The 253,775-nt window shown below is 45.7% G+C and overlaps 8 protein-coding genes and 2 pseudogenes across 33 annotated transcripts; 7 read left to right on the top strand and 3 right to left on the bottom strand.

Annotated features, from left to right (window-relative positions):
- The first annotated feature begins 577 nt into the window (after nucleotides 1–577).
- Nucleotides 578–7,739, top strand: ATP5MG (ATP synthase membrane subunit g). The gene is made up of 3 exons (XM_059930301.1): nucleotides 578–710; nucleotides 6,089–6,249; nucleotides 7,554–7,739. Exons 1-3 carry the CDS (start codon nucleotides 659–661, stop codon nucleotides 7,650–7,652), a joined length of 312 nt encoding a protein of 103 aa, XP_059786284.1. The 5' UTR covers nucleotides 578–658; the 3' UTR covers nucleotides 7,653–7,739.
- A 22,195-nt stretch (nucleotides 7,740–29,934) lies between these two features.
- Nucleotides 29,935–104,523, top strand: KMT2A (lysine methyltransferase 2A). Of its 6 annotated transcripts, none has more exons than XM_059930289.1 (37): nucleotides 29,935–30,379; nucleotides 32,477–32,575; nucleotides 55,029–55,098; nucleotides 58,078–60,731; nucleotides 62,056–62,233; nucleotides 63,615–63,849; nucleotides 66,052–66,116; nucleotides 66,551–66,928; nucleotides 67,480–67,553; nucleotides 68,526–68,657; nucleotides 69,236–69,349; nucleotides 72,648–72,794; nucleotides 73,219–73,314; nucleotides 73,526–73,646; nucleotides 74,587–74,700; nucleotides 75,136–75,320; nucleotides 76,314–76,487; nucleotides 77,227–77,337; nucleotides 77,641–77,714; nucleotides 78,710–78,903; nucleotides 79,230–79,336; nucleotides 80,133–80,270; nucleotides 81,302–81,460; nucleotides 81,734–81,851; nucleotides 81,974–82,052; nucleotides 83,120–83,280; nucleotides 83,478–83,663; nucleotides 83,876–88,121; nucleotides 88,807–88,887; nucleotides 89,828–89,892; nucleotides 90,997–91,167; nucleotides 92,005–92,079; nucleotides 97,052–97,226; nucleotides 97,389–97,496; nucleotides 98,366–98,449; nucleotides 98,867–98,996; nucleotides 99,592–104,523. In XM_059930289.1, exons 1-37 carry the CDS (start codon nucleotides 29,942–29,944, stop codon nucleotides 99,865–99,867), a joined length of 12,012 nt encoding a protein of 4,003 aa, XP_059786272.1. In that variant the 5' UTR covers nucleotides 29,935–29,941; the 3' UTR covers nucleotides 99,868–104,523. The 6 variants fall into 6 exon arrangements, with proteins under 6 accessions (XP_059786272.1, XP_059786270.1, XP_059786275.1 ...); XM_059930287.1 differs by having other exon boundaries at nucleotides 74,587–74,709; XM_059930293.1 differs by having other exon boundaries at nucleotides 30,179–30,379; nucleotides 60,595–60,731; nucleotides 74,587–74,709; nucleotides 88,786–88,887.
- Nucleotides 67,932–68,320, top strand: LOC132370377 (small ribosomal subunit protein uS8-like; annotated as a pseudogene).
- Nucleotides 104,524–105,078: 555 nt separating the features above from the next.
- On the top strand, nucleotides 105,079–109,037 carry TTC36 (tetratricopeptide repeat domain 36). 2 transcript variants are annotated; one of them, XM_059930299.1, is made up of 3 exons: nucleotides 105,079–105,185; nucleotides 106,336–106,524; nucleotides 108,709–109,037. In XM_059930299.1, exons 2-3 carry the CDS (start codon nucleotides 106,395–106,397, stop codon nucleotides 108,969–108,971), a joined length of 393 nt encoding a protein of 130 aa, XP_059786282.1. In that variant the 5' UTR covers nucleotides 105,079–105,185; nucleotides 106,336–106,394; the 3' UTR covers nucleotides 108,972–109,037. The 2 variants fall into 2 exon arrangements, with proteins under 2 accessions (XP_059786282.1, XP_059786280.1); XM_059930297.1 differs by lacking the exon at nucleotides 105,079–105,185 and adding an exon at nucleotides 105,192–105,338.
- Nucleotides 109,038–109,306: 269 nt separating this feature from the next.
- Nucleotides 109,307–113,842, top strand: TMEM25 (transmembrane protein 25). The gene is given in 10 exon segments (XM_059930294.1): nucleotides 109,307–109,399; nucleotides 109,535–109,900; nucleotides 110,168–110,479; nucleotides 110,936–111,128; nucleotides 111,130–111,224; nucleotides 111,431–111,562; nucleotides 111,873–111,903; nucleotides 112,058–112,158; nucleotides 112,301–112,387; nucleotides 112,537–113,842. Coding segments are annotated over 10 exon segments (1,464 nt in total). The 5' UTR covers nucleotides 109,307–109,326; the 3' UTR covers nucleotides 112,611–113,842.
- An 8,155-nt stretch (nucleotides 113,843–121,997) lies between these two features.
- IFT46 (intraflagellar transport 46) lies at nucleotides 121,998–139,187 on the bottom strand. Of its 2 annotated transcripts, none has more exons than XM_059930295.1 (11): nucleotides 139,031–139,187; nucleotides 138,190–138,286; nucleotides 131,623–131,762; nucleotides 129,676–129,750; nucleotides 129,426–129,519; nucleotides 128,518–128,646; nucleotides 126,980–127,101; nucleotides 126,549–126,615; nucleotides 123,223–123,283; nucleotides 122,849–122,934; nucleotides 121,998–122,489 (listed from the first exon to the last, which is right to left on the bottom strand). In XM_059930295.1, the coding sequence occupies exons 2-11, from the start codon at nucleotides 138,211–138,213 to the stop codon at nucleotides 122,394–122,396; spliced, it is 894 nt and encodes a 297-aa protein (XP_059786278.1). In that variant the 5' UTR covers nucleotides 138,214–138,286; nucleotides 139,031–139,187; the 3' UTR covers nucleotides 121,998–122,393. The 2 variants fall into 2 exon arrangements, with proteins under 2 accessions (XP_059786278.1, XP_059786279.1); XM_059930296.1 differs by lacking the exon at nucleotides 139,031–139,187 and adding an exon at nucleotides 134,289–134,368 and having other exon boundaries at nucleotides 138,190–138,283.
- Nucleotides 139,188–143,177: 3,990 nt separating this feature from the next.
- ARCN1 (archain 1) lies at nucleotides 143,178–167,940 on the top strand. The gene is made up of 10 exons (XM_059930286.1): nucleotides 143,178–143,348; nucleotides 153,230–153,493; nucleotides 153,991–154,170; nucleotides 154,302–154,507; nucleotides 155,352–155,516; nucleotides 158,985–159,150; nucleotides 160,878–161,025; nucleotides 161,336–161,444; nucleotides 163,884–164,088; nucleotides 165,984–167,940. The coding sequence occupies exons 1-10, from the start codon at nucleotides 143,346–143,348 to the stop codon at nucleotides 166,071–166,073; spliced, it is 1,536 nt and encodes a 511-aa protein (XP_059786269.1). The 5' UTR covers nucleotides 143,178–143,345; the 3' UTR covers nucleotides 166,074–167,940.
- Nucleotides 167,941–171,371: 3,431 nt separating this feature from the next.
- Nucleotides 171,372–217,842, top strand: PHLDB1 (pleckstrin homology like domain family B member 1). 19 transcript variants are annotated; one of them, XM_059930267.1, is made up of 25 exons: nucleotides 171,385–171,564; nucleotides 178,038–178,118; nucleotides 178,772–178,895; nucleotides 179,834–180,004; nucleotides 187,295–187,420; nucleotides 189,107–190,452; nucleotides 192,879–193,160; nucleotides 193,729–193,869; nucleotides 193,982–194,119; nucleotides 194,627–194,749; nucleotides 196,713–196,841; nucleotides 197,203–197,358; nucleotides 199,628–199,738; nucleotides 199,911–200,000; nucleotides 202,325–202,498; nucleotides 202,968–203,108; nucleotides 204,515–204,655; nucleotides 204,816–204,918; nucleotides 206,096–206,390; nucleotides 206,488–206,578; nucleotides 207,990–208,136; nucleotides 210,014–210,130; nucleotides 210,406–210,508; nucleotides 215,346–215,431; nucleotides 216,398–217,842. In XM_059930267.1, exons 1-25 carry the CDS (start codon nucleotides 171,412–171,414, stop codon nucleotides 216,536–216,538), a joined length of 4,710 nt encoding a protein of 1,569 aa, XP_059786250.1. In that variant the 5' UTR covers nucleotides 171,385–171,411; the 3' UTR covers nucleotides 216,539–217,842. The 19 variants fall into 19 exon arrangements, with proteins under 19 accessions (XP_059786266.1, XP_059786268.1, XP_059786250.1 ...); XM_059930266.1 differs by having other exon boundaries at nucleotides 189,104–190,452; XM_059930270.1 differs by lacking the exon at nucleotides 171,385–171,564 and adding an exon at nucleotides 172,454–172,561 and having other exon boundaries at nucleotides 189,104–190,452.
- A 260-nt stretch (nucleotides 217,843–218,102) lies between these two features.
- Nucleotides 218,103–220,549, bottom strand: TREH (trehalase). The gene is given in 8 exon segments (XM_059929278.1): nucleotides 218,103–218,286; nucleotides 218,532–218,585; nucleotides 218,846–218,958; nucleotides 219,311–219,337; nucleotides 219,340–219,397; nucleotides 219,664–219,751; nucleotides 219,753–219,796; nucleotides 220,520–220,549. Coding segments are annotated over 8 exon segments (567 nt in total). The 3' UTR covers nucleotides 218,103–218,133.
- Nucleotides 220,550–241,275: 20,726 nt separating this feature from the next.
- On the bottom strand, nucleotides 241,276–241,658 carry LOC132369588 (large ribosomal subunit protein eL31-like; annotated as a pseudogene).
- Between the last annotated feature and the right edge of the window lie 12,117 nt (nucleotides 241,659–253,775).

The following is a 253,775-nucleotide window of genomic DNA, read 5'->3' as shown; positions in this document are numbered from 1 at the left end:
ATGTGGTTTTGTTCCTTATATCCCCATAGTGCCTTGCGGCTGGTTAGGGAATTAGGGGAATTGGATTCCAATCCTAATACAGGATGCGGGGAAGACCAGGATTACAAAAGATCAACTAAAGGCAATGGGCTAAGTCAGCTGACAGGGTGTGTGGCGCCTGCTCCGCCCCTAACTTTCCGTGTTTGGCCTGGGACCCTCTCTGCCTTTGTAAGACGATCACGTTGGCCTAGAAAAATCGCAGCGGTGCCTTCCAGCCCTAACTTGCCTCGTTCTCTCTGAAAAGCTGCAAAAGCACCCTGCGCAAAAAAAAAAGTGGAGGTCGGCGCCACCGCAGGGCGCATGCGCCTTCCCTCCTCGCGCCGGCCTTTCGAACTTCCCTGAGCGGCTGCCCCAAGAAATGCCTGTTTCTCTGCGGAATTCCGTTGTTTTTTACGTGCTCTCTGGTCTCATCTTCTCGTACCCACTTTCTCATCTGTGACTGAAGAAAATGAATTGGCCCACTGAATTCCGGAAAAATACTAGGACACCTAAATATCTTGGACCGGCGCGGAAAGGGGAGGCCTGACCTTGGAAGCGGAACGGGGTCCTGCGGCAGGTCCTTCCGGGAGGGTGACATTCAGCCGGCCAGTCGGGGCGACGGGCTTTCCGTCCTAGAACCATGGCCCAGGTTGTCCGTAACCTCGCGGAGAAGGCCCCGGCGCTGGTCAGCGGTGAGCGCGGCATCATCCCGCCGACGCGGGTACCCGGGCGGGCGGAGAGGCCTGCGAAGGCCCGAGGGGAGGACGCGGCCAGCGGTCACCGGAGCGGCCGGCGGGGGCCGCGGCGGGCACGGCCTGAACGTGGGTGGGGGGTGGGGGGCAGGAGGCGGATTGGCGGCTCTTCTCAAGCTTTCCGCGGGCCAGGCCTGCGGCTGCGGCTTGGGTTCTGTCTACAACCTAGAAATTCTGAATTCTGACCGCGACAGCGAGCGGAAGGAGTGTGCAGGCAGCCGGGGTCGCCCAGCAGCCGCCGCCATGACGCCCTTCGACCTCCACGAGGAGGAATAGAGAGGGGATGGCTCAGTTAGGAGAGCGTGGGAGACGGCAGGCAGAGACACTTGAAAGCACAGAAATGCGGCCGCATCAGCTTGTCTGCTTCTCAGTGGAGTATGTGAAAGTCTGCAGAATTTTTAAGGATGGGTGACCTTTGGAACGTTGCCTTTGCATTTTGTCCTGGTTAGATTCTGAGATACTTCACCTTTAATCTAAGGGAATTTTTAGGTGAAATTGAGCTTTACGAACGAATATTCCTGCCCCGGTAAGCATAGGAAGGGATATTTGTAAGGAGCAATGTTTATTACCATAGGTTAGCGTTCGTGAGGATTTTCTGTTTGAAAAAGCTGGATGCAGCCTTACTGGTAGAACGCTGTATTTCAGAACAACCCTGAGTAGTCACAGCCCAGGGTAGTAGTCTTATGTCAGTAAATATTTCATTTGTCTGCTGGGTAGCAAGCTATTCATTTTATCCCCGTAGTGAGATCAGTTAAGTAGACGGAAGCTTCTTCGCTAGATGTGCTATATTCTAGTAAGTGGTTGAAGCGCAGATCTCTGAACGGCTTTCGCTCAAATTTTCTTCGTTGTCTCCTCCCTTTTCTACATCAGCAGTCGAACAATGAGTTACCGAATGCCTGACAGTGTCAGATACTGTAAATACTTGATTCTCTTCTCCTACGGAACCCCACAGTCCACTACTATTATCCGTTTACACACTTCACCAAAGAACTTAAGTTTACAATTTGACTAAGATAAAGCTCTACATTTTTACGTAATACAAGGAGAAGGAATAGTAGCTTGATTATTTGGACTTTGTGGATGATTTGAGGCAAATTTTTTTTAATTTCAAGTGGATTTTTCTTCTCCTCCCAGGGCTTTCACATCTTTTCGGTGGTGCACCTTGGGGAATTGCAAACTAATTTTAATGATAATTTACCCAAAAAAAGTAATATGAAAATAATTATGAAATATATCAACCATTTTCTCTATTACCATGAATAACTGAAAGATATAGGTTGGTATTCTTCCAGAAGTACTCAGAAAGGAGAACTCAACTGGGGCCAGAATGTTAAAGTGGAGCTGTATTTTGCTTCGTAACTTAGTGTATTAAGTGTTAATGTTAAATATCTAAAATGTTGCTAACTGTATCTGTTAATTCTCCTGGAGGACAAAGAAGCTTACAGAAATAAGTAATTTTTATTCATCAAACTTCCCCGGAAAGGTCATAGAGTCTGGGGGTTTTTTTTGGTTTTTGTTTTTTTTCCTATTAACTAAACTTGAGACTTTATTTGGATTTCACCAGCTTTTCCAGTTAATCTCTTTATGTTCCAGCAACCACTCCAGGGTACCACAGTGCAATGAGCTGTCTATCTCTCTAGTCTCCTGTGTGACAGTTTCCCAACCTTTCCTTACCTTTCATGACCTTGACAGTCTCAGGATGTCTGTGTAGGTATCTGTCTAGGTATCCTTTAAAGATGTTCCCCATTTTGAATTTGTCTGGTGTCTTTGTCATGATTAGTCTGGAGCTATGGGACTGTTGTTGTTTTTTTCTTTTTCTTTTTTTTTTTTCTTTGGCCACACCTCGCAGCATGTGGGTTTGAACCCGCGCCCCCTGCAGTGCAAGTGCAGGGTCTTAACCGCTGGACCGCCAGGGAAGTCCCTGGAGCTGTGGATTTTGAGAAAGAATACCACAAAAATGAAGTCCCCTAATCACATATCATGATGTAAGTGATATCCATATAACATCACTAGTGAAGTTAGCTTTCATCACTTGGTTAAGGTAGTTTCACTAGGTTTCTCCTAAAGTTACTGTTTTTTCCTTTCCATACTATATTCTTTAGAAGCAAGTAACTAAATTAGGGGAGGCAGGGACAGGATTCTATCTCCTGTAAGAGGGAATATTTACACACATTTAAATAGAATTCTTCTGTGAGAAAGATTTGTCTCTTCTTCCCCATTTTTTTATTCAGTCATTTATTGTATGGACTCACGTACATTTATTTCAAACTTTGTACCTCCAGTAGTACAGTAGTATGTTATTTATTTTGTTGCTCACATTGTTCCAGCTTTGGTCATTGAGAACTGTCACTTTGGCACCTCTGTCCCTTCGACATTCCCCTTTACTTTCTGGTACTACAAGATGCTTCAGACTTTTTTTTTTTCTTCCCCTGCCATGCCACATGGCTTGCAGGATCTTAGTTCCCTGACCAGCGATTGAACCCGGGCCCCGGCAGCGAAAACGCTGAGTCCTAACCACTGGACCGCCAGGGAATTCCCCAGATTCATCTTATGTATCCCCTGCCCCAGCCTTAGAATTAGCCATTTCTCCAAGGAACCCTAGTTCCTTTTACTGGACAATTGTATTTTGAAACTACGGTCTAGGTACTGGATATGTTCCTTGCCGCTAGACTATGCTAGTTACCCCTTATTCATGGAATGTAAGTTCCAAGACCTCCAGTGGATGCCTGAAACCACAGATAGTACTGAATCCTATATATGCTGTTTTTTCCTATACATACATACCTATGATAAAGTTTAATCTATAAATTAGGCACAGTAAAAGATTAACAACAATAACTAATAATACAGAACAATTAAAATACTGCAATAAAAGTTATGTGAGGGGAGCTGTCTCTCAGAATATCTTATTGTACTGTACTCGCCCTTCTGATGAGTGAGATGTTATAATGCCTACATGATAGGATGAGGTGGGGCAGATGATGTAGGCATTGTGACACAGCATTAGGATGGAACAGGGACAGCACGAAATTTCATCACACTACTCAGAAAGGCACACAACTTAAAACTTATGGATTGTCTATTTCTGGAATTTTTCATTTAATATTTTCGGACAGTGGTTGACTGAAACTATGGAAAGCAAAATCACAGATGTGGGGGGACTGTTGTACTAGAATATCATTGCCTCTAGGCCCTCTCAGTGGACAAGGAGGTGTGTGCATATAGATATTCCTCTACTTAGAATAAAATTACGTACCAGTAAACCTATCACAAGTTGAGAATATTGTAAGTCGAAAAATGCATTTATTACACCTAACCTACCAAACATCATAACTTAGCCTAGCCTACCTTAATCGTGCTCAGAATACTTACATTAGCCTACGGTTGGGCAGAATCACCTACCACAAAGCCTATTTTATAAAACAGTGTTGAATATCTCACGTAATTTATTGAGTACTGTACTGAAAGTGAAAAACAGAATGGTTGTGTGTTGGTTGTTTACCCTCATATCACATGATAGACTAACTGCAGCTTGCCACCACTGCCCAGCATTACAAAAAAGTATGGTACCCACTATTGCTAGCCTGGGAAAAGATCAAAATTCAAAGTATCATTTTTACTGAATGTATATCACTTTCACACTGTAAAGTTGAAAAATGATAAGTTGAACCATCAAAAATTGGGGACCATCTGTATACTCACCCATGGGTGTGTATACACACACACACACACACACACACACACACACACACACGACCATTGAACAATGTGGGGATTAGGGACGCTGACCCCCATGCAGTTGAAAATCCGACTTTAACTTTACAGTTGGCCCCCCATATCCACAGTTCCACATCCATGCATTCAACCAACCTCGGATCGTGAAGTACCGTAGTACATATTTATTGAAAAACATCCACATATAAGTGGACCTGTGCAGTTCAAAGGTCAACTATAATTGTTTCTTAATGATCAATCTGTATATAAAACTAAACATAGGTTCATAATGAATGTCTCCAACTCTAATCCAGTACCGCAGGGTTTGTTCTTTTTTTCCACATCTGTAACTTCCCTCTCTTACAGTGAGAAACCTGGCTCCCATCATCCACCATTAACTTACTTACATTTTGTTCATCCCTTGTATGCATGTAAAGCAGTTTCAAACTTTTTAACCTAAACTCCCTGAGAAACAAATTTACCAACTAAAGTACAGTGTTTGTGTACATTGTACTGATTTGTTTGTTTATAAAGAATATATCTGTATGTTGAAGATAATTTTAAAGACTGTTGACTGTTAAACAAGACTTTGTTCTCTTTGATAGCGCAGGCGTTGGCAGTTCTATTTAGAACTATCTGTTAGAGCTTTGGGTCCACTTAAAGATTTACCCATGGCCCTAAGCCAGAGGATGACGGAGATAGTAACTTTAAGAGTAGTGAAATAACCTAAATACAGGCAGTTAATAATAGGGAAAGTACCAGGAGCTTTGGGTTATCTGTCTTTAAACAGTAGACACTTTATGGATGTTCATGTATTTGTGCTATTTTTGTCATGCTGTCTTGTAATTTTTTATATAAAATACCTTTTCTTTTGCTGAAATCACTACCACAGTCTCACATCTACCCTGGTTGTTAAAAATTTTTTTTCCTGAAATAGTAAATACCTTGAGGAATTTCAGCTTAATAACAGAGTTAAGTTTTGGCTGCTCTTAACATTACCTGTAGGCTTTATTTTTATTATTTGTGGTATTTTGAAGGAGGAGCAGCTGTGCCTTTGTTAATCCAGCACATATTGATGAGGATACCAAAAATGGGTACTAATTGGTATAATTCCATCTGGATTTGTGGCCAGTATAGTGACAAGTTTTAATCTTATTCTTAAGGATGCCATTCTACAGAGCTCCTTCCCTCCCCTTCTGCACCTCTTCCCTCCAAATTTTTTGATCTCTACAAGACAATATGGTTACATTGCTGCTGTTTTCTTGTTTTTGAACACAACTTCTAGTAACTTTATAGTTAACTAGATTTGCCATTCATAAATGAAGTACTAGTACTCTGGTACTGGCCACTAGTGAAGTCCTGGCATAATTGAATGTGCTTATAGCTTCCTGCCTGATTGAACTGCCCTGTGACACAGGTGTTCTGCATCTTTAAAAGCCTCTGGTTTCCAGGGAGCAGCTTTGACTTTTCACACCGGGTGCACATTTGGTACAAGCACTGAATGAATGTGATGCATGAATAAATATTTGTGTCCAGCCCACACATCTGCTTCTTTCGGTCTCTAGTGAGTTCATCCTGGTTTTTTGTTTTGTTTTGTTTTCCAGCTGCTGTGACTTACTCGAAGCCTCGATTGGCCACATTTTGGCACTATGCCAAGGTTGAGCTGGTTCCTCCAACCCCTGCTGAGATCCCTACAGCTATTCAGAGCTTGAAAAAAATTATCAATAGTGCTCAAACTGGTAGCTTCAAACAGCTCACAGTTAAGGTAACTATGGGCTAAATGAAAACGTATGTGCGTAAAAGAAAATGTCTCCCCTTGGGATTTTTCTGATTGTTTTGATTAATATATGTATTTTTCAGTGAGGCTGAAACCAACATAATGAGAGATAATCTCTTTTTTGACTGCGAAGAAAGATACTTACCTTTGTAATTTTGTCATCTGGGTTGAAATAATTGGGCTGTTTTATGTCTTAGTTTCCTATTAATCTTATAACAAAGAAGTGATCATTTTTACTGGGCAGCTTTTTTTTTTCCTTTCCTGTTTGCTTAGTGTACTAAATAGAATGGCTTGCTTTGCTGATTCTGTACTTTTTTTGTCTGTAGTCCTAAAACTATCCCCAGTTTGGCCAAAAGATCTCTTGGTCTATATCACAGTCAAGCAGCTAAGACTCATGGAGGGTAAAAATACCAAAACCTAGAAGCATATAATATAATATGAAGGGTGGAGATAAAATCTAAAGACTTAAGAATTCTAAAGAATTGGAACTTGAGGACTTCCCTGGCGGTCCAGTGGTTAAGACTCCTCTGTGCTCCCAGTGCAGGGGGCACAGGTTCTGTCCCTGGTCAGGGAACTAAGATCCCACATGCTGCTCAGCACAGCCAAAAAGAAAAAAGAAAAAAGAGTTGGAACAAATTCACTTCCAGGTGCTGAAAGGAAAAGGCCCAGTTTTGTTGTGGAAAGGTATTTTTTTCAACTGGCGTTTCAAGATCCATATTTGTGCTTGTGTGAACTGCTGTTTTCTGGAACTGTGTGTGTGTACTTTTTCTCTTTAGGGCAATAAAACATTGATCTGGGAAACTACTGAATACTTGGAAAGAATTAAACCAAATAATAAATGAATAAAAATTATGTCTAAAGGGGAAGATAGAGCCCTTCATCTTTCAACAGATTTTCTTTGGCCAGACAGAAATGTCTGTTCAGAGACTTGCCTTCCTATAGGCATCCTTTCATATGAATGCCCTGTCTAAATGTGGCAGCTATTTCCAGGATGTGGGTTGTTTTAGGGCTCATAAAGTGTCTCATAAACTAATAATGAAAGGGTTAAGTCAGTTCAGGTCTTTAAAGAATGCTTTGAAAGAATTTATAAGCTCTGGCCTACTTACCTTACATAATTGAAAGTTCAGGGGTTCTCAGCAGTTAAAGTTAACATCAGTAATTCTTGACTTTGACTAAAACTGCCCTTTAATTTGAATAGCATCCTTATATTCTCTGTCACTTAATCCTGGAAAAGAATAGTTTTAAATATATAAGAAAAAAATGTACATTAAAATTTGTGCTTCTTTTTTCAGGAAGCTCTACTGAATGGTTTGGTGGCCACTGAGGTGTGGATGTGGTTTTATGTTGGCGAGATCATAGGCAAGCGTGGCATCATTGGCTATAATGTTTGAAGACCAATCTTTGCTTTGTTATTTGGGTGTTCTTGGACCATGTGTGAGCAGACTGCTATTTGAATAAAATAAGACAATGTGTCAAAATCAGTGTTTCTCTGTCAAGCACTACATGGAAGGTCACAATTTCTCTTGATATTAAGTTGGGTTGTCTTTTGCTTTAATACATTAATACAGCTCTAAATGCATGTCTTTGCTTAGCCTGCAATTGGAAAGGATAGATATGAATATACCAACCTGGTGCATGTATATATGAGGATAGCATTTTACTTTGAAGGCTTGAAATAAATGATATTTAAGCTTAATTTTAGAAAAGTTGGGGAAAGGCTTTGAGAAAACAAGAACTTGTTCCAGTAGGAGAAAAATAATACCATGTGCCAAGCATGTTATATACTAGTTAAATCACCTAGTATAAAGAATACAATTTGGACTGTTTTTCTTTGCTAAAATCAGAGAAAGACCCCTTTGGCAACAGCTGTGTCTGTAAATGTAGGGGTACTTTTTGTCAACTTGAATATAGCTTCCCCAAAAGAAACCAGCCGGGTGATATTCTGTGTGTCTTTGTAACATCTTTAACACTAGGACAGAGAATGAAAGCAATGACCTATGTTTTTAATCTAATTTTGATATGTTATTAATCTGTCTTTTTTTTTTTTAAGGACCTATCTTTACAAAAATAAAATATCCTATAGATACTTAACAGGATTATAGTTTAGTATCGTCCATGGGTCAAAATAGTATATTATGTCCTGAAATAAATACAAGTGATTGGTATCAGTCTGTCATCTTGAGCCACTTTATTGAGGATTTGGGAGCGACTTAATCATTCATTGGCTTTTCCTGGGGTTCTTACCATCTATGAGTGTCTCATTGGTATGTTTCTAAATCCGTTGTAACTCTCTTTGCAGCCATTGCACAACATGGAATACCAGCTGACGTTAAGCAAAAGATGATTGCATATTGGAAAAGCATCATGGCTCACAATATAGTATTAATCCTTTAATAGTATTGAACCTTTATCCAGTCAATCCCAAATTTACCAGCTGGTTTTGAACACTGCTACTTTAGCCAATAAAGGGCACAGCTTTTCTTTGTGATAGGCAAGAACTCTCCAAGGAGAGACTGCTACTCTCTGAACTGTGAAGTAATGCCTAACTTACTGCAGGTGGTCAAAACTGAAACTACCTCTTTTCAAAAAGCATTCAGTAACTTAAAATATGCATAGCAACAGACAGAAAAGACACTACTACAATAATGGTGATTTTCATGAATTTTTCTATTGCATACGTGAGTGAGCAGTGCAGTTAATTTTATAAAAATTTAAAGGTATGAGATCAGCTAGCACTAGTAAGAACCTACAGAGGCCAAGTTGATTCATGATATGTAATGTGATTTTATTTTAACTACATGGTCACACCAGAAAGTCCTCAAAATAAATGTTTACTACTCACTCCACTGCTACTTCCTCCTTTGCCATATGGCACACCTCTGGTGTAGGGTGGCTAATAGTGTATGTACAGAATTTTCTTGGGTTAAAATAGCAGTGGACTCTGAATTGGCCACTTGACTTCTGCAGGCCTGTTACTTTTTGTCCTCCTAAACCCCAAATGTCTTGCCTCCTAGCACAGAACTGTTCAGACTGTCTTTCACTGAATTTTTGTGTGCCAAGTGTTTGCCACTGGCAACTTAAGTTTGAAGTCAGATACTTTTGGTGCACCTCCTAAATCCAGGTATGCTAAATGGTAGAAACATTCATGAACAAGACTGTTACCTGTTTCACAGAGCTTGATCTGGTGAGACAGGTAACTAAGCATGCAGTTAGAGTACCTTGTGGCTTGTGAACGGAAACCCATTGAAGGACTTAGACAAGGCACAATCCCAGCCTTCACTTTGTATAGTCTAGCAGCAGCGGGCAATTTCAAATCCATTAACAAAAGCTAGGGTAGAAATATGCATGGGGTGCATGTGGTCTTAAAGTTATTAAACATAAATTGTCAGTAAACAGCAAAGCCTGCCTGAGGCTTGCATTTCAAGACCACATTGAATGTGATTCTGTCCACATTGCATACTTAATCCTCTGTTCTATACACCTCAGCATTACTCTCGTTGGATAAGCTTCTTTTTTCTTTTCCACTTATCTTTTATATACCTAAGTACATATTCTGCCCTGATTTCTAAGGATGGCTCAATATAATTTACTTTTTTAACATCTCATATTTGTATAGCACTTTACATTTTCACTGACTATCTCATTTAGCCCGCAGCTTCCCTCTGAGGCATGCGGCACAAATGATAGACCCACTTAAGACATTTTTGATCAGAGACATACTACGGCCACAGGAGTTAGTTTCTGCAAAAAATCCCCTGGTCAGTAATGTGTTAAGAAGTCAGGAACTAAGCAGCAGAAACACTCAGTGATTTGGCTAGGATCCCATGGGTAATCCGTAGAACCGCAAGTTGGACCCAGGTGGTGATCCCATGTGTAGCCTCTGCCCTGCCTTCACTCCTTGTAGACTCCCTTACATTGTTTTTCACGGTTCCATTCTGCACTGCTTTCTGTATATTCTCAGTCCTTTGCCCTACTGTCAAGCTGTTTAAGCTTTCTTGGCAAATCAGATGTCAGCCTACCTAATCGTATATAAAGTGATATCTAGCTTTGTGAGACTTAGTATTTCCTAATTAGTGTGGTTTTCATTTCTACTGGAATACGAATTGGTATGATCAGGATGACTCTTGAGATAAATACAGTAGCAATTCCGCCAGAGATTCCCTTACCAGGGAACTTAACACTAGGCCTGCTTACCAAATGAAAGGCCCCGATACTATTAAAATACTGATAAATACATGCAAGGCCCTTGACAGTATGCCTTCAGCCTTGGCGTAATCACATTTTGCTACCAACCAGGGTTTCAGCCACACAGCTTCTAACCAGTCCCCGTAAAAACTCAAAGCTTTAAATCTAGTCTTGAGATTATGTACCCACTGCCCCTGATTGTTGCAGTTTTCTACCAGTCACCAGGCCACTCTTCTTTATTTCTTGATAAATTTTTTTCTCCTGGCTTTCTGTCACTCTACAAAACGAATTCTGTCTTAATTCTTGGCCATTTCAACATACACATGGATCAGTAGTTTTCAAAGTAAGGAAACTTGGTAATGAAAATTCTCAGGTTCTACCTAGGAAGGGGGGGTGGGATCTGGCAATCTCTATTTGAATTGGCTCTCCGTTTAATTCTGATGCATGCTAAAGTTTGAGAACTATTGACATAAATTGTCCTTCCAACAAACTGGCCTCAGTTCCCTTAAAAAGTCCAATGATTATGTCTCACCTTCCCTGGGCGTTCATTCCTGTCGTTACCAAGGAATTTCAGCCACTCCATAGTTTAAGTTTCACGCATACCTCTCTCTGACCACCTATAATCTTTCCAGCCCATTCCCTCTAATATCCCAGCTATATTAATTTGGAGTCACCATGACCATCAAAAAATTGATACTACCATCTCCCTCACCACCTCAATGTCCCCTTTTCTTCTCCCGGCTTATTTATATTCCATGGTCAATCGGGATCACTCTTGAGTAAACCCTGAACTTCTTTACCTCTCACTCATTTTGGTGTACTCATTTGCCAAAACCACATCCTCGGCTAAGTCTGCTTAGTCTGTACTTGCACCCGTGTAGCTGAATGTAGCCGGAGGAAACAGCCAAGGTGGCTACTCTCACTTTATGTTCATGATCAGAATCTTCAGATGGTACTTAGTACTACCTGACAACCACACTGTGTTTCCTTGGGCCACGATTATTTCTGTCAGCAGATGACCTTGCTTACTACTTAACTAAGAAAACTGAAGCAATTAGAGAACTTCCATTGGCTCCCACAGCATCATTCTCACATACTGTCTGCACCCATAAATATTCTCCACCTTGCCTATACTAGATAGTTTATGTGCCTTTTTTTTTTTTTCTCTTTCTTTCTTTTTGTTTTGGCCCTGCAGCTTATGGGATCTTAGTTCCCTGACCAGGGATCAAACCCGGCCCCTCGGCAGTGAAAGTGCGGAGTCCTAACCGTCGGACCACCAGGGAATTCCCAATTCATGCTCCTTTTTAAAGCCAGTCCCTCCATTCAATGTCTTTGTGCCATCATTTCTCCCCTTTTCCTGTTGTTTGTCTGTTGTTCCTATGAGTGTATACACATATTATCTACCCCATCTTTTACAAAATTAGCCCCCTTTTGCAGCAAAACACCTCAAAAGTTGTCAATATTCAGGGCCTTCCCTGGCGGTCCAGTGGATAAGACTCCACGCTCCCAATGCAGGGGGCCCGGGTTTGATCCCTGGTCGGGAACTAGATCCCACATGCCGCAACTAAAGATCCCTCATGCCACAACTAAAGATCCCGCATGCCACAGCGAAGATCCCGTGTGCTGCAACTAAGACCCGGCGCAGCCTAAATAAATAAATAAAATAGTTTTTTGAGAGTTACTGGTATTCAGTGTCTCCAAATCCTGTTCTCCCTTCAACCCATTCCAATCCAGCACTCATTCCTACCACTCCACTGAAACTGCTCTTCTGACACTTTAAATGGGTCACTTCTCAATCATCATTTTACTTGCTCTTTCAGCAATATCTGACTCAGCTGACTATTTCCTCCTGCTTGATGCACTTTCTGATAGACTTGACTTGCAGAACTTTCCTTTGGCCTTCCTTCTTCCTTCCTTTTTGTTCACTTCTCAGTTTCCTTTTCTGGTTCCTCCTTTCCCTGGCAGCCTGTCTTTGGAATATCCCAAACATAAGGCTCAGCTCTCTCGCTCTCTCGCTCTCTTTCTCCCTCTCTCTCTCTCTCTCTCATCATTCCACTGGAGATCTCATCCAGTTTCCTGGTTTAAATGACACCTCTTAACTGATGACTCTCAAATTTATAGCTCTAGTCCCTACCTCTCCTCTGAACTCTAGGTTTATATGCCACTACACCTCCACTTGGGTGTTTAATAGACATCTCAAACTTAGTATATCCAAAGTGAACTCCTGATTTCCTTCCCCATCCCCATCCCAAACCTGTTCCACAGTTTCCTCCTTCTCAGCTGATGGCAACTGTGTCCTTCCAGTTGCTCAGGCTAAAAACCTTTGGAGTCATCCTTGACTCCTGTCTTTCATGTTCCATATCAATCCTTCAAGAAGTCCTATTGGTTCTACCTTCAAATATGTCTATTTCTTACCACCTCCACCACTAACACCAAGGTGCTATCATCTCTCACTGGGATTGCTGAAATGCCCTCTTAAATGGCCTCCTGCTGCCAAGCTTGCCTGTCTACAGTCTATTTACATCAGTCAGAGTGATTGTATCAAAGTGAAAGTCACACCATGTCACTCCTCTGCTCAGAACCCTTCAATGGCTCCTGCCTCACTCAGATTTGAAGCTAAAGTCCTTAACTGTGGGCCACAAGGCCCAACAAGATCTGGCTTTCCATTATATCTCTGACTTCATCCCCCTCTACCCTTCTCCTTTCTCACCCTGCCCCACTGGCCCCCTTGCTGTTTCTCAAACTCACCAGGCAACTCCTGCCTTAGCACTGACTGGTTCCTCAGTTTGGAATATTCTACCCCAAGATCTTCCCAGGGCTGGCTCCCTTACCTCATTCAATATTTTCAGTGTGGGCTTCCCCAAACATCCTAATTATAATTGCAAGTAAACCTCCCTCCAAATACTCTTTTCTCCTACCCTGCTTTTTTTTCCAAAAATTTCAACTTCTAATATTCCACATGATTTACTGGATTATTATGTTTATTGTTTTACCTTGCTAAAATAAATGCAAGCCCCACAAAGGCAGAAATGTTTAAAAATCTGTTTTGTTCACTGACATTATCCCAAGCTCCAAGCACATAATCACTCAATACAGATATGATGAATAAATTAATTTATCCATTAATGAATCTGTACCTTTATAAATGCTGTTCTCTCGGCCTTTACCCTGTCTCTTTCTACCTGTACATCTCTGTTCCACTTTGAGAAGTCTTTTCTGATTTTCCCGAACTGCTTCCCTTTCCCCTCCTGTTGGGCCTCTTATAGTACACATCACTGTACCCTAATGACACATTTACATTTGTTTATTCCCCTTGCTAAGCTTTTTAAGGAAGGTACAGTATCTAATTCACCTTTGTAATCCTAGCCTATCTCATTATCTATCTGACTTGTCTATAGTAGGTTTTCAAACAGTAAAACAGCCAACTCTAGCTTACCGTGTTTGGTGCTAGGTTGATAAAACAGAAGAGTTTAGTGGCAGTTTGCCACAGAGGGAGATGCAGGCCTAGGGGACTCATTTCCTGAAGGCCTGCAGGCTGAGACTGCTACAAAGCTGATGCCAGCTGAGTCACTCCTGCATCTCAGCCTCTAACTCTGAAACTCAGAGATTTGGATCCCTGATTATCAGCCCTTCTCTACTAAGCAAGGTTAGTGCAGTGCTGCCTTCACATAAGACCTAGGAGGAAAGAATGAGAGGGTGGGCAGCAGAAGATCCTTTACCGAAGACCTAGGCTGAAATCTGAAAATCTCAGAAATTCCTTAGGAACTGATCATCTTAACTCCCTCTTTCTTTGCCACACCTGCCTTTCAGGAATTATACCCTTCGGAGAGCTGAAAGAAGTATATCATATATAAGTTTATAGCACCACACTATTCCTCATAGGATTTACACATGCAGCCTATGGGTGGATTTTTTTTTTTAAACATTTTTATTGGAGTTTAATTTCTTTACAATGGTGTATTAGTTTCTGCTTTATAACAAAGTGAATCAGCTATACATTTACATATATCCCCATATCTCCTCCCTCTTGTGTCTCCCTCCCACCCTCCCTATCCCACCCCTCTAGGTGGTCACAAAGCACCGAGCTGATCTCCCTGCGCTATGCTGCTGCTTTCCACTAGCTGTCTGTTTTACATTTGGTAGTGTATATACGTCCATGCCACTCTCTCACTTCGTCCCAGCTTACCCTTCCCCCTCCCCGTGTCCTCAAGTCCATTCTCTACGTCTGCGTCTTTATTCCTGTCCTGCCCCTAGGTTCTTCAGAACCATTTTTTTTTTAGATTCCATGTATATGTGTTAGCATACGGTATTTGTTTTTCTCTTTCTGACTTACTTCACTTTGTATGACAGACTCTAGGTCCATCCACCTCACTACAAATAACTCAATTTCGTTTCTTTTTATGGCTGAGTAATATTCCATTGTATATATGTGCCACATCTTCTTTATCCATTCATCTGTCGATGGACACTTAGGTTGCTTCCATGTCCTGGCTATTGTAAATAGATATGGGTGGATTTTTATAAGAATTATATGTTGGACTTCTTGCACAAAGTAAAAAAGGTTATCTTTAGAGCCTCAAAGTTTTAATGCATTCCAGTGTTGCCAAATCCAAAAGCAATTCAAACACTGTTGTGTGGTTTTGAATTATAGACTACTTGTTAAAACAGCTATTGTTTCCCCTAAGGATTACCTGCATTTTTACCTTGATGTCATCTCACTTTGGGTCTCAAGAGGGTAGGGAAGTTAAGAGAACAAGTGAATAACTATAGTTCTGAGATAACAGTGAATTCTAACATGATGGTAGAAAAGTGATTACCACTTTTGATGACCTTCAGGTAGAGTAATGGAAAGAAAACCATGTAAGCCCAGGATTGTTGTTTTGGGGAGTTTTTTTTAAAGTAATGTGAGCCAAATAAATATTGTCAGGAGTGATATTTTGATCGTCATTACTTTGCTTTGTTTGTTTGTTTTTTAATATTTATTTAGTTAGTTGCACTGGGTCTTAGCTGCAGCACATAGGCTCCTTAGTTGTGGCATGCAAACTCTTAGTTGCAGCATACACGTGGGATCTAGTTTCCCGACCAGGGATTGAACCCGGGCCCTCTGCATTGGGAGTGTGGAGTCTTATCCACTGCGCCACCAGGGAAGTCCCTGCTTTACTTTGAATCCTGTTATGGTTTCATCTGCCTTGAATATTGCGAGCAGAAGAATGCTTTATTATGTGATACCCACGTTACTGCTACATTAGGGAAACTGATTTCCACTTCTGTGCAGGCTCCAAATTTCACCCCCACTGCACTAAGGGTAAACACTGAAGCCAAATGGCCCTGGATTTGAGACCCGTGAGTTTGTTTGCTCTACCTTCACCGTCTGACACCACCCCCCTCCACCGCCTGCCACCGCGAGCCACCCATCCCAGAAGAAAGCTGCCTCTAAACACTGAGTAGCAAGCCTCTCAAAGTTGTCTGTGGAAAAGCCCACCTGAAGAACACATCAGCAACGAAACCCTTTTTCTTTTCTCTCTTAAAATGGTATCCGTAGCTGCATGTTTTCCTTATTGCCCGTCTCAGCAAAGGCCTGGTGCAGGTTAGCAGAAGCCACTCCACTTAGATGTTTTGAAACAAAATGTTACTCTCCTCACTGTTCAGTGCAGAATGAAATGATGTGGAACCATTCGCGGTGAGGTGAGTGAGTCAGGGTTGAAAGACTGGAATGCAGGACTTGATTCCTGGTTTCCTAACTCTAACTACATCCTCTCTATGCTTGGATATTTAACCTGGTCATTGCACCCTGAGGGGCAGGAATGGGGACGGGGGATGGTTTGCTTTTTATGTGTTTATTCAGAAACTTACATCCGAACTATAACCCACATGTAAGACACTTCATTTCAACTCTAGCAGGAGCAAGTGATGATTCATAACGTATTCCTTGTGTCAGAGTCCCATGATTTTTCCTGGGTCTTAAGCAATAGGATTGTCCAGATATTAATAGAGAGGACTCAGAGAAGAGAATGCGGCTAAAGAGAAAAGGCTAAACCCTAATCCTAATTATCTTAAAAGTCAAATTGGGCTTCCCTGGTGGCGCAGTGGTTAAGAATCCGCCTGCCAATGCAGGGGACACAGGTTCGAGCCCTGGTCCGGGAAGATCCCACATGCCGCGGAGCAGCTAAGCCCGTGTGCCACAACTTCTGAGCCTGCGCTCTAGAGCCCATGAGCCACAACTACTGAGCCCACGTGCTACAACTACTGAAGCCCATGTACCTAGAGCCTGTGCTCCACAACAAGAGAAGCCACCGCAATGAGAAGCCTGCGCACCGCAACGAAGAGTAGCCCCCGCTTGCCACAACTAGAGAAAGCCCGCGCACAGCAACAAAGACCCAAGGCAGCCAAAATTAAATGAATAAAATTAATTTTAAAAAAAAAAGTCAAATTAACCAGTGATCCTTTAACTACCTAGTCTCTACCCATAATGTTTCAAAATAAATTCTCAGTTTTTAAACTTGGTATCAGAAGCTCATATAACTTCACCTGTTAGAGACATTAATAAGCATAGCTTTTAAAGCAGGCTTACGTTTTTGTATCAGATTATGAGGTCTTTGCCTTGTGCAATGATGGCCATGCTCTCATGGTTTTGTTTGTTTGGTTTTTTACTTCAGTTATCTTCCAAAAGATATACAGTGAGTATTTTTTTTTTAAGTCTAGGAATAAACTAAACACAGTGCATGCGTTGTATTATAGATTCAAAAACATGTCGAAACAAGCTTACTCATCTAGCCTTGGAAAAGATAACCTTTGGGAAAACTTCCAGGCCAGTCATGATTGCTGGAGAGAAAATAACCAAATGCTTATTACTCAAAAGTCTTCTTCAGGTGACCATAAAGTCTAGTCTTGCAATGCTAACATCTTCACTTGTGGAAATTCATCTCAGAATCAGGAATTGGTAGCTTCCAGTTCCTCTGAGAATATTCCTCCATCAACAAGCTGTCCACCTAGCTAAGGGACAGCTTCCTGGAATTAAGACTGAAGAACCTAGGTTATAATTAACTCAGACTTCCTCCTCCTCTTGTACCTTGGCCATGACCTTAATCCTCACCTAGAGTTTCCACCCCATCTACAGATAAAAATTTGTTCTAATTTAGACCAACTGAACTCTAGTCTTGTTAGCCTAAGGTGAGTTAGCATTGGTGGTTGAAAGGAATCCTAAACCAATTTCAGACCATTGAGTTAGACTTTAAGCATGACTCAAAAACATCTAGACATATCAGTGGGAGAATAACATTGCTCAGTATTACCCTTTTTCTGCCTGTAGTTTAAAAAAATTTTTTTTATTTGGTAATGTTAGGTCTAGTGAATTTTTTCAAAGTAATTTGGAGGCAAACAAAATGTTTCCAGTTCTAGGAACTGCAGCATTGACAATACACAGAAGTAATTAAAAGGAGTGTTAAAATGGGAAGGGCTTTGGAATTTAGCAGCTTTCAGCGACATGGATTTAAAGTCATATTTAAGTGAGAATCAGTAGGTCCATTGACTTATCTAAAGACCCCAAAGCCTTATATTATACGATCTCCTTGGCTCTTAAAATTTCACAAGAGATAAGATTTATGGGATAAAGAATATAGAATCAAGTGTTCGGCAGGCATGGAAGTTGAGATTCAGCGGTGATACACCTTCGTTCACATGACAGTCTTTGAGAAAAGAGGAGTGCCTTACCTGCTACATTAAGGAAAAATAGAAACTATGTAGCAAGGACTCCTTCAATTTCCTCCCCTCACCTCAAACTGATCTATTTCTTCCCTCCTTTCTCCTGTCCTAGAGGAAAACATTTAGAACACTCTTTCTGAAATTATCCTTCTACATTTGCTCTCGCTTCTCTGCCTTTCCACTCTTCAGTGATCTGAAGAAACCTACCCGTTCCCCATTTTCCTTTGTTCATTTATTTATTTGTTCAACAAACATGTATTACACTCTTGTTATAGGGCATATTAAGTGCTTGGGATACTGAAAATAAAAGACACATATCCTACCTTCAAAGGACTCAAAGGGAAGAGGTAGCAAAATAAACAATTACAAGTCACACAATTATGATACATCATGTAAAGATCAACAAGAGAAGTCTGCACATTATGCTATGGTTGTATACACAGGAGAGGTTGAAGAATGCTGGGGTAGTGGGGCTGGCACCTGAGATGGGTCTAGAAGTTAGCCAAGAGAACAAAAGGGGAAAGAAGGACTTTATTTAGACAGAGGGAATAGCATGCACCAAAGCAGAACTGTAGGAGAGAATTCAAATTTAACAAGGCAGGAACACAAGGAATAGATGAGCGTTGGAGGAAGGGGTGAGGGAGAGTTAGACCAAATAACACAGGATCTTCAAGATGATAAGGAATTATTAAAGTATTTTAAGGATGGAAGTAATATGGTCAGATTTGCATTTTAGGAAGATCAGTCTTCTATCAGAGGATGATTAGACTGGGAACTATAGCAGTTATCCTGAAAAGAAATGAGCAATTGGGAGTGCACGTGGTGTAATTAGAGGAGGCTGTACAGAAAGAGGCAGACTTTGGTGTAAACAGGAATTTAGTTTAAGTGAAGATGCCCAACAAAGTGTTGGTTCTGTGTGTCTGAAATTAGAAAGAGTGGTTAGTGCTGAAGACGTAAATTTGGAAGTAACAAGTCCACTGCAGGGACTGGGGCCTGGCTTCTGAGATGAGATTGCTTAGGAAGAATGGGAAGGCTCCAGGAGGGGACAGCAGGTGTTTCTGTAGGTTTTGTTTATTGCTGTATCCCCACCACCTACAACTGTGCCTGGTATGTAGTCAACACTCAGTAAGTATTTGAATACATGAATGAAATAATGAAAAGAAAAGAGGATTAAGAACATAACTCTGAGAAACATCAACATTTAGGGATGGACACAGAAAAGAAGCCACTGAAGGGATCTGAGATAGAAAGATTAGAGAGGTAGGTGGAAAAGCAAGAAGGAGAGAGTGGGGTCATGGAAACCAAGGGAAGAGAGCTTCCAGAAGTTCAACCATGCTGCAAAAGAGACCAGGTACAACAAGAACTAAAAAGTCTCCATTAGTTTTAGCAACTAGAAAGTCATGGGAGTTTTTTGGTGGCAGCAGTTTCAATGGGGGTAGTGGGTGGCCAGATGATAGTGTTTGCAGAGTATGTGGAAGATGGGAAGGAAGTGGAGGCTCTGAAGGTAGATGATTCTTTTCAGAAACTTGGCTGCATCTTCATTAAGCAATTTTTTCTTTCCTTTTTCATTGATACTTTCCCTGAAGCTATAGATAGGCTCAAGTCTCCCTCTCTTAAAAACAAACAAACAAAAACACCACCTTCAATTTATTGAAGGTAATTCAATAATTACCTTTAATTCACTCTCAAGCTATTGACCTATCTTTCATTACCCTTCTTCTCAAGCGAATGGAAGTATGTGAGTATATCTTGAATCCTCTTTCTTCTGTTAACTTTCCCTTTCATTTATTTTCTGACCCAGGCAGCCCTTGTAATGTATCACTCTGTAATGACTATATATATACAATTAACTTATTCATTTACTTATCCATTCATCCTTGCCTCTTTTCTTTCTCTCCCTACATTTAGTACATCAACAAATCCTTACTCTATCTTCAAAATATATCCTGAATCTGTCCATTTCTCATCACCTCCACATTACCACCCAAGGCCAGGACACCCGCATCTCTCACCTGGACCACAGCAGTCACCTGCCAACAGATCTCCCCACCTTTACCCTTGCCTCTCTCTTATCTATTCTTATACTAGCAGCCAGAGTGATCCTTTCAAGTCTTTTATGTATTTTGTCAGTCTTCTATTCAGAACCCTCCAGTGGCTCGTCATCTCATTTTAAGTCTCTGTATGAGCTGAAGCCCCCCCTCCCCCATTGCTTGGCTCAACACATTTCTACCACTGTTCCCGCCATTGACCTGACTGCAGCCACACTGGCCTCTTTGTTGTCCCCTAAACACACTCCACCTCAGCCCATCTGCATTTGGTTTACTCTCTCACTTCCTCAGCACTCTGTTCAAATAGCCCCTTAACCCAAAGGTCTCCCCTGGCCAGCCTGCAAAAACAATTGCACCTTAGCCTCTCCCAGCTGTCTACCCTCTTCATCGTACCTACATAGCACTTGTCACCAGCTGCCTTATGACAGTCACTTATGTGTTGTCTGTTTCCCTTCACTAGACTCTGAGCACCTACAAAGTGCCCCTACCAAGAGCACCTCCCTTGGAGAAGCAGAGACAAAGATAACCGAGGAACTATTCCTGCCCTTGAGGAACCCACACTTCAGTGAGTCATACAACCTGACAAGTAATTAGAATGGAAATGCTCAAAGCTGTCTGGATGCAAGAGTCAGGCCCCAGGGAGCAGTGTGGTTTGGGGCAGCAGTTCGGGCATTCTTCCACCTGGGTAGTAGTTACAACCATGAGTTCACTCTAAGAGAATGTGAGAAACGAAAAGCACTCAGGAGGCATCACTGTCTAAGGGGTGAAGGACAGAGAAAGCAGCCAAGGAGAAGAATCAAAGAGGTGAAGAAGGGCTGGAAGAATGGAAGAAAGACAAGACAGGAGCTCGCTGAGGTTGAAGCTACTATATTGTCTTTCTAGAATATTACTACTAATCATTGCAATGAAAACATTTATTAACAGTTGGCTACTTGCCGTTACCATCCTAAGCATGTTCCTTATGTTCACACATTAAACCTCACAATGACGCAGGAAGTTAGGCACTAGTGTGGCCCCGTTTTACAGAGAGAAAATGGATTCACTTACCCAAGTGCACCCACCTACTGAGAAATAAAGATTAGAACCCAACCAGTTTGAGCTTGCACTCTTAAACACTATGTTGTTATCTTTAATACAATACTGTGCCAGCTCTATATGCGTTTTCCTATTTTATTGAGTAGCTATTAAGGTCAGGTACTGTTCTAGCCTCTGGATACAGAGCAGTGAAGTGGACCAAGTCCCTCCCTTCATGGAGTGCGTATCCTTGTGGGGGTGATTGACATGAAACAAGTCCGTAGATGCAGATACAAGTGCTATGAAGAAAAACGAAGTAGGGTAAGGTATCACGAATGACAGTGGTGGCCCCTCTGAGGAGGTGACATTGAAGTAGAGATCTGGAGGAAGTGAGAGAGTGAGCCAAGAGGATATCTGGGGGAAGAACATTCCAGGCAGAAGGAACAGCAAGTGCAGAAGCCTTAAAGTGTGAGTGTGCAGGTGTGTTCCAGGAACTGCAAGGAGGTCAAAGCAGTAGGAGCACAATGAACTAGGGAGAGAGAGGCGGGAGATAAGCTCAGAAAGATACAGAAAGGCTTCCAGGACATATTGTTAAGTGAAAAAGATTAAGGGATAAGGCATAGTAGTTTGTATGGTATAATCACATTGAGTAAAGAAGTATGTGTGTGTCTGTGTGTACATCCATATAGATAGATAGATAGATAAATATAAATGTGTTTATATTCTGAAATAATAGACAACAAACTTAATAGTGATTATCTTTTGAGGGAAGGAAGGGATATTTAGACTTTTTATATTCTTCCCTATTATTTGGAAAATTTTACCTCGCATATGTGACTTTTATAATAACCAAAAAATAGCTAAAACTCTTTTTTTAAATAAATTTATTTATTTTATTCATTTATTTTTGGCTGTGTTGGGTCTTTGTTGCTGCGTGCAGGCTTCTCTAGTTGCAGTGAGCGGGGGCTACTCTTCGTTGCAGTGCGCGGGCTTCTCATTGCGGTGGCTTCTCTTGTTGTGGAGCACAGGCTCTAGGCTCATGGGCTTCAGTAGTTGTGGTTCGCGGGCTCTAGAGTGCAGGCTCAGTAGTTATGGCACACGGGCTTAGTTGCTCCTCGGCATGTGGGCTCTTCCTGGACCAGGGCTCGAACCTGTGTCCCCTGCATTGGCAGGTGGATTCTTAACCACTGCGCCACCAGGGAAGTCCCAGCTAAAACTCTTAACCTCGTGTTAAGGGGCCCAAGCTAAAGTTCTCTTTCCCCTTATGGCTGAGCCTCTCCAAAGTTGCCTCCACTGGCTTCTTGCCCTCTCCCTGTCCTCTTGCCCTCTCCCTGTCCTCCTCAACCAAATACAGTCCGACTCCAGACTTCATGTCTCCCCTGCCACTGCACTTACAGGGCTCACCTGCGACTTCCCTGGGACTACGAGGAACACCCTTCAGTCCTTTTTGCTTCTGGAACTCTCTGCTACATTTGACATTGTTTACAGCTCCTCTGGTTGAAACTCTTTTTCCTTTGGCTTCCCTCTTGCCCCCTGTTATCTCACTGAGCATTTTTTAAAAATAATTCATTACAAAAAAATTTTTTGGCCATGCCATGTGGCACACGGGATCTTAGTTCCCCGTCCAGGGATCCCGTGCCCCCTGCAGTGGAAGCTCAGAGTCTTAACCACTGGACCCCCAGGGAAGTCCCACACTGAGCGTTCTTTCTCAGTCTCCTTCCACTGGCTACTCTTTGTTAGCCTACTAGATAGAAAGATAAGTTTCTTCTGGTTCTATCCTTGACCCATTTGCTTCTGTGTGCCACACACACTCTTTCTGTGTGGTCTCATCCCTGCCCATAGTTTCAGTGACCATCTTCATGCTTCAAGTCCCAGATCTGTATTTTTAGCCTTTTCTCCTGAGCTCTAGTCCAAGACATCCAACTGCCTATTAGACAGCTCCACCTGCAGATCTCACAGGATCTCAAGCTCCACTGTTCTGAAACTGAGCTCATCATCTCCAAGCAAAACCACCTTCCTCCTCCTGTTGTCCTTATCTTAGTCGGTGGTATTGCCATCTGCTTGATCGACTGCAGCTGGCAACCTGAGACAAGCCCCTCTTTTTCATCCCCCAGATCTAAATGGACACCAAAAGTCATTCTATCTGCTAAACACCTCTGGAATCTGTCCTCATTCCTACATCTTCACTGCCACTGCTCCCATCATCTGGACTACTGCATGTAGTAGTATTTCAGTGTCCTTCAGACATATGAGTCTGAAGGCGTGGGAAGAGGTCAGAAATATCCTCACTGCATTTTCTGCCTCTAGGCTCACCATCAGCCTGCTTCCTTATACCCAGTTGCTACAATGATGTGGCACAAATTCCCTCATGTCAATCTCTGTTTGAAATCTGTCCTTTCCCCCTAACCTTTCCAGAATAAATTCCAAACTCCTTAATATGATCTGGCCAGTCTTTTTTTTCTTTTTTGCCCTGCCACGCAGCTTGTGGGATCTTAGTTCCCTGACTAGGGATTGAACCCTGGCCCTCAGCAGTGAAAGCATGGAGTCCTAACCACTGGACCACCAGGGAATCCCCTGGCCAGTCATTTTTTGACACTTTCCCTCGTGTACCTAGTGTTCGAGCAATACTGAAGTACTCTTTGTTTTTCAAAGGCCTCTTTCCTTTTCATGTTTCTGTGGAAGTTTTGTGACATAACATCTTTGTATCTCCAGATCTAACATAATACCTGGTACAAAGTAGATGTTCAATAAATGCTAGTTGAATAAACGAAAGAACAGAAAATCAGAAAGCACAGAGGTTGAAGGTGAGAACACCAATCAGAAGACTTACTGTAGAGTACAATTTAGGGGCTTCCCTGGTGGTGCAGTGGATAAGACTCTGCTCTCCCAATGCTGGGAGCCCTGGTTCGATCCCTGGTCAGGGAACTAGATCCCAATGCATGCCACAACTAAGAGTTTGCATGCCACCACAACTAAGGAGCCCTGGAGCTGCAACTAAGGAGCCTGCCTGCCGCAATGAAGAGCCGATGCAACCAAATAAATATTTATTTCTTTTTAAATTTTTAAAAAATTTTATTTACTTTTTGGCTGTGTTGGGTCTTTGTTGCTGCGCGCGGGCTTTCTCTAGTTGCAGCGAGCGGGGGCTACTCTTCGTTGCAGTGCACGAGCTTCTCATTGCGGTGGCTTCTCTTGTTGCAGAGCACAGGCTCCAGGCGCACGGGTTTCAGTAGTTGCGGCTCGCGGGCCCTAGAGTGCGTGGGCTCAGTAGTTATGGCACACGGGCTTAGCTGCTCCGGGGCATGTGGGATCTTCCCGGACCAGGGATCGAACCTATGTCCCCTGCATTGGCAGGCGGATTCTTAACCACTGCGCCACCAGGGAAGTCCCATAACCATTAAAAAAACCAAAAAAGAGTACAATTTACAGGTAACCAGGAAGAGAGGGAAAGGAAATGCTTTCGTTCAACATTTCCTTCAAGCTTCTACAAGGTGAAGTAGTAATAATCAAATAATAATTATTCCTATCATTTTTCTCTCTTTGAGAGATATAAACTTTGATCATCGGTACAATTTCAAATGGAAACAACTTAACTGATTTTAAATAAAATGTATTTTTTAAAAACCCAGCACACGCGACTGCCTCTGACAAAATAAGACCTCCTGGGTATAAATCCCAAGGTCCAACAGTACATCTGGGAAGGGTCATTTATTCCACAAATATTAATTTAGCTGATACAGACACTGCTTGGCACAGAGGATACAAAGAAAAGCAATATACAGCTCCTGTTCTCAAGGAGCTCACGGCCCCCAAATTATCTAGTCTTTGCCTTTGGCCGGGACTACACCTAATCCTTTACAGAAAGCCAGCTGTTCATGCTGGGGTGATTATTTAAAGTCCTTTTAGTCACAGATATAGTTATACCTAATTTTTTTTTTTTTTTTTTTTATACCTAATTCTTTTGGAATGGAAACTCATGGAAGGGGCAGTAGCAAAATGCGACCATTGCTTCCTTAACGGAAGGGTGCCTTCGTAGAAGAGTAATGAACTTGGCTCTTCCTTCCCCAGAAGAAAGCAGCATCTAAGGATTCTGAACAGTCCTCTCTGTTCAGTGATGATCAAGCCTTCCTATGGTTGATCAAGCTTAAATGACTCAGCCACCATTCTTTTCTTAGTTCCAGGACTTTGGGGACTACTAATGCAATGTTTTCCACTGGGGGCCTGTTTGGAGAAAGGAAATTGCTTATTTGAGAGGGGGTATCTTCACCAATGACTAAGGAAGTGTTTCTGTCTGAATGAGAGAGAATGCACTTTACTTGGATTAGGTCATTCAGTCTTCATAATAATCCTGTGAAGTTGCTATTAATATCCTTATTTTTGCAGATTAGGAAACTGAGGCATCATGAGCCTGGGTGCCTGGTTTAAGATCACATAGTTACAATGACTGGATCTGAGTCCATGTTAGTTTCACCACAATACTGGTTTGCAACTAGAAATCTTTCCAGACAGGAGAAAAGGGAACGAACATCTAGAGGTCCCTTCAAACCAGAAGCAATTCATGAGTTTGCAGGAAGGGGCAAAATTTGAGGTGCCCTTCTTAAAAATTTCCTTACATCATTTGGAAAAAAATTTAAGTATGTGCATGTCTATTAAGTTGGCAAAAATCAAGAAGTTAAAAAATCCTTTTCGGAAGGGTGTGGAGAAAGCACGCAAACATTGCTGGTGGGAGTATGATTAGTACAATCTTTACAGGGCGGCAACTCAATCTTTACAGCGGACAACATGGCATACATTTATCAAAATTATAGGTGTACATACCTTTTGACTTAGCGAATTCCACTTCTAGAAATTTATACTGCAGATATATTTGCACATTTGCAAAGTAACATACGTTCAAGGTTGTGCACTGCAGCATTGTTTGAAATAGCAACAGTTTGGAAATAACTTAAGTGCCCACTAACAGAGAACTGGTTAAATAAAGTATGCTACATCTATTCCATGCAGCCCCAAGAATGAGGAAATGCTGTCTACTGACCAGAATGATTTCCAAGATATAGATTTCTAAGCAAGATCCAGGAAATGGGTTTGATATTCTTTCATTTGAGGAAAAACTTCTATATGTATTTGCTTGTATAGGTACACACTACTTCTGGAAGAATATACAAGAGACTGATAAACTTCGTTGCCCCTAAGAAAGGAGATAAGGTATGACTGCGGGAGGAGAGGGTAGTTAAAGTAAGAGTGGAGTGAAAACTTTATTTCTTTAAATTTTTAACCATATTAGTATATTAGGTAATCAAGAAAAATAAGCTGAATTAAAATTTAAAATAAAAAATTAAATAAAGCACATGCAGTTTAAGGTAACTTATGAGTAAGGCATAGAATGCCTTTTTTCAAAAATACGTTCACATTGCTGTTAAGTTATTACCACATCCATCCCCATAACTCTTTTCATCTTATAAATCTGAAACTCTATACCTATTAAACAATAATGCCCCATTCTCCCCTCACTCTGTCCGCTGGCAACCACCATTACACTTTCTGTCTTTACAGTTTTGACAGCTCTGAGGACCTCAGATAAGTGGAATCATACAGTATTTGTCTTTTTGTGTCTGGCTTATTTCACTTAGCATAATGTCCTCAAGAGTCATCCATGTTGTAACATATTACAGAATTTTGTTCCTTTTTTTAAGGCTGAATAATATTCTACTGTATGAGTATGCCACATTTTGGTAATCCGTTCATTGGTTGACAGACACTTGGTTTGCTTCCATGTTTTGGCTATTGTGAATAATGCTACCATGAACATGGGTATACAAATATCTCCTCAAGATCCTGCTTTCAGTTCTTTTGGGTATATACCCAGAAGTGGAACTGCTGGATCATATGGTAATTTTTTTTTTTTCCTCAAGGAACCACCATACTGTTTTCCACAATGGCTGCACCATTTTATATTCCTGCCAACTGTGCACAAAGGTTCCAATTTCTCCACATCTTCACCAACACTTGTTGTTTTCCTAATGGGAGTGAGGTGGCATAGTATGTCTTTTGGGGTTAGTTAGTATGTTAGTTGATATTGCAGCAGTATGGTTAGTTGATATTGGTGTCAGACCCCAATGAGATTTGGTCTTGCCACTTACTAGCTGTGTGACTTTGGACATTACGCCAGTTTCCCCATTGGTAAAATCAGAATTATCTCGGAGGGTTGGTGAGAATTGAATGCGCATAAAGCACTCAGGCTCACAGAAAGCACTCAAGAAATATAAGTTATTATTCTTTCCGCCTTAAAAACTCCAATAATAAACCAAATTCCAACTTGCTCTGGCTCCTTCTGGACAAGTCAGGAGGCAAAGAGACAAACTAGATGATTTTATCAAGGAGTTTTCTACTTAGAGGCTTGAGTCTGAGGACTTCACACAGTCTTCACAGACATTCTTCCTTCCTGCTGTCCCCACTCAGCCTGCAGACCTCCCACCTGTGCCCAAAGAAGAGTGCTTGAAAGGAAGAGGTTACTCAGAACCCAGCCGGTTTATGTTTTCTCAGGGGTGGAGGTCGGGAAGAAATCCTGTTGACACAGTTTTGTAAAGCCTGTCACTCAGTCAGTCCCCTGCCTATTACCTCTGCAGACCGTTATGCATATTAAAGAAGGGGGGGCGGCAAATACAAAAGAAAAATAAGCGAGAGTGAGTGAGAGAGGGAACAAATCAGGATGCTTGAGGGAATCCACGTGGTCGCCAATCTGTAACTGATCAGAGCAGCGACACTGAAGCAAAACCCCCAGCGCCTAACGCTAAATATACTGCAATGGAGAAACCGTCCACAATGGGGTGTCTATGTCCTTAGCAGAGTCCTGGGGCTGCCGTTTAAGAGACTCTCCCCGTACTCCCACCCTTTTTGCACCTAGTAAACCACGCGATGTAACAACGGAATCTGGCTCTGTGTGTGCGCTGTGGGAGTGTGCGCTTTGCAAACCATCTGGGCTCCATCCTGCGCGGTTGGAACCACGATCGATCCAGGACGAGTTGGGGGAGTTGGCGCTTGCCTGTGTCTCCTTCCTCTCCCTGCTCCTCTCTAGCCCCCACCCCATCGTTCGCTCTGCACAAACGTTTCGCGGGTGGAGGGACGTAGGTTTTCAGCACCAGGAGGCCGTGGACCTTCTCTGGAGGCTGCAGTGCACCCTCCAGAGGGCCAGAGCTGATTGCAACCTGCTCACCACGACCCTCCCCCTCCTCCCCAAATTCGCTGCCCCAGGCTGTTTTATTACAGGCGGGGCGCTGTACCGGTGCGGGAGTCCAGGAAGGCTGCGTGACCTTCCAGCGAACTCCACCTCGGCCGGGGGTGGGAGGGATGGAGGCTGCCCCGGGGCCTGCTGGCTGTGTATCGATCCCCCAGCCTCAGCCAACACAAGTTCTCCCGGTACAAACCCCTCCCTCCCTTCTGTGCCTTCCCAGCCTTGCAGGCTTCTAACGCCTAGCTTGTGGCGCCCTCCTCTCTTTCCCGCAATAAAGTGAACCGAGTGGGTATGCATCCCCCGCCCTAACCCTCCCCTTCCCCCTCCCCCCTCTGCCTACTAACCCCGCGCACAGAGCTCGCCGCCGGCGGGCCCCTTCCACACAGTGTATCATAATGCCCAACGCTCTTCTCCTCCCCCTCTCTTAATCAGAAACGTGGTCGCAAGCCACCCGCCCCCCCGCGTGCATACATTAGGGTCTGCTTTGCATGCAGCGGCAGGCAGAGAACTGAGGAAGAAGGGGCGGGGGCGCTTTTGCCCGCCTCTTCCCTCCAGGCCCCGTTAGCCACCCAGTTTCAGCTTCGTTGTAACGCCGCCTCGTTAGCGGAGCACGCCGCGGCCCCAGTGCCCGGGCTGGAGAAACACAACCCAACTCTCTGCAGAAGGGCACCAAAGCCAGAGGTTCCTCAGCCCTGAGCGCACAGTAGGGCGAGGAGGTGGCGAGAGGCCGACCACTCGGTGTGTGCATTTTGGAGAGAGCTCCAGCCTGAAAATGGGAGGGGCTCTTTTTTATTATTATTATTTTTTAAAGCGCATTCATTGAGGGCCTTTCTATTTTGCATATAGTAAACCGGGCAACAATTCCGTCTTGCCTGTATCACAATAAGGGCTCTTTTATTCTAGAAGCGTTAAATCCGGGCTAACCCCTCTCGTATCCGTGCCTCGAGGCGGAGAAGGCGCACTCATCCCCGGCCCGGCAGCCGCGTTAGACTGGAAGCTGCTCTCCCGGGCGGTTCGATTCCCAGCGCATCCCGGGAACGTGTGTAATCGGCCTCTCGGCTCTCGAGGCTGCAGGCGGCCGGCCTCCCTCCGCCTCCATCCTCTCCGTAGTCCTCGCCCCTCCCCCTCTCCCCGGAACCCGCGCTCCGCGTCGGGCTCCTGGGCTTCCTTCCCCCCCTCCTTTTCCCGAGTAATGCCGCTCCCGGAGGGCGGGGCACGCAGTTATCCAGGTTGCGGGGCGGGCGGGCGGGCGGCAGCCTGCGGCCCGGGCCTCGGGATGGCGTAGCCGCCGCCCGGCGTCGGCAGCGCGGGCCCGAGCCCGCTATACAGCTTGCTGGGCCGGCTGGCGCGGCCCGGCCCTCGGCATAGCGGCCGCGGGGTGCAGGCGGCCGGGCGGCGCCGAGCGGGCCAGGCAGGTTCCGGGGCCCGCGGCCCCCCCCCTCCGCCTCCCCGCCCCCCTGTGTTGTCGCCTCTCCCTCTCGCTGCTTCACTTCACGGGGCGAACATGGCGCACAGCTGTCGGTGGCGCTTCCCCGCCCGACCCGGGACCACCGGGGGCGGCGGCGGCGGGGGGCGCCGGGGCCTAGGGGGCGCCCCGCGGCAACGCGTCCCGGCCCTGCTGCTTCCCCCCGGGCCCCTGGTCGGCGGCGGCGGCCCCGGGGCGCCCCCCTCCCCCCCGGCTGTGGCGGCCGCGGCGGCGGCGGCGGCGGCGGGAAGCGGCGGGGTTGGGGTTCCAGGGGGAGCGGCCGCCGCCTCAGCAGCCTCCTCGTCGTCCGCCTCGTCTTCGTCTTCGTCATCGTCCTCAGCCTCCTCTGGGCCGGCCCTGCTCCGGGTGGGCCCGGGCTTCGACGCGGCGCTGCAGGTCTCGGCCGCCATCGGCACCAACCTGCGCCGGTTCCGGGCCGTGTTTGGGGAGAGCGGCGGGGGAGGCGGCAGCGGAGAGGTAAGGGGGCGAGGAACCCCCAGGTCCGGGGTCTCGACCCTCTGCGGAGCCCCCTCCCCTCCCCCATCCGGGATTGTGGAGCATCCCAATTCGGGGACCATCCTGGGGTCCCTGACCCGGGGCAGATGGCCCTCCCATCTCGGGACCCCCATCCAGGGGTGCAGACCCCCAGGCGTCCCCACCCCGGGGTTCGGACCCATCTGGCCGAGGGCGTTTGACCCCCACCCTCCTTCCCCTGACCCTTCCCCACATCCCCTGGCACAGACCCCTCGCCCGGGTTTCCCATCCCGGGACTGAACCCCTCCTCCCTTTCACAGATTACCTCATCCGAGCGAGATTCCTCCCTCCCTCCCTCCTAGAGACTTGATCCCGCCACATCCCCGCCTCCCTCTCTGGGCAGATGTTTTACTCCTGGGGCAGTTTTCCTCTTGGGCATCTCTCGGGGGATGGCCTCATCCAAAGCCACGTTCTTCTCCCACCCTTGGGGACCGATGTCCCTTCTAGCACCTTGCTTTCGAAAACCTGATGAACCCTCGCTCCGTCCCCGGGCCAGGTCCCTACACTACCAGCCACTCCCCCTTCCTTCACCTCCACCCGCACCCCCCCTACCCCCAGCGGAGAGGTCCTCCCGTCATCCCGCCCTTCCCCACCAGGAAAAAGCTACTTTCCTCTCCACCTTGCCTCCCTTCGCCTTCTTTCCCTCTGAAGATAACGGCGATCTCCTCCTACAGCAGTCTGTTTCCCCCATTTTACAGAGCTGCAGTTTCTAGCCTATTGGTAGCAGGGGATTACTGTACCTTCACTCCACCCTTTCCCTCCTTTAGAATGAAGGATTAGTGGCATCTTCGAGGGGAAAATTGTCCACTGTCCCCTAGGCTCAGAGAAGAGCAGCTTTCCACCATTCCCCCTGGAGAGGAGGCAGGTTTTCCCTCCAGCTCTGGGGAAGGGGGCCCCCGTGAGGGGCGGTGTTTGTGGGGTACTTGGGCAGCATCCTCCCAGGGGAAGCAGCTGCTCTCCTACCCCACCCACTGCGCCTGAGAGCACGCAGTCTTCAAACCTAGCTCCCTCCCGCCCTTCTCCTTTTCTCCGTCATTTCATTATTGATCCACCTTTTCCTAGGCCAATCCTGGGGCTTGGAAGGGGTGGGGGAAGCAGGGTTGGGGTGAGGAGAGTAGATAAGGGACAGTTTTACTGTAGTGCGGTGGTGGTGGCTGCTTCTGGTTGAAAGAAAGAGGGTTATGAAGAGCTTATGAAGCAAAGTTATTCCTTAGAAGGAGTTAGCGTTCTCTCTCTGATTTGTTTGAGGGGGACCCAAGGTGGATGAAGGATCTCCAGCTTTGCCCCTTCCACATTTAGTACTGGGGCGAGAATGGGGATGCTTTGATAGGCATTATTCAGCCCCCTTCAGCCAAAAGGAAAGTTGCCCTGGGAAGGGAAGTTGAGTTCAGGTTCAGCCTGTGGCGTTGCGCATTTGTTTTCCATTGGATGCAGAAGGGGGAGTTTGAATCGTAGGGGAAGGGGGAGAATGGGATGGGGGATGCCAGGAGGAAGAGCAGCTGCTAGGGGCTGAAGCGGAGGGGGGTAGGGGGTTGCTGCTTTGGAGTGCTCTTGATTGAAACAGAAAGGGAAAGATAACAACCAGCCGTTTCCTGCGTGCTCTGCCGTTGGTGCACACAAAATATCCTGGGCAAACCCCTCGTCCCCTATTGTGCCCCGCACCCCTTTAGATCTACAGAAAGATCCTGGGCAGAAGGGGAGGGAGGAGATCCCAGGGACCCTGGCCCCTCCTTTCAAGGAGCTGGCATTTTTTAGTTGTTAGTCTTCCTGCCTCCTTTTTTAAATCGTTTCTAAGGCATCCTGATCAGGAGACTGACAACAACCCGCCTTCTGACAGAGCAAGGAGGACATGATGGGGGCGTGTTCCTTGCGATGTAGCTAGCTGCAGCGTCCCTTTTCCCTGCCTCTCTCTGCTCTCTCTCCACCTCCTTTTCCCAGCCTTCAGAAGGCAGCTGCAGTCAGCAGGGTTGTTTGAGACTATTTATTGGTTGCTGTAGATTATTATTTTTTTTTTGAAAGGCCAATTCTGTATTTTTTAAGCTAACAACACAGATCCCATGTAGTTGGAGAACCAAAGGCCTCATACATGACAAAAAGACTGAACCGTTCAGGTTACTTGCATGGAGTTGGTGCTTAAATGTGAGTTGATTTTGCTTTTTTAAAAGATACAGCAGCAAAAAAAAAAAAAAAAAAAAAAATAGACTTACTGACATTTCATTTACCTGCTTGTTTTCAAAATTGAGACTTGCCTGGTTATATGTAGAATTTTAGCCCCATGTATATTTGAGTATAATAAGAAAGTCTCTATTAGGAGAAGTTAGTCTATTTTTAAGGGGATCCTGAGAAGCATTTTCTTCTTGTTTAGCATGCTTATTTATTTTATACTGAAGGACCAAGTGTTCACATTCCAAATGTTATCACATATTCAAAAGCAAAGTTTTATGCTGACAGCTTCCAATCATAGCTTTTCAAGAGACTGGTTAGAAAGAGAGCCACCTGGATTCAGGGACCTAATGTCTGGGCACCAGAATATTTTATCTGTTGGTCTTTGACAAATCACCTTTAAAGTTTTAATCAGGTGCTAACATTTTCTTATCCACTGGCATTATTTTGCTTAGCAGTAGTATGTAGTGTAAAGCCTGTCAAGGAAATGCAGTAATTTCAAATAAGATCATATTAATACTTATTTTCTTTAAAACTTTTGCCTGAACAGTAGTTGCTACTTCATTATGAGGAAAGTGGTTGACTCCTTACATTAAACTTCAGTATTTTTTCTGAATTAGGCTTGAATGAGCTGTTGTTCCATTGATAAGCCTTTTATGTGGTAGTTTGAGTTAATCTAGGATGGGTTAATGGTATGCATTCATGAGTGCTAACCCATGGTATGGCTTAGTACTAAACCATGGTGATTATATCCTTTGACCTGGTTGTTTTCAACGTGGAAAGCAAGCATTTTGTTACAGAGTGTTACAAATCAATGATAAAGTTCCAACAAGGAGGTTTAGGGTTCCCACAGGCTGCCATAGAGTTCTAAAGATTGTTTCTGAGAAGTTGCTCACAGATCTGTATCAAGGCTTGTCTGGATTCATGAAGACATGGTTTGTGATCCAAAAGGATTCTAGCCTCTTTAAATTCTGGTTTGCTTTAAGTGAATAATGACTATAACTTCTCCATAACGAAACGTAAGTTAATACTTATTGAACTACTAAGTTAAGGTGGTTGAAAGGTGACAAACCTTCCAGATCAGTTCCGTTTAAACTCCTTTAGCTGTAGAAGATTTGTCCTTTACTGCCACAGGTTCTGAACTTCCCTCGGGATTGATATCTCTCTGAGTAACAACTACATGTAAGAGTTCTTCATGACCAAGGTCTGTCAGATGGGATTATTTTAAAAAATACATAGGTGTTGCTGATCTCCTGTTTGGGCTTTGTGTGTGACAATTATGAAGTAGAATTAGAGTTTTATTTGACTGAGCACTGTGAGAAATCACAGAGGTCTGCTTTTTCGCCTTCCCTTTCCCCTGCATGGTGTCAGGGTCCCACTTTTCTGAGGATTGTCTCAGGTGGTATATATGTGACTCTACTTTGCCATCTAATTAAACATAGTACAGCATCCTCTCTGTTGACTAGAATTTGGGCTGTTTTAATATGAACCCCAGAAATGGTCTATTTATCAGCAAGTAATCTTTGTTTATTACTTTCATAATCCAGTTACCATTCCTACCACCTCACAAAATGTTAAAAGCAGAATTGCCACCCTGATCATAACATGGCAAACTTTGATTAGATATAAATGGAAACCGAATCACAACATTGGTATGTATTTGTCTGTATTTGAAATGGCAGTTTAGTTCGGGTGGACTAAGGTGGGCTCTTGGGTTGGGCTTAGAAAAGATGGTGGTCCTGGAGTGGGAGAGTGTTTGTGATTTTTTTTTTTTTTTTTGATGTTTGTTGGGCATATGTGCCAAGAGTGGGAGTTGCTCCTTCATTGCCTTCACAGCTAATCCTGAGCTGGGCAGAAGGAAAGTGAAGCAGAGAACACAAGTGGATTAGAAGAAGCCCCTCCGCGTGGAAGTCGATGGACATGGGCTCTCCTCGCACTCATCTCTGTCACTCGCCACTCTGGACAATTTCACTTTTAACTTGAAATTTCCGATCAGTAAAATGAAAAGGTTGGGCTAAACGTCAGCTCAGGAATCTTTTCTGCTCCAGTATTCTGATCCCTCTCTGTTATATTAATTATTTGCTCAGGTCAGAACTTCTTATTCTGAATTTATTTAAAAAGTCAGAGTCAATGAGCCTGTTTGGTAATTTTTTTTTTTTTTCTTTTTTTTTTTTTTGGCTGCATTGGGTCTTTGTTGCTGTGCGCGGGCTTTCTCTAGTTGTGGCGAACGGGGGCTACTGTTTGTTGCGGTGCGCAGCCTTCTCATTGTGGTGGCTTCTCTTCTTGTGGAGCACGGGCTCTAGGTGCGGCGCGGGCTTCAGTAGTTGTGGCATGCGAGCTCAGTAGTTGTGGCTGGCGGGCTCTGGAGTGCAGGATCAGTAGTTGTGGCGCACAGGCTTAGTTGCTCCACGGCATGTGGGGTCTTCCCGGACCAGGGATGGAACCCGTGTCCCCTGCATTGGCAGGCGGATGGATTCTCAACCACTGTGCCCACCAGGGAAGCCCTGTTTGGTAATTTTTAATATCAGAGTGTACATTTGCCATTAAACTGCCATTATTATTGGGAAGAGAAATTTGAACTTGGTGGGAAAGTTTTCATTGTATGGACAAAATGTGAGGATTTTATGGAAAAAGTTCTTTGCTGAAGTTGACCAATTTCATTTATAAGAAAAGTGAAGATAAAATTTTAAGTATAACGCATTATCTGGTGTTGAGAGGCCCTCTTGTTTGGCTAAATTTGTTTTCATGTTTTCAATACTGTAGATTCCTGACTCTCCAAAAGGGAAGTTATTTTCAGTCTAGGTAGTATATTCCTTTAGGTATGTGAGCTTTTAAATGAAAAAAATCCAATACGCTAATGTATTTATAAATCCAAAGTGATGGTACCTACATTGCAGGGAGTAGTTGTTAATATGCTCTAAAACATACTTTGGTTTGTACTGAGCATCACAAATGCAGTCTTTAGAACTTTTCTTCATCTTTCACTGAAAGGCATATCACTTGTCCCCATCTTTACCTTCTGTCTAATTATCTTAAGGCACATGCTCTCGTAGGAGATCATCGTTCACAAAATAGTGATTGATCTTTTGATTGGAAGTTGAGAAGAGAAAATAGTCCCATCTTGACTCCCCTCCCATCTCTACTCACCTGGGAGCTGGCCTTCCCTAGAGCAGCTGTGCAGGCTTAATACCCATTGCCTTCCTTGCCCTGTGGCTAGGGGGGGTGGCAACACTGTTTCGCTTGCTCTGAGGCATAACAGACTGCAGTGCCTCTCTCTCCTTTGGAGACTCACTGTTTTAATTGTAGGTCTCCTAATTAAGATCTCTTTGTGCCTGCCCACATTCCACTAGTGTTGGCACAGAACTTCAGCTTCCTTCTAGCACTTAACTGAAGGCCTTCAATCCGGCCTTTTGTGAATATCTTGTCTCTTTCCATTCTTCCTCTGCCAAGGTGGAGAGCCCAGTGGCATAGACCTATGAGAAAGGGGGAAGCTTTGTGACTATCACTACTTTGGGAGGAATTTATTCTAGGATTGCTGGTATGGGACCTTCTTTTGTTTGCATATGTTATTTTCAGGAATTAAGAAAAGTTAAATTACTAATGAGTCTGACATGAGGTAACTACATTTTAGTCAGATTCTTAACCCTATAGGCACTAGTAGGAAGAAGGAAGCTAAAGAGTTTACTATAAAGTGTTTGGGTCTTATCTAGATTGATTTAAAGCTTGATAAATAAAAGCTTATGGAGTAAATCACAGACTTGGGGGTTTTGTGGTTGCAAAGTCAATCAAATGAAATTACTGATTGTTCCTAAATTGTATCAGATTTTAAAGCATAGAGTTAACTTTGATATTTGAATTAACTTTTTTGATTAGAAAAGACTGCAGGAGGATCTAGAAATTATTGAGTTAATTAAGAATACTCTTGTAGCCTCCAGTATTTCTTGAGAAGATCAGGAATTGGCTAGGTTTCTAGAGCAGTTTCAGAATAAGGGAAAGTAATTTTTCTGGAAGATGTAGTTTCACTCTAGTTCCCATTATGTTAGTGCGCAAAATACAGCATGTCCTTTAACGGATCTATATGTGCCATGCTAGAGGAAATGCAGTCTTTATTAAGAAGAAGGAATCTTGAATCCTTCACCTGGACCCAGATGGTTTCATTGATCACATCAATATGAGGCGGACAAAGGGCTACTTTTTTGTTGTTGTTATTGTCATTTCCTTGGTTGTGAAGAAGGCCTGAAAGAAGGAAGTTTATGGCATGCATGAAATAAAGCTGGAGGCCTGTGCTCTTATACCTGAGTGGGTGGTTTTATGGCCTAATTCTCTAATTGCTGGCGTTTATGACAGTGTGGATGCAACTGGCCCTATGGCTGAGGTGGATTATGTTGGGAATAGGGAGAGAAAAGGGGTCCTTTTGTTAGCCTTTTCATTTTCCCCTTCAATAAGTTCTCTGAGAAAGCCCTGAGGAAATACAGAGACACTTGGACTGAGGGAATGGCATCCCATAAAATGGTTCTTTATGTTTTTAAAAAGGACGAGCTGCTTTTCTTGATCTATCCAAAGAAATCCATACCACCACTGTTAAATATTTCAGTGAGCTTTGTACCTTGTCAGGTTACACACCAGGGGAAGCCAGCCAGGAGGCTGGAGGTGCTGCTAGGCGTTTGCTTTTAAAGACTAAGACATTTGAAAGAAGAATGTTGTTGTGTGACTTGTAGTTGCTTTGGATGATATAAATCCCCTTGTAGGATTCGTATGAAACTTCTTAGAGGCCAAACTTGGTTTAACTTTTTAGATGTTGAATACAACTATTCGAATGAGTTTTAGTTTTAAGGAAACAGTTAAAGATATAAATGTAAGAGTTAGTTGGCAGTTTTCTGTGCTGTGTATGAAAATTCCCCTTTCTTTGAAATGAGTAGTTGTTTTTCTATTTGACAAATAGACTGAAGGGATTTCCCCAGCTGTTTTACCTTTAATTATCGCTTCAGCAATGCCTTGTGGGGCACCAGTGGGTAGGATCTAGTCAACTGCCATTTACTTCTGGAGTTGGAGTTTTTTCCATATATTTTATCTGTTTTCTTGCATTTCTGTGTTTTGGGTTTGGTTGGAATGTTTGGGTGTAGATGTTTTGATGTCTCTCATCAGTAAGAGCTATGAACCTTTCTAACATTCGAATTGTTTTAGAGAGATCCAACCCTTATGGTCCACGCTTTGCTGAAGCATCATTGTTTCATTCTCATTTTACAGCATCAGAGTAATTGTGGCTTTCTGTCTTGAATTAGGGGAGTAATATTACTTGTGAGGAGTGTTTTTGGAGAAATTTTTTTTCACTAAGCTCTCCTTTGTACCATCTCAGTTCTAAAAACTGGGGAGTAGTTAATCACACGTATCTGTAATAAATATCTACACCTAAAGGAATAACTATTTATACATGCTTGTATTCAACTTCTGTCCATCCATGAGTATTGACTGATTTTTAGATCAAACACAAGCATACAATATTGTCCCTAGATTATTGCCTTTAATTATAAGCAGTAAAACCACGTGGATAACATCTCTTTAAGCTTAGTTAATGAGGAAATCCTTTTGTAATCTCTCCAGCAAGGATTTTTTATTTGTACATATATAAATACCTTTACAAAGGAAGGACAGAATCTCATTATGTAATCTGTAATAGTGTGAGATAGTACAGCACAGTAATTAAGAGCTATTAAGACCATGGGCTCTGGGCTCAGTCTGCCTGGGTTCAAATCTTGGCTCCATTATTTATTAGCTGAATGACCTTGAAAAACTTTCTTAACCTCTCTATGCTTCAGTTTCTTCATTTGTAAATCAGTGGTAATTCTGCTTCGTAAGATTATTGTGAGGCTTAATTGAAATTATGCATGCAAAGTACTTAGCACTTTGCCTGGTACAGAGGAATCCCTAATTATTATTAGGACTCAGATTGAAAGGACAGGAGTGCTTAATCTTTTTTTTTTTTTTTCCCCACCGAGGTAACAGGTTTTTTTTACTTGGAGGTATACATATATATGTGTACACATATATAGCTATTCGAGTGCTATAATCTTGACTTTAGAATGTTCTTGATTTTGGTATGGGTGTCAAGTTCATCAGTAAGCTAGGTGGAACCAAACTGAAGCCAGTCACACATCTTGGTAACAGTGGATACTGTTGGTTTCCAGCTAGAATGTAATTAGTGATAAGGCACAAAAGGGAGTAAAAAGAACAGGACAGTAAATAGGCGGGTAGGTAACCAAGGAAGGCAGTGCCTTCATGAGTTGCATAACTGTCAAGCCAAGGCAGCTATATTGGGGTTGCTACCCTTGGTCCCTGTAACTAGTGTTCCTTATCTTTTTGAGTATGAGTACTTGGTGATTTCCTAAAACAACTCCGAGGTTCTTCAGGGTTCTTGGCCCCCAAGTTCAGATTCATTAGTCTGTACTTGGTAACTATTTGACATTTGTTCTCAAGTTTTAGCTTAGGGAGAGTAAGTGTTGGTCTGTGGAGATCAATGCAGCTAACCATTTAATTACAGAAGAAATGCTAAGTTGTAGGTTGGAACTTAACTTGAGAAATAAAAATAACCACAAATAGAATAGTCAAAAACAAGTTAAACTTTACCTAGTAGAGGATAGTATGCTTAAGGAGGAAAAATATAGTTCTGTTTTATCTCACTTAAAAAAAAAAAGGTTTGCTGAAATACTTAATACACTGTCTTTTACAGATGAAGAAACCAAGGTACAGACACGTTAAATAGATTTCCTTAAGTCATATGGCTAGTAAGTGGCAGAGCTAGAATTCAAATCCAAATCTGTAACTATTTGAAGGTTTGTTCATGCTCTCTGCACTGTGGTACCTTCAGTCCCTTTCTCTTCTCACCCCATCCAATAAATTTCTGAGGCTTGTCTGTGATACTATTGTATTGTTTCTTTAATCTGTCCCTGTTTTTCTGTTTTTACCATCCTACTTTAAATTTCCATTACCTTTGCATGGATTAAAACCGTAAGCTCCTAACCGGTCTCTCTGCCTTCCTTTTCACTGTATAGTGGTGCCAGTGGTTTTCTTAAATACAGATCTGATTCTGTCACTTTATTCCTAAAACCCTTTGACTACTCACTGAATGTAAAATAAGATTTAAAATTCCCAGCCCTTTATAATCTAGCTGGCCTACATTTCTACATTTTGAACATTATCTCCTGAACACACATTTTCACTTAAAGTGCTTCAACCATATTGAACTACCAGTCTATTAGATGTTCTCCACAGCCTGTGTGTACCTGCCTTTATACCTTTGCTAATGCCTTTCCTTTGCCTTAAAATGTTTCCCATCTCGACCTTCCTCTGACTTATTCATCTTTCATGGCTCAGTTCAGATCCCCAGATCCCAACTCTTCCATGAAGCTTTCAAGATACCACTACTAGCTTAAATTCAACTCCTTTCCTGTTTTCTTACTGTACTTTATACCTACCCTTAAAGAATTTACTCCAGAATACTTTATGTTGTAAATACTCTTGATTGTGTCGGTCTTTCCCCCATTAGGTTATGATTTCCTTAAGACACAGACCATTTCTGAGTCATCATTTATGTTTTTTATTGTTTACAGTGGCGACTTTTCATATAGAAGGTGATCAGTGAATGTTTGTTGAACTGAAAATTTGGTATACATACAACTTCTAGGAACACTTTGCAAGGACATATCGCATAAGCTATTATGTTGTTCAAGACTATTAGCAGGATAATTTTGAGTAATTTTTAAAAATAGTAAGCTAACTTAAGTACAGCAGAGGAAAGTCTTAAGAGCCATCAGAGGACATTTTTGTAAAAGTACTGATTGGGGCTTTAAAAGTGATGTTGAGTGTTATAAAGCAGAAACTAACGCACCATTGTAAAGCAATTATACTCCAATAAAGATGTTTAAAAAAAAAAAAAGTGATGTTGAGGAATCCTGATGGGATGGCATCATCTTTTATATAGATAATGCTGGCACTGATCACCCGCTTACTTGAGTGTTGTTTCCACTTCTAGGTTCCTCAACTTAGAGGGGATGAGGATACCTTGGAGAGGTTTCTGAGGAGACTCAAAAGTTGATTATATGATTGGAAGTCAGTCCTATGAGGAAGGGTTGGGAGAATGAAAAGTTAAGAGGCAACTTAATAACTCTTCGAAAAACATGAATGGATCCATTATTAGGAATGGTAACCAGCTGTTTTCCAGATCTACTGATGCTAAAATAAAAGAAAAATAGGTTTAAATTGAAGCAAAGGGTAGTTGTGTAAGGAACTTGTTGCTAATGATGGTTTTCATTATAGTGATGGCGAAAAGATTACCGAAATAATTTTATGATCTTCTCTGGAGGTGAATTTTAAAGGACAGGAGTCCTGCCTATGTATGTGTAAAATGACTTCTCAAGCTACCTTCTCATTCTCTGAATCAATAAGTATATTTCTATTTAGATCCTAGAGGGCATGGATCATGTTTTATACTTTTTAATATTCCCCAAGGGGTCCTAGTCTCACTGGCTCCCTAAGAAGTATTTGAATTGTCAATTTATGGCAACAATTAACTTTCAGTAGTAAGCTCCAAAGAAATGTCTTTATGAAATGATTTTATAGTGGTTTTATAGGAGAATAAAAACTTAGTAAATGGAGCTAAGAGGGAAACCTTAAACATCAAGAGAAACCAGGGAAAGTAGTAGGTGTGGTCTCAATATAGGAAACAAATAAGTATTTATAGCTTTTATGTCCATTTTCAGTTGTAGTCTAAAGAGCTGTGCTTCAGAATATCCCTTGTTAAGGGTATCACTGCTTGTGGATGCATTATAACAAGTGCTTTGTAAATCCTTTCCAGTCTAATAAGTTGGCTTCATGTGAATGAGGATTATAAAGGCCTCTGACCCTTGGCTTTTGAGGCCATGAGGAGGGCTTACATTACTTAGAATGAAACCTTTTTAGATATGTTGGGTTGCAAAAAGCATTTCCGGTACAGTCAGAATGAAAACTGTGAATTGGGATTATTCATATAGATTACCAAAAGTCTGGGCAGAGCTGATATTAACACCGGCTCATTCTCCTACTAGCTCTTGGTTCCAAAACCTTGAGTGGGTTATTGAAGCTTTAGGACTTTGGAATTTAGTACTGGAATTGTGTATAATTTCCTTCTTGTAGGTAAATGGATACTAGGCTTATTTAAGGTTATTTGGCCTTAAATATTAAAAATATAATGAATATTTTCTAAGTTTCATATAGCAAATGCTGTCTACTGTTAACCAGACCATCTCATAAAATGACTGGAGTTCAAAGGTGAAGCTGGATTGTTGCAGGGATTCTGCAAGTGGTGGCAAAGTGAAGGGCGGCTTGATTCCCTAATTGTAAAATTGGTGTCATTTGAGAAACTGGGAATTGGAAATATAAGGGAGTCATACTTTTCCTGTAACTTTTTTTTTTTTTAATTTTTTAAATTTTATTTATTTATTTTTGGCTGCATTGGGTCTTTGTTGCTGTGCGCGGGCTTTCTCTAGTTGCGGTGAGCGGGGGCTACTCTTCGTTGCAGTGTAGCGGGCTTCTCCTTGCAGTGGCTTCTATTGTTGCAGAGCACGGGCTCTAGAGCGCAGGCTCAGTAGTTGTGGCGCACAGGCTTAGCTGCTCCGCGGCATGTGGGATCTTCCCGGACCAGGGCTCGAGCCCGTGTCCCCTGCATTGGCAGGTGGATTCTTAACCACTGTGCCACCAGGGAAGCCCCTTTTCCCGTAACTTTTAATTGCTAATCATACAGGTATAAATTCAGAAAGCAAAAGATTATAAACAGCAAAGAATAATTCTCATGATTCTTTATTCTACTTGAGAGATTCCAGTGTTAGACTAATAAAATACCAGGGACTTTTTTTTTAAGTAAGTTAATGCCACATAATGTGTGCTTCTCAGAATGTGATGATGAACTTCCAAATATGATGTAGTAGTCAGAAGAGTCAGTTGGTTTTTTAAGCTAGTAAGAACACAAAACTTCCCAACTCATATATTGAACATTAATTCCTCAAAAATGTTAGGTCAAAATTGTGTTTGCTGACTTAGTAGCTTTGTTGTTTTGCCAAAGGGAATGTTTACTTTTGTCACGTAACTTCACTTTGCTCCTTCAGAAAACTGGCTTTTTGGAGAGATAATTCTTTTTACCTTTAGAGGAAAGAAAGTTGTGAATTTCTCAATGTTACTTTAGTTGCTGTTGATCATTCGACAGCCCAGAAGGAAAGATGCAACCTGACTTTTGCAGCAAGATCAGAACAAGCTGGAAGAAAAAAATACAAATTTTATAGTAGAAACTTGTAGTTGAGTGAACATATAGCTCAAAATGAAGTTAACTGCTGAAAGTTGGCATATGGAGGACCAAAACCTCTTGTAATAAAAAGAATCATCTCTGAAAACAATGTTGGTGTTTGTTTAATTTTTCCAGCCTATTCAAGTGGATCTAGGCATTTTGTGGTACTTTCCTGTTAAACAGAGAAGAATAAACCCTGTCATTGTGCTGATTAATTTAATTTCTACAGTATATCAGTTAAGTGGGCTTATTTCTTCTGCTTCAGCAAGTAGATAAACCAGTTCAGACTTGGAACCTAGGAGTTTGGAAGTCCTGATTTTTGTTTTTTTGTTTGTTTGTTTTTTAAGGTCCTGTGAAGTAATTTGGGGCATTGCCAAGAATCTGTATAGCTTACTATCTGATGTAGTGCATTCATTTTGCCTTTTTTTTTTTTTTTTAAGACAGTGAGCTTCTTTTTGTCTACCTCTTTTTCCGGAGCAGGATGGGTGGAGTTCACCTGTCTCATTTGTTTAGCTGTTTTGAGCATCTTTGCTTCTTGCTCTTGTTGATAATGGAGTGAGGATGAGGAGATACTTCTTTCTTTAATTACAAAGTGGGTATCATTTGTATTAGGTGAGAGTTGCTAGGTAGAATTGAATTAAATATTTGAAAACGATTTCATTCTTGTGTGGGTGAAAATTTTACCAACTGTTGTTATTGAAGAACATTGTACTACTGTCTTAGCAGTCTTTAATCCTAGGTGACTTTTGGGGTTAACATTTCTCAGTATCAGGCAGAGATCATATTTAAAACAGGGTAAATCTCTTCCTATCTGTTATGCATTCAAACAGCCACAGTTCTCTTTGAGGCACCAATAGCCAGAGAGAATCTGGCCTTGGCCCTGTCCCTGCCATTGTGTTGACAGGAGACTATGATGTCAGTTCAGTAACTTGTGTACATTTCTAGACTGCTTGGATTTCAGAAACCATCTTGGCTTAAGAAGTTTGTCTCCTGATATCTGTGTGTTTGACTATGCTTGAGTATTTTATTCTTTTCCCTTCTTATAAATTCAACAACATCATTGTTAAATTCACCTTTTGGAAATGATTTACAGGTGTCACTATCTTTTTTTCTTTTACAAATGGTGGAAAACTGCTTGCAAAGAGGCTCATCTTCCCCCCTAAATGGCATTCATAAACATAGCACTCTACAGAGTAAGAAACAGTGACTGGAAATCGAATCTATTTTTCAAAGAACATCTTTTATGTACCAGGCAGATGACCAAGTGTTGGGGCATTAGCATTGAACAAGTCCCTTCCCCCCTTCCCTCATGGAACTTACTGTCTAATTTCTCTTTACTGAGCTCGGCTTAAAATATAGCATGAATATACATACTAAAATTATAATACCTTGCAAGATACTTTGGAAGTTGGTAATTTGAAGGCCAAAGCTCTCAAAACTAATATTAACAGAACTGTTCTTGGGAGCAATTCAAGTAGTAGTCTTCATTTACTGATTTACTGATTCTTGAGAGTCAGTTATACCAAGTGTAATATATGAATCAAGATATTTAAAGTACTCCCAGGGTATTTAATAGCTTTCCCCTTCCTGTTAAAAGGGAACTTAAGTACTAGCACATCCTTTACTGCCTTGTACAACTGAGGAAGTGCCACTCTCCACTTGTACTCTGGGTTCCGTCCCCTCTCATCTACTCAAGGTCATTCCTGCAGTTAGTCCCCCTCTCTCCTGCATCAGCAGTTTCTCTCTCATCAACATATAAAACTAACTGTCTTAATATAATCCTTGTTTTAAAAAACTCTTGACCCCAGGTCCTCCCCCAGCAACTACCCAATTTTCTGCTCCCTTTCACAACAGAACTCCTTGAAAGTGCAGTATGTAATTGTAGGTGCTACTTTCTCACCTCTCAGCCACTCCTCATCCCCTGCAATTGGGCTTTTATCTCCATGACTCTAGGAAACTGCTCTTATCAAAATCCTCAAGGGCCTCTCTCTTGCCAGATTGAACAGATAATTCTCAGTCCTCCTCCTGTTCAACCTTTGGGCAGCATTTGAACCAGGTGACCACTCCCTTCTTGAAACACTCTTTTCTTGGATTCTGTAACACTACACTCATCTGCTTTTTTCTTAACTCATTGGTTATTAATTTTCAGTATTCTGTACGTATCCTTCCTCTGCTTAACTCCCCTGAATGCTGGAGTCACCTAAGAGTCTGCCTTTGGCCACCTTCTCTATCTGTGCACTTGTCCTCAGTGACCTCATCCAGGCCTCATCTGTATGCTGAGGACTCCTAAATCTTTGTCTCTAAACCTTGACTACTTCTTAGAGTCCCAGGCTTGTATTTCCAGCTGCCTATTTGACATTTCATTTGCATAATAATAAGAATAAGCATGATGAGCGTTTATTGAGTGTTTGTTGTGGGCCAGGCAGTATTCTCAGTGCTTCACATGTATTATCTCACCTAATCTTGCCCACCCTCTGAGGTAGCCACTGCTATTCCCAGACAAGGAAACAGGTATGCATTGAAGCACTTGGATATTTAGTAGGTACCTTACACTTCCCATGTCCAGAAAGTCTTGATTTTCTCCTTTCTCCTTGTTTCAGAATGACTCTACCCTTTACCCAATAGCTCAGGCCTAAAATTTGAGAGTTATCCTTGATTTCTCTCTATATTCACATTCCAAATAACCCATCAGCAAATTCTGTCTGTACTACCTCCAAAATACCTTAAATCCAACTTGCTCTCATTAATTCTCCTACCAAAACCCCACACTTACCCATTATAATCTTTTGGCTGGACTATTCCCTTATCTCCTTGCTCGCGTTCTTACCTCAGTGAAGTTTGTTCTTCACACAGCAACTGTGGATTCCATGTGTAAATCAGTCAGATCTTAATTATTCCCTCACTTTAAACATGTTGGTATCTCTCCCCCATCTCCCTTCTCCCCACTGCTTGGATAAATCCAGATTTCTTACCCTGTCTGGCAAAGCCGTACATGATCTGGCCTCTGGTCAGGTCTGCTGCTTCCAGCACCGCCTCTTCTCATCTCACTCATTCTGCACAGCCACACTGGCCTTTTGGTCTATCATATGTGCCACGCTCGTGCTGTCTCTGGGCCTTTGCATTTACTATCTAGCTAGAATACTATGCCACCTAGATCTTTATATGTCTGTCTTTTTCTCATCATTTAGGTCTAAATCCGGGTTCAGCCACTTTTTTCTGCAAAGGGCCAGATGGTCTCTGTCGCAACGACTCCCCCCTGCTGTTGTGGTCCAGGAGCAGCCATAGACAATACAGAAATGATGACACACGGGGCTGTGTGCCAATAAAACTTTATTTATGCACACTGAAATTTGAATTTCATATAACTTTCATGTGCATGAAATATTCTTTGGATTTTTTTAACCATTTAAAAATGTTAAAAACCATTCTTAGTTCATGAACTGAACAAACCAGGTGGCAGGCCAGATTTGGCCTGTGGGCCACAGTTTGCCAAGGTCAGCAGCCTTTCCTGACCACCCTAGTGAAAACAGCCCTCACAGGTAACCCCCATCAATCCTTCGCGCCCTCGTTGCGTTCTTTATTTGTTACATGGTTATTTTCTTATGGGGCAGGAATTTTGTCAGTTCTTCACTTGTGTAGAGTCTAAAACAGTGCCTGGCAACACTCAGTAAATACTTGCTGGAGTGATCGAACGCCAGTCACATTTGAATTTTGGCTGAACATATAGCTCAAAATGAAGTGGCAGTGGGGATAGCAGATAGACTGCTATCTGGTCTCCAATTATTCAGTCTCTTTCCTACTCTAATTTCATATGTGTATCTAGAATAAACTTCAAACTTCGAAGTTATGCCTTGTCTACATTTGAGACCCAAAGGTAGCTCCTGCTGTTTATTGGATGAGCTTTGACCATACCATCCTAGAATTAACAAGGTTCTGATACTTTATTTGTCTTTGATCTTGGCCCTGCTGTGGCTACCCCTGTCCAACCAAATCAATTTTTATCAATTTTTGCATCTGATTTCCCACTTCTCCCCATTACCCCCTCCCATTTATTCTTTTTTTAAAAAAATATTGATTGATTGATTGATTTGGCTGCACCGGGTCTTAGTTGTGGCACTGGGGATCTTTGTTGCAGCATGCGGGATCTATGTGGGGGTCTTTAGTTGCGGTATGCGGGATCTAGTTCCCTGGTCAGGGATCAAACCCGGGCCCCCTATACTGGGAGCGTGGAGTCTTAACCGCTGGACCACCAGGGAAGTCCCCTCCCTCCCATTTATTCTTTTTTAAAAATAAATAAATAAATAAATAAATGTATTTATTTTGGCTGCATTGGGCCTTCGTTGCTACACGCGGGTTTTCTCTAGTTGCGGCGAGCGGGGCTCCTCTGTTGCGGTGCGTGGGCTTCTCATTGCGGGGGCTTCTCTTGTTGCGGAGCATGGGCTCTAGGCATGCGGGCTTCAGTAGTTGTGGCACAGGGGCTCAGTAGTTGTGGCTCACGGGCTCTAGAGCACCGGCTCAGTAGTTGTGGCGCATGGGCTTAGTTGCTCCGCGGCATGTGGGATCTTCCCAGACCAGGGCTCGAACCTGTGTCCCCTGCACTGGCAGGCGGATTCTTAACCCCTGCGCCACCAGGGAAGCCCTCCCATTTATTCTTTTTCTTTTTTTAAATTTATTTATTTTATTTATTTATTTTTGGCTGTGTTGGGTCTTCGTTGCTGCAGCGGGCTTTCTCTAGTTGCTGTGAGTGGGGGCTACTCTTAGTTGCGGTGCGCGGGCTTCTCATTGCAGTGGCTTCTCTTGTTGCAGAGCACGGGGTCTAGGCGCATGGGCTTCAGTAGTTGTGGCTCGCGGGCTCTAGAGCACAGGCTCAGTAGTTGCGGCGCACGGGCTTTGTTGCTCCGCGGCATGTGGGATCTTCCCGGACCAGGGCTCGAACCCATGTCCCCTGCACTAGCAGGCGGATTCTTAACCACTGCGCCACCAGGGAAGCCCCCATTTATTCTTTTTTTTTTTTTTTAAAGAAATTCACGTTCTTTTATTTTATTTATTTATGACTGTGTTGAGTCTTCGTTTCTGTGCGAGGGCTTTCTCTAGTTGCGGCAAGTGGGGACCACTCTTCATCGCGGTGCGCGGGCCTCTCACCATCGCGGCCTCTCTTGTTGCGGAGCACAGGCTCCAGACGCGCAGGCTCAGTAATTGTGGCTCACGGGCCCAGTTGCTCCGTGGCATGTGGGATCTTCCCAGACCAGGGCTCGAACCCGTGTCCCCTGCATTGGCAGGCAGATTCTCAACCACTGCGCCACCAGGGAAGCCCCCCATTTATTCTTAATCAGCCATTGTCCATGATTTATTTCCTTTAGAGCTACGTTCTAAAAAACTTTCGTAGGTTGTGAGCCTCTTTTTTTCTTTGAGAATCTGAAGAAATCTGTGTCTCTCGTCTGGCAGATGCCCATATAAACAGAGTTTTGCCTGTGATTTCAGCAAACTCTCTAAGCTTTCTCCTGCCTATCAACTTGTCTGCAACTAAATGCATGCTTAGCCCCTTTTCTGACAGGAGAGAACTCCCTTCCTTTGCACTTTGTCTTCATTCTCTCTCAGTGCCGACCCCTCCTCCCCATCCCTTTTCCATTTATTAGCGATTTGCTGTTGAGAATTTTCAGTCTCTTCCTGGCTGCTATGTTCTCTTCCAGCATCTAAACACATTCAACTCAAAAAGTAATCCTGGACTTCCCTGGAGGTCCAGTGGTTAAGACTCCACTCTGTGAGGAAACTAAGATCCCACATGCTGTGTGGTGCGGCCAATAAACAAACAAACAAATAAGTAATCCCCCCAGGCAAATCTTTCCCTACATTGTGCCCATTGTCTCTTTCCCATGTAATTGAGTTTTTTCAAAAGAGTGGTCTATACTGACTTCCATTTTTGTCACTTTCTAATCACACCTTGACCCACTGCGCTTTGGTTCCTCCTGCCTCTAACACTGCCTTGAAGTTGACCTTGGTAAGGTCATGGGTGACCTCCCAATTTTGATATCCTCTGTACAAAATCCTTTTGTGTCCCTCCCCAACTTGGCCATCCCTTGATGTGTGTTCTTCCCTTGACTGTTCTATACTTAGATACATGATCTGTCTCCTTGGCCATTCCATCTCTGTCTCCCCCCTTAGCATCCCTTTCCCCTATACATGAAGTGTGGGTATTCCCTGGGGATCTGCCATGGATCCTCTTTTTCTCTATTCTCTCCCTGGGTGACTGTTTATACATACAGTTTCAGCATTCATAAATTCATTGAATCAGATGCGTTTTCTCCAGATCATTATATCTTACAACTTGGACAGACATTTCAAATTCAAGCGTCTAAACTGATTTCCCTCCTGCTCCTAGAAACCTCTCTTCTTTCTTTTTTCCCAATCTTATAAATATATCACCATAAACCTAATCAACCTAAGCCCAACACCTGCAAGTCTTTACTGATTCTTTCCATCCCCTGAACCCTTTATATTGAAACCTTGTTCATTTTGCCTCCTAACTGTCTATGGAATCTGCCCTTTTCCTTAATCCCCATTGCCACTGCAGTCATTTTATAGCTGTTCTTACTGCCTCTGGTTTTAAAGGCAGTCTCTACTTCCCCACTGCTGTCATAGTGATCTTTTGAAAATATAAATCTAATCATGCTTCTCTCCTGCCCGAAAGTGTTACTGATGAGCTGTAGCCCTCAGGATGAGGCCCACACTTCCTTGAAGATAAACTTCAAACTCAGAAAGGCATTTAAGACCTTTCATGATCTGCCTCTGCCTTTTTTCCTCCTCAATGTCTTATGCTCCTTTCCCACATCAGCTAGGGCCTCAGCCCTATGAACTGTCTGTAATTTCACTCCATGCCATGCTCTTTTCTATCTCTGTGGCTTTGTATGTGTTATTCTCTCTGCCTGAAATATCTCCCTTCAACCCTAATTTACCATCCTTCAGAAGTTAGAGTAAGCTTTCACCCTTTCCGCAGTGGCTTTCCTGACTCTTTCTCCTTGACTGGGTTAGTCACCTTTCTGCTGTGCTTCCATATTTATTTTTCTGGCATGTGTATTCCTTTGGCATAGCAGGAAACACACTGCATTCCATTAGTTTTTGTGTTTTTTAAAAATTAATTAACTTATTTATTTTTGGCTGTTTTGGGTCTTCGTTGCTGTGCCAGGGCTTTCTCTAGTTGCGGCAAAGCAGAGGCTACTCTTGGTTGCAGTGTGTGGGCTTCTTGTTGCCGGGCTTCTCTTGTTGCGGAGCACGGGTTCTAGGTGCAAGGGCTTCAGTAGTTGTGGCACGTGGGCTCAGTAGTTGTGGTGCACAGGCTTAGTTGCTCCGTGGCACGTGGGATCTTCCTGAACCAGGGCTCGAATCCATGTCCCCTGCACTGGCAGGCGGATTCTTAACCACTGTGCCGCCAGGGAAGACCCCTCCCTATGAATTCTTAAAAGAAGAATCTTATTGTCTAATTCTTTTGAGTCCACCAGTATTTTCTGCTACTGTGCTATTACCACGTAATGTTTTTTAAACAATTAGTGTACTGCATTTCCTTTATTTTCATTTTACAAACATTTATTACTCTAAATTTGTGCCAGATACTAAAATACAACAATGAATAAGTAAACTTTCCCTGTCTTTAAAGAGTAAATGCTCTAGAGAAGGAGACAAACTTGTAAACACATTCTGTATCCATTATGCTAATTAAGTACTGGTGATTATGTGTGTATGTCTTTAAAATGCAACACTAAGACCTTGGTATTTTATTTTTTTAATTTATTTATCTTTTTGGCCACACTGCCCAGCTTGTGGGATCTTAGTTCCCCAACCAGCGACCGAACCCAGGCCCTTAGCAGTGAAAGCGCAGAGTCCTAACCACTGGACCACCAGGGAATTCCCAAGCCCTTGGTATTTTAGAGCTTGTAGCGATAGACACTCAGAGAAATGTGCCAGCAGAAGTGATAGCTAACTGGAATAAATTCCCAAAGGAGAAGTGTTACTCTTCTTTAACTAGAGCTGCTGAGATGCACAATATGCCTCCTTGATGTTTCTTCGTCTTCTTTAGTTCTTAGTAATTTTCTTAGTTCTGTGGCCTCCTCATATGATGGAACCATATATGATGATACCAAAAATTATAAGCCTTCAAAACAAAGAATTTCAAACAATTACGTATCAGGGCGCTTTTGATACTGTCTATGGTTTTTGATGTTATTTTCAGTTGATTCATCAATAAACCTCTGTAGGTGAAGAAATTTGATTTTTTTTTAAACTCTAAAGACTGAACATTTTGGAGACAGAAGAATGCTAAGGTACTTACCACCTAATTCAGTGCTCTGAAGTGCTGAGTCTCTTGCTAGAAAAGAAAGAAGGGTATGAGCAGTCATCCTAGGCCTTATTCATCAAAGGCCAGGTGTGGCCAAGAAGAGTTTTCAAAATAGCTTTGGAACCTCCACATTAGATTGGGAGGTGAAGAACTCCAGGTGAATGATTTCTGCTCTGACCAAATTGGCAAGAACTTACGGGAGGAGCTAAAATCTATTTTAGTTGGGGGTAGGAAGGAAAAGGCATTGACATCTATCAGTTGCAAGTTTATCAGATCGCTGGTATTACTAGGAACTGTGTCGCATCTAATCACTGCAGATGATTTAGGTCTCGATTACTTAAACTCTCTCTGATTTCTAATGCTGGAGCGGTGCCTAGTACAATGCTGAGGCATGGAGAGAGACATTGCCATCCTTTGGAAGAATTTTGAAATTTGTTGAATATTTCTCCATGAACCTAATACTAATACAAGTGGAAGAATGAACTATTCCAAGATTTAAGCCAGTTTTTTGTTCCAGAATATGAATTACATAGTAATTTATCCTTCACCGACATTTTAAGGGATTTTGGCTTTCTAAAGGAAGGCTGAGATTGTGCACCTGCCTGTCTGCTTTAGATACTTCTTGGGAGCAGGATCATGTCTTACTACTTATCTTTGCATTGGGAACGGGTAGCATATAAATGGTTTTTGAATGAATGGACAAGTAAAAGAAATAGTATTTTGTTTGCAGAGTTGTCCTAGTAGCACATATTTCCTTGAAATACAGAACTTCATGTATTTTTCTAAAATATCTTCATCGTTACATTTTAACTGTAAACATCATTGTCTGTAATACTTACTTTGGGTTCACTTAGATTCTCTTGTGGAAAACATATTCCTATTGCTTCATCACAAATATAATAGCCACTAAAGGATTAAAATTCTGCCATTAAAATAAAAATCATCAAATGTTAAGATATTTATGGGTAACGTAGAATTTACTAGTAAACTTATGTTTGGAAGTTCTCAAATAACCCCTAGAGATAGGGGTAGGGATAATAAAGAAATTCCACACATTTATTATTTTAGAATTAGCTTTCACTTGGGAAACGACATTAGCTTCATTGCATTCCTAATCTCTGGAAGCTAAATATGATCCAACAGTATTTTATGGTGCTCAACTTGGCAAGGATATTTTTCTATCTTTGGAGGTGAGAAGAGGGTAAAATCTTGATGATCTAGTCTCCAAGGACATCATTATCCAGAAGGAATAGGTTTGTTGCCTCTTGCCTGTACTTTGTCTTGGAGTGCTGTGCTCATCAGAGGAAGCCAGAGTGAAAGGAAAAGTGTGGGTGGCTGTTTGGGCCCAGTTTCCAGGAATACTTTGTCCTGTGTAGTGTGGGGTCCCCTGTTTCCTCTCTTCACGGCTGTCCAGGCTTATGATGCCATAGTGCCAAACATGGATTTAATTGCAGCTTCTCTTGTTACCTTTTTTGTAGACATTTTGACTTAGTCTTTTGATTTCTAGGCAAGCCTAAATCCCTGGGAAGCTAGCACTGTTACCTTGTTTACTGCATCTTCCAGAAACCCCATGTGTTTAAAGGGGGTGATGGGAGCGACAGGAGAGGCAAAAAGGACTTCATTTGTAGCGCCTTCTTGCAGCATTTTTTTCCCCAGTGCTTTCTCAGCTTGGTTTTCCTTAGATTTGGGGGGACTCTTACGTGGAATTGGAAGTTCAGAGTTAGCTGACCAGAGCTCTTTAACATAACAATGATGGCTTTTGTTTTTGGCTAAACTGTCTGGATTATTTAAACAATGGGTGCTTATTTTTTTAAGCATGCTTCAAGAAGTCAATCTATATTTGAAGTGAAAAGAAAGCTCTTGGGTGGAAGTCAAGTCATTCTTTTCTTATTCCAACTACAAGACCACAAAGAAAGAGTTAATGCTTTCTGTCATTTTGGAAAGTACTTGGAAACTTTAAACATTGGCAGAGTTAGTTAAATTACTGCTTGACAGCTCAGTAGTACTCTTTTGGAGCACACTGAATTAGGGTTGTACAGTTATATATTGTGAAAGTTAGAAATATAGAAAAGTGACTCACTAAGGTTGCTGATAATGAACATAGCAGTGTGGATCTCTTATGTTTCCTTTAAAGATTAAACATTTTTCATTACTCCAGCTGTTGGTTACTTTACCTGTTGGCTATTGTATGTATAGTTGCTAGAACTCTCTCATTGCAACACTTGGAGCATAGAACTTACACATGTAGCAATGTAGTCCCCTGGCAAGTGTTAGGAAATCCTCAGATGTCTTTGTGAAATGCATAGATTAGCAGTTGTTCCATAAGGATAATGCAGGGAAAGAATGAATTAAATCAGAAACTTTAAGGATTTGAAAATGGGTGTCATGTTAACTTTAACAGTAGCTGAAAGAATAGGGTATTTTGTACTGTAGGTGATTTATTGGATTCCTTTAAATATTTATTCATAGTTTTAGATTGTAGCCATTATGGTAGGAAGTTATTTGTAAATAACTGTATGATCTTGGGCAAGTCATTTGGCCCTTCAGAACTTCAGTTTCTAAAACCACATCAATAATAAGAACTACAATATGGACACCACATTATAGTTTTATGAATGGTTTTACATAAATTACGTAACTTACATAAATTATTTCATTTATTCCTTACAACACTCCAATAAGTAAAAAAATTGAGACCTCAGACAAGCCCTTCCCTCTCTTCAGTGGTGGCATGTGCCAACAAACGAGAGGATGAAGTGACCCCCTCTACAACTGGGGGGCTTTAACTGTTGGAACTTAGTTTGGGGATTATCAGTATAAATTGGAGGTACAAGAAAATCTGTCTATAATTCCTTATTTTGTTCTTATTGTGGATTTTGTTTCTGGCATCTGAAATTCTTTCTCATCTCTTTGTAGAAAACTTAGTTTCTGAATCAGTGAATTTCTATTAATCAGGTTGTTTAAATAGACCATATTTCTTGACAGTTTGTTCAAAATCGGTTAAATCCTTAGTATTTTTTTAAAAGGCAGGTTAAAAGTTAGAGGTAAAGAGAAGTTTTTGCCTTTTCTAAGTATGACTGAAAATAAGATGCTTCCTTCAGTTATTCTTGGATGCATTCTTGAATTGATGTGGTCAATTCATCATCCCTTTCACAAATGCTGCTGCCCACCATTAAGTCTCTTATCACAGGGCATTTAAAAATGATGCCATAAAATGCATGTTGAGAATCTTTGGATCTCAAATGTATAGAAATCACATCTAAATGTCAATTCCTGAGTTAAGGAACTGACGATAATGGCAATTTCAGTCTCTATTAATATTTAGTAGGCAAGAGATTATGATATTGTAGATTATTCCTTATGTGTCTGTAGACTTAGCTACTTGTTGAAAAGATATATTTGTTTTATTGGGGCTGTATATTTCTGCCATTGTACTGATTTGCTTACTTGAATTAAAGTCATTCTTTAATTGTTTTGGGCTGTATCTATAGTTTGAAATTTAGGACTGTCCCCTATGTACTGTGCACCAAAGATAACTTATCAATGCATTGTTCAATTACTACACAGCTCCTATTTGTCTGTAATGAAGCCATATGGCTGGGTCCATTTATTTCAGTATTAAGTTATTTTATAATAATATCCATATGAATGATGATGAGTAATACATAGAGGCTAAATTTTCCAAATTCATTTGTGTCTCCTCTGGGCATTTCTTTGGGATATGTTCAGATTCATGGTTTTTTTTTTTTTTTTTTTCCTGATTTTAAAATAATTTTCCTTTGTTATAGGATGAGCAGTTCTTAGGTTTTGGCTCAGATGAAGAAGTCAGAGTACGAAGCCCCACAAGGTCTCCTTCAGGTATGGCCAGTTAAATGCATGGCATCTTTACGTTTTGTTTGTTAAGAGACTGTGACTTCCCCTTGCCTTCTTTGCATGTAAAGGGTGGTCTTAAATACTGGGGTTTTTTGGGTGCATCCTTCCCTTTCCCTCACACTAAGTAGGAAATGGCTTATGAGCTAGCTAGACCTCTTTAAGGGACTTCTCTGTCAGGCCGCTCTTGGTTTATCTTCGATTATGCTTCTCTGTGGGAACCACCAGAGGCATGGGGGCTAGATTTCCATGGAATGCTTGCAAAACCTGGTAGGCAGATTGAAGGTTACCTACTGAGAACAGCATCCTCAGATTTACACATTTTGAATTGTATGGCAGTATATATGACTTTGGAAATAATTTGGCCATTGTTTTTTACAGATGAAATTTGGTCTACTATTGTCAAAGAGCTAAAAACAAAATGTTGGCACTGTATGAAACTATTTTATCTGATCCTTGAAAAACTGTGTTAAAATAAAGAAAATAAAAACGACATGGGTATTTCCATTTATTAGCAATATTTGTCATTGTTCTCTTATATCTAGAATGTCTTGAAATTCTAGACTTAACAGCAGTCTCCTGCAAGATGATCCTCAGTGGAAATAACATTTAATGGCTTGCAGAATTCTGTTCTGTATAGGAGAGGGCTATAGATCTTTTGATGAAAAAAACATTCCCCATCTGTGCTGCCATTCTGACTTCTTGTATGGTTGTCTTTGATTTTATGTGCATAGACAGTCTAGTTAAATATGATGTTGTTAGCTGTGCTTTTGGTCCTTGATGTTGACATAGTTTGTGATGTTTGTTAGCATTTGCATTTCATTTGAGTCATCATATATTATATAGTAATCTAACTCAAACACATAAGTTGACAGTTTTTCCTTTCCCAAGTGGTGGTGGTATTGCCATTCTAGTTGAGAGGACTTAGTCAGTAGTATTCCAGTATCTATGCCATTTAGACAGTAGCAATATTCTCTTTAAGATGTGATGAAATCTTAAAACTTCATATCAGGTGATGTTAGAGATTGTCTGGTCTGACCCTTCATTTATAGATAATAAAATGAGGCCCAGAAAAGACATGATGAGCAGTTACTTCTGACTGATTTGTGAGTTCTTTGAATGTGTTGTGGATTATGGACGTTAGCAGCAGAGCAGGACTCTTCTCTATTCTGCTTTTTCTACCTGTCCACCAAAAGCTTTTTTTAAAAGATGGATAGAAGAGGTTTTCAGAATTAATAAAGGCCTTTGAGTAGCCAAGTTCAAGTCTACCAAGATTATAAGGAATCTTGTGATGTACTTCTGGGTAGGAGTTTATTTTGTTAATTCACAACCCTTTCTTGATGGTTTCCTCTTAAGTTTTTTTCTTGGCTGTCAGTGTACCTTAAATGTTGGTTTTTGTTTGTTTGTTTGTTTTTTTAAACCATCTGTATATACTTTATTAAGAAATGAAACCGTTTCTCTGCTGTCTTTGAGTCCATTACTTTTGTTGTAATTAGTATATATTGAGAACAGATTTGTGAATCTTAATCTATTAAGAGAAGTTTCAAGTTAATTGGTGAGGAAAGCATTTATATTTAGAAAGCTCAACAATAAGACCTTTGTTGATTTCTGTTCTGTTAGAAAGCTGGTTCCATAGTCTAAAATGTTCATCATAATGGCATAAATCTCTTCTGGTGCCTCTTAGGGGAGGTTTTAATCTCAGAAGAATGTTGAGTCATATAAAACATTGAAAAGTCACAAGAGAAGAGATGATATGATAGAGGAGGCAACTCTTAATACATTTAGAAAGTACAGACTATATGTGGTGATCAATCTGTGGTATATATAAATCAAATCACTATGTTGTACACCTGGAACTAATATATATTGTATGTCAATTATACTTCAATAAAAAAGAATGCATCTTTAAAAAGAAAAGAAAGTACAGACTATACAAAGAATTTTAGGGAGTTCCCTGGTGGCCTAGTGGTTAGGATTCCAGGCTTTCACTGCTTTCAGTGCTGGGGCCTGGGTTCAATCCCTGGTCAGGGAACTGAGATCCCACAAGCTGTGCAGCATGGCCAAAAACAAAAAAAAAAAAAAAAGAGAGAATTTTAGGCAACAGTGGTTTTCTGAAGTCTCTTGATAAGCAGCAAATTGAGCTGATTTATAAGTTGGCAAATTCCTTTTATTTAGAATAAAAGAAATCGGATTTATATTGTCAGTTTGCTCTTGACATCAATTATGGTTAAATCTTTTTTGTAATCTGAGACTAACTAGTTCAAGAACCTGTAGGTAGGGGAATAGATGAATGGACATCTCATGTCATTTCACTGATTAGTTCACCTACCACTGAGTTCAGTGATCTTATTCTGATGTCTCATGAATGAATGTTTTTCTTTTCAATGAAACTCTCTTAACTTACTTTGGCAAAGCAGATTGAAAATATAGGAAGCTGAGCTGCCTATAGAAGTTGGTATATTATTGTAGCCTATAGAAGTTGGTATGTTGTTGACTGAAGAGCATCTTGTTCAGATTTATTAAAGCCAAAATTCTGAGTTGAAAAAATGGGATGACTTACTATAAATGTGTTCTCAGATGTTAACTCTTGGTGGCTACGATATGGAAAAGGTCATACAGATTTTTTTAAAACACACCTTTTTTTAATTCAGAAAAAACCTTGTTCACCTAAAGTTGTAGGAAAATTAGTTTTATATATTAATTGCTCAGTTGAAAACCTCTTATTATCTTAGTTTTTCTATCAAAAAGGTAGTTAAGTGTTCTTTTAGGTAGGATGTTATTTACTTGATTTCTTTTAGGCAGGTTTTTGGTGAAAAGAAACTAAGCACAATTAAGATGTTTTATTGACTGATTAGACCCAGGTAGAGTTCAGTACAGAATGGCTTGTGCTAAATTATATTCAGCTTAGTTAAGACCTAAACTACAAAGCTAAATATATGCTCTTCATTGTTTAATTTCTATACACAGTTAAAACTAGTCCTCGAAAACCTCGCGGGAGACCTAGAAGTGGCTCTGACCGAAATTCAGCTCTCCTCTCAGACCCATCTGTGTTCTCCCCTCTAAATAAATCAGAGACCAAATCTGGAGATAAGATCAAGAAGAAAGATTCTAAAAGTATAGAAAAGAAGAGAGGAAGACCTCCCACCTTCCCTGGAGTAAAACTCAAAATAACGCATGGAAAGGACATTTCAGAGTTACCAAAGGGAAACAAAGAAGATAGCCTGAAGAAAATGAAACGAACACCTTCTGCTACGTTTCAGCAAGCCACAAAGATTAAAAAATTAAGAGCAGGTAAACTCTCTCCTCTCAAGTCAAAGTTTAAGACAGGGAAGCTTCAAATAGGAAGGAAGGGGGTACAGATTGTACGCCGGCGAGGAAGGCCTCCATCAACAGAAAGGATAAAGACCCCTTCAGGTCTCCTCATTAACTCTGAACTGGAAAAGCCCCAGAAGGTCCGGAAAGACAAGGAAGGAACACCTCCACTCACAAAAGAAGATAAGACAGTAGTCAGACAAAGCCCTCGAAGGATTAAGCCGGTTAGGATTATTCCTTCTTCTAAAAGGACAGATGCAACAATTGCTAAGCAGCTCTTGCAGAGGGCAAAAAAGGGGGCTCAAAAGAAAATTGAGAAAGAAGCAGCTCAGCTGCAAGGAAGAAAAGTGAAGACACAGGTCAAAAACATCCGACAGTTCATTATGCCTGTTGTCAGTGCCATCTCCTCGAGGATCATTAAAACCCCTCGGCGGTTCATAGAGGATGAGGATTATGACCCTCCAATTAAAATTGCCCGACTAGAGTCTACACCGAATAGTAGATTCGGCGCCACGTCCTGTGGATCTTCCGAAAAATCAAGTGCAGCTTCTCAGCACTCCTCTCAAATGTCTTCAGACTCCTCCCGATCCAGTAGCCCCAGTGTTGATACCTCCACAGATTCTCAGGCCTCTGAGGAGATTCAGGTACTTCCTGAAGAGCGGAGCGATACCCCCGAAGTTCACACTCCACTGCCTATTTCCCAGTCCCCAGAAAACGATAGTAATGACAGGAGAAGCAGAAGGTATTCAGTGTCAGAGAGAAGTTTTGGATCTAGAACGACGAAAAAGTTGTCCACCCTACAAAGTGCCCCCCAGCAGCAGACCTCTTCCTCGCCACCGCCACCCCTGCTTACTCCACCGCCCCCGCTGCAGCCAGCCTCCAGCATCGCTGACCACACACCTTGGCTCATGCCTCCAACCATCCCTTTAGCATCACCATTTTTGCCTACTTCTGCCGCTCCCATGCAAGGGAAGCGAAAATCTATTTTGCGAGAACCGACATTTAGGTGGACTTCTTTAAAGCACTCTAGGTCAGAGCCACAGTACTTTTCCTCAGCAAAGTATGCCAAAGAAGGTCTTATTCGCAAACCAATATTTGATAATTTCCGCCCCCCTCCACTGACTCCTGAGGACGTCGGCTTCGCGTCTGGGTTTTCTACATCTGGTACCGCTGCTTCAGCCCGATTGTTTTCGCCACTCCATTCCGGAACAAGGTTTGATATGCACAAAAGGAGCCCTCTTCTGAGAGCTCCACGATTTACTCCAAGTGAGGCTCACTCTAGGATATTTGAGTCTGTAACCTTGCCTAGTAATCGAACTTCTGCTGGCACGTCTTCGTCAGGAGTCTCTAACAGGAAAAGGAAAAGAAAAGTGTTTAGCCCTATTCGATCAGAACCAAGATCTCCTTCTCACTCCATGAGGACAAGAAGTGGAAGGCTTAGCACTTCCGAGCTGTCACCTCTCACCCCACCGTCTTCTGTCTCTTCCTCGTTAAGCATTTCTGTTAGCCCTCTTGCCACTAGTGCCTTAAACCCAACTTTTACTTTTCCTTCTCACTCCCTGACTCAGTCTGGGGAATCTGCAGAGAAAAACCAGAGACCAAGGAAGCAGACTAGTGCTCCGGCAGAGCCATTTTCGTCCAGTAGTCCCACTCCTCTCTTCCCTTGGTTTACCCCAGGCTCTCAGACTGAGAGAGGGAGAAATAAAGACAAGGCCCCTGAGGAGCTGTCCAAAGAGCGAGATGCTGACAAGAGCGTGGAGAAGGACAAGAGTAGAGAGAGAGACCGGGAGAGAGAAAAAGAGAATAAGCGGGAGTCCAGGAAAGAGAAAAGGAAAAAGGGATCAGAAATTCAGAGTAGCTCTGCTTTGTATCCTGTGGGTAGGGTTTCCAAAGAGAAGGTTGTTGGTGAAGATGTGGCCACTTCATCTTCTGCCAAAAAAGCAACCGGGCGGAAGAAGTCTTCATCACTTGATTCTGGGACTGATATTGCTTCTGTGACTCTTGGGGATACAACAGCTGTCAAAACCAAAATACTTATAAAGAAAGGGAGAGGAAATCTGGAAAAAACCAACTTGGACCTCGGCCCAACTGCCCCATCCCTGGAGAAGGAGAAAACCCTCTGCCTTTCCACTCCTTCATCTAGCACTGTTAAACATTCCACTTCCTCCATAGGCTCCATGTTGGCTCAGGCAGACAAGCTTCCAATGACTGACAAGAGGGTTGCCAGCCTCCTAAAAAAGGCCAAAGCCCAGCTCTGCAAGATTGAGAAGAGTAAGAGTCTTAAACAAACTGACCAGCCCAAAGCACAGGTACTCTTTTCCATCTTGCCCATTAAAATCAACAGTCTCTCGAGCCCCATCTAGGAGCAAGTTTTAGGCTGAGTGTTTCAGTTAGATCCAGTTACGGGAATCAGGAAAAGATGGTGGCATTCGCAGTGGTCCTTTACGGACGGGTAGGATTTTGATAGGTAGAAGAAGATGATAGGGGAGAAATTTTTAAGGAGAGGAAACAGTGTAGGGTAGAGATAGAAACGTATAAAACGTACTTGAGGAACGGGGATAGCTGGACTGGTACGTGTAGGAAAGCGGTGAACCAAGACTGAAAGGTACGTGGGGCCACATTACCCTGAATGCTGAGTTGTTTGTACTTAATGGGTTTGGTTTGATGGAATCTGTGACTTAATTTTGAAGGTGCATTTTTGCAGTCAGACTGTTTTACTGTTGTTTACTATAGAAAACAGGGACGGGGGGGGGGATCTCTTCCTCTGAGTTGTGAGTGATTAGACCAATAGAAAATAGGTATTTGCAGAATACACATGAGAAGCACTTAGCCTCAAGTTGTGGTACAGAAAAGCTGTACAATTCAGTTAGTGAAGATAATGACAAACAGATTTTTGTAAAGAAGAGCTTTTTTTTTTTTTTAATTAACAAAGCAAGCTAGGCACTGGCCTTTTCTGAGAAAACCTGCCAATCTTTAGATTGTTTTTAAACATTGTCATGTAGTAGATGCGTGTTCATACCAACATATCCAGTTAGGTTAAGATGACCACAAACTTAGGTTTTAATGTTATTCAACGTAGGGCCACATTTACATTTAGTAATTCTGCCAGTTGAGGGGTCTAGCAGGAATATGATGAGACTTATTTCTGACACCATTTTGGATGTTTTTGGTTAACCTCCTAGTGATGGGAGCCGTGGCTCTTTAAAATGTGAGACATTTCTGTTTGGAGCCGTGGCCTTTTATACTTCCATTTATAGGTTATTTCCCCCTACTTCTCTGTTGATCAGGGAAATATAAGAAATAGTCTGTGCTTAGATAAGCCCTACTTACACGAGAATGAGCTTCTTGATAATGCAGACTGGCAGCTTGATTTTTTTTGAGGGAAATTTTAAAGAAGTAGTATAATTGGGAATAGAAGCTTAGTTGGTTTCTGTTTTTTGATTAGAATCCTTTTCTGCCAATTTTAGAAGTAGGTGATTTCTATATATTGATATGGCATGTCAGCTGGGAATAACTAGAGTTGTATGTGTGGATTCTAGATTATAAGTTAATCAACTATACCTTGGCTTCATTCAATTATATTTTCAACGCATATGGTTGTTATTGTTTGTTTTTGGCTTGCCTCCCACTCAGGGTCAAGAAAGTGACTCATCGGAGACCTCTGTGCGAGGACCCCGGATTAAACACGTCTGCAGAAGAGCTGCTGTTGCCCTTGGCCGAAAACGAGCTGTGTTTCCTGATGACATGCCCACCCTGAGTGCCTTACCTTGGGAAGAACGAGAAAAGATTTTGTCTTCCATGGGAAATGATGGTAGGTCGGGGATGTCAACCTTGAGGTCTAAGCAGACACTGGGTTTGTTTGCTGATCATCCTGGGAGTGCCCAGTAGGCTCTTCATAGCATTATATGTTAGGCTGGGTCCTCCAAAAACCAGATGGCGGAGGGCGGGGGGATTAAATGTGTAAGGGTGTTACTAGAGGAAATGCCTGAGAGAGGAAATGGGGAGGGAGTCAGGAAAGGCTGGGAGAGCTGTCAGACTGCTCTGTAAGTCTGACCCTAGTGAAGGAGAGTGGGAAGGAAGGCTGGGCAGAATCTTCCTGGGTGCCATGCAGCGTGAGAAAGGTTGGCAAGGCTGTCAGGGAGCCCTTGAGCAAACAGTGACTGTCAGAGGAGTCTCGTGTCTCCCGGGAACAGGCCTACCCTAGTATCCCTGCCACGCTTGTCACTGCCTGAGAGCAACCCCTGTGGTAAGTGTGGCCTCTGTACCCCTGGATTTCAGAGCACAGCAGCTGGGGCCCTGTGGTTTCAGGTCTGTGAGGCACGTTCTCATGGGTGACTGCTCAGATGAAATTTAGAGGTTTAGAGAGTCTTCAGAAGCATTCAATTCATATTCTTTTGTTTTCTTTTTTCTTTTAATTAATTAATTAATTTATTTATTTTTGGCTGTGTTGGGTCTTCGTTTCTGTGCGAGGGCTTTCTCTAGTTGCGGCGAGCGGGGGCCACTCTTCATCGCGGTGCGCGGGCCTCTCACTATCGCGGCCTCTCTTGTTGCGGAGCATAGGCTCCAGACGCGCAGGCTCAGTAGTTGTGGCTCACGGGCCCAGTTGCTCCGTGGCATGTGGGATCTTCCCAGACCAGGGCTCAAACCCGTGTCCCCTGCCTTGGCAGGCAGATTCTCAACCACTGCACCACCAGGGAAGCCCTCTTTTTTTTTTTTCTTTTAATGCTTTCTTTACTTTCTTTTTTTAATCATATTTTCTTTTTTTAAAAAATTAATTATTTTATTTTTTTTATTGTGGCCACGCTGCGTGGCTTTCAGGATGTTCCCCAACCAGGGATCGAACCCGGGCCCCTGCAGTGAAAGTGCCAAATCCTAACAACTAGGTCACCAGGGAACTCCCTCAATTCATATTCTTGACTTTAGGTTACACTGTATTTTGTTTTCATTGTTTGGATTTCTTCTTTCGTCAAGCTGCAAGTTACAGGCATTTTTAAACATTTAAGTAATTATTTAAAACAGGCTCTGTGTTCTGCATATGAATATTTTTATTGTAATGAATTTGATTTCTGGAGTCCCAATTAAAACAAGGTTTGAATGTATATACTAACATCAGTAGATTTTGAGAATCTCCCCTCTGCTCCCAGGAAGGACCCAGACACTCTGTCAGAGCTAATGCCACGTTTCTTTAACAGACAAGTCATCGATTGCTGGCTCAGAAGACGCCGAACCTCTTGCTCCGCCCATCAAACCAATTAAACCTGTCACCAGAAACAAGGCGCCGCAGGAACCTCCAGTAAAGAAGGGACGGCGGTCAAGGCGGTGTGGACAGTGTCCCGGCTGCCAGGTGCCTGAGGACTGTGGTGTGTGCACTAACTGCTTGGACAAGCCCAAGTTTGGTGGCCGCAACATAAAGAAGCAGTGCTGCAAGTGAGTGCGCGTCTCTCTGGGGGGCTGGTCTCAGCCACTGTCCCGCTTGTCACAGAGAAAGAGCGCCCGAATGCCCAGTGTGGTTGTACCAAGTCACCTCAAGTTGCAAGATGAGTTGCACGCTTGGATTTCGTGCTGTGCTGGGTTTGGGCTGTGCTTAAATCAGAAATCCTCAGGCGCAGTGCTGTGAACGTTCTGTATCTGCTCAGGTCAGTGTGGTAGCCCTTAGCCATATGGCTGTTTAGCACCTGAAACATGGTTGGTGTGACTAAGGAACGACATTTAAAATTTCCATGTAATTTTAAATTCACATAGCCACATGTGTCTAGAGCTGCCATATCAGTGCAGCTCTGGAGGGTTTCTACTTAATCACCAACGAATTTAGGCCTAGTATTTATCAGGTCAACTGAAATTACCTTTATCTTTATGGCATTCAGGAAATATTGGTGATATAAGTCTCTCCACTCTCTAACTCTCAGAATATTTTCATGCCTATGGAAGTCTTCCCCCGCCCCGCGCGCTACTTGCGGAATCTTAGTTCCCCAACCAGGGATCGAACCCGGGCCACGGCAGTGAAAGCGCCGAGTCCTAACCACTGGACCGCCAGGGAATTCCTTGGAAGTTTTGATTACTCTACCTTTTTTCCCTTTTTCTAGTCAGTTTGTGGATGCACTTTCTGCTCTGTGGGATAATTTGTTGAAAGTGGATCAAGAGAGTTGCATAAATAAATTTTGGTGGTTGAGTATCTCATCAAGTGCCTGGCACCAGGAATAGATATTATCCATAGATATTCGCTGAATGAACGAATAACATGAAAGTGATTTATTTATTTTTTTAATTTTATTTATTTATTTATTTGTTTGTTTGTTTATTTATTTATTTATGGCTGTGTTGGATCTTCGTTTCTGTGTGAGGGCTTTCTCTAGTTGTGGCAAGCGGGGGCCACTCTTCATCGCGGTGCGCGGGCCTCTCACTATCGTGGCCTCTCTTGTTGCGGAGCACAGGCTCCAGACGCGCAGGCTCAGTAATTGTGGCTCACGGGCCCAGTTGCTCTGCGGCATGTGGGATCTTCCCAGACCAGGGCTCGAACCCGTGTCCCCTGCATTGGCAGGCAGATTCTCAACCACTGCGCCGCCAGGGAAGCCCGAAAGTGATTTATATAAAACATAATTGGGAGAAATGCTGCATTATTTACTTAAGGGGAGACAGTTTCTAGGAGACACCGAGAATTCTGTGCTTTGGTTTAGTCTGGCCTTAAGCAAGAATCTTGTCTCAGTCCCATTAGTGGAAAGAAGTGAGACAATTCACAGAACAACAAAAAAAGGTACATGATAGCAAGATAAAATTGCACTAAATTTAGGGGTTGCAGTGGATTCAGTTCAATATTAAACTTCAAATTAAGTTTTGAGTTTCAATAAACTGAGGACTGAAATATCTATCAAAGCCCTGAGATAGACCTGTAGCATTGTAGTGGCAGACAAAGGACTTGGGTAATTTTAGTCCATTTTGTATTCAGATTACTATATGAGTAATAATCTTATAAGGGAGCAGGACTGATTTGACTGTAAGAAATAATGACTGATCGTTTTGTGTGTGGCGCTAGTCAGTACTGGGTTGCAAGACATTTGAGTCCCATTTCAAAAATAATTTGATATTTGCTCCTTTTAGATCCTCAAGGTAGGTGAAATTGCTGATCAGAGGATTTAAAGGCTTGAATTTAAATAATGAGCAGTCCTTTTTTCAACTCTCAAAATGAACCTGAATAAAGGTTCACGGATTCTTTTTTTTTTTTTAATTTATTTATTTATTTTTGGCTGTGTTGGGTCTTCGTTGCTGTATGCGGGCTTTCTCTAGTTGTGACGAGCGGGAGCTACTCTGTCGCGGTGCACGGGCTTCTCATTGCAGTGACTTCTCTTGTTGAGGAGCACGGGCTCTAGGCGCGCTGGCTTCAGTAGTTGTGGCTCGTGGGCTCTAGAGCGCGGGCTCAGTAGTTGTGGTGCACGGGCTTAGTTGCTCCGCGGCATATGGGATATTCCTGGACCAGGGCTCGAACGTGTGTCTGCTGCATTGTCAGGCGGGTTCTTAACCACTGCGCCACCAGGGAAGCCCAAGGTTCACGGATTCTTGCAGACGAATTAATACTTGCTTCAATTGCTTCTCTCCTAAATGAAGTTTACTTTATGCTATTCCTTATTATTCTAGGATGAGAAAATGTCAGAATCTACAATGGATGCCTTCCAAAGCCTACCTTCAGAAGCAAGCAAAAGGTAGTGTTGTCAAAAGATCTTCCCCCAAATGCTTCCTGCTTTAATGTCATATAGTTGTGTACATCTAGTGTAAAGAGAATACTAGCCTTTTTTCAAGTACTGCTGTTTCCCAGGGAGCTGTTGGTTGTTGAAGCTGGGTGATAGGTACATAAGTGTTCATTTTACTATTCCCTTCACCTTGGAGTATGTTTGAATATTTCCATAAGAAAAATTTTTTAAAATTCATACAAAAAATTACATTATATTTCATTTCCTAGAGTAATAAAAGTATACCTGTTTCACTTGCCAACTTGGCATTAACTTTCTTGAGCCTTCCAGTGTCAACTTTAGCTGTAGGAAACTGAGACTAAGATTGTTACATTCCTATACTTATATTTTAAATAAAATTTTCTCACTTACAGAAAAATAATCTTGCTTTCCCCCCCCACCCCCAGCTGTGAAGAAGAAAGAGAAGAAGTCTAAGACCAGTGAAAAGAAAGAGAGCAAAGAGAGCAGTGTTGTGAAGAACTTGGCTGACTCTAGTCAGAAGTCTACCCCATCAGCAAGAGAGGATCCCGCCCCCAAGAAAAGCAACAGTGAACCACCTCCGCGCAAGCCCCCGGAGGACAAGAGTGAGGAAGGGAATGCCTCCACCCCAGGACCTGAGGCCAAACAAGTGGCCACGCCCTCTTCCAGGAAGTCCAGCAAGCAGGTCTCCCAGCCGGCACCAGCCATCCCCCTACAGCCCCCCAGCACAGCACCACCGAGAAAAGAAGTCCCCAAGACCACTCCTAGTGAGCCCAAGAAAAGGCAACCTCCACCTCCGGAGTCAGGTGAGTGAGGACAGCAGGAAGAACTGCCGCACCAGAAGTACCAGCACAGGACACTGACATCTTAAACAGCATTTGGAAACCTGAAATGTGTATTTTTAAGTCTTTGGTACAAGAAAATTAGCTCTCTTTTAAATATTTATTTAATTTTTTTTTTTTTGGCTACACCGAGTCTTAGTTGTGGCACGAGGGATCTTTTAGTTGCGGCATGCGGGCTCTTAGTTGCGGCATGCATGCGGGATCTAGTTCCCTGATTACGGATCAAACCCGGGCCCTCTGCATTGGGAGCGTGGAGTATTAACCACTGGACCACCAAGGAAGTCCCAATTAGCTCTCTTTTAACTGTTACATAATAATAAAGAAATAGAAGCAAAAACCAGTTAAGTTGGAGATACTGTCTTAATTTCCTATTTAAAGCCTAGAGTTTAAATAGTTTTTTGTTTTTTCTAATGCCCCTTTCTTTGCAGGCCAATCAGTGCTAGAGTCATCGTTGCTATTTAGCATTAACTGTAAGTTTAGTGACATCTGACTGCAGTTTATTTTGAATTCTTTAGGTCCAGAGCAAAGCAAGCAGAAAAAAGTGGCTCCTCGCCCCAGTATTCCTGTAAAACAAAAGCCTAAAGAAAAGGTGAGGAAAGATTTGTTTCCCTGCCATTTGTCAAAGATGTGTTCTATTCTGTAGGGAAATAGCCTTATCCTTGACATTTACGTGATTGAGTGAAACTGCATTTCTGCTTCTGTGTAGATGGCAGTGGAATTTCTTAAAATTAGCAAACTTCAGGTTTAGGCTTTAGCTCACTTCCATTTTTTCTCTTTTTTTCCCCTTGTTGTTTTCCCCTTCCTTGTAGCCCCACATGCTTATGCTGCAGGCTGATGAGTATAATTTTTTTTTCCCCCTCAACATCCGTTAGCAGTATTTGTCTATAACAATCACTCACTATTTTTATCATGTGGAGAGAGAGGTCTTTAAGACTTTTCCGGTTCTTGCTGTGCCCCCGTAGTGGTGTGCATGCAAGTCCAGGCTGATGCTCTTGAGAGCATCAGCAGTGCTGAAAAGAGAGGCAAATGCCAGGTTCTTACTAAGGCATGTTCCAGAGTTCCTGTCCAGTTTCTAACTGTGATGATGAAGCATGGTTACGTTGGCAAATCTGAAATCATTGATGATCACAGAGCTGGGAAAATTGTTTTGAATCTCATAGGCAGGTTACACAAGTGTGGAGTGATCAGCCCCAGATTTGATGTGTGCAACTCCAAGATCTAGAAAAATGGCAGAATAACCTGCTCCCATCTGGTCAGTGTGGTTTCATTGTACTGACAACCTCAGCTGGCATCGTGGACCACGAGGAAGCAAGATGAAGACACGCAGGAGGGAAAAGCCTGGGATGTGTTTTCTAGGGGTATAAATACATACGTGCCAATAAAATGCTTCAATGGAAAAAAAAAAATCTCCTGAAGATTACTTGTCTGTTTCTGTAGGATACTTATATTGGAAACATGTTTTCCAGATCTATTAAGATTTGTCATTTGCATTATTATCTGTTGCAAGAGTGAAGGCAGGCAGGGTGTGGATTTGTTCTTTATCCATCTTCTATCCCCATAGGAAAAACCACCTCCGGTCAATAAGCAGGAGAATGCAGGCACTTTGAACATCCTCAGCACTCTCTCCAATGGCAATAGTTCAAAGCAGAAAGTCCCAGCAGATGGAGTCCACAGGATCAGAGTGGACTTTAAGGTAAAATTGTTCAGTGACCACGGGAGTATGTTGAGTGTTGTGGACTTTAAATCAAGAAAATGATGTTACCAAAGATGTTGAAAGAGAGGAAATTCTTTCGGGGGGTGGGGCGGAGGAATGAAGATCTGCCATTAATAGATGGGTTCAGGTGTGTGAGAACTCCGGTCAGTGTTACCAGGTCAGTCTGTGAACTGACTGAAGGACAGAGGCACGGAGCCAGTCCTGCCCTTCCTGAGCTGTAAAGTGCTTTTAGATGAGAACAGTATCTGAGGAAGTGATTTTTTCACATAGGTATTATCAAACCATGATGATCGCTTGAATCAGCAAAACTCTAAGGGAAATTCAACCCCAGTAAATCTTTGCATTGTAGTTAACAGGTGAGCCTTTTAAGAGTTTGTGTCTGAGATTTAAAATTTTCAAAGCAGCAGTTATTTTGAACTCATTGAGATGAAATATTCTCGACATTCTGGTGTCACTCTAATTTTATGCTTTTCGTCCTTATTTTCAATGCAGCGTTTTTTCAGTGCAGCGTTATGTCGTAAAACTCTCATAAATGATCTTTTTCTCTCTCTCCGCAGGAGGATTGTGAAGCAGAAAATGTGTGGGAGATGGGAGGCTTAGGAATCTTGACCTCTGTTCCTATAACACCCAGGGTGGTTTGCTTTCTCTGTGCCAGTAGTGGGCATGTAGAGGTAAGATATCCTGCTTCTTGGTACCCCAGACAGTATAATGATAGATTATTTTGCTGTGATGAAAGAAATCATTATATTCTGTTTTGTTGGTATATAGCAGGCACTATATCCTGTTGAAACCTGCAAATGAAATGCTTTTGAAGTTTTTTAGAAATTTCAGGAAGGAGTCTGCTTTTTATTAGAGTAGCAGTTTTTTTTTTTTAGAGTAGCAGTTATTGTGAGAAGTTTAATAGTTTCATCTCTTAAATTCACTCATTATTCGAGTTCTGATTTTTTGCTAGATGTCCAAACATGGAAGAAATAATAAATGTTTTTCTAGAAAAAGAGATGCTGTTGATAGTTGTTTTATGTTGAATAGCAAAACTTCCTTGTCTATAAGGAGCTCTTAGCAACTAATAAGAAAAAGGAAAACACCCAGTAAAAAAAATAGTCTAAGGGCAGGAGTATATAATTCACAAAATGAGAAGTAAAAACATTGTGGGAGGGGGGAGCGTTAAGCCTTCCGATTACCAAACACTGTAAATTAAAGCATGATAAAAAGGATCAAGTGGAAATGGAGACTTTCTGTTTCTGGAAATCTAAATTAGTTACAGTCTTTCTGAGAAGATTGTTTGGAAATATGTATTTATCTTTAAAATGGGTATACCCTCTAACCCAGCAATTGCACTCCAGGCATTTATCTTGAGGATATAATTAGATAAATTATATGTATATGTATGTTTGTATACATGTATGTATATAATACATATATATAATAAACCCTTCTATATGTATACATATTTGTATATATATATAATAAACAGAAGGGTTTATTTTCAGTATTTATGATAATAAAAAATTGGAGACAACCCAAAATGTCATCAATAAGGGGCTGGTATTCCGGTTAAAATAATTATAGGACATGCATATAATGGCACATATGAAGTCCTAAAGATGATAATATAGATTCATATTGACATGGAAAGATGTCCATGACACATCACTGAGTTAAAAGAGCAGGTCACAAAATAGTATGTAAAAAGCATGATCCCATTTTGGTTTGGAAAAATGTTTTTGAAATATATATGTAGAAAGAATTCTGAAGGATTTACACCAAAATCTTAAGAGTGTAGTTGGATTGTGGTTGACTTTTGTTTTTTCTTTATCTTTTTGAGTTTTTTTGCAGTGAGTATGTGCCACCTTTACCATAAGGGGGAAGAAAGGTAGCACAGTTTTAACTAGGAAGCAGTAATTTGTCATTCATACAGTTCTCAATTCCTGAGTACCTCCTTAGGGTATTATTTGTCACATATGTATTCTAAGGTCATAAAGAAAACCCAAAGCCAAGTTGTAATCCAGATGTTGAGCAATCAGTGAGACTCACTAGTTAAGACATTCAGTCCTGCCCACTTGCTATTTTAGGTTACGCATTAGCACGTGCAGACAATATTGAATAAGAATTCACCAAAACTGCCTCTGTGATTTAGTTCAATGCAAATCCTTTATGTATGCAGATTATATAATCTGATATGCTATTTTTCTTCTACATCTTTAAGCTTTCTAAATAATTTCAAAAGTAAACTATCAGACATAAAGTAATTTTTTTGCAAAATTATATTCACAAATAACTGTATGCTGAAAGTTATATATTAAAGAGTGACTTTTTAAATGAAAATGATACCAGTATGTGGATTTTTAAATATGCGAAGAAAAAAGGAGTTTTAATGGGCAAAAATTAGCAGCTTAAATAGTAATGGGATGAACAGTAATTTTGAGGTGTAAGTTTTATTTTCCTTGGGATTCTTATTATATGGTTGTATCTTAAATATAGATTTAAGAAATTTAGAAAATATATGACATCATTATATGATAAAGTATATGGAGAAATGCAAAATTGTCATTGTAAACGTTCAGCAATATTTTTTAAAAAAATTTAGTGATTCAAACATTTAATAAAATAAAATAAAGGCATTAAAAAAATAAATTACACGTTAGCAGAATTATTGCCTGGTATTCATTCATTAAGGAAATATTTTCTTAGTGCCTGTTACGAACAATATATTGTTCTAAGTGCTGGAGTTGCTTTAGATAGCGTTGAAACTGAGACTGTTCTGTCTATATAAGTGCCAGGGGTCTACTGTATCTCTTTTCCTACATAATCTAACTCTCGTTACATCCATACACATGTTACCCACAGGAATAACTTATTTTCGTAACACCAGTACTTCAACTTCTGTGTTAAAACAGGTTTTTTTTTTTTTTCCAGAGTATAATTGCTCTAATTTAAATTGTGTAGCTGTGCACAGCAATCCCACAGGATTCCTAAAAACTGAAGTTAGAGAATGAATAGCCCACTGCCTACATTGTACTCCTAAAGCATAACCAGTGCTTGATGAATTTTCCCTCCATTCAAATTTTTAAAAACTTTTTATGTTGACATGATTTCAGATTTACAGAAAAGCTACAAGAGTGGTACAAAGAACTCCCATACATCCTTTACCTGGATTCCCCAAGCATTAATATTTTTTTTAATTGGAGTAAAATTGCTTTAGAATTAATATTTTTAATTTGCATTATCCTTTTCTCTTTGTATATGTATTGTACAAAATAAGAAGTAAAATATGTACACACATTTTATATGTAGACATTTTTTTTCTTAAAATTTGGGAGCAAGTTGCAGACATATGCCCTTTTACCTCTAAATTTTATACTGTGTATTTCCTAAAACCAAGGACATCCTCTTATATAACCACAATATAATTATCAAAATCAGGAAATTAACGTTGGTATATTACAGTTATTTAAGTAGACTTTATTTAGTTTTGACCAGTTGTCCCACTGATTCTTTTATGGCAAAAGAAAATTATGAGTCACACTCATTTGAATTTCTGAAAATCTCTGTATCAGTATGAAAATAACTTACTTCTAAAATTAGAGACGGGAAGGACAAACCAGAGCTTACAGTCATTTAGTAGATTATAGAGAACCTTTAAAACCATCCCTATTTCCCCTTACCCCACTCTTTTCCCCACTTTTTTACGTTGCCTTAGCTCTTTGTTGATACCTCTTTTACGGCACTTAGCACATTCTATTAAATTTTAGATTGTATCTATTTAGTTATTTTATAATTCTACTATTATTACTGCTTTAGTCTCCTGAAACTCCCCAGTATTCTGCTTTTTTAACATAGTCATTGCTTAGTGAACTTGTTGAATACAGTATGTATACCACTACTCCTAAAGCTCAAAGTAAGCAGGTAGGATTTGGTTGATATTTCTACGTGCTATTTGACCGCCTCTGTGTTCCCATCTTACCCTAGTTTGTGTATTGCCAAGTCTGTTGTGAGCCCTTCCACAAGTTTTGTTTGGAGGAGCACGAGCGCCCTCTGGAGGACCAGCTGGAAAACTGGTGTTGTCGGCGCTGCAAGTTCTGTCATGTTTGTGGAAGGCAGCACCAGGCCACCAAGGTAGGACACTGAGTAATGGGGCCACTTAACAGTATTACTCTGTATCTCCATTTCTGCCTTTTAATCTAGGATTTCGTACGCACATTTTTCCTCTGTTGGCTTAGCCTGTTTTTACTGTTTAACTGGGTGTAATCAATTGCCTATTGTGTTTTAATTTAATTTTGGGAATATAGCAGAAAACGTGGCATTGGATAAAATGCTCAAAGTAAGTCAAATCTCCTTTATCAGAATGTTCACCACTAGAGTGCCTTTGGCAGGACATAAATCCCTATGCCTTGAGAGTAAATAATTTATGAGGAAATTTAAGCTGTCACAGTGATGTGCTGTATTTACTTGAAGATAAGTATGAAATGGGGTACTAAGTGACAGGTGTCCAGTGAAGGTGAGGTGATGCCCACCTTTTTGCCTTCTTATTTTCTTACAGCAGCTGCTGGAGTGTAATAAGTGCCGAAACAGCTATCACCCTGAGTGCCTGGGACCAAATTACCCCACCAAACCCACAAAGAAAAAGAAAGTTTGGGTGAGTTTCTCACACAATGCGCAGTTTCAGAGAGAATTGTCATGGGACTGTTGGGCGTGCACAAATTGTAAGAAGAATATCCTGCTTGAGGAAGAAAAGCCGTCCCAGTAGAGAAGTCAACTCTAGAAATGGATTGCATTTGAGACCATCTTAAATAAGAAGAGATATTAAAAATAAGAAGTTCCTATTGAATTTCTTTCATCTCTTCCAGATCTGTACCAAGTGCGTTCGCTGCAAGAGCTGTGGATCCACGACTCCCGGCAAAGGGTGGGATGCACAGTGGTCTCACGATTTCTCACTCTGCCATGATTGTGCCAAACTCTTTGCTAAAGGTACTTCAGAAAAGCCAGTTTCGTCAGCTTTTAGAGGTTGTACTTAGTGTTTGGGAGGTGAACTGGACACTGCAGTGGAATGAAAAGGTCTTACCATTCTTGTCAAGGATGCCATTTACACAGATTTCCTAAGTTTCTGGTCTTGCTCTTTTCCTTACACAGAGACTTAGAGCAACTAGAAAGGTTTTGTTATCTTTGGGGAGATGAATCAAGGGGACTTTTTATAGTAACTCACCACAAAGAAATACTCTAAACCAGTATTTCCCAAAGTGAGGTATATATCCATTTGATTGTTTCAGAAATGATTTTAGGTGGTACTGAGTCAAAGATTTTATCTTAATAGTTGTGCTAGAAAAAAATTATCTCCAATACATTAAACTGACTTAGGATAATAATGATATAAAGTTCACTATTGAAGTTATTTAAAATAAGCAAATCAATATTAAGTCTGTTAAGTAAAAAATAATAAGAGGTGATACATGGATAAAACAAATTGATGAAGGGTGTATATTTTTCCAAATTTTAGGAAGCATTGCTCTAAGCTCTAATGTAAAAGCACTGGGAATAAGGGAAAAGTGTAAATTAATTGTGTTTTTTTACTCCCATTACCCTCTCCTCTTTTTTAAAAATTTAAACATTTCTTTGGAATGTTTAAGAGAGAAAGTTCTCTCTTCCATTCTTTTTCTATAAAATCTACCTCATGACCTTTAAAAATGGGTCTAAAGAAGAGAACTAGTGACATATTCTGAGAGCTCAGAATAATCTTGACACTTTACAGATGTGTAAACGTTCCACGGTAGATGCATGCTGGCATTTGTAAGTTTCAGAAGCAGAATATGGTGGCTGGCATTTTACATCACATTGGCATATGTGAGTCAAGGGCCTTAGAGGCATTGGTATGTGAACCGAAGCTCTGCTGAAAGCTCTGCTTTGCTTTCAGGAAACTTCTGCCCTCTTTGTGATAAGTGTTATGATGACGATGACTATGAGAGTAAGATGATGCAGTGTGGGAAGTGTGATCGATGGGTCCATTCCAAATGTGAGAATCTTTCAGGTACAGAAGGTTGGAGTCTTTTTATTACAGTTTCCTTCTTTCTTGGTACAGCTGCATTTACAGCCCCCAAAGTACTATAGACATAAAATTATGGTAGTGTTGTTACTTGAAGTCTTTTTAAATTTATTTTTTGGTCTCTAAAATAAGAACATTGTGTTAAATTTGTGCTCATTTATCTTGAACACATTCTTTAAGATATTTATTTGCTGTCCTTTGTGGATACCATAACCTATTGATTCTCCAGTGACTAAATCCTGAGTTAGTGTTGTTAATGTCCCTTCGGAGATCAATACATATGAGTTCTTCGGGGGGGTGTGAGAGTCTTAATACTGTTCTAACATGCAGCTTGATATTAAGTTCAGTGGAATAGCTTTCTCTTTTCCCTGTCTCCCACTCTTCAGAGCACCTCATCATTGTAGGTTTTTGTTTTCCCAGATGAGATGTATGAGATCCTGTCTAATCTTCCGGAAAGTGTGGCCTACACTTGTGTGAACTGTACTGAGCGGCACCCTGCGGAGTGGCGACTGGCCCTTGAAAAAGAGCTCCAGATCTCTCTGAAGCAAGTACTGACAGCCTTGTTGAACTCTCGGACCACCAGCCACTTGCTACGCTACCGACAGGTAGGCCCAAGCCTCATTCTGTATTCCGAATGGTGGTTTTTACCTAGTCGTGGAATGTGTGCGTTTTTGTGTGTGTGTGCTTTTCAGTTTATTTTCTTTTGCTTCATTCTTCATGTAGTTTTGTAGAGTTCCTTGTTTTGGCCTTAGGCTATTAAGAACATTCTTAGCACCAAGAGTAAAACCCTTCTCTGGGGTAAGAAGAAGGAAGGGGCCATATCTCTTTCAAAGGTCTTGCTGTTGTAATATGAAATTTGGCCTTTGTATTCTGAAGGCCATGGGGAGCCCAATGAAGGACTTCACCCAAAAGAGTAACCTGATCAGAGTTACTTTTTAGAAAAAAAAAAAGGATTCTGACTGGAGTGAGAGGAAGGATTGGAGAGGACTGAGCCTAGAGGCAGGAGGCGTGGTTAGGAGGCAGTGGTGGTGCTCTAGGTAAGAGGGAGCAGGATGGTGGCCTGCTCCACGAGGGTGGTGGTGGGGCCAGAGACCCTTCGGCTCCAGCAAAGTTCCAGGGCTCCTCAGGACACGATTTGAAAATCACTGCTTCTTGTCCGTTTAAGTCATGAACTATATACATAAAGTAGTCATTGGGAACACAGGTATAATGTTGGAATAACATAAGTTATGTTAATAAGTTGGATAACTTTAACTCAGAGCTAGGCTGCTGCTTTATCTTTTAATAGAGTCTGTTTTTTGAATAGGAAAATTAGCTGTATCTGTGTCTTACTCAAAAGGAATTGGACAGTTTCTGTTTATTCATACTAGGTTGGGAGTTATCAAGCAAAGCTCCTCAGTGAGCCTAGCCAAGCTATTAGATAGCCAGCTCGTTTTAACTTTCCTTTTCTAGTATTTGAGAAATCTCTGATTACTTTTAAGTTCTTTAGGTTTTATAATATGCATCATTCAGTACCATCTTTATTCATTTTAGTAGAATCTGCATAGGTGCCTCATTTTCAGTGTTAGATAAAAGAAACATATCTTTCCTGACGACAGGCTGCCAAACCTCCGGACTTAAATCCTGAGACAGAGGAGAGTATACCTTCCCGCAGCTCCCCAGAAGGGCCTGATCCACCAGTGCTTACTGAGGTCAGCAAACAGGAAGATCAACAGCCTTTAGATCTGGAAGGAGTCAAGAGGAAAATGGACCAAGGGAACTACACATCTGTGGTATGTCTATACAGCAAACTACCCAAATTTCCAGCTCCAGTTTAGCTTCCTTGGGTCTTTTGGGGGATGAGGCTGGGTGTTAGCATTAAAAAATGATTTGTATTGTATTTAGAAATGTCATGTGGTTTTAAATACCTAAAAATATGTGAATTATTTTAGTTCTGTGTTTTGGAAGATGGGTTATGATAGAGAAGGTAGTGTCTATTTATTTGGCTTTCATCTGAGTTCTTCAAAAATTATTTTTATATTAAAATTATTTTTATATTAAAACTGTTTATGGAAAAATACTAATGTGCAATTAATTGATTTGCCCCTTTTGAGATCACATCTGAATAATATGTCTTTTTATAATGGATATTCGTTTCTAGATAGATGCCTTTTAATTTTATGATTTTAAGAAAGTGTAGGAAGTGATCATCTGTTATCTCATGGTCCGTGTTTGCTATTCAGGTGTTTATTCATTTTAGTCTAAGTAAAAAATCGTGGCCCTGTTTGGGTAACTTACCAGGATACAGCTAATTTATCTGCATTCTTACCTTATTAGCCTGGCATGTCTTGACTGCCACAAGTTAATTATGAACTGAATCCCAAAGGCCTCCACTAAAGAGAAATTACACCGTGTTAAAATGGGGTGTCCGTCTTCTCTTGGATCTCTGTGCCGGATGATTTAGGAGGGAAGAGGAAGTGGTTCTGAGAGCGCACTGCTCTATGAATAATGAACGCTTTGTTTTGTATACAGTTGGAGTTCAGCGATGATATCGTGAAGATCATTCAAGCAGCCATTAACTCAGATGGAGGGCAGCCAGAGATTAAAAAAGCCAACAGCATGGTCAAGTCCTTCTTTATTCGGGTGAATGATATTAATAGTTCATGTCTTTGATGCTTAATCCGCGGGTTGTTACCACGTGAACAGAACAGACTTGTTCTCGTCTGTGTTTTGCTTTGTCATGTGTATAAATCATTTTTGGTTTAATTCGTTCCTCTGATTCTTTGGGAGGAGATTAGTGAGGTTCCAGAGTGGATGGATCTTTCCCTTGGTGGCCTGAAATCATCCTCATATTGACAGAGAAGCTGGTGTGAAGTTGTTGGTTTTTATGTGCTTTCCAAATGAATGGTCACATGCTTACATTTTGTTTGTTTGTTTTTCTGTTAGCAAATGGAACGTGTTTTTCCATGGTTCAGTGTCAAAAAGTCCAGGTTTTGGGAGCCAAATAAAGTATCAAGCAAGTGAGTAAATTCAGTATTACTTTTTTTCGCTTCGTCAGCTAGAAATCTGAGCGTTCTTATATTTTTAGATTGAGGGGTTTTTTTAGACTAGGTTTTAATATTAAAGGTTAATCAGTTGAAATGCCTTTTAAAAAAAAATAAATTTATTTATTTATTTGTTTAGTTTTTGGCTGTGTTGGGTCTTCGTTGCTGTGCGTGGGTTTTCTCTAGTTGCAGCGAGCGGGGGCTACTCTTCATTGCGGTGCCTGGGCTTCTCATTGTCATGGCTTCTCTTGTTGCAGAACATGAGCTCTAGACACACGAGCTCTAGGCGCGTGGGCTTCAGTAGTTGTGGCACGCGGGCTTCAGTAGTTGTGGCACTCGGGCTCTAGAGCGCAGGCTCAGTAGTTGCGGTGCATGGGCTTAGTTGCTCCGCGGCATGTGGGATCTTCCTGGGCCGGGGATTGAACCCGTGTCCCCTGCATTGGCAGGCGGATTCTTAACCACTGCGCCACCAGGGAAGCCCTGAAATGCCTTTTTATTGCTGGTTTAGAGACAACACTTAATGTTTATTGCAGTCCGCTGCCCTTTTTTTCTTTATTTATGTATCTGTTGTTTTAGGGAACTTGTGGCATATGTACAATACATGTACTATATATATATAGCCCAGTTATAACTGGGTTCTATTTTATTTAGTTCAAATGGTGCTCTCAACAGTTCTTGATTCTCCATATTTAACCTTAAATTTCTATTCCAGTGAATCCTTTTGACACACTGATGAGGTTATCATTTTTTTCTAGATGTTTAACCAAGAGTCACAATACATCGGGATTATATTTTTAAAAATAATAAAGTCCTGTGTAGGCAGTTTTCAAATTCTGTGACTTGTTCTTACAGTCTGTGAAAGGCTTGTGCCGAGGCCTGAGACCTGATGATATCAAGAATTTGACTGTTTTGTACAGTTCTGGGTATCTTGTAGGAGTTCAATAAATACTTGTTGAATCGATTATTTCCAGCAGTGGGATGTTACCAAACGCAGTGCTTCCACCTTCACTTGACCATAATTATGCTCAGTGGCAGGAGCGAGAGGAAAACAGCCACACTGAGCAGCCTCCTTTAATGAAGAAAATCATTCCAGCTCCCAAACCTAAAGGGCCTGGAGAACCAGACTCACCAACTCCTCTGCATCCTCCTACACCGCCAATTTTGAGTAAGACACCAGATGAAGACTTGTTATCCATTTCTCTCTGGGTGCAAATGATTGACTTTGTGACTCTAAAGTTAATGTACTTCCGTATTGGAAAAATTTCCCGGTGATCCTTAAATGTAATAAAATCATTCTTTTTGCTTCACTTGGAATGTTAACAGAGAATTGATACAAGTAATGTAAGGGATAGTAAGGTAGCATAACTTTGAACACTTTTTGAACGTGCTGATTTCATAGGCTCTAGGCTATTTAAGCTGAATTGTTTTCTTTTTTCCCGGATATCAGACATAGTATTGCCAATTTTAAGTGTATGTCTTCTGGGTTCCAAGGTACTGATAGGAGTCGAGAAGACAGTCCAGAACTGAACCCACCCCCAGGCATAGAAGACAATAGACAATGTGCATTGTGTTTGACGTACGGTGACGACAGTGCTAATGTAAGTACCTTGGTGCCTTGGGTCCTGCTTAGTAGACTAGCCAAATGAATATTTGTCACTTAGTTTGTGGCATTTGGGTTTTTTTTCTATAACTGATGTAATTGATTTAAAAGATGAGTTGCCTTAAATTAACATGCTGATATCTTGTAATTTATATTGGCAGTTCCTCAAAAAAAGATTTTATGAAAGTGAATAAAACAGAAGTTGCACATTAAATAGCTTGTGTTTAATGTAGTTATTAGCAGTGTGGTTAAGGTCCCCAGGTCTGGCAGGTTGCCTGGATTCATTTCTGTGCTTTGCCGCCTACTTGTTGACCTTGGCAAAGAGTTTAACCTCTCTGACCCTCAGTTTCGTTTTTAAAATGAGGATAATAATAATCTTACCTCAGAATGGTTATGAGGATTAAAGGAAATAATGTATGTAAAGCCTTATTTGGATCCTGGCACATAGTAAGCTTACAGTTTTTTTTAAAAAGGTTTTTAATGCAAGCTGAGAGAACTGGCTTTGAAATATGGTTTTAAAGAAGTCAGTGGGCACTTCTATAAACCTAACACATATTGCTTGTTCTTTAATTCTTTATGATTATAAAATACTTCCAGTCTGTAGAAAAGGTAATCGAAAAAGGTGAGACGTGAAAACAAAGAAACTTTGAATTGTGATTTTTGTGTGCACCCCTAAGTTAAAGAATTAGACTTGATTTACTGAAGTTATCCTGAAGGAGGTAAAGCTAATACCAAGGAAAACCCTATTTGACATTATATTCTTCAAAGAAAAAAGGAAATCTCTTGTTTCATAGGATGCTGGCCGTTTGCTATACATTGGCCAAAACGAATGGACACATGTAAATTGCGCTTTGTGGTCAGCAGAAGTGTTTGAAGATGATGATGGATCACTAAAGAATGTGCATATGGCTGTGATCAGGGGCAAGCAGCTGGTAAGAACCTGTGGGTGAATGTTATGGAAGAGAATGCCTCTCAGTTTCCAGATGTTCTTTCTGGGGCTAAATGCTGCCTCGCTGGTGTTTCTCATAGCTCCTTCAGAATGGTTAGCCAGCAGCAAATGTTGGTGTACACTGTAGGCAGATTGCTATTCTTACCCTTGGAGGATGGGTACAAAAGCAATAGAAAACGAAGTCTTATCCAGTTGGGGAAATAATTCAGAGGCCCAAGAAAGGTATTAATTTATTAAGTGATTTAGACAAAATGACCTCAGACGTTCCAGTTGAATCAGCACTCTGAGGCTCCATAGGATAAACTCACAAAATACATACACGAGGGGGGGATGTAGACAGTGATTATTAGTAGCAGCTTAGAGTAATCAGAAAAGCCTACGACGGAGTAAAATTTGTAAAGCTATATTTTGACGGGGGGGGAGAAAATGAAAGATTATCAGGAAGAAACAAAAAATAGCACATGCATAAGAAACATAAGTAAAATGTGCGGAGAGCACAAATAAAAAGTCTTCCCTGGAGAGGAGCCCAGACTGTGACTGTGACAGAATGAGCTAGTAACATATAGCCTAGTTGAAGGAAATCTTTGAATCACATAAGTTCATCAATTAAGCCTAGTAATTAAGAACCGTTATGTCTCTGACTAGTATAATCTTTCCAGAACTGAGTTCTTTGGGATGTAATAGCTTTCTACCAAGATGATGTTTTTAACATCGATCTTCAAAGTTTCATCTTCTCTAAATCAGTTGTGCATCCTAGAAAAAACTGTTTTGGTTCAAGTTCTAAATCAAATTGTAATATTTAAATTTAATAATCATAGGCCGCATGGGCCATAGGAAAGAAAGGATTTGTAGAGGAGGCTTTATGGCTCATATCACTTTTCTGTAATTCAGCAGATTACCAATAGCAAAATGAATTGTGGGAAACCCGGAATGGGGTGACTCTCTAGGGGGGGATGGAAAATGGCTAAAACTTCTGAAAGTCTGACTTGGACTCTGTTCTTTCTGGGTTGTTAGAGATGTGAATTCTGCCAAAAGCCAGGAGCCACTGTGGGTTGCTGCCTCACATCCTGCACCAGCAACTATCATTTCATGTGTTCCCGCGCCAAGAACTGTGTGTTTCTGGATGATAAAAAAGTATATTGCCAACGACATCGGGATTTGATCAAAGGCGAGGTGAGATGGCTTTAGCTGCTTTTTGAATTCTCTAGGAAAAGAGGCTGAAAATAGCAAGATGGTAAACTGTATTTCACCATCCTCCTAGGTGTTCCTAGTAGGTGATTCTAGGTATTCCTAGAATCACCTCCCCTTAGGAGCAATAACAGAGGCACTGCTAGTGAAACAGAAGGGTGATTTTGAGATACGCTCTGCACTTTCCCTCTGAGTCAGTATCGTGAGTATGGTGTGTAAAAGGGATAGCCTAACAGCTGCCCTGGCTTTTCATTTAAGGTGGTTCCTGAGAATGGATTTGAAGTTTTTAGAAGAGTGTTTGTGGACTTTGAAGGAATCAGCTTGAGAAGGAAGTTTCTCAATGGCTTAGAACCAGAAAATATCCACATGATGATTGGTATGACATGGGCCTTGGTTGTTGGGGAAGGCTGGCTGTGTCACTGAGGTACTTTCTAGTCTTCAATTATAAAGTGGGCCTTCTCATGATTGCCTCTAATCAGTTCTTCTTTTCTTACTTAGGCTCCATGACAATTGACTGCTTAGGGATTCTGAATGATCTCTCTGACTGTGAGGATAAGCTCTTTCCTATTGGATATCAGTAAGTAGCTCTGTAGAGAGAAGACAGCAGCCCCACCCCTTGAGTACCCTGAAGCAGTGAGTAGGTCATTAAATGTAGAGCCATACTTGTTAGTGACTTTTAACTAATTCCTTTTTTTTTTTTTTGCTACTTCTCGTAGATTGGGACTAAAGTATCATTTTATGTCAGCTAGATCCAGTTGTAGAAGGAAAGTATTGTTGACGTAATTTCAGAATCATTTCCAAATAAAACCTAGGTAGAAAACACCAGGCCAGTCTCTTAAGATTCCACTAAATTCCATTCACCTCAGTTCAGAAGTCCAGTGTGTTGTCAGGGATCAAACACCTCATGCCTCTGTCCTCATTTTACGTTTTACATTTTATAGGTCCTTCTAAAAATAACCCCTACAATAACAATCAAATAGTCCAATAAGAATTTGTAATCTTTCCCGCATGAAACAAATTGTTTAAACTTCTAGCAAACTGACGATATAAATTTAAAATTCGCTTTCTCTCTCTTCCCCTTTGGAGTCTCCCTTTTGTTATATATACTCTGATTTATTCTGCATTTCAATTGTGAAAACACAGTCTCTACTCCACATTTAGCTGGCAGCTCTTAGTGTAAAGAGCTAGGCTCCGTCAGCATCCAGCAGATTTGAAGCAGTTCCGTTTCTCTTGTCTCATGGGGCTTTTCTCCCAAAGGAAACACGCCAGGTTTGTTCTTTCCTCACTTTGTACACATGGTGGGGCAGTTATCCCTTCCTGAAGGCCAATAACTATTTCTTGTAGTATCAATAGTTAGTATTTTTTTTTTTCTTTGCATTTTAGGCTGTTTTACTAATTTTGTCCCCTGCTTACAACACAATAAAAAAGGATTTGATGCTGTTTTCTGAGAGGCCAGGAAAAACCAAGGACTTCAAAAAACTTGGAAGACCCTAACCAGGAGACCCTCTAATAAGAATCCATGAAATAAAGCTAAATTTTATAAATCAAGGAGGCCAGGGAACCTAGGCTGAGAAGAGGTTTTGACAAATGTCAGTCTCTGCTTCTGTCCTCGCACTCACGGTGATCGTTACCATCTGCGTGCAGGTGTTCTCGGGTGTACTGGAGCACCACGGATGCTCGCAAACGCTGCGTGTACACGTGCAAGATAGTGGAATGCCGTCCTCCGGTTGTAGAGCCAGACATCAACAGCACTGTTGAACATGATGAAAACAGGACCATCGCTCACAGTCCAACATCTTTTGCAGGTTAGCCTTTAATCAAGATGGGACTTGAATTCGATTTGGGGGAATATTGCGATTGACGGGTGGGAAAAAGGCCTTGCTTTGGGAGGTCACATTTGCTTCTGTTTTGGTACTTAACCTGACAGCTGGCTTTTTCTTGGTTCATTTGTTTGATATCTTAATTAAACTTTTTTAGTAAGAGTTTTTATTTCCTGCCACAGAAATCTCACCTAAAGAAAGTCAAAACACAGCTGAAATTGTAAGTCCTCCATCACCAGATCGACCTCCTCATTCACAAACCTCTGGTTCCTGTTTCTATCACGTCATCTCAAAGGTCCCTAGGATTCGAACACCCAGCTATTCTCCAACACAGAGATCCCCTGGCTGTCGGCCGCTGCCTTCTGCAGGTAAAAGACTTCACTGACCTACCCGACCCAAGGAGGTCAGCTCAAAGATTAGTTTGTAATGCTGTCAGGCACCTTTATCGTGGTGACTTCTGCCAATGGAAAATGTTGATTTTTCCGTTAGCTGTAAACATATCTAGCTAAGTCATTGAAACCAGTGGTACAGCACACGTGTCTGATCTGTAATGGACTTTATTACTTTCTCTCTCGTTTAGGAAGCCCTACCCCAACCACTCATGAGATAGTCACAGTGGGTGACCCTTTACTCTCCTCTGGACTTCGAAGCATTGGCTCCAGGCGTCACAGTACTTCTTCCTTGTCACCCCAGCGGTCTAAACTCCGGATAATGTCTCCAATGAGAACTGGGAGCACTTACTCCAGGAACAGTGTTTCCTCAGTCGCCACCGTAGGGACCGCCGCAGATCTCGAGTCAAGTGCCAAAGCGGTTGATCATGTCTTAGGGCCGCTGAATTCTAACACTAATTTAGGGCAGAACACTCCCACCTCTTCACATCTGCAAAGGACGGTAGTTACTATGGGCACTAAAACCAGTCACTTCGATGGCTCTTCATCTTCAGAAATGAAGCATTCCAGCGCTTCAGACTCAACATCCAAGAGCTCCTCTTCGAAGGGAGAGAAGACCAAAATGCCGAGTTCCAAGAACTCAGAGGGATCGGCACATAATGTGGCTTACCCTGGCCTTCCGAAACTGGCCCCACTGGTTCATAATGCAACAGCTGGAGAATTAAATGTTAGTAAAACGGGCACTTTTGCTGAACTGTCTTCAGTGCCGTTTTCTTCTAAAGAGGCCCTCCCGTACCCGCCACTCCATTTGAGAGGGCAGAGGAATGATCGAGACCAACAGACAGATTCCACCCAGTCAGCAAACTCCCCTCCCGATGAAGATACTAAAGTCAAAACCTTGAAGCTATCTGGAGTGAGCAGCAGATCGTCCATTATCAACGAGCACGTGGGATCCAGCTCCAGAGACAGGAGACAGAAAGGGAAAAAATCTTGTAAAGAAATGTTCAAAGAAAAGCATTCCAGTCAATCTTTTTTGGAACCTGGTCAGGTGGCAACTGGTGAGGAAGGAAACCTAAAGCCAGAGTTCGTTGATGAAGTTTTGCCTCCTGAGTTCATGGGGCAACGACCATGTAATAATGTTTCCTCTGATAAGATTGGGGACAAAGTCCATTCTATTCCAGGAGTCCCCAAAGCTCCATCCATGCAAGTAGAAGGGTCTGCCAAGGAATTACAGACACCCCGGAAACGCACAGTCAAAGTAACACTGACACCTCTAAAAATGGAGGGTGAGAGTCAGTCCAAGAATACCCTAAAAGAAAGTAGTCCTCTTTCCCCTTTGCAGATAGAGTCAGCCTCTCCAACAGAACCGATTTCCACTTCCGAAGGTCCAGGAGATGGTCCGGTCGCCCAAGCAAGCCCCAATAATACCTCATCCCAGGATTCTCAAAGTAATAACTATCAGAATCTTCCAGTACAGGACAGAAACCTAATGCTTCCAGATGGCCCCAAACCTCAGGAGGATGGCTCTTTCAAGAGGAGATATCCCCGTCGCAGCGCCCGGGCACGTTCTAACATGTTCTTTGGGCTCACCCCACTCTATGGAGTAAGGTCCTATGGCGAAGAAGACATTCCGTTTTACAGCAGCTCAACTGGGAAGAAGCGAGGCAAGAGATCCGCTGAAGGACAGGTGGACGGGGCCGATGACTTGAGCACTTCCGACGAAGACGATTTATACTATTACAATTTCACTAGGACAGTGATTTCTTCAGGTGGAGAGGAACGGCTGACACCCCATAATTTATTTCGGGAGGAGGAGCAATGTGATCTTCCAAAAATCTCACAGTTGGATGGTGTTGACGATGGGACAGAGAGTGATACTAGCGTCACAGCCACCACGAGGAAAAGCAGCCAGATTCCAAAAAGAAACAGTAAAGAAAACGGAACAGAGAACTTGAAGATGGATCGGCCTGAAGACACTGGTGAAAAAGAGCATGTCATTAAGAGCTCTGTTGGCCACAAAAATGAGCCAAAGATGGATAACTGCCACGCTGTGAGCAGAGTGAAAACACAGGGACAGGATTCCTTGGAAGCTCAGCTCAGCTCATTGGAGTCAAGCCGCAGGGTCCACACAAGCACCCCCTCAGACAAAAACTTACTGGACACCTATAATACTGAGCTCCTGAAATCGGATTCAGATAATAACAACAGTGATGACTGTGGGAACATCCTGCCCTCAGACATTATGGACTTTGTACTAAAGAATACTCCATCCATGCAGGCTTTGGGTGAGAGCCCAGAGTCCTCTTCGTCGGAACTCCTGAATCTTGGTGAAGGTTTGGGTCTTGATAGTAATCGTGAAAAAGACATGGGTCTTTTCGAAGTGTTTTCTCAGCAGTTGCCGACAACGGAAGCCGTGGACAGCAGTGTTTCTTCCTCCATCTCAGCAGAGGAGCAGTTCGAGTTGCCACTAGAGCTGCCGTCAGACCTCTCTGTCCTGACCACGCGGAGTCCCACTGTCCCGAGCCAGAACCCCAGTAGGCTAGCTGTAATCTCAGACTCAGGGGAGAAGAGAGGAACCATCCCGGAAAAATCTGTGGCCTCCTCTGAAGGTGACTCCTCACTGCTGAGTCCAGGAGTAGATCCCAGCCCTGAAGGCCACATGACTCCTGACCACTTTATCCAAGGTCACATGGATGCAGACCACATCTCCAGCCCTCCTTGTGGTTCGGTGGAGCAAGGTCATGGCAACAACCAGGATTTAACTAGAAATAGTAGCACCCCTGGCCTTCAGGTACCTGTTTCCCCTACCGTTCCTATCCAGAACCAGAAATACGTGCCCAACTCTACCGACAGCCCTGGCCCGTCTCAGATTTCTAACGCCGCTGTCCAGACCACTCCGCCCCACCTGAAACCAGCCACCGAGAAACTCATTGTTGTTAACCAGAACATGCAGCCACTTTACGTTCTCCAGACTCTTCCGAATGGAGTGACCCAAAAAATCCAGCTGACCTCTTCTGTTAGTTCTGCACCCAGTGTGATGGAGACAAACACGTCAGTACTGGGGCCCATGGGAAGTGGTCTCACCCTAACCACAGGACTCAATCCAAGCCTGCCGACTTCCCAGTCTTTATTCCCTCCTGCTAGCAAAGGACTGCTCCCCATGCCTCATCACCAGCACTTACATTCCTTCCCTGCAGCTACTCAGAGTAGCTTCCCACCAAACATCAGCAGTCCTCCTTCAGGCCTACTTATCGGGGTCCAGCCTCCTCCAGATCCCCAGCTTTTGGTTTCAGAAGCCAGCCAGAGGACAGATCTCAGTACCACAGTCGCCACTCCATCCTCTGGACTCAAGAAAAGACCCATATCTCGCCTGCAGACCCGAAAGAATAAAAAACTCGCTCCCTCTAGTACCCCTTCAAACATCGCCCCTTCCGACGTGGTTTCCAACATGACATTGATTAACTTCACACCCTCCCAGCTTCCAAATCATCCCAATCTGTTAGACCTGGGGTCACTTAATACTTCATCTCACCGAACTGTCCCCAACATCATAAAAAGGTCTAAGTCCGGCATCATGTATTTTGAACAGGCGCCCCTGTTACCACAGAATGTGGGAGGGGCTGCTGCCCCGGCGGCGGGTGCAGCCACCATAAGCCAGGATACCGGCCACCTCACGTCAGGGCCTGTGTCTGGCTTGGCCTCCGGTTCCTCCGTCCTGAACGTTGTATCCATGCAAACTACAACCGCCCCTACAAGTAGCGCGTCCGTTCCAGGACATGTCGCGTTAACCAACCCGAGGTTGCTTGGTAGCCCGGATATTGGCTCCATAAGCAACCTTTTAATCAAAGCCAGCCAGCAGAGCCTGGGGATTCAAGACCAGCCTGTGGCTTTACCGCCAAGTTCAGGAATGTTTCCACAGCTGGGGACGTCACAGACTCCCTCTACTGCTGCAATGACGGCAGCATCCAGCATCTGTGTGCGCCCCTCGACTCAGACCGCGGGCGTAACAGCTGCTTCGCCTTCAGGGGAGGCAGAAGAACACTATCAGCTCCAGCACGTGAGCCAGCTCCTCGCCAGCAAAACTGGGATTCTCTCTTCCCAGCGGGATCTTGATTCCGCTCCAGGGACCCAGGGCTCCAACTTTACCCAGACAGTAGATGCTCCTAATAGCATGGGGCTGGAGCAGAATAAGGCTTTATCCTCAGCTATGCAAGCCAGCTCCACCTCTCCTGGGGGCTCTCCGTCCTCTGGACAGCAGTCAGCAAGTCCCTCAGTGCCGGGGCCCATGAAACCCAAACCAAAAATCAAACGGATTCAGCTGCCCTTGGACAAAGGGAGTGGCAAGAAGCACAAAGTTTCCCACTTGCGGACCAGTTCTTCTGAAGCACACATTCCAGACCAAGAAGCCAACATGACACCCCTGACCTCAGTCACAGGGTGAGAGATGCAGACCTTGGCTCTGCTGGGTCTGAGGGGTTTCATGCTCTGGATCAGAGGCTGTTGAAGTGGCCTTCTGGGAGGGACACACCTCTGCCCAAGTTGTATTACTTGGGTTTTCTGGGCTTTGACTTTGATTTTTTTTTTTTTTTTTTTTTTCCTCACGGTGGTGATTTATAGAGTAAAATTTAGTTCCATCCGCGGGCAGTTGGTCCCCTGGATAGAACCACATCTTTAATTGCTCTTTGCTCTGATTTAGAACAGTGCTGCTGTTTGCTCCTGTTTCTTTTTTGCTGAGGCTTAGTTAGGATACTAAGGGATGATTATTGCTGTCTGGAGGGCAAAACCACCTGTTGTAGATCCTCATGGTGTCCTTTTCTGAAACATTGTCATTAAAATATACATAAAGTACACAGAGTGAACTTTTACCTAGGTATGCATCCATGTAGCTGCCGTTCAGATCCTAACATAAAATATTTCTAGTGTTCCAGAAGGCTCCTGGTGCCCCCTCTTAGTCAGTACCCCCTCAAGGTAACCACTGTCTAACCCATATCACCACAGGTTAGTTTTCTCAGCCCATAAATTTTATCAGATCCTGTTAGAGTCGTTTCTTTAGACTGACCTCCATGTTGGATACATATTTACTGTTGTTTTTCTTGAAAAGATACAAACGATTCTGTTCCAGGACTCCAGGAGCAGAGGCAGAGCAGCAGGACATAGCTAACGTGGAACAGTCGCCACAGAAAGAGCGTGGGCAGCCTGCAGGGTAGGTGTAAAGCTTAGTTCCCTGAGATGAAGCACTCAGTTCTGTCCACCTCATTTAGAAAATAGTCCTTCCTGATTTGTGTTGATTTTTTATTTATTTATTTATTTTTGCCAAAGTTTTTTTTTAATGGAATTAATACATGCTTGTAAAGAAGAAAAAAAACCCACAGAATTATTTAAATAATGGGTAATGGTTCCATGTTCATCCTGCCTACTCTGTTCCGAATTTATTGCCTAGAGGTAATCGTTGCTCGTAATTTGTTTTCATTCATACCGACATTTCTGTGCATACAGATATGCATGGTGTACATTTGAATACGTAGATACCTTTTTTACATAAAATAATGCCGTACATACTGGTCTATACTTGTTTTTTTTCAGCTACTGTATTGTGCACATATCTCTGTGCCACTTCATTTTTTAATGGCTGCCTCCAGTTCTGTTGTGTAGACCTACAGTAATTTATTTAACTAGTTCCCTCTTGATCTGCATCTGGATTGTTTGCAGGTTTTATTTAATTGTAAAAAGTGAAAATAGGTATGGTTTACTGGTTCATCATGCAGGCTGCTTTTGTTTTTAATTAAACCAGCTAACTCACTTAAGGAACTCCAGAACTGCTTCTAACAAGCGTCCTTTTATTTTTTTCTAACAGTTAAGGGTATGAGAAGAATTTTAAGGACACAGTCTACAACTCCAAAAGCAGAAACTTCATGTCAAATGTTTGGGAGAGAATCTCACAAAAGATAGTTGATGTTATGTATCGTACAGTAGTGTGGTGGTGTGTTCATTCAACAGGTTGTTCACAAAGCATCCTGTGGTTCATGTCTAGTGGTTGTTTTGTATAATTGATACAGCTGTATGGTAGATTGTGGACAGTTTTTATCTTTGAATTGAAGAACTAGCTGGTGTTACATCTCACATTTGGTTTTCTTTTCGTGTAGGCAAGTGGCTGTTCTTCCTGAGATTCAGACAACACAGAATCCAGCAGATGAACAAGAAAATTCAGGTGTGTGCGTGGGTAACAGGTTAGATGGGTAACGGGTTAGAATCAGAATTTCAAAGCCAGAAGTACTGTAAAAGTCACCTTCTCTACCTAATGATTTTCTAGATTTAAAAAAAAAAAAAAAAGTCAAAGCGCTAAAGATGTTAAGCGATTGGCCAAAGGACACAAAACTAAAACCTATAAATACTCTTCTGCTCTGTTTGCTGTAACAGCAGTGTGACTTAAATAGCTCACAATAAACTGCCTTCATCCTTTAGTTGTCACTAGTGAAGACCAAGAACCATTTTTATTATATAATATAGCCAGATTTAGGTTATGACGCCAGATACATCTCCATAGCACTTCTGTCCTGATGAATTTCATCAGTAAACAACTAGTCACTTCAAGACTAGAGAGCTCTGGATATAAGACTTTGTCCTTTTCCGTTGAGGGGATTCCCAGAAGAAAACCAGGTAGAGAAAATGCTTAGCCATACGACTTGGGATGCAATCACATTCTGCTGATTTGCTGATTCCTGGAGAGGATTGATGCATCTCTCTGTAAGAAGGCAGTGTGAGGGGTGGTGGCTGAGAGTACAGACTCTGCAGTCAGATAGGTTGAAATCCCAGCTTTACCACTTACTGGCTGTATGAACATGGGCTGCTTAACCTCTCTCTGCCTCAGTTTTCTCACCTTTAAAATTTAGATCATTTCTCACCTACCTCATTGGATTGTTGTGAGGTTTATCTGAGTTAATACAGGAAGTTCCTAGAAGAGTGCCTCATATGTAGTGTTTCATACATGTTGACCAGTGTTATTTTTTAGCTTTGACTCTGTTGAGGGCAATTACTTATTGAAAAACTGTCAGATTGTCATACCAGAAACTACCAGAGAGACAGCATAACTTCACATAAAAAAAAAAAAAAAAAATTCTAGTTTTGGTCACTTCCCAGCTATAACCTCAGGCAAGCTGCTCCACCTCTTTGAACCTCAGGTTTGTTATCTGTAAATGGAAGTAATAAAACCAGCTGTGTAATGTTGTTAGGCTTGGAGATAACGTGCATAAAGTACTCAGTAAGTGTTTGCTATGGCGTCCACTTTGGCCCCTATCTATTTTCTCCCTCACAGAACCGAAAACAGCGGAAGAAGAAGAAAGTAATTTCAGCTCTCCACTTATGCTTTGGCTCCAGCAAGAACAGAAGCGGAAGGAAAGCATTGCTGAGAAAAAGCCCAAAAAAGGACTTGTTTTTGAAATTTCAAGTGACGATGGCTTTCAGATCTGTGCAGAAAGTATCGAAGGTGAGTGGATTAAATTAGGCCAGCCCAACAGCACAGGCTCTGTTCAGCTAGGGCTGCAGTAGTACCATTTGTGTGAGCAGCTCCATATGAGATAGATTGAATTGGAGACACTAGAAGGCAAGAGGCCACTAGTGAGAGTATTGCTGCAGTAGAGGTGTCAGGTAATAAAGCCCACTTCCAGTAGGAGAAGAAAGGAAAGGAGAGAAGAACAGACACATTCATGACTGCTTGGATATAGAGGGTAGAGAGAGAGGACTCAAAGATGCCTCTGAAGATTCTGGCCTGGGTGACTGAAAAAAAAAAAAAGATATGTAAGGAGAACAAAAAAATAACTAGTTTGAGTGTACACATTCTGCATTAGATGTATTGAGTGTGGAGTGTGGGAATAAATCCAACAGATAGGAAGAGATCGTAGACTCTTAGGATAGAGCTGGAAGGGATTGTAAAGGTTTTCTAGTTACACCCCTCAACTGTAAGGAACTGAGAGGTTGTGATCTCCTTCCGCCAGTCCTGGTTAACCGTTAGTGCTGGTATTGTTTTGGTTAGCAGTACAGGGAGTAGAGTTAATACCACACATTCAAGTTTGGGACCAGGACTACCTCGGGAAGTGAGTGCGTTGAGGATGCAGGGGTCATTTTCAGAAGGTGGGAACCTCCTCACCACCTCTATCCTTTGTAACAGAAAGGAGCGCTGTTGGGTGGGGCACCTTCCCAGCTGCTTTCTTATTCACTGAACTGATTTAAACTAAGAAAACGACAAAAAGCTGTTCTAGCAGGGGATGTTTTCACATCATTGGCGTTAAGAGATGTTTGACTGAATTATCTTATTTCCTCACAGATGCCTGGAAGTCATTGACAGACAAAGTCCAGGAGGCTCGGTCAAACGCCCGCCTAAAGCAGCTTTCATTTGCAGGTAATGCTGCAGCGGTCATTTTACTCCTGTCTCAGTATCCTCTGGTAACTTGTGGGTCTAAGCTACAGGGTTGATTTCACAAAAAAAAAAAAAAAAATCAACCCTCTTTTTTAAAAAAAATCATTTTTCACAGCTTTATTGAGATATAAACCTTATACTACACAGTTTACCCATTTAAAGCATACAAATCGATGGCTCTTAGTGTATTCACAGAGTTGTGTAAACCATCACTACTGTGTAATTGCAGAACATTTTCATCATCCCTAAAAGAAGCCCCATACCCATTAGCAGTCATTCCTCAGCCCCAGCCCCTGGCAGCCACTAATCTACTCTCTGTCTCTCTGGATGTACCTCTTCTGTACATTTCCTACAGAAATGAATCATATAATACGTGGCCTTCTGTGACTGGCTTGTTTCATTTAACATGATGCTTTCAAGATTTCTCTCTACTGTAACATTGTCTCAGTATTTCATTTGTTTTTTTCTTTTACAGATGAATATTTTTTATTGTGGTAAAATACACGTAACATAAAAGTTACCGTCTTATTCTTTTATTTTTTTTTAACATCTTTATTGGAGTATAATTGCTTTACAATGTGTGTTAGTTTCTGCTGTACAACAGAGTGAATCAGCTATACATATACGTACATCCCCATATCTCATCTTAACTATTTTTAAGTATACAGTTCTGTGGTGTTAAATACATCCACCTTGTTGTGCAGCCATCACCACCATCCATCCCCGTAACTTTTCATCTTGTAAAACTGAAACTCTATATCCATTAAACAATGACTCCCCATCCTCCTCTTCCGTCTTTTAACTATTTTAAGTACCTCATATAAGTGGAATCATACAGTGTTTGTCCTCTTGTGACTGGCTTAGTACACTCAGCATAATGTCCTCAAGGTGCATCCTTGCTGTAGCATGTTGCAGAACTTACTTCCTTTTTCAAGCTGAATAATATTCCATTGTATGTATGTATCACATTTACTTTTATCAATTGATCCATCTGTGGGCACTTGAATTGCTTCCACATTTTTGTTGTTTTGAATAATTCTGCTGTGAACATGGGTGTACAGAGATCTCTTTAAGACTTTGCTTTCAATTCTTTTGGGTATATACCCAGAAGTGGAATTGCTGGATCATATGGTGATGCGATCTTTAATTTTTTGAGAAACCATCATACTGTTTTCTGCAGTGGCTGTACCATTTTACGTTCCCACCAATGGTACACAGAATTCCGATTTCTCCTCATCCTCACCAGTACTTGTTTTTGTTTTCTGTACATTTCCCTAAAGACTTGAGATGTCGAGCATCTTTTCATGTGATTATTGGCCACTTATATATCTTCTTTAGAGAAATGTTTATTCAAGTCCTTTGTCTATATTTTCATCAGGTTGTTTTTTTTTGTTGTTGTTGAGTTTTAGAAGTTCTATGTATTCTGGATATTAATCCCTTATCAGATATATGATTTGCAAATATTTTCTCCTATTCTGTGGGCTGCCTCCTTTTTTACTCTGGATAGTGTCTTTTTTGTTTTTTGTTTTTTTTAGATTGGTGAGGGAGATATTTTGGGGGCAGAAAAATATGGCTCATAGGTCCTGCTCTGTCCAACTGTGGCAGTCATTGGGTGAACTATAATTAAATTTGTACATGGCCTCTCCCAGGAGTCACTCTGAAATGATTACTGATAATGTGTGTAAGATTCTGCTCCTAGAGGAAACCAGCATCCCGAGCTCAGTGGTCTCAGTCTCAAATTGAGTAGCTCAGCCCTTTTCGCCAACGGCACAAAGATTGCTTTCATTTATCCATGTCTTTTGCTGCCACATGGAATGGTGGTTAGAAACCATGAACTCTGGAGACAGAAGCTGAGTTCAAGTCCCATTTCTGCACTTTTGCTATCAACATTATTTCAGGTGCAAGCTAATTTACTTCTTCAAGGCTTAATCTCCTTAAGTGGGAATATTAATGCAACCTTCAAAATTTGTCGTGAGGATTAATTAAAATAATGAACCTGGGAATTCCCTGGCGGTCCAGTGGTTAGGACTCTGTGTTCTTACTGCCGAGGGCCCAGGTTCAGTCCCTCGTCAGGGAAGCCGTGCGGTGCAGCCAAAAATAAAAAAATAAAAGTAATGAACCTGACATGATTTATTTAAGTACCCTAATATGCCAAATTAAGATCATTATCCTGACGGGATTTGAGATAGAATTCAGAGAAATCACTGAATACTAGCTTTTTTTAATAGTATCTTTTGATGCACAACATTTTTTAATCATCATGAAGTCCAATTTGTCTGTTTTTTCTTTTGTTACCTGTGCCTTTGATGTCATATCCAAGAAAGCATTGCTAAATTCAGTGTCATGAAGATTTTGTCCTATGTTTTCTTCTAAGAGTTTTATAGTTTTAGGTCTTACGTTTAGGTCCTTGACCCATTTTGAGTTAATTTTTATATATGGTATTAGGTAAGGGTCCAAGGGTTCTGGTGACATTAAAGCTGAGACCTGGGCTTCCCTGGTGGTGCAGTGGTTAAGAATCTGCCTGCCAACACAGGGGACACGGGTTTGAGCCCTGGTCCGGGAAGATCCCACATGCCGCGGAGCAGCTAAGCCCATGCACCACAACTGCTGAGCCTGCGCTCTAGAGCCCGCGAGCCACAACTACTGAGCCCGCATGCCACAACTACTTAGCCTGTGCACTAAAGCCCGCGAGCCACAACTACTGAAGCCCATGTGCCTAGAGCCCGTGCTTCACAACAAGAGAAGCCACCACAATGAGAAGCCCGCGCACCGCAATGAAGAGTAGCCCCCGCTCACCGCAACTAGAGAAAGCCCGCGCGCAGCAACAAAGACCCAACTAAGCCAAAAATAAATAAATAAATAAATAAATTTATTTAAAAAAAAAAAATCTGAGACCTTTCTGTCTCGGGTACCTTCCTGTCTTGTTCACCTTTGTTTTCCCAAGATTCTGTCTGGCACAGTGGAGAGATGGAAAGAATGCGGGAGATACAGTAGGTGCTCAGTAAATATTTGTTGGATGAACAAGTGAATGGCCCACACGAGAATAGATTGTTCCCTGTTGTACTTTATACTACACCTTTATCTGGTTGCTTTCACATTGCGAGGTCTGTGTTCATATCTGCCTCCCTCTGCCAAGGGCTCCTTGAGAACAGGGGCCATGTGCAACTCATCTTTCTTTTCCCATTATTGACACAGTGTCCAATCTCATTGTAAGCCCTCCAGTGAAGGTTGGACACTAGAGTTGAACACTCAGCCTAAACATTAAAATGAATTTTGTGAAAATACACATAAGTATGCTTTTTAATGGCTTTTTCTACCTAGGAATCCACAGCAATCTAAAACTCCTAGGAAGAAATTCTTAGGGAAAATCAGTGTTGTATAGAAAAAAAAAAAAATGTTTGCCATTGTCTTATATGACTTCAGGCTCTTATGTTGTCGACTTGTGTTTAATACTTTTATAGGTTGAGTTCTAATCGGAACAACGATTGTGATCATAAGAATGTTGCTTATCTGGAGACTTAACTTTCTGCTTGCCACTAAAACCAAATTATATCCCTTAGAGATTCTCGTAAGTGAAGTGGAAATTAGGCACCTGATAATAACTTGCCCCTCTTTTAAAAAATTATACAAGATGTAGAATTTTAAAATTTGGAGAAGCTAATCACCACAATAACAAATTGGTGGACGGGGTCCCACCTCCTAGAAGTAATTGTTAACATTTAAACATGGATATCCTTCCAGACATAGCATATGGCCCCCAGATTACACTGGGGTTACATCTCTATAAATATGCTTTATAACACAAACTGTGTGTCTGTTGGAATTCCATGTGTGATCCTAACACAGTTATGCCTATGAAATAATATCTTGTCCACAATAGATGCCATTATTATTTTGGTATCTATTAATACCAAAAACAATAATTGTAAATGATATACTATTTATTTAACTAGCTATTTGCTAGTGTTAAAAAGAGGTATGGCAATTATTACTATGTCCCATCCTTTAAGGAAAGAAGCCAATCATTTTATTTTATTATTATTATTATTATTTTTAATATTTATTTATTTATTTGGTTGCACCGGGTCTTAGTCACAGCATGTGGGCTCCTTAGTTGCGGCAGGCAGGCTCCTTAGTTGTGGCATGCAAACTTTTAGTTGTGGCATGCATGTTGGACTAGTTCCCTGACCAGGGATTGAAGCCGGGCCCCCTGCATTGGGAGTGCAGAGTCTTAACCACTGCACCACCAGGGAAGTCCTGAAGCCAATCATTTTAGAAAGCCTTTCACTATCTGTGCCAGCAGACTTACATAAATTTTTTTTAAAATAAAAAGAAATAAGAAATGCTCATTAATGGAATAAGACTAAGTGAGTAAAACAAAGTGGCTATTGAGTGTATTTCTCCATAAGTTCACTGTAACAGCACGGAAGAGAGTTCTCTGTTAGAGGTTCACTAACATTCCTTATAAATTTTAGTGAGGTGCCTGTGTGCATGTGAGCTGATTACTCCATTACCTGTAAACAAAAATGGGATCATAGTTAGAGTTGTACAGACCAAGGTTCAAATTCTGTCACACTAGCTATGTGACCTTGGGTGTGAGCCTAGGTTTACTTACCTTGAGATGAAGCTAGCATTTCCTGCCTGGTGTGGTCATTATGCCATGAAACGAAATAACACATATAGCATTTCTGTGTACACAGAGAACATAGAAAATAGTCCATAGTTTGGTGGCATGCTTTTTTCACTTAATCTATCATGAGTGTTTTCCATGTGGATGGATCTGTATCCGCATCATTTTAATGGCTATCTAATGATGATTTCTAGCTTGTCTTTAGTATAATTCACCCTTGAGCAGCCTCTGGCTGAGTTATTCCCTAGCTTAGGCATTTCTGTGGTTGTATGCAGCTTCCTATTGGCTGGGCTCCTCACTGCCCGGGTGCCTTTGACCCTGCAGGTGTGAACGGTTTGAGGATGCTGGGGATTCTCCACGATGCAGTTGTGTTCCTGATTGAGCAACTGTCTGGTGCCAAGCACTGTAGGAATTACAAATTCCGTTTCCACAAACCAGAGGAGGCCAATGAACCTCCACTGAACCCTCATGGCTCGGCCAGGGCTGAAGTCCACCTGAGGCAAGTTCTCTTCCTTTCCATAAGCAGTTGGAGGTCTTGATTTTATGATCTAATGATATAATTATTTTCCCACTTAACCTTTGAGATTTCCAGTGTTAACACTGTCCTTCACTGGTTCTATTAAAGTATTTCTCTAAGTATATTTTCATCTTTTGGCTCCAGGAAGTCAGCATTTGACATGTTTAACTTCCTGGCTTCTAAACACCGGCAGCCTCCTGAATACAACCCCAATGATGAGGAAGAGGAGGAGGTACAGCTGAAGTCAGCTCGGTAAGTCTGGAGTAGAGAGCGGTCATAAGAAATACTCTTTACGAATGAAATAATGCCATTTGCGGCAACATGGAAGGATCTAGAGATTATCATACTAAGTGAAGTGAGTCAGAGAAAGACAAATACCATATGATATCACTTATATGTGGAATCAAAAATATGATACAAATGAACTTATTTACAAAACAGAAACAGACTCACAGACACAGAAAACAAACTTTGGTTACCAAAGGGGAAAGGTGGTAGGGATAAATTAGGAGTTTGGGATTAGCAGGTACAAACTACTGTATATAAAATAGGTAAACAACAAGGTGCTACTGTATAGCACAGGGAACCATATTCAATATCCTGTAATAAACCATAAAGGAAAAGAATGTGAAAAAGAATATATGTATAACTGAATCACTTTGCTATACACCAGAAACTAACACAACATTGTAAATCAACTATACTTCAATAAAAAATTTAAAAATAAAATAAAAAAAGAAATACTGCTTCCCTCTGTTGCAGTTTTGCTTAGATCACAATTTCCCAGATAACATTTAAGAAGACTGAAATAGAGTTTGTGTTGAAGTAACAGTAGCTGGCTGGCAAAGAGAGGGGAATGTGTTACAGAGGAGAAACTCAAATAACTATAAGATGTATATTTTATTTTCTTTAACTGTAGTATACTCTGTCAGCTTTGCATGTACCACCACAGACTTCATATGTAACACTATATTTTAGGCCTGATTTTATAAGGCCTTTGTTATGCTTGGGATTGAACACACAGAATAGTGTAGTCATATGCTCTAGGAACCTTTGATCCAAGACTCAAAACTGATGATTTCCTGAAGAGAATTCATTAATAACGAACCGTCTCTCTTTAGGAGGGCAACTAGTATGGATCTGCCAATGCCCATGCGTTTCCGGCACTTAAAAAAGACTTCTAAGGAGGCAGTTGGTGTCTACAGGTATGGCTAAAATTGTAGAAAGAATTATAGAAAACTAATGAAGTTTTCCAAAATCAAAGTGGATCAAATGCTGGAGTGACCTCCTTCATTCAGTAAGTGAGGTTTTTATCGATATTACTAATTGAACCTGATGTCCTGGGATCCTGCAACTCCTTGTGTTGAACGAGGAATTTAACACAGTAAGCTTTAAAGTATTGCTACTTCTGGTGGGCTTTGGAACGGAGAAATCTTTAATCCTTGGCTGTTTGTTAGAGTGATTAATATACTCAAATCAGGTGGGTCCAGATTCTTTCCAAGTCTCTGTCTCTCCTGGGGAACTAATAGACCAGGAGATTTTATTCATTTATTCATGTATTCACACATTTAACCTTATTTGCAAAATCTGCGGCTGATGTCTTTTCCATCTTTATGTCCTAGGTCTCCCATCCATGGCCGGGGTCTTTTTTGTAAGAGAAACATCGATGCAGGTGAGATGGTGATTGAGTACGCTGGCAATGTCATCCGTTCCATCCAGACTGACAAGCGAGAGAAGTACTATGACAGCAAGGTGAGTTCCACACTTTCATTCTCCAGTTCTTTTGTTATAGAAAGGGGCCATCAACTATAAAGATGATCCCTAGATCGCGGAAGAATTAGTTTTTGTTTTTGTTTTTGTTTTTTACATTTTAACATCTCTGAATTTGTGGTGGGCCCAGTCCACTCTCGGGATTAGCACACAAAGATACTCTTTGAAGGTTTGTCTGAATGGATCCCAGGGTCACAAGCACACAGTGACGGGAATTCCCTGGCTGTCCGGTGGTTAGGACTCGACGCTTTCACTGCAGGGGCCCGGGTTCAATCCCTGGTCGGGAAACTAAGATCCCGCAAGCTGCTCGGTGCAGCTAAAAAAAAAACAACAACAACACACAGTGACACAAGTTTTAGGTTTCTCTTGCCTGTGGAGACAATAAGAAACTTCTAGTCTAGTGCCTGTAATCTAGGAATTTGTCATGGAGGCATCCTGAAAGATGGGAGAAATCCAGAAATTTTACCAGAAGGACCTGTTCATCAGTGGCTAAGGTCACATCAGAAAAAGGTTGGGAAATGTTGTCAAGCCTGCGCTGTAATAAATAACAGGTTCTTCTCCGCTCTCCTTCCTGTAGGGCATCGGTTGCTACATGTTCCGGATCGATGACTCCGAGGTGGTAGATGCCACCATGCATGGAAACGCTGCCCGCTTCATCAATCACTCATGTGAGCCTAACTGCTACTCTCGGGTTATCAATATCGACGGGCAGAAGCACATTGTCATCTTCGCCATGCGCAAAATCTACCGAGGGGAGGAACTCACTTACGACTATAAGTTCCCCATTGAGGATGCCAGCAACAAGCTACCCTGCAACTGTGGTGCCAAGAAATGCCGGAAGTTCCTAAACTAAAGCTGCTCTTCTCCCCACTGTTGGAGCACTAGGACCCAGGGCCTCCAAAACAGTGCCGAAGGCCTTTGCCGGCAGCCAGGAGTTCCAGGATTGAGTGGGCACAGTTGAGGGGCCTGCGTGACGGCTGGGCTCCCTTAGGCCCCATATTCACATTATACATGTGATCATAGTCCTGGAGAGGGATGAGGTCTCGAAGCAAAGATCCGCGATCGGCTTTCTCCTGGGGCCCCTCTGATTGCGTGCCGTTAAAAAGTGGGAAACGGGTCCCTAGCAGACTTGCCTGGAAGGAGCCTATAGAGGGTTAGTTATGTTGGGAGATCGGGCCTGAGCACCTCCTCAGAGAGAAGTTGCCATCCTCGCCTTGGCCTTTCCAGAGCACTGTAAGCAAGGGGTCAGGCACAGCCCCGGTGCGGGGTTGGTTGGGTACCTGACAGTTTGCCAGCCGGGCCCAGCCTGTAGCCGTGTGTTGAACAAAGACGGTCTGGTGGTTTTCCCTACTATGCTCCCACTTGAGAGTTCCCTTCTGGTTGGGAGACAGGATTTCGTAGCACCTTTGGTGTCAAAGGCTGTCTTGGGGTCGTGCCAGTTCATTACCAAACGTTGAGCCTGTGGGCTGTAAGTGGGAGTGTTACCCCCATGAGCCTTATCTCAGTCAGTCACCTTCCTAGACAATAGGAGCGGCTTCCCTCTCATTCCTTCTCTTCACTCCACTTTTCTCGTCCCCCGTTCTGCATCCCACTGCTTTCCCGTGCTCTCTGGGTGGTAGGGGAGAGTGACTCCCTGCTCGAGGACACTCCCTGTTGGGCATAGGATGTGCCTACAAAACGTTCCCTGAGCCTGTAAGCACTCCCAGTGGGGAAGTGGACAGGAGCCATTGGCCATAACCAGACAGAATTCGGAGACGTTTTCATAAAACTCCACTGAAGAGTTTTAAAGAAATATATGTAGCATGATTTTTTAGAAGAGGAAGATTATTTAAATAGGAGTTGAATCATGCAACGACCAGAGTATCACAACCAGGGTAACCCCTGGGCCCCATTCCTAGGACATGATAACTTTACTTTCCCCTTGTTAAGACATAGGAAGACTTAATTTTTAAATGGTCAGTGTCCAGTTGAAGGCAGAACACTAATCAGATTTCAAGGCCCAAAACTTGGGGACTAGACCACCTTGTATCGAGGGAACTCTGCCACCTGCACAAAATCTATGGATAAAGTAAATTAAATGACACTACTGCCCTGATTACTCCCTAGGATGTGGTCAAAACAGCATCAAATGTTTCTTCTCTTCCTTTCCCCAAGACAGTGTCCTGAACCTGTTAAATTAAGTCATTGGATTTTACTCTGTTCTGTTTACAGTTTACTATTTAAGGTTTTATAAATGTAAATATATTTTGTATATTTTTCTATGAGAAGCACTTCATAGGGAGAAGCACTTATGACAAGGCTATTTTTTAAACCGCGGTATTATCCTAATTTAAAAGAAGATCGGTTTTTAATAATTTTTTATTTTCATAGGATGAAGTTAGAGAAAATATTCAGCTGAACACACAAAGTCTGGTTTTTCCTGCCCAACTTCCCCCTGGAAGGTGTACTTTTTGTTGTTTAATGTGTAGCTCGTTTGTGCCCTGTTGACATAAACGTTTCCTGGGTTTGCTCTTTGACAATAAATGGCAAAGGAAGGTCCCCCAACTCCATCGGGCCACTCCCCTCCTTCCCAAATCGAAGCTCCTGAAAAGGCTGCGGTAGGATCTCGACACAGCAGTTTCTCCTCTTCTTTCCTGTGCTGTCTCTCTCCTTTCTGGCACAGCTCAGTGCTGAGAGGCGGGAACCTACACTTCCCTCGTCTTTCCTCCTTCAGAGTTAGCATCCAAGCTGAATGGCAACCTGACATTTTCCATCACCATCTGCCTCATAGGTCACCTCGTTCCCTCTCCCTCTGCCCACCAAGTCCTCATGCCTGCAAAGACCCCCTGGATCCCCTTGTGCCCTCTTTTGGGGCAGCCCGTTGAAACTGAAGCACAGTCTGACCACTCACGATAACGCAGATTCTCCTCTGCCTCTGTCAGCTACAAGGTTTCAGAGCAGCGTAGTCCAGTGGAGGGCGAGGCACCTTTTCTCGCCTCGAGAAGCCCATTCCTACGGAAGGAAGTCTAGCGAAGCAATACGACTCAGCCCAGCGCTCTCTGCCCCGGGACTCGTGGCTCTGCTGTGCCTTCCATCCTGGGCTCCCTGTTCTTCCGTGACCTTAATTAAGAACTTTGGTGGCTCTGCTGGAACATTGTCACTGTTTTCACTGTCATGCAGGGAGCCCAGCACTGTGGCCAGGAAGGCAGAGACTCCCTGTCATCGTGGAGAAGTGCCAGCAGGGGACTGGGGAAAAGCACTCTACCCAGACCTCACCTCCCTTCCTCCTTTTGCCCGTGAACAAGATACAGTGGCCCGAGGGGTTCCACTAGTGTCTGGTTTCCTTTATTATTGCACTGTGTGAGGTTTTTTTGTAAATCCTTTTATTCCTATTTTTTTTTAAAGAAAAAAACCTTAAGCTGCATTTGTTACTGAAATGATTAATGCACTGATGGGTCATGAATTCACCTTGAGAAAGACCCAAAGGCCAGTCGGGGGTGGGGGAAACTCAGCTAAATAGACCTAGTTACTGCCCTGCTAGGCCGTGCTGTACTGTGAGCCCCTCCTCAGCTCTTTCTACCAGTCCCAAACCCTGAGGCCAGGGGAGGAACCCCCAGCTCTCCTTCTCCTGCCAGCTGCAGATGGTTTGCCTTGCCTTTCCACTCCCTGTCAACCATGGAAATGAGGAATTCCTCTTAGAGCTCACCCTTGAGTCCATTGCCAAAATTCAGCGTACCTGCCAGCAACTTGGGGAATAAGCTAAGGTTTCCCTACAAGAGGGGAAGAAGGCAAAAAAAAGAAATGGCATAGCTATCTCCAAAACACCTCCGAGTTTGTTTCGAAAGTGACCAAGGGAATCTCCGCACAAAAGTGCAGACTGAGGAACTGTGGTGGGTCATTCCCAAGAATCCCCTAAGGGGCATCCCAAATCCCTAAGGAGTAACAGCTGCAAACCTGGTCAGTTCTCAGTGACAGAGCCAGCTCACTTACAGCTTTGCTGCTAGAACCTGTTGTGGCTGCATTTCCTGGTGGCCAGTGACAACTGTGTAACCAGAATAGCTGCATGGCGCTGACCCTTTGGCCGGAACTTGGTCCCTTGGCTCCCTCCATTACCATCCGCCACCTCCAGCCCAGCCCCTCCTGTTTTTAGACCAATGACAAGAATCAAGGGGGAAGCCCTGGCAGCTATATATAAGTTTTCAACCAGACTCCTTGGCCGGGATCCACTCCACCACCCTGCTTGCCTCTGTCAAACCCCCGGCCAATGCCGTGAGCACCATGCAGCTCCCTTGATTTAAAAAAAAAAAAAAAAAAAATACAACAACAAAAAAAACAAAAAACAACAAAAAAAAACCTTTTAATGAATGTATCTTTCTAAAGGACTGTCGTTCCATCAAATATCTGAAAATACTAAAGGTCAAAACCTTGTCAGATGTTAAGTTTGATTTGGGATTTTTTAAAATAGAAATCAAGTTGTGGTTTTTTTGGATTTTTTTTTTAAAGGAAAAGCGGGTCATTGCAAAGGGCTGGGTGTAATTTTATGTTTCATTTCCTTCATTTTAAAGCAATACAAGGTTATCTAGCAGATGGTTTTGTGCCGAATCATGAATACCAGTCAAGTCTCACACTCTGAAAACTTGCAACTTTTTTGTTTTGGTTTTCAAATAAATATAAATATGATATATATAGGAACTAATATAGTAATGCACCATGTAACAAAGCCTAGTTCAGTCCATGGCTTTTAATTCTCTTAACACTATAGATAAGGATTGTGTTACAGTTGCTAGTAGTGGCAGGAAAATGTCAGTCTGGCGCTCCTCTGATCCCCCCAAATGGGGGGGGACCCATCCTAAGGGGATGGCGGAACAGTCCATTCCTGGGATCAGAGAGAAATGCAGAAATGGTGTCACCTGGATTTTTTCTGCCTGTGAATGTTGCCAGTCAGTACCTGTACTCCTTGTTTCTCTATTTTTGGTTATGAATGTTGGGGTTACCACCTGCATTTAGGGGAAAATTGTGTTCTGTGCTTTCCTGGTATCTTGTTCCGAGGTACTCTAGTTCTGTCTTTCAACCAAGAAAATAGACTTGTGGTGTTTCTTTTATTGAACTTTTAACAGTCTCTTTAGTAAATACAGGTAGTTGAATAATTGTTTCAAAAGCTCAACAGATGACAAGCTTCTTTTCTAGAAATAAGACATTTCTTGACAACTTTATCATGTATAACAGATCTTTCGGTTTTTTTTTCCTTGTGTTCTTCCAAGCTTCTGGTTAGAGAAAAAGAGAAAAAAAAAGGAAAAAAATGTGTCTAAAGTCCATCAGTGTTAACTCCCTGTGACAGGGATGAAGGAAAATACTTTAATAGTTCAAAAAATAATAATGCTGAAAGCTGTCTACGAAAGACTGAATGTAAAAGTAAAAAGTGTACATAGTTGTAAAAAAAAAAGGAGTTTTTAAACATGTTTATTTTCTATGCACTTTTTTTTATTTAAGTGATAGTTTAATTAATAAACATGTCAAGTTTATTGCTGCACATGGTTGAACTTTCTTTTGGCTTTGGCTGAGGTGGACGAATGGGAGGGGTGTGGCCCGTGACCTGATTACAGAGTCCCTTCCACAGTCCTTCCTTTTAAGGTGGAATCATGAAATCAGTCCCCACTGCCTTCCTTCAGGCCCCACTCTACACTGTCTCTCTTAACCATATTTTCTTCCCTTATTCATCAGTGATGTATGTTCAGGACCTAATGAACTCTGGATATGAGGAAGGGGTCAAGAGGACAGAGGAATAGTTCCTTTACTTGGTACATATATCCCCCTTCTTCATCCACAGGTGGTCAAGCGTTGGCTTCTAATGAGTTCCTCCCAATCTATGAATATAATAAAATGAAAGCATTTCAGGGAGAGCCTGGGCAGTACCCTCTCTTTGCTCCACTCCACCTTAAAGCTGAAATGCGATTTACTTACTCTGTTTCTCCCTAGGACTGGGGTGGGGGTAGGGAGGCAGTTGAGAAATATTTGTAAATATATTCTGCCAAGCCAGGGTCACTATCCCCAGGCTAAAGGGGGCTGAGTTTACACTGCAGCCAAGGAATGGTCAACACTCCTCCTCATGGGGGCTGGTCCTCAAACGGACCTCCTCCCTCTGGATCAGCTGGCTGGAGGCTCGGCCCTCACCCCTTTTTCCTCCCTCTCACGGTGAGTCACCTTTTCGGATTTTGGAGTTGAGCACCATGGGGACTCCAAATGATCAGGCAGTGCTGCAGGCCATCTTCAACCCCGACACTCCGTTTGGAGACATTGTTGGGTTGGACCTGGGAGAGGAAGCAGAGAAGGAAGGAGGAGATGAAGGTCAGTATTCGACCTTGGAGTATAGCTCTCCACATTGGCTGGTCTGCTGCCTCGCTGGGGTGGCAGAGGTAGGTGGTCTTACGAGGGCCCTTGTTCCACGACCCTTGGATGATGATTGCTGACCCTCAGTGCACTGACGGGGGCTTGGCAGGAGTCACTGTGGCCAGAGGAGAAAGCCAGGTTTGTCCTCCACCACCCCCCTCTGAACTTACCTCCCCACTCAGTTCACCCCATGGTCCAAGCTTAACTGTGCTGGTGGGGAGAGGGGCCATGTGATACGCTCACGTCTTTGTCAGAGTATATCACCCTCCACAGCAGGGAAGAAAGAAACAGGGCAGGGGGTGGCTCAGCTAAACGGCTCCAACCTAAGCAAGTATTCAGTGTCACACACCTTACAAGCCAAGCCCTGAGCTAATTCTTCCAGAGCGAGTGCGCTCACTGGCTTTTCCACCAGCCCCTAAGGGGGCCTGCTGTCCGCGTCAGAGGTTTTTGATGCCCTTTGTTTCTAAAGGAGTGAAACCTAAGCCTTAATGCAACTTCAGGCTGAAAAGCTGAGAGAAACACTGGAAATGGTTTTCATGACCCGGGTATGTCATGGCGGCCTTCCTGTTGGAAGCAGTGGAGTAGAACAAAACAGAGACAGACTGAAGAGCCAGAAAGACCTGGGTTCAAATCCAAGCTGTGCAGCTTATGGGCGGTGTGACCTTGAGCAAATCATTTAGCTACAGGCTAAGGAGTTTGGGTTTCATTCTCTTGGCAGTGGGGAGCCAACCAAGGCGCCTTTCCCAGGTCCCTTTGGAACTTTAAGCAGGGCTAGCTCTCTGCCTTGCTGACCTCCATTCCCCCTGCCCCAAACACTGCATCTGACTCCTGCTGTGACCTACAGCCCTGCCCAGTCAGCCCTGGCTCGTGTCCCAGGTTTCCAAAGCCCCAGGTGGCTTTTGCTTCCTGCTCCCAACTGCACACCTGTCCCCTCCTGGCTCCCTCCCTGGCACAGATGGAGTTTTCCCTCGAGCACAGCTGGAGCAGTCCAAGGCCCTGGAGCTGCAAGGGGTGATGGCAGCAGAGGCTGGCGACCTCAGCACGGCCCTGGAGAGGTTTGGCCAAGCCATCAACCTGCTGCCTGAGAAGGCCTCAGCTTACAGCAACCGAGCCCAGGCCCGGCTACTGCAGGGAGACGTGGCAGGTGAGGGGAGAGTCCCTGGAGCCTGTGCAGAGGGGCCGGGGAGGGCACAGACCAGAGACGGTGTGTCTGTGGGGCTTGGGCACGGGGCGTGGGAAGTCACTAAGCCCCTCTGGAACCTATGTCTCTACCCATAAGAGACATATCATGGGCTCGGCTAACCTCTTGGGGATATTGTGAGAGTCAGGGGGACTGCATTCCATTTACATATTTATAAAAATTTAATGAGAGCCTACTATTCTAGCAGTGGGCTAGGTGCTGAGGATTATAGTGCTTATAGCAATTACTATGTGCCAGGCACTCAGCACTTCACATGTGAGTTGTAGTCATTCATATAATCCTCATAACAACCCTAAAAGGTACGTGCTATTGTTATCTCCATTTTGCAGATGAAGAAACTGAAGCATGGAGGTTAAGTAGTTTCCTACTCACACAGCTGAGAAGCGGCAGAGCTGGGATCTGGTCCAGGTGGCAGGGCTCCAGAGCCTGTGCTCTCAATCCCCATATGATACTGCTTCTCAAGGAGCTCACAGCCTAGAGGGTAGAACAGACACATAAATATAATAGCAGCATAACAAGCTGAGAGGGTTCAGCACGGGATCTGTTCCTGAGGAGTGAGTTTTGAAGGATGAGTAGGCGTTAGCTGGATGGAGGGCAGGGAGTGGGAGAAGGCACGGCCTGTAGAGGTCCTGAAGTCATGGACAGGTACAGGGAATCTGGCTGGAAAAGGGCGTGCTGGAAGAATGGAGCCTCTCCAGAGCCTGGAGAGGTAAACAGGGGCCAGAGAGTGAACAACTGCGAACATTAGGCCGAGATCGGACTTTGTCTTGAAAACGCTGGAAATCACTAACGGGCTTCAACTAAAGGGTAAACCACAGAAGCCTAGTAGGGAACTACTAGACTATCGAGACCCGTGGTGGTAGAGGTGTTCCTGGGGCCAGGAATGCCAGGCTGGGGAGTTTGGACTCCATTCTGGGAATATTGGGGGACTCTGAGGGCCTTTCCCAGGCTTGTCTGCCACCTGGCTTTGGCAGAGCAGGGCCATAAAGGTCGCTGGGACAGCCTGCAGACCAAAACCCCAGAGAGCATCAGAGGGGATTCTGCCTGGAGAAGGCCTTCAATTCCTCCTGACCAGCTCCTCTGAGGGAAACCAAGGAATGCTGTGATTAGAAAGCTTCTCAACGGACCAGTCAGGATGGGGAGCAGAGCCTCTGCTGGGTTCCGGGGACCAAAACACACAGCGAGAGGACAGGGAAGACCAGCCTTGCTGTAGGATGCTGCTGGCGCTCCCCCAGCGCCCTGCCCTGGCAGGCGCTATAGACTAGAGAACTTGAGTGAATTGAAGCAGAGCGCAGAAGAAATGCAGCTCGGTACCCTACCGTGGATACCAGCTGGCTGCCTGAGGTTGAGTTCACAGCTCTGATGCCTAATAAGCCAAGTATTTACGAGGATGATAAAAACAAAAATGCTGCAGGCCAGCTCTGGCTCCAAGACCTCTTTCAAAGAAAATTAGATACAAAATAATGAAGACCATGGAAATAAAGAATGAGAAGAGACACTCAGTAGAGAACACAGGTGAGAGAAGCGGTTTTAAGGCATCAATGGAAAAGAGGAGAGAAATGTCTTCAAAAGGTAGAGAGCGACTTCCTTGGGGGTCCAGGGGTTAAGAATCTGCGCTTTCACTGCAGGGTCACGGGTTCAATCCCTGGTCGGCGAATTAAGATTCCGCATGCCCCGCGGTGCGGCAAAAAAAAGAAAGAGAGGAAAGAAAGGACTTTATTGTATAAGACATGGTTGTCAGGTAATTCTAATGTTTTTGGACTCTGGGATTCGGAGTCAGTCACCTGGCACATGGTAGATGGTTAATAACGTATGTGTGCCTGGCAACAGGGCCAGATTCATAACATAGTGACCCTCCGTCCGTGTTTTGATGTATCAGATGGTAGAAAATAACACGGACAAGGCGAGACCTGGACTTCAGTCCCAGCTCTGCCACTAACTGGCTGTGCAGCCCAGGCCGAGTCTTGCCAACTCTTCCAGTCTTCATCTGCGTAAAGGGAGTAACAATACCGATCTCTAGAGTCAAGTGCAGGCGGGATGTAAACGGCCGAGCCCCAGAGCCTCCACTCGGGGCCGGATCGCTTGCTGGCCGCGGCCCTGACCCCCGCCCGTCCGTCGGTCCCGCAGGCGCCCTGGAGGACCTGGAGCGCGCGCTGGCGCTGAGCGGCGGCCGGGGTCGCGCCGCCCGCCAGGCCTTCGTGCAGCGCGGGCTCGTGGCGCGACTGCAGGGCCGGGACGACGACGCCCGCGGGGACTTCGAGCGGGCGGCGCGGCTGGGCAGCCCGTTCGCTCGGCGCCAGCTGGTGCTGCTCAACCCGTACGCGGCGCTGTGCAACCGCATGCTGGCCGACGTGATGGGACAGCTGCGCGGGCCCCGCGACCGGCGCTGAGCCGCCGGCAGGCGGGCGTGGGGGGAAGGGGGGCGCCCGCAACCAATAAACCTGCCGGCTCTCCCAGCCACCGCCTGTGTCTGCGTCCTCCGCCGTCCCCGCAGGGAAGGGCGCTCAAGTACCCCCGGCGCGCGAGGCTGTCAGCGAGGCCCGGGACGTGGTCCCGGAGCCGCCGCCCTGGGGGAGGGGGTCCTTCGGGCCGAGGTCGGGCATCGATTGGCCCTGCCTGGCGCAGCCCGGGCCCCTGCGGACGACTGCGGTGCTCATCAGACCTGAGCAGTCGCTCCGGCTGCTCTCGGGGAGTGAGCCAGGTGAGCTGCACCGGAAGGCGGGGCGGGGCGAGGCGGGGGCGGGCATGCTTCGCGACCCCCGCCTCCTGGATCCCATCCTCTTCGGCCCAAATCCGGAGGAGGGGAGAAGGGGCGTAGGTGGGTGAGGGAAGCGGGCGGGAGAGAGCCGGGGTCGGGAGAAGGACGGTCCCTTTGGGGGAGGGGCACGTGTACCCGAGTGTTTAGGCGCGCGCGTGTGTGTGTCTGGGCCTGGTGCGGGCTGCACGGTTGCAGGTTGTTTCTGTGTACCTGCGAGCGTGTGCCTGTTTGTCCCGTGGAGTCAGCGCTCAGTTCTGTGCCTGCAAGGCGTACAGGTACGTGCTGGCTGGGTTTGGACCTTTGGGCTCGACCATTTGCGTCCTTGCCTTCACCACTGTGGATCGTTCTACATTTGTGTTTCCGTGCATGGTTTATTTTTGTTTCTGGAGAGTAAATTCCTGGAGCAGTTATTAAGCTTGTCTGCTCTCACCTGGCTAACATCGAGGCCTGCCCCCTTCTCTCGGCAGCCTGGGGCCCAGGCCGGGGCCACCATGGCGCTGCCTCCAGGGCCAGCTACCCTCCCGCACACACTTCTGCTCCTGTCGGCCCTTCTGAGCTCAGGTACACCCCTGTTCAGCCCTTGGCCATGCATTTGTGCGGTCAAGTCCCCCTCTCTCCCCTCCTTGCCTGCATCTTCAGTTTGGGTACCCACTCCAGGCGCCAGAGTTGGGTTCCCTTCATCCACCTCCCCAAGGTCCAGCCGTCCCTGGCTAGAGAACCCAGGTGCTCTGTCTCTTGGCCTGCTGCCCCTCTGTAACTGGACCTCATCCCGGTCACAGAACAGTACTAAGCCTCCACCAGCCCTTCCCAGAATCCCCTGTGTTCCAGGTTGGGGGGAGTTGGCGCCACAAATTGATGGTCATACCTGGGCAGAGCGGGCACTTCGAGAGAATGAACGCCACGCCTTCACCTGCTGGGTGGCAGGGGGGCCTGGCACCCCCCGATTGGCCTGGTACCTGGATGGACAGCTGCAGAAGGCCAGCACCTCAAGACTGCTGAGTGTGGGCGGGGAGGCCTTCTCTGGAGGCACCAGCACTTTCACTGTCACGGCCCAGCGGGCCCAGCATGAGCTCAACTGCTCCCTGCAGGACCCAGACAGTGGCCGGTCAGCCAACGCCTCCGTCCTCCTCAATGTGCAATGTGAGTGCCCCTCAGGTGGACAGAGACAGAGGTTCTCTGCCCAGGGACCCCCAGCAGTCACCAGGCAGGTGGTCTGGTAGGACATTTAAAAAACACTTAAGCACTCTGCAAGTATTAACTCACTTTCTCCTCACAGTAATCCTATGAGGTAATTACTATTGTTGTCCCCATTTTACAAATGACAAAACTGAGGCAGAGAGGTTAAGCAATCTGCCCAGGGTCATACAGCTGGTAAGTAGCAGAGCCAGGATTCAAATCTTGACATTTTGGTTCTAGTGTTTATACTCTTAATCTTCATTTGTACGAAATGCTGCCTCTCTGGCAGACCCAGCCATCCTGTTTCCCAGTGCCCCCTAAGGAGAGGTCCACACCCCTGGCTCCCTTCTGAGTTTGGGAAGAAAGGGAAGGTGTGCAAGGGGCTGTGGTGGGAACATACTGGTCTCTGCTTTGCACCAGTTAAGCCGGAGATTGCCCAGGTTGGGGCCAAGTACCAGGAAGCTCAAGGCCCGGGCCTCCTGGTCGTCCTTTTTGCCCTGGTGCGTGCGAACCCGCCTGCCAACGTGACCTGGATCGACCAGGATGGGCCGGTGACTGTCAGCGCCTCTGACTTCCTGGTGCTGGATGCCCAGACTACGCCTGGCTCAGCAAACACACGTGCAGCTGCAGCTCCGCAGCCTGCCACACAGCCTCTGCGTGGTGGCCACCAACGACGTGGGTGTCACCAGCGCCTCGCTTCCGGCCCCAGGTGAGCACTGCCAGCCACGGGCCCAGCAAAGCCTCGGATGGGTGTGGGATCATGGTGCAGAAACAGGAAGGCTTGTTGCCTTTTGGGCGAGTCTGGTGAAAGCTGTCCCTGGCCACCTGGGGCAAGGAGGACAGAGTAGTGACCTGTGGCATCTCAGAGTTGGGGGGCCCTGCCCGCTTGGAACCTAACCAGAGAATGACCTGCAGGGCTCCTGGCCACCCGGGTGGAAGTGCCACTGCTGGGCATCGTTGTGGCTGGAGGCCTTGCCTTGGGCACCCTGGTGGGGTTCAGCACCTTGGTGGCCTGCCTGGTCTGCAGGAAAGCGAAGAAGACCAAAGGTAGGGCCAAAGCAGGGCGGGGGCAGAGGGTGGCTGGGGAAGGGGAGACGAGATCAGGGGGTGGGCAGCAAGGCCATGGGCAGCGAGTGGAGCTGGGCAGAACGTTTCTATCAAGTGGTAGGACAGGTCTTCCTGGGCATGGCCATGATTTGGACCACATGCATCCCAGGTAGCAGGGCCAGGCACTGGGAAGCCAGTCTGGGCATCTGAGAGACCCCTTGCCTGAGGGTTCTGGGCCTGAAGAGGGCAGGGGGCAGAGCCCAGAGCAGGTGGGCACACTGAGACAGCGCTGTGGTTTCTTTCTCCTCAGGCCCCTCCCGGCGCCCATCCCTGATCTCTAGGTAACTCTCCCTGGGGCTGGGTGGATGGGCCAAATGGAGAGGCAGCATGGGGACGGGGGCATCCTGGGCTTTCTGGTAGTTTGGGAACGGGCCGCAAGCAGGAGTCTGTGCCCGCTGGTGCCAGGGCCCATCCAAGCCTTTTTCTGCCCTGTAGTGACTCCAACAACCTGAAACTCAACAACGTGCGCCTGCCGCGGGAGAACATGTCCCTCCCGTCCTACCTGCAGCTCAACGACCTCACTCCGCACTCCAGAGGTACATCCAGGACCCTCTGTTGGCCCCAGCTTTATCTGTGGAGGTGCTTCTGAGAAAAAGAGAGACCCTGGGCCTTAGGAGGGTCTAGACCCCGTCGGGCACACACCTCACCCCGGGCACCATCCCCTTTGTCACCCCACAGGGAAAGCAGCGGACCAGCAGATGGCTCAGGACAGCAGCCAGCCGGAGCTTCTGGATCCGGAGCCCGGCGGCCTCCTCACCAGCCGAGGTATGGGAAAGGGGCCTGCTGCCCTGCTGCCCTGCTCCCCGGCCCTTTTGCTTGTGCCAAAGGCCTCTGAATCCCCAAGGGGCAGAGAGTGGTCTCCCAGCTTCCAAGGAATGAGGGTGACTGAGTCTCCTGGGATCTCTGACCCGCAGGTTTCATCCGTCTCCCAATGCTGGGCTACATTTATCGGGTGTCCAGTGTGAGCAGTGATGAGATCTGGCTCTGAGCTGAGGCTAAGACAGAGGGTGCCTTCTTGGCCCCTGGGCACCCTCCCGGTCCTCCTCCAAGGCACCCTCTGCCTGGCCACATTGCCAACGGGAAGAGGCCATGCCACTGCCACTTTTGCTTGTCCTCTGGGTCACTGGTATCCTTGGCAAGGCTGCCAGCTGGACCTAAGCCCTTGTTCCAACTCTGGTTGAGGGCCTGCATGATGGCCTGTGCCCAGGCGGATGGGGCTCTCTGTCCAGGTGTGCCTGGAGGTCATCCAGCATCTAAGCGTGGCGTGGCCCTGTCGGCTTGGGGCAGCTCTGTGCCCCACGCCGGTGCTCCTCAGCACCGTGTACAGCAGGCATGGGGCATGCCTGGTTGGGAGGGCCCTGCACGTCCTGGATCTCCGTCCCATGCTATGCAGCTTTGTTCCCTCAGGGAAAATTTAGGACCCTGCTAGCTGTAGAGAACCAACCTGCCCTTTGCACAGGAACTCACCCCTGGCCCAGCAGCGCTGGCCAAGCACAAACCAGTACCCTCTGCTGCATACCTCTCTGCCCCAGCCCCCTCCTGGGCATCATAGGTTATACATTGGACCTTCTCCACTTCTTCACCTGGCACTAGACTTCCCCACTGGCCTGGGCCCTGGTGGTGCCAGCGCCTGGTGTTAGCACAAGAAAGGGGAAGAATGGGAGGTGAGAAGCCTGGTGCGTCCAGGCCTGCATATAGCTATGCCTTGTTTTCTTACAGTGTTAGCACTTTAAACATGTCTTCCCGGGAGGCGGTGAGCAAGGGCCCCAGGGCCCTGTCTGGGGCTTCCCCAAGTCTGGCCTTTTCATGATTCACCGTGAGTGCCCTGAGCCCTCGGGGTTGACGGGTTCCCGCTCAAAGTATCTACCCCGCTATGGGACCCCAGCCCTGGACCCCATCAGCAGGACCCTGACTGCCCCATCAGCAGGAAGCTGTTCTTCCTGTCCCATCCTCTGTTCTTTAGGGGATGGCCATAGTGGCACATAACTTGACAGTGCTGGAAACCTTAGGGGGACGTGGAAAAAGGAGGGAGATCACATATTCCAAAACGACCCAAGAACACTTTTGAAAAGCAACGTGGAAAAGATTGCAAATTAACAGAGTGCAAAGTGTATTTTTCCCTTCTTGATATCTTGTTTTGTAATTTTTCTCACGTTACTGCCGAGGACAGTGCTGAGCACGTGGTAGATTCTCAATAAACTTGACCGAGTGAATGCTGCATATCTGTTTCATTCCCTCAAATATGTTGTTTTTTTTTTTAACTGAAGTAGATTTACAAAGGTGTGTTAGTTTCAGGTGTACAGCAACGTGATTCACACACACACACATATATTCTTTTTCAGATTCTTTTCCATTATAGGTTATTACAAAATATTGACTATAGTTCCCTGTGCTATACAGCAGGTCCTTGTTGTTTATCTGTTTTATGTATAGCAGTGTTATATTCTACTCTTAAGTCTTTTAAATCTGGAAAAATTAAAAGACACAAGAAGAATTTATAGTGCATTGAGATAAAAAATTTTTAACACCATGTGGTCTGTTCTAACTGAAAGAGTTACTACTTACCTCTATACAGCAGTGTGTATCTTGTTTTAAAAAAATTATTTATTTATGGCTCTGTTGGGTCTTCGTTTCTGTACGAGGGCTTTCTCTAGTTGTGGCAAGCGGGGGCCACTCTTCATCGCGGTGCGCGGGCCTCTCACTATCGCGGGCTCTCTTGTTGCGGAGCATAGGCTCCAGACGCTCAGGCTCAGTAATTGTGGCTCATGGGCCTAGTTGCTCCGCGGCATGTGGGATCTTCCCAGACCAGGGATCGAACCCGTGTCCCCTGCATTAGCAGGCAGATTCTCAACCACTGCGCCACCAGGGAAGCCCAGTAGTGTGTATCTTTTAATCCCCAACTCCTAATTCTTTTTTATGGATGAGAAATACTCCATTGTGTGTGAGAGAGAGAGAGAGTGTGTGTGTGTGTGTGTGTGTGTGTGTGTGTATCACATCCTCTTTATCCATTCATCTGTTGATGGACACTTAGGTTACTTTCAAGTCTTGGCTATTGTAAATTGTGCTGCTATAAACACTGGGGTGCATGTAACTTTTAGAATTAGAGTTTTCGTCTTTTCCGGATATGTGCCCAGGAGTGGGACTGCTGGATCATACGGTAGCTCTCTTTTAAGTTTTTTGAGGAACCTCCATACTGTTTTCCATAGTGGCTGCACCAATTTACGTTCCTACCAACAGTCTAGGAGGGTTCCTTTTTCTCCATACCCTCTCCAGCATGCTGAAGTGTTTAAGGGTGAAGTGCACTGATGTCTGCAACTTACTTGAAATGTATCAAAAAATAAGATAGACTGACGAATGGATAGAGAGGTATGGACGTGTGATAAAGCAAATATAGCAAAATGTTAATTGTAGGATTTAGTTGGTGAGTATTTAGAACTCACTGTACAATTCTTCCAAAATTCTTTTATTTAACAGTTTTCATAATAAAATATCCGGGGGGGGGGGATACCTGATCTAGTTACTTCTCTGATATTTCTGAAATCTTTTTGATCTAAGGATCATGGAATTTTCAAGCATTACTAATACCCTTAACATGACAGTTCAATCTTTCCTGGGAAAGAAGACCAATTTTTATTTTTATTTTTTATTTTTGGCTGCACTGCACAGCTTGCGGGATCTTAGTTCCCCAACCAGGGATTGAACCCGGGCCCTCGGCAGTGAAAGCGTGGAGTCCTAACCACTGGACCGCCAGGGAATTCCCCAATTTTTATTATACTTCACTCACCTAATCTTTAATCTTTACCCTCCAATAATAGTTACCTTGAGCTGGAACGTACAGCAGTCCAACATTCTGGGCAAGCACACACAGCTCAGGCTGCATTTTCCCACCTGGACTATGTTTTACTGAATTCCTCCAGACACAATAGACTATTTAATCAAGACTTCTAAAAGTTAATGTTCAAGTTTGTGCATTGCTGGTGGGAATGTACATGGTGTAGCCACTATGGAAGCTAGTACGGCAGTTCCTCAAAAAGTTAAATATAGAATTACCCTATGATCCAGCAATTCCACTTCTAGGTTTATTCCCCAAAGAACTGAAAGCAGGGACTCTTAACAGTTATTTGTACACCAGTATTAATAGCAGTGTTATTTGCAGCAGCCAAAAGGTGGAAATGCAAATGTCCATTAACAGATGAATGGATAAAGGAAATGTGGTATATACACATGATGGAATATTATTCAGCTTTTTAAAAAGGAAGGCCATTCTGACACATGATGCAACATGGATGAACCTTGAAAACATTATGCTACGTGCAGTAAACCAGATACAAAAGGACAAATTGTGTATGATTCAACTTATGTGGTACCTGGACTAGGCAAATTCATAGAGACAGAAAATAGAAGTTACTGGGGACTGAGGGAGGGAAAGGAAGGAATCGTTGTTTAATGGGTCCAGAGTTTCAATTGGGGATGATGAAAAAGTTCAGAAGCTGGACAGTGGTGATGGCTGCCCAACAATATGAATGTACTTAATGCCCCTGGATTGTACACTTAAAAATAGTTAAAATGGTAAATTGCATGTTTTGTGTATTTTACTTTGATTTTTAAAAAAATTTTGATTACTGACTCAATCTTCTTACTAATTATAGGTCTTACAAATTTTGTTTTTCAGTATTGGTAAGTTTCGTGTTTCTAGGAATTTGTCCATTTCATCTAGGCTATCCAGTTTGTTGGCATACAACTGTTCATAGTACCCTCTGCTCCTTTTCTCTTCTGTAGAATTGGTAGTAATGTCCCCACTGGCTGGAGTTATTTGAGTCTCTCTTAGACAATTGGCTAAAGGCCTTTCAATTCTGTTAATCTTTTTGAAGAACCAACTTTTGGTTTTGTTGATTTTCTCTATTGTTTTTCTATTCTCTATTTCATTTATCTCTGCTCTAATCTTTATTATTTGCTTCCTTCTGCTAGCTCTTTTTTTTGGCTATGCCATGTGGCAAGTAGGATCTTAGTTCCCTGACCAGGGATCGAACCCACGCCCCCTGCATTGGAAGCGCGGAGTCGTAACCACTGGACTGCCAGGGAAGTCCCCCTTCCGCTAGCTTTGAGTTTAGTTTGTTCTTCTTTCTCTAGTTCCTTAGGTTGTAAAGTCAGATTGCTTATTTGAGATCTTCCTTCTTTTTTTTTTTTTTTTTTTTTTAATATTTATTTATTTATTTTTGGCTGTGTTGGGTCTTCGTTTCTATGCGAGGGCTTTCTCTAGTTGCGGCAAGTGGGGGCCACTCTTCATCGCGGTGCGCGGGCTCTCTTGTTGCGGAGCACAGGCTCCAGACGCGCAGGCTCAGTAGTTGTGGCTCACGGGCCTAGTTGCTCCGCGGCATGTGGGATCTTCCCAGACCAGGGCTCGAACCCGTGTCCCCTGCATTGGCAGGCAGATTCTCAACCACTGCGCCACCAGGGAAGCCCCCTTCTTTTTTAATGTAAGCAATTACAGCTATAAATTGCCTCTGAGCACTGCTTTTGCTGTATCCCGTAAGTTTTGGAATGCTGTGTTTTTGTTTTCATTTCTCTCTAAGTATTTTCTAATTTCCCTTGTGATTTCTTCTTTGCCCCATTGGTTAAGAGAGTATTGTTTAATTTACACAAAATTTTTCAGTTCTCCTTATTGTTTTCTAACTTCATTCCATTGTGGTCTGAGAAAATACTTTGTTATTTACCTTTATTTTTAAATCATTTTTTTTTTTTAATTACCCTATACTAGGTGTGCTTTATTTATTTATTAATGGCTGTGTTGGATCTTCGTTTCTGTGCGAGGGCTTTCTCTAGTTGTGGCAAGCGGGGGCCACTCTTCATCGCGGTGCGCGGGCCTCTCACTATCGCGGCCTCTCTTGTTGCGGAGCACAGGCTCCAGACGCGCAGGCTCAGTAATTGTGGCTCACGGGCCCATTTGCTCCGTGGCATGTGGGATCTTCCCAGACCAGGGCTCGAACCCGTGTCTCCTGCATTGGCAGGCAGATTCTCAACCACTGCGCCACCAGGGAAGCCCCTACCTTTATTTTTTATTTATTTATTTTAAAATAAATGTATGTATGTATTTATTTTTGGCTGCATTGGGTCTTCGTTGCTGCGCGTGGGCTTTCTCTAGTTGCAGCGAGCGGGGTCTACTCTTCGTTGTGGTGTGCAGGCTTCTCATTGTGGTGGCTTCTCTTGTTGCGGAGCATGGGCTCTAGGCACGCGGGCTTCAGTAGTTGTGGCACATGGGCTCAGTAGTTGTGGCTCACAGGCTATAGAGCTCAGGCTCAGTAGTTCTGGTGCACGGGCTTTGTTGCTCTGTGGCATGTGGGATCTTCCTGGCCCAGGGCTTGAACCCAGGTTCCCTGCATTGGCAGGCGGACTCTTAACCACTGCGCCACCAGGGAAGTCCCACACATATTTCATTTTCACCAAGAATTTTATTGAACAATGTAGTCACTAACCGAATGAACTTTTTGGCCAGCCCAATATTTCATGGATATGCAATCTTCTCATCTCTGACAGTGGTTCTCAAATTTGTCTGCATATTGAAATAATCTGAGGAACTTAAAAAATATGGATTCTTGTATCCTACCTCCAGAGATTGTGATTTTATTAGTCTGGTGTGTTGTCTGGGAGAGGAAACTTATCTTTAAAATATCTCCAGTTGGGACTTCCCTGGTGGTCCAGTGGCTAAGACTCTGCACTCCCAATTCCGGGGGCCTGGGTTCGATCCCTGGGCAGGGAACTAGATCCCACATGCCGCAACTAAGAGTTCGCATGCCGCAACTAAAGATCCCACATGCCGCAACTAAGACCCGGTGCAGCCAAATAAATATTAAAATATATATATATATAAATATCTCCAGTTGATTCTAACATGCAACCAAACATGAGAACTACTGCTCTATGAATATTATAGGTAAAAAAATTTTTTTCATATCTTGCCTGCTTTGCTTCTCTGATATCCTTTGTTCTGTTTTTGTCTCTTTTTCTGGCTTTCTTCAAATGCCTGGTGACTGTACATTCATATTTAAGAATGAGAGTTGCAAGCATGCCTGCGCACACATACACACACACACACGCACAAGAATGAGATACCCACAAGCTGAATGGAAGCTGATGGTAGGTAGGGGGCACCAAATAAGTCTGTATGCTTGAAGACTCCCTGTCAGTATCTTTAGGTCTTTTCTCTTTGGCTGATCAGTTTCCCAAGGGAGGACTCTTCCGATATTGTGCTTTGGAGGGATAAGCCGGAAGAGGGCTGAGGGTCTCATTGCTCATTCCTCTATTTTGTCCTCTTATTTTAAATATGGCCCCTTATTCCTGTCCTCAGAATTGCTTGGTGTTCTCATGTCCAGAGGCTCCTTGGTTTAAAGGGGACCATCTTCTGTCAGGGTAAGGAGGTGGGCAGCACAGACGGGGAAGGCTCTGGGGAGCCCATCTTTCTACAAACCTTCAGCCAGTCCTCCTGTCTGCAGCCCCTCCCTGCACACATGCCATCAGAAATATCTGACACTTTCGATTCCTGATCCTTTCCAGGACTCTGCAGTGTCAAATGGCTTACTTCTTATTGGTTTCTCTGTCCCTCTCCTCTACTGGAAATCAAGTATCAGGTTTTTTCCCCTCCCCCTGCCCACTAAATCTGTTACCACTTGTCCATCTTTCAAAATTGTATTGGTCTCTGGTCTACAGTCATTTTCTTTCCTATTATCTGTCCTTGCTGGTTTATACCTTTAAAAAAAAATTACTATACTGTCATTTTAGGAAGGTTAAAGGAGGGAATGCAAATGTAAATACTTGTGTCCAATTTTTGTTTATTTAGAAATGTTGAGAGCCTGGGATAGCAGAGGGGAGGGACACTTCAAGCCAGGAAAATAGACTGCATAAAGGTTTAGTTAGAAGAGGGAACTCATGAATCATGTGTAGAGCATGGCAAGCAGGCTGGTTTTGCGGTTTTCGCTGGGGAATTAGAAAAATAAGAATCTCGGGGCAGGGAGAGAAGAGCCAAAAGGAAAGTCTAAAAGGCTAAGTGAAAAATTTATACTTAGTAACATAATTATTAGATCTTACATTTTGTGGCATTTAATCATCTTTTCACATATTTTCACCCATAGGACAAGCCTAAGAGTTAAGTTAGTGTTTATTATAACTGTTTCATAGCTAGAGTAACTGAGGCATAGAAGTTAACTTATTTTTCTAGGGCCACACATCAAGTAGCCAAAAGAGAGTAACCTCAGATTGTGGAGGAGGAGGAGCCCACGATGGAAACAGTGTCCGAAGGTGCTCCCTGGAGAGCTCAGTGGATGTGCTAGGGTAGGGAGACAGGCTAACATAACAGGCCTGCACATCAGCCAGTAACTTAGGCAGGAAGTACAGCTGATCCTCATTATTTGCAGATTCTGTATTTGTGAATTCACTTACTAAAATTTATCTGTAATCCTAAAATCGATACTTGCAGTGTTTTTACAATCGTTTGCAAACATGCTTAGAGCAGTGAAAAATGTGAGTCGCCTGACACGTACCTTCCCAGCTGAGGCTGAACAAGGCGACGTCCTGCCTCCTGGTTTCGGCTCTCACACTCTAAATGAGTGCCCTATCCAAGGTCTACCTAATGCCTCATTTTTTGCTTGTTGGTGGTGGTTTCAGTGTTTAAAATGGCCCCCCCGGGACTTCCCTGATGGTCCAGTGGCTAAGACTCCATGCTCCCGATGCAGGGGGCCTGGGTTTGATCCCTGGTCAGGGAACTAGATCCCACATGCCACAACTGAAAAAAAAAAAAGATACCCCGTGCCACAACTAAGACACGGCACAGCCAAATAAATAAGTACAATAAATATTTTAAAGTAAATAAATTAAATGGCCCCCACCCACATAGTGCTGAGGTGCTGGCTAGAGTTACTAAGTGTAGTAAGGCTGTCATGTGCCTTACAGAGAGAGTGCGTTAGATGAGCTTCATTACGGCATGACTTACAGTGCTGGTGGCTGTGAGTTCAATGAATCAATGGTTGTTGACGAAAATGTTAGGACAGAGGCACACAGGAACCTTACCTTCTATTTCCCCCAGGAGCAGTGGTTCAGTATTTGCTAATTCAGTGTCTGCGGTGACTTGATAGAACAAGCTACTGTGAATAACGAGAGTTGACTATACTTACTAGTGCTGAGTCTCAGTTCTAGCCAAAGAAGGCAGTCTGATTGTTCCCTGAAAACCTGATGGAGAATCTGAGTTCCCATCACGTTTTTGCCTCTTTTTCCTTGAGTGAAATGTGAGCATTAACGACATCCGTCTGAGAGCAGAGCACCTGGTCCCAACATGGTGTCAAAGTGAGGCCTGAGCTCAGATGTTCCTGCTCAAGTTCAAGCATGAGATGAACATCAGAGTTGGCTTAAGGGTCTGCAGGAAACGATGCCCCTCCTGTCACGTGTTTCTCGGGTACGTATTAGGCTGTAGCATCTTACTGTAATTTTCCCCTCCAATCAGTTCTTGCCCCGTGTATCAGTACTTGGCTCCATTACCCGCCCAGCTGCTCAAGCCAGAAAACCTGGGAGTCGCCCTTTCTTCTCTTCCCTCCCCCACATTCTATCACTAAGTTCTGTTGGTTCCACCTCTCCTGGTTGTTTATCTGTTGCCTCGTACCCCACACCTTCCCTTCTAAACTTTATGCTGCTCGATTTTCCAGATTCCCTTGCCAGCTGTTAATTTCTGCCAGTGGGAGGCACCAGCAAGCTAGGAGAGGGTGGGAGAGAGGAGGCAGCAGCCCTTGCCCAGGGTGGCTGTAGTAGGGGTGAGGGTCTCGGACCTGCGACAGCTCTTCTGTTTCCAGCCCCTGCAGTGGACACTCCCCTTTAACCTCTTGTTCCTTCAGCACTCTCCATTCTCTCTTTTGTTTCTTCAGCCCTTCCAACACTTTTGTAACCAACTGCCCATACTTAACATCCTTTGTTAGAAATAACTAGTATGGTTTCTGACTTCCTGACTGGAGCTTAGCTGATACAACCTCCAAAATATTTCCTGAATCTGTCCATCTCCACCACTACCACCCAGTCCAAGACACCATCATCTCTCACCTGGGTGACTGCAATAGCTAGGCTCCCTGAGTCCACAACCAGACAGGTCTGGAGCTAGACAGGCAGGTAGCCTGTAAGGCAGGTAGTGCTACCTGGTGGGAGACCCCCAGAAAAAATAAGTTCTGGGAGAAAAAAGTTTCCCCTCTATTGCCAACCTTGGAGGACTGGGGTTTGATTTTATTTCACAAAGTTGACTTGCTTAAACTGCTATTCACTCAATGCCTATTCCTAGGCCAAGTTCCTTATCTCTGCCTTTGCTCAGTCTGCCTTCTCTCTTTCATATTAAAGGACAGCAGGATAACCTGAAAGATAAGAGCATTTTATTTGTAAAATCTTTGCCAACTAACTTTAAGAATGAAAGAAAATAATTCTATTGTTATCTCAAAAGAACATCTGTTAAGCCTTCCTCCCAACCTGAGCATCCTGGGATCCCAGGAATTCCAGTGCTTCTAACTCACATCCCCACAGTGGTGTAGATGCATAATTAATTTCCATGGGAAGGAACTCTGACACAGGCATTAGCCATTTAACGACCATGGGCAGTGCTTTCTGGCAGAGAGGGCAGTAAGACGTGCGCTGTCTCTGAATCAAGCTGTGAGGCAGGCAAGGCCGCCAAGTGGCTGACAATGATCCCTCCTTCTCAGATGGGGCAGAGAAGCCAGCTCAGCCTTGAAACAGTGACGTGGGAGGTGTCTCAGCTGAAGGTTAATGTCTCTGCGTCTCCTGCTTGGGAGGTGGAGTTGGATGGAGGGGTGAATGCTTTCTTGCCTTCAGCTAGAGCTTTAAAATGCTGTGAGGAGAGAGAGGGAACGTGAAGGATTGGGGACATACTAGTTACTACATTTTAGCAAGAACTAACCTTGCTTCCTGCTTCCATTCATTAGGCCACTTGGTTCTCCTGTAAGAATGACTGTCCACTGTAGATCCTTACCTAGCCTTGTCTAAGGCCCACATTGCTCCTACTTCCCCTTCCTTTACAAGCCCCACCCCTGCCTGCTTTGCAGTTCCCTTCGTGATGCGGAAGGGCGATGGTAACTCCAGGCAGAGACATCCTCCATTGTCACACGACAGAGTCACAGCAGACCCAAAATAGTGGCGACAGCAGCAATCCTCACTACAGCTTAAGTCAACCTCCAATGCTGGTCTCACCTGTGAGTTCTTGAATTCCGAGTAGAGGGAAAAGAGCAGATGGAGGGACTGAATCCGACTCTTGTAGATGGGGATGTCTAGGATGGCTGAAATCGAGAACTCCCGTGAGCAGAAATAAACAAAAATCCGGAAGCTATGGGGCATTTCTGTTGAGGATGGCCAGTCCCCTCCCAGATGGGATGTGTTACTATAACTCTGCGGGTTAAATACCCAGCAGGTAGTCACATAAACCCAAATACCACCCTCGCGTGCTGCCAAATAGCACAACGGGCTTAAAGTAAAGGCTGTAACTCAGAGTAAACCAGCCTTTTCAACAGCCCACAATGAATTAATTTATCCAGAGATGGGGTCAAGGAAGGGATGGAAGGGCTTACCACAGATCATGTCTATGTACTCTGCCAGGCTGCAATCAATCTCTGCTGTGGGCAGGCTCACCTAGGAGGGGCACGGGATAGACCCGAGTCAAAAGGCTGAAATTTCAGTGGTCCTAGCATCACTCACTCTCTCTGAAGGAAAAGAGCTCCGAGCATAAGGGGTGACATGGGCTGAATTGTGTTCTCCCAAAATTCATATGTTTAAGTCCTAACCTCTAAGAGCCTCAGATCATGTGACTATATTTGCAGATATGGTCGTAAAAAAGAGAAGTTAAAATGAGGTCATTAGGGTGAACCCTAATCCAGTATGACTGGAATCCTTATAAGAAGAGGAAATTAGGACCTAGACACATACAGAGGGAAGACCATGTGAAGACACAGGGAGGAGACAGCCAAGGAGAAAGGGTCTAAAAGAAATCAACTCTGCTGACAATTTGATCTCCAACTTCTAGCTTCCAGAGTGTGAAAAAATAAATTTCTGTTGCTTAAGCCACCCAGTCTGTGGCACTTTGTTATGGCAGCCCTAGCAAATAATACAACGTGCCTTTTCTCTTCCCCCGATCAGTAAAGTGGAATTGGTTATACTCATTAACTACCAAAGTAGCAGATGATGTAACAGGACCAAAATATTTTATAAGTAAAATATACTGCCATGCAGTCTTCCTGTGTGTATTTGTGAAGAAGAAACTGGACCCAAGTTATGGCCAAGTATTTATAGTTACTTGGTGTTAGAAGGCCTAATGGTCCTTGGACACCACAGGAACAGAAAAAAATGACATGACATCTCAGCAGGCTCCAGATCTAAACTCATATTGTAAGTTTAAAAACCACTGGCTTCTTATAAATTGTTTGTTCTCTTTTTACAAAAATCAGAGTAGATGGTTCTGCAATTTCCTTTTTCCACGTAACAACATGTCATTGGTATTTCTCTGTATCAGAGCAAAATAAGGCCAAATGATCTTCCATTGTGTATTTCACTGAATGGATGTACTACAATCTATCTATTCAATTCCCTAATTAGACATTTTTCTTCAGCTATAGCTTTAAAATGCTGTGAGAAAACAGACTGTTTTCAAATTCTTTGCTTTTACAACACTCAATAAACACGTACCAAAAACTCTGTCTTCATGGAGCTTATATTTTAGTAGGGAGAAACCAAAGACAAAATAAGTAAGGTAGGGCTTCCCTGGTGGCGCAGTGGTTGAGAATTTGCCTGCCAATGCAGGGGACACGGGTTCGAGCCCTGGTCTGGGAGGATCCCACATGCCACGGAGCGACTGGGCCCGTGAGCCACAATTACTGAGCCTGCGCGTCTGGAGCCTGTGCTCCGCAACAAGAGAGGCCGCGATAATGAGAGGCCCGCGCACCGTGATGAAGAGTGGCCCCCACTTGCCGCAACTAGTGAAAGCCCTCGCACAGAAACGAAGACCCAACACAGCCTAAATAAATAAATTAATTAAAAAAAAAAAAATAAGTAAGGTATACAATATGTAAGAAGGTAAGTATCATGGAGAAAAAGCAGGGAAAGAGCTTGGGGAATGTGGTGTAGCAATTTTAAACACCATGGCCAGGAAGGACCTGTTATCATCTTTGCTCAGTTTTCTTTTCTTGATATGTAAGAGCTTTTTGCTTGGACAGTAATGTTGTCACATATATACGTAAGTAACTTTTTTTCTTCCTGGCCGTGCCACGTGGCACGCGGGATCTTAGTTCCACGATCAGGGCTCGAACCGGTGTCCCCTGCATTGAGAGCGTGGAGTCTTAACCATTGGACCGCCAGGCAAGTCCTGTATAGTTTTATTTTTGTTTTAACTGTTTAATTCATTTGGAATTCCTGTATGCTCAAGGTTGAGGCTTAGATCTATTTAATTTTTCTCAAATGGCTGGTCAGTCATCTCATCACAACCCATCCTATCTCTAATCATTTAATTCCCAGCTAGGTTTTTTTTTTTTTTCTTTTGGCCACGCAACATGTGGGATCTTAGTTCCCTGACCAGGGATCAAACCCACGCCCCCTGCATTGGAAGTGCGGAATCTTAACCACTGGACCGCCAGGGAAGTCCCTCTAATCATTTAAAATAACCATCTTTCTTATACAACAAATTTCTACATTTACATGGGTTTGTTTCTGGATTGTTATGTGCTGCTGATCTATTTCTGTTCCTAACCAGTACATTATAGTTTTATTTACTACAGCTTTATAATGTGTTTCTAATGCCTGACAAGGCAAATCCTCATTTTTTCCCTAAAATTTTCATGATTAGTCTTAAAAATTGATTCTCTCAGATAAACTTTGTTACCGAATTTTCAATTTCTAAAAAAATGCAGTTAAAATCCTAATTGAAACGGCCTTCCATTTCCACGGTGAACTGGGGAGGACTGACAGTGCTGAGCCATTGACCCCTCCCTCCAGGAACATGGCTTGACTCCTCATTCACTCAGAGCTTGTGTCTGCCCTTCACTGAAGTTTTATAATTGGTTTTCAAGAAAGTCTTGACAATTTCTTATTAAATATATTCCTGAGCACTTTTAAAAAATTTAGGATCATTATGAATGGGACTTCAGCTTCTTAGAATAGCATATACACCTCTGTGGAAAAGGTAGAGTCTAAAGTGATAATACAAAAAGTACATATGTTCATCAAAAGGTATGTACTCATGGTAATAGGACAGTAATATTACAGAGTAATTTGTAATATCCCCAAACTGCAAACTACCCAAATGGCTATCATAGAATGGATATATTCAAACAATGGAATACCATACAGTTGTGAGAACAAATATATAACCATGATGTGTGAACAATATGGATGATTCTCCATATGGATGAACAATATAGATGAGCAAATAAATAAGACACAAAGGAACATGATTATATTTAGATAAAATACAAAACTGGCAAACCTAGGGAGTTCCCTGGTGGCCTAGTGGTTAGGATTCTGGGCTTTCACTGATTCCAGGTTCAGTCCCTGGTCGGGGAACTGAGATCCTGCAAGCCATGTGGCAGGGCCAAAAAACAAAAACAAAAAACAAAAAAACAGGCAAACCTAATCTGTGCTATTAGAAGTCAGGAAAATAGTTACGTTGGGAGGTGGAAGCCCGAGGGGGCTTCCAGGACGCCAGAGATGTTCTGTTTTTTTGATCTGATGTGTTGGTTACACAAAGGTGTTCAGTTGGTGAAAGTTAATCAACACTTATGTGTATGTTTCTGATTTTGTATTATACTTTAATTTAAAAGTTAATGATAATAGTAATACAAGAAGAGAGAAAACACTGGGCCCTAGAATGAATGCCACACTTTCTTAGCTCCTGCTACCTTCCACTCACCTTTCCCAAAAGCTCTTCAAACTCTGGAGACCATTCCTGCATCAGCATGTCAATATCGGGCATAGGCCTACAAGTACAGAGGTAAACGTGAATAGAAAACATGGGCCGGTACCAGCAATCTCTGCATCAGGATATTCTAGACTGAAGGGAGATTCTCAGTCTGGCACATTAGGATTTCAGGAGAACATAGACTGGGTGGGACAAACTTACCCAAGACCCGGGGTTTGGAGAAGCTGGCTAAGTAATAATACCAGCTAAATCATAACCTTTATGTCTGCACTCTTAGCCAGTAGCAGCCAGGATCCATAGACCCTCAGGTTGATATATCTCAGATATGCCCCAGCCTTGGGACCCCCTTCTCAGGAGCAATGGCTTCATAGGTGGTGACTGTTACCATGGGTTACTACAGTGAAGAATGTACTATTTCTTACCTGGTGTAGTGCACAGTTGCAGGGGGCTTGGAACGGTGTAATTCAGAGATGCTCTCAATCCATGTGTCAATGGCTTTGGGATTCTTTTCTGCATCTTCCAGGCTCTTTACTTTCATATGTTGCTAGAAAAGTAAGGGGAAAGCCTGGCTGATGGCATTGAAGGATGTTTTTTTGTTTGTTTTTCTAGAATTTTTTAAAAAATAAATTTATTTATTTATTTTTGGCTGCGTTGGGTCTTTGTTGCTGTGTGTGGGCTTTCTCTAGTTGCGGCGAGTGGAGGCTACTCTTTTGTTGCAGTGCACAGGCTTCTCATTGCGGTGGCTTCTCTTGTTGCGGAGCATGGGCTCTAGGCGCGCGGGCTTTAGTAGTTGTGGCACACGGGCTCAGCAGTTGTGGCTCACGTGCTCTAGAGCACAGGTTCAGTAGTTGTGGCACACGGGCTTAGTTGCTCCACGGCATCTGGGATCTTCCTGGACCAGGGCTTGAACCCGTGTCCCCTGCATTGGCAGGCGGATTCTTAACCACTGCGCCACCAGGGAAGCCCTTGAAGGATGTTTTTACAGAGTGGCTCATCATATGCTGCTATTTTGTATTCAAGGTAGCTGCTGAAAAAGGAAGCCTGCCAGCAGCCAAATGAAGATTATAGGAAACCCTGATAAAATCTTCTGCAGCCAGGGGAAGGGGGCAGGTCAATAGGACAGGAATGACCACAATAAGATACCATTTCACACCTACTAGGATGGCTAGAATAAAAAAGACGGACAATACCAAGTGTTGGCGAGGATGTGGAGAAATTGGAACTCTAATTCATCACTGGTGGGATTGTAAAATGATTCAGCCACTCTGGAAAACAGTTCAGCAGTTCCTCAAAATATTAAAGTTTCCGTATGGCTCAGCAATCCCACTCCTACCTATATGCACAAGACAACAGTATATGTGCATGCAACAACTTGTACACGTTCATAGACGCAGAATAGAAATGGAAACAACTGGTAAATGGATAGACAAAATATGGTATGTCCATACAACGGAATATTATTCAGCCATAAAAAAGGGAATGAAGTAGTGACCAGGGTTTAAGAGCAGGATAAATGAGGAGAGGAGTGACTACTAATGGGTATGGGGTTTCTTTTTGTTTTGGTTTGGTTTTTGGCCCCACCTTGCAGCTTGTGGGATCTTAGTTCCCCCAACAGGGGTTGAACCCTGGGCCCACCACTGTGAAAGTGCTAAGTCCTAACCACTGGACCGCCAGGGAATTCCCAAGGGGTTTCTTTTTGGAATAATGAAAATGTTCTTAAATAGTGGTGATGGTTGTACAGCTCTGTGAATATACTAAAAGTCACTGAATTGTACAATTTAAAAGGGTGAATTTCATGGTAGGTAAATTATATCTTAATACAACTGTTATTGAAAAAAATAGGGCTGGTTGAAACCATAGCCATCCCTTTTAATAGGCGGTAAGTCAACTGTTCAAATACTAGCAAGGCTTCTACTCTCGGCCCCCTGGAGCTGGGGCCTGTGCTAGGCTAGTATCTTACTGTGACGTTGTGTTGTTTGGAATTCTCTGTTAACCAAAGTGAGAGCACTGTAGGGTCCGACTGTTTTGTAGAAGGCTCATCCAGTACCAGTAGGCCAAGGCTGTCAGGCTTTCCATCAGGACGTGGAACCTGGTTAGGAGAAAGGTAAGAAAGAGAAAAAAAACATGGGAGGGATATAAAAAGGTACACTTGCTTCCAATAAGCTGAAGAGGAAGAACTCTTCTGGTTCATCATTATTTCTAGTATTAAAAAGCATGCCTGGGACTTCCCTGGTGGTGCAGTGGTTAAGAATCTGCCTGCCAATGCAGGGGACACGGGTTTGATCCCTGGTCTGGGAAGATCCCACATGCCACAGAGCAACTAAGCCTGTGCGCCACAACTACTAAGCCCGAGTGCCACAACTACTGAGGCCCGAGCGCCTAGAGCCCGTGCTCCGCAACAAGAGAAGCCACCGCAATGAGAAGCCCGCGCACCACAACGAATAGTAGCCTCCGCTCGCCGCAACTAGAGAAAGCCCACGTGCAGCAATGAAGACCCAAGGCAGCCAAAAATAAATAAATAAATAAATAAAGAAGACAAAATGTTTAAAAAAAAAAAGCATGCCTGTATATCATGCTGTACTAAAATACTACCTAGAAAAAAATACATGATCTATAGAACCTTAAATATAAAGCTGAAGTCATGGATAATTAGGAGGCAGATATATGACAAATTTTTAACACCTAATGAGATAATTATTACCTAATAGCAATGAGTATGGAGTTGAGAGCAAGTTAAGAACTCCAGTGAAATGAAGAATATATATTAAGGTAGCTATTGCTAGTCAGGGAAATTAGTGGAACTGTTAGAGTGATAGAGGGGTCAGAAGAAACACCTAAGGAGTCAGTTTTAGGATGTTCTGACTGTACCTTTAAGAATGCATCAATATCCCCGACAGCTGGGATAAAATCAGGAATGAAAGGTTTCAGTTTGTGGTCCAGGTCAATCAACTGAGGTGTATACCTAGGAGATATTGCCACGGGAAGGTGGAGACTGTCAGAGAAACTTATTTTATTATTCAGGCTGAAAAACACCTAAGGGGAATGACCATGTTTCAGACTAGAGGAAGGAAAGGGCAAGGCAGGGCTGGGGGTTATGGTGGGAGGGTCTGGTACTCACCTACTGATGTACTGGAAGAGTTCCTTAATCTCAGGAGAAACTGGCAAATGCTCATAATCTGCAGGATCATAGGCCCTGGGGAAAGGAAAATGTGGTTCAAGGTAGCCAGAGAAGAGCAGGGGTTGCTGAGCCCTGGTTCAGGCCGGGTGTTACTCTGGCCACAGGGCATATGACTCTGAACCTAGTTTCTGCTCCACCCACATCTGCCTTTTCTGAGCAGCTTGCAAGGTAACTTTAAAAATGCTTATAATTAGCTCTCAGCTATCTCTGACAATGAAGAAGAACAGAGCTACAGAAAATCCAAAACATAATTTTAAAAAATTTTAAAAATTTTAAAAAATTTTAAATAATAATTTTAAAACAAAATTTTAAAAATTAAAATTAAATAATAATTTAAAAACAAAAATTAAATAATAATTTAATAAAATTAAATTAAATTAAATTAAATTAAATTAAATTAAATAATTTTAAAACAAAATTTTAAAAATTTTAAAAAATTTTAAAAATTTTAAAAAATTTTGGAATGTAGCAGAAATTGTTTTCCCTTTTTTGTCTGAATGAAGGGGATGAAGAGAAAAGATGGAATGAGATCTTAATTTCTGACATGAAAACGGTTTACGCCAAGAAAAAAAGCAATTTTTACAAAGATGTTTTTCAGTGTTTTAAGTAAAAAATTAGAAACAACATGTCCAACACTTGAGAGATGGTTAGATATGTCAAGATGAATATTGCAGTTATTAAAAAATACTTGTATTAATACATGAAATGTATACAGTAAAAAGGTAGTAGAGTACATATTAATGACTATAATTAAGTAAAATGTAATGAATTGACAAAGTATATAAGTGACTAGGAGAGTTATTTAAGGTTCTTCTGGGAAGAGGTGCTTAACAAAAATACTAAATAGTTTATATTTCCCCAGATTATAATTTATGGAAGCAGAATCATGAAGTAAACTGGGAAGCATGAAAAGTCAGTCTGGTATTAAACATTTGCCTAATTTACTTAGTGTCTACCTTCAGGTGGATAATTCAAAGGTAACTTTTTATTTTTATTAAACTACTTCATTGAATAAAGTATGCATGCACATGATAGGAAATAAAAGGTACAAAATGTATACAGTGGAAAGTTATGTCCCCTTCCACCCCTGTTCCCTTGCCACCAAGTTCCCCTCCCAAGAGTAATCAGTATTATTAGTTCCTAGGGTAGCCTAGAGATAGCTTATGTAATATTTGTTTTATACACATGGTAGCACAGCATAAAGACTTCTATACCTTTTTAAAATGTAACAATGTCCCTTGGAGATTGTTCTTTACAGTGCATAGAGTGCTGCCTCGTACTTTTTAATGGCTAGAAAGAATTCTACTGATTGGCTACACCAGTAATTGTATTTTAAGTGAATGGGCTTTAGAATCTACTTTGATTAAAACCTGCAGGGGTGGGTCATGATTAATCTAGCACCAGAGCTGGAACATGGTGAGGAGAATTTTTACTGAAGCATCATGCAGGAACATTTTGCCTCAATACAGGGTTCTGGATGCACCTATTCTCTACCCGTCCTAAAAGGGTCTGAGCCTAAAATAGAAATGTTCCTGTGCATGTATGTTTTCCTTGCTAAACAGAAATGCTTTGGTATGTGTATAAATTTATCTTCTCTTCCCTAGAATGTGAACTCCTTGAAGTCAGAGACCATCAGTTAAACTGACTCAGCAAATCCTCGTAAAATCCCTGAGCCCACAGGTGTTTCCGATAGTGCAAGTGACATCACAGGATTCGGGCAGTAGAGCCAAAAAAGAAGGAAAACTCATTACACTGGGTTTCTGAGCATCTGCTAATCCTAAATAGAGGAGATCAAAAGAGCTGCTGGAATTTCACTTCTCACTGACGTCCTCCTGTCCAGTGTTTTGAAGGAGGCGTTTTCCTCCTTGGCAAGGGGGCTTTCCTCACCCTTCCAGAGGGGCCCCGTGCTCTTCGTCATCATCATCGTCATCATCAGAATCAGTTTCAGATGAGTCATCATCGTCGTCATCATCATCGTTTTCACTAAAGCCCCGCTGAGGCGTGAGCTGCGAGGTCTTCTTTTTCTCCTGAGATAGGGCAGGAGATAGAAAGGTCCAGATAAGGAGAAATTTACTGTTCCTTTACCCAGTTCTCTCCTAGTGCTCTAACCAGAACCCTCCCGCCTGACACCAATTCACTGGAAAGAGAAGGAAGCACTCCCCAGAAGGGCCTCGAGAACCTTCTTCTGCTCCTCCTTAGCTACTAACTGAGTCCCCACTTTCTATAACCATGGTCTCTTCCTCTGCTTGAGGCTTGGGTATAAATTTTATCCAATACATATCTCTTTTACCTATTACTTAGGAGATTCTGAGAACTCTGCATAAACTTTATCCAGTCAGCTTCAACTCTAAAACTGAGGGACTTCTGAAGAAGAAAGCAACTCTAAATATAAGAGTTATTTTGGGAAGAAACGGGGGAAGATGAAGTAGGGAAGACACACTTTAGGGAATCTTAATACTCACAAAGATCACAGGGAGGAAATAATAGTATTTAATTTGCAAGACTGCCCAGGGTAAGCTGCTTGTAACTATCAAAAGAAGAAAGTTCATAATCAACCCCGTGCCTGGATTCTGACCAGCAGTTCCGGAGGCTGTGGGTTTTCCCTTTCCATTCAATGGGTATCTGACCGATGCATGGTTCCCCTCCCTTCCCCCGTAAGCTAAATGCAATGACTGTACATTATATCTCAAGATAAGAGACTCTTCTGTCCTTGGCATTACGACCTACCTTTCTGGGCTTCTGGTTCTAGATGTACCACCCCACCCTCAAGCCAACGAGAAGGGGTGAGGTGGTGCTTGGGCTTGCCGGGGCAGTTGGGACAGGGTCCATGTCTTTGACTCTAGGGCCTGGAGCCTGTGGCATGCCCTCACTTAGGACCTAAAGGGTGGCCAATTGGCCCCCTTTAAAAGTAGGTTTTTCAAGCTTGGTTTCCATATGCCATATGGCTTACACTGAGGTTAAGAGATGATTGGTTCTAGTTTTTTAAATTATTTAACGTTTCTTTTACATTAAAGCAGCTACTGACATTTAAAACTGTGACACATTACAGGACATCAAAAACTTCTTTGGGTTACATTCTCCTCTAAGCATAACACAGATTTATTATACATAGATAAAAATATATTTTAACTAATCTGTAACATGTGAGACTGATGATGACACAGTTGCAGAATATGCCTTATTGGTATACAACTGGTAAATATCTCCCACAGTGTTCTTTCCTAATTCAAAATCTGCCCAAATTATTCTTGGTCACATGGGAAGCAGTCTGGCAAGGGGAGATTTTTAAGAATATCGTCAGCTCAAAGATTATTCAAAAGTGGATCCTATCTGCTGATTCTGGGTGCATATTAAATTGGAAAGATAAATGAGCCTTGAATATTGACTACATCATGATGAAAACTAGAAAAATTTAGGGTGAATATACAAAATTAGGAGGTCAATTTAGGAAAATTGTTCACTTTTCTTTTGTCTGCTTCTTCAAAGTAGTGCTTTGCAAAATCTCTGACCTATGGGAGAAGACTTTATATACCACAGACAAGATGCCAAAAAATTACTTTGTAGGTAAGATGTCAAACAGCACACTAGTCACAAAGTGGGGCTATCTTAAAACATTACCTTTTAGACTTTCTATGAAATCCGTCTCTGTTGCTACAGCTTTCTGCATTACTTCAAATATTCTCCTTCACCTGAGTTTTCAAAACGCCTGTTCTTGGAGGACGATTAAAACATAACCATTGGACCATGTGCTAAGCCTAAACACAGGGGCTGTTTGCCCACATGTGCAAATTTAAGGCCCTATCTGGCTAGAGCTGTAGGCGTCTTCTCATCTCGCTTTCAGAAACGGTGATTCTCTTGGTTCACAGAATAACACCAAAGTGACATCTGGGCCTTAAGACTTCAAAACTAAAGTCTCTTTCACAAAATACTAGCAGTATCACAACTGTTGACAGTGAACCAATGCCAGGATCAATCATTCCAAACTTTCTTTATCATAAGAATTACTTGGAGTGCTTGCTCAAAATATACATTTGCAGGCTTTTACCTTCAAGATTCTGATTAGGCAGTTCTAGGTGGGGACTGGAAATCTGTTTTTCTAAATTTAAGAAAATTTTTATTTATTTACTTATTTATTTATTGGCCGTGCCATGCGGCATGTGAGATCTTAGTTCCCCGACCAGGGGATCGAACCCATGCCCCCTGCAGTGGAAGCACAGAGTTCTAACCACTGGACCACCAGGGAATTCCTATCTGTTGTTTTTTTTAAATAAGTACCCCAGTTGATTATTATGACCAGAAAATTTTGTGAAACCCTGGCCTGTGTTATATGAAACTTCTCACCAGAACATCAGCTATAACAGTAAGCTTTATTCCTGAAGGAGAGTCAAAATCTTAATGCTCTTGGCTCTTGACTGTCCTCCATGAGCTCAAAGGAACCCAATCACTGGAGGTGAGTATTTAAGAAATGTTTGCTACTGAACTAGTGTCATTTCAAACTAACTACTAAAAATTCAAAGCAGAAGTTTCACAAGAAGCGGTGGGTTATATTGCACCTTGTTGTTTTCCTCTTCGTACTCCTCACTGCTGTTGTCAGCCATAGTCTTGTTAGGAAGACGGGTGGAACGACGAAGTCCTTGGAAGAAAAGTTTTCCCTTTAGGTTATTGTATTTTGGGTGTTTTTTAAAAATATTTATTTGGTTGCGCAGGGTCTTAGTTGTGGCAGGTGGGCTCCTTAGTTGTGGCATGCAAACTCTTAGTGGCGACATGCATGTGGGATCTAGTTCCCCGACCAGGGATCGAACCCAGGCCCCCTGCATTGGGAGCGTGGAGTCTTAACCACTGTGCCACCAGGGAAGTCCCTAGGTTATTGTTAAAATGATTTTCAAAGACAGATATTTTTCGTTTATATTTTATGCTCTAACCATTTTATGGAACAGGGTTTATAAGAATATCTAGCTGAAAGACAGGAAACTGAATTCTAGTCATGGCTCTGTCAATTCAATTCGAGATATACTTACTAAGTATTACTATGCTTAAGGCATTAGGTTAGACATTATACTGATTATCTGACATTACATAAATAGCATAAAATCTGCCCTTAGTTTACATATTGGTGAAATGAGGTTAGTAATTAGTAAAGCAAAAGGAGTGCTGGGGGCTTCCCTGGTGGCGCAGTGGTTGAGAATCTGCCTGCCAATGCAGGGGACACGGGTTCGAGCCCTGGTCTGGGAAGATCCCACATGCCGCGGAGCAACTAAGCCCGTGAGCCACAATTACTGAGCCTGCGCGTCCGGAGCCTGTGCTCTGCAACAAGAGAGGCCGCGATAGTGAGAGGCCCGCGCACCGCAATGAAGAGTGGTCCCCATTTGCCGCAACTAGAGAAAGCCCTCGCACAGAAATGAAGACCCAACCCAGCCATAAATAATAAATAAATAAATAAATAATTTAAAAAAAAAAAAAAGGAGTGCTGGATTTTTATAGTCAGAAGACTGGGTTTATAGGACAACTCTATCAGGTGGACAAAATGACTTAACCTCTCTGAGTCTCAGTATTCCCACTTCTAAATGGGGTCAGTAATATTTCTGTCAGGATTGTTGTAAGGATCAACTGCAAAGAATTTTATGTGGAAGGAAATGACCTAGTTCCTGGCAAATAGTAGTCACAAATATGAATCTCAATCAGTGTCTATAAGATAAAAGCAATACAATATTCTGAACAATTAAAAGCATAACCAGATGTAAGATATTATTAACTGGCATGAAAACATGTTCAATGATTTCTAAGTCAAATGAATGCCCACTAAACACCATTTTTCTGCCTTTTAAATTGCCTAAACTGAAAACAAATTATAATGTCCACAGGTGGCAAGATTATAAATGTGCTCAAGTCAAAAACCTGGGTGTCAGGGGACTCCCCTGGTGGTCCAGTGGGTAAGACTCCGAGCTCCCAGTACACAGGGCCCCAGTTCAATGCCCGGTCAGGGAACTAGATCCCGCATGCTGCAACTAAGAAGCCTGCATGCAGCAGCTAAAAGTTCGCATGCTGCAACTAAGACCCAGCGCAGCCAAAACAAACAAACAAATAAATAAATAAACATTAAAAAACAAAAACAAAAAACCTGGGTGTCAGATAACCAACAAGGACCTACTATATAGCACAGGGAACTATACTCAGTATTTTCTAATAACCTATAAGGGAAAAGAATCTGAAAAAGAATATATAAATAAATAAATAAATAAATAAATAAAACCAAATTACTGTGCTATACATCTGAAAGTAACACAACATTGTAAATCAACTATACTTCAATAAATAAATAAATAAATATGTATGACAGGCATTAAAAAATTAAAAATTAAGTAAAAATTAAAAACAAAAAAATAAGTAGGTCAATGACCTGGTTAAAAAAAAACAAACACCTGGGTGTCTAGGTGTGTCTGGGTGTCTTTCCATACACTGAAAGACTGAAAGCAGGGACTCAAACAGATACTTGTACACCAATGTTCAAAGCAGCATATTCACAATTGCCAAAAGGTGGAAACCACCCAAGTGTCCATCGATAGACAAATGGATAAACAAAATGTGGTTATACAAACAATGGAATATTATTCAGCCATAAAAAGGAAGGAAATTCTAACACATGCTACAGCATGAATGAACCTTGAAAACATTAAGCTACGTGAAATAAGCCAGATAGGAAAGGACAAACACTGTATAATTCTGCTTATGCAGTACCTACAATAGGTAAATTCATAGAGGCAAGGTAGAATAGAGGTTACCAGCAGCTGGGGGGGGGGGGGGGAGGGGAGGGGAATGGAGAGTTATTGTTTAACAATAACTCTGTTCAGGATGATGAAAAAGTTCTGGAAATAGAGAGTAGAGATACTTACGCAACAACACGAATGTACTTAATGCTACTGAATTGTACACTTCGAAATGGTTAAAATGGTAAATTTTATATTAGGCAAGTTTACCACAATAAACAAACAACCCTGGATGTCATCCTTGATTCCTAACTCAAGAGCTAAATCCAATCCATCAGCAAGTCTTAGTGATTCTACTACAACAATACCTCTAGCATTTGCCAATTCTCTCTATTCTCAACTTCCTCCCCACATCCAAGCCACTATCACCTCAACTCAGCCATGGCGACAGTCCTTCTAACTGGCTCCTTGCTTTCACCTTTGCACCTTTCAATCCATGCCATGCATAACAGCAGTATGGCCTCTAAAGCCCTGCTTGTTATACCTCCTGACTACCTCTGAGGTTACTCTCTCCTACCATATGCTGGTCTCTTTCAAGTCCTCAAACTAACCCAAGTTCTTTCTGGCCTCAGGGCCTTTTCACATTTCACTAGCTGCTCCCTCTTCCTGGCCTACTTTTCCTGTGTCTAAATCTTTCTCACCTTTCAGTTTCAACCATCACCTCCTTAGGTCTTCCCTGACCCCTCCATCAAAAGTAGATCCCACTCCTCACCAACATTCTCCATAACATCAAACTCTTTGCTTCCATCAATGCGCTTAACACATTTGTAATTGTGTTTCTTTATTCATTTGGCATCTGTCTCCCATAATTACAGGCATCAGGATGGCAGGGTCAATGTCTCTTTTAATACCGTATACCTGGGAATTCCCTGGCGGTCCAGTGGTTAAGATTCTGAGCTCTCCCTGCCGAAGACTTGGGTTCTTTCCCTGGTCGGGAAACTCAAATCCCACAAGCCACGCGGCACGGCCAAAACAAAGAAACAAACAAAAAACTGTATACCTAATGCCAAGCATAAGGCTGACAGATAATAGGCATTCAAAAAATGTCTGTTGAACAAATGATGGTGTCAAGTCCTCTAAAAATATTCTGTTGAGGTTTCAATTGGAATTGCAGGTTAAGGATAGGTAACTGAAGCATCTTCAGAACTGAGCAAAAGAGTTTTGATAAATTAAACAAACAAACATGAACCCCCGGCAGACTGTGGGCAGAACAGTATCATGAAGTAAATGGCGATGGGGAACACTGGTTAGGTTGATGGAAGATCCTGCAATCTGGGTGGCTGTGTTTTCTCCCCCCTTAACTAGTTGGAAAACAGAAGCAATGGCAAGTAACTTGACTCTGAAAGCCAATATCTGCTAACAGAAAATAGAAAATTCTTGGGGACAATCATGAATCCATCCTGCAACCCTCAAGGCGGTACCTACCAGGGTCAAACGTATTCTCCATGTGGTAATAGACAATTGTTTTGTTTCTGTTTCTAAGAAAGTACGGCTAAGTTCTAAGCTACGTGTCATTCACGCGAGATCAACAGTTTTGATTCTCATGGTTTATTTGGAGATGACATTTTTTTTTTTTTTACAAATTTTGGTTTGTTTTTAATAACCGCTGACTTACAAATGCAAAACAAACAAAACAAAGAGAAAAACAAAAAAAAACATTTCTCTTCTTTCCTCTTCATGCCTCTCTTACCTTTGTGTCTTGTGGTTGGAGCATAAATACTCGCAACCTCTTCAGAGTCGTTAATCTCTAGACGCTCATCATATGTCTGGTTTTCAACGATCTTGGTCTAAGCAAAAGGAAATATGATTACAGAGCTCCTATCACGGGACATTAAGCACTCTGTGGGGAGGTGGATTCCAAACCAGCATTGGTTCCTCTTCCTTACCCAAGACACCAGTTTTACCTGAAACCTTCACGCCCCCCCCAATTCAAACTTTCCTTAAGGCTTCTTGGCCCCAGGTCAAGCAGTTAAGTCATTCTGCTGCAGCCCGTATTTAGGAACTGCTGGCAGGCTGGCTGAGGAACGAGGGAATCGTGGAGAGAAACGACAGCCAACTTCTGCAGCAGCTCCCCAAAGCTGTAAGATACCCGCGCAAGGGCAAAACAGTATTCGTCTGTAGATAATGGCTGTCTCCTCCGGTTCGATCAGTGTCGCAAGGCGGCCGGAGTTTCTCAGGGGAGGCTGTAGAGGCTCTAGAAAGAGTTCTGTCTCTGGGGTTACCAGGGAGGGAGGGGCGTTCCCCGAAGAGAGGGTAAACTCCAGTCTCTTGGTCCCACCCAATAATCCCGAAAGCATCACCTTCACCCCCACCACACCACCCCCGTCTTGTATATCGGATCCCACTTAAGTTTCTTGGGGAGTAAAGGAAGCAGGATGGTTGGTGATGGCGTGAAGGAAGGGGGGAAAGAACAGTTGTCAAGAAGATGGGAAGAGGTGGAGGGGAGATGGGGAGAGGGAAGGGGAGTCCTTTCTATTCCTCTACAGAGGGAGAAAGAGAGTTCTCTTTCTGCTAGGGTAAGTACGAATTACCTGTAGCCCCTCTGAATCCGTCTCCTCTATGTGGAAAGAACCCCAGCCTAGGGCTAGGGTCTCACTTCAATCTCAGGCCAGGCCACTTCTACTTGGAAGAAGACCAAAGGCTTCTACTCGGAGCAACCGGCCTGTTGTCAGTCGCTAAGCAAAAAAAAAGAAAGAAAAAGAAAGAAAAAATCGCGAGACTTTCTTTCACTCTCGTGAGACCTTCTCCACTCGCGCGTTAAGTCTCTTCCAGCATTGAAGGATCCAGGGAGGATCTAGAGGGGCTCGGATCCTGTTTGTCTAGGGTTTCAATAAATTTGTCTGTGGCGGCATCTAGCGGCCGGGGGCGGCAAAGCTGACGGATGAATTTCGGTTCGCATAGAGTTAGCCTTCCAATCGGGAAATATGGTGTGCCTGTCTCCCCCAGGACAAGGAGCACTAGGTATGTAATTCCTACTAAGTCAGTCCAATCAGACTTTAGGCAAACTCGGGAGTTTAGCTAAATTCCCAGGACACTTTGTACGACCTTTTATAGTATTTATATTACATTATAGCCCTTCCCCTCCACTGTGTCCCATTGCATGGGACATAACTTATATAGTACTATCAGATTATTCATTATCTGAGATTCAGGTTTAACCCATTCTCCTGCATTTTTTAAAAACATCTTTATTGGAGTATAACTGCTTTACAATGGTGTGTTAATTTCTGCTTTATAACAAAGTGAATCAGCTATACATATACATATATCCCCATATCTCCTCACTCTTGCATCTCCCTCCCACCCTCCCTATCCCACCCCTCTAGGTGGTCACAAAGCACCGAGCTGATCTCCCTGTGCTATGTGGCTGCTTCCTTCTCCTGCGTTTTTATTTGCTAAAGAAGACTGTGGGCTTCTTTAGGGCAGGGTCTGTGTCTAATTAGTTTTTAAGCTTTTCACAGCCCAGTGCATTGCCTAAATCAGGCACTTTCAAAATGCTCATTGTGTGGATGAATGAAGGAATGAATGAATGAAGATATAAGGAACAAATATTTCAAAACTACAGACATAGTTAATTTGGGGAGTCAGAAGGAGAGAAACAAAGAAAAGAATTTTGGAAGTTTGATCATGAAAACCTGCCAGAGGAAAGCGAAAAGTGGCTTTAAAAAGGGAAATCAGAGACACCTCTTCTGAGACACTTCTGGTTAAAAGGGAAATGCAAAACATTAAAAAATATTTTGTCATGTTACTGCTAACAATAATGGATATGTATTGTTGAGCATTTAGTATGTAGGAGCACTTAAGAGTAGATAATCTTATTTATTAATATGTAATCTAACTTCATAACTTTGAGATAGATGTTACTGCCAATATACAGATTAGGTAACTGAGGTTTAGGAGAGTTAAAGTAACTTGCCTAAAGTCACCCAGGCAGTAAGTGCAGAAAATGGGAGTCACACACAGGTCAGTCTAATTCCCAAGTCTCTGCTTTTAACCACTGTGACATGCTGCCTCTAAGGCACTCCTCACGAAGCATGCTTGCAGGAGTGCTTTTCTTCTGCAGTTTAATTCAGCTAATTTCATATTTCCAAAGAATCAGTATCAATTGGTCTTTGCTGAACTTTGGTGGTCCATATTGAAGGCCCCTGGAAGTTGCCATAATAAAGCAATAATTCCAGGCAGAATTTTTACTTTTTTAAATTAAGAATTTGTTCATTTTTTTAGACTCACAGACATAGAGAACAGACTTGTGGTTGCCAAGGGGGAGGAGGGTAGAGGAGGTATGGATTGGGAGTTTGGGATTAGCTGATGCAAACTATTATATATAGAATGAAGAAACAACAAGGTCCTACTTACAGCACAGGGAACTATATTAAATATCTTGTAATAAACCACAGTGGAAAAGAATATGAAAAAGAATATATATATATATATATATATATATATATATATACACATATATAACTGAATCACTTTGTTGTAGACCAGAAACTAACACAACATTGTATGTCAACTATACTTCAATAAAATAAATTTTAAAAAGAATTTGTTCATCTTTTTTAAAAATGTGTGTTTTTAATAACAAAAATAAACAATACGATTTGATATATATCCTTCCAGACATGTAAAGTTTAAAAGTTTTCGAGCTTCGTAAAGATTCTACTAGAAAGCCATTGGAAATGGAATTGAAATGTGTAAGAGGGAGAATTCTATAATGCAGTGCTCAAGGGTACAGGTTGTGAAGTTGAGCAGCCTTTGTTTGAATCCTGGCTTTGCTGCTTTCTAGCCCTGACACCTGTGGTAAAATGGTTTTCCTCTCTGTACCTTGGTTTCCCCACCTGCAAAAGGGAGGTATTAATGGTACTTACCTCAGAGAATTCTTGTGAGGATTAAGTAAAATAATCTGGGGGACTTCCCTGGTGGCGCAGTGGATAAGACTCCGTGCTCCCAATGCAGGGGTCCCAGCTTCGATCCCTGGTCAGGGAACTAGATCCCACATGCATGCCGCAACTAAGGAGCCCACATGCTGCAACTAAGACCCTGTGCAACCAAAAAAAAGTAAAATAATCTATGTGAAGAATTTGAAGTAACGCTTGGTACATTGTAAGTGTTCAATAAACATTAAGGAGTACACAGGAGATACAGAGAGGCAGTGTGACATACTGAGAAAAGCTGAGTTTGAATCCTGGCTCTACCACTTGCTGGCTGTATGAATTTGGGCAAATGCTTAACTTTTTTGATCCTCAGTGTCCTTATCTGAATTGCTGTGTATAAGGATTAGAGATAATATGTGTAAAGTACCTGACATAAAATAAACACTCAATAAAAGATTGCTGTTTATCCATTATTGCAGCAATAAAGGATAAACAGTTGAGCCACTAACATGGGATAAAATAATATGGGGAAGAACTGCTGAATCACTTATAATCTGAAAAGTCTGACATTTGGCATGGAAGAATACCCATACAATCAGAAGACCAGATTTGAATCTTCTTTCCATTATAGAACTAGAACTTTGGGTACATTTCTTAAACTTGTCATCATTTTCTTCATTTACAAAATGGACACAAGCACAGTAACTGCCCTGCTTCCTACACATTTTTTTGAAAGAAAGATATAATTTACCATAAAAACCATAAAAAGCCACCCTTTTAAAGTGTACAATTCAGTGGTTTTTAGTATTTCACAAGGTTGTGTAACCACCACTTCTATCTAATTCCAGAACATTTTCATCACTCCAAAAAACAAAACTCATTCCCTATTTCTCCCCTCCCCCAGTCCCTTGCAGCCCTACTTCTTGTCTCTATGGATTTGTCTACTCTAGATGTTTCATATAAATGGAGTCATACAAAATGTGGTCTTTTGTGACTGGCATTTTTTACTTAACGACATAATATTTTCAAGGTTCATCCATGTTGTATCATATATCAATACTTTATTCCTTTTTGTGACTAATAGTTCATTATGTAGATATACTACATTTTGTTATGGACACTTGGAATGTTTCCATTTTTTGGCCATTATGAATAATGCTTGTATGAACATTAGTGTACAAATCTGTGTGTAAATGTATGCTTTTAATTCTCTTGGGTATATACCTAGGAGTGGAATTGCTGGGTCACATGGTGAATCTATGTTTAACTTTTTGAGGAACTGCCAAACTGCTTCCCAAAGCAGCTGCACTAGTTCACGCTCCCACCAACAGTGTATGAGGGTTCTAATTTCTCCACATTCTCACCAACACTTATTATTGGGTATGAAGCAGGGTTTTGATTTGCAGTTCCCTAAGGATTAAAGATGTTGAGCATCTTTTTATGTGCTTATTAGTCATTTGTATATCTTCTTTAGAGAAATGGCTATTTTGGCCATTTTAAAATTGGATTTTTTGTCTTTCCATTGTTAAATTTTAAGAGTTCTTTATATATTCTGGCTACTAGTCCCTTATGAACAACAGTTATTTTGTATATCAAATGATAAGTGGCTGTGAGAGCTTTATAAACTGCAAGAGATGTCGCAAATTAAACGAAGGCTCTGACGAACAGAGAAAGCACAGAAGCCAGCGGTTCTACGCTGGTGGTCGAGTCCCGGGGCCTCCCAGACACAACCCGCGTCTCAGCCTGCGTGCACAGTCTTCCCACCCCACGGCGCCCCGCCCCCCGCCCTTTGACCCTTGCCGTTTCCGGTTGGAGACGTGGCTCGAGGCCGCCATCTTGGCAAGAGGCGAAGCGGCCGGCTCTCCTGTCAGGGGGGCAGCAGGTCCGGAGCGGCCGGTGCTCCCCTTCCCCCGACCCCAGCCCTAGCTGCAGTGGCGCCGGAGCGCGGGTGCGCCCCACCACCGCCGTCGCCATGGTAAGACCCGGGCCGGGCCCAACTCCCGGTTCCCGGCCTTGCTCGACCGCTCTCCCTGCTGCCGGCCTGTGCTGGGGCCAGAGGAGCCCCGCCCCGAGGGCCTGGAGCTGGGCGCTTCCCCGGGGCTCTGGGAGCAGGGTGGCCTTCCGCACCCTGTGCCCGACCTCCCGGGAGATCCGAGGGACCTAACTCCAGTCCCTCTGTGGTCGCGCCCACACCCCTCCCCCGCAACCAGCTGGGCACCCTCCTCTGCCGGGACCCGGGCCCTAAAACGGGCCCAGGGTTGTTGCTCTGCAAGAACCTCTTAGTGATGTCCCTTGGACCCCACGCTGTGGACCTGGGCGCTAGTGTCCAGCAGGTTCCGTGGGCACCTAGGCGCAGCAAGCTGGGCCTCTCGAGGGTTCTCTTCCTTCTGTAATCAGCTCACCTCTCATCCCCGGTGTTCCGTAGGCCGTTGAAGTTTGAAATCTAAACCCATTAGTGTTCAGGACTTTTTCTTTAGTTTGTTTGAAAAGGACAAATAGAGGAAGGTTCGAAAGGAGGCATAGAACAGGAAGGAGTAACTTCTGACATTAATTTGTCACTAATTTGTCGGACCCAAGTGTCCCAGAAACCTGCCACCTACTTCTGTAGATATTAGGTGGGTCCATTTGTCAGTGTGATTGAGTATACGCTGTGTATAAGAGCATTGGGAAAATGTGAACCGAGTTATCGATATCACAGGCTTTCTGTCTTCAGGGAGCTTGTCGTTCAGGTGAAGTGAAATGTGGATGTGGCATATCGTAATCAGATATCTCACAGGAGGGAGGAGGGGTTTATACTCTGGGACCTGTTACTTGCCTTCAGTTGCATTATCTTTGTGTTCTCATCTATTGTTAAAATTAACGTGGGTGCGAGATGGTACAAAACAGTGCTCACTCCACTACATCTTGCTTTCTCACGACGATTTGTGGATATTTATGAAGTAGGAGAAATTTTGTGACAAAATTTCAAAATTGTGAAATTTCCAGACAAGCTAGTGATTTTTTTAAGTGCACTTTATGCCCTTCAGTCTTTTGAAGGACGTTCTTTTTTTTAAATTCTCTTCTTGTCAATAGATTATTAATTTGATTTCAAGCATCTTCCTACATACTTCAGAGATGACAGTATAATTTGGTGCCAATCATTAAGTTCTGTTCACGACCTTTTTAGATGAGAACTTGGATGGTGGGGGGGGGGGCATTCATGCTTGGACTTTAAACCACTGAAAGGTTTTCTTCAGCTTCAGGCATATAAATTGCATCAAGTAGGTTTACCTCATAAAACTTTTATGTTGGACATAAAATTTCCCAAAACTCCTTTCTTCGTTTCCACTAGGAGGCTTAGTATTTGGGTAGTGATTTTTAAACTACTTCCTTTATACATCCTGGATGTACCTGTAGTGCATTTCAGAGTATAGTGTAATATTAAAAGCAAAATTAAAGTCTTGTATTATATAAATGAAATGTAGGTTAATATTTACAAAAACCTTGTTTGTTGAAAAGTTCTTGGAACCTCATACTATTTTTTTTCCTAGTACGATTTTTAATTCATAGATAACCAGAGGGATGGTAGATCCCTAGGTGTTGAGTGATAAATATAAAAATATAAATTTTGCATATTATTTGGACATGTGTGCATATACATACAGTTGTGTCATGTTTAAATATGCATATGTTTCTGAATTACTTGGGACTTGGCATGATCCAGATACCTACAGATTTGTGTACTCTGGAGAACAACTTATCTCAGTACATTCTGTAAGACATTATTAAGTATTTTTCTGTGTAATGTTTTCAGGTTCTGTTCCTTTACAAAGAGATCCCTGGACAAAGAAAGGTCCAAATAGGGTAACATTTTGTAAGATTTCTTGGATCTAAAAGTTGTATCCAAACTTCTGAAAGTTGATTTTTCCTCAACATTTTATTATAAAATTTTCAAACATGTAGGAAAGTTGAAAGAGCTTTACAGTGAACACTCCGTGTAACCAACAGCTAGATTCTGTAATTGACATTTCACTATTCTTGCTTTATCACGCATGTAATGATCCATTCATCCCTGTAGCCATCTTTTTTTTCAAATGTGCTTTAGGGTAAGTTGTAGATATCAGTATGTAAATGTTGATTTTTGAAAAATAAATTTCCTTTAGCTTTAGTTACTGGAGTTGGTGCAAAATGTCCTACACTACAAAGTCCTCCTAGAGAAATAAATGAACAAATGGAAAAACAAATGGCCTATGGTGACTTTGTTATAAAATGAAGTACAAAAAAAAGCATCTTTTGATTGATCTTTTTTTCTAGCTTTCTGCAAATTAATGAGAACATGTTCTTATTTTCTTAACACTTGTCAGATATCATTATAGTCAGTTCTTTTTCTTAGTAAACTTATGTTTGAATGAACTTGATATTAAGTCTCATGGTAGCCCTAATCTGTAAAATCTTTACTTATATCTACAGAGTGCTGTTCTCTTCTTTTTTATTTATTTATTTATTTATGGCTGTGTTGTGTCTTCGTTTCTGTGCGAGGGCTTTCTCTAGTTGTGGCAAGCGGGGGCCACTCTTCATCGCGGTGTGCGGGCCTCTCACTGTCACGGCCTCTCTTGTTGCGGAGCACAGGCTCCAGACGCGCAGGCTCAGTAGTTGTGGCTCACGGGCCCAGCTGCTCCGCGGCATATGGGATCTTCCCAGACCAGGGCTCGAACCCGTGTCCCCTGCATTGACAGGCGGATTCTTAACCACTGCGCCACCAGGGAAGCCCCCTGTTCTCTTCTTATTTACTAAGTATAGGCAATGAGTAAATTTACTGTAGTGATCACATTAAATATAAATGATCACAATATGTTCAGTTCCCAAGAGTCATTAGTTATTAGGAAGCTAGATTTGGGTTTGTATGGCTGGTCTACACATGATGGGGGCAGGGGGAGACTGAAATCCTACACAGTAATAACAGTTCCCAGTTAGGGAGTTATTATTGTTTTGGTTTTTCTTTTTTCTTTTTCTTTTTCATATACAATACAGCAGCTGCACAGCTATTGTATTCTTTATGTATTTTTTTTTGATTGTTGTTTGAGAGGAGAGCAAAGAATGAAAATGATTTTCTTGGGTTTCTTTTGACTTACCATCGTATTTATTCTCCAAATAGAAGGTACACTGCAGAAACTGAGAACAATGTCCTTTTATTTTTATACTCTACAGGTTTTTGTTTTAGAACAGAAACTTGTGATGAGCTTAAAACTCTCACTGAGTAACTTCAGGTTTTGGTTTTGTATGTGCTCTGTATTTTATTGTAATCTTCCGCCGATTTGATTTTATCTGTAATCACTTCATGCATACAAGAAAGACGAAATGGTCCTCTATGACAGTTGTAGAAGCTGGCCTTAATATGATCATGAATTATTATATATATCATCATTACAGTGAATTACGAGGAACAAAGTGACTGGCTAATTCTGGAAGTGAGGAATACTGAAGCATTTAGAGGTTCAAGGAAGTCCTTGACTTTTTTCTTTAGGGAATTATGCGTATTTATGCTGAATTACTACCTGTTATGCTTGGACCTCTATCACTAGTGGGGGTGAAGGGATGATATGGCAGCTATCTGACACACGTATACTATACACACACATGATTTGTTTTGGTTAGGCAGTTTGCCTTCTGGCAGCTTAATATTAATGTATGGTTCCAAAGTATTGATAGTGGGACTTCCCTGGTGGTCCAGTGGTAAGAATCCACCTTCCAATGCAGGGGATGTGGGTTCGATCCCTAGTCAGGGAGCTAAGATCCCACATGCCACAGGGCAACTAAGCCCATGTGCCACAACTACTGACCTCATGCGCCTCAAGTAGAGAGTCTGCATGCCACAAATTACAGAGCCCATGAGCCGTGGAACCCACGGGCCACAAGTACAGAACCCAGGTGCACTGGAGCCCGTGCCACAACTAGAGAGAGAAAACCCACACGCCACAACTAGAGAGAAGCCTGTGCACCAATAAAAAACCCAAAAAAAAACCAAAGTATTGATAGTTAGCACTGGAGCAGTGGGTGTGAAATGGAGGTATTGCACATTTTCTGTTGCTGTAAAGTTTTCAGATGCTTACACTTATAGAATCTTAAAGATGCAAAGGCACTTTCACATAAACTAACCTCTATTTTCACATAAACTAACCTCTTTTATTTTATTTTATTTATTTATTTTTAAAATTAATTTATTTTTGGCTGCCTTTTTAAAAATTTTTTTTTATTTTTTATTTTTAAATTTACTTATTTATGGCTGTGTTGGGTCTTCATTTCTGTGCGAGGGCTTTCTCTAGTTGTGGCAAGTGGGGGCCACTCTTCATCGTGATGCGCAGGCCTTTCACTGTCGTGGCCTCTCTTATTGCGGAGCACAGGCTCCAGATGCGCAGGCTCAGTAGTTGTGGCTCACGGGCCTAGTTGCTCCGTGGCATGTGGGATCTTCCCAGACCAGGGCTCGAACCCGTGTCTCCTGCATTGGCAGGCAGATTCTCAACCACTGCGTCACCAGGGAAGCCCTATTTTTGGCTGCCTTTTGTCTTCGTTGCAGCGCGGGCTTTCTCTAGTTGTGGCAAGGAGGGGCTACTCTTCATCGCAGTGCGCGGGCTTCTCATTGTGGTGGCTTCTCTTGTTCCGGAGCGCAGGCTCTAGGGCACGCAGGCTCAGTAGTTGTGGCTCGCGGGCTCTAGAGCACAGGCTCAGTAGTTGTGGCGCACAGGCTTAGTTGCTCCACGGCATGTGGGATCTTCCCGGACCAGGGATCGAACCCGTGTCCCCTGCATTGGCAGGCAGATTCTTAACCGCTGTGCCACCAGGGAAGTCCCTAACCTCTATTTTAGGGATATTTCAAGAAACAATTAAGTGACATCCAAGGTAACGTAATTAGTGGCAGAGGCAGAACAGAAACCTAATTCTCCAGGTTTCTTTACTCAAGGAACTTTTTGATCCATGTAGTTAAAGCCGGGTAGGAGAGTGTTGTTATTTAATCCAAGAACAAATGACAATATATTCAAAGCATTTTAAGTATTATTAAGAGAAAAGTTGTCTGACAAAGTGTAACCTAATGGGAAATTTTATTTTGTTTTTTTAAACAGTCCTGAAGAGATCATCTACGTAACTTCTGGACCCTCAGTTTTTGTATCTATAAATCGATCAAGGGCCCTTGAAAGTTTGGTTGAGGTCTAAATGCTCTTTTCCAAAAATGTAAAAAACAAGTAAAATAACTGTATAGAGAATCAAACTTATTCACTCTTCCCCAAAGAAAATCAGATCAAATTACAGTAGGAAAAATTAACCTACCTTTTAGTATGAACTATTTTTTAATAATTGGTAAACATTTATGTGAAGGGAAGCTTAATTATTTAAAGGCATTTAAGATGAATGTTAATTTAGGATAGGTTAAATTTATCTTGTTTCGAGCTAACCATACCTTCCAGCCATGTTAATAACTGTGTTATTAACATGGGTAACAGTGAATAGAAACCTGTGTCAGCTTTGTGGATCCTGTGATTGTGGTGTCTTGGGTGTTTTGAGGTTTAGAGCCATGCTTAGTGTTGGGCACTTTGGTCCTAGTTTGGGAGCTTTATTCTGCTTATATCTGGATAGTGGAGTGTCTCAAGAGAGTCCCAGAGTTCTCCTGCTTGGGACCTACTATTTTATCCTACTGTTTCTTCATCTTTACATACTCAAATTCCCTGATTTATCAAAGCATAATTTAAATGCTGTTTCTTCCATCAAGTCATCAGTGATCTTGTGAGCTAGAAGTAATTTCTTCCTCTGAATTCCTATAGTGTATTACTTAACACACTCTGCCTAGTATTAGTTATTTATGTTTGTGTCTTATCCCTATTAGCCTGCTGCTGCCTTTTTTTTTTGAGTTATAATCGACATATAGCATATTACTTTCACGTGTACAACATAATAATTTGATATTTGTATGTATTGTGAAATGATCACCAAAATAAGTCTAGGTAACATTCATCACTATACATAGTTACAAAAAAAGTTATTTTTTTTGGGTGCGAACTTTTGAGATCTTACCAGATTTCTTAAGAGAAGAATGCCAGTCTTACTGATTTCCTCATAGTATTCCCAGAGAGCATCTAGTGTGTATAGTAGGTGTCCAATAAATAATTATTTAGTTAATTCTTATAATAATACTGCTAAAATGGAGATTGCCACTGCCTATAATTAGCCTTTGACCATGCCCAATCAATAAAGCAAAGTGGGTGAATTGCCCCTCTACATAGCGTACACCTTTCTGGTTACAGGTTGCCTTTAATTTCCCTTTCATGTTGCCTTGATGTTAATTTTTACCTAAACTCTATCCGTATGGTATGGAGGTGTTTTAAATTCCAGCTGCCTAAGAACTACCCTGAAACATACAAACAGGCTTCTTACTGTTTCTAACAGGCTTATTATTATTAGGTATGTTAGACATGGGCTTTGTATTAAATCAGCATATTTATATAGATCTGAAGGTTTGGTCTGAGCAGTCCTTTCTCTGAGTAGACTTTTGACTTCAAGTGTTTAAATTGTGCTGTGCTTAGTATCTTTACTGTGGCTTATTCTGTTCCTTCAAAACCTCATAAAATTCTAAGGTGGGGTACCATACTTCTTAGGACTGTGGTTCTCAGCCCTTTTTTTTTTTTTTTTTTTTTGGTGAGGAGCGCTTCTATAAGTATTAAATTTATGATGTGTTCCTATTTATTAGTAATATTTCTCACTGCATAAAGTGATTCTCTATGGGTCATTTGAGAATTACTACTCTAGAGGATCTATGAATTCTCTGACATTATATGTAAAATTTTGTGGGGAGTCTATTTGCATTATTTGAGTATTAAAATATTGCCAAACCCATAAAGGTAAAAGTCCATTGCCTTGAAGTGACAAATTTTTTAATGACATGCATTTCTTGGCAAGTTTATTATTAATAATGGTGCTGTTTTACATTGTGTGTGTGTTTTATGTTTACATATTTTGTGGCATAAGTTGTATAGCTTTGGCTTACAGTTTTATTACACTCATTTGGTCCTCATAATAGCTTGTGAGGTAGTCAGATGATGCTCCATTTTCTGAGGAAACTGAAGCTAAGAGAGATTGAAACGTAACTTAAGTCAGACAGATAGTAAATAGAAGAACAAAAACTAGGATCCAAATCGTCTCACTTCCAGTCATGTAATTTTCCTGGTATATTAACTTGGTTCTTCGCAAATTTAGAACACTATTTCTAATTCACATAGTCTTTGGGAGAAGGAGAAACCAATGTGAGGTGATCCTAAATATAAGGGAATACCTCATTTACCTGATGAGAATATTAAGAAGAAAAGCTTTTCAGAATATAAAACTTTTAGGACTATAGCACAAATAGTTAAAAATATGTTCTTAAAGTATTTAATAATTTACTTATACATACTGTTTAAAGTTACAGAAATACGATTTTTAATTGAGAAATAATTCCTTTTTTCTGTTCTTATGTTCATGAAACAGTTTATCCAAATTCTTCACAAGCATCATCATCATCACTAGGTCTTCTTTTTGAATTACCAGTTTTTTAGAACTTTTATACGTTGAGTTTTTTGATATTTGACACTTTTCGAATTCATATATTGATACTTTTGGAAATTTTAACCCATTTGTATAACATTATGACAGTTGATTTTCACCAAACTTATGTGGTCATCATTTCATGATGTATGTAAGTCAAATCATTATGCTGTACATGTTAAACTTTTACAGTGCTGTATGTCAATTACATTTCAATAAAACTAGAAGAAAAAAATGAAATTAAAGACATGGACTCACCGGGACTTCCCCGGCGGTCCAGTGGTTAAGACTCTGCCTTCCAATGCAGAAGGCGTGGGTTCAGTCCCTGGTTGGGGAACTAAGATCCCATATGCCGTGGGGTGTGGCCAAAAACTTTAAAAAAAAAAAAAAAAAAAGACATGGAATCACCATGATGTATACTTAAAATATCTCACATTTTTATATGTTAATTTTACCTCAGTAAAGCTGAATTAAATAAAATTCTGTGGCCAACAACAACAAAATAGTAAAGTTAAAGACATGAGGTGGGAGATTTCCTTTGAAAAGAATGGGTCATAACCTTGTTGCATTTTTATTCTTTTTCTGGGATCCTTTACTCCCCTCAGTATATCTTCTTGCCTCATGCCTGGGTGGTAGCAGAAACCTCCCAAGTAGTTGGTGATGGTGAAAGATACATTTCTTAAGTACAAAACTGTTTATTTAAAAAAAACAAACTATTTATTAAAAAAATTATAAATATTTTGGAGAAAGTGACTGTTTTGGGACTTTTAAGCTAGCTTATTTGCCACTCTTGAAGTAACCAACTGTAATTTTATACTCTATACCTCTCTGTATGTTTTTAAAGTATTTTCTTATCTTTTTAAAAGGATATAACTTACAAAACAAGATTCTTCCTAAGAGTATTTATTTATGCTGTAGAACTACTTTCTTTTTTTTAACTTTTTAATTCTATACAACGTAACTTTATGCTGGAATAATTAAGGTAAGTTTCAATATAGAGTCTATAGACTCAGGAACATAAAATTGTATAACTCCCTTAAATGAGCTTCTTTCTAAACTTGCCGTTGTTATTTGGGAAATAGAGCAGTTGATAGCATTATTCTTGAGATTTCACATGAGAAAATTTGCCTGATGTTCATTGGAAGCAAATCAATCAGTAAAAATACAAATCTGTTTGGTAGAGGGAAATTATTTGTGCAGGATATAGATCAAACACTTTCTCAGTATAAATTGTTTTTACCTAGCTGCATGGAAATAAGCGTGATGGTAATTATCTCCCAAATACCCTAATGTCCTATCCTTGATGAATAAGGACATTGTGTTCTCCTATAATTATTATAAAACTGTATTGCTGTTTTGAAACTATAAGAATATTTATTCAAATTGACTAACTTGTTTTTTCTTCAAGCTGCTCACCTGTAGAGGACAGGTTTCCGTAAAGCTGAGAAGCCTGACCAGTAAGATGTTGATATTTCAGAGGTTGTATCCTAGGATTGAGGCTTCCAAAATGTGTAAATAGTCATTTTGTTACTTGTCCTTGTGAACTTTTGGGTTCCTGTACTGAAGAGACTATTAACACTGTACTTAATATTCTTACTACTCTGCTAATGGCATTTGGTCTTATCTTCTTTGATGCTTTATTCATTTTGTTTAATGAAATGCCAGACTCTGAAAAAAAGACTGTTAGTCTTGATCATTGCCCAGTGTCAAAACCTGTGTGAAACATTGAGTCTTTTAGTTTTTCATTTTACAGATTGTTTGCATGTCTGGAGGTAAGATAGTGTGGGATGGGAAGGTTAATCAAAGAGCAGAAGATAAATTTAGACTCACTAGATTGGTTCCATATTCTAGGTAAAAATGAAAGGAAAGGTCAGGGGCCTTGTATAAATCTTCAGTCTGCCTGATCAGACCTCCCTTTTGGCTGTGGAGATCTCTATTCTCCCTAGAAAAAGTTTAAACTCTTCTTTATGGGTCTGCCAAAGCAGAGAGCAACCCAGTTTTGAGTCACAGGGGATCCATTCATAATGTATGTGTAGACCTAGAAAAAATTATTTCTTTACTAAGTTTTTCTCTAGGTATGTTATTGAAAAACAGGAGTAATAGCTTCATTTCCCTCTACTTTAGCTTTGTCTTATGAATGACATACTATAATTAAAAGAGCAATGAAGTAGAGTTTGAAAGTCAGCATTCTAATAGTAGTCACATCACTAAATAACTGAGTGTACCATTCTACAGAAGATCTGAGGATGTTGAGAAAACACATGTAAAGAAATAATTAATTAGTACTTATTTATATGTTCCCGGCAGGTGCTGTTGGCAGCAGCAGTCTGCACAAAAGCAGGAAAGGCTATTGTTTCTCGACAGTTTGTAGAGATGACCCGAACTCGGATTGAGGGCTTGTTAGCAGCTTTTCCAAAGCTCATGAACACTGGAAAACAACACACATTTGTTGAAACAGAGAGTGTCAGATATGTTTACCAGCCTATGGAGAAACTGTACATGGTACTGATCACTACCAAAAACAGCAACATCTTAGAAGATCTGGAGACCCTAAGGCTCTTCTCAAGAGTGGTAAGAATCCTGTAATATCGGGTTACAGTTTTTGTTTTTAAATTTTTTGTGTAAAACTGTTTTTCCCCCAAAGCAGCTGATGCTTATCAGTTTGCATGTTCTATGCCCCCAGCCCTCATCCCAGCATCTTACTACTACAGCTCCTATTCATTCAGCAGACACTTACTGGGTATCCTAGACTGTAAGTATTACTAAGGAGAATATGAGAACTGCCCTTTTGTTTCCCATTTCTCTAGCAGTTACTCTAACCTGCCTTTGTGGTTCTGACTCTTGTTTGGCCATATTTTTAGATAATATTCTTCAGGTAAGATTTGTTGATGTAGCCACACACATACAAAGACTTTATGCCACAGACTTGCTTAAAATACAGAGTAGCAGAAGGAGCTAATAAAGGGATTTAGGCTTATTGAAATTTGTGTATTTTAAAGGATAAGAACTGGAAAACAAAACTGCTGATAAATTCTAAGTCTTTCTTTTCCATTGCTCTCCATGATTAGATTCCTGAATATTGCCGAGCCTTAGAAGAGAATGAAATATCTGAGCACTGTTTTGATTTGATTTTTGCATTTGATGAAATTGTTGCCCTGGGATACCGGGAGAATGTTAACCTGGCACAGATCAGAACCTTCACAGAAATGGATTCTCATGAGGAGAAGGTGTTCAGAGCAGTCAGAGAGGTAAATAGGGTCTTCTCTGGGGCTGCTGGTTTGTATATCTTTCTTTTAGGCTTCATTATCTGATTTTCCCTTTTTTATTTGCTAGTTTAGTCTGTACTCAAAGCTACATCCAAGTATGTATCTTCTTGTAGACTCAAGAACGTGAAGCCAAGGCTGAGATGCGGCGTAAAGCAAAAGAATTACAACAGGCCCGAAGAGATGCAGAGAGACAGGGCAAAAAAGCACCAGGATTTGGGGGATTTGGAAGCTCCACAGTGTCTGGAGGTAGCACAGCTGCTATGATCACAGAGACCATCATTGAAACTGATAAACCAAAAGTGGCACCTGCACCAGCCAGGTATAATCCAGTGTATCACCCAGAATGCAATCCTATAATGACAGATGAAGGCTGTATGTGTGTATCTCAGAGTGATATCTGATTTTTAGGCAAACTGGAAATAACGAGTGACTTGATGAAGTAAGATGTAATATTAAATTTGGCTGCATAATATGGGGATAAAGGAGAAATCTGAATGTGGTGTTTTTCCTTTTGTGTAAAAGAGAGTTCTTTTACAAATTATAACATGATCTCAATTTCCTATGAGAGTTGCCTTATTTTGGGAGAAGAGGGGATATTTAACTGTTTAAGGAACATGTATTTTTAATCTAGTGTTCATGAATGGATTTAAGGGAGAATCTGAACTACCTGAAATTATGTGAAAAAGTTTGTTTGCACACAGGTATATTTATCTGGATAGAAGGTACAAAGTTTTTGTCAGATCACACATGCTTATGAAAGTATACCTTTGGTCTTTGGGTACTTGAAGCTTATATGGGTTTTTTTGTTTTGTTTTGTTTTTTTGTTTTGTTTCTGGCTGCGCCCCTGTGGCATACGTGATCTTAGTCCCCGACCAGGGATGAAGCCGTGGCCCCTGCAGTGGAAGCACAGAGTCCTAACCCCTGGACCACCAGGGAATTCCTGAAGCTTACATGTTAATTGTGACCCAGCTGTCAGTTCGGGCAGGGAATAGTCTAGTTGTCCACTAAACACTAGGAAGCTTGTGTTTTTTCCTTGAGGTATTCACATTCCTCTTAAAGAACAGCTTCAAGGAAAGCTTCAGTGATAGAGAATTATTAATTAGTTTTTAACTTTTTTAATCATGTGTGTATTTTTGTGTGTATGTGTGTGTTCTTCCACTTAGGCCTTCAGGCCCTAGCAAGGCTTTGAAACTGGGAGCCAAAGGAAAGGAAGTAGATAACTTTGTTGACAAATTGAAATCTGAAGGTGAAACTATCATGTCCTCCAGTACGGGCAAGCGTACCTCTGAAGCAACCAAAGTGCATGCTCCACCCATTAATATGGAGAGGTAAGTAGTAACTCTTTCAGTAAGAACAGACCACAGAGTGTTAAAAAAAAATTATCTCAATGCACTGTAAATTCTTTTTGTGTCTTAATTTTTCCAGATTTAAAACACTTAAAGAGTATATTCTAAACAAGGTCCTACTGTATAGCACAAGGAACTATATTGAATATCCTGTGATAAACCATAATGGAAAAGAATATGAAAAAGAATATATATATGTATAACTGAGTCACTTTACTGTACAGCAATTAAGCACAACGTTGTAAATCAGCTATACTTAAATAAAATTTTTTTTTAAAAAGTACATTCTAGGTATTAACATGAGGTCTTCCCCCCTCCCCCCTTTAAACATGTTTGGGGGCTCTCAGCCATCTGTTTTCTATTAAGTTTAGAACTTACCTTTCTATCAACTGTGTGGTGGCTAAATTAAACAAAAATAACTTTTCTTTGTGCCTAGTGTGTACTTTGTCTCTTAAAATGGAGTGGAATTAGAGGGCTAGAGCTATGATTAGCACTGTACTATATTTTGGCATGTCTTTTTCTAATTAATTTTTTTTTAATTTTAATTTTAATTAATTTATTTTTGGTTGCATTGGGTCTTCATTGCTGCGCGCGGACTTCCTCTAGTTGCGTTGAGTGGGGGCTACTCTTCGTTTGCGTGCATGGGCTTCTCATTGTGGTGGCTTCTCTTGTTGTGGAGCATGAGCTCTAGGCGCCCGGGCTTCAGTATTTGTGGCACATGGGCTCAGTAGTTGTGGCTCGCAGACTCTAGATTGCAGGCTCACTAGTTGTGGCACATGGGCTTAGTTGTTCCGTGGCATGTGGGATCTTCCCGGACTAGGGCTTGAACCCGTGTCCCCTGCATTGGCAGGCGGATTCTCAACCACTGCGCCACCAGGGAAATCCTTCTAATTAAGTTTTAAGGAGGACAAAATTTATAAATATCTTTAGTAGCAAATAATGTATTATCTTTTGCCTTTTAAGTATTTGAACCCAGTATAGAATATTTTGATTTGTCTCTTAGGACTTGTGGTACTGGTTGGTAACATTTTTAAGTGGTAGTTATCAAGTTCACATATTCATGACTCAGATTTCTTGTTTTGAAGCCCAAACCTTCTACTGTTACTGATGGTTTTGAGGTCAAGTGAAAGATGAGTCTGGGAGGATACCTCTGTCAGGTGTGCATAAAAGAGGAGTATGTTGTATGTCTTCTTCTGTATGAAATGAACGGGGTTACGTCGGGGTAAATCTCTTTAATCACTAAAGCTCCTGTGCTATTCCTAGTAGTTGCTTTGAGGAAGACAGAGGCTTGACACTATTTTAATAAGATGTTGGAGACCATCATGTACTAGAGAGGACTTGAGACTTTTTTCTGAATGATGAAGTACTTCTTGAGCATGGAGCAAATGCTTGTGAAGGTAAATGAGACCCTGCATTGTCATAAGACACATTCCTCTGTGGTCTTGAGTCTCATGCCTTTGTTTCTGGGAAGTCTTAGAGGTTAGAACAGAACAAAGTAGGATGCCAGAATAGTGTTTTTAAGCCTCTGCAGTTCACCCAGCTAAAAATAGTTTTAGTAAGGAATATGGATAGATTGTACTTAGTAATTGCCCATAGCAGTAGCACCTTTTATTTTACTTATTTTGAAAACTAGATTATACATTCATGTAGTTCAAAATTCAAAAGGTTCAAAGGGTATTGAACTAAAACTTCTTCCTCCCGCCCAGCCATGCAGGTTTCTCTTTTTGGAGGCAACTAGTATTCACTAGGTTTTTTTTAATTTTTAAAAAATTTTAAAAAATTTAAAGTTTTTTGGCGACGCCTCATGGCATGCAGGATCTTAGTTCCCCGACCAGGGATTGAACTCGCACCCCTGCGGTGGAAGCACGGAGTCTTAACCACTTGGATGCTGGGGAAGTCTCAGTATTAACTAGTTTTTGTGTGAATCTTCCAAGAGGGATAGTCTATGTATAGATGAATAAAAACATGGTATAACTTCTGTATTTCTCCTTTTTATACATTAGTGGTGGCATACTAGATACATTTTCCAATTGCTTTTTTCACTTAACTATTTTGAAGACAAGAATTTCCTTATTTGAAGCTATAGAGACATGACATCCAAATGCAGTACCTTACCCTAGACTGGATCTTGTACTACTATAAGGGGCATTATTAGGTCAACTGACAAAATTGGCATATGAATGGTAGATTAAAGTATTGTATCAATGTAAATTTATGAAGTTAATAACAGTACTGTGGTTATGTGAAAGAATATCCTGTTCTTACAAAATGCACTCTGAAAATGTTTAGGGGTAAAGGGCCATGATGTATATATTCTACCTGTAAATGGTTCAGGGAAAAAAGTAAAATATATTTATATAGAGACAGTGTGCAAATGATAAAACAAATGGGATAAAATGTTAACAATACATAAAAAGGGTATACATGTATTTCTGTTATAATTTTAATTTTTTAATTTTTGAAATTTTTTTCAAATAAAAAGCTTTTTCAATTGTTCCTCTTTATTTTTTTTCTAATTGCCCAGTATTCATTTTTGTGGATATACTTTTATGTATTTAAGTAGTCCCCCTATTGACGGACATTTGTTTCTAAACTTTTGCTATTACAAACAATTCTTCAGTGAATAACTTACTACATTGTTTTGCACAGGTGAGAATTTATCTGTAGGATGAGGACTTGCTGAACCAAAGGGTGTAATGCTTTTATTTTATTTTATTTTATTTTATTTTATTTTATTTTATTTTTTAGGGATAAAGGTTTTTTCTTTTTTTAATTGAAGTATAATTGATTTATAATGTTATGCTAATTTCTGCTGTACAGCAAAGTGACTCAGTTATGCATACATATATATAATATATACACATTCTTTTTAATTTTTATTTATTTATTTTAAATTTTATTTGTTTATTTTTGGCTGCGTTGGGTCTTCATTGCTGTGCGCAGGCTTTCTCTAGCTGCAGCGAGCGGGGGCTACTCTTCGTTGTGCGGTGTGCGGGCTTCTCATTGCAGTGGCTTCTCTTGTTGCAGAGCCCAGCTCTAGGCACGTGGGCTTCAGTAGTTGTGGCATGCAGGCTCAGTAGTTGTGGCGCACGGGCTTAGTTGCTCCGCGGCATGTGGGATCTTCCCGGACCACGGCTCGAACCTGTATCCCCTGCATTGGCAGACAGATTCTTAACCACTGTGCCACCAGGGAAGTCCCCACATTATTTTTTAATATTCTTTTCCATTACGGTTTATCCCAGGAGATTGGATATAGTTTCTTGTGCTATACAGTAGGACCTTGTTGTTTATCCATTCTAAATGTGATAGTTTATATAATGCTTTAAATTTTGATACACATGGCTGCAGCACCTTTAAATAAGTTGCTGATGGCTAATCACCATTAAACCCTGGAGAAAGGGAGTTCTGGTTTTTACCTGTCTGAGCAGATTTATCATTCTTTCTCTACAGTGTGCACATGAAGATTGAGGAAAAGATCACACTAACCTGTGGACGAGATGGAGGATTACAGAATATGGAGTTGCATGGCATGATCATGCTTAGGATCTCAGATGATAAATTTGGCCGAATTCGTCTTCATGTGGAAAATGAAGACAAGAAAGGGGTGCAGCTACAGGTGTGTAGAGGCTTTTGATAAGGGAGTATTAAGGCTTTTGTCTACCTAACACAGTCTTTCTCAACTGGAGTTCCGTGTGTGAACCATAGAACACAGAAGATTATTTAACTTTATATAACTAGTGCCATTCTAGATGCATAGGAAAGAAGTTAATTTATTACCTACAGTGGAAGCCTTGAATTGATAAATGCCTTCCCAAGCCAGTTGGGAATGATTGACAGCAGCTGTATTAGTATGGCCTTTTAATACTGGAATTGAGTGAAAGGTCATTTTGAAATCTAATAAATGACTTCATACTCACTAACAAAAGTACAAAGAGATGCATATTTGTTACTATTATGCAAAGAGTAAATTCATTTAGGATATTGCTTGAAATATAATTTAAAAAACAACAAAGTTTTAAAACTTAATAGGGTGGTATTTTATTTTATTTTTAAATTTATTTATTTTATTTTATTTTTGGCTGCATTGAGTCTTCGTTGCTTTACACAGGCTTTCTCTAGTTGCAGTGAGTGGGGCTACTCTTTGTTGTGGTGCGTGGGCTTCTCATTGAGATGGCTTCTTTTGTTGCAGAGCATGGGCTCTAGGTGCCTGAACTTCAGTAGTTGTGGCATGCGGGCTCAGTAGTGGTGGCTCATGGGCTCTAGGGCGTAGGCTCAGTAGTTGTGGCACACGGGCTTAGTTGCTCCACAGCATGTGGGATCTTCCTGGACCAGGGCTCGAACCCGTGTCCCCTGCATTGGCAGGCGGATTCTTAACCACTGCGCCACCAGGGAAGCCCAGGAGGTATTTTATTAAAACAGGTTATGACACTAAGTTTACTCATGCTGCTACTATATAAACTGCCAGTGCTTGTTTTGTTAGCTGAAGGGCAATATATCTAATGGTATATTTGAAAAGTACCTAAAATTCTTAAAAATGAATATGTATGTTCCACCTACCTGGCTATGTAAGAGACCTTCTTTATATTATTACAGTTTCTTGTTACAGTTTATTTAGATGGTTGATCTTATATCTCTTGTGACAAGAACAAAGCCTTTTCAGCGAAGAAAGTGGTTTTGTCTACTTTTTATTCCACTCATAACCAGCGCACAGTTGTCTTTTGGAAGTAGTACTTATATTATTTGACAGTAGCTTTGCTGGCTCATAAAGTCTATGTAATCTGCTCTCCAAAAGTTACTTCTTTTTCCTTTTTTCTCCTAATGTGACTTCTTTTAAAAAGATCAGTCCATCTTAGTTGGCCTGAGTTTGCACAACTTTAGCTCTCTAGGCAAAATTGCAACTAAACTTTCCACAGAGCTTTTCCCCTCTCCTGTCTCCTTAGTATAAGGCCAGGACTGTTATGTGACCCAGCCAGCTGATCAACGTCTGACCCTAGTCTTCTGTTTGGCAAGCTTAGCCTCACCATCAGGCTGCTCCCTATGAAGTATTTTTGTAAAGGACTTGGTTAATGGTCTTTTAACTTTCTCAGTTACAAAGTTACTAACTTGTTACTTACAAACAAAATGGCTTAGAGTTGAAATTACTTTATTACTATTTTTTAAATGTCTTAAATCTTTAAAAGTCTTTGAAGAAAGGAAATCTTTCTTCAAAATCAAAAATAATTGGAATTTTTTAGGCACCCTGTTTTAGATGTTTAGATTACGGGCCATGTAAGACCAAAAGGAATTTATTTCCTGTCTTATAATGTCTGAACCTCAGAAGTTTTCTTTCCCTTCTCATTTCAGACCCATCCAAATGTGGATAAAAAACTTTTCACTGCAGAATCTCTAATTGGCTTGAAGAACCCAGAGAAGTCATTTCCAGTCAGTAGTGACGTTGGGGTGCTAAAGTGGAGACTACAAACCACAGAGGAGTCTTTTATTCCACTGACAAGTAAGTGCCTCTGCCCAATCCTACTAAGCTAGACTGCACTGAGAACTAGAAATAGCCCTGGCTTGTACATTCTTCATTGCCACAATTCTTTTTGACAAAATGACCTTTCAAAATGGGCTCAGTGCTATATTTAGTGTATTTTGGTAATAAGTAGCTTAAATTTTAAATACCTTTAATTTTGAAACCATTATTTTTAGTAGTTTACACTAGGATGTTTAAGGCCTGCAGTTGTCAGTTTTGATTTGCCATCTTAACTTTCCTCCATTCTTTTTCTAATGTTCTAATATACCTGCTTTGCTTTTCTCTTCAGTTAATTGCTGGCCCTCAGAAAGTGGAAATGGTTGTGATGTCAACATAGAGTATGAGCTACAAGAAGATAATTTAGAACTGAATGATGTGGTTATCACCATCCCACTCCCGTAAGTACCCCACATAATCATTTTTTCTATAGTGAGCTTTTAGAACTAGTCTTTTGGAACTCGTTTTGGAGGCAGCACTTAGCTGGCTATCCATTCTAAGATATTTGTTTCTCATAAAGGCCAGTTGTGAAAGAAGCCAGGTACAAAAGGCTGCATACTTACTATATGATGCCACTTATAAGACATTCTGAAAAGGTATTACTCTTGGAACAGAAATCAAGCATTTGATTGCAAAGAGAAGAAGCATTTGATCGCAGAGGAGCACAAAGGAACTTTTGGAGATGATGGAAATGTTATATGACTTGATTGTAATGGTGCTTACAAGATACATTTGTCAATGCATGGAGCTGTACACTTTTAAAGGAGTGGATATTACTGATTTTAAAGCCAAACAAGCAAAGCTGGTTATAGTTCTAGAGCTGTGTTTTCAGATATTGGTCTTCAGATTGTTCATGTAGTAATGAAGGTTTCCAGAAGGAGGAGCCAATTCTCAGTCAGACTTTCTCTGCTTTGTTTTGCAACTCTTAAAGGAATTGAGTCTGTCAGACTGAATTTTTCTTTTTCACTTTGTTCTCTAAATTTTCAACTAAAGATGAGATTATGTTTTCAAGGGTACTATTCTTGCTGAAACAAGATATCTGCATTAGTTTCAGTAAATTTTCTAACAGCTTTATTGAGGTATAGTTGACATGTGATAAACTACACGTATTTAAATTATAAAGTTTGATAAGTTTTGGCATGTATGCACCATCATCACAGTTAAGATAACAAAACTATGCATCACCCCCGAAGTTTAGTTCCGGTAAGTTTTTGATGTGTGCTTAAATGGCCTACTTTCTAGGATCATCTGGAAATACTCTTACTTTAAGTTTATCTCCTCACTAGCATTTCTAGTGACTGAACCATTATTACTTCACCATTGAATCCCTGCTTCTCTCCTCTGCCTTTCAGCACCCCCATGATTAAGTACAGGGCTTAATTATGAATACCCAGTAAGTGAATTCTTAGTGTGTCTATACTATTAAATTTCTCAGTTATTATTACAGAGAAAATGGTTCTAATTTAATCTGTAGTTTTGTTCAAATTAATTTTAATTTAATTAAAATTAAATTAATTTAATTAATTTTTATTTGTAGTTTGATTCAGGCCTTTATATGGCCAGGTCTGGTTTTAGTCATTCTTATTTCCATTTTTTAAAATATGCTTTATTACCAATATCCCCTTTAATGGGCTAATCATCTTATTCTTCACAGCTTGGTTATTATTTCAGAACAATAGATGGCTGCCTTGAACCATTGTGAGACTTGGGCGTTGGTGGCAGGTGTGGGTTTTATTTTGTCAAGATTTATTTTACTAGACTATTTTTAGGATGCCACAAGTTTTAGGCCTCTCCATTTACCCTGTAATTGTGGTTATGGTGGTTTCCTGCGTCTTAGTTCAACTTTGCAGTAGTCTCCAGAAGAGACCCTTAGACAGCATTTTACCCTATTGTCTAGAACTGATCAAATTAGAGGATCTCAGAATCAGAATTGGAACAAGGGCAAAGGGAAGAAACATATATACAACTGGGACCATAAAATTGATAGGGAAGAGTTAATTGTGTTATATCACCCTTAAAGTTTTCTTTGTCTCCCTTATTTACCCTGCCTTTAATGCAAACATTGGATGTCACTGCTGAATTAAAAGGTGGTAAATTTAGAGTGTGTAGGAGTAGCTGGCACTGCCTGTCAGCCGTGTGCGGGGATGCACAGTGCGTCCTGACTAGCCCTGGTTCTCCTGCAGACTAAGGACAACTATGTAATATCTCTCTTTCCCATCACGTTCACATTTTGCCCAGGGGTAATTGTGCTTTCACACATCAAATAAAGTTCAGTTACTGGATTATAAATCAAATAAACCCACTGGCATCAACTACAATAAGTTTTAAAACCTTCTAAAATCTTTTAAAAACATCCTCTCAAAGGTCCAGATTCATCTCCATTCTAAATAACCACATAATGGTGTTTAAGTTCTCCCCCACGGTTATTATCAACCTGTTTTTCCCCTCATTGGCATCTTTGAAGAGAGCTACACTATGTTAAAATTCCATCATGACAAGGCAGCAAACCATTAGTGCAGTATTTTGGGAAATACATCCCACTTTACACATTTGTCAGTCTCAGTCCTCTGCCAGCTCCAGATCTAGTCCATAAGTTGGAGCAGCCCAGGACTATGTTTGCCCATTACTTATGGTTGCATATATCTGTACCTACAAAAGGAATGAATGAGACCCTTGGCCAAGGTAAGGGTCCTTGAAGTTATCAGGGAGTCTAATTTTTTCTAGGACTATATAAAAGTGGGCAGAATTTGAGGAGCATAATCAAATTTGGGGCTGGTTTTCCTTGGCATAGTTCTTCTAGCTCTGGACAGCTAACTTGACACGGATGTTTCCTGTGACAGATCTGGTGTCGGCGCACCGGTGATTGGTGAGATTGATGGCGAATATCGACATGACAGTCGACGAAATACCTTGGAGTGGTGCCTGCCAGTGATTGATGCCAAAAATAAGAGTGGCAGCCTTGAGTTCAGCATTGCTGGGCAGCCCAATGATTTCTTCCCTGTTCAAGTCTCCTTCATCTCCAAAAAAAATTACTGTAACATACAGGTACCCTTGTTTAATAGAGAACTTATATGCGGAAAGTGGTAGGACAGATACCTGATAGGCAACATGACTTCATGGTCAGAGCAGAAATCAGAAAAGCTGATGTCCCCCGTGGATTCCATTGCTGCCTCATTGTATAACCTTGGTCAGTTCTTCACCTGCTTTATCTCAGTTTTCCTCTCTAGATCAAACGAAGTAAAGAAATTGAAAATGACTACATATAAAAGTACTTATGGGTTGTGCAAGACTCATATCTCTTAGTTGCCTGTTTTTTTTTAATAATCTCATGTATCTTAAAATCCATTTGCCAAAACACTCAACACATGACTTAGTAATGCCTTCTGTATTGTCCCTTGGTTTGATCCCAAGGAATGAAAGAAAGTTTATTTGGAAGACAAAATTACTGCCAAAAAAGGTGATTCTAATACAAATGGATACAGTTTTTGTGTTCTTTTATGTCACAGCTTCCCTTCATTAATACGGATAATCATAAGCCAGTTCTCTTGTAAACCTTGTCCTTAAGGTAGGCAGGCAAAGCAGGGGAAATCTGTGGACTGTTTATTTATTTATTTATTTATTCATGCATTCATGCATTCATTCCGTGCCATGCGTCTTGTGGGATCTTAGTTTCCCGACCAGGGATTGAACCCAGGCCCATGGCAGTGAAAGCGCTGAGTGCTAACTACTGGACCGCCACGGATTTCCCTGTGAACTGTCCTTCAGATCATTATTTTTAACTCGTTTTTCTTCCAGCTTTCAAATTGCATTATAAGCACCGAGTTTATAGTGTTATCTTCCCCTCTGACTTGTTGATTTGCTTGTTATTCTGGTTATCTCCCCAGGTGGTCTCTGTCTCTCCTGAAAGTGCTTGGGAAGTTATAGTTGCATCTGCTGGATGATTCCAAAGAGCAGTTCCCCCTCCCTCCCTCTCTCCCTCTCTCCCTCCCTCTCTCCCTCTCTCCCTCCCTCTCTCCCCCTCCCTCCCTCCCCCCCATTTCAGTTATTGGCTTAAACCCGTCAGTATTGGGAGCACATTGTTGAACCCAAGACATTTTCCTGTTACTGACCATTTGAAGAACAGGACAGTATAATTGCTTTGTCAGAACCTCACTAGAAAATATGAATCAATGGTTTAAGTTTTGTGTTGGTGCCATTATGTGCACCATTGTTACAGGTAGTTCATTAAATTGGACATCTGTTATTATTAATAAAGAGAAATCTCAGGACTTCCCTGGTGGTGCAATGGTTAGGACTCTGAACTCCCAATGCAGGGGGCCCGGGTTTGATCCCTGGTCGGGGAACTATATCCCGCACGCATGCCACAACTAAGAGTTCGCATGCCACAACTAAGGATCCCGCCTGCCACAACTAAATACCCAGCGCAACCAAATAAATAAATACTAAAAAAAAAAAGTACGTTTAAATAAAAAATAAATAAAAAGAAATCTCATTAGAAGGACCCAGCCATATCTAGAAAATGAATATGATAGAACAACTTAGACTGAGAGCAAATTAAACAAATAATGTTGAATTGTTAGAATGTTGCATTTTGGATCAAAATGTTAATTGATCATCCTGATAGAATGTCTATGACTTTCATAGGTTTTATAGGGCAGAGCCTGGGCAGTGGCCACTCATTCTGGACCTTTTACTTAATATTAATACCACTCTACATGTCATCCCAACAGTTGTCTTTTCTATCTAGAGAGCGGATTAATCATGTTGGTAGGGAAGAGTGATACTGTGAGCTGCAGTTGTGAATTGAACTTTTTTAGTATTTCTGAGTTACTTTTAATACTGCTTTAGGGGATTTGATCTGTTCTGTACTGAGAATTTAGCCAGCACCTTAAAGACCTGCTGTCCTTCTGCTTTACCTTACTCTTTGTTTGTTTTCCTAGGTTACCAAAGTGACCCAGGTAGATGGAAACAGCCCTGTAAGGTTTTCCACAGAGACCACTTTCCTAGTGGATAAGTATGAAATTCTGTAATACCAAGAAGAGGGAACCGAAAAGGAAAATTTTCAAATTAATAAAGAAGAAGCCAACGGTGGCTGAAGAGTTTTGTCCAAACCTGCAAGCCATTGGAGACCCTTTTTTTCAAATACAGTGCACGATTCTCTGAGCGCAAGGACCCTCAACTCACCCTCAGTGTTTCAGTGTCACAGAGACATTCTCTGGCAAAGAAATGACACAAACATAAAGGGAAAGGCTGCTGATTTCTTTGGCAGATTTTACTGGCCAGCAGGAAAGCAAGCTCTCCAGAGAATGCCCCCAGTTAAACACTTTGTCCCCCATCACCTAAGTTGTCTTTTATTTTAATCCCTAAATATATTTCATACTTTGTTTTTAAAAAGTTTTCTCTGCAGAAGGTTTTAATCTTTCATACTCCTTTCCTTTACCTTCAGTTTTTTTCTTTCTATATATCCAATCCAGCACTGAGATCATCTGCATATAGGCACTATATTTGGCACTCCGGGAACAGGTTGATCTAATCCATTCTTGATTTCTGGACTATGCAGGTGAACTGCTTGAGGGGTAGGGGGTCTAGAAGTTAAAAGATAAGGATGTCTTATGTCCTTTTCCTATATCTATTCATCCCTCCATTCCTTTGCCAGGTTGTTTTCCTTGCAGGCTTGTTGCTCTGGTTTAGAACACTAGTGTGAATCCCACTTGTGTCAATATTAAAGACAGCTGAGAAGCAGCTTTCAAATGGTATAGCCCCCACTTCAAGGTGTGTGGGAGGAGAATGGTCATGTCCAGTTAGGGATTTCACACCCACAGGTAATCATGTCTGCTGCTGGTGCTACCCAGCCTTCCATTCTCCATATTTTGGGTACTTCAGCTAAAACATGATAGCTAATGGTCTTTGTAATCCATTCACATTCCTGAGATTCACCACCTCCCTCTTCCTGAATGTTCTCTATGTCATCAGTTTTTTCCTTTCTATCAGACATGAGGTTATGATTTTGGAGGCTGTAGGTTCAGTGAGTCTTTGTGCCAATCCCATTGGTCCTGAACTATCAAGGAGCCTCCATTTTCACCACCAAGTTTTTAGCATTTCAAGATCCAGCTGATTATATCACTGTGTAGGCATTGATATACTCCATTCTAGCCTGCCCAGCATTTTTTCAGCAGCCTTTCTGTTCCTGTGTCTGAAATCCTTCCTTTTTCTCCCCTAAGCCTTTTCTGTTTAGTGTCATCATGTAATGGTTGTTTCTCCGCCCCATCTCACCCATTACTTCTTCAATGGAGAAGACTACATCAGCCAGCCCAGCGTTGGCTTTTAACCCAGTATTGCACTGGGAGTTGGTGGAGTTGCTGCCAGGCTGCAGCCACAGACAGGGGGAAGAGACAGATGACAGTAGATGACCTCCTGCACTTTCAGCTGGTTGGAGAGTACGACTCCCACTCTGAACAACATCTGGCCTTCCCTGCAAAGAGTGTACTGTAATTGAAGCAGAGCAGTCACACACAAATGGCCATGGATGGAATTGTTTGCCAAAGAAATTTCTGGCCTTTCCCTTTCCCTTAACTGCATCAGGGAAGAATCCTTATCTCTAGCTTGGTTTCCACATAAGGTTTTTTTGAAGAAGGGGACTGGAACAAAAAATCTGTCATGTAGTTAAGTAGACAAGAAATCTTATTAATTCAGTTTTGTTTGAGAGTTGCTTGTCCATATGATTTTTTTAAAGTGAAGTTTAGTTTCACAAAAACTTTTTTTTCTAAAATTACTTTTGGGGTAATATTTAAAATGAGAGAAGTTTTGTAACCCTGTAAAATACATAGGGAATATAACATTCCAGTGTACACAAAGAAGGCAAATTCTTTAATCAAATAAAAAGTATTATAAAATGAATGTTTTTTAGACTGTTGACTCTCTCATACTTTGGTGTCTTCTTTGGTGTCGTCAGAATGCTGTAACAGGATCTAAGATTAAAAATTAATGATATGTTTCTTTAAGAGGAAATAATCTCTATCTGAGAGTATTCATTGCCTTTTCTCCCTATTACAGGTATTGTGTCTTCTGGTGTATTTTTCTACATTTGAGCATATACACATACACATGCACTCCTGACAGTGTAGCTTTTGAATTTGATGCCACTTATGGGCTTTTGATCTTAATTTTGTCAGGGCCAGTTGTAGAGTCAGAAAAATGAGGATTCATCTTTAAAGAATAACCATAGTTGGTGATATCTTGGAGCATTCTCTTCCCCATTAGACAAACAGTGGTAAGTAAGTGATGCAGGCATGAGTGATGAAGGCCTTCCTTGGAAGTTGATAATTCCCTCAGAAAAGGCTTCTTCCTTCCTTTCTTTTTATTTAACTTGAAAAACTTTTGAATGTCACCAAATTGTTTGGAAGGCAAATCTCTGATGAATAGTAAGTTTCTGGAATGAATAAGTTTTTATTTTAATGGTGAAAGCCAAGATTTTGAGAAATTGCAAGAGAAATTGCAAGTATCTTTAATGTTGCTGAAGTGTGGCTTGGATCTCTGAGGCTGTAACGTTAATCCAGTGAAATGAAGCACACCAAAACCACGCCACACCCTCTGACTGGCAGCTGATCCCTCCACAGCATCAAGGGGAGTTTTTGTTGGCCTCTTGTGAGGGAAACTAACAGAATAATTAGATCTGACTGAGCATTCTGTTTAATGTAGGAGGTTTGTGGTTCCTGCTCTGGGTTAATTAATTCCACATAGAGGAGGTAGGGAGGTAGGTGAGTTCCTTTTAAAAAAAAGGTCTGTCATTCATCTACTCACAGTATCAAACCCCAAATCTATCAACCCATGCATCTCTACAGGAAACTTTGCCCTCCAATTAATTTAACGTTGTTCACACTGGGTAGGCTCTCAGAGATTTCCAGGGTTGATAGAGAATAGCTTTTCTTAAAAGTTTACGGGACTTCCCTGGTGGTCCAGTGGTTAAGACTGCGCTTCCACTGCAGGGGGCGCGCGTTTGATCCCTGGTCGGGGAACTAAGATCCTGCATGCTGTGAGGCGGGGCCAAAAAAAAAAAAAAGTTCACATCTGCAGGGCTCATTGGAGGAGGAGAGGAGGAAAATAGGAGGAGTCCCCATCCTCAGGAGGATTGAAGTCGAGCTGGAAGCAACGGCTGTACCTCCTTACAAAGCTTTCTTGCTAAGGTAGGTCGTCGTCAACTGCAACTAGTGATACTCAACATGGGTCTCAATAAGGGTGAGGAATAGAGCTTTGGTCTGGTAGGTTTTAGAGGAATCGCTCAAAAGGAAGCAAAAACTCAGAATTGACTCCCCTGTACTATGCACATCTCTCATTGCAGCCATCCTCTCCCTTCATTCCCTCTTTTTGCCCCATTTGGTAAATATGTTTGCAGCTGTAGAGCTTCTTTGAAACTCCTAGAAGATCCACAAGTAGGTTGGTTGCTGTGTGTTGCTCCTGACCCAAGAGCAGACAGCATCTCTACAAGAGTCAGTTTCACATCTCACCCTGGGGAGTTAGTGACTGATGTGCAGGCAGGCCTGTAGGAAGTTTAGACTACTTTTCCAAACTGAGCTGTTGCCCCCTCTCAAACACAAGAGTCAAGCAACCAGGCGGTTTTCAGAAGCTTCGGCCACTCCCCTACCTCTACCCTCAGTGGTCAGAAAGGAAAGTTTTTTGCCTTGCTGTTCATAGGGCAGGGGTTATGTGGTTATTTAAGGCTTAGTCCAATTCTGGGAAGTTCCCATAGGTGTAAATCTGTGATCAGGTTAACGAGCTTTTTGAAAAAGAGGTGTTACCAATTCAAAGCAATGAGAAATGGAAATAGGTCTCTTTCCCATTCTTTTGCCCAAATGAATGCTTGTTCTTTTCAGCTCATAGGAAGGTCCTGAGCCACGGAGGGTAAATAAGACCAGTCTTCTGTCCTACCCAAATTTCCCACTCAGCTTGGACATATCTTAGCTGTGGGTGGAAGTGTGAATTGTGCAATTTCTAAGACAAGCTGAGAAGAGAGCTTCTGCTCTTTTGCAACTAGTGAAGAAAAGTTTGAACTTTTCCCCCAAGTTGGATGCAGTGAGGAGTTACTTGGCATCATTGCTGCCACCACACCTACACTAATGATGCCTGAGTTCAGGATCCGAAGAGGCCAGAAAGGTTAGCTTCCTGGGATAGGGTGTGCATCTACAGGGATTGCTTGCTGTAATGAGCAATAATCACCTCTTTCTGGGGCTGGAGGGTGTACAGTTTCAGAGGATGGACAGAGCTGGGAAATGTGCCGTGGCAAAGGCAGGCTGGGTGTGGAAGTCCACTCCTGACATTCATAGCCAAGTGCAGAGGGCCTTAAAAAATCCACTCTTCCTTCCACACCCAGCCTTTGCCCTCTCCCCCTGCTTCCACTTCGGAAAGTCTGAAGCATGCTTGGAAAGCTGTTTTCTGCTTTCTTCTCTCTTCCTCCCCCTTTCTGAGCTCCCAGCTGCTCAACCTCTTGCGTAACTGTGAGAGAGCACTGAGTTTTTTGATGGGCTCCAGATGTGGAGCGGGGTGGGGATGGTAGGTCTGAAGTCCCCTGAGTGCTCTAACTGTGGGAACATAAGGCCCCGACACAGCAGGAGTGAGGACACATTGCACAGAACCTATATCATGGGGTCAGCTGACCGCTGGGCTGGGAGGACAGAGAGCAGTTGGGTGATGTTTCAACCCCCTGCCTCAGCATCAGCCGCCTCCGTGGCAGCCTTGATTATTCCCTGAAATTCCTCCTGACCAAGACGGTAAGGAAGAGCTGGAATTGTGAAACAGAGTTATGTGAAAAGTCTTTGCGGTACCCCAGTCCGAGCCTCTTCCCTCAAACGCTGGGTCTTGGCACATAAGATACAACAAGTGTGGGGTTTGTTTCTTTTTCTTTTCTTTTTTAAACAGAATAGCCTGAAAAATTACTGTTGTGATCTGCCTCATAAAAAGGTGGTCAGAGTTAAAATACTTTTATGAGCCTCAAACAGTATGAAGACGGAAAGAATAAGAGGCTTCCACCCCCAACACCGCTCCTCCACCCCCGGCCAAATCCTGGGGCTTCCTGGTGCCCACAGCACATGCTGAAGCCTGATAGTTTGACCTCTGTTAGCTATAGCAGGTAGCTGCAGAGAGCGTCCCACCCCCTCCCACTTCTAGTCCGGTCAGCTCCAGCCTCCAGCCGTGGGGGGTCCCCCTGCTAATGCTGGCCCTGTCAATGAGTGACCAAAGATTCCTGCAGTTCAACCTTCTGCTGTTCCTGGGTTAGGCAGGGAGGGTACACACTAAAGTCACTGAATCAGAGCAAGATTTGTCCATCCCAAAGAGGACAAATTATTTTCTGCTATCCTTCCCTCACTGGAATTTATGCCAGCCTTGAGGGCTTTCTGCTTCCTCTCCTTCAGGGAGGGAGAGTCTCAGGGGTCCCTCCAGTGCTGGTTAAAGAGGTCCAGTCTAGCTGCATTCAGCTCCCTAGGGCCTCCCCTGTCAGTCTCCTGGGGCGAGAGCTGGCTTTGCAAGGTAAGGATCCGCTGTCAGCTTGGATTTCGGGTGGGGAGAATGACTTTCAACCCGGCTCAGTTTCTAGGCTTCCCTTAGGTTTTCGGTGCCCCCCTCTTCTTCCTTATTAACCCCTCGCTCCTACAGAGACCCAAACTGCTGTAGGATGGTGTGCTCAACAGTAAACCTACAGCTTGTCTCCCAACTGTAATCCTGCAGGTTGTGGTGGGGGTGGAGCTACACGGGGTAAGACGATAATTCCATTCAGCTTTCCTGTGCTTTACAGTTTGCATGGCACTTTAGCATGCCTCCTTATACCTATCCTTAGAAAAATCTGTGACGCCCTATATGCAGAGTTAGTTATCCACCCCATTTACAGGTCGTCATGGTGGAGGGGCTTGGAGTAGGATGAGGAGAAGGGGCAACAGAGAGTAGACCTGGATACCCTCAGCAGATATTTGGAGGTGATGAGAATATGTTGTAGGGCTGCCACCATGAAGTTCATTGGGAGCTCATGGTGGATTCAGGCATCTAAAGTGAAAAAAAAAAAAAAGGTGGTGGTGGTGGGGTTTAGAGAACAACTGTCAAAAACGCCCTCTCTGAAGAGCCTTAAAGCCTAGGGGTGGAGGGTGGTCTAGGAGAGTCCGAAGGGGAGGGTGAGTGGGGATAGGGGTGTGTACGTGGTGGTGGTAGTGGAGAGCCCAGCTGCAGAGAGATGAACAAAGCGAGCGCTGTGCAGGCGGGGGGTGGGGGGGTGGGGAGGTGCTGCTATGGGAAAGGGTGGGTGGGGGGATCTTGGGCTCCAGTCCCACAAGGGCGTCTCCTCTGGCTGGCCAGGCGGACGGGACGGGGGACGGGGGCGGGGACTAGCGGGGGGTGGGGTGGGGTAGGGAGGCGGGATCCGCTCGCTCTCCTCCTACTCAGCGGGCTCCCAGGGAAAAGCAAGAGTGTCCTTCTGAGCCTGGGGCCGCGGCGGCCGAGCCAGGAGAAAGAACCGGTGTCCCCCTCTCCCCCCGAGGTAAGAACGCTCTCCCCCACTACGCCTGAGGGTCCTGCTCGCTGCGCGGCTGGGACTGGATAAGAGGAAGTCCCAGGGACCTGGAGAGAGCCCTCAGATCAGCTCTGGGCTGGAAGAGCCCCGAAGAAACCGGGTAGGGGAGGAGGGGGGCCACAGGTGAGTGCGTGGGGGCGCGAGAGGCTTTGTGCGGAGTGGGCTCCGCTGCTTTCCCGAGAGCTGCTTGCTTGCTCCTGCCCTCCCGAGCCGCCGCCCGCGCCGCCGCCAGAGGGGGCCCTTGCGCTCTCCCCCCGGGGGGAACGCGGATCCTTGTCCCAAGACTCTCCTTCGGGCACCCAGACGGCTGGGCGACACTCGCGGGGTCTCGTCCGCCTGCTCCCCACACCTGCCCTCTCTCGCCGACAGAAGGAGTGAGAGAGCCCTGCACCAGGAGCGGGGGTGTCCCCCGGGGCATCTCAGCTCCAGTCCCGGGCCGGGCCGCCTTGGCGGACAGGAAAGGGCTGCGGAGTCCGGCTTGGAGGCAGTGGCGTCCGGGAGGGACTCTTGCGTGTGTTCAGGAGATGGGTGGCACATCTGAGGCTTCTCCGGCCCTCTCCAAGGCCCCGCGTCTTTAGGGGTCCGGGAGGCCAGAGGAGGGAAGCTGGAGGCAATGAGTCTCCGCTCTTGCCACGCCCGCACGGTCCAGATTCGAATCCCTTGCGGAGTTCCCTGGTGCCGGGGCTGATCCAGGTCCTCCGGGCTCCTCCGGGATGGGGAAGCGCGGGCGCCCGGGGGCGGCGGGGGGCTGGGGTAGCTGGGTGGCCGAGGCGCCCGCGGACGCTTCCGCCGCGGCGGGCAAGAGGGGAGCCTGGACCGGGAGACCGAGCGGCCCGACGGGGGACCCAGGGCGCCGGGGCGGGGCTGCATACTGGACCCGTTAGCTCAGCCGTCCCGGAGGCTGACTCATCGAACCGGTCACACTCAAAGCCAACCTCCCCACCACGTCAGGCATCCCACGCGCAGACACACTCGGCGCCCCACCCGGCATCACCCACGCACCCTTCCCACCGCACACGCCAAGCGGACAGCTGCGTCTCTCTCCGCCGTGACACGCGTGGGACCCAGCACACACCTAGGACTCCACACACACGCCAAGCACCCGCAGCCCTCCCAGGAAGCCCACATTCACACCTGCGGCCCCTCGCGCTCACGCCCTTCCCCGGGCCCACGCACCCTGCCGTTCACACACACCCATCACACAGTCCTCACACAGGCCGACTGTTACACACGCACCCCCCCCACACACACACACAAATGCTACACACGCGGCCCCCCTCCCGCCGCCACCCGCGGGGAGCCGGCGGTGTCTGGGGGCCGCCCCTTTCCCCCGCCGGGCAAACAAGCGGCCCCTTCTCCCCGCCCGGCCAAAGAAAGGCCGCTTGTCCGGCGTCAGCGGCGGGCGGGGCGGCCCGGCAGGCGGCCCAACACTGCGGCCTTGTCCCACCTGGCGGCCCTGGGGAGGGCGGCGAGGGGCAGCAGGGAGCCCTCCGTGCGGAAACCCAACTCAGTCCCCCAGCCTCCCCGGCCTCGGAGAGCTGCCCTTTTCCGGCACCCCACCTCCACCCCGCACACAAGTAAAATCACACCCCCGAACTACACTCTCGCCTTGTCCCACCGCCTCCTCCAGCCCCGGCTGCCCGCCTACGGTCTCTCCCCACTCCTGGGTCCCCCGGCCTGCCCTCCGGCCCCCTCTTTTACTCCAGGGCCCCGCCTCCCGCCCCCACCCCGGTCTCCCCCTCCACGGCCCTGGGTACCTTCGACTGCTCCCCCGGTCCGTCACCCCCTTTCCGTGAGGACTCCTCTGTCCCCAGTCTCCCCCATCTCCTTCGTCCCCCAGTCCCTCTACCTTTCCGTCCCTGTCTCCCCACACCTCTGCGTCCCCTGGACTCTATCCGGTTTCCCACCTTCTTCCCCTCCTCCCCAGTCCTCTGCCCTCAGTCTTACCTCCCCAGCCCTCCTTTTCCCTCCTCCCTCAGTCTCCCTCTTTCTTATTTCCCTCCAAATCCCTTCGTCTTCCCACCCGCCCCGTCCCTCCGCAGACCCCTCGTTTTCCTTCTCCCGAAGTTCCCTTCGTCCCTGGCTTCCCCCACGCCCTCCCCGGCCCTCGCCCGCCTCCGGCGCCCCGCCCTCTGGGCTCCCAGCCTCAGTTTCCTTCCCTTCCCGGCTCCTTCCTCCGCCGGCGGCCCTTCCTCGAGGGCGGATGTGCGCCGGGCGGGCGAAGGCGGCGGCGGCGGCGGGTCGAGAGGATCCCAACTCTGCCCCAGAGGCCTCGGGCCACAGCCATGCGACGCCCGGGGCGAGGCCTGGGCTGGCCGCCGGGGCCACAGGTGAGGCCGGAGCGGAAGCACCCGTGCGGGGGCTCCGCTGGGTCCGCTTTCGCTCCGGGGCCGGCCTCGGACCTTTCTTCTGGGGCCTAATTTGGAGTCTGGACTTCCTCCAGTGCCTGTCGGTTCCAGACCTTTCCGGCCGCTCCCTGGGGCCCCACCGCCCTGGTTAAGGTGCCGAGACCCCCGAAGCGGTGACTCTGGGCGCCCCACGAGGCGCAGAGAGCTGGGGACAGGGTAGGGCTGCTGACCCCCCGTGGCCTGAATGCCCGGGCGTTCGCGCTGGGCCGAGAGGCCGGAGGGGCCGGAGCGGGGTCACCTGCCGGAGCCCCGGCCTCGCCCCACAAGGGGCCCTCCAGACACCCAGGCCTCTGCCACCCTGAGCCCGAGGAGGAGCTTGGGCACCTCTGCTCGCGGTGCAGGAGGGCTACTGAGAGCCGAGGCTGACCGCGGCGCTTCCCCCAGTCCCTCCTCCCCGAGAGCTGGACTCGCACCGCAGGGGCCTTTTTTTGGCAGCGGGCGGGGCGGGGTTTCCCAGGGCGGCCGCGGAGGCCGGGCTGGGCGAGCGAGGTGGGTAATTACAGCCCCGGGTAGTGGGCAGCCCTGTGGGACGGGAGCAGGTCGGCCTGTGGGAGGCGCCCCGGAGCAGCCTGCTTGGCACTCCCGGCCGGGGGTGGGGTGGGAGGAGAGGGCGCCCCCGCCCCCGCCGCCCCCCCCAAGACCCGTCCCCCACGCCCCACCCCCAAGACCCGTCCCCCACCCCCACCACCCCGACCGTGGCTGCTCTCCCGGCCTCTGCGCAGCCCCTGGGTCAGAGCGCCGCCCGCGTGCTGGGACGCGCTGGTCTGGTGTACCTTTCCACTTCACCTGGATTAGGTTTCGGAGCTGGGGCCACAGCCCCGCGCCTCCCAATCTACATCTTTTCTTATCTTCTCTGTCTCTCCCTACACCTCTCTCCTTATCTCTCCTTCTTCTTTCACCTCCTTATTCCCTTCTCTCCTCCCCTCCAATCACTCTTGTTCCCCATCAACCTCATTCCTTTACAATCTTTATCTGCACTTGAAATCCTTGGTGTAAATAAACGAGCACACCCACTGCTACCTCACAGAGTGATAATGACAACTTGACAGATGAAGAAACTGAAGCCCAGATAGGTGAAGTTACTTGTTCAAGATCATGAAGCTCATACTGATAACTGGCATGTTTATAGTGCTTTGCACTTCACAGAGTGTCATTTCATATAATACCTGAATCTCCAGACAATCATCTTTAAAAAAAAAAAAACCCTAACAGTTTTATTGAGGTATGATGTTCATACCATAAAATTCACTTAATTTAAATGTACATTCAGTGATTTTTAGTATGTTTACAGATCTGTGCAACCATCATCACAAATAAGTTTTAGAACATTTCTATCACCCCTCCCCCAAATCTGCCCATTTATAGTCACTCCCCATTCCACACCTAGCCCCAGGCAAGCAGTAATCCAAACAATCTTTCTTTTTTCTTTAAATCATTATTCCAGTTTTATAGAGAATGATCTGACACTCAGAGAAGTTAAGTAACTTGTCCAAGACCTCTCAGCTAATAAATAATAAAGTCAGGATTAGAATTTAAGGCTCTTGTACCCCAGTCTAAAGCTCTTTCCACTAAGTGATGATGCCTTCCCTTCACTATTATTTATCACTTTGTTTTTCTTACCCCTCTTTTATATAAACTCTCCATCCCCAACCCACTCTCTTGCCTCTCCTCCCTCATAGAATGCTGAGGGATTTCCCTGAGTACAGCAGTCTCCGTCCCTGGAAATTCTTCCCCCTGGCCAGATCTCCTGGGGAGGTGCCAGGCCAGCTTGAGCTTTGGTGTAGGTTAATGGCCTTTGCCTTCCCTCTTCCCAGGCAGACTTGGGGCGGGCCCCAGGCCCTGTTCCGGCCTCTCTTCCGCCAGCTTGGGTGGAAATGGTGACGGAGCCGATACAGTCCAGGACCGGAAGGGTGGAAGCTGGGAGGGTAAAATTAGTAACTCTATGGCTAAGGCCTTTGGGCCCCACTGCCAGGGTCAGACATTGCTTGGAATGCTGGCTCCTCCCCCGACTTCTTCTCCAAGTCCCTTGGAAGATGGCTGGAAGAGAAAGTGGAGGGGCACCCTGCCTTCCTACATCTCCCTCCCTACCTTCAGTTACACTCTTCTCAACTTCCCCAGAAACATTGTTCAGCAGCAGATGAACCTTAGCAAGTTGGCCAAGGATGGGCATGTAGGCACATATTAGTACACAAAGGTGCTTCCTCAGAGTTTGCAGGTGCCAAAACTGTGAGCCAGGGAGAAAGGGATGGGTGAGGAAGAGTTCAAGTTCTGGCTCTGGAGTCTATCAGTATTTTACCTCTGGTTCTAAGGACCTCAGCTTCCTACAGCACCAAACCAGGTGAAGATCCCCAGAGTCCTATATTCCCAGTGTTAGTCGTCATGGAGGGTTTTTATTTTTTTGCTGACTGTCTGGGGGTAAGATTGCTTTCTGGGGAAGAGAGGGTGCAGGAATCGAGACAAAGAGATGGCAGGAATAGTTGCGTTTTTCCCGTGTGTCTCCTTTAAGAAAACATCCTTCTGAGACCCCTGGGAAAAGAGACAAAGGGAGAAGAAGGAGAGGGAAAGGCTGTGGGAGGGAGCTCCTGCTCAGCCCTGCCACCCACCTGGGGCCCCCTGTCTACCAGTGTCCCTGGAGGGACTTCCTTGGACTTGCTTCTCCCACTAAGGTAGATTTCCCCCACCCGGCTTACGGCTCCAGTTGTGTGAGGGTCCTCAGCTGCCAAGGCCTGAGTCCTGGGTGTCAGAGGCAAGAAAGTACAGCAGTACAGGTTGGGCCCTATAGGACTTTTTGGGCTTCCTGTGTGTGGCAAGGGCCAGGACCGGTGCAGTGTGGCATCCACGCCACAGCTGAAAATGTGGCATCGCCTTCCCCCAGGAAGCTCCTGAGCTGCCTCGACTTCTCCCTCAGCAGGAGCATGCTGGAAACCACTGTGACATGGGCCTGCCCCTGCCCTGAGAACCTTGCTACAGAGCCTACTCCTTGCCCTTTTCTGCCCTGGCCTTCTCACCTCACCTGTTTTCTGCTGTGTCCGCAGGAGCTCTGGAGCCCCAGGACAATGGACACTATCAACAGGAACCAAGTGGGCCCTGGATGCAAGACCCCAGCTACGGTGCAGGTGAGTGTGGTTGGGGGCGGGGCAAGCGGGCTGTTGGTGAGGATGCGCTGACTCCTCTACCTACCTGTGGTCCCAGCCCAAGGATGACAGCGGTACTACCTCTGCTCTTCCCCAGGTCCCAAGCCTATTAACAGCTAAGTCTTTAGCTGAATTAGGTTAATTGGCTCACCCAGAAAATAGCCTTTGAAAGTCAGGAAGTGGTTTGCGGATTGACCCTGAGCTGTATCTCTCTCCTCCATCCAGGCCCTGCCCTCTCTTGTAATTTAGTTTAACAGGGGCAAGCAATGGCCAAGTGGATTGCCGCGGACAGGTCTACAGGGCCAAGTCTTGATCGGTCCCCTCTACCAGTACCCCCTCCTCTTACCAAGCACCTCCCCACTCCCCTTACTTTCTCCTGTTTCTGTCCTAACAGACAAAAGGGGCAGTTACACCAAGACTTGAGATAAATCCAGTGGGACGAGTTAGTGGCCTAGATTCAGATCTAATTACAATTTAGTGGAATACTGCTCTGTGCAAGATTTTGCACTACACCCTCAGAGCCCTTTGGAGAGGGCAGGTGCTGGAGAGAGTGCTGGTGTGACGACGGGGACTAGGGTGGTCAGGTGCCGGCCAGGAGTCTCATGATGCTCATACCCCACCTCCACTACCTGCAGAAAGGACCCTTGGACCTGATCGAAACAGGCAAAGGGCTGAAAGTGCAAACGGACAAACCCCATCTGGTGAGCCTGGGCAGTGGGCGGCTCAGCACGGCCATCACTCTTCTGCCGCTGGAGGAAGGTGAGTCTGGGGGGCATCTAACCTGCCACCCCTCCATCCCCATAGACGTTCCTGCCCTGGGATCCTGGCATGTGCTGGGGCCCTGTTGATACCTGCTGGCAGTGTTCACCTCCCCCAGATGGGAGGCCGTGCCACCCTACCCCACCAGTTTGTTTCCCTTGTCTCTGCTTGCCCAGACTAATCTGGCTCCATGACTGGGATTCAAGATCAGTTTAGAAATCAGGAGGAGAGCACTGAAACAGGAGAGCACACGGCTCCTGGCAACCACTGTGGCCAAGAAGAAAGGGGGCCCCCTCCAGGGCAATGCCTGGCATGGGAGAAGGTGCTGGTGGAGATGGAGAGATGGCAGGGGGGGCAGACCTCCTAGTTAGGCCCTGGCACAGCCCCTTCCACCTTGCAGCTTCTGCCCTTCCTCTCTACTCTCGAGGTTGCACTTGTTGCCTGGGTGATACTACATTCCCCACATTCTCCAAATACCGGTCCCAGGGGCTCTGCCAGGGGGAGGGGCTGTGCCTGAGGAAGCCCGGGGAGAGTTGAACTGAAGAGAGGTGAGTGAGGGAGGGCAAGGGTTGCAGGTGGCAGAAGGGAGGGAGAGAAGAAGGAGGCAGAGAGAGTTTGAGGAAAAGATGGGGGAGAATGGCGAAGGAGAAAAAGGTCTTAGGGAGGGAGCACTGGGGGGACAAAGGGAAAGTCTGCAGAGAAGTCCCCTTCCCTACTCTATCTGTGGATCCTCTGTGCCCTTCAGGCCTTCATCTCTGGGTCTGAGAAGAGCTTCTACCCCTTACTGTCTCGACCAGGCTCAGGGGCCCCAAAGGGGTGGCCAGTGATTCTCCCTGGAGTGGGAGGTGGCAGTAGATTTCCAGTGTGGCCCTCCTTGCCCCATCTCTGCCAGCTCAGCCTGGACTACCCCTCTGACTCAGTGTGCCTCCTGTCTTCAGGGAGGACAGTGATTGGCTCTGCAGCCAGGGACATCTCGCTGCAGGGTCCAGGCCTGGCTCCAGAGCACTGCTACATCGAGAACCTGCGGGGCACCCTCACCCTCTACCCCTGCGGCAATGCCTGCACTATTGATGGGCTCCTGGTCCGGCAGCCCACCCGACTCACTCAGGGTAAGTTCTGACAGCCCCGAACCTAGGGAGCTGTTTAAAAGCTTGTGCATGACAGGTGCAGGGGAAGCCTGCTGTGGTGGTTGCCATGGTAACCGCCTGAGTGGCCAAGTTGGGGGTGGGGTGCTCAGGTGCATCTGGATCAGGTGCATTTCAAAACCCCTCCAGCATCCAGACTCGTCTTCAACCTGCTTTTCTCTGGTCACCCCCACCCTGCCACCGTGGGGAGAGAAGAGGGCCTGCTTCCTGCTCTCAGAGGGCATGGGGAGTGGTGCAGTGGTCGCTCATGGTTGTTAGGGGAGAGCGGTTGGAGCAGCAGCGAGGGGAAAAATGGCATGGTTCCCTGATGCCAAGAGGGAGTTGTTCTGAAAAGCTGTTGAAGTTGGGGAGCTGTTGAGGACAATGGCGATGGGACAAGGGCAAAATCTGATGGCAAAATCTGAGGACACGCTCACTCCTGTTAAAACACTGTTGACAGTAGCTTTTGGGTCATGAATATGGTTACCACCCTGTTTCCCAAAGCAACAGGCCATTCCGTTGTGTAAGGGAGCTCTAAAAACTGGGCCTCCAGTTACTATGGTGACCAGGCAGGTAAGGGGTTGGCCAGGTAGCACTCTGATAAACCAGGTGTGTTTGCCCTGGACGTCAATGTATACAGTGAAGCACCATATTAGGGGGATGACAAAAGTGGATTTGGGTGGGGGGTAGAGGATGGAGCTTTGGACTTAGCCTGGCTCCAAGTAGGAGAACCCATGTCCTGGCAGTGTTTTCTTGGGACTCTTACCTCTTACTGGCTGGAAGCTCCTTTGCAGTGGAAATCCCACTCACTCCACTGTTTCCCTCTCTCCTTCTCTTCACACCTCTCGGGGTCTCTCCCTTCAGGGCTGACCCAGGAGACCCAACCTTCCTGCCTTTGGGAGTGTCGGGGGGACAACTGACTCCAGGGAGACAGGTCTGCCAGGAGCAGCAGCAAGCAGGCCCTCATCTCCTCCAGGGCTTTTCTGACTCCAGATAAGAGGAGGAACCCCCATAAATTGAGGCTTTGGCTGTGATGCCATCTGGCTCCTGACCGTACTCTTCCATCTCAAAGAGAGCATCTTCCCCAAGATTTGGGTACGTGGAAGGGAGACAGTAGAACAGCAAGGAGAGGCAGAGGCAGAGTTCAAAGAAGGCTGGAGAAAGAGCCCAGCCCCAAATCCCTCACGTTCATGAGCAAGAACTTTCTTCCCCTGTGCGTTGTGAGCAGGGTGGAGGAACCGATGCTCTGGAGGCCTCTCTTGCCCGGTCTTCCCAGGGCAGCATTTAGCTCCCTGAGAAGAGGGAGAGCCTGGGCCAAGATGGAATTCTTAGGCATTTCCTGTGGCCCAAGTGACCCCCAACTCTTGCCCAGCCAAAAGCCCACCCTGCCAACTATGTACCCTCCCACTCTCTCCTGACCCTAAACCCCCTTCCCTTTCACTCCCTTCCACCCCCATAGCTGCCTTGTCTAGGCTCGCCTGTCTCAGAAGCTTGGCAGCCTGGGGAGGGGTAGGCAGAGGCACAAAGGAACGGGTGTTCTTCTCCCCAGCACTACCCCTCCCCTGGGCTCCAGGAGCTGAGGGTTTCCTTGTCTCATCTCTGGAGCAAGGCACTAAGCCCAGCCCTGCCTGGCCCCACTCCGGACATTCTTGGGAGTGCGTTTCCCTGGAAACTGGGTGGCTCGGGGGTGCATGTGCTATCTCTGTGTGTCTGTGTAACTGGAGTGTGTTTATGTATCTCCGGATGTGTTTGTGACTCTGGGCTTGTGTATCTTTGTGTTTGTGTCTTTCCTTGTGTTTATGGATCAGAGTGTTCAAGTTGGGGGCAGGGGTGAACTCAGGACTGATGGTGACGAAGTGTCCGTGTGTGCGCCTGTGAGGATATGAGAACTCACTGGCCACGTGCCTATCTGTGGGCATATATGCAAGAGGATCATTTTCCCTGTCTTGTTTCCCCGATCCAGCCTTGTAGGGGGGACCCCCCTCTTTGAAAAACAGAGGGCTACCCTAGAAATAACAAGGAGCCCTCTCTGGCTGGGCCGGGCCTTGGATGCATCATTCTGGGCACTGGGCCCAGCCATAGGCAATTGGAGAGGCACACGTCATCACGAGCAGGGTGGCAGTGACAGGCTCTTCCAGCAGGAATATGCCTGGCCAGGGGTGGGGGGAAGCAGGCAGGAAACAGATGCCAACCTTTAGCTAGAGCTATGGACATGGGGGCCAGGAAGATCCTGCTTTCAGTCCTATCCCCGTGTATCCTGGGACATCCCACGCTGCCCTCTCTCTACAGAACAAGAGGTGGAGCTAGGAAGAGGACCAAGGAAATGAGGAGGAATCTCAATCCGTGTCTAGGCTGTCCCACCCCGAGACCACATCGCCAGACCACATGAAAGATCTGGGAGGGGACCAAGTAGGGAAGGGCCCGGAAAGCCATGAGGCTCAGGGACCAGGCTGTCTAGACAGAAGGTCCTCATCCTCTCCCAGCATTCACTGCCAGCCCTTCGTCCGAGTCTCCTTCACTCCCCAGGCGCCCCCTTGGTGGGTAGGGGCTTCTGTGAGGGCCAGCAGGAGAGGGTCCCCGGAATGTGGCTGGCGAGCCAGGATTCCTGAGCGATCCAGCTGCCTCCCTCTGGGATCCAGGACACTGAGCCTCTTCCCCTTCCACCCAGCTCTCAGTTATTCCTTCTGTAAAATGGGAGTGACGCCTCCAACTGTCCTGTTATAAGACTGATAAAGATCTTGACTAATAAAGCTCAAAGGAAGGAGAGAAAAAGCAAATGCTCCTAGCTCCCCACTTCTTTGTGCCTGCCTCCTGCCCCATTTCTCCCTGGCGGTATCCTCTGTGTCCGTCTGGGTCTGTCCAGCTGGCCGTCACAGTTTCCAGACTGATGAATCACATTTCCTGAGGAGATTTTTTTTTTAAAACCCTCCCCCTATTTTGCATTTGACCCTATATGGTTTTCCTTTTTCCTTCAGAAGGGGAATAAGCTGTATGTGAGTATGTAAGCGCGTGCGCGTGCGCGCGCGTGTGCGCGTGCGTGCGTCTGTGTGTAGTATGGCTGGGTGGGTAGGAGTTCAGTGAGGGTGGAAAAATTGTTTGACTATTTCTCTAAGGAGGTTGACTTGATTTCAGAGTCTCTCTGGGGACTGAGTGAAAGGCTATCTGTGCCTGAGTGAGGGTATAACCAAGAGAGGGGCTGGTGCCTGAGGGGTGGTGTGTTTGAGAATAAATGTGTATGAGAGACAGGACGTGTTTAACTGGGGTGTCTGTGTGACTCAGAGTATGCACAGCCGAGTGGTGTCTGTGTGACCGAGCAGGTGTTGGTGTGTACCTGGGAGAGAGTGTGTGGGGCTATGTGAGCTCTGAGCACACAGAAGACATCTGAGAGAACACAGTGTGTCCCTTAAGGTTCTGGTGTCCAGAGGCCAGTCCCTGGAATGAGAGGAACTTTCTGGGGCCCAGGCTGGGTGGTAGGTACTTGCCTGGCCCAGAACCTCAGCCTGGTCCTGGTGGCTCCAGAGGCGGCTGGCACTGTGTTTCCAGATGGGAAGGGTACCTCCTTGGGGTGGGAGAGCTCTTTACGGGGCTAGCACGGTTGTGGTTGGGAGGAGGTGTGTTGGCTTCTGGAGCCCCGGGGAAGTGGGCTGGCTTGGAAGAGGCAGTGCCTTGGTCCAGTGTGGGTCATGGGGTGAGGTGAACTGCTGGGAGGGTGGGGGTTAGGGGGGCAAAGGAGGAGGTGTTTAGGGTGGAGACAGGGGCTGGGCTCAGTGCTGCTCACATTGCACAGAGCACCGCCTTGGCCTGCACTTGTCACGGTGGCAGACTGAGAGCCAGAGCTGGACCCAGTGACTTAGCTGGATTCCCAGGAGTTTCACTCTTCTCTCTAATATACGGAGCCATGGACTGTCAGAGCTTAACCTCTGCTGTCATCAAGCCAGCCTCCTGATTCTGTTGATAAGGAACCCAAGGCCAGAGGGTGTGACTGGCCCAAAGTGACCAGCCAGTCAGGGGCTGGGCCGGCCCCCTCCTAAGCCTATGGTGACTTCTCGCCAGAGAGGGGTCTCAGTGAGACCCCAATTCTCCTCACTTCTGCCTCCTGGCTCTTCACTCTCTGGTCTCTGTATCTACCTCTCACCTTTCCTTCTCTCTGTCATCTCCCTGGAACCTTTCCTCCCTGCCCCACTTCTACTCCTGACCCGGGCTCCGGAATTTTGAGCTGTCTCCCTCCCCGCATCCCCGCCCCGCCCTCTCCATCCCGCTCCCCTCTCCTCTCCGCTCCTCTCCTCCATCACTTCCTCTTCCCCTCCTCCTCTCCTTTGTCCCTCCCTCCCTGGCTCCCTTCCCCCGCCGCCAGTGGCCGGCCCGCCCCTCCCCGGGCATTGGTGGCTGCTCGCTGCCTCGCCGCTCGCTGCTCCGAGCCCGGAGCCGGCGGCGCGGGAGGTCGGCCCGCCTCTTCAAAGGCCCGGGGCGGGCCGGGGACCTGGAGGGCCCGAGCTAGCGGGGGCGAGCGGTCCGGAGGTCCGGATTCGGTGGTGAGTCCTCAGCCCCGGGCGGCCGCAGCCCCGGCAGCCGGGCGCGGAGCAGCTCGGGCTGGGAGGGGCGTGGAGGGGGTGGGGAGGCGTGCGAGGAGGGGGATCAGGTCCCTGGCCCCGCTTGGGAGCTTGAGGCCGTGAGGCTCGATCGTGTGTGTGAGCCCTGAACATATCTAAGTGGGGCGCCTGGGCTCGGGGCCACTCCTCAGCGGGGCTGACTTCATTTTCCCCAGCACTAGGCGGTCCCCTCCGTGGGACCTGCCTCTCGACGGGGTTGAGGGGTCCTGGTTAGGATGAGTGGAGCCTGTGTTACGGCTCAGAGGGGTCTCGGCTGGAAGGAGCCAAGGCCCCTCCTCCCATCTTCCCTTCGCCCCAGCCTCCTTTTGGCCAGTTCATTCTATTTGTGTGGCCAGCAGGGCAGTGACTGTCGCTCTGGGTGTGAGGCTGTGTGCCTATATCTGTGTGTCTGTGTGTTTCTGAGTGTGTATGTGTGTGAGCCGGGATGAGAGTGTGTGTGCGTGTGGTGTTCCCCCCCCGCCCCCGCATCTCTCAGAGATAGGATCCACGCTCTCCTTTGCCCTGTTTGTTTTTTTCCCTCCAGATGTGCAGCTCCTCCACCCACCTGCACACAGCTGGGCCCTGAGCCCCTTTGGGGACGAGGGGCACAAACACAGCTCTGCCTGGATGAGAAGGGGTTCTTGGGTTTCGTGAGTGGGCTGACCTTTGGAGGGGTGGGGCAGGAGTGGGCAGAGAGGAGATTTCTTCGCAGAAGTAGGCTTGCCAGGCGTCTGGGGGCATGGGACCAGAGCTGGGGCCATGCCTGGGGCCCCTGAGTGCAAATAGAAAGTTAATTTGAGCAGGAGCTGAGCTGCAATCAGTCCCGCTGCCCTCCTGCCCGCTCTATTAATACAGATCCAGCTCTGCTGCCTGGCATCACCTATTTATAGCCCCAGAGGCAGCATAGCCACACCCCTTGTATAGAGGAGGGTGAGGGGCAGAGAAAGGGGCAGGGAACTCACAGCTATAGGGGCCAGGGCCGGGGGTCCGTAGGTGCCCACAGCCTCCTTGGGTGGGCCTGGCACTGATGGGCTGGAACCCACCCAGACTGCCCACCTCCTTCCCAGTCTGGACTATGTGGTCAGGCTTCTGATCTGCCCCGCCCCCCCTCCCTGCCTGCCCCCCATCAACCTAGGGTTGAGTGGGTCTGTCTAGACCCTGCAAACTCATCATTAATTAGCTTGTTAAATGGCTGAGAGGAGGGGGAGGGGAATGTCAGGGTTCTTTCTGAAACAGCTGTGGTTGTAATTAGGTGGACAGTGTGGCTGGCTATTATTTATTCCGGTTATGATTACTCTGTGATCAGCTCCTCTGATTGGTGGCTTGGCAGGGAAGGCTCCCTCCTTTCCTAACCACCCATCAGCCTTTAGAATTGTTGGTGCCTGCCTCGGAGGGCCTGTGGGTTTGCCGAAGAAGTGGGTGGTTTTGTCTACTATGTTGTCTGCTATGGGCTTCTCAGCCTGCTAGCCCCCCATCCGTGGCAATGCCCAGGGCCCCCGCAACAGGCTCCTGAGCTCCTCAGTGGGCGGCCAAGGTACCCACGTGGCCTGGGATGCCCCATGCCCTTGTGGCCTGCCTGAGCTGAACTGTCTCAGCGTCCAGGAATGTAGACTTCCCTGCCAGTCTTAGCTCAGACTGGCATGAAGCTTGGGGTGCCAAGTGGCACCAGATTGGGTAGCGAGGAGCCTGGGGCCAGGGGCCAAGGGCATGGACAAATTGGAAGAGTGGGTGGTAGAGACCACCAGGTCTCTGGCTTCTCCCAACAGAGCATCTTGTGCAGAAGCCCTCTAGCACCTGGAGTGGCCGGGAGGAGGAGTTCTGCCAGACAGGCTTAGGCGCGGTGGGCATACCTGTCGCCGTGCACACTCCCGGTGCCCCTGGCTACATTTTCTGGCTCCCACATGCCCTCCCCCCTCCATGCGCTCACACTTCCTGGGCAGGACTGAGCTTGTGTCTACTGCCTGGGAATGTGCTTGGTTGAGGCTGGGCCCACTGGCCTAGGCTTGGCTGCATTCCAGGGGAGACCAAGGAGCAGGACGATGTCAGGCCAGAGAGTGCTTTGACAGAGAGAAAGAGGGTAGCAGTGGCTCCGGACTGTCAGAAAGGGTGGCAGCTCTCTTAAGGAGGCAGCTCTCTTAAGGAAGCGAATTCTGGTCCCTGCAGGGGCATCTTGACTGATCCATGGTGTTTCCCTGTCCCCTATCTCAGAGCTTTTTTGTGATCCTGGAAGTTGCTGCCTCTCAAACTGACCCTTCCACCCAAGTGGCAGATAGATGGATCATGATGGGAGGCACGTGGGTGTCTGTGTTCTCTGGAGAGCCTTCTCCACTTACAGAGCACTGGCATACACTGTCTTTCTAACTCTGCAAGGTCAGTGGTTTTGTCCTCATTTTTCTGATGAGAGAACTAGACTCAAGGAGGTGAAGTGACTCTACCTGAAGATCTCACAGGTAGTATGAAGAAAATTTAGGACTAGGACTTACAAACCAGAGCTCTTTGCCCTCGGCCCTGTGCTGTGGAGCTGGGCTGGGGCCTCCGGCCCGGGGGGAGTCAGGTGTGGACCAAGTGGACGCCGTTGAACGCAGGTGGGGAAGACTCTTTGGAGCCGGGGGTGAGCCTGCTGGTGCTGCGGGGTGAGGGCTGCCTCAGCTCTGCCTGCCCTTCCTAGCGTTTGGTTTCTCTGCAGGCTGCATGTTGTGCCTGGGTCAGTCCACCTTCCTCCGCTTTAACCACCCGGCTGAAGCCAAGTGGATGAAGAGCATGATTCCGGCAGGGGGCCGGGCCCCTGGACCCCCCTACAGTCCTGGCCCGGGTAGGTACCCACTTGGGGCACGTGGCTAGTTTGGTGGCACCCCGTGGACAGTCCTCCTCCTTGCCCACTCCAGCCGCACTTGTAGCGTCAGGGCAGGACAATACCCGTGACCTGGGCTTGCTGCCACCTGCCGTGGGCCACTGGAAGAGATCCAAGGAGTGCTGCTTGGCTGGAATTGGGGAATCATGTGCCTGAGGGATGGGGGGCTCTGCCGGCCTGTGTCCCACTGCCCTGGAAGGTGCCACCTCGGTGTCTGGGACCCTGACCCTCTTATGTCACTACCAGGGAGCCTCACCCTTGAGGGTGGCCTGTGGGGGCAGAAGGAAGCATCCAACTGAGCTGCTGTAAGCTCTGGGGTGGGGAGGGGGGTCCCACTTGCTTGTGATCATGTCTTTGGGCCCTGCCCCACCCCCAGGCCATGCCATGCCAGCTGATGACTCAGTGGAGCAGCTGCAGTTTGTGTGTGAATTATTGATCCCCAGAGGAGAGTTGGTGATTGTCCCAAGGAGCCAGCACAGCCCCCCTCAGCCCAGCTGCCTAGGGGGCCGGGTGCAGATCAGGAGGCTGCCTATAGGCCTGCCACCCCAGACTTTGCACGGGTATTCAGATGGCTGTGGGATGACAGGTGTCAACGTGCTACTGGGACAGGTGGACATGTGTGTCAGGTACACCTAGCGGGGTGGCATCAGTGGCTTCAATGGATCATCTGGGGATCTGAGGAAAGATGGGTGGTCCCTGGGATCACCAGTATCCACGGCAACCCCTCTGCCTTTGGTCCCACACAGTCCCCATAATTTTGGACCCAGACTCAGTCTTGCAAAGTCTTTTTACTTCTTCTCCTTTCTAGGCCCTTGGAGGCTCAGAAGCTTGGGTTCCCAGTCCACTCCCTGGGTAGCTTTACCCTGCTCCCACCCTGGCCTTGTCATGCCACTCCCTCAGCTGTTTGGGGCAGTGGTTTCAGAGACTCCTGGTTGGTTGACAAGGGCTGGGGCAGGGCAAAGGCAGGCTCTTGCTGGCATGGCTTAATGGGCTAATTGGAGGCACTGAGCTGCACCTAGTTGCTGCCCAGCCTGGCTTCCAGGAACTGGCCTTTAGGGCCAGGCCCCTCCCTTGCCTCTGACTGGATAAAGTGGTGCTGCACACACCCCTTGGCCAGCCCCGGAGGCTTTGTGTGTGTGTTTTCCTGGGTCTCGGCTGCTGTGTTGGGAGGCCCTTATGTCCTATTAGACTGGGATCCCCCCCACCCGGAACTTCTGGCCCGCTCCCCAGCATGCTTCCATGCCCTTTGCAGAACGTCCACCTGCCCTTCCTGAAGTAGAGCTTGAGGAGGTTGAGGAAACCAAGGCAGGGAGGAACGTAGTCTTAGGGTGAGTAGGCAACAACGAGGCCTAGAAGTGCCTGGCCCTGTTGCCAACTCTGTCCTAAGTCATAAAATGTTAGAGCCAGGAGAGCCCTCCTCCTTTACAGAAGGCAAAACCAAGGGCAAGTGACTTGGGGCGGTTGCACAGCAGGTTAGTGGCGGAGCTGGCACTGGGACCCAGATCTCCTGGCTGCTTCTCCAGAGCCTTTCCAGCCCTATTCTGCTGGCGGGACATGGCGAGTGCTCGCTCTTGTGCGTATGCAGCTCCCTAGGGCCTAGGAGATGAAGACCAGGTCCTGAGGCCTCTTTGCGTTTTCCTTCAGCAGAATCAGAAAGCTTGGTGAACGGGAACCACACCCCACAGCCCACAACCCAGGGACCCTCAGCCTGTGGCAGCCACAGTTCCCTGGTGAGCTCTATTGAGAAGGACCTGCAGGAGATCATGGACTCACTGGTGCTCGAGGAGCCTGGAGCTGCTGGCAAGAAGCCTGCCGCCACTTCCCCACTGTCACCGATGGCCAATGGTGGCCGCTACCTGCTGTCCCCCCCGACCAGCCCCGGCGCCATGTCCGTGGGCTCCAGCTATGAGAACACCTCTCCAGCCTTCTCTCCGCTCTCCTCACCAGCCAGCAGTGGAAGCTGTGCCAGCCACTCCCCCAGTGGGCAGGAGCCAGCACCTTCCATGCCCCCCCTGGTGCCTGCCCGGTCCTCTAGCTACCATTTGGCCCTGCAGCCCTCACAGTCCCGACCCAGTGGTGCTCGCCCCTCTGAGAGCCCCCGGCTGGGCAGGAAGGGGGGTCACGAGAGGCCGCCCAGCCCCGGCCTCCGAGGTCTGCGGACAGACAGCCCTGCAGCCACTGTCTTGGCAGTGGCCTGCAGAGCCACCGAGAGCCCCCGGCCGGCGGGGCAGTTGCCCCTGGTGGCGATTGGCCTGAGTGAATACCCGGCTTCCGGTGCCCGTGGCCAACCCACCAGCGTTCCTGGCAGCCCCAAGTTCCAGCCACCGGTCCCTGCTCCTCGAAGCAAGATTGGCACGCTCCAGGACCGCCCTCCCAGCCCTTTCCGGGAGCTGCCAGGCGCTGAGCGGGTGTTGACAACCAGCCCCTCGCGCCAGCTGGTGGGCCGAACATTTTCAGATGGGTCCGCTACCCGCACCCTGCAGCCTCCCGAGAGTCCCCGCCTAGGCCGGCGGGGCCTGGACAGTATGAGAGAACTGCCTCCCTTGAGCCCATCTCTGTCCCGAAGGGCTCTCTCCCCCATGCCCGCCCGGACCACCCCAGATCCCAAACTAACCAGGGAAGTGGCAGAGAGTCCCCGACCCCGGCGCTGGGCAGCCCATGGGGCTTCACCAGAGGACTTCTCTGTGACGCTGGGGGCACGGGGCCGTAGGACACGGAGCCCCTCACCCACACTCGGGGAGTCCCTGGCACCCCGCAAGGGCAGCTTCAGTGGCAGGCTGAGCCCGGCTTATAGTCTGGGCTCTTTGACTGGGGCTTCACCCCGCCAGAGCCCCCGTGCCCAGAGGAAGCTCTCCAGCGGGGACTTGCGAGTGCCTGTCACTCGGGAGCGGAAAAATAGCATCACAGAGATCAGTGACAATGAGGATGACCTCCTGGAGTACCACCGGCGGCAGCGCCAAGAGCGGCTTCGGGAGCAGGAGATGGAGAGGCTGGTGAGCGGATGCCAGGGAGGCTGCTGGCATCATGACAGGGGCTCTGCCAGGGTGTGGGCGGGCCAGCTGGCAGGGAGGGAGGGGCCCGTGGACAGGGCCTGGGCTTCCCAAGCTTCTCCACTTCCGGGATACACCGTAGTGACCAGTATCTCAAGGCTCTGGTGCCCTGAACAAGAACTTTCTTTGAAGTCTCTAAGGCCTTATTTCAAATTCATGCTCACTTTGCATTTATTCTATAACACAATGTTTGTTTTCATGTATAAAAGAAGTTTCACATTATGTATCTGAATACAATGAAGCTCTAGGAAAACTCACCACATTTACGATGAAGCTTTGTATGTCTCAGTTTGAGAAGCAGGTCTTAATGATTAGAAGGCTGAAGCCCAGAGAGGGGAATGGGTTTGTGCAAGGTCACACAGCAAGTTCTGGCAGAGCTGGAATTGGAACCCACGTCTCCTGTCTTTCCAAGGCTTATTCTTTAGAAAAGCCTCTGGTCCTCCTTTCTTGCTTCTCTTTGGCCTCTATAAATGGGTGGGAGCTGCTCATCCTGGCCCATGCTGGATCGTCTGGAAATGGGGGTGGCAGGGGAGAAGAAGAGAACGGGATGGGCGGCCCCTGGCTGATCCAGGTCAGTCTGTGTGATAGTAATTATGTGTGCTGGTGTGTGTGTGTGCATGTGCACACGTGTGGGTGCCTTTGGGGGCTGGGTGTGGTTCTGGGCAGCTGTCCTGGAGATGGCATCTGAGCTGGGTGGGGGCTGGGATTCCCCAGATAGAGCAGGGAGCTTGAGGGGCTCTGGCTGGTGTGTCCACGCTGGAGCACATGCACAGGAAAATAGATTCTGCCCTCTTTCCCTTGCGAGCAGAAGAACGGGGTTCCTGGGGGCCCAGGGACACTGGGATTGGTTTGAGGAGGAGAATCAGAACTGAGGAGGTTTGCCTGGAGCCCTTTCAGGAGCGGTTGGGACAGCTTTGGGTGAGGTGAGGGTGTGGGACTGCGTGTCTGTGTTGGGTCCGGGAGGGATGAGGCAGGACCCCCAGTCTTCTAAGTTACTATATCTTCTGTTTTTGCCTGGCCTAGACAAGAGTGCTTGCCCGCCGCCGGGGTCCCATCCTGGAGAGGGGGCAGTGAACCTGGCACGGGCAGAGTGGTGGGGCCAGCCTCCCTCAACTCCATTCAGCCTTCCTGACCCCTCCCCCGCCCCACCCCACATGCCTCCCCAGCCCTTACCTGCCCCACCTGCCACTTTAAATCTTGGAGGCTGCCTGCCCTGCCCCTCCCACCTCCACCGGGCTGCTTATCTGGGTCCTGGGGCAGGGGCGGGTGCACTGGCCCAGCCTCCTGGGTGCTGAGACTCTGTTCCTGGTTTTCTCACTATGGAACTGGGTAAGCAGCAGGAAGGAAGCTGGGTAAGTGTCTGGGGGGTCCTGGCCAAACTGGTGAGAGACACCAGAGGTTGAGGGACCCCAGAGAGAGACTGGGGGAAGCTCCAAGTCTGGAGTGCTGTGAGTGGGAGAGGGGGCACAGACCCGGAGCACGCCTCTACTATCCCTCCTTCACCTTCTTAGGCCCCTGGGAGGTATCTGGGTGGGCTGTGTGGGGAGGGGGCGGATGCAACAGCCGGGCCACGGAGCACTGACACCTGGGCCCAGGCATTCAAGTGCTGGCAGCAGCCCGCCCTGCTGGGAAGGAGCCGAGGGCTGCCAGAGGGTGAGTGGAGCTGAGATGAGGATGAGGAGGGCTGTGGCCCAGGCCTCTCGGGCAGGGTGTATACACGCTAAGCACATCTTTGTGTGAACCTGTGTCAGGTCCCTGTGGGCCCCTGGGTCTGTGTTCCGGCCCTACCCGTGTCGGTGCCCACCTGTCTGTGTGCTAGACTGTGTTTATCCGTGTGTGTGCCAGTGTGCGTTTGTGCATGTCAGGACTGGTGTGTTTGTGTGTAGCTGCCTGTTAATACAGGCCCGGGGTACATGTTGTGTCCTCATGTGTCAGTACTGATATGTGGCGGCGTCTCTGTGGGCCCCGGTGTCTTTGGGTCTACGTGTATCTGTGTCAGCATGAACACCTGCGTGTTTATCTGTGTCTCATTGTGTTCTTTACTCTGCTTACCAGCGTGTGTTTCCCTGTGTGTTCACGAGGAAGCCCACCCTGGTACAGAATGAGAAGGGAGAGGAAACAGGAAGACGGGAGGGGCTGGCCATGTGGGCAGGTGGCACGACAGCCTGGTTCCTCCTGCCCGCCGCTGGGGCACCCACCCTCCTTCCCTCTGCCTCCCCAGACCTTGGGCTCTGGGCTCTCCTGACTTGATCCTGACCCCGAGCCCCTAGAGTCCTAGTCCTCTCTCCTGACGGGACACCGTGCCTGGCTCTAGCCCTCCTGGGACCCAGCCTCCTCCCCTTACGCCCTGCTCTGTCCACCCTCCCCAGGAACGCCAGCGCCTGGAGACCATCCTGAACTTATGTGCCGAGTACAGCCGGGCCGACGGGGGACCTGAGGCCGGGGAGCTGCCCAGCATTGGGGAGGCCGCCGCAGTCTTGGCTCTGGCCGGCCGGAGGCCCTCACGAGGCCTTGCGGGGGGCACTGGGGCCTTTGGGCGGAGCAACGAGGAGCCTGGAGGTGCCACCCAACGCCTGTGGGAGACTGTGGAGCGCTCGGACGAGGAGAATCTCAAGGAGGAGTGCAGTAGCACTGAGAGCACCCAGCAGGAGGTGGGACCCAGCAGGAGGTGGGACCCAGCAGGAGGTGGGACCCAGCAGGAGGTGGGACGAGGGGTGGCCTGCTGGAGGCCGAGGAGGCACGCGTGTGTGGTGGATGCCAAGGCCCAGTGAGGGGGAAGTATATGAAGTTTGGGACGACATCAGGGTGTAGAAATGAGTAGGTGGGACTCCCCTGGCAGTCCACTGGTTAAGACTCCGCGCAGGGGGTGTGGGTTCGTTCGACGATCCCTGCTCCGGGAACTAAGATCCCCCCATATCCAGTAGCGGGGCCAAAAAAAAAAAAGAGGAGGCAAGGAAGAGGCGGAGGTGTTGATGAGTTTCCCAAGCTATAAATACGCTTTATGACCTGGCTTTCCTGGGAACCCCACCCAGGCCTGGCACTCAGCGGCGAGTCTGTTACTTTTAGCCAAGCTGTACCGCTCCCCTTGCAGGGAGGGGAACTTCCTCCTATCTCAGTCCAGCTGCTCCGAGCACCCCCCTGAGGAATGGGGATCCATTTTCTTAGTCTCATCCTGGAAGGCTCTAGGCTTCCCTAGCTGATGGCTCCCCTCCCCTCCAGCACGAAGATGCACCTAGCGCCAAGCTCCAGGGAGAGGTGCTGGCCCTGGAAGAGGAGCGGGCTCAGGTGCTGGGGCGAGTGGAGCAGCTCAAGGTGCGGGTGAAGGAGCTGGAGCAGCAGCTGCAGGAGTCGGCGCGGGAGGTGAGAGCGAGGGCCCTGGCTGGACTCCTCCCCAGGCACGGTGACGGCCCTGGAGCGGCCTGAGCCCAGCTGCCTTGAGTGGCCTTGACATGGACCCTGCTGTTGCCTCCAGGCTGAGATGGAGCGGGCACTGCTGCAGGGGGAGAGGGAAGCAGAGCGCGCGCTGCTGCAGAAGGAGCAGAACGCGCTGGACCAGCTGCAGGAGAAGCTGCTGACCTTGGAGACGGGCATCCAAAAGGAGAGGGACAAGGTAACCCACACCAGGCCTGGCTCAGTGCTGGGCGCCTGTGGCCTGGGAGAAGAGGAGAGATGCCTTCTCTGGGGCCCCTAACCTCTTACCTCATCGTTCATCCTGCAGACCGGCTGGTCTCTGGGCCCCTCCAGGGGCAGGGGGCCTTATTCTCCGTGGAAAGTACCAGCTTGGAGGGCGCTGCCAGGGTCTGGGCTGGTGTCTGGGGTCTCCTCTGCCTGGGTCTCTGTTCTACATCTGGGTGCCTGCCATTCTGGGCCCTTCGTGCCCCTTCTAGGAAGTGCCGAAGCCCCTTCTTGGGCGGTGAGCACAGCCCAAGGCACTGGTGCTGGGGAGTGATTCAGGTCTGGGTGTCTGCATCTGGAGGACATGCCCCACCAAGCATGGCTCCGGTGCTCAGGATGTGGTCTTTGGGAGATGGCCCTCAGGTCTCTGCTTCCCCTGAGCCTTCAGGATCTGCAGCCTCCCATCCCAGATGGTCCCAGCTCCTGCCCCTGACCCTTTCAGATTTCGTGCCAGCCTGCTGGGGCCGCTCCATCCCACAGGGGCCGTGTCAGCCACGCCCAAGATGTCCAACAACGTGCCAAAAGCTCCGAAGTGGAGAGGGGCCACCTATTTCTGGACTTGACAGTATTTTTCCAAGAATTAATTTTCCTTCTGGATTTTTTGAGAGTGTCTTCCTCCTGCCCCTCAGTTTTGAAGCTCTTAAAAATTCTTTGACCCTCCCACCTTTTTTTTTGGAGCTTTGGCTCTGGCCCCCAAAACCACACTCCCAAATTCTGTGCCAAATTAACTCCACGCTTACCAACCAGGCCTGCACTAACGCCCCCTCTAATCACTGTCCTGGGCTCTCTGCATGTCCCTAACTGCCAGTGCCTCCCAGGCAAGGCTGAGCCGTGCCTGCTTTTGCACTAACTCCATGGGCACCCCTGTGCCCTTGGCCCCTCCCCTCTAATGTTGCCTCCTTCCATTCTTGGTGTGGGACCCCAGGGTTTTGATCAGAAAGGAGTGGGCAGGGGGCACAGCTCAACTTTACTCAGTGGGGCATTGGCAGGAGGGGTACAAAATTGGGGGAAATGCTTGGCTGAGGAGCCTCTCGGCCCAAAGAGCTCCTCTCATTTGGAAAAGCCAGGGTGCGGCCTCCACAGACCGTTGGCAGTTTCCTGCACAGAGGAGAGGGGGGCTGTCCTCCAGCCATCACCTGTCTTCCCTCCTGAGCGGAGGGATGAGGAGGTCCAGTGGTAGTGGCATGGCCCGGGGAGGGCATGGACAGGGGCTCTCTGCCACACAGTGGCTACCCTTCCTAGCTTTCCTCTGGGGCGTCCCGATTTCAGATACTCCATCCAGAGGGTGGGAAGGGGTAGGTCTCTCCCCACTCCCACCCCTGATCCATTCAGAACATAGGGTATTGCAAAGGCTGAGTCCAAGCATGGGGAAGTGCTTGGACCTCAGAAACTGGCCTGATCAGGCCCTCCTCTCCTGGATGAGGATGGGGGCGTGGGGTGGAGGGCGGATAGAGGCAGGGTTCAGCGCAAGGACTCCAGGGTGAAGCTCAGCATTTCAGCAGGAACCTGTCTAACCTCATTTCTCATTGACCTGGCATTGCCTGGAGGCATGAACTTTGCCTTCTCTCTGGGCCCAGTTATTTGAGGTGGAGGTGGCGATGGTGGTGGCCGCGCGGTGGTGGTGGCAGTGGGGAAGGTTCCCTCAGCTTCCCTCCCCAGTGCCCGGCCCATGGCCCCATCCTGGCTCTGGAATCAGTACTCACACTTTCTCCTCTGCCTGTCCTTCGGAGGGGTGACTCACCAGCTCCTCCCTGCATCCCCCCTTCCCACCCTCAGAGGTGTCATCTCGACCCAGACAGAGCCATCCACCTCCTCTCTGTACCCACTCCTGGGGCTCCTATTACCATGGCAACGGGCCGAACTAATTGCAACCCTCATCCTCCTGAAGTTCAGCCTGCAGTGCCAGCACCCCACCCCCACCCTGGGCAGGAGGTGGGGAGGCCAAGGGGGTTGGGTTGGGGTCCCCTCCACTGCACTGCTGTAGCTTTAACATCCTCGGCTCCCAATTCACACCCAACCCCTGGATTTAATCCCCACCAACTCTACCCTTTTCCCAGGGTTAAATTTTGGTCTCTGGGAAGCGGAAGAGGGGGAGGAACAGCAGCTAGAGGCTCCGTGTTTGTGATGTGGAACCAGCTTTGGCTTTGACTGGTTTGGAGAGAAAACAGAGGGCCTATTCCGAGGACTTGCCCAAACCTTTCTAGTTCAAGGGACTCCAAGAGACCAACATTTCTGCCTGGGACCCACACCCCTGCCTGTGACACCATCGCCTGCACCTCCAGTCCTGTCTCACACCCCAGCTCTTTGCCTTTCCCACTCTGCACCTCTTCCTCCTTATTTCCCTTTCTTCTGTTTGCTCTCTCCTCTCCTGGTTAAACTCCTTTCGTTCCCCGCCTTCTTTCTCTTCTCCCCGCACCCCACCCCCCTTCCCTGCGCCCCGCCCCGCGCCGCCGCTGCCCCGGGCCGGAGTTGAGGAGTGTGTGTTCTGTTTCTCCCCTGTGCCCGCCCCCTCCCCCTCCGGCGACCAGGAGAGGGCGGAGCTGGCCGCGGGACGGAGGCACCTGGAGGCCCGCCAGGCGCTCTACGCCGAGCTCCAGACGCAGCTCGATAACTGCCCCGAGTCAGTGCGGGAACAGTTACAGGAGCAGCTGAGAAGGGTCAGTTTCACCAGCCCCCGCCCCTTCCCCGCCCCCGAGGGCCGCCCGCCCGGAAGAGAGGAGCGGTGGGCCGGGACCGCCTGGGCCCTGCAGTACCTGCCGGACGCCAGGGTCCGTGTTGTGGCTTGGAGGGGACGGGGAAGGATTGGGGGGGATGGAGGTTTTCCTTTCTGCTACTGCAGGCAGCGATGCCCGGCAAAGGGGCAGAGCCGAGCGGAGGAAAGGGTGCGGGGTGGGGGCAGGTCCCTTCCTCCGTTTCCCCGGGTCCAGCCCCCAGAACTCTCACCTCTGTGACCTGGCCTTCCAGGCGCAGAGCGGTATCGTGAGCACCACCCGATCCCCTTTGTCACTGTCGTTCAAGGAGGCAGAAGCCCTGGAGACTGAGACAAAGCTCTTTGAAGACTTGGAGTTCCAGCAGCTGGAGCGGGAGAGCCGCGTGGAGGAGGAGCGCGAGCTGGCTGGCCAAGGGCTGCTCCGGAGCAAGGCCGAGCTGCTGCGTAGCATCGCCAAGAGGAAGGTGCGCCCCCCCCGGCCCCCATCCCTGCCGCGAGGCCCGCAGTGCCGGCTAGACTTCACCTTGCTGAGCCTCGGTTTCCTCATCTGTAAAACAAGAACAATAACAGGCTGTTGTGAGCGTTAAAGGAGATGCTGTATGTGAAGACAGCATAGGACATGATCATAGTAAGCACTCAGCGAACAATAGCTATGGTTATTAAGCTCTGACTTCCCCCAGTCCTCCAGTGGAAAGTGGATTGGGCTCACATTCAGAGCTGGGCCCTGGCTGGGCAGGGAAGGGAGAAATGGAGATGGAGGAGGGGGCTGAAGGGGAGACTTGCTCCTGCCCTTGTAGAGCTCTCTGATGGAAGTGCTGGGACACATACAAAGACCTGAGATCTGGATATTAGAGCCTGCCAGGGGTACTAGAAAGGCGTCACCTGGGTTCCAGCCTTGGCTCAGCCCTGGCTCAGCTGAGCCGTAAAACAAGGGGATTTGGTATCGCATCCTGGCTGGTTCTGGAGCTCCAGATGCTGTGATGTTTCCTCCTGATCTCAGCCAGACCAGGACAGGGTATTGGGGCGGGGATGTAAAGTTGAGAGGAGGCTTGTGTTAAGCCAGAGTTAGGAAGATGTGGGTGAGGAGAAGGGGAGGAGCCAGGCGGCCCACACACCTGTGGCTGAGACTTGCGTGTTCGTGCACACATATGCATGCATGTGCACTTTGCCAGGCTGGAGTGAGTGGGTGGGAGGTGAGGGCAGTGAGATTGGGGAGGGGCGTCAAAAAGTGGGGCTTGATGGCTAGCCTGAGTTTGGTGGTAAGTGGGAAGCCACTGGACTTCCCCCTGAGTCCAGATCCCTTGCTTCTCTCCCTGAGCTGCTCTGCCTTACAAATGCATCTACCTATCAGTGAAATAGGCATAAAGGCATCTGCCTCCTAAGAGAGTTAAATGAGGTAACACATGCAAAGCATTTAGTAGAGTTCTTGGGTCCTGACAGGTTCTCAGTAAATTGCAGATCTTGTGAGGATTACCACCTGGTCTGCTTCAGGCTGCTTGGGCTGACCCCAGATTTAGTACAGCTCCCTTCTTCCCTTCTCTCCTATGTCTTGCTGTTAATGGTGACAGTTTAAGGCCTCCTCTTTCAGGAAGCCCTCCTTGGCTAAACCCAGCCCATTTTCCCGAGCCCCTCTCCTTCTCTCTCACTTATTATCTTTTCATTTCCTTTTAGCACATGATTGTTGAGCCAGGCATTGCGCTAAGCCCTACTGGGGATGTGGAGACAAAAAAGACACTGGCCCGGCCCTTGGATCGGACAGCTTGGGCGGGGTGGTGGTGATGGAGACATATATTCACAAGTAACAGCAATACAAGGCAAATGGTGATATGGAATAATTTGAGCACAGAGCAAGGAGCAAAGGAATTGAGTGGTGATCAAGGAAGATGTTGGAGAGAAGATAGCATTGGGTCTGGTCTTGGAGGATAAATAAACTCTTGATGGGTGGAGAAGACAGGACAGCATTCCTGGCAAAGAGAACCGTATAAGAAAGGCCTGGGAGTGTACACCTGCACCGCTGACGTTACAATAGGGCCGAGCTGAGCGCACGCCGCCGAGGGCTCAGGGTAGGAGGGAGTGTGGAAAGTGGAGGCCCAGTTCCAGGAGCCCTTGAGTGCTGGCTGAGGGGTTTGTGCTTTATCCTGTGAGTAATGAGGAGTTGCTGAAAAATTTTGAGAAGAGGAGTGATTACCCTTACTCGTGGATTTAAAAAAAATTATTCAAGTAATATACATTCTAAAAAGATTAGAAAATTCAGACAAGCAAGCAAACAAAAACAAACCTCAAAGGCCATTTTAGGAAGCTATCTGTGGCAGTGTAGGGGTGGATCAGAAAGTTGAGAGAGTGGAAGCAGGAGGCTGGTGAAGAAGTCCAGACCAGGAAACAGAGGGCCTGGGTTGGGGTGGTGACAGTGGGATGGAAGCACGGGGGCAGGTGGAGAACGTGTCAGCATCTCTGGGATTCCGGACACGTTGACTGGGGCGGGCAGGGAGAGAGATTTGGGAACTTGAGTTCTGGCTGGTGTGCCTGGTGGCATGGGGTCACTGGTCGAGGGAGGGGTGAGGGAGCCGACCACAGCAGCCTGCGTTTTCCTTGGGTGAGACAAGGCCGAACAGAAGGACTAGTTGATTCCCTTCACCCAAGCCCAGGATCTCTGGGCAGCAGAGACGGCCAAGCCTCACCTCGGGCTCAGCCCTGTCTCCCCAGGGTCTGACCCACTACCCCCATCTCCTCCAGGAGCACCTGGTGGTCCTGGACAGTCAGGCTGGGCAGATCCGGTCCCAGGCTGTGCAAGAGTCGGAACGCCTAGCCCGGGATAAGAATGCCTCCCTGCAGCTGCTGCAGAAGGTAGCCCCAGTCAGGTTGGGCGGGGGATGAGGGCTGGCGAGGGGCTGGGGGAGTGGGAGGTGAGTGCAGAAGGGCTGGGGTGGAGACTGGCCAGCCAGGTGGGATCCCCCTTTACTTGGGGCCCCTTGCCCCACTCCCACTCCTTTCTGATTCTGCCGCTTTGGGCTTGCAGGAGAAGGAGAAACTGGCTATGTTGGAAAGAAGATACCACTCGCTCACAGGGGGCAGGGCTTTCCCGAAGACTACGTCGACTCTCAAAGAGGTAACGTGGTTGGTTTGGGCCCCAGCCTCAGGCCCAAGGGGTCTCCTGGGAGGCTCTGGAGGAACACATGGTGCCTTCACCCCAACAGCTGAGGTTGAATATGGGGGCATTTTCCCGAACTGGAGAAATTTGAGTAGGAATGGCTCTGAGGTCTGGGATTGGATCTTCTATGGCTACCGGCTGCTGCTTTTCAGCTGCCTTTCTGGCCCCCAGGAGCCCACTGATCTTACCATTTCGGGAGACTGAACACATCTGGGGGATTCAGGAGGCACGGGTGGGGAGGATGGCAGCTCAGAGGTTTGGTGAGGGCCAGGGCTGGGTGGACTCAGCTCAAGGGGCAGCATAGGGATCTAGGGGTCCTGATCTTGGAGCTCCCTGGGCTTCTGTCTGGAACTAGGCTACAGGCTCAGAAGTGGGCATTGGGGCTCGTTCTTTCCTGAGTCTTTGCATGCCTGGTGTGTGAGGCTCAACCAGGACGTGCCGAGTTTCCTGCCTCATTGCGCAAACAATTTGGGCCTGGGGTGGGGTGGCTGGGCTGAGTGTGAGGGGTGAGGCCCCTCACACGTACCCTCTCTGTAGGCTGAACTGCTCATCTCCGAGTCCTCAGAGGTGGGGCTGGGGATGGCGGCTCTGGGTCCCTTCCCAGGGTCTTCTCAGGCTGGGGCCTCCTCTGGTCCCTTAACCCCACCTGCTTCCACTCAGCTCTGCCCCAAAGCGCAAGAGGTAATCACAGCTAACTGCCTGCTCTGCTGTACTCACTGCCTGTCTGCCTGCTTGCTGAGCTTCTGCGCTCAGCTCCTCCCAATGGCCCAGCTGAAGGGCGCGTGGCAGTAATCCTTTGTCTGGCCAGAGTTTGTTGTTCCTTAGGTGCCTGGGCATCCCATGCAAAATCAGAGCATCAATTTGCATATAAATTTGCATATATTCTGCATGCCATCCATCAGTTCTCACAACACACTGGACCTGCTAGCTCATTTTCCTTTTGTGTGACCCCTGGAGGACAGTCCCCCTCTGGAGCTAGGTCAGGATGGGCTCCCCTGGATAGGGCAGGCTTAGGATCCTGTACTTTGATTCTGCATGCATTTTGGATGCCTACCATGTCCCCAACACCTAGATAAGCTCAGAATTCTAAGGATGTGCTCAGAGAATACCACAGTCCCTGTCTTCCCAACCCACGATCTGGTGTGTTAGCATCTTTCCAAGTCCTAACCTTTGGGCAGTGGCCTGGTTTTTCTCTCTGGGCTTTTAGCTACTCCCTGCTAAGGTCTCTTTCTCAGGGCCCATCTTGCTCAGGCCCTAGTGGTGCCTGCAGTTCCTGTTCCTTCCAGCTCCTGCTCCAGCAGGTGGGGTGTGAGGGGACCCATGGGAATGCTGTGACTGGTGCCCAGTGATGCATGTGTGTGCCTCATTGGGGATGCCCAAGGTGTTGGAGACAGAAAGGTTCTCTGGGAGGTGGGTCCTGGTCCCTGGTGGACTCCTGGAAGACCTTCCTCGGGCTCCTTCACCTGCCCCTAGCCCAGGGCAAACCCAGGAATGGGCTTTCAGGGTCTGCCCACGGCAGGGCCCGGATGCCAAGGCAGCCTCAAGAGTGAAGGTTAAGAAGAGCCTACAGACAGTCAGTTCTGCCTGCCCTTTTCTGCCCCCCACCCCACTACCCGGCAGCCAGCTGAGGCCACAGTGGGCAGCTGAGCTCCCCACGCACCCCTGCTCTGGATTTTGTATTGAATGGAGTGATGGCCCTTTGGCATGGAGTGTGGATCTCAGGTACCTGGTTGAATCCTGTTAACCTGTTCTCTGCCCACCCTTCCCCCTCCCACCGGGCACCCTAGGAGTATGTGAGCCTGGCAGAGTTTCTCCAGCTGTGCTCCTGCTTGGACCCCTATGCTTCTGCCACCTCCCCCAGCGCGCTCGCCCAGCCCCTGCCTGACAGTGAGGTACCAGCCACCGAGTGAACCCACCTATGCCCAAGGGCCTCCTCATGGAGGCCCTCGATCGCCCCTGAGGCCTGGGTTGGGGGGCAGCAGGGTCTGTCTTCAGCAGTGAGGGAGAAGGGCAGCTCGCGTCAGGGGGCTTGGGAGTGGTTCGTTCTCTTGCCTGGGGCTTCGGGATCTTTCTTCAGCTCCTGATGGCTCAAGGAGGGAAGGCCTTCTGCTCTAGCGTGAGGGCATCCTGCTGAGAGGACCCTGGCTTTCCCGGGCTCTACAAGCCTACTCTGCTCTGTGTGTCCTACTCTTACCCTTCCCTTGCCCGTGGGCAGGGCCATCTCTTGGGTTCCGGTCCCATTAACCTCTTGTATTCCCTCCTGTGTCTGGCCTTCCCCCAAGTACGTGACGCTTGAGCAGCTAAAGGCCATGTGGGGCACCTCGCCTGTGCCCGCAGCGCCCGCGCCAGGCCTTCCTCCCTGGGCCCCTGCCTCCCAGGACCTGGTTCCCACCACCTGCCTTCTTCCTGCGCTGCCCTCTTCCTCCTCCTTCGCTTCTATCCCGCCTTCAGCCCAGGTTGGTGGTCTGTGTGTTCCTGCCACCCTCAGCCCACTAGTGGCGTGGCTCTGTCTGTGTGTGCTTTGCCCGTGCGCAGTGGCGTCTCAGCCCTCAGCCGGCCCCCGGGGGGGAGCGCTGCCTGCCGGGGGGGTGGCTCCGGCTGGCTGGCACCGTGGTTGGCGTAGCACGTGTCTGTGGTCTGGGAGTTGTGCCCTGTTTCTCTTTGCCCTTAGCACGTTCACGGCAACTGTTTTCTCACTGTGTTTTCTTCTCCTTATGCTCTCCTTTCTCCCTTCCTTCGTTCCTGTTTTCCCTTCCCTTCCTGTCTGTTTCCCTGGTAATGGCCTTCCTCTACCCTTCCTCCAAGCTTCCCATTTCTTTGCCCTTTTCTTCCTTTTTCCTCCCCTTTCCTCGCCCCTCACTCCTTGACCTTTCCTCTCCGTCCTTCCCCTCCCGTCCCCTGTCCTCCTCCCCGCGCCCCCTCCAGATGGAGAAGCTGCTGCTCCCCGCTGTAGACTTAGAGCAGTGGTACCAGGAGCTGATGGCCGGGCTGGGGACCGGCCCCGCTGCGGCCTCCCCTCGTTCCTCCCCCCCGCCTCTGCCCGCCAAAGCTTCCCGTCAGCTGCAGGTAACCCCTCCTCCCCTGCCCACCCCTCCCTCCCCAGGCCCCGCTCCTCTCTGCTCCGGGGACCTCCTGCCGATCCGTCAGCCCTGCAGTGCTGCCTTAGGTGGTGGGGGGGTTAATGCAGCCGGGGCAACAGGGGCCTCTGGACCCTGAGAGGGGAGTGAGGGTCTCCTCTTGGGCAGCCATCCTGGCACTCCGGGTGTGGAGGGCCAGCCTCCTGAGTCCGAGGGCGACGTGCTTGGCTGTCCAGTGGAAGGAGGTTCGGGAGCAGCGGTGCCTCATGCTGTCCTCGGTAGCCCTCAACCCCAGAGCTTCTCACTCGGTCTTGGCCTGACGCACTCTTGAGCCTGTTGTCTCTGGAACTTGTGTGTCCTAGGAGAGTTGCCAGTATTTTGTTCTCCTGGTCTCCCCAGGGGTGACACTTGGAGGCAGGACAGAATGGGACAAAGGCTCTGAAGTCCCTGAGGACATGCCCAAGACTCCTCAGAGTTGCCATTGGGGGCATGGCCCTGCTCGAGCCTGCAGCAAGCTGCTGACCACGGGGTGGGGGGAGAGTATTCGGGCAGTCTTCTGCCCCAAGTGTCACTCCACTGACCGGCTGTAGGGCCTGAACCCCCCTACCCCCCAATGCCCCATTCAAGATTCATTCTTTGAGTGAAGACATTGCACCTCTAAGACTGTGATCTCAGCTAAAATTCCATGTTTCCTTTGGGAGTAGTTTGTGTGACATTTCTGTTTTGTGCCCAGCTGGTTTGAGATTTTTACATGTTTTGATTCATTTAATCATTACCACAGGCCTTTGAGGTAGATAACGATAACTCTCGTTTTACAGATCAAACACTGGGGCCCAGAGAAGATAAGTAATCTCTCCGAGGTCACACAACTAGGAAGTAGCAGAGGCTACACCGAGGGCCAGGGTGCTTGACTCCAAAGACCATATTCACCAAACATTAGCGCTGTGAGGGAGCTTGGCGATTATTTAGTCTAGCCCTACCCCCTCCTTTTGCAGATAAGGAAGCCAAGGCCCAGAGTGGGGAGGTGCGTGGCCCAAGGTCACAGCCCCTTAGCAGCAGAGCTGGGACCAGAGGGAGCCCCGGCCTCCAGTCAGTCACCTGTACAGCTCTGCCCATTGGTGTTAACTCCTCACATGGGTTGATTTACACTGTCCTTTCTAAGATGCAGGGTTGGACCAGGGATTGGCCCAAGGAGGAGCAGCCTGGAAAGGAGGCTTGGCAGCTGCCAATAACATCTGTCCATTGGGCTGGCCCAGGAGGCTCAGTGCTGTTGTCAGCTAGAGACAGAGGCCTCGGGTGCTGGGGCAGTACCTTGGATCACAGCCAGCCTAGATGCCATGGGGATGGTGGCCAGTGGGGGAGCCGGGGATACCAGACAGTGTCTCTTCCCTCCAGGTTTACCGCTCCAAGATGGATGGTGAGGCCACTAGCCCCTTGCCCCGGACCCGCAGTGGCCCCCTCCCCTCTTCCTCTGGCTCTTCCTCCTCCTCCTCCCAGCTCAGCGTGGCTACCTTGGGCCGTAGCCCCTCCCCAAAGGTCTGAGGACAGTGGGAGGGCTGTGTGCGTGGCAGGGTGGTGATGGTGGGGGATGGACACAGCCACACTGGAGAGAGGTCACAGCCACCCATGAGAGCCTTGAGGGTGGGGGGAGGTGCCTTCTGAGCCTCGGGTCCCAATGCTCCGTTTCCCTCCGCAGGGCACTCTACTCGCCCAGAATGGCACAAGCAGCCTTCCTCGCAACCTGGCAGCCACGCTGCAGGACATTGAGACCAAGCGCCAGCTGGCCCTCCAGCAGAAGGGTGAGTGGCTGCAACGCCAGCCCACCTGCTCTCCTGGGGGCCCTGGACATCTGCCACGCACTCTCCACCCTACCTCATCCATGCCCACGCCTTTCCCAGGATGTTTTTCCTTTAATTGGGATCTAGGCAAGAGCAAAAAGGATTTGGATTAGATACCTAAAGAAGAGATTCCTGGCTATCAGAAGACTAAGGGCAGGGGACTAAGGGTCGGCGGGGGGGGTGGATGTGAGATCTTTCCTAGAGACGGCAGCAAATAAGGGAAATGCTTGTTGACCTGAGTAGGGATAGACGTTATCCTGTCTGGAGGCAGGGGGTTGGACTTGATGACCTCCACAAATGCTTCCCTAAGATATTGGCTCTAGGGACCCAGGAGTCCTGGTTGCTCGTGTGCATTTTGTTTGTTTTGAAAGTCCAAGTCTGTGCCTTTCTCCCCTCTCGTCCCCTCTGTGTCTCTACCTGGGGGCCCCCCTACCAGTCGAGTCGCTTCCTGCCGAGCCCCTCCCAACTGACGACCCAGCAGGTAGAGCGTTGGTCATTGAGGGCATTGCTTTGGCCAGGCAGCCCCTGCCCGGGCATCCGCATGATGTATTCTGCCCAGGCCCCCACTGGCCGCAGGCAGACTCCCAGGCTGAGTTGGGTTGGGGTGTTAGGCTGGCCTCACCCCTCCAGCTGAGCTCTCTCCTGCCTCAGCTGTGCTCCGCCTCGTCTCCCCTCCCTCCTTTCCTGCCACTGGCACTCCTGCTTCTGCATCGCCGCGGGGTCTGCGTTGATGTGGGTGCTCATGGGGCTCCCAGCACCTCTTCCTTCACCCTTCCCCAGCAGCAGGGTGGGTGCATGTGCCCTGCCCACCTGTTCAGGCCATGGTTGTGAGCTGGAGCCACCTGGCCATCGTGCTGCCGGGGCCCCACCTGGGCAGGTCCGGTGCCGCGTGTGGGCTCAGGACACAGTGGGAGCGCTGAAGTCAGGCTGCATGGCTGTGGCCAGTTGTGCAGGCGACGGAGCGTTGCCAGGGCAGCCGGACCTGGAGCTGCGGGGGCTTCAGGGAAGCTGGTGGGGGGCAAGGGGGCTGCCGGTGTTACCTTCTCCCCGCTCGCCTCCTCCCTCCGTCTGTGATGCTGCCGGCGTCCTCCCTGGGGAGGTGGGGTGCCCACCGTGACTCCACCTGTCGCTCCTGCAGGGCAGCAGGTGATCGAGGAGCAGCGGCGGCGGTTGGCTGAGCTGAAGCAGAAGGCGGCGGCCGAGGCGCAGTGCCAGTGGGACGCCCTGCACGGGGCCGCCCCCTTCCCGGCCGGGCCCTCGGGCTTCCCGCCGCTCCTGCATCACTCCATCCTGCACCACCTGCCGGCGGCCAGGGAGCGAGGGGAGGAGGGCGAGCACGCCTACGACACGCTGAGCCTGGAGAGCTCAGACAGCATGGAGACCAGCATCTCCACGGGGGGCAACTCGGCCTGCTCCCCCGACACCATGTCCAGGTACCCACGCCCCGGCCACCACCCGGCGGCCCGCCGCTGTCCTGCCCACACCAGGGCCGCCGCCTCCACCGCGTGCCTCCTCCCCTTGCCTCCCCAGTGCCAGCGGCCTGGATGTGGGGAAGACGGAAGAAATGGAGAAGATGCTGAAAGAAGCTCATGCGGAGAAGAGCCGGCTCATGGAGTCGAGGGTGAGGCAGATCTGGGCCACAGCGGAGCCGGGGGGTGGGGGTGGGGGCTGGGGAAGGCGCGGGGCCCCGGGGCTGCCCTCCGCCCGCCAAGGGCCTCCGCTCCTCCCCAGGCCCCTTCACCCACGTTGTCCTCGCAGCAGTCCCTTGAGGAAGAGTGTTTTCAAAGCCTATGTTCCTCAAGTGGGGGATGCGGAGGCTTGGCGAGATGACCACTTTCACAGCTCTTAGGAAAAGGGGAGGCAGGACCCAGTGTCTAGCGGTGAATTTCCCGTATGGGAGCTTCCAGTCTTTGTGTGTTCACCTCTGTGGACGTTTGGCCACCACAGAAATTTTGATTCCTGTCTACCTGAGTGCCAGGTCACTCCTCTTGGGGATGGCTAGGAACTGGGGTTGAAGGATGGGGACAGAGAGAAGGCAGATGTCCAAACCAGAGCAGAGGTGTTGGCTGCGGGGGCCTCACGTTGCCTACCGATGGGCCTGGAACACAGCAGAGGGGCCAGGGGTTCATCTTAGGCACAGCCAGGCTGAGGAAACTGTGCCTGGGGAGGAGGTGAAATAGAGAATCTGCAGAAGCTCGTCTGTCTCTATCATCCGGGCACTCTGCATGTCTGGAGTTAAGAGTGGGACCCAGAGAGCAGGAGATCAACCAGAAAAGAAGGCCTCTTAGTCTTATTTACTTCAGAGGAGGGCAGATTTATAAACATCTCTTGACAAATGGAGAAAAAGGAGATTCTGCTAAGTTTCGAGCTGGGAAGAAATGACAGATGGGAGTTAATAATATGGAGGTTGTTATCATTGATGAAGACATATAAAACATCACCCACATGCTCTGTATTTAATGATTTGTTTTAATGGCTTAAAATGTTTTGATAATGGCTTTCGTAACTTCATTTTTTCCCCATAAAATCTGAAGTTCAACTATAAATGTTTCTCATTTGGAGTTTCAGAGGGTCTTCACTTAGTGATTAGGTTGTTTAGACAATCCATGTCCTAGGAATTCAGATAAAATTATAAAAGCCCCATTTTTTTATTGAGTGCTTCCTTCCTGCCAGGGTTAGTGATGGGCATTTACTCACATGATCTCATTTAATTTTTGCTACAATCCCAGGAGTAGGCACTCTTGACCCCATTTTACAGATGAGGCACCTGAGGCTTAGGGAGTTTGTCAGGGTCCAGAGCTCATAGTGGTGGTAGAGCCAGGATTTGAAGCCAGGTTGGTCTCACTTTAAGGCATTTACCCTTGTCAGCCAGGTCCTTAGAGAGGGTGGGCTTGGAGGATGACGGCCCCTCATGCCAGGCTGCCCTCTGAGGTGGGTGCCTCCTGTGGCTCTGCCCCGGCCTGAGGAGGGGTGGTGGGGACTTGGGGGAGAAGAGGGCACTGGTGGGCACTGAGCCCGGGCTTTGGGGGCAGGAGCGGGAGATGGAGCTGAGGCGGCAGGCCTTGGAGGAGGAGCGGAGGCGGCGGGAGCAGGTGGAACGGAGGCTGCAGAGCGAGAGCGCCCGGAGGCATCAGCTCGTGGAGAAGGAGGTCAAGATGCGGGAGAAGCAGTTCTCGCAGGTGAGTGGGTGGTGGGCTTAAGGGTAGGGCTGAGGAGGGGTCGCGATATCCCAGGGTACTACCCCTGCTGGGCTGTAGAGCCTGTTCTCTCCAGAAAGGATTGCACAAGCAGAATTCTACCTGGGACTTGTTTGGCCCCAAGGAACAGGGACCCACTCACTAGGGCTTGTTCAAGCCCGTGTGCGTGTGCGTGTGCGTGTGTGTGTGTGTGTTGATTGGGTTGTGGGGATGCGGCAGGCCACCTTTTAGAGAAGAGGGTCTGGACAGGCCTTCCAGTGATGGGAGGTGAGTCAGAATCAGGGTGGCTACCCTTGGCCTCTCGCAGGGGCCTCACCTCTGCCTCGTGAGTCTGCACTTCACCTCCTTCCCGGTCCCTGATGCCCTCCTGCTCCTGGCTTTGTGGCTGTCCGAGCCTCACTCCACCAGACCCTTTGGCTCCAGGCCCCACCACCAGCAGCTGGCCTCACTCTGACTTTCGGTTTACATCTCCAAAAGAGAATGTACTAGTTTCTCCTTGGGACAAGAATCCAGCCTTACATAACAGCCAACCCTGGGCTTTTTCCTCATACAGGAGACTTGAGCAGAGCAGTTGAAGGGAGAGGGAGAAATTAGGTTGGGCAGGGAAATCGACTCATGTGTCTGGTCCCAGACCCTCCCCAGGGGCCCTGGGAGAACCTGTGAGATTCAGACAGGTTGTCCCTTCCTCTGGGGGTTTCCATAGGCCTCCCCAGCATGGGGGTCCTACCCAGCAGTGACTGGCGAGCATAGCTCCATGAGTTCCTAATGATGCTGCAACATGAATTCTAAGGGGTAGATTGGCTTGGGAATTTAGAAATAATTAGAAACTCTGTGAGTTTTATCTCTGTGTTTGGAATCTTTTGCTAAATGCCTAGTTCCCCTTTCCTGTCTCTGTCAGTGGTCTCTTTGGGACTCTCTTCTCTAGCCCCCTGCGCTGGGGCTCAGGAATGGCTGCAGGGCCACCAGCTCTGGGGAGGTGGATGGAGTCAGCTCATCTTGGGGGCACCTCCGGGAAGCTGAGCGTTTTGTTTCTTCTTCTTCTTTTTTTTTTTTTTTTAATAAATTTATTTTTATTTATTTATTTTTGGCTGCATTGGGTCTTCATTGCTGTGTGCGGGCTTTCTCTAGTTGTGGCGAGCGGGGGTTGCTCAGCAGTTGTGGCGCAGGGGCTTAGCTGCTCCGCAGCACGTGGGATCCTCCCGGGCCAGGGCTCGAACCCGTGTCCCCCGCGTTGGCAGGCAGATTCCTAACCACTGCGCCACCGGGGAAGTCCCTGTTTCTTCTTTAAATAACTTGTGATGTTTCCTTTTCATGTCATTCTTACGTTCTTCCTCGAAATAAAGAGGAGAAAAAAATTCCAGTTGACTGAGAATTCTAGTTAAGTATCAGAAATTTTGAGGTGGAACAGACCTTAGAGATTCTCTAGTTCAAAGCCCTTGTTTACATACAAGGAGACGGAGGCCCAGAGAGGGACTGTGTCCCAAACGAGGCCCCACAGGAAGTCAGAGACCAGGCTTCTTATTGGGCTTTTCTTCCAAGAGCATGTTCACATCTGGTCCTTTGCTTTGTTCCGTTCAGCCCAGGAGGGAGAGGAGGGGCAGGGACAGGACAAGGACAGCCGTGTCTGGGAAACTGAGGCGTAGAGCCGTTCAGCAGTTTGCCCAGGCCTGGGTGGAGTCAGCACAGGCGTGCCAGGTCCCTGCTTTGGCCAAAGCCCCATGAAACCAGAGTGACAGCCAGGAGGCTGGGGAGGGAGTGATGGCAGGCTTTCGGGGGTTCAGGACTGAAGCCAAGGGGCCCGGGCAAGGGAATGACAGGGGCAGAGAGGGGCCCCTACTGATCCTACCCTCTGCTCCCAGGCACGACCCCTGACCCGCTACCTGCCGATCCGGAAGGAGGACTTTGATCTGAAGACCCACATTGAGTCCTCGGGCCACGGCGTGGATACCTGCCTGCATGTGGTGCTCAGCAGCAAGGTACAGGCACGCAGGGCCCCGGGGCACGGGGTGGGTGTCGTGGTGGGGACCCCATGTTCAGAGGCACCTCCTGGGTCCTCGGAATAGTGGCCTCAGTTCCTGCCCTAACACCAGAGGTCTCTGTCCCAGGACCAGGTGTGCTGGCCTGAAGAGATGTTGGGGACAGGCCCCCCCCATGAATACAGGCACAGGCGATGGCACTGACAGCGCTGCTCAGGGAATAAAGGTTTAGGGGCCGCACATTTGGGTCTTTCTTCACCCTTGCATCCCACCAGGTCTGCCGTGGCTACTTGGTCAAGATGGGTGGCAAGATTAAATCATGGAAGAAGCGCTGGTTTGTCTTCGATCGACTCAAGCGCACCCTTTCCTATTATGTGGGTGAGTTCCCCCAAGACTGCCCCAGAGCCAGGACCCCTGGGCTCTGTCACCCAGGACAGCGGGTCTTCTGGAAGCTTCCAAGTGGGACCCAGGGGCTTGGGCTGGGTCTTGTCCTCCCGTCCCTGAAAATGTGCAGAGTATACCTGGTTCACCTCCATTGATTTGTTCACTCATTCATTTTTTCAGCAGTATTACTGAGCATCTAATAAGTTCCGGGCACTATTCTAGGCTCTGGTGATAAGCAACGTGGCCACAGCTCTCTCTCCCTTGGAGCCTTTTGTCAGGGAGGCAGATAGTGAACAAAGAATGATGGGAGTGCTGTAGGGGACCCCAGATGCTGGGGGCGCATGGAGTCCTGTGGATTCCCCTTCGGGCAAGTTCCTGCAAAGGCACCAGCACAAGCAGCTGAGCAGTGCCCGGGGCGCTCAGGGCAGCCCTGAGGACAGCCCCCTGGCCCATCCTGCTCCCTCAGCCCTCTGCACCCAGCCACCAGCTTAGTTTCCCATCCCTGGAATTCCCTCTGGACAGTTCCCACGTGGAGCGTGGGGTGCTGTATCATATTCTAGTCAGGACAGGCTAGGCTGTGCTGCAGAAGCAACCTGTCCTAAGATCCCAGTGGCTCAGAACCCGCGTTTTCCTTCTTACTCCTGGTACGTGTCCATGTACGTCGTGGGTTGGCGGGGGCTCTGCTCTGTGTCAGTGTTCTCTTGGCTTCAGAGCATGCCTTTCTAGAACGTTGCTGGCTGCGGTGGCAGAGGGTAAAGAAAAGCCTGATTGGGTTGGCACTGGCGTTCAATGCCCCAGCTGGGGTCTGTCCCCAAGTCACTAGTGGGTCTGTTCTGCCAGTCACCTGGCCCCACCCAACCACAAAGCCGGGAGGAGCGGTCCTGCTGGGAGCCTGGAAGGAGAGGGCCGGAGGGTTTGGTGCTGGAGTCGCGCAGGCCTGGAGCACCCTGCTTCCCCCCTGACCTGGTCCCCAACCAAGTGCCATCCCTTCCAAGAAGCCCTCCCTGACCACCTGGGCCCTGGATACGGGGAGGCAGAGACATGCGCGTCCCCATGTTTCCACCTAGGCTGGGGAGGGACTTTGTCAGGATTCAGGATTGAGAGGAACAGGCCCGGGAGGACAACTCCATCTTAGGCAGGTTGAGGTTGAAGTGCCCCTGGGGCATCTAGGGTTACGAGAAAGGTCAGGGTTAGAGGCGGAGTGAAAGTTGAAGCTGTTGGAATAATAATAATAACGATAATACTAATGATAGCAGATCATACTTACTGAACACTTGTATGAGCCAGATGCCGTGCTAAGCACTCTACGTGCCGCATCTCATTTAATCTTCACAGTGATCTTGTGAGGGAAGCACTGTTTTTACACTCATTTTACAGATGAGGAAAATCAGGCACAGAGAGGTTAAGTAACTTGCCCAAGGTCTCTCAGCTGCTAAGAGGCAGAGCTAAGACTGATCTTGGGCAATTAGACTTTAGAGCAGAGAAGAGGGAGAAACAAAGCTGCACTCTGGGGCAGGTCCACCCTTGTGAGGAAGGAGGAGAAGGAGGCACCAGCAAAGCGAAAGGGGCAGGAGGCAGGAAGCCACATGCCAGGTGCTGGGCTGGTGCTTGGCGCGTGTGACCTTCCTTAATGTCTGTGAAACAAAAGGAGACCCAATCAGATGGGGGAGGGGGAGGGCAGGGCGGAAATGGAGAAGGAAGCCAGCCAAGGGAGCCGACATGTGCAAGCAGAGGGTGTCACCAGTCATGATGGATGCTGCAGAAAGGCCAAGAGTAATGTGGACCCAAAGGCCATTTGATTCAGGGACTGGATCTTGACGAGAGAATGGTTTCCACCACGTACCGGGGTGGGAGCCAGATTGCATGCGATCCATCAAGGGTAGGTGGGAGGTAAGGAAGCAGAGGCAGGAATGTGTCACTATTTCCAGTAAAGGAAGAGATGGGAGAGAACAGAGGCTGGAGGGAAGGCCAGGCCCAGGGGCCAGGATGGGGCTGGGTCCCTGTTCCGAGGAGGAAGTGCCGGGTGGAGGTGGGCCTGTGGCTGGATCAGGGCCCTGGGTGTGCCTTGCCTGTTCCTTGAACCTGACATTCTCCCTGCGCTTGTCTGGACCCTCCTCCCACCTACTTCATGAAACCCCTCCATTCTACAGGGTCCAGATCAGAAACCACCTCTGTGAAGCCCTTCCTGGTCCCACCTCACTGGGAGTGGTTCCTGCCCTCTGCTGTTAACTCCTGCATTATACAGGGTCCCTCTGCCATGTGGTGTCAGCCCTGGGGCATAATTATGTCATGACAGATGCCACGTGTATTGTGCCAGACACTGTGCTGAACAGTCGGAGTGTGTTCTCTCACTTAACACTCGTGACTGCCAGTGACCCGTAGGCGTTCTCTTGGAGTCCTAACCATGCCCAAGTCACACAGCTGATAAGCGGCTGTGTGTCTGCTTTCCTTTCCCCCAAATTGTGGGTTCCTAAGAGAAGGGTCTCTGACTTCTTTGGATCCCAGTGCCTCGGACTCATTTATTCAACATTGATTGAGCACCTGCCGTGTGCTAGGACATAGCAGTCAGTGTTGGAGAGCTAGACCTACGAACAGATAAAGGAGGGTTCAGATTCAGCACCGTGAGATCTGTACAGAGGAACATCCGTGCTGTAGGGGCACGGGAGAGCACAACCGTGCATGCCAGTGGTGACAATGGCAGTGGGTCTTGAAGATGACATAGGAGTTTGCCAAGGGAATGGGCTGGAGACCATTCCGATGTCGGCAGAGCGTACTGTTAGGGGACCGTGAGAAGCTCAGCCTGGCCAGAACTTGTGGTTGGTGCAGGGGAGGGATGTGAGGCAAGGCCAGAGGGGCGCGTTGGCACTGGCCTGTCAGGGACCTTTGCCAAGCCAAGGAGGCAGCAGCTTCCAGTGAAGGAACCGGCAGAGATGCTTGTGAGCCGAGGCAGCAGGATTCGATTTCCTTCCGGAAGCTCCCCCTCGGCATCAGGGCCAGCGAGTTGAGGGGCAGGGGGCAGGGCAGGGGCACATTAGGAGGCTGTAGCAATGATCTGGGATCTATGCCTCGGCCTGAAACGACACTGGGGGTGGGGGAAGGTGCCAGCCATCGCAGTCTGAGTTTAGTGATCTTGTGGCCTTTCCTTTGTGACTTGGGCTCAGTGCCCAGGACGTCAGTTGAGGTGCCTGCTCGGTGTCTGCCCCGAGACGGGATGGCCCGGGCCCTGTGCTTTCCCCTGCCAGCGCCCTGTCCCTGCCACCCGAGCGGTCATCTGCTCTGCGAGTTTGCCCACCTCCTTCCTGCCACCCCTGCCTCCAGATGCTATATGCTTCCTTCCATTTTTTACTGTTGGAGTTAAATAGATAAACACATTTATATAGTTCAAAACTCAAAACACATAAAAAGGTTTAAATTGAGCATTACGCCCCCTCTCACTACAGGTAACCACCTTTAACTCTCTTGTGTATCCTTCTAGAGTATCTTTAGGGGAATATAAACAAATGCAAACATGTATTCTTACCCCTTTTCTTACACAAAAGGTAGCACCCAATACATTCCTTGTTTTCCTGCTAATGTATCTTAGAGATCTTTCTATCTCAAATATATCTATATCTAGATATTGATATCTGGGCATATTTTATAGATTTTTTAAAAATTAATTATTTTTGGCTGCATTGGGTCTTCGTTGCTGCACGCGGTGCTAGTTGCATCGAGCGGGGGCTACTCTTTGTTGCGGTGCGTGGGCTTCTCATTGCAGTGGCTTCTCTTGTTGCGGAGCACGGGCTCTAGGTGCGTGGGCTTCAGTAGTTGTGGCTCGCAGGCTCTAGAGCTCAGGTCAGTAGTTGTGGCACATGGGCTTAGTTGCTCCGCGGCATGTGGGATCTTCCTGGACCAGAGACCAGGGCTCGAACCCGTGTCCCCTGCATTGGCAGGCGGATTCTTCTTTTATCTTAAATTTTTTTTTTTTAACTTTATTTATTTTTTGGCTGCGTTGGGTCTTTGTTGCTGTGAGTGGGCTTTCTCTTGTGGTGAGCGGGAACTACTCTTCGTTGTGGTGCGCGGGCTTCTCATTGTGGTGGCTTCTCTCCTTGCAAAGCATGGGCTCCAGCTGTGTGGGCTTCAGTAGTTGCAGCACGTGGGCTCAGTAGTTGTGGCACACGGGCCCTAGAGTGCAGGCTCAGTAGTTGTGGCGCACGGGCTTAGTTGCTTCGTGGCATGTGGGATCTTCCCGGACCACTGCGCCACCAGGGAAGTCCTTAGATTTATTTCTGAATCTGTATCTATATCAGATATTTCTCTGTCATTCTATTAAACAGCTGGATGTATTCCATCATGTGGCACACTCTAATTTACTTAGCCATCTCCACTTGATGGATACTTGGCTTGTTTCTAATCTTTCATGAATATAGGTACTGCTATGGTGAAGCTTGTAAATTTGTTATTTTGTACATGTGTAAGATAAATTTTTGTTAAGTGTAAAAATTGGCTCGAGGGGCAAACACCTTTCTAACTTTGGTAGATGCAGCCAAACCACTCCTAAGCGTTTACCAATTTATACTCCCACCTGTCAGATTTATTACACCGCCTGTTTCTCCACAGACTTACCAAGAGTGTGCTGTGTATTTTGGGTGTATTTTTGCCGTTCTGATAGGTTAGAAGTGGTTATCTCGGTGGAGTTCTAATTTGCATTCTCTATCATTCTGAGTGAGGCTGAACACTGACCATGTCTTCCGGGCTCCCTGCTGGGCTCTGTTTTGGAGTCCTGGGAATCACTCCATTTCCCACATGAGGACGCTCCATGTCCACGAGCCTGGCCCTTATTCCTTTGCAGACAAGCATGAGACGAAGCTGAAAGGGGTCATCTATTTCCAGGCCATCGAGGAAGTGTACTATGACCACCTGCGCAGTGCAGCCAAGGTGAGGGGCAGAGGGACAGCCTTGGGGAAGGGGTGGGCCCAGCAGGGCTCTGTGAGCAAAGGCCTCCAGCCTGCCCTCTTCAGAGGCTCGGACCCATCTCTTGTTCTCTTCGTAAACTTTCTCTTCCTCTCTCCCTCTCCCCTTCCCAGAAGAGGTTTTTCAGCTTCACTATGGTGACTGAGGTACCCCTCCCCATATACCTGTAACCAGAACTACTGCACATTAATGCCTCCTGTACCCTTCTTGCCCCTGACCCTTGACTCTCCCCTAAGTACCCCCCTCCTTCCCCCAGTCCTGATGGGGGGAGCCAGGTGGGTTGCAGAGAGCAGGAAGCCCCTGTGGGCGTGAGTACGCTTGCTTGCCTCCCAATCCTGAGATGACGGTAGGATGTCTCCCTCCGTGGGGGTGGGCAGTGCAGAAGGGATGGCTACAAGGGGAGTAGGGGGCCCTCAGAGACTAGATCTGGTCAAGAGGATTGGTAAACAGGAGATGTTTGAGGCTGGGACCATCTGCCTTCATGCAGGTCAGCCTCCCTCCTGCCAAGCCTCAGATGCCCACTCCATCCCTGATCTCTGCCCTTCTGGGGTCCTGGGGCCCAGCATCCCACTTGTAGCTTTTTCCATCTGTTCCTCTTTTGCTGAGAAGAGACTCTGGTCCTCACTGGAACAGACCTTTGAGACTGAGTCTTTCCCTTTTGTGCCTGTGGGTACCAAGGAGCAGTGCCCCCGCCTGGCAGCGTCTGTCCCTGCCAGGGTCCAAGGACTGCCCAGCTGAGAGGAGGGGACCGTCTCAGCTTGGGGCCCACCTGGTGGTAGGGATTGGGCTCTGGGCCTATTTAGGGCTCAGCCTCGAGCTCCAGGGCGTCCTGGAGTCAGAGAGAGGAAGGGCAGACGGCGAGGCAGATGCAAGATGCTCCTGGCCTTCGTGGGTGGGCCCTGGCTTAGACCTTCCTCTCTCCCTCGGCAGAGCCCGAACCCGGCCCTCACCTTCTGTGTAAAGACCCACGACCGGCTGTACTACATGGTGGCCCCGTCCGCAGAGGCCATGCGCATCTGGATGGATGTCATCGTCACCGGGGCGGAGGGCTACACCCAGTTCATGAACTGACCGAATGGGCCTCGTGGACCCTCAGGCCGGCCCAGGACCCATGCCCAACTGCCTGCTGCTCCACTCGCCCCGGAGACAGTCACGCCCTGGGCCTCAGGCCTCACACAAGTGCTCCCAGAGGCCCTGGAGGGCGGAGCATGACTGGGGTTTTGTACAAGAAGTGACTTTGTAATGTTCTGTAAGGAGCTCGTCCTGTGAGTTTCTGAGCTCCGGTCCCCTAAAGAACCGGCCAGGAGATAAAAGTTGGGGAGGGGGCTTTGCTGCCTCCTGGGAACCCAGAACTTGCAATAACCCTTCAGGGTCCTGCCCCAGGCCCAGCCAGGCTGAGCAGCTGTCACAGAGGGGCCCCTCTGCTCTGACCTGGCACCTGCGCTCCCCAACCTGTGTTCTCTTTTGTAAAGGACAAATTATGGTACCAGAAACTGCCAAAGATCCCCTCTTGCCTCAGCTCCCTTTGCGGGGGCCTTGGGGGCTGAGCAGAGCCACATTCAGAGTGGGGTAACAGCTCAGGCGGTATACTTCTCAAACCCCGCTCTACCCCATTGTTGTCCTGCGTTTATATTTTTTATTACTTTGCTGAAGGGCCAGAGACCGAAAGTGTCATCCTTGAGGTCCCAGCCCTATCACCTTTTTGCAGACCCATCACCATGGTCACCACAGTGACGGCTTCATCGCCATGGTTACATACTAATTGCCATGGCTCCATGGCTCAGCCCACTGCTTCAGCAGTGGACCCATCTGAGGGTATGTGCCATCATCTCTCCAGCCCAGGCCCTTGGGCATCTCCTGCTGGGGGGAAGGGACTGAACACCTTCTCCCTGCCCCCTGCCTGCGTCTCCAGGCCCTAATACACAGCCTGCTGGCTCCCCTGTCCAGCCCTCCCCCTTCCACTCGTGCCTTGCCTAGAGCCAGAAGGGGTGAAGCTGGGAACTAGAGACCAGAGGTGGAGCCACTGGATGGGAGAAGAAGCTAGACGGGCTGTCCTTGGGGTTCTGTTATAGGGCTGAGTTTCTGACAGACAGAGGGCTGTTCAGATTCTCCCTGATGGAAGTCCTGAGCAGGAGAGGAAGCAGCAGAGGGGGGGCCCTGAGGTCTGGTTGCCCTCCCTGCAGCCTCAGAAGGGGGATGAAATGGAGAGCAGAAGACCAGGCCTCCAGCTGTCTGTGCTCAGCCCTTTCCGCCTTAACACTAAGCCCACCTCCCTGTCCCCCTTCCCAGCCCTGGGCCATGGTTGCTGGGTCCAGGCTGGATGTTTTTCAGTATTTGTAAGCATCTCAGCAGAACAATAAAGCATTTGGACTATGTCTTTGGGACGCCTGGTGGTGGGGGACATGGGGTTGGGATACGTGGGGTAGGAGAGCTAGGTCTCCCCACAATGCAGCATTTCCACCTTATTAGATGTTCCAGGAGGGACCCAGGGCCCAACCGTGACTTCCAGGTCCCTACCCTGCCCCCACTCCACTATGACCAAGGACCGGCCTGGGGGTGGGGGGTGGGCTTTCCAGGGATAAAGGATCAACAGGCAGGAGAAGGCAGGGACTCATGTGGAGGTTTAATTGACAGGAGCTGGAGCCAGATGAGGGAGTGAAGGCCCGTCACTGAGGCAGGAGGCTGAGCAGGAGGGTAAGGAGAAGGGCAGCTGCAAGGCAGTGGGGCTCCAGGAAAGCTGTGTGGGTCCCCGAGCTCAGCCGGTCACCATAGCAGTCCAGGAGCATCAGGACCACACCATTGGTCCAGCCAAACCCCTCCTGGAGAGAGGTGAGGTCAGTGGGGCAAGACCTCTGGGGAAGGCCCCCAAGTCCTTTTATGGGGTATGGGATCCCCACCTAGAGGCTCTGGCCCTGCATAGCCCCAGGGGTACCAGGGAGCACCAGTCAGCCTCCTCCCTGGGGCCCACCTCCATGGAAGAAACTGAGGCCCAGAGAGAGGAGGTCATGGTCAGTTGCAGGGACAGCAGAGCCCCGAAGTTCCCTGGAGGATGTGGCCCACTCACCTGAACTTCATACTCCCCTCTACCACCTGGGTGTCCACCGTTGCTGACATCATACTGGGGACAAGAGGACGGGCTCTAAGGTCAGGCCCTACCCCAGCCCCCCAACGCCAGGCCTCTAGGGAAGCCAGAAATGGGAGCCCCTTAGGGAGAAGCTGTTCTGGCCAGCAGTTCTGACCCCTGCAGTGCCCAAGAATGGCCACCAGGTGCCGCCACTGTCCCCGGTTGTGTGGGCCTGGGCTTTGCACAGCCTGACGATTCCTCCATCTCCCCGTGGGGAGGAGGACCCCGAGGGACTGGGCTCTGGGGCAGCTCACCTTCTCATACTTGGCTGACTTTTTGGAGTAGATGTCACAGTTGGTTTGGATCCAATTCTGGGCCAGCTGGAAAGCCACTTCCTGGGCTGTGGCTGAAGGAGACTTGGCCAGACCTGGACCCCACCCCAGGCAGGACCCTGAATCTCCAGAGCCCCCATCCCAGGGGGAGCAGAGGCCTGAGCCTTATTCTCCTCAAGGAGGGAAAGAGGCCCGGGCGCTTAGCCCTCCCTCCTGGAGCCGGGGGCCAACCTGCTCCCCATCATCCAGGCCTGGGTGTGGAGAGAGGAGGGCCGATTCCCCTGACAGGTGGAGGTAGGTGTGTTTGCTGAGTGAGAGGCTGAGAGAGCAGAGGGGCCAGAGAGGGGCCTTTGCCTCATTTGTTCACGCCTCCCCAGAGCCAGGCCGGCGGACCCTCTACCCCCGTGGGCTGAGGCCCTGGGAGAGGCCCCACCCCCGCCTCCTCACCTCTGATGAGCAGGTCCTGCAGGGGGCCCAGGCGTTGGGGAAGTCCCACTGCTGGCCTGTCTTCTGGTAGGTGAGGATCCAGCTGTCCTAGAAGGTTCCAGACGTTACCATGAGTGTAGGTGGGGGCTGGACAGGCAGCCAAGAGGCTGGGCCCTCCTGAAGCCAGGTGTCCCCTGCGGGGCCTTCTCTTCTTGGCTCACAGCTGCCCCCTGGTGGCAGAAGTGGGACCCTCAGGCTAAGGCCCCGGGCGGAGCGGGGTGTGGCTGCCGCTTGCCAGAGGTCACAGGTCAGAGTCAGGGAGTGAGCAGGTGACCCTGCCGCCAGTGTAGCAGCCCGCCCTGCTGCCCCCTCGCCTCCAGGTATTTCAGAGCCTTGTCCACGTTGCCCGGGTTGGAGAGGCCGCCAGCCCAGAGAGGAGTGTGGTAAGTGGGGTAAACTTCCAGATCTTTTATGCTGAAGGCCATACTTGAACCAGCCACCTTTCTCCTTGTCTCACAGGCCAGCCTTCAGCGCGGCCTAGCTTGGTTTCTGCACATTTTAGTACATCACAGCTTGGGAGTCATTCTCCCGGGTGGCACTGGGTTTAGAAGGAGTAACCAGAGCCCCTACTCGGGCCCTACAGGACTCTCTAGAAAGAACTTCTGAGGGGGAGGACGGACGGGAACATCTACTTCTAACTCCCCACCTTCTCCCTGGAGCCCTCCCCAGCCTCCCCCAGGCAAACCGAGCCTGTCCTGCACCCCCAGGCTGCCCCGTCCTGCCCTTTACACCACGTGGTGACTGTTCACTCCCCTGTGGGACTTCCTCATCCCTGAGTTCCTGCGGTGAGGCCTCTGCTCAGGAATGATAATTGCTACTGCTGATCGCGGCCCAGCCCTGTGCTCAGCACACTCTATCACGCACTTTCTCTCCTTTGTCTGAGGCTCAGAGAGGGCAGCAGTTTGGCCCCAGCTGCACAGCACCTGTCCTCCAGCCTGGCCCCAGGGCCCTGGCACCCACTGGCACAGGGCAGTGCTCCAGGGTCGTGTGCCAGCTTGGGCCACTTCCTCACCAGCCCCTCACCCAGTGGGAGCAAAGCCGAGCCCCTTCCACTCCTCCCCTCCGAATCCCTGACAGGCTGACCTCTCTCCCACTGAAACCACCTCACGTGTGTAGAACTGGGAGGGGATGAACAGAGAAAACACCTGATGTGGACACAGCAAGCCCCACTCTGGTCCTACTGTGCTCTCCCTTGGCCATGTCCGTCCACATCCGCCTCACTGGGGAAAGGTGCTGGGGTTTCATCCACACCTGGGCCAGAATTGGGGGGCCCTGATCCTCTGGGCCTGGCTTCACAGTGGCAGCCGAGATTCGGGGGGCACTGGGAGCCGGAGGAAATGGTCCCCCCCAGCTAGGCACTGGGCTGAGCGGTCCAGGCTCCTGCACACCGTCGTGCTCTTGCTGGGCTGCCAGAGGCCAGCATGTGGGGACCAGCAGACCGGACTCCCCACGGCCCGGGCCTTGACCAGGGCCACACGGCTGAGCAGCCCCAGAGCCAGAACCCAAGCCCGGGCTCCCTGGCTCCAAAGCCCGCGGCTGCCAGGGCCTCCAGCTTCCCAGCCTCCTCCAGCCCCCACTCCACGTGGGTCCCAGGCCCCCTGTGCCCTCTCCCCGGACTCCAGGTGAAGCCAGAGGTCCTCAGCCACCCTGAGCAGTTCTCTCTGATCTACTCAAGACACCCCTTCATTGTGCCCGGCGGGCGCTTTGTTGAGTTCTACTACTGGTGAGCGGCCGGGGGCTTCGGGGCAGGGAGCGGGGGGTGCGCGGGGGGAGCTCGGGGCCCGCGGGGCGTCCTGAGTGGGGTGGTGTGATGCCTGAGCTGTCCTCCCCCCAGGGACTCCTACTGGCTGATGGAGGGTCTGTTCCTCTCTGAGATGCCCCAGCTGGTGAAGGGCATGCTGCAGAACCGCCTTCCTATGGTGGGCACCCTTCCCCATGCTGCCCTGCCTCCCCATTCCTGAGACCGCCCAGGACGGGGCTCGGGCAGGGTGCCTGGGGGGAGTGGTGCTTGGCTCCACCCCGGGGACAACACTGAGACCCTGGCCTTGGAGTTGGACTTTTGGACTAAGAACAGGAGCATCTCTGTGAGCTCCAGGGGAAAGAGCTATGTCCTGAATTGATATTGTATCCCTTACAGGGGACCCAGGTGAGGGCGTGCCCGGCCAGCCTCTCATCTCTTGTGTGTTTGCTCTGGTTTGAGTGTCAGGACTCCCCTGGGCAGGAGGGTGGGTGACTTAGTCTCACCTCTCCATTAGTGATCTGATAGCCCTGGGCGGTCCAGCGCTGTGGGCCCCAGGGCAGCTAAGCCAGCGTGGCTCGGCCTCCTGCTCGGTCACGGCGGGCCTAGAGCCTCTCAGTGCCAGGCCCCCTCTTGTCCTCTTGCCAGGAGCGCCAGTGATGTAGCCCCATCTCTCAGATGGTGATCCTGAGGGCATGGGGCCCTGTGTTCCCAGGAAAGGGGTGCCAATCTGTGCTCCGGGGGCTGTGTCGTATCGGCCGGGATACGTATCGTGCACCTGCCTCTCCTACTGGTCCAGGCCCTGTTCTGGGCCATCCCTGGGGCAGGAGACACCCCAGAGGGCAAAGGGAACAGGCAGAACACCACTGAGGTTGGGGATGGGGGCTGCTATGAGGGGAGATGTGGGAGAGCTCTGTCCCGGCAGCAGGAGAGGAGGGGCCAGCAGCGGGAGGGCAGACCCTGTGGCACTTGCTCCTTTGCAGCTTGGCCACCAGCCTGCGCACCACAGCACTGTCCCTTCCTCCCAGGCAGGCCCAGCTCCCTGGCCAGGCCTGGAGCACGACAAGAGCGCCTCAAGTCCCCTCCCGCCACCCTGCTCAAACCACAGCCACCTGTAGATCAAAAACACCTCTTTTTAAAAATCCTCAGTTGCCTGAAAGATGTACATGGCTGGGGCTGGGGCTGAGACTCGAGGGCTGCCTGCACACACATGGTGGGGGGACTTCTAAGCGCCCACTCTCAGACTGCACATTTCTGCACATGACAGCAATTTTTGCAGAAAGGGCGTAGAGGATGCATCTGGGCCAGGCACCAGCCTGCAGCAGCTGCCTATAGCCACCTCTGCCCGCCCAGGATGCCCAACCTCTTGTTCTCACCTCACCCACCGTGGTGGCTTCCTCTCCCCGTGAGAACATGGGTTCCCACCACACCCAGAAGACTGGGCATCTCCCTGCCCAGCCAGGAGTTCCAGGGCCACAGCCCAGGATCAGCAAAATTCACAGGCTCCCAGGTGACCTCAACTCAGGTCACACACCCTTTCTCCCACCCAGGCCCTGTAATTAATGGCGTTAGCAATGTTTGTAAATCTCCATGAGAGAGGATTTCAATCAGAACTGGGTCCCAGGAGCCCCTGATTGAAGCCATTAGAGGCCGTGGGCTCCTGGGCAGTTCCCCCTGCCATTCCAGGTAATCTGTATATCAATTGAAGGCTTTGCTGGCCGTTAGGGGTTGCAAACTCAAATTCCAGGATGCAATTGTGGGACGTAGTTGAGAATAAGAAAACTAACCATGCAAGGGGGAAGATGCTTGGTGGGATCTGGGGTGACCGGGAAGCACATTCTTGTGTAACTGGGGTCTCCGCTGCAGAAGCTGGCTGATGTAAGGGAATGTGGGTTCCTCGTTTGCTAGATCTTCCAACTTTTCAACGTAGGCAGAGATCCATATTTTTACGTGAAGTATCCCAATTTTTAAGTGTCTCAATGTCCCAAATTCTGAATGTACATCTAGGAGTGATGCCTGTGTATGAGGGGGGAGTGGGGAGGAGGAGACGTGACCCCACTGCAAGGCCCCCTTCTCCCCACAGTGTCCAGTACCCCACCCTTGAATGAGCCCTCAGCCTGGGTGCTGACTCCTAGTCACGTGGTGCCCTTTGCAGTGAGATACTCTGTACATATTGAGATCCTTAATATGTAAAGATCTCTTACAAATCAAAAAGGAAAAATAATATTGTTATGCTTGAAAAAAATCTACAGACTAACTATGGATGGTCGATAAATATAATGCTCTGTTCGTTCTTTTTCTGGATCTGGATTGGGCCTCAGCCCACAAGGACACAGCTCCCCCTGCCTCCGGGTGTCTGTGCCCCGACTTTCTTAGATGTTCTCACCCAAGTCTCACCACTTAGCTTGTCTGCCTAGTCTTTCTTAGCACATTTACAAGCAGATGTGTCACTGGTGGGAAAAATATTCAATAATACTTTAAAATATTTATTCAGCTTTGGTTTCGCGGTGAAGCTGTGAAATCTGCTGTGTGGGGGAAGGACTGAGAGGGGGACCCCGAGAGGCAGCCCAGCCTTCTCTTAGTCTTCAGTAAGTCAGCTCTGGCCCACACTTACACCCTCACTCAGTAAAAGACCTGCTGGACCCCCCATCCTTAGAAGGTAGCTGGCGGGGATGGGGGTGAGTGGGAGGAGGAGGGGTCTCCTTGCCTTGACCCAAAGTATTTCTTTGAGGAAAAACTACTGGTTTCCTTCTCGATGTCTGTTCTCAGGGTAGCAACGTGACCAGCTTTTTAAAAAGGTTGATTTCCCAGACTTCCCTGCAGTCAGGGTGAGCTGGGGACCCAGTTCTGACACCTATAAGTGAAAGCCACTGGAAGAGGCTCCTGGGAAAACTCCTTAGGAGGGGAAAGACTCAGCCGGCTTTGCTCTTGGCCCTTTGCCCTTCCCCCTCCTTCTTGCCTTGAGCACAGATGAAGTGCTTGGATCTGCAGAAGCCACCTTGCAACCACAAAGCAATGAACCCAAGGCTGAAAACCACAGGCTTAAGATGGCAGAGCAGAAAGATAGAGAGACTGGCCCCTCGATGGTACCGTGAGTCACACAGCCCTGGGCTCCCCTTATATGAGAAAAACAAACCCCTTAGTTGTTTAAGCCACTGGTGTTCAGATTTCTGTCCCTTTTGGCTGAATGGAGTCTCTGGCAGGTCCTTCTTCTGAGGCCTTCTGGTCAGTACATTTTCCTTCATTCCCAGCACAGTGTCCTAATGTCCCAGCAATGTTGCAGCGATCCTGCCCACCTGGCCTAACCTCAGCCCGGCTCTGGGTGTGAGAGGCGGATCGATCCATCTATCTGGGTCAGGTGCCTGGCCCACCTTCCTCACAGCTTCGGAAACCAACTCTAGAGCCCCAGAGTCCTCATCAGCACTTGTGCCAACAGCTCCTGGCATCCTCATGGGCAGTGAAGCCAGGATGGTGTGTGACTGTACATGGAAAGTGACATTTGAAGCTCCTGGGGTGCTGGTGATGTTCTATTTCATGATCCATTACAAGGTGTTTGCCCTACAGTGATCTGTTCAACTGTCATGCATATTTTATGGACGTTCCTGTGTTGCACCCTAGTTCATTATAAAATCATTTGAAATTTTCGGAGTCCATCAGCCTGCTTGGTTTGGCTCATTTGGACAGGAGGGGAGGCCAGACGGCCGCAGCAGCAGCCTGAAGAGCCACAGCATGATGCCGCCTGCGAGGGGCAGGGCAGGGGCGGGCGGGCCCTGTGCCGTCCGTGGAATCTAACATGAGCCGTTCATTCTCTTAGAATAGCTGCACACCTGCAGATCAGCAGTTTCTATTGTGGTGAGAAGTTAAAAAAACAAATGAAAGGGCAGGCAAGGAGCAAGCTCTCCTCTAACATGCTGCACTGAGACGCCTGCCACTGTCTGTCACGGCCCACGCACCTTCCTCAGTCAGTACTGCTCATACGTGCGGGGACTCGGGGCTCGGGCCCAAGCACCGAGCCTGTGACCTGCAGCCCCGCTCAGCTCCCAGGACCGCGGGGCCGTGCCCGCCTCTGGGGGCAGTCTCGGTCATACACGGTCTCCACGAGTACAGGCAGGTCAGGTGATCTCTTTGAGCCTCAGTGCCCTCACTTGTGAAGTTGGGGCTATTATCTCTCCTGGAGGCTTGTTGTAAGAATTAGACGTGGCGTGTTTCAGGTACACAGAGAGTCAGCTAAGGGCAGCGGCTGCTTTGTTGGTGGGTAGAGACACCCTAGTTGAGTCCATTCCAGCAGCTGAGGGGCTGGAGCAGGACGGTTCCCTCCGCGCCTCCTCGCAGGCCTCACGCCACTTGGATGACAGCGTCCCCGAGGGCTCGGTTAAGGTACCGTCAGGCGTCCCCGGGAGGACCTCCTTGTCAGCCACTCACCACGAGGCTGTCCTTCCAGACCCTCCTGCTCTGAGATTTGTGTCTTGTATGACACAAATCTGCAGCTGGAGGGAGGGTAGCAGACGCCCAGCTGAACGTTATTCCAAGGATAACTGGTGGTCCGACAAGCAAAGACCAGCCTCCAGGCAACAGAAGAGGACCGTCCTGGGGGCCTCGCCACAGTCTGGGTGGAGTGAAGCGGGGCAAGAGAGGCTGCTCAGAGCCAGCCAACCACAGCGGCCTGCAGCTCAGCACGGGGCAGTGCAGACCCGGGACTGGAAAGCTTCCAGATTCCCTACAGAAGGCTGCCTGCAACACCCACAGCCCAGGTGCATGGCTTGTTAATAGCTCCATTCCTCAGGCCATCTCTCTGCTCCTCCACTCCTGGGGTTTTCTGCAAGAAGGACGTGGTTTGGTCAGCCTGGAGAGGATGGGCCTGGAAGGATCTTCTGACGTCGAAGGTTCCAGGCTCTACCAAAGAAGACATACAGATGGCCAGTAGGCACATGAAAAGATGCTCAACATCACTAATTATTAGAGAAATGCAAATCAAAACTACAGTGAGGTACCACCTCACACCGGTCAGAATGGCCATCATCAAAAAGTCTACAAATAACAAATGCTGGAGAGGGTGTGGAGAAAGGCGAACCCTCCTGCACTGTTGGTGGGAATGTAACTGGGTGCAACCACTATGGAAGACAGTATGGAGGTTCCTCAGAAAACTAAAAATAGAATTACCATATGATCCAGCAATCCCACTCCTGGGCATATACCCAGACAAAACTATAATTCAAAAAATACATGCACTCCTATATTCATAGCAGCACTATTCACAATAGCCAAAACAAGGAAACAAGCTAAATGTTCATCGACAGATGAATGGATAAAGAAGATGTGGTACATATATAATGGAATACTACTCAGCCATAAAAAAGAACAAAATAATGCCATTTGTAGCAACATGGATGCAACTAGAGATTATCATACTAAGTGAAGTAAGTCAGAAAGAGAAAGACAAATACCAGATGATATCACTTATATGTGGAATCTAAAATATGGAACAAAGGAAACTATCTACAAAACAGAAACAGACTCACAGACATAGAGATCAGACTTGTGGTTACCAAGGGGGAGGGAGGGAGGGAGAGGGATGAACTGGGAATTTGGGGTTGGTAGATGCAAACTATTACATTTAGCATGGGTAAACAACAAGGTCCTACTGTATAGCACAGGGAACTATATCCGATCTCCTGGGATAAACCATAATGGAAAAGAATATTTAAAAAAGAATGTATATATGTGTATGAGTCATTTTGCAATACAGCAGAGATTGGCACAGCATTGTAAATCAACTATACTTCAATTAAAAAAAAAGTTCCAGGCTCTGCTCCACACTTGGCAAATCAGTAGAGGCTGCTCTGGACACGAGGAGGGAGGAGGCTATTCTTAGGGTTGAGTCTCCAAAGAGGTGATGGGGCTGCATGGGGCAGATGGGACCGTGTCGCGACTCCTCCTTAGCAGGCGTTCCTGGTACCTTGTCCTTCAGATTACGGGAAACTCAAAGCGTATTGAAAAGCTTAGAGTGTAATGGTAAGAAACATGCATATGCCTAACGACTTGACTTTGTCCTATTTTCTTCAGATTTTGTTTTTAGAACTGAAACATAACAGGTCCCCGCTTGTATTCCTGACCCTCAGGGGCGTAGCTGCTCTCCTGAATTTGCAGTTTCCCACTCTTATGCGCGCCTTCATACTTTTGCTGTATATATTTACAAACTACGTGTAGTATTGCTTTGCATGTTATTTTTTATTGTGGTAAAACACACATAACATAAAATTTCCCATTTAACGTTTTCACCATTTTTAATTGTACTGTTCAGGGGCACTGAGTACATTCACATTGTTGTGTAACCATCACCACTGCCAAGCTCTGGAAACTTTTGATCTTCCAAAACTGAAACTCTGTGCTCATTAGTCAATAACTTCCCTAGTCCATCCTACCCCACAACTCCTGGAAACCACCATTTTACTTTCTGTCTCTCTGAATTTATGGTTCTTTGTGTAAATAGAGTCATAGAATATTTGTCCTTTTGTGTCTGATTTATCTCACTTAGCATAGTATCTTCAAGGTTCCTCTATGTTGTAGAGGAATTGATTTAACAACATATTTCCTCAATGTTGTTGTCAGAATTTCTTTCCTTTTAAAGGCTGAATAATATTTCATTGCATATGTACGCCATGTTTTCCTTATTCATTCATCCGTTGATGGACATTTGGGTTCTTTCCACCTTTTGGCTATTGTGAATGATGCTGCAGTGAACGTGGGTGTGTAAGTATCCGTTCAAGTATGTGCTTTCAGTTCTTTTGGGGATGTACACAAAAGTGGAATTGCTGGATCATATGGTGCAGCTGGATTATATGGTAATTCTATGTTTAATTGTTTCAGGAACCCCTGTACTGCTCTGAATCTTTTAAAATCTTATGTACTGTATATGGAGGGTATTTGTGCTGTATCATTTGGCAATTTGATGCTTTTTTTTTTTTTTTTTGGTGCTGGTATGTTTCTGAGATTCCACCATGTTAATACATAGATCTAATCTGAGAATCTGTATCTTTTAATTTACAAGTTTAAGTGTTATCATTATTTGAACTTATTTTTACCATCTTATTCTGTGCTCCTTAATTTCCTCATGGTTTTTTCTTTTTACTTTTTCTTTTGTTTCCTATATTTCCCTTGTTTCCTATATTTATCAAATTTAGTGAGCCTCTTTTATTTTATTTATTTATTTGGCCATGCTGCGTGACATGTGGGGTCTCAGTTCCCCGACCAGGGATTGAACCCGTGCCCCCTGCAGTGGAAGCACGGAGTCTTAACCACTGGACCGCCAGGGAAGTCCGAGCCTCTTTTATTATTTTTTCTACTTGTATTCATTCCTTCCTTCATTCCTTTGTTTTCTTGTAAATTATAGATTTCATTCCTATTCTTTAGGGCTTCTCTCCCCTTTTTTTCACATGTACACCAACTCTAAAATTAATCAGAAATGTGATTATCCCCTGATGGAGGCAGGGCCTTTGGAATACTTTAACTCTGATTACCTCCTCCACCTTCCATAACTCCATCCAGCATCGCGGGTCTGCCTTAGCTTCTACACCTCCAATTCATCACCATCACTGTTGCAGTTTTTCTCAGTTGGTGCTTATATCCATTTACCCACAGGTTTACAGTGTGTTTGCTCTTCATTGCTTTTTTTTAAAATTGAAGTATAGTTAATTTATAATGTTGTGTTAGTTTCAAGTGTACACCAAAGTGATTCAGATACATACACACACACACACACACATCTCACACCTTCTGAGTTCAATTTCCTTTCTCTTAAAATAGATGTGTTGGCAGCTCTAACACCAGTGATGTTATGGTGAACTCTTTTCAGTCTTCATCTGAAGAAATGGTCTTTATTTCACTTTCACTTGTTGTGTTGGATTGTCAGCAAAGGGGGCCACCAACAGTTCTGTCCATCCCTGTGATGCACATGTCACTCCTCCCATCGAGATGGAGTTTATTTTCCCTTCCCTTAAATGTGGGCTGGCCTCGTGACTTGCTTTGATCAGTAGAATGTGGAAGTGACCCTGTGCCAGGTCCAGCCTTAGGTCTTAAGAAGCCTGACTGATTCCACTTTCACCCAGATGGGTCCAGCCACCATGAGACTAAGTCCAATTGCCCCACTGGACAGAGGAAGAGGGGGCCTGGAGGATGAAAGATGACCAAGGGCAAGAGAGGCCCACCAGCCACCTGCCATTCCCATCCCTTCTGCTGAGGACCATGCGTGTGAGTGAAGCTACCTTGTTTCCTCCAGTCCCAGATGAGCCATCCCAGCCAACACCACACAGAACGTAAATGAGCCGTCCCCACTCAGCCCTGCCAAATTACAGAACTGTGAGCAAATATACAGTGGTGGTTGCTTTAAGCCACTACATTTTGGAGAGGTTTGTTTTGCAGCAATAGGTAACTGGAGCCCTCCTGAGTGGTATTTTAGGGGAGTTTGAACTCTAGGGTGAGTTAGTTTTTGTCAGCACTTTGAATGTAGAATGCCTCTGACTTCTTTCTTCTGTGGCTGCTGTTGAGAAGTCAGCTATGAATTGTTTTCCTTTGTAGGTAATCTGTCAGGTGACTTTTAAGATAATCTGTTTGTCTTTACTGTTCTGCAGTTTCTCTAAAACATATCTGGTATAGGTTCCGTTTTCTTTTTCCTGCTCAGAAATTGTGCTGATACTACTTCTGCCTTCTCCTCCTTTTTACTCCTACAAATATTTTTGAGTGCCTATTATGTGCTAAATACTATTCTAAGTGTCGGGGACTAAACAGTGAACAAAAAAGAGAAAGACTCTAACCTCACGGGGAGGCTATGTCCCCCATTTAAGTGAGGGACAGAGCCTGAGAATGAAGCTATCATGCAGAAGAGCAGAGATGAGCTTCGGGAAAAGCAGATCCTGAATGCATGGTTGAAACCTGCATCATGCCCCACCTAAAAGCAACCCTACTCATTATATTTTCAGTAATGTTAGCAATGATTGCTCCTTGTTTCTTAAGACAGTTTTAAATGGATTTTTATGTCATTTACAAGTGAAAGAGTACTAACTGGTACGTGTCCCAGCCCAGCCTGACATAGATGTCCTTCCTCTGTGAAACTTTACATTCATATCTTCATTTAGTTTATTTTAAAATTAATTCATTTAATTTTTTGTTTCTATTTGATCTTGTTCCAAAAAAGATTTAAGACCATTTACAAAGATGGATAAAACACAAAGTAACATAATTTAGAAGTGTTACTGTGCTTATTGAACCTGAAGAGGCATATCTTTCATTAATTTTGAAAAATTCTCAACCATTATCTCTCAATAGTGCCTCAGTCATTCTCTCTTCTGAAATTCCTGTCAGACAAATGGTGGATCTTCTCATCTTATTCTTTGTGTGACTTAACCTGTTTTTCATAATTTCTATTTCTTCTTTCTCTGGGTAATTTTCTTAGATCAGTGTTCCAGTTCACTATTTGTCTCTTCATTTGTGTTGAATCTGCTATTTAGCCTTTTTTTTTGAACTTTACATTTCAGTTACCATTTTTTCATTTTTAGAAGTTCTATTTGGTTCTTTTTCCCACATGTCTATTCATAGTATTTTATTCTTTTCTTATGCTTTCAGTGCTGTACATGCATCCAGGCATTTAAATCATATCTCTTCTACAATATCTTTAGTCTTCATATAACATCTGAAGTTCTTGGGAGTCTAATTTTGAGGTTACATCTGCTAACTCTTGCTCATAATGATGCCTTATTTCCTCCTTCCTTCCTTCCTCCCTCCTTCTCTTTCTTTCTTTCTTTCATTCTTTCTTTCTCTCTCTCTCTTTTTCCTCCCTCCCTCCTTCTTTTCTTTCTTTCTCTCTCTCTTTCTTTTCCTCCCTCCCTCCTTCTTTTCTTTCTTCCTTCCTTCCTTCCTTCCTTTCTTTCTCTCTCTTTCTCTCTTTTCCTCTCTCCCTCCTTCTTTTCTTCCTTCCTTCCTTCCTTTCTTTCTCTCTCCCTTTCTTTTCCTCCTTCCCTCTTCTTTTCTTTCTTTCTTTCTCTTTCTTTCTCTCTCTCTCTTTCTTTCTTTCTTTCTTTCTTTCTTCCTTCCTTCCTTCCTTCCTTCCTTCCTTTCTTTCTTTCTTTTCTCCCTTTCTCCTTTTCTTTCTTTTTTTTTTGTAATTTTGGATTGCAAGCTTATGTTCAGTAGGGCTTTATCCTTTGGAATCCCATGTGATCTGGGTTGAGAGCATGATATTCCAAAGTTATTTTGTGATTGCTTCTTTCAAGGACCCCAACAGTATCACACACTATGAAAAGTTTTTTTTATGTTATTCCCTTGCTGCTGGATCCCATTTAAATAACCATGATAGTAGTGTAAACTCAAGTCGCAAACATGAAGCACAGAACTGTGTTTAGAAATTCTAAAAGGGAGCATTTCATTTTCTACCCAGAGCCCAAGCTGAGACATACTTCTTTGCAATTTACCTGGGCTAGGGAAAAGATGCTTCCCTAGGTCACCTTTTCACTGAGGCTGTAACTCTCTGAGGATTCTGGATCTAGGTGAGGACTCAGCTCCACCTTTCCACTTCACAGCCCTTGGGTAGTATTGATTACTACCCTGCAGGATAATTTTGTTTCTGTCCCTTGGTGAATCCTCCTTTCTCATGAGGTCGGGTATATATTTAAAAGGATCTTTGCACTTATATGTGGAATCTAAAAACAAAAACAAAAACCTCACTGTGAGATCATGGAAAATTTATATATTGATCTCTGCCCCCAGTTCTTGGCACATGGCTCCTAAAACCTTTGTAATTTCCTAAGTGATAAAAACACTAGAAGCATCTTTTGTTCTATTGAAGTGCCTCTGAATGGGTTCCTGGAGGCTCCTGGATGGGGGTTGGTCATCAGAAAGACCAATCAATGATTAGAAGCTTGGAATTTTCAGCCCCACCATCATTCTCCAGAAAGGAGACAGGGGCTGGAAATGAAGTTAGTAGTTGATCATTCCTACATGAGTATTCCTCCATAAAATCCCAATAGTAGGGGGCTTGGAGAACTTCCAGTTGGTGAACACACTGGGAGGTTCTTTAGCAAATTAATTAAACCCAAGGGGGGGGGGGGTCATTGGAAGCTCATATCTATAGCCAGTTGGTTGGAAGTACTTGCCTCTGAAGTGTGTGTGTATGTTTGTGTGTGTGTGTGTGTGTGTGTGTGTGTGTGTGTGTGTGTGTGGTGGGGGCAGTCTTGTGGGACTGAGCCCTTAACCTGTGGGATCTGATGAGGGGCAGTGGGCAGAATGAGTGAAAGGGATAAAAAAGTACGAACTTCCAGTTATAAAATAAATAAGTCATGGGGATGTAATGTATAGCACAGTGACTATAGTTAATAATACTGTATATCTGAAAGTTGCTAAGAGAGTAGATCTTAAAAGTTCTCATCACAAGAAAAAAAAATTGTAACTATGAGTGGTGATGAGCGTTAACTAGACTTATTGTGATGATCATTTCCCAATATATACATATATTGATTCATTATGTTGTATACCTGAAATTAATATAATGCTATAGGTCAGTTATATCTCAGTGGGAATAAAAAAGGATCCTTGTTACATTTTATCCAAAGCTTTAGGCAATTGTTGTGGGAGTGTTTTTGATATTTTCAGAAACAGAAGTCTAGATTTTTTTTTACTCCATTGTCTATCATTCCATTTTTTAAAAGTAATGAAAAATATTAATTTCATTTACTGAAGTTCTTTTTCTCTTTAGAAGTAACTCCTTACATGTTCATTGTAGGAAATTTAGAAACATTTAAATAAACAAAATGAAAATATGCTATAATACTTCTATCTTGGGGTAATGTTTTTTTTTTTTTTTAATTTTATTTATTTATTTATTTAATTTTGGCTGCGTTGGGTCTTCGTTGCTGCCTGCAGGCTTTCTCTAGTTGCGGTGAGCGGGGGCTACTCTTCATTACGGTGTGCGGGCTACTCATTGCGGTGGCTTCTCTTGTTGCGGAGCACGGGCTCTAGGCACGTGGGCTTCAGTAGTTGTGGCTCACGGGCTCTAGAGCGCAGGCTCAGTAGTTGTGGTGCACAGGCTTAGTTGCTCCGTGGCATGTGGGATCTTCCCGGACCAGGGCTCGAACCCGTGTCGCCTGCATTGGCAGGTGGATTCTTAACCACTGCGTCACCAGGGAAGCCCCCTGGGGCAATGTTTTGGCATTTGTTCTTTCAGGCTTTTTTCTAAGCAGATATCAAGATCTCATTATTTTATAATCTTTTTTTTTTCATGTAACAACACGTGACGTGTGTTAGTTTTCTACTGCTGTGTAATAAAGCACCACAAAGTTCGTGGCTTAAAACAACACACATTATCTCATAGTTTCTGTAAGTCATAAGTTTGGACACAGCTTACCCGTGTTCTCTGTTTCAGGTGTTGGCTGGGGCTGTGGTCTCATCAGAGGCTCAACTGGAGAAACATTCCCTTCTAAGCTCCCTCAGGTTGTTGGCTTATGGTTGTAGGGTCCCCATTTTTTGCTGGTTGTCAGCTGGGTGGCACTCAGCTCCTCGAGAGTCCTGGTAGTCCTTGCCACATGGCCCTTTCACAACATGGAAGCTTCAAAACCAGCACTAGAGAGAGAGTCTCCAACCCTGAGATGGCCTAGACCCTCTTTCGAAGGCTTTCAACTGGTTAGGTTAGGCCCATCCATCCATGATAACTTCCCTTTGGACTACTTCAAAATCAACTGATTTGGGACCTTAATTGCATCTGCAAAATCCCTTCACCTTTGTCACATGCTATTGGCTACAAACAAGTCACAGGACCTGCTCAAGGGGAGTGGATTACACAGGGTGCAAACATCAGGGAGTAGGAATCATGAGGCCCACCCTAGGGTCTGTCCACCACAATGTGTTTATCCTTCCATGTCATTATGTATTCTACTTCCAAGTAATGTTAACAGCCTCACCGCATTCTATTATATGGATGTACCATAACTTAACTCAACCAATGCTTTATCACCAGACACTTAATAAACATAAACATTTAAGTTCATTCCTTTTTTTTTAATAACAAACAATGCTAGAGAGAATGCCTTTGTACTGATATCATTATAAACAGTAGTATTATTTCCTCAGAATAAATTCCTCGACATGGAATTGGAGGGTCAAAGAATTCACAAAAGATTAGGCTTTTGATACAAATGAACTGACCTTCTGTATAGCAGAGGACAATTCTCATGCTATAAAGTGAAGCAGCAGTGGTTAGAAGTGGTAATGGCCTTGGTGAGGTATTCGTTCTCACTTGAAAGTCAAATAATGCCCACGCTCTGGAAAGTGTGTGCTTGTGGTTGCACGACCTGCCCCGTAGAAGCTGGGGAAGGGTTTGTGTCTACGGTCTCACACATTCATGTGTCTTGGTTGTGGGCGAAGCTGAGACTGAGAGCTCTTGGTGGCAACAGCTGCAGCTGCGCCACTGTCCCCAGCACAGTTCACATCTGCCCGAGGCCCCTGGTTTGTCTGTGTTCATCCAGAACGCATGTGACTTCCACTGGTGTGAGCTGACCTGTAAGGTGCCCCAAAGAGCATTCCACCTGTCCCAGAGAGGAGCCCAAATGTAATAACTTCTCAGCAGGCTGGGCCCCCAGATTTTGTGGGGCCTGAAGCTTAAACAATTTGGAGTCCTTCTTTAAGAAAAAGAATCAAATTATGAACACAAAGCTAGGTGCAGAGCTGTTGAGGGGCCCTGGGCTTACGTGTCATTGACTTGGCAGGAAATCCACCGCTGCTGACCACGACTAGGTTTGCCCTGCCTAGAGTCCAGTTTTGTTTATTTCCAAACATCTTAAATGAGATATGTTTCTTTCTTGCCTTTTGTAGGTGTATTAAAATTTAAGAATTGAGCAGGACTTCAATAAAATAGTCATTTGGGGCAAAATTTCTCTAATTTAACCCGTCTCTACTCAAATCACTAACATGCATGGCAGGAACACAAAAGTTTTTCAAACCCCACTAGCCTGGTTTGCAGTGCGGAGTCTGGTGTGATGGGGAGGGTGATGGGGCAGTGGGAGGGGAGAGGGATTCTTCTAGCATTTATTGAGCCTGTACCAATCACTGTTCTAGGTGATTACATTGTCTTATTTCACCCTTTTGCCTGCCATGGTGCAGACACTCCTAGGGGGCTCAGAGCAGCTCCTATTTAAGGGGAAAAGATGCCAGGACACCACAAGTTGAAGTTCAACCATGAAACTGTTAGCAGAGAAATTTTGGCATAAAACCCACTGCACCAGTCAGTCTCCCAACAGGAAACAGATGGCACATTCAAAATAGGATAATTTGAGGAGGGTTTATTTACAAAAAAAGACATGGGTGTCGGGGAACCACAAGGATAAGGCAGTAACCCAAGTTTAGCGGCAGCCAAGCATTGCCATCATGAGGCTGAAAGGGAGGTTGGGGGGAATAGCTGCTGGCATCCACAGGGAGAGAGTTGTGCCTCAAGGCCACGGGGAGAGAAGACGTGGTCATTGGTTGAGGGACACAGCCAGCTCACAGAGAGGAAATAAATAACCTGACCTCAGCTCCTCTCTCTCTCTCTCTCTCTGATCTCCTGTGGGGCTCCACCAGGACACTCAAGACACAGGATGTGGACCACACAGATCAGCCTCCTGGGCCAGAGGCAATGTCAGGGGGTGGGTAGGGGGTTCTGGAGGAGCAAACAAAAGGTAAATGTCACATTCCACCCTTTTGGCCCTTAGCATCCACTCTAGACCTTTGTTCATGGGAAAGGTTCGTCTCTCCAACACAAGGGACTTGTAAAGTCCAACCAGCTACTGTGTCATCATGGGATGATGCCAGCTAATCATGCTCCAGCTGAAATCACTGGTGTTCTTCAGATAAGGTAAGAAAAAGAAACAATTGAGGTTCATCAAATGTGGTTGCTACATCCCCATCTCTATAGCTGACCCCAAGGCCAAGGTAATCTTAGCTGCCTTCTTACACCTTCCATTCTCTGTTTTCCTTAACCTCTGCTGGCACCTTTCTGGACAGGGTTCTTTACCTGATGTGATGACCGAAATCTTCATTCTTGCAGATTCTGAGTCCCTGGCTACCTTATTTTGGGGGTTGCCACAGTTTTCCCTTGACTAGGACTATTGGATGAAGGGGTGCTTCAGTGGTGCCCCTCATTCCAGACACTGTCCTCCCTGCCCCGATTCACAGGGACAGCCACTCCATTTCACCCTGGTAGCCAGGATCAATCACTGCACCCAGTACGGTGACCTCTTTCTTTGCCTGTTGGTTCAGTGGCATGTGGAGCCCCAGATGAGATGGGGTGGTTTCAGTTTCTGATTCATCAGAATCATGACTGTGTTCCATGGTAATGGCTTTTCTTCTCTGGGTACCAGGCTCACCAATCTCAAGGTTGTGGGGAGACAGGAAGCAAACATTTTTCTAGTGGGTTATTAAGAATAATAGTGAAAGGGGAAAGAAAAAGGGGGAATTCCCTGGCGGTCCAGTGGTTAAGACTCCGTGCTCCCAATGCAGGGGGCACGGGTTTGACCCCTGGTAGGGGAACTAAGATCCCGCATGCCACACGGTGAGGCCAAAAAAAAGAATAGTGGAAGGGGCCATTCTCACCTCCACCCTTGGTTCTTGGACCCACGCATCTTGACTACAGGGAAATGGCCCCATATATTGGCCACAAGTTTAAGGCATATACTGTATCTTGCAGGACGGCACCCTAATCTTGGAGGATGCTGTCTCTCAGCAGATAATTCCACCACCTCATCAAGGCAGAGTCTTCCAGGTGTTCAATGAGACCAGGTGCAAATCATGAATCTCACTGTAATCAATAAACAAGGCTGGCAGCCAGTGCAAAGCTCCCAGAAAGTCATCAGAACCATGGTCATAAAGCAGCACAATTAATCATGTCAAGGAAGAAAAATGCACAACCTAAAAGTTGCAAGATATGTTTTATTCGGGGACCTTATTGAGGGCTATAGCCTTTCAGATAGCTTGGAGGAACTGCTCCGAAGAGATGAGGGAGATATAGGCGTTTTTGCTGAAAAGACAACAACAACAACAGCATGTAGTTGAACATAAAAATATTACTGTTAATCACAGAAAACAGCCATCTCAAGTTAATGATTTTAGTGCTTTTCTCTATATGGGAAGATGCAAGAGTCTGGGCTCATGGAAATTATTCCTTACTTATGCATCTTAACTATCTAAGGTCATGTATGGTCAGGCCATTCAAGATGGTTGTTCTCTTGCTCTCTGAACATCTCCTGCTCGACCAGTCCCTGCTTCACTCACATGACTATCCAATCCTATTAATTATAGGGCTTAATCAGTAAGTATCTACATGCTTGCCCCCTGCCCCAGCCTCTGGTTTCCCTGGTAACTGATGAGCCAACCTTACGTCAATTCCCCTTATAAATGGTAGCCTCCTTCTCCGCCCGAGTCTTGAGGATTACAGCTATGGCCTGCCTGCCTGCTGTACACAGTAGGGTGTCACTCCAGGACTTTTGCTTCAAACGTGTAAGATCCCCTATCCAATAAACCATTGATGTCTCTGTCACTGTCTCCGGGTTCTTTCTTCGGTCTCCAAGCTGGGCGACTACAAGGCTTGCAAGCCTGCAGTGTGGAGCCCAACAATTGTCAAGTCAGCCAGGAGGCCGAGGAAACTCCCTTGAGCACTGAGATGTCAGGAAAGAGGGGGCGGGGAATGGAAAGTTGCGGGGACAATCCCATCCACTAGTACATGGTGCCCTGTGGCAGCTGACTACCATGGGAGATGTCTTTCTCTTCCATTATATTGATGATATCCTGTTAAGCTCGGAGTCTAGTTTTAAAGTAGCAGCCCCATACTGGTTGTTCATCTGACTGCATGTGGATGGCTGGCAAGGACCTCGAACATCTACAAAATACAAGCATACTCCCAACCCACCACCCCTAAACAATTACAGACACAGGCTTTAGTGATATTAGCTCAGGTACAGATTTGTAAGTTGGACATGGCCAGTTACCCAGAAGGGTTTGGCTGGGGCCTGTTGCAATGGCAAAATAATAAGAGTACCCTTGGGCTTCTGGTCCCAGCTATGGAAGGGGGCAGAGCAATGATACAGTGTGATGGACCAACAGCTATATGCCCTCTACAATGCAGCACAATAGGTAGAAGATCTTACAAAAGGCCTACCCGAGTTGTCGAGCAATGCAGAAAACCACTATTCTGGTCTAGAATGGCTGTGTGCAACATACAGGACCCCCATGGACATCAATCACGACCAAGGAATCCACTTTACCGGCCATGAGGTTCAGGAATGGGCTGCTAAAAATGCTGAACACTGGCTTTTCCACCTGCCCTACAACCCCACTGCTGCCGGGCTAATTGAAAGGACGAATGGACTACTTAGCCAACAACTGAGATGGAAACTCTCAACACGTGGACCAGAGGCTAACTCAAGCCCTACAGACTACAACTGACCATCCCAGGAGCAGTCAGCCCAGTGCTTACTCTATGTTAACCTGGAGGCAACTAGTCAGCACAACCCAGGTTCGGCTGCTGACCACCGAAGGGCTGTTGTCACACATGGATCAGGTCAATAACTCACTTTTGTCCTTGTTACAGGATCTACCCCCAGGAGGATACATTGTAAAATGATCCTGGAACTGGCAGGTAAGTCCCCAGCGGTTTGGATTTGCTGCCCTGTGGGGACTAGCTTTAGAAAGGGACTTACACCTGTCTCCTTCCTGGTCCCGCCTGAGGCTACAGAGGTAATTAACCCGGGGCCCCTACGGGAGAAAGGCACCATTACAGTAACCCTGGGGTCCGTTGTTACAGCGCCTCTCCACTTGGCACTGGCCGCGGGGACCGAGTGGACAGGCCGTGTGGTACTGCAGGCCAGGACGAAAACCACAGGCAGGGACGGTGTTATCTCAGGGTGCTGTTACTGCTTGGATTTTGCTTAACGGTCATGGTCATCCCTGTATTGTGCCTGTTAAACATCTTACATTTTGTCCCTCGTCTGAGCAGAGGGAATCTGTTCATGGACTGGGTGACAGTGGCTTCACTGAGAAATGAGTCCAGTTGCTGGGTCTACGGCAAGATGCCACTGTCCTCTGCTTTTGGACTTCCATGAAAAACTAACCCGGTAAGTGCCTGGCTTTTTCTTTGTACTCTTTAGCTGCTGGTGTCTGTACTGCCTTTGTGGTATCTGGTTGCAGGGCCCCCTACATACCTGACCCCAGGAATATCTCAGAAGAGGGGGAACCAAGATCGTAAGGGTCAGCCAGGGTGCGTAGGGGTGGAGTGTACGGTCAGGCCATTCAGGATGGCTGTTCTCTTGCTCTCTGTACATCCCCTGCTCAACCAGGCCCTGCTTCACTCACGTGACTATCCAATCCTCTTAATCGTAGGGCTTAATCAGTAACTACCTACATGCTTGCCCCCTGCCCCAGGTGCTGGTTTCCCTGGTAACTGACGAGCCAACATTACGTCAATTCCCCTTATAAATGGTAGCCTCCTTTCCGCCCTCTGCCGGCTGTTCGCAGTGGAGTGTTGCCCCAGGACCTTTTGCTTCAGACGTGTAAGAGCCCCCATCCCATAAACCGTTGATGTCTCTGTCATTGTCTCCAGGTTCTTTCTTTGGTCTCGAGGCTGGGCAACTACAAGGCTTGCAGGCCTGTGGGGTGCAGCCCAGCAGGCCAGTAGCCTGTCTTTCTCCACCCCGAATTCCCTTCAGGGCACATGGTCAGGCCAGCTACAGTGGCTGATGGCTTGTGGGTGGGCAACGTTCATTGTTTACTGAAATGGCAGGCAAAATATTTTTGTCCGCAGTCACCGTTCCATGGTTTGACCAAGGATCAGTGCCATGCAAAGGACACTAAACACCTCAGGCTGATTCCAGGCCTATTGGAATTGACCTTTACGACACAGGCACAGTCCTCCATTACCCGGAGGAACATGAGGAACTCCCTGAGGCCATAGGTCTATGTAGGCAGCACTTTAAAAGGTTGCAGTATCTTAGTAGAGACCCTGTGATCATCTAGCTGTGGCCACAGATCCACATGGTTCAAAACACTGGATGACTTTTTAGGCTCTGTGGCTCACTGTGGTAACTGCACTTACCTGTCTCTGAAGGTTAAACACCTGTCCTTTGCCACTCAGTCTCCATTATTCCCACTGAATTTAGGGAACCCAGTTCCAACACCCCCACTGTCTTCTCCAGCAGCTGTGATGGAGTTCTTCAAGGATGCTCGTCTCATCTCACCAATTCATTTCTTAATACCTTAGTGAAGGGCGCGTCTTTTAGCCTTCACAGGTGGTACAGGTAGGGAAGGCTGAGCAGCTTGCATCTAACAGATCCATTCTAATTCATTCATTTCCTGGATCCTTAGGATTCCTTTATTGATGACCTTATGCCCGGGGAAGACCTGGCATTTCGACCTCATTAACTGTAGGCAGGTGGTTCTCACAATCAACTGAAGGGCTTGTAAAACACAAATTGCTGGGCCCTTGCCCCCATAGTTTCTGATTCAGGAGGTCTGGGTTGGGGTTTGAGAATCTGCGGTTCTAAGAACTTCCAGGGTGCTGCTGATACTGTTAGTACAGGGACCACACTTCAAAGTTAAGAACCCCTGCTGTAGGTCACCAATAAGTCCAGGCTTTAATTAGGCAATTTAACAAACGATAAGTGCTACTCGAGTTTGTTTCAGCCAAAATATTAGGTGACCACACCCATGTGGCTGAGTTTGACTCGATCAAGCCTTCTATTCCATCCCTTCTAGTCCTACATGTTGGTAATTCACTCCCATGTGTATCCCCCTAGGTTCTTGCTAATATAGATTAGCAAGATCTTGTAACTCTTTGATGTATATAGGGCTGCTCCTCTCTGAATGGGTTACCTTAGGGTCTCATCTTGGGCCTGGAGGCGAAGAGAGGTGGAGCCTGAAGAGACAGCTTGTGAGACAATCAGCTATTGCAGATACAGCCATCTTACAGACTTTATGTAGAGAAAAGTTTACTCCTTGGCAGGTGGGATTGAGCAGGGTTGGGAAAGTTGGAGGTGATGTATTGAGGGGAATTTGGAGCCTCAGAGGTTTACTTCAGACACTAAGAAACTTTATTCGCCCTACAACATTAGAATCTGCAAATGTCCCCAGCCCAACCTAATTCCAAGAGAGACATTAGTTTCAATAAATGAAACTAATGTTTTTACCGTTCTATAACTTTATTGGACAACCAGCAGTTAGTTCTCATCCACATTAACTGTAGATTTTTGAAAGTGGTGACAGGTACATAGGTACCAATGTACAGAGCTTGTTTGAATCTTCATTACATTTTCTCGACAACCGCACACGGATAAGGTATGGGGCATTCCTTATTCCTTTGGTCCAGACAGCTTTGAGCCTGACGTCAATGCGTACATCTGGAGTTCCCATCTCCTTCCAGATTTCTTTGAGTGCCGGAGGGGCATCCTTCTTGAAACCCACTCCGTGGACGTGCTTGTGAATGTTGATAGTGTATTCTCTGGTTACCACCTTGTTGATGGCGGACCGGCCCTTCTTCTTCTTGTCACCCTTCTTTGCAGGAGCCATCCTGCCGGGCCATAAAACAGACTTTTTACTTTAGAATAGATTTAGTTAGTTCTTTAGTCAGTTCTTTAGCTATGCTGCACGGCATGCAGGATCTTAGTTCCCAGACCAGGGATCGAACCCAGGCCCTCTGCAGTGGAGGCGTAGAGTCCTAACCACTAGACCACCAGGGAATTCCCTAGAATAGTTTTAGATTTACAGAAAAGTTGCAAAGATAGTACAGAGAGTTTTCATGTACCCCACACCCAGTTTCCCCTCTAATTAATGACTTATTGTGTTGGCCAAAAAGTTCATTCGGGTTTTTCCATTGCAGAAAAACCCAATCGAACTTTTTGGCCAACCCAATACATTTGTATGGCACATTGGTTGCAGTTGATGAACCAACGTTGATACATTATTAGTAACTAAAGTCCACCCTTTAGTTACTAAAAGATTTCCTCAGTTTTTCACTTATGCCCTTCTTTGTTCCACGAGCCCACATTGCATTTAACACCTCCTTAGGCTCCTCTTGGCTGTGACAGTTTCTCAGATTTTTCTTGTTTTTGAGGCCCTTGATAGTTTTGAGGAGTATTGGCCAGACATTTTTAGAATGTCCCTCAATTTGGGGTGTCTGATGTTCTTCTCATGGTTGTATTGGAGTTGTGGATTTGGGGGAGGAAGACCACAGAGGTAAAGTGCTGTTCTCATTACATCATATCAAGGATACATACTATCATCATGACTTTTTACTGTTGATCTTGACCAGGATCACCTGGCTGAGTCATGTTTGTCAGGTTTCTCTGCCATCAAACGATTCTTTTCCTCTCCCCTTTCCATACCGTCCTCTTTGGAAGGAAGTCACTATGTACAGCCCACACTTTAGAAGAGTGGAGAAGGTTCAAGGTTTTTAGCCTGGTTTATGTATGCTCAAATGCCCCATCCCATATCTCAGGGGCTCCTCCCTCCCTCCCAGTTTTCTGTAATGTGAGAGACCTGGTAGGTTGTGCATTCCAACTGGTGCTGTGGTTCTATAATCCTTACCATCAGACCCAGGTCTTGGTCTTCAGCTGTCTGTGCCCTATGACTACTATATGACTCCTTCAAAGCTTCCCTTAAGGCCTTCTGGTTCTCTCTGCATGCTCTATTTTTTCTTAAGAGCTTTACTCAGGTATAACTGACCTACAATAAGTTGCACATATTTAGAGTATGTAATTTAATGTTTTAACATGTATACACCTGTGAAACCATCATCACAATCAAGATAATGAACACATCTATCACTCCCAGAAGTTTCCTCATGTAACTTTATAACCTTCCGCTCCTTCCCACCTCTTCCCCAATAGGCAACCACTGACCTGCTTCTTGTCCCTGTAAGAGTGCATTTTCCAGAATTTTATTTTTTATTTTATTATTTTTTAAAAATTAAAATATAGTTGATGTACAGTATTGTCAGTCTCATGTGTACTACATGATTATCTGACATTTGCATACATTAGGAAATGATCACCATTGTAGGTCTAGTAACCATCTGTCCCCATACAATGTAATTACAATATTATTGACCATATTCCTTATGCTGTATATTCCATCCCATGGCTTGTTTATTTTATAAGTAAAGATTTGTATCACTTACTTCCCTTCACCTATTTCACCTTCACCACCTTCCCCTCTGGCAGCCACCAGTTTGTTCTCTGTACCTATGAGTCTGTTTCCATTTTGTTTTGTTTGTTTTGTTTTTCAGATTCCACATATAAGTGAGATTGTACAGTATTTGTCTTTCTCTGTCTGACTTATTTCAGTTAGCATAATACCCTCTAGATCCATCCATGTTGTCACAAATGGCAAGATGTTTTTCTGGTTGAGTAATATCCCATTCACCACATGTTTATCCATTCATCTATCGACGGACACTTAAGTTGCTTCTGTATCTTGGTTATTGTAAATAATGTTGCAATGAACATTGGTGTGCATATATTGTTTTGAATTAGTGTTTTTGTTTTCTTTGGGTAAATTACCCAGAAGTGAAATTGCTGGATCATGTGGTAGTTCTAGTTTTAAATTTTGGGGGGAAACTCCATACTGTTTTCCACAGAGGCTGCACCAAATCCCACCAACAGTGCACAGAAGTTCTCTTTTCTCCACATCCTCACCAACAATTGTTATTCGTTGTCTTTTTGATGATAGCCATTCTGGCAGGTGTGAGGTGGTGTCTTATTGTGGTTTTGATTTGCATTTCCCTGGTGATTAGTGATATTGAGCATCTTTTCGTGTGTCTGTTCTGGCCATCTGTGTCTTCTTTGGAGAAGTGTCTATTCAGGTCCTCTGCTTATTTAAAAAATTTAAAAAATTTTTTTATTTTTACCTGCATTGGGTCTTAGTTGCGGCACGTGGGCTATTCATTGAGGTGTGAGGGATGTTTTGTTTCAGCACGTGGGCTCTTCATGGTGGCGCACGGGGTTCTCTCTAGTTGTGGCATGTGGGTTTTCTCTCTAGTTGTGGCGTGCAGGCTCCAAAGTGTGAGGGCTCTAGTTTGCGGCATGCAGGCTCTCTAGTTGAGGCACGCAAGCTCAGTAGTTGTGGCACGTGGGCTTAGCTGCCCTGAGGCATATGGGATCTTAGTTCCCTGACCAGGGATTGAACCCACACCCCTTGCATTGTAAGGCAGATTCTTTACCACTGGACCACCAGGGAAGTCCATGCCCATTTTTTAATCAGGTTGTTTGTTTGCTTTTTGATGTTGTCTGAGTTCTTTGTATGATTTGGATATTAACCCCTTATTAGATATATTATTTGCAAATGTCTTCTCCCATTCAGTAGGCGACCTTTTCGTTTTGGTGATAGTTTCCTTCGCTATGCGAAACCCTAGTTTGATGTAGTGTCATTTGTTTATTTTTGTTTTTTGTTTCCCTTGCCTGAGGAGACAGATCCAAAAAAGTGTTAAGACTTACATCAAAAAGAATACTACCTGTGTTTCCTTCTAGGATTTTTATGGTTTCAGATCTTACATTTAAGTCTTTACTCTATTTTGAGTTTATTTTTGTATATGGCTTAAGAAAGTAGTCCAGTTTGATTCTTTTGCATATAGTTGTCCAGTTTTCCCAACACCATTGATTAAAGAGGCTTTTCCCCCACTCTATATTCTTACCTCCTTTGTCATAGAGTAATTGACCATATAATCATGGGTTTATTTCTGGGCTCTCTATTCTGTTCCATTGATCTGCTTTTGTGCCGGTACCATACTGTTTTGATTACTGTAGCTTTGTAGTATAGTTTGAAATCAGAGAGATGATACCTCTAGCTTTGTTCTTCTTTCTCAAGATTAATTTGGATATTAGGGATCTTTTGTGTTTCCATACAAATTTTAGATTTGTTCTAGTTCTGTGAAAAATGTCTTTGGTAATTTGATAGGGATTGCATTGAATCTGTAGATTGCCTTGGGTAGTATGGTCATTTTAACAGTATTAAATCTTTCAAACCATGAGCACAGTATATTTTTCCCTCTGTTTGTATCCTCTTCACTTTCTTTCATCAACATCTTATAGTTTTCAGAGTTAGATTTATTCCTAGGTACTTCATTCTCTTTGATGCAACTATAAATGGGGCTGTTTTCTTAATTTCTCTTTCTTTCTTTCTTTTTTTTTTTTTTTTTTGGCTGCACTGGGTCTTCGTTGTGGCATGCAGTCTTCTCTCTAGTTGTGGCACGAGGGCTGCTCTCTAGTTGTGGTGCATGGGCTTCTCTAGTTGTGGCGTGTGGGCTTCTCGTTGCAGCGCGTGGACTTAATATCCCACATGCTGCGGGGCAACTAGTTCCCCCACTAGGGATTGAACCCACAACCTCTGCGTTGGAAGGAGAATTCTTAACCTCTGGACCATGGGGGAAGTCTCTTAATTTCTCTTTCTGATAGTACATTATTAGTGTATAGAAATACAACAGCTTTCTGTATAATTTTGTATCCTGCAACTTTACCGAATTTATTTTTGTTCTAATAGTTTTTTGATAGCATCTTGAGGATTTTCTATGTCTTGTCACCTGCAAACAGTAACAGTTTTACTTCTTCCTTTCTAACTTGGATTCCTTTTATTTCTTGTGTGATTGCTGTGGCTATGACTTCCAATACTACGTTGAATAAAATTGGCGAGAGTGGGCATCTTTGTCTTGTTACTGATTTTAGAGGAAATGACCATTAAGTATGATGTTGGATGTGGGTTTGTCATATATGGCATTTATTATGTTGAGATATATTCCTTCTATACTCACTTTGTTGGGGTTTTTATCATAAATAGATGTTGAATTTTGTCAAAAGATTTTTCTGCTCTATTGAGATGATCATATGATTTTTATTCTTCAGTTTCTTAATGTGGTGTATCACATGGACTGATTTGCAGATTTTGGGTCTTTTTAATTGAGGTATAGTTGATTTACAATGTTGCATTAGTTTCAGGTGTTCAGCAAAGTGATTCAGTTATACATATATATGTATGTCTATTCTTTTTCAGATTCTTTTCTCTTATAGGTTATTACAAAATATTGAGTATAGTTTCCTGTGCTATACAGTAGGACCTTGTTGGTTATCTATTTTATGTATAATAGTGTGTATATGTTAATCCCAAACTCCTCATTTATCCCTCCCCCCGATTTGCAGATTTTGAACCATCCTTGCATCCTGGGATAAATCCCACTTGATCATGGTGTTTGATCCTTTTAACGTATTGTTGAATTTGATTTGCTAATATTTCGTGGAGAATTTTTGAATCTATGTTCATCAGTGATATTGGCCTGTAATTTTCTTCATTGTGGTATCTTCAGAATTTTATTTTTTATATAGATCATATAGTATGTACTCTTTTTGTCTAGCTACTTTTACTCATCACTGCTATTTTGAGATTTGTTCAGGTTGTTTTGTGTATCAATAATTCATTCTTTTTTATTGCTGAAAAGTATTCCATTGTTTGGGTATATCACAATTTGTTTATCTATTTACCCATCGATGAATACTTAGGTTGTTCCCACTTTTTGGCTATTACCAATAAAGCTGCTGTGAACATTCATATACAAGACTTCATATGGACAAACACTTTTGTTTTCCTTGTGTAAACATGTAAGAGTAAAATGGCTGGATCATATGGTAGGTGTATGTTTAACTATTTTTGAAAACAGACTGGCAATTTCTTAAATAGTTGTACAACTATACATTCCCACAAGCAGTGTAAGAGAGTTCCAACTGTCTTTTAGATATTAATATTAGTCATTCTAATAGATGTGTAGTAGTAACACATTTAATGTGATTAATGAAAATGTTAGGTTTACATCTGTCATTTTGCTACATATTTTCTATTGTTCCATCTGTACTTTTGCACATTTTAAAAATTTTCAGCCTTCTTTTGAATGAACTGAGTCTTTATGATTCCATTTTATTTCCTTTTTTGGCTTATTAGCTATAACTCTTTGGTTATTTTTTTTTTTTTTTCTCTTTGGTTATTTTAGTGGCTGCTTTAGTGTTTACAGCATGCATCATTAAAATTATCACAGTCTACTTTCAAGTGATATTATACCACTGTAAGTATTGAATAAGAATCTTACAATAGTATACTTCCATTTCTTCTGTTCTGACTTTCTGCTATTATTAGCATATGTTTTCCTTTTACATGTGTTATAAATCCCACACTATATTTTTATTATCTTTGTTTAACAATCAATTACCTTTTAAAAGTATTAAAATAATAATTAAAATATCTTATATGTTTACCCATGTAATTACCCTTTTCAGTGCTTTTTATTTCCTTTGTGTAGATCCATATTTCCACATGATATTATTTCATTTTGGCTTTTCCCTTTAACATTTCCTACAATGTGGGTCTGATGATGATGAATTCTTTCAGTTTTTTATGTATAAAAATTTCTTAAGCCTTTATTTATTTATTTTTTCTTTTTTTTTCTGTTCCTAAGCGCGTGAGTTTTTCCTCTGATGTGAGGAGGGGTTTTGGAACTAAGTATTGTATAGGCTGTGTTCTCAGCTCCAGTTACCTTTCTTGTGAGAATTTTTTTTATTTATTTATTTTTGACTGCGTTGGGTCTTCGTTGCTGCATGCAGGCTTTCTCTAGTTGCGGCGAGTGGGGGCTACTCTTTGCTGTAGTGCGCAGGCTTCTCATTGCGGTGGCTTCTCTTGTTGCGGAGCACGGGCTCCAGGCAGACGGGCTTCAGTAGTTGTGACTCGCGGGCTCTAGAGCGCAGGCTCAGTAGTTGTGGCACACAGGCTTAGTTGCTCCGCGGCATGTGGTATGTTCCCGGACCAGGGCTCAAACCCGTGTCCCTGCACTGGCAGGCGGATTCTTAACCACTGCGCCACCAGGGGAGCCAAGCCGTTATTTTTGAAATGTATTTTAATGGGTATAGAATTCTAGATTGACATTTTCTTTTCTTTCAGTGCTTTAAAGGTGTTGCCCTACTGTCTTCTGTCAACAATTCTTTCTACTAAGAAATCTACATCATTTTTATCTTTGTTTCCCTGTACATAATGTGTCTTTTTTTCTGGTTGCTTTTAAGATTTTCTCTTTATCATCAGTTTTGAGCAATTTGATTATGATATACCCTGTAGTTTTCTTCATATTTCTTGTGCTCGGAGTTCATTAAGCTTCTTGAATCTGTGGGTTTATAGTTTTAATCAAATTAAAGATTTGGGGACCATTATTTCTTCAAAAAAATTTTCCATCCCTCCCTCCTCATCTTCTTTGGAGACACCTATTACACAGATATTAGGTCACTTGAAATTGTCCTATAGCTCACTGAAACTGTTCATTAAAATGTTTTTTCATTTTGGATAGTTTCTATTGCTATATCTTCAAGTTCATTAATCTTTCAAATCTGCCATCAATCCCCTCCAGTATGTTTTTCACCTCAGTCATTGTAGTTTTCATCTCTAGAAGTTTAATTTGATTTTTTTTAAATGTTCTTGTCTAGCTAATTCTAATATCTGGGTCAGTTCTGACTTACTGATTATTCTCTATATTATGGGTCTTATTTTCCCTGCTTCTTTGCGTGCTTTCTTGTTGTTAATCAGCTGCCAGACATTATGAATTTTACTTTGGGTGCTGGATTTTTTATATTTTTATAAATACTATTGAACTTTTTTTCTGGGAAGCAGTTAGTTGGAAAGAGTTTGATCCTTTTGGGTCTTGCTTTTTAAGGTGTGTTAGGTGGGAGCATATCAGTACTCTTTCTAAGTCTAATTATTCCCCATTACTGAGGCAAGACCTTTCTGAGTACTCTACCCAATGCCTCATGAATCATGAGATATTCCAGTCTGCCTGGTGGGCACAGGCAGTATTCCCAACCCTGTGTGAGCTCTGGGCACTGTTCCCACTAATCCTTTTGGGTGGTTCTTTCCCTGGTCTCAAGTATTTTCTGCACATGCTTGGGCAAATCAATACTCAGCTAAATACTCAAGGGGGACACTCTGCATCTCTGGAGTTCTCTTTCTGTGCAGCTCTCTCCTCTCTGGCACTCTGTCCTGTGGTCTCCATCCTCTTGCTCCTCTCAGAATCTCAGCTCTGTTTCCTCAACTCAGGTAGTTTGCTGGGCTCCACTTGGCTTCCCTTCCCTGCATGGTGACTGGAAAACTCTCTCAAGGCAGTAAGTTGGGTGATCGTAATCACAGGGCTCATCTTGTCTTTCTCATCTTCAGGTTTCACTGTCTTTCATTGCCTGGTGTCTAGTGTCTTAAACTGTTGCTTCATATATTGTCCATTGTTGGCTGCTTTAGGAAAGGGAGTAGATTTGGTCACCATTACTCTGTCTTGGCAGGAAGTGAAAGGCAGAAGTCCTCTTCTCCCACCCCCACTGGCAAGTTCCTAATTGCATGTTTATAACTTTTAATTTTTCTTCCCCTATATGGTCTATGGCCCTATATTAGCCAGAGTTAAATCAAGGAAGCAGAACTACAATGGATATTACAGAATGAGGAATTATTAGAGGAATTAGGCTTTACTCCAGTGGTTCCCAGTGTATGCTCCCTGGACCAACAGCATCAAGCATCAGCATTACCTGGGGATTTGTTAGAAATGCAAATATCTAGGCCCCACCACAGACCTAGAAGCCTGGGGGTAAGACTCAGAAAGTTGGTTTTAGTAAACCCTCTAGGTAATCCAGATGCCTGTTGAAGTTTGAGAGCCACTGCTTTACATAATTGGAGGAGAGACTGGGGAAGTAATGGTCCAAATGAGGGTGTTAAAAAGCCAGGGGAAAAATCACTAATTGGCTTTCTTAATCACTAGTTTGGGTGAACTAGTTAGTGCTTTCAGGGAAGTCTGGAAGTGAGGCACATCAGCTGCTGGAACGGGATCACACAGGGAACTGGGATAGAAGACCATGGAAGGCTGTTGTCTCTTCATAGCTATGCTCTGTGAATTCACAGCCAAGTGGTCTGGCAATAGGTCTGGGTTGCTATTGGTCAGCAGAGCTAGCAATAAAGAAAAAGAGCTGGACATAGAGCAAGAACAAGGATGTGCAGCAAAAAAATAAAAGAGCAAGGGAAAACTGGAACTTTCTGGCACCTCTCTGTCTCTCCTCACCTCTGACCATGATGACCTTCAGATTGTAATGCCTGCTGCTTCAGTTTCACCTCCCAAATCTTGTGCACATTTTCTTTTGGCCAACTCTGATCCCGAGCCAAACAGGGAAGGGGATTGTGGGAAATTTAATTTTAGCTTAGCCAAGTTAATACACTACAAATCTACCAAAGTCAACTTAACAAGACAGGAGATTCTAGGAAATGTAGTTCCAGGTTAGCTAAATGGACAATTAAAAAACCCACAACATTCCGTCCCATGTTAATATGACATTCAGTCACACCTCTTTTACACCATATTTAACTTCCAAAGTAAAAAGTCCGCAAAATCATGCATCTGATTAACATACTCCTGTTCATCAAAAAATAAAAAGCATGCTAACCATCTCCCAAAAGAGGATACAAATTCCTATATGTCACTTTATTTTCAGGTGATGTTCAAGCCTTTTCTAGTGGGTCAAAACCCTCTTTGATATCTATAATACATCTTATCTTAGATGGTAGGAGAATGAGATGAGAAAAAAAGAGAAGAACTAGTTGATACATACCTGACAGATTTATAATAAAATAAGGAAGAAATACTCATAACTATTATAGTCCTCATTTCTACAACTAGTCATGTGGCCATAAATGTTATCTATAAATTCCTTCTTCCTTCTTCTACTACCCATTCCATATTTCCTTTGCCCTCTGCAAGTACCTTGGATAGTCCTGATTCCTTGCCTGATGGAATGACTCAAACCTTCATTCCTGAAGAGTCTGGACTATTACTAATCCAGCCTGTGCTAAATTGTTGTAATTTTCCGTTAACTTTTATCACTTTATATGGTAGTATTAAGAGCAGCCCCAGGAGATCTACTGCACTCCAGACAAAGTCTTACTTACCTCTTTGTGTAATCACAACCCAATTTCCCCTTTCAAATTAGGATCAATAGTCACAAAGCAGCCCAATGGTTGGTTAGCATGAGAAGCCCAAAGTAGGCAGAAGCCTGGTGTGGCAGGCTCAGTTTCGAGTTTAATAGAACTTCTGAGTTCTCTGGAGGAAGCATGTCTCTCTTGGGAATTAAGACCTCTGGGCCAGCAGAACCCAAAGTTGCCTTATGACTTGATGAGTCAGGCAATGTCCAATTCATCAGGGGTAACTTAGGTTGCACGGTGACTTGGTAATGCCTGGTGGTCAAGAGTTCAGTCTCTACTAAGGCCCAAGAGCAAGCCAGAAGCTGTTTGTTTGTTTGTTTGTTTGTTTAAATAAATGTATTTATTTATTTTTGGCTGCATTGGGTCTTCGTTGCTGAGCACGGGCTTCCTCTAGTTGTGGTGAGCAGGGGCTACTCTTCGTTGCGGTGCACGGGCTTCTCATTGCTGTGGCTTCTCTTGTTGCAGAGCATGGGCTCTAGGTGCACGGGCTCAGTAGCTGTGGCATGCAGACTCTAGAGTGCAGGCTCAGTAGTTGTGGCGCATGGGCTTAGTTGCTCTGCGGCATGTGGGATCTTCCCGGACCAGGGATTGAACCTGTGTCCCCTGCATTGGCAGGTGGATTCTTAACCACTGTGCCACCAGGGAAGTCCACAGAAGCTGGCTTTCAAAAGGGGAATAGTTTTCTGCAGAGGACAGCATAGCTTTTCTCAAAATCCTAAACATCTGTGCTGTCATTCACCTACAGGAGCCTGCCAAAAGCTTTATACAAGCATCACTATCTGCCACAGACACTTTGAGATCATTGGATCTGCTGGATCATAAGGCCTAAGTGGCAGAGCAAACTGTACTGCAGCTTGGACCTGCTGCAGAGCCTTCTCTTGTTCTGGGCCATTGTTAAAAAAGACAAAAATTCAGATTTCTCAGCAAACGACTTGAAGTAATACACCCAAATAAAGTATCTATTGCCTTCAAAATGCAAAGAGGCCCACTAGGCATTGTACCTCTTTCTTAATGGTAGAAGGAGCCAGATGTGGCAATCTGCCCTTTACCTAGAAAGGGATATTGCAACATGCCCCAGTTTACTGGACCCCTAGGATTTCACTGGGGCGGGCAGGTCCATGATTTTTTGGTGGAATCTATTTCCTATCCTCTGGCATGCTTGAATTTTACCAAAGTATCCAAGGTAGATACTGTATCCTGCTATAATGTAGTGGGCCAGTGTGATGATAGCCTGTAGAATTCAGTGATGATCCGTCTCTGTAGACCAGCTAGAGAGGTAATAGAGCCCTGACACAGACCAATAAAGTGTGTTGCTGGTCCTGCCTGCTGAAAACCAACTATTTCATACAGTCTTTGCTATCAGGTCTAGAGAAAGAAAGTGTTCACTACATCAGTAGCTGTATACCAGGTGGCAGGGAATGTGTTGATTTGTTCCAGCAAAGAACACACACATCTGGAACAGCAGTTGCAACTGGTATCATCACTTAAGTTTATGATAATCCACTGTCATTTCCCACAATCCATTTGTCTCCTGCACAAACCAGATATGTGTGTTGAAGGAAGATGTAGTAAAAACCACCAATCTTTTTTTTTTTTTTAATATTTATTTATTTATTTTGGCTGCGCCGGGTCTTAGTTGCAGCATGCGAACTTAGTTGCGGCATGCATGTGGGATCTAGTTCCCCAACTAGATGCAGGATCGAACCTGGGCCCCCTGCACTGGGAGCGTGGAGTCTCACCCACTGGACCACCAGGGAAGGCCTATAAACCACCAATCTTGCATCCTCTAAATCTTCATTGGTGGAACTAATCTCTGCAGTCTCTTCAGGAATGTGGTATTGGTTTTGGTTCACTACTTTGGTAGTTAGAGGCAGTTCTAGTGGCTTCTACATAGCATTTTCTACCATAATATTTATTATTCCATGGGTCAGGGAACTAATTTGGTGATTGTGCCTGTTGCTGAGGATGTCAATTCCCACTACGCAATCTAGACCTGGGTTTGGGGACCCAATATGTCAACTGTGAGATGGACCCAAGCCAAAACTCCATGGATCACTTGACCTCCATAAGCCTTTACTCTGACCTGTAGCATTTTGGGCCCCCAGTAGTCCTCAAAAGTCTAGTTATTCCCTCTTCCCCAATATATAGTCACACTAGCAAATGGTCACAAGTCCTTTTGAGAAAGGCTTCGCTTTTATTCAAGAGGCTCTGTGTCAGCTAACTGTCTCGCATCTGGAAACTTCAGAGGAGATCAACAGACTGGCTCAAGTCAGAATTCTGTTCATCAGATCCAGAGATTTTCTGTGTATACAAATCAAGTAAAACTTTGGAAGGCTGCCATCTATTTCAGTCCTAGGGACACAGTAACCAATTAGCTAAGGACAAAGCTATCTACAGATAAGGGACCCTCTTCAAAACTCCCAGGGAGGCCTTCTTGTTCTGTTTGTATGTTAATTGCATGTTCATATTTTTAATCTTATGTATGCAATTGAGGCCTTTTCTTTTTTTTTTTACCCCGTGCCAAAGAACAAGTTTTAAAAGGCCTACCACTTTTATGTGTGTGTGTGGTTGGTGGAGGAAAGGTACAAGGAAGTTATTATTTTTTTTATTGAAGTATAGTTGATTTACGATGTTGTGTTTCAGGTATACAGCACAGTG

This window comes from Balaenoptera ricei, chromosome 8 (genome assembly GCF_028023285.1).
Source record: "Balaenoptera ricei isolate mBalRic1 chromosome 8, mBalRic1.hap2, whole genome shotgun sequence".
In the NCBI taxonomy this organism is placed as follows: Eukaryota; Metazoa; Chordata; class Mammalia; order Artiodactyla; family Balaenopteridae; genus Balaenoptera; species Balaenoptera ricei.
This window is presented reverse-complemented; position numbering and strand designations above follow the sequence as displayed.

Excerpts from the sequence above, each read along its gene's own strand:
- ATP5MG (XM_059930301.1), top strand. The coding sequence starts at position 659 with ATGGCCCAGGTTGTCCGTAACCTCGCGGAGAAGGCCCCGGCGCTGGTC. Across the intron at positions 711-6,088 it reads GGCCCCGGCGCTGGTCAGCG|CTGCTGTGACTTACTCGAAG; the intron begins GTGAGCGCGGCA and ends TTTGTTTTCCAG. Across the intron at positions 6,250-7,553 it reads TCAAACAGCTCACAGTTAAG|GAAGCTCTACTGAATGGTTT; the intron begins GTAACTATGGGC and ends TTCTTTTTTCAG.
- KMT2A (XM_059930287.1), top strand. The coding sequence starts at position 29,942 with ATGGCGCACAGCTGTCGGTGGCGCTTCCCCGCCCGACCCGGGACCACC. Across the intron at positions 66,117-66,550 it reads CCTTCAGAAGCAAGCAAAAG|CTGTGAAGAAGAAAGAGAAG; the intron begins GTAGTGTTGTCA and ends CCCCACCCCCAG. Across the intron at positions 72,795-73,218 it reads GGCAGCACCAGGCCACCAAG|CAGCTGCTGGAGTGTAATAA; the intron begins GTAGGACACTGA and ends ATTTTCTTACAG.
- TTC36 (XM_059930297.1), top strand. The coding sequence starts at position 105,221 with ATGGGGACTCCAAATGATCAGGCAGTGCTGCAGGCCATCTTCAACCCC. Across the intron at positions 105,339-106,335 it reads GAAGGAAGGAGGAGATGAAG|ATGGAGTTTTCCCTCGAGCA; the intron begins GTCAGTATTCGA and ends TCCCTGGCACAG. Across the intron at positions 106,525-108,708 it reads ACTGCAGGGAGACGTGGCAG|GCGCCCTGGAGGACCTGGAG; the intron begins GTGAGGGGAGAG and ends TCGGTCCCGCAG.
- IFT46 (XM_059930296.1), bottom strand. The coding sequence starts at position 134,333 with ATGGCTGACAACAGCAGTGAGGAGTACGAAGAGGAAAACAACAAG. Across the intron at positions 129,751-131,622 it reads CACGGGGCCCCTCTGGAAGG|GGCCTATGATCCTGCAGATT; the intron begins GTGAGGAAAGCC and ends TCCTTTCCCCAG. Across the intron at positions 126,616-126,979 it reads GCAACTGTGCACTACACCAG|GCCTATGCCCGATATTGACA; the intron begins GTAAGAAATAGT and ends CTGTACTTGTAG.
- ARCN1 (XM_059930286.1), top strand. Across the intron at positions 154,171-154,301 it reads TGTTCAGAGCAGTCAGAGAG|ACTCAAGAACGTGAAGCCAA; the intron begins GTAAATAGGGTC and ends ATCTTCTTGTAG. Across the intron at positions 159,151-160,877 it reads AGAAAGGGGTGCAGCTACAG|ACCCATCCAAATGTGGATAA; the intron begins GTGTGTAGAGGC and ends TTCTCATTTCAG.
- PHLDB1 (XM_059930266.1), top strand. The coding sequence starts at position 171,412 with ATGCCAGCCTTGAGGGCTTTCTGCTTCCTCTCCTTCAGGGAGGGAGAG. Across the intron at positions 194,750-196,712 it reads ACCTATTTCTGGACTTGACA|GAGAGGGCGGAGCTGGCCGC; the intron begins GTATTTTTCCAA and ends TCCGGCGACCAG. Across the intron at positions 206,391-206,487 it reads TCCCCCGACACCATGTCCAG|TGCCAGCGGCCTGGATGTGG; the intron begins GTACCCACGCCC and ends TTGCCTCCCCAG.